The sequence below is a fragment of the Diadema antillarum genome, unplaced genomic scaffold (genome assembly GCF_040938485.1).
Source record: "Diadema antillarum isolate AM-2024a unplaced genomic scaffold, OU_Dant_1.0 seq00000563_RagTag, whole genome shotgun sequence".
In the NCBI taxonomy this organism is placed as follows: Eukaryota; Metazoa; Echinodermata; class Echinoidea; order Diadematoida; family Diadematidae; genus Diadema; species Diadema antillarum.
Genome location: NW_027271502.1, coordinates 2,688,260 through 2,976,617, shown reverse-complemented (window position 1 = coordinate 2,976,617; position 288,358 = coordinate 2,688,260). Strand labels below are relative to the sequence as shown.

General features: G+C 39.1%; 9 protein-coding genes, 1 non-coding gene and 1 pseudogene across 10 annotated transcripts in view; 5 read left to right on the top strand and 6 right to left on the bottom strand.

The window, feature by feature from the left end:
* LOC139735080 (fibrillin-1-like) overlaps positions 1-105,116 on the top strand; it is a 137,481-nt gene extending 32,365 nt beyond the window's left edge. The window contains exons 3-63 of the mRNA XM_071645852.1: positions 2,258-2,340; positions 4,860-4,964; positions 15,438-15,536; positions 18,430-18,525; positions 22,976-23,173; positions 27,007-27,132; positions 29,214-29,354; positions 30,526-30,705; positions 32,032-32,319; positions 35,219-35,341; positions 36,043-36,168; positions 39,690-39,812; positions 44,472-44,591; positions 46,176-46,391; positions 47,207-47,332; positions 47,759-47,884; positions 48,704-48,829; positions 49,167-49,355; positions 50,289-50,414; positions 51,541-51,693; positions 52,723-52,812; positions 53,442-53,567; positions 54,131-54,256; positions 54,933-55,058; positions 57,295-57,420; positions 57,969-58,091; positions 58,881-59,006; positions 59,973-60,098; positions 60,777-60,899; positions 61,680-61,802; positions 62,394-62,519; positions 62,921-63,046; positions 63,636-63,761; positions 64,390-64,557; positions 67,621-67,701; positions 69,900-70,025; positions 71,599-71,730; positions 72,575-72,748; positions 73,182-73,253; positions 74,082-74,204; positions 75,113-75,241; positions 76,152-76,277; positions 76,627-76,749; positions 77,564-77,689; positions 78,245-78,370; positions 79,016-79,141; positions 79,779-79,925; positions 81,943-82,137; positions 82,559-82,684; positions 83,342-83,464; positions 84,003-84,128; positions 84,752-84,877; positions 85,748-85,900; positions 86,397-86,558; positions 87,443-87,565; positions 88,121-88,237; positions 89,787-89,915; positions 90,922-91,041; positions 91,483-91,605; positions 92,240-92,363; positions 102,745-105,116. Of these exons, the coding sequence (XP_071501953.1) occupies positions 2,258-2,340; positions 4,860-4,964; positions 15,438-15,536; positions 18,430-18,525; positions 22,976-23,173; positions 27,007-27,132; positions 29,214-29,354; positions 30,526-30,705; positions 32,032-32,319; positions 35,219-35,341; positions 36,043-36,168; positions 39,690-39,812; positions 44,472-44,591; positions 46,176-46,391; positions 47,207-47,332; positions 47,759-47,884; positions 48,704-48,829; positions 49,167-49,355; positions 50,289-50,414; positions 51,541-51,693; positions 52,723-52,812; positions 53,442-53,567; positions 54,131-54,256; positions 54,933-55,058; positions 57,295-57,420; positions 57,969-58,091; positions 58,881-59,006; positions 59,973-60,098; positions 60,777-60,899; positions 61,680-61,802; positions 62,394-62,519; positions 62,921-63,046; positions 63,636-63,761; positions 64,390-64,557; positions 67,621-67,701; positions 69,900-70,025; positions 71,599-71,730; positions 72,575-72,748; positions 73,182-73,253; positions 74,082-74,204; positions 75,113-75,241; positions 76,152-76,277; positions 76,627-76,749; positions 77,564-77,689; positions 78,245-78,370; positions 79,016-79,141; positions 79,779-79,925; positions 81,943-82,137; positions 82,559-82,684; positions 83,342-83,464; positions 84,003-84,128; positions 84,752-84,877; positions 85,748-85,900; positions 86,397-86,558; positions 87,443-87,565; positions 88,121-88,237; positions 89,787-89,915; positions 90,922-91,041; positions 91,483-91,605; positions 92,240-92,363; positions 102,745-103,225 (8,470 nt within the window). The 3' untranslated portion in view covers positions 103,226-105,116. The remainder of the gene's footprint in view (positions 1-2,257; positions 2,341-4,859; positions 4,965-15,437; positions 15,537-18,429; positions 18,526-22,975; positions 23,174-27,006; positions 27,133-29,213; positions 29,355-30,525; positions 30,706-32,031; positions 32,320-35,218; positions 35,342-36,042; positions 36,169-39,689; positions 39,813-44,471; positions 44,592-46,175; positions 46,392-47,206; positions 47,333-47,758; positions 47,885-48,703; positions 48,830-49,166; positions 49,356-50,288; positions 50,415-51,540; positions 51,694-52,722; positions 52,813-53,441; positions 53,568-54,130; positions 54,257-54,932; positions 55,059-57,294; positions 57,421-57,968; positions 58,092-58,880; positions 59,007-59,972; positions 60,099-60,776; positions 60,900-61,679; positions 61,803-62,393; positions 62,520-62,920; positions 63,047-63,635; positions 63,762-64,389; positions 64,558-67,620; positions 67,702-69,899; positions 70,026-71,598; positions 71,731-72,574; positions 72,749-73,181; positions 73,254-74,081; positions 74,205-75,112; positions 75,242-76,151; positions 76,278-76,626; positions 76,750-77,563; positions 77,690-78,244; positions 78,371-79,015; positions 79,142-79,778; positions 79,926-81,942; positions 82,138-82,558; positions 82,685-83,341; positions 83,465-84,002; positions 84,129-84,751; positions 84,878-85,747; positions 85,901-86,396; positions 86,559-87,442; positions 87,566-88,120; positions 88,238-89,786; positions 89,916-90,921; positions 91,042-91,482; positions 91,606-92,239; positions 92,364-102,744) is intronic.
* Positions 105,117-115,214: 10,098 nt separating this feature from the next.
* Positions 115,215-119,510, bottom strand: LOC139735079 (polyubiquitin-C). The gene is made up of 2 exons (XM_071645851.1): positions 119,374-119,510; positions 115,215-117,759 (listed from the first exon to the last, which is right to left on the bottom strand). Exon 2 carries the CDS (start codon positions 117,750-117,752, stop codon positions 116,151-116,153), a length of 1,602 nt encoding a protein of 533 aa, XP_071501952.1. The 5' UTR covers positions 117,753-117,759; positions 119,374-119,510; the 3' UTR covers positions 115,215-116,150.
* A 5,860-nt stretch (positions 119,511-125,370) lies between these two features.
* Positions 125,371-125,925, top strand: LOC139735116 (uncharacterized). Its single transcript, XM_071645886.1, has one exon. The coding sequence runs from the start codon at positions 125,371-125,373 to the stop codon at positions 125,923-125,925; it is 555 nt and encodes a 184-aa protein (XP_071501987.1).
* A 5,465-nt stretch (positions 125,926-131,390) lies between these two features.
* On the bottom strand, positions 131,391-135,974 carry LOC139735070 (uncharacterized). Its single transcript, XM_071645842.1, has 3 exons — positions 135,285-135,974; positions 134,163-134,329; positions 131,391-132,361 (listed from the first exon to the last, which is right to left on the bottom strand). The coding sequence occupies exons 1-3, from the start codon at positions 135,967-135,969 to the stop codon at positions 132,206-132,208; spliced, it is 1,008 nt and encodes a 335-aa protein (XP_071501943.1). The 5' UTR covers positions 135,970-135,974; the 3' UTR covers positions 131,391-132,205.
* An 8,249-nt stretch (positions 135,975-144,223) lies between these two features.
* LOC139735069 (DDB1- and CUL4-associated factor 12-A-like) lies at positions 144,224-161,611 on the top strand. The gene is given in 9 exon segments (XM_071645841.1): positions 144,224-144,496; positions 150,313-150,376; positions 150,379-150,467; positions 150,469-150,528; positions 151,412-151,472; positions 152,366-152,541; positions 155,820-156,045; positions 159,220-159,374; positions 160,143-161,611. Coding segments are annotated over 9 exon segments (1,206 nt in total). The 5' UTR covers positions 144,224-144,277; the 3' UTR covers positions 160,299-161,611.
* A 10,081-nt stretch (positions 161,612-171,692) lies between these two features.
* LOC139735115 (uncharacterized) lies at positions 171,693-180,965 on the bottom strand (annotated as a pseudogene).
* A 4,511-nt stretch (positions 180,966-185,476) lies between these two features.
* Positions 185,477-191,216, top strand: LOC139735114 (protein prenyltransferase alpha subunit repeat-containing protein 1-like). Its single transcript, XM_071645884.1, has 7 exons — positions 185,477-185,547; positions 186,039-186,193; positions 187,462-187,537; positions 188,260-188,364; positions 188,921-189,236; positions 190,082-190,293; positions 190,710-191,216. The coding sequence occupies exons 1-7, from the start codon at positions 185,477-185,479 to the stop codon at positions 191,107-191,109; spliced, it is 1,335 nt and encodes a 444-aa protein (XP_071501985.1). The 3' UTR covers positions 191,110-191,216.
* An 8,322-nt stretch (positions 191,217-199,538) lies between these two features.
* Positions 199,539-205,918, bottom strand: LOC139735113 (tRNA modification GTPase GTPBP3, mitochondrial-like). Its single transcript, XM_071645883.1, has 8 exons — positions 205,420-205,918; positions 204,471-204,606; positions 203,503-203,656; positions 202,941-203,013; positions 202,368-202,511; positions 201,701-201,866; positions 200,493-200,933; positions 199,539-199,764 (listed from the first exon to the last, which is right to left on the bottom strand). The coding sequence occupies exons 1-8, from the start codon at positions 205,916-205,918 to the stop codon at positions 199,539-199,541; spliced, it is 1,839 nt and encodes a 612-aa protein (XP_071501984.1).
* A 3,962-nt stretch (positions 205,919-209,880) lies between these two features.
* Positions 209,881-231,613, top strand: LOC139735077 (uncharacterized). Its single transcript, XM_071645850.1, has 10 exons — positions 209,881-210,008; positions 214,611-214,662; positions 216,109-216,167; positions 218,351-218,430; positions 220,964-221,037; positions 223,028-223,098; positions 224,481-224,587; positions 226,125-226,189; positions 227,082-227,173; positions 229,219-231,613. The coding sequence occupies exons 1-10, from the start codon at positions 209,918-209,920 to the stop codon at positions 229,377-229,379; spliced, it is 852 nt and encodes a 283-aa protein (XP_071501951.1). The 5' UTR covers positions 209,881-209,917; the 3' UTR covers positions 229,380-231,613.
* Positions 231,614-238,756: 7,143 nt separating this feature from the next.
* LOC139735076 (BTB/POZ domain-containing protein 2-like) lies at positions 238,757-251,460 on the bottom strand. Its single transcript, XM_071645849.1, has 5 exons — positions 251,147-251,460; positions 245,175-246,243; positions 244,440-244,527; positions 243,777-243,923; positions 238,757-243,164 (listed from the first exon to the last, which is right to left on the bottom strand). Exons 2-5 carry the CDS (start codon positions 246,200-246,202, stop codon positions 243,006-243,008), a joined length of 1,422 nt encoding a protein of 473 aa, XP_071501950.1. The 5' UTR covers positions 246,203-246,243; positions 251,147-251,460; the 3' UTR covers positions 238,757-243,005.
* Positions 251,461-275,785: 24,325 nt separating this feature from the next.
* Positions 275,786-275,856, bottom strand: Trnag-gcc (transfer RNA glycine (anticodon GCC)). The gene has a single exon. It is a non-coding gene; the product is annotated as a tRNA-Gly (tRNA).
* Positions 275,857-288,358: the final 12,502 nt, after the last annotated feature.

The following is a 288,358-nucleotide window of genomic DNA, read 5'->3' as shown; positions in this document are numbered from 1 at the left end:
ACTTTATACAGACAGAGTTGAAGAGAGAGAGATTGAGAGAGTAACGGTTACTAGTACAACGAAAATTGACCTAAAATGAGCTTGCATTACTCATGACAAAGGCATTTCGATATCTCCCCCAACAATGTTCAAATTCCAAAGGAGTCGTCGGAAGATTTTAAGTTTTTGTTGCTGTTTTTTTTCCGCATTCGTTCATTATCCATGAGGGTATGTAAAATGAGAACTGCAAAGCGGAAAAGGTAATAAGACCAAACGATCAAGGAGGATATGCCCATTTCCCATCTGGGGGCGGAATTCAAAGGAGTTGTCTCGGGAAACGATGAAATATGACTGTCCGCGTCTTTCCTGGGCCACGGTGGGGTGGTATGCCACCCCCCAGTAAGGTACCTTTCAGTGGGCGTGGTGTTCTTGTACCGCGAGAGCATGGAGCTTATACACAGAATAGCTTTATGGTCAGAGCAAGGAGATGGCTTGGGCAGAGCATTGAGCGGACATTTTTCGCCTTCGTTTGATAATGACGCGGGTATCTGTAAAAGAAAAGAAAAACAAAACAAAAACCGACGGTTATAATATAAACCTTTCTTAATAATCCACTGTCACATACTCATCACAAAAGTGACAATGTGTGTTTCGATGTTTCTGTTTTGCATGACAAAAAGATGTTTCCAAAGCTTTACATTATAAACCATGCACAGACGAATGTCATATATAAACAGTATTGATGTTCGTGTTTAATATACCCTCTTCAAATGCTCAAATTCAACTGAACAGCTTGAAAACTGGGAAAAGGGGCACGGCTGTTTTCCCCCAAAAATCCTGGCAATCTGTTACAACTCTGTTACATACGTCTCCTTGGTGGTAAAGCAAATGCCCCCACCCCACTCCCGTTCCTATTTTTATTTTTATTTTTTTTTGTTTTTATCTTGTTTCCATCCATTTAAGTATGTGTTTAAAATATTCCAGTGCATTTCGTTGTTGTTGTTGTTGTTGTTTTCATTCTTCACTGCAAAATTCAGTGACAGTCCTGTAGTAAACACATGTGCTTGATATGACGTGTGTTTCACCTAGATATTAAATGGTTGAAAGGCGAATAAACTGCACTATGTATGTTCCCACTCTGGGATATGCATTTACGTGCCCCAAGAAGCGCGTAAAATCACAAGCGTATCGATGTTCGAATATATTCGTCGCCAAAGCAGTCATTAGGAAGCAAACAGGAGTATTCAGTTACTAGTACGTGATAACAAGACCTACATGTAGGACCTATATCAAAATTGCATCTATCGATGTACTGGTTTAATTTGGGATTGTCTATCATAGATAAGATCCTTACTGATTCTGTACTGTTTTAAAAGCTATGCATGAAAATTTATTCTGTAGATAACTTTATCAGCGCTTGTTTCTGGGATCATTATCATCAACGCTGGCCAGTTATGGGCGAATACTATTCATATCTATGTAACTCATGCCTGATTCTAACATACAGTAGCTATTACCAAGGATATATACCTCCATGTTATAGGTAATGCAAAGTTTGATGTTAAATAACGAAATGCCTGGTGGAGACCAGAAATGCGGTAACACTGTGCTTGGTTTCTTAAGTCAATGACAGGTTTTGTTATCACGAAAGCACCCATTGCGTACCGTGTCACTTTCTTTTTCTTTTTTTCCTTTACCTGAAATGTTTTATCATAATACATTATGGTGTTTTTTTTTTCGTTCTCTTTGTAAGTCTAAGCTATTCTGAATTGCTGTAGACGGTGTTATCGTGCCACATTTTTAATTAGTATTAATCTTTTCGTGCTATATGCCGCTGATAGGATGCTAGTCATAAGATTTATAATTTTGTACATGGTTCTAAAGATATTGATAATCATATATATGATATTCAAAATTTGTACAGAAATGTATTTCTGCATGTTACATGCGCCTTTAAATGAGTGGATATAGATAGTAGGCCTACAGAATACTCAAATATTGGATGATCTATTCATCATATCTGATACATGCATATACAGTGTTATGGTCTCACATCGAAAAGAATCTGGCACTTTTATATTCCGATGTCCACTTCGCAGCAGTTTGCACTTTGCGCTCTGCAGTATTAAAGCGATTGTTGGCTTTGCCGTTCTATAGAATGGTGACAACGATTCTTCAACTTTGATTTTAAATAGATAAACTCTGCCTCGATGACTTGTAATATTCATATCATGGTACGCCTAACGTATGCTTTCTTTTCAACTGCTTTGTCTTGTAGGCCTAACGTGTGTGGGATGAGGTTTTACTCATATTGCTGCCCGGGCTGGCGTCTGGACCCTAAAAACAAGATGTGTGTGACTCGTAAGTATGACTAAAATAGGACCATCGTCGTTCTGCATGGTCGTGCCTATGAAGTAGACATACTTGTAGCTCTTTCCCGTCTCAGTGGACCAGGAACTTATGCTAAAGATAGCACAACAACTCGCTGAGCTCATGGGGTGCTAATTCTCGAGAAACAACTTGATTATAGTAACTGCTCCCTCACACTGCTGATGCTATTATTGCCAAGTATATTTCTTTAGTAGCCTCTGGAGGAGCGAAACGAAAGACGGGTGTGGGGTGATGATGTAGTGTCCTCAGCACACAGTACCAAAGTGTCCTATGACCGTCTTTACTCGTGTTGTAATTGATCTCTGTCGTACTCATCCTTTGCTAGTGCTACATCATGGTGAGATGATGCCCAAGAGACTGAATAATTTTGCCAAATTTAAAGGCATTATAACGACAGATTTTTTTAAATCTCAATCACAATAACGAGATCTGGATGGGATGGACAGACTATAATTAGGTGATCAGAGTATCCTTCGGATCACCTTCTGTATCTATACGAATTCTTTGTTCTTCGTCTTTCTTTCTTTCTGGACAAAAGTTGCGTTTCGATTAGCTCAGAAAGTGCTCTTCCTATCAATGTCAAACTTATACCATATATGTATCGTGTCCCAAAGACGACAGATCAAGTAAAATCATTGTGATCAGTCGACCGTGACGTCACTATGACGTCATTATATGAAAACACATTTTCATTCATATCTCATTAATGTAATGGCATTTTTCAATGAAATTTACGTCACATAAAGTTCAAGTCAAGCTGATCCTACACATGTTCTCAAAATTCATATTTACTTTTAAAACGTGCGCGTACGCGCGCGTTGAAATATTTGTATGCTCCAATCAAGCTCAAATTTTTTTTGCACACGTTTCAGACCATTTGGAGCATTTTTTGAAAAATTGAAAAAATTGGACGGACGCGTACGCGCGCGCACATATACGCACGCACAGCTCATATGCAATAGAAATTTCCCGTTTTTTTTACACTTATCGGATGCCTGAAATGTCAAGGAATATTTCTACCAAGTTTCAAGTCAATCCGACTCAATATGACGTCATACGGGCCCGTCAAAGTTGATATTCCGCGCGCGCGTCAATGGCGATATACAGTGCAACAATGTCAAAAAACCGCCGATTTTAAATCCAAATTTACTCGCCAGGATGGACAATGACCCCCCATTTTCCTTACATATTTTGAAAGCTGATGAGTTGTACATGTCATTCCATGGGTTGGCGATGCTGGAAAAATGATGAAAAGATATCAAATTTCTTAATAAGGAAAAAAAAGTAAATTTTCAAAATGACGTCATCAAATTTCAAGTTTACTCGAGCGTATCTCACTTATCCTTGGCCAATTTTCACCCAGATTTCAGTATGCTGTAGCTTATTTAATGCTCTATCAGTTTTTATCAATCAAATATTTCGCTGGATGAAGTCTTCACCTCGTAAAAATAGATTGAAGGTAACCTTGTCGAATTTGACCCATTTGCGAGTTATCTCTATGGGAGTGCAGTTTTTCGTGAAATGAAAATTAACATGACTGTCTTTATCGAGCACTATCTCACTTATCCTACGCTGAATTTCTCCCAGATTTTAATATGTTGTAGCTGAGACTTTGCGCTATCGGAAACGTATCCTCCGTTTTTTCATACAACGTTGAAATTACGTCGAAAAACTTCGCTTAAATTAAAGCTTAGCTTCGATGTATTTTTATATTTCTCTCTTTTTGCAAATTTCTTTGCAATAACACATGAAAGACATTCCCTAGTACCCCCATATTTTGCACATGTTTAGTTCATGTCACGTACATTATTTTATAAGGTAACAACTACTTGATCGAACACCATCTTGGGTAGGTAAATTAGGGTCAAAGGTCATAAGTGTATCATCCTGTATCTTGGTGAATACAAGTCCTATCTTTCCCATATTTTGCACACACAAAGACCACATTACCAGGATCATTTCACAAAATAACCACTTTTTTCTCAGATGCCATCTTGGCTGTGCAAAGTGGGGTCAATGGTCAAATGTGACCGTGCACCTCAAAACGAACATAATGTCGCACACACTGATTTCGCGTGAGGACTGAAAATAAGTGAAATGGGTCAACCTAGCCGAACTTGACTTTTTCATATTTTCTCAAAGAGCGAGACACGGCCAATGTCTCTAAACACAGATGAAACCTATATGGTCATGCCTGTATTGCGATCAGGACTCGAATCATTGATTAAAAAAAAAATCGGATCACCTAAATTTTGTCAGTGTTGACAAATTCCAAGTCTAGTTTATTATAGAGACGGACGGACGACCCGAGAAGCCAACGCCTCAACCTTTCGGGGCGGATGCTGAAATACGTGGAGTAATGAGTTAAATGTTAACATGCATTGGTAAAGCACCATCAAATACCTTGAAGATATTGTTCGTGATTATTATGACTTGTGATGATATAATACGGTGAGATCTTGGTCTTCGTGTTCCAATTTTTCTTGCAGCTATTTGCCGAAATTGCGGCACAGGTAACTGTCATCGTCCAAACTCGTGCTCCTGTGCCGATGGTAGTATCTCCGTCAGCGGATGTGATGGAATCAGTGCTGGCGGTGAGATCATATAATTCTCTCTCTCTCTCTCTCTCTCTCTCCTTCAATTTCAGTTTTTAAAGGGTCAAAAATGCAATATATAACCCACATTTAAGATTGCTTTTTTCTTCTTTTTCCATTACTGAAATAATTCACCTGAGAAATTATTTTTGCTATGAATAGTGAGAACTACTCCTACTTTTTAAAAAGTTACTTTTGTTCTTTGACATTGCCAGTCATATTACCCCAACCCCTCCTTTTCAAACTGGTATGATTTGAATTAGATCGTTTTGCATGACCGCAAAGGATGCAATGTAATGGATGCTGGGAACAAGCAACCACGGGGAGGTCTATAATACAGCCATTGATAAAGTGTCCTGCCAAGGGGAACAGCCGTTGCAGACAGGGAAGTCGAACCCTAGACCTCGTGATTGACAGCCCGTGGTCCTATATCCACTGAGCCACACTAGGTCGTTGATTCATTGACTTGCTCTGCCTATCCACAGCCGGCCATCCATCAGAGCGAGGTCATCCCACGAGTCATACAGCCCACGAGTTCGACATTGGAAAAAAAAGGTCCATACAACCCACGAGACATACAGCCCAACAGTCATACAGCTCATGAATTCGACACTAGGTATAACAGCCCACGAGTTCGACTTTGCAACACGGGGCTTTATGTGTCTGTCTCGTGGGCCTTGTTTGCTTAGTGTCGAACCGTAGCCTGTATGACTCGTGGGCTGTATAACTCGTGGGCTGTATGACTCGTAGGCGGTTTGCTTCGACGTGGATGTCGAACTCGTGACGTGCACCCATCAGAGCTACAGTGGCGGATCCAGGGAGGACCGCACCGGGCGCATCCCCCCCCCCCCCCTTTACTTTTTGTTGAAACAGAAGAAATGAAAAGAAAAAAATGGGGGCGGGGCGCGTGCGCCCTCCGTTTACGGAATTCCTGGATCCTCCCCTGGAGCTATCACGTTGTGATTCGTAAACGTTGGTTGCCTTTTCTTGAACATGAAATGATACTGTACAGTGAGTGTACGCATGTTAAGCTGGACCGACGTGAAAAAAAAGGTGGCTGAAAAGCAGAAATTATTCAAGGATTTTCCAAAGATCGCACCCCGCTGACTGCATAGGCCTATTTGTTCCAGAGGACTGAGGTTAAATCATCCTATTATCTTATATCGGAGGCGATCAAACCAAATGAAATATCCTACCCCAATTTTGTATCGTTGCCAAAGTTGGTAAAGAAGAGAGGGTGTTCTGCATGCCTATACACCCACTCTCAAACGATCTTTCTTTTTTTTTTGTTCAAAGGAAAGAAAGGGTTTTTTTTTTTTCCAGACAGCGGTCCCTAAAGGCGTAAAAAGTACTGTGTTATCGTCGCCTACGCCGTTACTTGATTCACTCGTTAGCCTAAGGGCAATTTCGTGGTAACGGAATTACAAATCAGAGAATTTTGGCTCAGATTCTTTCCCCCTGTACACTGGATTGATTACTTAGCCTTCTCTTGATACATTTAAAAGATGCAAAGTTACTCACACTATCACCCCAAATACAAATTTGTTAAATGTTCTCACTTGATTGGTTACAAAGGAGGTCTATGTGCGATGGTAACGGAATTACCAGAAACTTGGTCACAACTTAAACCCTGACTTTGGGAGTAATTTCTCTGAAATCTATAACACATACACTATAGGTTGTTGTCTGATTTCATCATTGATTGTGTCAACTTCAACTTAGATGGATTGTTTTTCAAATATTTCATCACATTTTCTTGGCAGCAGGCTTTTTCCCTGTAAAGTCAGTGACAACGGAATAACACAAATGGTAATGGAATTACGCCTTCTGAAATACACTGGAAAAAATATAAATTCTTTGCACTCATTTATTCTGAAATGTTTTAATAAAGATTGTTTATGCCTTCAGCTAAATATAACCCCTAAATAATCTCTAACCTTTAACCTGAAACTGCTACTAGTGTATAGGTGTCAAATGAGTTTTTATTGTCAAAAAACATAAAATTTTCATACTAACGACTGTGATTTGAAGTTGTAACTATGTCAACCAAGATCTCTTAACTTGTAAGTACCACATCCATCAAGATTTGTCTATTTTCAAGTTCAGAATTTCACGCTACGTAGGAAAATTACATCTAAGACACACGGTAAGGAATTACGCTACAATAGCCCTACACAAATAGAATTCCATAAATCCAGTCAACAATACTCAAGTTTTCTTGTATTTCTTTTGTTAATATCATGCGAGACACCTTTCTCTGTTTTCTTGTTCCTAAATATGCCAATTATTGATAATATATGTGTGAATTACTTACAACTGTTGGACATAAATATTATGTGCACAGGCACAAGAAAAGAATAAAAAACTGTCTGGATTGACACTGAATTTAAATCTAAATCATAAAGTGCCAATTTACAGTGCAAGAGCACAGTGTGCGGACCCATCTAGAACATAATGTTGAATATCAAGGATGAACACAAAGGATGCCTGAAACTTTTAATTTGTTAAGTGAAAAGATGCAGACATGTGGTTCAATAACAAAGATAACAAATTACAATTCAATCATAAATTGAAAAGAAAGTTTTCTTATATGATTATTACTGCACCAGTGCTCAATCATATACGTTGTGGCTTTACAGGCTTTCAAGTGGCCCTACTTTTCCTACTTTTTCCTACTTTTTTACTGCTGTCCCTACTTTTCCTACTTTTTTGCTCAAAATCCTACTTTTTCCTACTTTTTCCTACTTTTTTGGTGAAAAACCCCGCAAAAAAAAAAGTGTGCAAGGCTACTTGAATAATTTATATTTAGAAATGATGAGTAGACTCTAGTTGCAGATTCTTACTGGTGGGGAGAGCCTCTTCAGCATGAAAGAGGGATAACACACGACTGCTGCCAGCCTCAGCTTTTGCTCCTGTGCAGATGTGATTGATCCCACTGATATTGCAGCGTAGGACTTGGAGCAGTGCTCAACCAGCTCTCATCATCGCTCAAAATTACCAGGCTCTCCCAGGAGCAAAAGTGAGGCTTGGACAGCAGGGTTGTGAGTACAAATTAAGTACATGTAACATCAAGAGTTCTGGTGAGTATCGACGAAAACTACTCCAAAAAGCCTGCACATGTCCTGACTTATTCCTACTTTTTTTCTTTAATGCCCTACTTTTTCCCTCTTATGTCCCTACTTTTTCCTACTTTTTTAGAGATTTTGTTCTTACTTTATTCCTACTTTTTTACATTATCCCGCTTGAAAGCCTGCTTATATTAATCACTAAAAACTTGTGACATTATTTTTACTAATAGCTGAAGTTTCCTCCTGATATACAATGTAGTGCATACTTTGATAATTACTTCACAATGAAAGTCCTACTTCGGCCTACAAAAATGAAATGAACTAAACTAAAAGGAAAATATAGAATACAGTAAAATGACTCTAACAAACTACAACTTTTTGAACCATTAGAGTGAGTTCATCAAATTCTGTAAATTCATGTTTAAAGGTGAGAGGGCCTCTTTTATCCATCTGCAGCTCACTGTGTTACAGAGCCAGATTATTCAACCTGCGAACAATGTTAGTATTTACTTCTGACCACACATATTTTCCAAATGACGTCTTCAGAAATATGCCAGTGATTTGATCTTTGACTGTATTCATGACTTGGCCTATAAATTTCCTACAAGTATCCTGCCTCTGTCTTTCTTCTTGACTTTGACAATTGTCTCTTCCCGAGTGTTGCCATGTTGTATTCACTCACAAGAAGTGTGTACAATGTATCTCCTCTTTTGCAGTAAGTGGTATTTTGACTGCCTAAAAGCAAATGATAAAATACACTGTAATGGCACTAAGGAAACTGGATTGTACAGCATGTGGTAACACGAAGAATAAAGGTACAAGCAGAAGCTCATTGACTTTATATAAAATCTTCTTAGGACGGGAAGTATAGGCCTAAATGTTACATTTCAGAGCTCTATCACAATAACCGATTGGTTTTAGTACAATGTTCATCACAAATGGTGTTTTTGTCTTTATTCCTTTTAAAAAGGATTAAAGAACAAATTTCAAAGGGTAGCAGATGCTCTGTAGCAACGGGGCATAAAGATCAAAATAATGTGTCTCTGTGGAGGAAAGATCTAAGAAACAGATGAAAGAAGGTCATAGTCATACACACCTACCATTAAAGGTAAAGGGCTTGAGGATGAAAACAGGACATGTTAAATAAAAGGTCAGACTATCGACTTAGTCTTAATAAAGTCTTTAGCATACAGAAAGATCAAAGGTGTCACATTCAGTGGGCATCCTATGTCAATTTATGACTTCTGTCTAGATCCTTCTCTTAAATATTCTCTCCTCACAAAAATTCTCCTGTTCATTTCTCTCTGTTAGTAGCAGTGCTCTCTTTTCCTTCTAAAGAAATCCTATGTCCTTCCTCTTCTTTCAACCTTTGTTCAATTTATGCTGCATCACACCCATTCAATAGTCCCTCAGCACTATACTTAGATTTTGCCACAAACCATGTATACTCTCTCTAAAAAATCGAGTGAAAATATTCACTCTTAAAAGAGTGAAAACAAAAAAGAGTGAATTTAGAGTGAAATTGGAGTGAATTTTGAGTGAAAATGTTCATTTTCACTCATTTTGGAGTGACCTCAGGGATCACTCGAAGATTTTGGAGTGATCCCTGAGGTCACTCTAAAACGAGTGAAAATGAACATTTTCACTCAAAATTCACTCCAATTTCACTCCAAATTCACTCTTTTTTTGTATTCACTCTTTTAGGAGTGAATATTTTCACTCGATTTTTTTTAGAGAGTATTTTAGCAAGAAAATATAGTGATATCTCAGAATTCAGTATGATTTTTAACATTTAAGAATGAGTATCTTTAGCACACCTAAATCATGATCAGTTAGCACAGTCTCCATGTAGTTCTTGTACGTGAGAAAAGGTGAAAGTAGGGAGGAGACTTCAAGCACATAGTCTTGTCAAGCATATACCCTGGTGTCAGGACTCACTGTCAGAGGCATCCAGCTATGCTTAGTCATGTCACTGCATCATACTTATATTTCAACTTTCACTCCTTTACTGCCAATCACTAACTCCATTAAGCTCAAGGATAATGCCCTGAAGCTATTTCATGAACACTTCATATGCAATATTGGCATGAAAGTAGGTTATGTCACTCTTTTCCATATTAGATGTGCGTGTAATTCCGTTACCATGTAATTCCGTTACCACAATTACAGCAGAACTAAAGGAGATATTTCACAAAATGTTTTGTGAGTTTTCAGGGAGTCATAATTATGTAGAGAAAAAAATTATAAGCGGAGAAAAAAAAATCAGTGATTAGTTTGTTCAGGAGAAAACTTTTTTCAATTTCATAGTAACGGAATTACGTCAATTTGTCAGTAGATTTTGAAAATTTCTCAAAGAAATATCATAATGAGAGTGACTGAAAGAATGCTTAATAAAATGTGATTATTGAAGCATAACAAGGAAAATGTGGAAGTATGGATAAAGCAGAGATATATTTAAGTTGTTTCCTTTTAAATTTTCATTTGATATTGTAAAGTTTTAGATAAATACAATAAACAGTCCTTCAACTTTAAAAGTGTGTAGAACAAAAACGGGAAAGTTATTGGAATTTGGAAAAGGGTTTTTTGTTTCCGTAAATACTACAATCCGTCTGTATGGGAAACTTAAATTTCTGAGCATTTACTTTACTTTGAATTTTGCTGTTTTTGCCCTTCCCATACGGAATTGCCCCTAATCTTTTGTTATGTACAGTTTTATACGCTTGCAGACTTGTATGTTCTTCGGGAAATAATTTTGCTGGCATTGCATGGCAATTTGCTATGTTGATACGCATTTTGGACATGCTATGATACAAAATGTCATTTAACAATATAATCATTACATAAAAGTTGAATACTTTTCTGTTCATAGTGTTTGCCCGACGACTTATACATCGCTATCCAATTTCGAGAAGGGAAACTATTCCCTGTTTTTAATGAAATACCGTGTGGCTATAGGCCTACAACTAAGACAATATTTTACATCCATTTGGGTAGGATAGCCTGACCATTTGAACGTCTTAAATATCGACAGCGCCGTTTGGCAGCTTTAGATCTGACGAGCCTCCTCCCGGGTTGGACGACCACTGTAAATGTTTATATTTTGGATAAAAAATTAATCCCCGAGCGATTGGTTGACAGAGCTTCTCACGTGATTATGTACATTTTCAACTAATTCAGAATCTTGGCCTGTTTGATGCTCTATTTGAAATATGATGTCACTTTTGATGACATCAGGTGTTATTAGGGCCTATTTTTAACACAAAAAAGTTATTTGTGAAATGACGTCACAAGGCAATTGTGACATAGATTTACAAAGCAATTTTGACACTGCAAGCTGACTTTTTCGTGTATGGTCATGTGCCCTGCTGCTGCCTTGTACGGTCACTGCAGGATCCCTCCACTACAATATTAACATTGCATCTATCACACAATTTCTCGCCTCATTTTCCCCTTCTTTGGTTTAATTTTTTTGATCCAAAATATAAAGGGCTACGCTGCCGAATTCGAGTTTCTGGTTAGAACTGTGGGCCTCGGTGCCTCTAAAACTATTTTTAGTCACCTCTGCTCTCACTAGGTGTTATAAAAAACATTTCCCCCTTTTGATGCTTAATAGCTCGAAAAATAATCAGGTAAAACTGTCATTGATATGAGTATTAGCTGAATAGTGTGCAATTTCGTTGGAGGTGATTTGAATATGAAAACCTAGATCAGTTTCATGAAATCCATGATTAATTTCAAAGTTGGATTCCAGATTTTGATCAAATTTCAACCCTCTGTTCAAAACCTGAACTTTACCCAGGAACTAATGATGTGTATGTGAGTGTGTATTTACAATGACCCTGAACAATGGACCTGGATACCACCTGTTCAGAGCTCTGCTCTGAGGCACATGAATGCTATCATTCATGATGGATTGCCTGGGCACTATCGACCTGGATACCTGTTCAGAGCTCTGCTCTGAGGCACATGAATGCTATCATTCATGATGGATTGCCTGGGCACTATATAGTCTGATTCTTAGCAAAGGGTGAAATGCATGCACATGAAAAAAGTAAGCACATGTTTCCACGACGTGCTTGCATACACCACATTTCAGAATAAATAAAGATTACAGTAGTTGTGATAGTTGAATTCAGTCTCATGAACAAATAATGGAGCATTCAAATCCTGGAGTGGTATTCTGAGGTCGTAATTAAGTCTGTAATTAACTTCGCGTGATTAAGTCGTGAAGTTAATAGGCCCTTAATCATGGGCAAAATCGGTATTCTGAGGGCGTAATTAAGGTATGATTAAGTCCCCTGTAATTATCTTAGGTCCCTCCCATCTAATTGTTATTCCATCCAATCACACGCATTGTTAGAAGCCAAAATGATGACTATACGCGCAAAATATGCCCTCAATGCGCGCTCCTCCACGCCCCCTGTAATTACAACCCAAGAGCTCCGTGCGCACACTCCGGTATTTGATTACAACCCCTCACCTACGCACGCGAAGATCTCAACCTCTTTGCTCACATAAAATGACAAAATTCCTCGAAGATTGGCTATATTTCTTTTTTTCTCTGAATTCTACGGATACCACGATAACAACATTCAACCGCTCTTCGGTTACCGAAGACGGTAAGCATCGTTGTGGCAGAGAAAACACGATGTATTGCGTGATATCGGAGTAGTTAATGACACTCTTTGGTATCATTAAGTTTTCCATTAACTTTCATACTTAATTACACCCTCAGAATACCGATTCGTAATTAACTCTGTGATTAAGTCCTCTCAGAGGTGCGCGCGCATTGATACGCGCAAACGCGTAGGTCCTTCCCGCCAAAACGCTTGTTGCTATGGTAGTTAATATACCCCCTACTTAATCATGCTCTCAGAATACCAATTCGGTAATTAAGTGCTAATCAGACACTTAATAAGCTCTCAGAATACGGTCATTGTCCAGGATCATTGTCTGCGGGGTGTCAACTGGTACACTCCCATACACACCAATTGACTTCCTGAAGTGTGCAAAGTTAAAGTTTTGTAGGCCCTACAGAGGGTTGAAAATAGAGCAAAATCTGAAACCTAACTGAAAAATTAATTTTTAATTTAATGAAATTGAATTATGCTGTCATTTTGAAATTGCCTCCAACAAAATTGTATACTATTCAGCTATTGCTCATATCGATGTTAGTGTTATCTGATATATAGTTTTTGAAATATTAAGGATCAAAAGTGGGAAATGTTTTTTTTTCTTTACAACACCTAGTAGTTTAACCAGAAACGTTTACACCTAGCTGTCCCTACATTTTTTTTTTCCTAATCCGAGGGCATCGTAGGATTAACGTCGCGGATCCATAAAGTTGCGCGTTGTGTACTCTTTTCAGTACACTTTTAATCGTAGGTCGGTCGGTCGGTCGGTAGTACTCGGTGTCGTGTCAAAGATCCAACACGAGTCTTTGGTCAAAGTACACGTGTTCAACTCACTGACCTACACCAACATAGGTCAGTGTTTCAACTAGCTAGTGCACCACTATGATGCTGTGGATGGCGGCGGCAGGCGGCGCACCTACCGGCGTTGCTGTCTGGTTTTACAGTGCAGCAGAGCAGCACCAGTAAATGGCAGTGCTTGACTATACTGTAGATCCGGACTTAGAGTCGTGCAGCTAGACATAGAAATTCCGTAAGTGAAGGTTCAAATACCAAGAAAGGAAGATTCTTATCGATGATCCTTTGTTCTAATGTAGTACGGTAACTTGTTACTGACAGAAATAGAACAAATTGGAAGGTCTGCAGTAGATTGCTAACATGAGAGTCTAGCAGGGCCTACCGTACAGTACAATAAGTCAGTGATTAACGTTAACAGTTAGAAGTGCAAACTGCAGGCTTGCTGTAAATATTGCCATTGGTTGTCTCAAAGTCGGTTGCATTGTATTCAGAAAAACAAAACAGCTCGTGGTACTGCAGTAGAGTAATAATACTGTGTCTGTACATTTAGCTGCTGACAGTGACAAAACTGTCTAACGTTACATCTTCGGTAGATCTCAACTCACTTAAAGTGGTCTACATGGTTCCAGATTTGCTGGGTGTCAATATGATGAATCCCCCTAGGGAACAAACTTTTTTATTTGTGGTCAAGACAAAGGCAAATGGCAAAGAGATATCTGCGTCTAGCCTATGGCTAGACTAGGCAATGTGGCACCCATGCAGTCTACAAAGTTGCAGGGCACCAGGAAATTCAAATTGATCGGGTTTTGAGGTTATAATGATGTCATAGTTGTGTGTTGTTTGTTAGTTGTTGTTTTTTTTTTCATGTGAGAAGTGTGTTGATCTGAGCAGTGAAGGTCTTTTTTCTTTTTCTTTTAAGCAATCCAGTCCATATTTCAAGTTGACTTTTAAAGTCGAACAGAATGTTGAAAGAGGCATAAATCTCCCCATAAGTTTACGGAAGTTAAAAATGTCATGTTATCACGTCAAAAGTGACAATAGTTTCAAGCACATAGTCTACATTAATTAGATGAGATGACGATGATATCACGCCTATATAGGTATTAATTCGATGAGTGTTATTGGTCGATAATGTAGCAACTGCAGCATCTCCAGTCATAGCAATTAACTTTCCCACATTATTTCAACTCTTCAATAATTTGATGTAAATAATTTTTTGTGTTGTTATTAATTTTTTATTTTGTTTATATCATAAAGGGAAATCAAGTGTAGCTTTGTTTGCAGGCTTAGGGTCTTCAAGAGACTCTTTTTTTTATGAGGATGTGATAAGACCCTTTAACAATCTTATCTTAATATATGTATTTTATTTCAGTTTGTACAAATTTATGTATTTTTTTTTTAAATTGATATGACTTGAAAATACAGATGTAGAATGGCATTGCATTTGTAATGTGTAGACATACTGTATGATGTATGATGGTTGTCATGATGCTTTTTGATCATCAAAAAAGGGAAAACAAGGGAAGCTCAACACAATAATGCTTGATACTCCTGTGATATAGGCTATAGGCATGACTTGGCTCAATATTCACTTGCACAAAACAGTTTCATGAAATCTATAGAATGAGCACTACCATATCCCTTTATGTGACCAGCTGGGCCCCGTTGCAAGAAAGTTGCAATCAATTGCAAATAATTGCTAATTTTGAAACAACCATTCTGATTGGCTCAGGGTCTGCCCTATTAAGAAGACCTGCATGCAACAATGATTTTGATTGGCCAGTGACAATCGGTTGCAAGTTGCGTTTAAACGCAAAGTTTCTAGCAACGGGGCCCAGATCTCTCAGTAATTATTATACTGTAACAGCCATCACAAATGTGTGGTGTGAGCTACAAAGTATCAAATGATACATAAAAATGAATGAAGTCTGGGTGAAGTTGATTTATTAAAGAATTAATGTTGCCAATGCATGCAGGTGGAAACCGATGCCAAACTCAGTGCCTGAATGGCGGCCATTGTCGGGGAGGTACCTGCAGCTGTCCAAGTGGATTCGCAGGAGAATCCTGCCAATTCCGTGAGTTGTTTTAACGCTTTTGTCATCTGTTTTCTCTTCCATTTTTAGCTCACCTGAGCCAAAGGCTCAAGTGAGCTATTGTGATCGCCCTTCGTCCGGCGTCCGTCGTGCGTCGTGCGTCGTGCGTCGTCCGTCGTCCGTCGTCCGTCGTGCGTCGTGCGTAAACTTTTACCGATTTTCATCAAACTTGGCAGGTAGCATCCCTAGGGGGTTAGGAACTCAATTTGTTAAAATGGGCACCATGCCCCACCCAGGGGGCCCCCAGGGGGGCCCAAACCCCCCAAAATTAAGGAATCTGTAAAAATCTTCTTCTCTAGAACCAGAAGTGATAGAGCTAAGTTAATACTATGAGTTAGTACATTGATGACTGTAGTTTTAAGTTTGTTCATGGCAGAATCAGGGGTGCCCCCCTTGGGACCCAGGGGAGGGGGGTGGGGAAGGGTTCTAATGGGGCCTAAATTGTACATTTTCATCGTCTTCTTGAGAACCCCATGACCCATTTTCACCAAACTTGGTAGGTAGCATCCCTAGGGGGTTAGGAACTCAATTTGTGAAAATGGGCACCATGCCCCACCCAGGGGGCCCCCAGGGGGCCCAAACCCCCCAAAATTAAGGAATATCTCTAAAAATCTTCTTCTCTAGAACCAGAAGTGATAGAGCTAAGTTAATACTATGAGTTAGTACATTGATGACTGTAGTTTCAAGTTTGTTCATGGCAGAATCAGGGGTGCCCCCCTTGGGACCCAGGGGAGGGGGTGAGGAGGGGTCCTAATGGGGCCTAAATTGTACATTTTTATCTTCTTCTTGAGAACCCCATGACCTATTTTCACCAAACTTGGCAGGTAGCATCCCTAGGGGGTTAGGATCTCAATTTGTTAAAATGGGCACCATGCCCCACCCAAGGGGCCCCCAGGGGTCCCAAATCCCCCAAATGAAGGAATCTTTATAAATCTTCTCTAGAATCAGAAGTTATATATAGAGCTGAGATAATACTATGAGTGAGTACATTAATGACTGTAGTTTCAAGTTTGTTCGTAGGAGATCCAGGGGTGCCCCTCTTGGGTAGGGGGGGGGGGGGGGTGGTGGTTGGAAGGGTCCAAATGGGGGCCTGAATTGTACATTTTCATCTTCTTCCTGAAAACCTCATGATGGATTTTTGTCAAACTGGGCAGGTAGCATCCCTAGGGGGTCAGGATCTCAATTTATCAAAATGGGCACCATGCCCCACCCAGAGGGCCCCAGGGGGCCCCAATCCCCCCAAATTAAGGAATCTTAAAAAAATTGGGCCCTTATTGTACATTTTCATCTTCTACTTGAGAATGCCTGGTCAAATTTTGGTAGAGCTGTGAATAATTGAGATTAGTGACTGCGTGAAAGGTGAACTTGCGATACTCAGGTGAGCGCTAGACCCGCGGGTCTCTTGTTTTCATTTTGGGGGGGGGGGGGAATTACAGAAAAATTACATCAATGCATCTTTAATTATGATAGCTATTTGTAACATTTTTATGGGCAAAGCTCCCACTAGAAAATCGTTCCTTGACCACAGGTATTTACTCTTGGAGTTAATTCTCAGTTGTATACTTCTTTGTTAGTTTTTAGAGGAAAAGGAAGTTGAACAGCACTAGTGAGATTTCATTAACATCATGATCATACATTTGTCCCTTATTGTTATAAGGAGAGAGAGTGTGTGTGAGTTTGTGTGCGTTATATCTGGGCCCCATTTCATAAAAGTTGATATAGCAACTGTTGCTGGAATGGCAATTGTCATGGTAATGACAGGAATCCAGCTTCCTGATTGGCTGTTGCTATGGGAATTTGCCACTTCTACAAGAGTTACTATCCTAACATCTTTTATGTAATGAGGCCCTGATGTGCAAATGGACTTAAGTAGTGTCCTAAGATGCATTATCAGAACACTGTTATAACATTCAAACACAAGTGATTCTGTGGCTCGAACATAATGCCACATACAGCACACTCCCAGCTAGATCAACAAAATCACATTATCACCATTTGAAGGTTGCTTGCAAATAACACCAGATACCGGAGGTTTCATTCCTTTCTTATTTCCTGTTTTGCAGTGCTTTACTTAACTGTGCGTCATGTTCTCGTACTTGCTTAGTAAGCTCATATACTGAATGGCTTCTATGTCAGTCTGCAGATTAAAAAAATCCATGTTCTCCTACTGGGTTGTCCTTAATAAAGTTATGGCATGTAGACGTTTTTGTTATGAGTTTGTTTCCATCTTTTACGGCTCACTGGATCGTTAACCACGTAGCATGGAAATGCCAATCACCTATGATGCCTGTGTTTAATGAGTGCTGTAATACAAAATTGAGTAAACATGTCAAGTAAAAATAGTCACTATGAGGGGCTGTCTTTACCTTCTACTTTTGTAGCATGTACTTTTTGCTGTCATAACAATGTCTCACCAGGGAAACAAGGTTAAAGATATATATAGTAATTCAACTGACAAAATAACTCATTGTGAATGTTTCTCCCCCCCCCCCCCCCCCGACATTGCACACAACTGATTGCCTTGTCAAAATATTTATAGGAAAATGTCTAGTGAAGGAATCAGGAAAGTATGTAATTTAAAGCATACTTGCTTGCTCTGATGATACAGTGCAAATCTGTTATCTCCAATGTGCTATGTGCTTTGAACCACTACAGCCTTTATTTTCATACCCCCTTTACTAAAGAGTGCAAGTATGTGCATATATCGGTATGTGTCTGTGTCTGTGTGTGTGTGTTTCGTTTCAACTCATTGCTGTGTCTGACTGAGGATAGTCTATACACACAGGGGAAAGTGACTGATTGCAGGAAGAAATTAAGATTGATAAGGGGTAATATCACTTGTCTATTACCGGCCATTGTTTTTGTTTTGTCTCAGCTGTGTGCAATCCTCCATGTCAGAACGGCGGTCAATGCAGCGGAGGAAACAGGTGTTCCTGTCCTCATGGTTTCGGTGGAAGCCAATGCCAGACAGGTGAGAGACATTAACCCTTTGACTTCCACAAGCCACGAGATGTCTGCGCTCAAAATGCATTTAGGCATAATAATGTACTCTATATCAGTAAAGGGACCACATTATGAACATGTGTTACAGGGGGGGGGGGAGATTAAAGGTAGAACATACTGTACTTCTGGTTCGCCTGCAGAATTGTCAAATTTCGCCCCCAGAATTGTCGAATTTCGCCCCAAGATGTACACGTATGCCTAAGAAATTTGTGGAATAATGCTGTAGTAACAAGATATTCATTGGGTAACAATGAAAATGTGAAATATTACCCAGTATGGGGTCAGGCTAACTCGGACTCGAGGACAACTAGGCCTCACCTTGACGGCGGGGCTGAGTTGTCCCTCTGGATTGTGCAGTGTTGTACTGTGGGAGCTAGCTTCGCGTTCTTGCTGGTTGCAGTTATGGGCTGGAGTTGATAGTTGATACAACGCACGCATCAAAGAACCTCTTTGGCACACATACAAAATGAACATGCACCTATGTATAAAATATGGCGATCACGAACTGCGTGTAAATTGTGTGAAATAGGGCCAAGTTGTCCCTGAGACTGAGTTAGCCTGGACCCTTGTGGAATAAAAGTATGCCGACTTTTATTTTTTATCACAAAATACTCCAAAACAACTCATCATCCCGGCAAATCGCGTCAGCCAGGTAAGTTTCTTGGTAGACTCTTTCGATATATTGCAAGCAAATATGAAATGGTGCAAGACAGGTTCTCAAACCCTTACCAGAACTATGTTTTCACTTTAAGGATACCAGTCAAAAGTTGACAAAAAGCTAATTGTTTTTTGTTCTTTTTAAGTAAATGCCAAATTCAAAATGTATCACCAAAGACCCAAATCATTCCAAGCCAGTCATGTTCCGGAACGCCATTGATTCATTGCCTGCTGAGAGCAAAGAAGTAGGCCTATTACTTTGTGGCTTCATTCGCACAAAAGACTGCTAACCGGGTTGCGTGTACACAGGGGTCATGGTGCAGCAGTCATAATCAATGAAATGTTACAAGAAATAGCTTGACAGGCAGATGTGTGAATAGATACATCAAAGAATGACATCTACAATCTGAGCTATTAAAGTCTAGATTACATAAGAAGGTAGTTTAGTCAATTGTCGCTCTAAACGATTACCAATAGGACCCATTGGTATACCATGGAGCAACATAGCTCCATGGGTATAAACGGTGTTCTGACTCAGTATAATGTGTCACTTTTGAAGGACATTGAAACCAATTAGTTTATAGTCAGTCTTTAAGAATGCATCCCAGCCCCTTTCTGTATATTAAAGGGTGTGTTCAGTTCTGGTTGAGGTGAAGATTTAGCTTTTAACATTTTGCGAGATATTCAGAAACCACTCTATGAGATGTCAAAGAGCATGCAGTTCTAAGGGGTATCAAAAGTTTATTCGACGAAATCGGTTTTGAAATGACTGAGATATCCAAAAACAAGGTGAAAGAAAGAGATCCTAATAAAGTTGTGGCATGTCGCCTTTTTTTATTAGCACTTTTTTTAAATCTCAGCCATTTGAAAACCAAGTTTCATCAAATAAATGTTAAATCCTTCTTAAAATTACATGCTCTTTCATATTTCATAAGAGGCTTTTCATTATCTCACTTAGGAATGTTCAAAACATGAATCCCTACCTCAACTAGTACTGTACAGTCCCTTTAAGTTCATTGGAGGCTCCCAAAAATGCTATCATGCTCACATGAGAGATGATTGTATGAACTTATATTGTCATAATGAAAGGCATTTTTTTTTTTTTGGTCTTGCAACATTTTTTTTTTAACATTCCAGACTTTGCAACTGATTACATCAATTATCTGATTATATTTACGTCAATGTAGGGCACTTTGTCATTCAGTTGCAATGAAAACATCTCGACGGAAAAATTTCATGAATTTGAATATCAAACTCCAGACTTTGTTACAATGTCATGTTCACTACACTACCTTGCTGTTGGGATAAAAGGCAATAGCAAATCTGAAGTTACTCATTGATTGTTGCAAAACACACCAGCACAAAAACTGTATGTTGTCCAGGCACTGCCAGGAATGCAGCGGCATGGAGTGGAGTCATGGAAATCAGCCAACGGCCTCTTTTTATTCAATAATTGCGATTTAGCGAGTTTTCCCCAAGGTCAAATGTGTGGTAATCATTTCCTGTGTGTTCCCCCTTTTGCCATATGTGTCATCGATACAGCTATTATAGCTTTCCCATCTGCTGAAACAGGGAAAGCTGACATAGATGTAGCTGCCAAACCATTTGCAATAGACTTGGTAGGGTTACCTCACCCTTAACGCCCCTCTGTTTTAAATTATTACTATTGTATTATTTTTTATGCCTCCGCCACGAAGTGGTGCCGGAGGCATTATGTTTTCGGGTTGTCCGTCCGTCCGTACGTACGTCCGTACGTACGTCCGTACGTACGTCTGTACGTCCGTACGTCCGTCCGCTTTCGTTTACGCGATAACTTAAGTAATATTGACTTGAATTCTACCAAACTTGGTCCAAGTATGAAGTATGATGGGGCAACTAGTTGATTAGATTTTGGGTGAAATCCGCCAAAGGTCAAAGGTCAAAGGTCAAGGTCAAATCATGAAATTGTATCCGTTTACGCGATAACTCAAGACTGGATTGAGCAGATTTCACCAAACTTTGTCGGAGGATGATGTATGATGGGACAATTACTTTATTAGTTTTTTAGTGAAATCGGACTAAGGTCAAAGGTCAAAGATCAAGGTCAAATCCTGAAATTTATCTGTTTACGTGATAACTCAAAACTGGATGAAGCAGCTTTCACCAAACTTGGTCCAAGGATGATATATGATGGGGCAATTACTTGAGTAGATTTTAGTGACATTGGCAAGAGGTCAAAGGTCAAAAGGTCAAGGTCAAATGCTAAAAATGTTGCTATTCCCCCAATGTCTATGCAATGCCCTAAGGTATTTTCTTGAAACTTGGTGTAGACATGTACTACTGCATAAAGATTCTCCAGAGAGAGTTTCATGTCATAAGGTCAAAGGTCAAAAGGTCAAAGGTTAGGTGAAAATGTAATATCACTTTTCTCACAAATGGTTCAATGTATCTTCATGGAACTTGGTACATACGCATGTACTGACTGGCAGAGATTATCTAGGGAATTTACGGGTCATAGGTCAATAGTCATGGGGTCAAAGGTCAAGGTCAACTCCTCAATATTTTACTATTTCCCTCATACACTAGTATATGAAATGCTTGCATTATTAGTTTTCAAACTTAATATATACATGCATTACCTGATGGAGATTCTCCAGGAAATTTCCAGCCAGAATGTCAAAGGTCAAAGGTTAAGGGTCAAAGGCCAGGTTTCAATGCCCCCCCCAAAAAAAAAAAAAAAAAACTATTTTGTACTGCAATTACATTCTTTCTTCATACCTTGGAAATTACTCAATGCATAAACTTATAAAAGGGTCCATCAGAATTCAAGTAAAAATTCTCACTTCCCAAAATATGTGTACCTGCACTCTTCGACAGTTATAGCAAACCCAGTTCAAGGAAAGTGAACATTCAAGTCATTTCTGACAAACCTGTCATATCAATATTTTGCCAGTTATGTGAAACTGTCATGGATCACACATTGTGAAGACATTGTACTATACGCCTGTTGGGAGAATCGTGCATTATGGCGGAGGCATCAGTCGCCATAGCGACATTTCTAGTTTTTTTCTGTGCAGGCTATCGAAAGGGGCATGTGTCCTTTAGAGCCTGTTCAATGGTTAGGGAAACCACCCACACACCTCTTATCTTTTCCTCCTCTCGTTCCTCCCCATCCCCACCCCATCAGCTTATTTGCATATTAATGTCTCTTTTTAACCATTTCTTGCATTATATGAAGACATATATTTAGGTTGTGTGTTTTGTTGTTGTTGTTTTAAGGGTGGAAGGGTATACTTGCATTTACATAACTTTTATATAGATTTAAGAGGCATTGTTGATTTAAGATTCAGAGTCACATTAAGCGTATTGCTGTATCTGTTGCATTTAATAAAAAAACAAAACAGTTTTTTTGGTTGAGTGCGACATTTTCACAATTTATAACTGCTACATCCATTGACAAGGAGTTTATCACTCACAATTTTTAAGTGTCAGTGCAATGTATTGCTCAGTGATTGTTCAGATTCCTCTGAATATTTTCATTTTGATGAGGATAAAAAATGAATTGTTTTCAACAAATCTACCTGGTCCATGGAAGAAAAAGGTTCTGTTTATGACATGTGCCATACATGTCTAGGTGATTTTGTTTTCAATTCAAGAAATGGTGTGTGTGCTTGCATAAATTTTGTGATATATGAAGTGGTTATATTGCTGTAACCACGGAAAATGATTTCTTGGAGCAGAGGAATATCATACTCACTGACTGATGGATTGCCTCCCACCAGATTACAGGACTGGTCCCTGCTACTTACAGGCCCAGAACGGCTTCTGCTCAGCCGTCATTGAAGGCATCCAGTGTACCAAGGCCCTCTGTTGTTCAACCATTGGTCAAGGATGGGGCGACACTTGTGAGACTTGTGACACTTTCACTAATCCCTGCGACCTTGGCTACATACTGGATGGCAGGACTGGACAGTGCAAAGGTACAGCTTGATTATTATTGCACTTCCCACTTTCAACAAAATTTATCATGCTTCTCATGAAATAGATGTTATCGTGATTGATATGTGCAGTTTTCGTAGAAATATTTCATATTCTCTGTAGCAGTAAATATATTTCTCTTGTGATTATTTCAGCACAAGACCAACAAAATATTTTGGAACGTTTTGCCTGAATAATGTTCAGAAATACTGTGCTAGAGAATATGAAGTGAAGGGTACACCCATGTATGTTGTTGGACCTATCATATTTCTGGAGGATCAGTACAAGGGATATGAACAATTGTATGCCTTCCCAAATTAGTGATGTCAATGTTCTACTGTATGTAGTAGTGCTCTCTCAGTTTATCTCATAATATTGCAATTTAACCACAAACCACAGCTTTTAAGTGAGAGAGCCTAGTATGTCATTTTATATGTGTCTCAGATCCTATAATATGCCAAGAGGTGTAAGACTAATGTAATTTGACGTGCGGTTAGGTTTGAAATGGACCTATATGGTGATTAATAATGTCAGATATTAAGGATATGTAAGGAATGCCTGATTAGAATCATGGCAAATGATGTAGTTTGCATGTAAATGAGCGTAGATGTTTGCTTTCTTTGACATAATTTCATTTAACTAAACTTGAGTGGATTTTTTAATGACATGTTTTTGCTGGCGTACAGTGAGCATAAAGTTTTTAAAAAATGGTTGTAGTTATTTAAGTTTGTTTCACACAACACACCGATGTTCATGCTGTTAGGATAACTGGTAATTTAGGCATTTTTCTTTTTCGTATTCCCTTGATTTGCCAAGCTGCAATGCCCTTGGAAACTAGGACACACGCTATGTAACTTGATCAACACATCGTCTTCACACAAAGGGCTTAACAGCTGACTGAATGTCAACAAGCTTGAAATCACTTTGCATTTTCGCGTATTTGCTGTTACCCGTCAACTACTGTACTTAACAGTGTCACCTGTGCGAACCCCAGTCAATCCTTTCGACCTACGCACAGTTATTGTTGTTTCATGATTTCATGATTTCATGATGTTCCTTTGGTATCAATCCATTTTCCTCCCACTCCAATCCTCATATTCTGCCTGTGTCAAAAGATTTCTTTTGGTTAGAGAATGCTACTTGGTGATTTTCTCTCATATTTGGTCCCAAGAGTTGTAAAGTTCCTTTCCATGCAGGCTTGCTCATGTATTTCTTTCATGTGCTTACTTTGTAATACCACATGGTGTTGATTGGTGTTTTAAGATAGTGTGATTATGGTTGCTCTGTGCTTGTCCTTCTCTTTTGAGTGTATTGCCGTAGTTGTACACTTAAGACACTTACAGCAAGTTTTTATGCCCCATCACAAAGTGGTGCTGGAAGCATTGTTTTTAGGTTGTCCGTCCGTCCGTTTGTCTGTCTGTCTGTAATCAATGTGCACAACATAGGAACTGTTTTAGGTATCCAAATGAAAGTTGGCACATGTATGTATGTATGTATGAGGTGACAAGACTGTGCCTACATTGCATACACTTTAGGGCTCACAGAATCAAGGTCAAAGGTCAAGGTCATTGTTAAAATTTTGCTGTTTTGCCATTTATCTCTGCAATGCTTGAATGTATTTTTATGAAACTGAGTGTATACATGTATTACCAAATTAAGATTCTCTAGGGAAAGTTTTGGGTCTATACATGTATTGCCTAACATTGATTCTCATTGGAAATTTGGGGTCAGAGGGCAAATGTCAAGGTTAAAATGATATGGTAAAATTACATTATTTGATGCTGAATTTACACTTTTTAGCTCACCTGAGCCAAAGGCTCAAGTGAGCTATTGCGATCGCCCTTCGTCCGGCGTCCGGCGTCCGTCGTGCGTCGTGCGTCGTGCGTCGTCCGTCGTCCGTCGTCCGTCGTCCGTCGTGCGTAAACTTTTTACATTTTCATCTTCTTCTTGAAAACCCCGAGACCGATTTTCATCAAACTTGGCAGGTAGCATCCCTAGGGGGTTAGGAACTCAATTTGTTAAAATGGGCACCATGCCCCACCCAGGGGGCCCCCAGGGGGCCCAAACCCCCCAAAAATTAAGGAATCTGTAAAAATCTTCTTCTCTAGAACCAGAAGTGATAGAGCTAAGTTAGTACTATGAGTTAGTACATTGATGACTGTAGTTTCAAGTTTGTTCATGGCAGAATCAAGGGTGCCCCCCTTGGGACCCAGGGGAGGGGGTGGGGAGGGGTTCTAATGGGGCCTAAATTGTACATTTTCATCTTCTTCTTGAAAACCCCATGACCCATTTTCACCAAACTTGGCAGGTAGCATCCCTAGGGGGTTAGGAACTCAGTTTGGGAAAATGGGCACCATGCCCCACCCAGGGGGGCCCCAAGGGGCCCAAATGCCCCAAAATTAAGGAATCTGTAAAAATCTTCTTCTCTAGAACCAGAAGTTATAGAGCTAAGTTAATACTATGAGTTTGTACATTGATGACTGCACTTTCAAGTTTGTTCATGGCAGAATCAGGGGTGCCCCCCTTGGGACCCAGGGGAATGGGGGTGAGGCGGGGTCCTAATGGGACCTGAATTGTACATTTTTATCTTCTTCTTGAGAACCCCATGACCCGTTTTCACCAAACTTGGCAGGTAGCATCCCTAGGGGGATAGGATCTCAATTTGTTAATATGGGCACCATGCCCCACCCAGGGGGCCCCCAGGGGGGCCCAAACCCCCAAAATGAAGGAATCTTTAAAAATCTTCTCTAGAATGAGACGTTATAGAGCTAAGATAATACTATGAGTGAGTACATTAATGACTGTAGTTTCAAGTTTGTTCATAGGAGATCCAGGGGTGCCCCTCTTGGGGGCAGGAGGGGGGGGGGGGGGGATTGGTTGGGAAGGTCCAAATGGGGTGCCTGAATTGTACATTTTCATCTTCTTCCTGAAAACCTCATGATGTATTTTCGTCAAACTTGGCAGGTAGCATCCCTAGGGGGTATGGGATTTCAATTTATAAAAATGGGCACCATGCCCCACCCAGAGGGCCCCAGGGGGCCCCAATCCCCCCAAATTAAGGAATCTTAAAAAATTTGGGCCCTTATGGTACATTTTCATCTTCTACTTGAGAATGCCTGGTCAAATTTTGGTAGAGCTGTGAATAATTGAGATTAGTGACTGCGTGAAAGGTGAACTTGCGATACTCAGGTGAGCGCTAGACCCGCGGGTCTCTTGTTCTCCATACCTTGGAAGTGACTGCATGTATACACTTTGCAGTGTAAAATATATACAATTTTGTACATGCGTCCATTATCACACAATGATTATGTAAGGAAAGTTTAGGCAAAACTGGGTCAAAAATCAAGTGGAAATGCTAAAATGTAAATCGTTTTCCATATTTTGAATGTGGCTCTAAGTATTTTCATGAAATTGGTGTATACCAGATAATGATTGTATGCCAATCATGTAAGATTGTTGTCTCACATTGGCAATATGTTTGTCCTTACTGTAGATATTTGGGAGAATAATTGGATGTGGCAGATGTATACCAGTCGCCATAGCGACATTTCTAGTTCTTAATGTTTTCAAGAAAAATGACAAGATGGTTTAAAGTTGATATTAAAATTGAAATTGGCAGAAATATCTTTTGATCTGTATTTGCTGTTAAGGCAGCATGTGTAGTCATCTCATACAATTTATGAACCACTAGTATTCGCCCCTCCACTCATGGCGAAAGGGTGTGAGATAGACACTTCCATTGTGTGTGTGTGATAGACACTTCCATTGTGTGTGTGTGTTTGTGTGCGTGTGTGTGTATAGTTTTCACCTTTTATTCTTTACCCGTTTGATGCAGATGCTGATGAGTGCCGTATGATTCCTGGCCTCTGCGAAGGAGGTCGTTGCGCCAACACACCAGGCTCCTTTGCCTGTCAATGTCCGTCTGGCTATGAGCTCGATATGACCACTCTTGTGTGTGCAGGTAAGTACAGGTTTTCTTGTGATTTTCTTGTTGGTATAAAATGCTATTTCCCTCTTCATGGTTATGGTGCCATTCATTTTGATGCATTTCAGTCCGTGAAAGGGGTGCATATTTTGTGAATTTTTGTTGTCGTTTCCCCCCTCAACGTCATTTTCTCCCTCCGAATTGCAAAATGCATGAGCTCCACCAATGCAGATGTGTCGTGGATGCATGCTTATCAAAAAAAAGCACCCATGAAGGAGAGATATATATGTCATAGCCAAGCTGGCAAACAGGGGTTTGCATCAAGTTTGTGTAGTGCTCGCCAATTCAGCTTAAGACCAATTTGTGAAGTTGCATCGAGTCTCACAAGAAGAAATATGAGATATTTGTTGTTGTGGAAGAATCAAGTGTATGAGTCAAAAGTTTATACTTGAAGTGAATGTGTCATATGGCACAGAATGAGAAACAGGCACATTTTTACAACAAGCAACCTTCGAACAATTCATGAGATAATTTGATGTGATAGGTGTGTCAATAAACTTCATCGATGATTCATGCCTGCAATGTATTGTTGTGGACTAATGCCAAATCATTCCAAAAAAAAAAAAATCTCTAGCGCTGAAGATGATTGAAATCTCATAACACCCCGGGCACAGACCAAAAAAAAAAGCCAAAAAACAAAACTAAAAGGCAAGATTGAATATTGCAAAGCAAAAACACACAAAAAAAGAAACAAAATGCATGAAAAAGTGCAGTCACTGTCAGAATGTTGATGTTATACTTTTTTAAGACAAAAACACTCTTCATATAATTCATTTTTTGCCATTTTGCAAAGACAAAATGTATCTTGACGCATGCGCAGTGCTCTTTCAACATTTGAATCATTGAATTTATGTTATACATTTTCTGTTTGTGCAAACTGCTGATGCCCTTTATGTGCATACACCAGTAATGACTCCCAGCATGGCTGCATTTCATCCAGTGTGATTGGGTGTTTTCATTTGCATTGTTCATTATTCTCTATGATTTGATTAAATGGGATCCCTTTAATTTGGAGGGTTCAAATTGATACAAGGATGAATTACTCATCAAAATGTGAACAGGTGTCTTCATGCCAATCGCTGTATATTGGAAATGGTAACTGATTACTTTTATCTACATTGACAAAGGCAGCACCACAACTACATCAATAATTGATACTGTTCTATGATACTCTTGCACTTTATTGGTACAATTGTACAATATTTGAATGGAAGCAATGTGGCCAGTTTTCATTTGAAATGTCTGGTGTTAATTGATACCTGACTGTGACTCTCTTTCACATCGAAGCTGCAACGATGACTCACTTTCTCGCAGACAATAAAGAGCAAAAAAATTTCTGACACTATGCACATGTTTATGTATTTGGGATACAAATGGTTGATAATGGATCAGAAGGGCAGTACATTGTCATCGATGCTCCTGTGCTCACCCAACTAGGATATTTGCTGCACATTGCTTGTTAATCATATGTCTCCTTGGTCATTTCCACTTGTTGAATAGTTCTGAGTCACTTTTCCTTTTTCATGAGAAAGCAACTGGACTCTCCAAAATGCCAGCCCCTCCGGTCTTCATGAGGCCTTTCTTAGCCACCCAAACAACTGAATGCAAATTTGACCTACCACTATTCATTATGATACATGTGTAGCTCACTGCTTTCATTTTCCATCATACATTTCTTTGCTGGTGCTGAGTCATCGTAGGAAAGTCAAAGAAGATAATCTCTTAAAAAGTGGCAGCACATTTCATGGTACACATAAACTTTGCAGACACTCGTGAAGCCTTGATAGTCACTAAACAATACATCAATTTGCTCATTTGCAGCTCTTGTGTAGCAATAGCAATTCTGCAGCAGAAGTATTGTGCAAGAGTTTCTGTGAGGTATTGGTAATCTCTTTTTTTTAAATTTGTTTCCCTCACAGCTTGTAATAGCTATAGAAGTAGTATACATAGACCAATGTGTCAGCTGTATCAATATGAGTTATCTCCCTAAAAGCAGTGAAGTGCAGTTTTTAACTCTTCAAAGTATCAGTATCCTTTGTCCCGTTTGCCCTCCAAAGACATCAATGAGTGTGAATCAAGCCTGCTGTGTCAGAATGGTCGCTGTATCAATGCCCAGGGCAGCTTCACATGTGAGTGCTACCCTGGATACACCCTCTCACCCGACAACACCCAGTGCATCGACATCAACATCCCATTCAGTGAGTTGTCCCCGCCAAGTGTTGCCACTTCGGAGTGAGCGAGACCCTTCGAACGTTGGGGTTAGAAATGAGGCATTGCAGTTACTAGTAGAAAAATTAGAACACCTGTTGAAACCTCCTCATATCAATATGTGAAAGAAATTAAATAGTCAAATTGTGTAGAGCTTGCAAATGATACTTTACTTTCAAAGAGCTAATTAAAGAAGTGGTATACTGGAACGCTATTACAAGTTCTTTTTTTTTTTTCTATCCCTCTGGCTTGAAAGATGCGAGAGGCGTCTGGGTTACCTGTCCAGGAGCGCAAACACAGATAAACACAATCAAGAACAGTATGTAATTATATAGATGCACACAATGTGGGTACATTGCACTTAAATTGTGAAAGTCAGTTATTTTGACTGAAGATAAAAACTGGAATGAGCATTGACACATTTCATCTCAGCAGAAACTTAGAGTATTGATAACTAAAATCGACTGAGAAAGAAGTGCAAATTGATTGGAAGACATATATTACTTTTGTGCAGAGTGTTATAGATCAATCCTCAGTAGATCAGTGAACTTCATCAAAAGGTGTACTTAGGGCAGAATATAGTGATTGGCAGAGGCATCCCATTTGCCTGTGTGCTGCAGTCGAACTGGACGAGTTGTTTGTGTTGTCAGGGTTTGTTTGTCTTGTTTTGTTTTAGTTTTTGCATGTGCATCCATCAGATCCAAATGAGTTTTTGATTTGTAACCACCTGATCTCCTTTACGTTGAAGCCATGAAATCCTTGCCTCTTCCGTTCACCCCCCCCCCCTCTCTCTTTGCTACCTTGATGCTTGAAAATATTGATTCAGAGTGGAAAAGCATGTTATGCTGCTGCAATGATGCATCAATGTAAAGGTACATAACACTGACTACTGTTCACACAGTGAAAGTTTGGTTTATTCCATTATCATCCTCTAAGAAAGAACATACTTATTTTCAAAAGGTGATTTTGTCATTTCATCACACTGTGTTTTTCTCTTTGTTTTAGTGTGTGTATACATAAATTTGACTCATTCTCCTTTCTCTTGTGACTGTGTCAGTACCCCCTCCTCAGTGCAGAAAAAGAAAAGAACAAATGACAGTCATGAAGCATGGAATGATATATAATTTGCTGATTTTCCTCCATTCCCCCCCTCCCCCCCAGCTGTGGAGCCACCAGAAGAGTTGGGTTTCTGCTACCTCAGGTACCGTTCCCGGCAAGGAACCTGCAGTCGAAACTTGGCCGCCAAGCTGAGTTTTGAGGAGTGCTGCTGCCAGGTGGAGTCTGCGCAGGCTTGGGGGTCCTCGTCTCGGGACTGCTCCATCTGTCCAGAGAGGAATAGTGGTAAGACCAGGGCATCCGTGTCATGACAAGTTACTGTGGGTGCATCCGAGCGCTCTTCTAAAGGGAACTGTGCTATACGTTACCCGAGCCAGAGAAACGCTCACGCACCTTAAGTGTACCGGTACCATACTGAACCTAGCGTAAAGTGGACCACTTCTCAATGTGGTCCAAAAGGGTGCCAAAAGCGTACCAAAAGTGTGCATGTGAAGAATGCGCGTATCGTGCACATATGTCATAATGCAAAGAGTTCATTCTCTTTGTTCGGCACATCTGTAAGTAGTTTAAGCGCGCAAGGTGAATGACCCTTTTGCTACAAAATGCATGACCCTCTCTAAAAATAACTTGTGAGGTACGCTTTCTCAACAGAGTGCTCGAACGCTCCTAATCTGGCACAGTTCAGTGCAGTATGCTTTAGTTCAGTTTGCTTTGGTTCATTTTAGAGCCCTCGAATGCACCCTATGATAGAAACTTTTCCTACAATTGCAAGTGTCATGGTATTGACAAGAATCCAGCATCCTGATTGGCTATCACTACAAAAAGTTGCTGTTCCAACAAGAATTGCTGTCAAAACATCCTTTATAAAACGAGACTTACAACTGCAAGTCTCTTCAGTGTCTGTCAACCATAACCAGGCATGGAAATCAAAATCAGTATGCCTAGAGCCACCCCCAGAATCTGTATGATTCATCATGATTTGACATGTTTTCTTACAGCAAATTTGATCTTTTATGTTTGTACATGTGCGTAGATATTGTTTTATTCATCTAGAACAATGCATTTCCTGTATACATCATATACTGTGTAACCAAAATTATTCCCGGCATGAAACTTTTGTAAATGGAAGCCAAATGCCTTTGTTTTGGCATTAAGCTTTCGCGAATTGCCAACCATGCAAAAATTATGAGTATGCTACATGTGCTAGTGATACAGGAATTTGTTGGACTTTTGCATGCATTTTACTTTCGAGAATCTTTAGGTCCTCTTCATATTCACAATAGTTTCATGCATGTGAAAATGTCTGGTTTTACAGTATTATGTGAGTATTATTTTCTGAATTTGTAAGACAACTTGGTTGAATTCAAGATCAAGAACCACAGCAACAGTATGAGAATGAAAGTAATATCCCTATTCAAGAGAAATAAATAGTGAGCTTTGCAATGATATGCAGTGTGCTCCCATTATAATGAAGACAGTTAAAACAAAATCTCGGATGCAGCAAAGTAAAAATTCAGGTCCCAAAATTTTTACATTATTTGTATAATACTGAAATGGAGGGTAGATAGCAGTGTATGATTCATTTGCTTTTTTTTTATGCACTCTCTCCAGCATTGTACGTAAGCATATGTTCCGGTCGTCTGGGAACGACTGAAGCGCCAGCCTCAATGAGAAGTCCCCTGCGACTCTCAGAAAGACCTACGTCGCCACCCGGTTTCACAGACTTGCCGGGCCCTTCCATCACCACTGAAAGAAAGGAGGTCACACCACCACCTGAAGGAATCTGCGCCTGGGCACCGCGAATCTGCCTCAATGGAAGGTGCATCTCTCTTGGCGGCCTCAACTACCGTTGCGAGTGTTACCGTGGCTACGAAAGTGCTGGTCAACATACATGCCAAGGTAATGATGCCATCTGAGGAGCTGGGTGCAATCAGTGTATTTCTCCACCTTCTCTCCCCCCTCCCAACCCCAGCCATTATTCATCTCTACCATGTGCAGGCAATGTATGTTGCTTAAGGGCACAGTTAACCACAATGGATCGTTCTACTAGCAACTGTGAATTTGGCTCAATCTATACACTCTTTCAAGAGCCGCCTACCACCACTCACCCTTCCTTTGCTCTCCAGTTGATATGCTTTTTTTTTTTCTTGCACTGTAGTTAAGTTCTTTTATTTGGCACCAAATTTCATGTGTTCTTATTTTTGCAGACTCACCAATTCATGTACAACAATATTTTACAAAGAGGACTGCACTACAGAAAGACCAAATGTTCAAGAAACAGTTGATTTCTTTATATTTTTTAGGTACAATGTATGTTACAGTTTTGGTTGAAATGGGGCTTCAGGTTTCCATTGTCTTTTTATGATGATTTTTATGCCTCCGCCAATGAAGTGGCCGGAGACATTATGCTTTCGGGTCGTCCGTCTGTCCGTCCGTCCGTCCGTCCGTCCGTACATACGTCCGTCCCGTTTTGTTTTTGTCGATATCTCAAGAACCGTGTTCTCAAGAACCGTGTGGTGGTTTTACATCAAACTTGGTATGAGGGTATATCCTGGGGGGATAATACTTTGTTTGGATTTTAAAGGACAAGTTCACCTTCATAAACATAAGGATTGAGAAAATGCAACAATATTAGTAGAACACATCAGTGAAAGTTTGAGGAAAATTGGACAATCGATGCAAAAGTTATGAATTTTTTAAATTTTTGTGTTGGAACCGCTGGATGAGGAGACTGCTACAGCTTGTGAGTCATATGCGTACAACAGTATAAAGAAAATATAAAAGAAAATTCAACATATTTTCACTTTTTTCGCATAATAAAAGAGCAATTGACTTGCCTCTTTCTAAAGGCAGAGGGAATAATATTACCCATAACATTTATCGGTAACGAGTCAGGGGAATGTGTACTTTTTTCAAAAGATGGAATTTTGTTAAATTCTCTTTATATTTTCCTTATATTGTTGTACGCATGTGACATCTAAGTTATTCATACACTGCAGTAGTCTTCTCATCCAGCGGGTACTGCAAAAAAACTTCAAAAATTCATAACTTTTGAACGGATTGTCTGATTTTCCTCAAACTTTCAATGATGTGTTCTACTAATATTGCTACATTCTCTCAATTCTTATGTTTATGAAGGTGAACTTGTCCTTTAAGGTCATGGGGTCAAAGGTCAAAGGTCACAGGTTATTTTGTGAAAAAAAAGGTTGAAAATTCATGTTTTTCTCCATATCTCGCAAATGGTTCAAGGTATCTTCATGGAACTTAGTATATATGCTTGTTCCAATTGGCAGTGATTATCTAGGGAAGTTGGGGGTCATGGTTCAAAGGTCAGGGGGTCAAAGGTCAAGGTCAACTCCTCAAAATATCACTACTTTCCTTATATTTATGCAATGCCTGAAGGATTTTTTTAAAACTTGATGTATGCATGTATTACCTAATATATATTCTGTGGGAAGTTTCTTGCCAAAAGGTCAAAGGTCAAGTGAAAGTGCTGAATTGCACTTTTTTTTCCATATCTCGAAAGTAACTCAAGGTATCATCATGAAACTTACATATTTATGCTTGTTCTACCTAACAGTGATTCTCTTTGGAAGTGTGAGGTCAATGGTCAAAGGTCAAAGGCCAGGTTTAGATAATATTATTTTACCATTTGATACTGAAATTATACTTTTTCTCAATACCTTGAAAATTACTCAATGTATAAACTTATAAAAGAGTCAAAAGTCAAGTAAAAATCATCAGTTCCCCAGATACCTGCACTCTGACGTTTTAATCATTCATCCAATTGAACCTAGTTCTAGGAAAGTGAACATTCAGCACATTTGTGGCAAACCTGTCATTTTAATATTTTGCCAATTGTGTGAAACTGTCATCACACATTGTCAAGACATTGTACTATAGACCTATTAGGAGAACCATGCATTATGGCGGAGGCATACACCAGTCGCCGTAGTGACATTTCTAGTTTTTTATATATCTTGGCCATTTCAAAACCGATTTTCATCAAATAAACTTTGATTTCCTCTTAGAATTTTATGCTCTTTAATATTTCATTTAGTGGTTTCCAAGTATCTCACAAAAAAGTTAAAAGCTGAATCCTCATCTCAACAATAATTTGATGAATCCTCTTATCACTCTGTTCATCTGATTTTACACATTTCATCAGCGTGGAAATAAACATAATGTAGATTCCCACTTTAATAGATGCACTGACATACATTAGTGATAGTCCCCCATCTCTTAACTACACCAGCCACCTTTCCCTTTTAAAGATTGTTCATTATGGCTTCATGTGTGTGTTCTGCTGCAATAGGTTAATTGTTGATTGTCCATTTTAGTTCATCCTTCGCTCTTGTTCATTTATGAGTTTCATACATTTTCATCTCTTCCTCCGTAACCCTTGGTCAGATTTGATTAAACTTGTTAAACTTGGCGGGAATTAAGCATATGGGTCAGGAATACAACATTGCTAAAGCAATACATGTGACTCCCATGATGGACCATGGACAGAGCTCCCAAGGGCCAAAACTTTTTGGGCTTTAATCATTCTAAACATGTTTTGTGAAGATAATTACATATGGACAGAGAGAGTAGGCAGGGCAAAATGAAAGAAGGAAAGAATTGATGTAATTTGTTTATACATATTTGATACATTGATTGTGGTAATGATTGTGTTGGGGTTTTCGTTTGTATTGTTTCTAAGCTTAAAGAAAAAAAAATTCCAGTGTCCTTGAAGTGCTCTAGTTGCGTATTTTATGCCTGATCATGAAATCCGATTTGCTGTTCATTCTTTCAGACATCAATGAATGCAGGGACAATACCATTTGCAACTATGGAACTTGTGAAAATCTGGATGGTACCTTCCGGTGTATCTGTCCAAATGGATATCAGATATCTGCAAATCAGCGCTACTGTGAAGGTGAGTTGGGTCACCTCCATCACTCTTTGCTCGAAGGCTGTTTGTGTGAATACGGGGGGATACTGTTTGATGAAATTTGTTTTGATCATTCAACTTGCATTGTACATGTGACCCACCTTTTTCTGCTGAATTGATGACATCAGTGAAACACACAGTGACAGGAGTAACGTGGGACTACACAGTGTAAAACTACCACCTGAAGTGATTAATATCTCCAAAAAATTTTTGAACTCTGTTAATTTGCAAACAATCATTTTAGCCTGTATTCACGGTTGGTAGATATTTGGTGGTATATTTTTTTTTATTCTGTTCTAAAGTATGCCCTTATAGGTATGCCACATTCTTGTGAATAAGATGTAATTCAAAGCAAATACAAGCCCTGCCTTATTTTCCTTAATGAATGCACACAACTATGTGAGTCCATAGAGTGACTCCTAGGAATGATGCTAATTTTTGTTGTCAAAATTAATATCATGAACCTCACATCAGACTGAATATTATTCTCTGTTACTATATATTCTTTCAGATTATCTTTTCCAAACGGTACAAAAAGTAAAAATTTTCTTTCAATGATTCAGTCAAGTAGGGTTGAAGGTCACTATGCATTGTGGTACTTCTTTGTGTCATTACATGATGACCTGTGTTACCTTGTTTAAAAAAACAAAAAAGTAAGAGAAGTTTCTGTGTTGATCTTGCTGTAGATGTTGATGAATGCCGTACCAACCCAAATGTCTGCCAGCATGGTACTTGCATGAACCTGATTGGCTCACACACTTGTGAGTGCTACACTGGCTACAAACTGTCCATTGATGGCCGATATTGTATAGGTGAGTCTGTGATTAGTAACTTTATCATCATCTCCTCATACGCCCCCCCCCCCCACTCCAACTCCTCCTTCCCCCACTCCAACTCCTCCTTCCCCCACTCCAACTCCTCCTTCCCCCACTCCAACTCCTCCTCCCCTTCTCCAACTACTCCTCCCCTCCTCCAACTCCTCCTCCCCTCCTCCAACTCCTCTTCTTCTCTCTTTTTCTCTCCTCTCCTCCTCCTCCTCCTCTTCCTCTTCCTCTTCTACCTCCCCTTTCTCCTCTTCCTCCCCTCCTCCAACTCCTCCTCCTCGTCCTCCTCGTCCTCCCTTTCCTCCTCCTCTCCTCCAACACCTCCTCCTCCCCCTCCAACTCCTCCTTCTCTTTCTCCTGTTCGTGAAATTCCAGATCAGTAGAAACTTATTCTGAAAAGAGAGAGTAACATGTCAAAAGTACAACAGCGAAAATTTGATGAGAATTTGACTATACATGTACAACGTGTAAGTAAGGAAATTACGAAATTTCAGAGATTCCCATTTTTTTTTGTACAACAGATTTACAGTTGATACGAATACCTAAATGAGTGAGCTGTTGATGTCATCACCTCACAATTTTTCATTCATTGATTGTGATGGCTACCTACCAAAAATATGGCAAAAAATGTATTTATCTGGTCAAATGTGCAACACGTAAAAGACTATGATCTGTCAGATATATCAGGATATGAGACTTGGGCATGATTGCGTTTCATAAAAAAAAAAACCAGAAATATCATGATTTTATCCATATTGGCCTACATACTGCAGGGCAAATTGTGATAGGAGGGCATCATCAGTTTACTATTTGCATGTTCGTATTGACTGTTCAAGAGGTGCTTTTTTGTGTGTGAAAATTAGTGATACTTCAGTATTTTGTAACTTCCTTAATTTTCATCCAATTTTTATCAAACTTTCACTGTTGTGGTTGTAAGAGTTTACCCTTTCTATAGACTAACTGTAAAAATTTTTATTTGTCCAGGATTTTTCCCTTTAAAGGGTGTGTACAGTTCTGGTCGAGGTGAGGACTTAGCTTTTAACATTTTGTGAGATATTCAGAAACCACTCTATGAGATGTCAAAGAGCATGCAATTCTAAAGGGTATCAAAAGTTTATTTGATGAAAATCGATTTTGAAATGGCTGAGATATCCAAAAACAAGGTGAAACAAAGAGATCCTAATAAAGTTGTGGCATGTCGCCTTTTATTATTATCACTTTTTTGGATATTTCAGCCATTTCAAAACCAATTTTCATCAAATAAACGTTGAATCCTTCTTGAAATTACATGCTCTTTCATATGTCATAAGAGGTTTCTCATTATCTCACGTAGAAATGCTCAAAACATGAATCCCTTACCTCAACCAGTACTGTACAGTCCCTTTAAGAGTCAGACCAGGGGGGTATTTCATAAAGCTGGTCTTAAAGTTACGAATGACTTAAGAATGACTGGAACACGTTTTGATGTGCTATAATTATCAGAAATTCAATAATTCAGCACAAGAACTGATCACCAGTCGTTCTTAAGTCGTTCGTAACGTTAAGAACAGCTTTATGAAACACCATCCAGTTCATACAAGAGGAACGGAATGTAAACCCTGTCTGGAATGCGCCCCAGTAGTGCGTGTATTTGTTAGGGGGAGAATCACAACCATATGTCACCACTTGACATTTCTCTGTTCAGCCACCTGTTGTATGCCCTCTGGTGAGGCAAGGGTTAATCTCCTGAGTAGCTGGCTGACCTCATGCTCAATTGTTTGATCCTTATCATCATCATCAGTTACCGCAGAGACAGAGGGAAGGGAGGGGAGAGGGGGAGGCAGAGGTGGGGTGTTGGGAGGGATAAAGGGAGGGTATAGAATCTGGAATGCTTGCATTGTTTCTCAGCTGCTCTACCACAAACCCCATGTTCACATTAGTCCCCGCTATGCGGGGAAAGTCCCATGCTGCGGGACTTTCTCCTCAAAAATCATAATGTGAACGCTCGCTGGGACTTGTCCCCTCGTCCCCTCGAAGCAAGTCGGGTACAGTCAGGTACGGGGACAAGATTTGGAGGGGAGAGTGACCTTGGGGCGCAATTGATAGCTTCCAGCTGTGGTCATCAAATGTGCGCATGCACTATGCCTGGTTTCAAGTGGCAGAGCTCGCCCCAAGCCCCAATTGCCCCCTCAGCTTGGGGACAAATGAGATAGCAGTGTGGATGGTCAGTCGTAAAAAAGATAAGATCTCTTACGGCTGTCCCCGCGTCGCGGGCTAATGTGAACGCGGGGTGTGAGTACCTGTAGAGTAGGCTTTAGCATCTCAACACTGTGTGTGACAGAAAGACGTTATTAGGAGGAGCTCAAATATAAGTCTTGTTTCCAGGTTCCAAGTACTAGATCATCTACTGATGAAGCTCTGTCTGTTAACCTACTCTTCAGCAAGAGTATAGGGCCTCTTCTCATTGGTTAGTTATCACAGTCAGAAGTCTCCAAGTAATCATGTACATTCTAAATCCCGATGGAATCCCCATTTTCTTTGCTCAATTTTCCACTAATAGGTCCCTACATAATAAATTATTTACTTCTGTGCATATTCCTGTGCAAATGTTCTTCAAAAGCTACTACGTGTAGGTTACCTCATCTAGGAGTGTTCATTAATTGTTATGTGCATGCTGGTTTCTGTAAAAAAAAAAGTTTAATCCTCTGAGTGCAAATATGTGCACAGTGTTTTTATTTTGTGCTCACATTTCATTGCCTTTAAATGTAGATGTCATGTGAGTGTTCACAAAGTGACAGCATTTTTCGTGTCATCCTTTCTGTCTTCTCCACAGGAAATAAAGTCTCCTGTAAAGCAATTGGCAGCATTTTCTGACATAGTGCTGCTTTCTTGTAGTTGGTATTCAGACACAGTAGTTTTGTTCTTCCTTTTTAGTTATATTGTGTCATACATTTGATGTCAATGTCAGCAACAGCAAAGCTTCCAAGTGACAAAAGCCAAATAGCCAAGCAATTCTGTGGCAGTGTGATAATTTCCAAGGTTTAATATCATAGACTATATGCTATGCTGTATATTTCATATCTGTGTGCAAATAATATTCCAACAATCCATAAGAGAGACGTTGATGGACCTTGCATTTTGCCTGTCAAGGTGAAGTTTATTTTTATTACAAAAGTTATGAGATGGAAGTTATACCTTAATCTGTTTGTTTTTTTTTTTTTGTTCTTATTCGAGCACTGCTATAGTGCTCTTAAACACCACAAAAGAAGGGATTGCTATTGCTCGGTACTTTATAGCTATATCATTGCACTTTTCTCAAGTGTTCATCATTAGTGGTCATTCTTCTGAGGGCTATCAGTGCTTTCATATGATTATTGCAACTCGGTATGTTCAGGTTTCAACATCTGGTGAATGCTTTCCAGACTGTTCTCAGAGGTTAAATGTTCTTTTCTCAATAAAACCTGTTCTTTCCTCCATTTATTCCTCCTTCTTCCCCCCCCCCCAAAAAAAAAAAAACCCTTCCTCTTCAGATGTGGATGAGTGCACCCTTGGGACCCATTCATGTAGCAATGCTCAGTGCATTAATCTACCCGGTACCTATGAATGCAGCTGCCAGGAAGGTTATGAACCCATGGGGACAAGAGGCTGCATTGGTGAGTCATTCTACGACGACAAAAGAAATTACAAACACAGATCATGTCTTACAGTGTACCTTATGTTTTGCATGTGGAAATTACATAAATTTGGTTTTGCAAGACTTTTTTTTTTCATTGATTCCATTTTATTAATTTAAGTATTTGTCACTGCAATGTAATGTGGGTGTTTTCATTGTTGTTGGTAATGTGTGACAAAAGGTGATGAAGTATCACATTGTAAAGACTTATGCAATTACATCTCGTTATTTTCACTTGTGCAATGCAAAGAGGAGAGAAAAGGACATATATGGAGTTCTATTTTTATTGAAAATACCAACATAAATCTTCACTAAACTTATTTCTTTTTGCAAGAAATAAGTAAGAACTAAATATATGCTTTATATCAAATTGTTATTGTGTGGTATAGCCAAGCAACAATGTCTGAGGGTGAAAGGGGTGTTAGTTGCTAGATCATTGCCCAACACTTTAAGATACTTTTTTGTGAGCACATTATAACAGTGTGAGAATTGGAGATGAAGACATTATCCCCCTCTGTGAAAATGCAATTCCGTATTGATACCATGGTCACATTGAATTGAACAACTGAGACGCATGTGATTCAGAATGGGGCGATGGTGTCACCCCCACACGTCATCGACGTTTTAAGCGCGACAGTGAAAAAAAGCGCAAAAGAATTCTGAAGAAATAGTGATGCAGTGAAAACTATTGAATAGAGAATTATTGCATGCCATGATGACAATTATTTCCAGTCTCTGATTATTGTGCGATATATACTGTATTTCAAGTATTTGTGTATTGTATTTTTCATTCTGATAATGTACTCTTATGAGAAGGTTGATTTGTAAGCACAGAATGAGGTCATGTCTTGAAGTTTTTGCTCTAGAAGCTTGACTTTTGTATTGAAACTGGAATCTCACTTGAAGATTAAAGGTCACCTTCTTGTGTGACTGCAAAAGTCATTTGTTGGCAGTGAAAATGCTCCCAGCTGTATTGTTTGGGGGTTCTTCCCTTCCCCTCCCACATTTCCCCCCTCCCCCCCCCCCCACCCCCTTTGCCGAGTTCATTGGTTCAAGCTGATGAGATTGTTAAAGTCAGAGCTGTTTTGAGCTGATGGTGCCAGAGGCACAATATTTTTTTGCCTTGTTAAAGTGTTTACCTTTTGGTGTAGGTTTGGAAACTGGAGTACCTTACAATGCAGGCCATATCACATTACAGGCATTTCTCTGTGCAGTGATCTCATGCTGGTAGGAGGAGTTTCTAATTTGTTTTTTGTTTTTTTGTTTTTGTTTTTTTAATGTGACAGAAATTGTATATCATGTTCAAGTACATGTCTTCTCAAGTCCATAGAAAAATTGTTGAACATTCCTGTCTGAACTGTATAATGACCCAAAAAAAAATAAATAAATAAATAAATAATTGTAGTAAATCTTGTTACTATAGATTTTACACTTTTCAAGCTCAAAGCAGTTATTTTCAACTCTGATTTCTTTCATAGGTTCAATTTCACACAATATTAGAGACATTTGTCCCACTTTGGACCATGTAACTAAGCTTCTTCTTTTTTTTTCAATATGAAACATTCTTCAAGTCTTTCATGGCTAGGTTACTTGCTGTATAGGTCTGTCCTGATACATAGGACATTGCTACTCCTAATTATTAAGCCCTAAATGCATGATACTGTTACTAGCTGGATTTTTTCCCCATTTGGTCAATGATTAAGCGATTTCAAATCCATTCCCCAAGTCAACACAGCATAGTTGGTCACAATAATTGTCTATTGATTTCATGAAATAGAATGCTTAAAGTGAAAACAAAGTTCTGGTAAAGGGCTTGAGAACCCGTCTGGCACCATTTCATATTTGCTTGCAATATATCGAAAGAGTCTACAAAGAAACTTACCTGGCTGACGCGGTTTGCCGGAATGATGAGTCGTTTTGGAGTATTTTGAGAAAAATAATAAAAGTAGGTAGACCGACTTTTATTCCAGAAGGCTCCAGACTAACTCGGTCTCAGGGAAAACTCGACCCTATTTCAGACAATTTACACACAGTTCGTGATCGCCATGTTCATCAGTACTCTATAATACTACGGGTACCAAACGAGGCCTTACTGAGCAGACAGGAAAGTGCGTGCTAATCCTGTACAAAACAAATGGACAGCGCGCGGTCCTCAAGCCTACTAGTATACGCGCATCACCTCAGTTGCTGAGACGCGCGGTCTTTGAAGTTTTTGTTGTTGTTTATCAAGCGTCTTTGATTGTTTTTAGAGGTGCTTGAGAGGCGCACACTAATTTTGCATGCGCGCCAAAGAGGTTTTTGATGCGCGCGTTGTAACAACTCGGACCATTACTGCGAGTAGCCAGAATGCTACAATGTACAGGTAGTTTATACAGGCCGCTCCCATATGCATAGTACAACACTGTACAATCCAGAGGGACAACCAATACAACTCATCCCGCCGTCAAGCAAAGCGAGGCCGAGTTATCCCCGAGTCTGAGTCTAGCCTGACCCCATTCGGGTAAGTTCTGAGACTGAACGTTTTTGGTTAATATTTCCCATTTTCGTCGTTACCCATCGAATATCTTGTTATTACAGCGTTATTCCGCACATTTCCTAGGCATACGTTCACATTTTGGAGCAAAATTTGACAACTTTGCAGGCGTACCAGAACTTTGTTTGGGCTTTAGTGGTATTTTGATAATGTTTTATTCCACATCAGAAAGCTCATTCAGAATCAGAAATGAACGTTGTCATGGGTCAGTGAAAAAATATGAGACTTGAAGAATGCATTAATTAACTTAAATATGCTTTATTTTGAAGGAAACTTCTCCATATGCGTTTGTTTGATTTGTGGAACTCCAGTGCAACATAAAGTGACATTTTACTATAGGATTTCAGGCAATTATGTGTGTTGGTGGTAGAGATAATTCAGAGGGAGATGCCAAAGAGACATGTGGTTTGCACTCCATGTGGAGAAATGACCATCAAATCACATATGTGCACATGATGTTGTAGAATGTGTGTCTGATAGTCATGTGACTTGGCACAGAGCCAGGGTGTACCCCTAACCCACCCCATGAACTCCTGCTGTCAGATGAAGGTTAGCATTGATTTCCCTGGAGAACATGCAGGCAAAATTTCTCTCCTCTTCAGCATTTCTTTTTTAGCTTGTGCCGGTTTGGAGAACAACACATGTGCGGGCTGGTGCACTTTTCTCTCTTTGTTTTCAGCGGCATGGACTTTTCCATTATCTGGTGCTCATATCTCGCTCTCTCTCTCTCTTTCCAAAAGAGGAAATACTTGACCTGCCCTTCTGCACATCAGGGTTATGTGTTGCCAAACACCTGGCCCCACTCTCTTATCAAACTTTGATACGTTGTGGTTTTGAACACGAGAAGGGAAAATATAATATTGCCTACAAGCGAACTGACAAGTTGGCTTTTGTTGATGTAGGAAGTACAAACCATTCAAACTGAAGCATACCTGTGGTGGCTTCCTCATTTATAAAGTTACTTTCACCAACTAAGCTAGTTTTAATAAAACCTTGAATTTTGAAGTGAGAATCAAAAAATTAAAAGTAATACATGAGACTTTAAAAAACTTAAAATGTCTGCACAAATGTTGAGATTTAATGCGGCTGAGCTATTATTTCAATGCACTTTCCATATCATAGCAAACTACTGTGCATTCCAGACAATTACAACCGTGGGTCATTGGTGGCAACACAACATAAAGGTTAGATGAAGGGCCATTATGATGTCACAAGAGAGAGGGGAAAAAAGATTGTAGTTCCCCCGTCAAAGGCAAATAGATTCTGCTCGAAGCTTGTTGGCCTGTAAAAAAAAAAGGTGGTGTCCATAATGCTCCCACTGCTCCTGGAAGTGGGAAACAGAAATCATTTGACTTGTTTTCGCCGTCAGTTTGCTCTCACATGGCTAGGAATCTAGCGATAACACAAAACAGCTGATGACAGACCTTAGCCTCCTGTCAATACTTTTGACAACCTGTTTGTCTGTATTGTCTATGAGGCCCAGCGATACGGTGCAATTAACTCTGCGAACAGGGGCGTAAACTTTTGAATTCGTAATGGTCATTGAAGCACTGCATAGAGTGAAGAACAAAAAATCTGTAAAGTTCACCTCCTCGTATCTCCCTTATTTTACCACCAAATCCCTTGAAACTTCACATATGTATCTAGTATGAATGTGTCATCCTTCATCTTTGGGCAATGTTGAAAAATGTTAGAAAATAACACTTTTTTAAAGACCAAATTTTCTTTTTTGGAATCTAAGTTTCAACGTTAATGTCACAGGTATATCCTCAGATAAACTCAAAATGCAAGTAAGAGAATAGCTTACATTGCAAGTTAGAGAATAGCTTCTCCTTCAATTTGCTGTATAGATTTTATCATTTGATGGCTTCTGCGGCAAGATATTGCGATTGTCCTGCAACACTTCCCCAGCCGTTTTACATAAACATGTTGTTTACTTTATGCAAATCAGGCAGCAACGTCAAATGCTTTTGGCGAGTTAATTGTACCGTATCGGCGAGCCTGCTATGGCATTCTTTAGATAGTGAGTCCAGATTGGGATACAGTTCGATGAGAGAGCAAGTACCATCCTAATGATGCCACTGTCTTTTCACTTCCTACATCCAGACATCAATGAGTGTGCTCTGCGGAACCCGTGCCAAGTTGGCTACTGCGTCAACACTCTGGGCAGCTACTTCTGTCAATGTCCTGTGGGGTACGCACGTTCGGACGACGGAACCTGCATTGGTGAGTAGTAACACATGGTAGCTACCACACATTAAAGATAATAAAAAGTTCTGGTACCTCAAAAGTTTCCCTGAATTACTACTACACTGACTACTACGGCCAGCGCATGCGCACACAAACATCTTATCCGTTGATGGATTTGAAATTTGTGCGCATGTGATGTGTTCGCATGCACTGGCTGTAGTATTCAGTGTATGGTAGCTCTCCCAAGGTCCTCTCGACCGAGTCACATTCAGTCATCACTATAGGCAGAACCAAACGTTGCCCGAAGCCTGTTTTCAATACTTCACCTTAATTGGTAAGTCTTCAAATTGAAGAATTTTTGGGATTTTAAGTTGACATTTATCCTGCGATACTGAATCTGTCATGATCCTGAATGCTACAATGCGAAGCCCGATTATGCTATGCGTATGTGACTGCTGGTCGCTATGCGTATGGGGCTGCTGGTCGCAGTTAATTGCATGACTACTAAGACATGAGAGCACTTTGGGGCGAGTAAGTCTCACAGTGTCAGTTATATGAAAGGTACTTTAACCTGAAACACAAACTAAGACAAGGAAATTCAAGGAAACTTTTGAGGTACCAAAACTTTTTATTATCTTTAACATTGCTGGCATCGTCACCTGCTGGATTGGACTGGATCAGATTGGTGAACATGATGAGGAGGAGAGGACCAGATAGGTGCAGAATGTGGAGACATGTTGTGCCCTAGTGCTGATGACGCCTCTTACCCCCATTATTGCATCAAGTATAAGATGTTAGATATGTATACAGGAGTTCATACATTCCTTCTCAAAGAACAAAGTTAACATGACAAAATGTGAAGAACGTAAACTTTCCATTTGTATATTTATTGTCAACAGTAGCAGTGAACATAATCTGCAAAACGACCACACCTGAGTCTGAGCACATTCAAACTACATAATTGCCATGAGCGCATGCCTTGACAAGCAGCATAGATATCTTGGAAATAGTTGATTACTCACTATAGTTTGATCAGATTAAAGGGTGTGTACAGTTCTGGTGGAGGTGAAGATTTAGCTTTTAACGTCTTGTGAGATATTCAGAAACCACTCTATGAGATGTCAAAGAGCATGCAGTTCTAAGGGATATCAAAAGTTTATTCAATGAAAATCGGTTTTGAAATGGCTGAGATATCCAAAAACAAGGTGAAACAAAGAGATACTAATAAAGGTGGGGCATGTCGCCTTTTATTATTAGCACTTTTTTGGATATCTCAGCCATTTGAAAACCAATTTTCATCAAATAAACGTTGAATCCTTCTTGAAATTACATGCTCTTTCATATTTCATAAGAAGCTTTTCATTATCTCACTTAGGAATAGTCAAAACATGAATCCCTACCTCAACCAGTACTGTACAGTCCCTTTAAAGTCATCAACAACAAAACACAAATCTTCACTTTGATGAGAGAGTTTTGACTCCTTGAAATAAAGGAATGGCAATGTAGGTATAACTCCCATCTTCTACTAGTCGTACCTGATGGTACAATTGAGTTTGCTTTATAAACCAGACAAACTAATGGTACTGGCCTGATCTTTTGAAATTACTTTCCACCATGCAGAGAGTAGGCGTGGCTTCTGCTACCTCGACGGCGACATGGGCCGCTGCACCCACCAATCAGGCATCCAGGTGACCATCTCCACGTGCTGCTGCAGTGCCGTGCTGCTGAAGGAGGCCACTAGCTGGGGCCCCAACTGCGAGTCGTGCCCCCCGCAGGGGACCCTCCAGTTTGAGGAGCTCTGTCGCCATGGCATCGGCCGAGACAGCCTCAGCATCAGTGAGTTGGGATTGTTCCTGTGATGTCCACTCAGTTTGCCCCTGTGTGAACCCCCCTAAGAGGGTGACTGGCATCTGCCACCCCCGTTTACCACGCCCATCTGCCACGCCCATGGAGAGAGTTCACATCACAGAACTATAGTTCAGTGGATCATACGTTTGATATTGTGATCTCAGGAATGGGTTGTTTCCCTCTTAATAGGAATAGACAAACTTTCAGATGTAATTGTAGGTGTAAAAACAGCAGCACATTTTATTTATGCTTCTGCCACGAAGTTTTGCCGAAGGCATTATGTTTGTGTGTGTTTTTTTTTTATTGTTTGTGTGTTTGTTTGTTTGTTTGTTTGTTTGTTTGTTTGTTTGTTTGTTTGTTTGTTTGTTTTAACTGGTTGGATGTAAGAGCTGTTGTGACATGGACCAGTGCAGTTGATATACAGTCAAGCCTTCCTTAGCGGCCACCTGTATATATTGGCCACCTGCCGTGTACAACCACGAAAAACATTCCCCCACCCCCAAAGAAAAGCAACGTAAATGACCCTATCTATAGCAGCCACCTGTCTCTAACGGTCACTTTTTTGGTGTCTCCTGTAGGTGGCAGGTTTTACTGTACAAGCATATAATTGTCTTCAGGCATTTTCCTTCTTCAAGATTAATTTATATTTTCTTTGCTTGAAAGGGACAGTATTTACCCTCTGTGCTAATATTTCAACCTTTCTCTTACTGTTCCTTAATTTATTCCTTTGTTATTACTTATGTGTTTTTGTTTTCCACTGTAAGCATTAGCATTAATCTGTAGACTTCTTCACATTATGACAGATATCAACGAGTGTACCCTCTTCAACAACTTGTGTGTGAATGGCATTTGTGAGGATCTGACTGGAAATTTCCGGTGTAAATGCAACCCTGGCTTCCAGGTGACAAGTGATGGCAAAAGCTGCACAGGTAATACTACTCCTCTTGTTTTCACTTCGTCAAATTCTCATGTTACGACTGATCTGTACCAAGTAGACTACCCATCTACCAAGGCACAGTCCAATTTTCCTTTGCTATTGATTGTATAACTGTTTTCTTCCTACTCAATTTGAATGCAGTGTTGTGTCAGCAACCCAATAGACTCACTCTCTATTCTTGTAGACTTTTATAACAACTCTTTGTGTCTGATATGAACAGATTAGTGTTGCTTTGTATGAGCCTTCTCCTTAAATGTTGCAGGCTTTGTCTGATTTCTTCAAGCTCTTAGCTAGTTGCAATGAGAATTTCCAGAACAGATGTCTTTTCCAGAATATCTATCCACCCATGTTTTTATTTTTTGTTTGTTTGTTTGTTTGTTTCCTTGTTCTTTCCTTTCTGTCATTTTTTTTTTTCCAGACATAAACGAATGCGCCTTTAACAGGCTGCTATGCCGTGGTGGCACCTGCCGAAACACTCCTGGTGCTTACATCTGCGACTGCCCAGAAGGCTTAGAGTTAGACTCCCGTGGCTCATATTGCCAAGGTAAATCTGAGATTATTAAAACATGCCTTCTTACTTATGAAGGTAAGATTGTATCATCACACTCTTCAGTCTGTTTCATTTCATTTTTCATTCCATTCATTTTCAATTTCAACAAAAGTTTACAAAATATGTTGTGCAGAAATAAAAAAGCAAACATTGTTGATATATTAAGATATGGTATAAATTCACAATAAGTTGTGGTGCCAAGATGCGTGATATTCATTAAATGATGTTGAAAATGGAGGGGAAGCTAAAAAGCACAGCTTGTAATATGCATTACCCTCAAGGCCGTAGTTAACAAGATACAGAAAAATGTCTATATATAGAGAATTGTCATTCTTATTTGGCATTGAAGAACATGAATGTTTCACACTTTCAGCCATCAGATTTTGTTTTGTTTGTGAGACCTTTTCAGGTAAGGGCACCTTGATGTGTTGTTCATTATCCTAAAAACACCTGCTGTCTCTCCTCTAAGCAGAAAAATAATTAGTGATGCTCCTTGTATGTAGTGACAGCTTTCAAGATGCATCACCATAGGTGTAGCCGCCCATATGAGAAAGTTACTCAGGATGACGACACTGAAGCAGAAACTGCAACCAGTATAACTCAGTGAATATTTGAACACAACCACAAAATATTTAGAAATGATTCAATAATCTTTTGTCAGTCAATAAACGATGATATGTATTCCTATGGCCATCTCATAATTGGTGTCTATTGTGTGAATTCAGTAAAGCTGTCCCAATATTCCATGAGATGCGATGTTGTAAAGTTTCCACAGTAATGTTCAACATCTTTCATTTCTACGTTGCTATGAAGACAAGAATGAGTGTGACGACCCAAATCTCTGTGAGAACGGCCGCTGCATCAACACGCGTGGGAGCTTCCGTTGTGAATGCATCAATCCCGGCACAGCTCTGGATGAGACCGGTACCGTCTGCATCGGTGAGTAGGACACACAGAGATGTCTCGTTTTCATGCAATCAGTCTCACATCTCGTCTAATGTGAAACCATATTTTCGATGTCAATGACCTGCACAGAGGAATTGACAAGGTGTATGCTCACAGGGCCGACGCATAGATGTTTTTTTTTATTTTGCTTTGTACTTCAGTCTTGCATATGATAACGGTAATCATAAAATAAGTTTTCACTAGTTCACATTACAAATCTGTGTCCTATCCCTGCAGTAGAAAGGATACAATAAGACATAAAAATGACTTTTTTTTCTCGGTTTTTTAAGTTTCTTTGAACCGATTATTTGACATTTTTCGCAAAATACAGATAACCGTGTTGCCACCTGCTGGACACGGATTGTCAATGGTCAGTGCGAGGCGGACATCATGGGGCCAATGAGGCGAGACCAATGTTGCTCTACTTTTGGACGAGCCTGGGGCAGCCCATGTGAAGCCTGCCCGCTGTCCTTCGGAGATTGCCCGCGGGGTTACACAGAGGTCGACGATAATTGCATTGGTGAGTGCTGAGTCATGCGCTCCTGCCCGTCTCTGGAATAACACTAGCTGCACCTGGCATTAGAAGGGTTGTGCTCTGTTGTATTGGATACTGTAAACCAGCTTTGATGGTGTGACAGGCGCATTGGCCAGACACAAACTCCATAGTATTCCACTCTACATGACTATGATGAGATGTCAGGAGGGAAAAAGAGGAAGGGTATTAAACCTACAGTCTGCTGGTGTTTCGTACAGGGGTGGCTTGGGACCTTTATTTCTCCCATGCCACAAAAAAGCATAGTCTCATATATTCCCCAAAGGACTGTCTAGAGTTACATTACAACGATAGACAGGGCAATATATGTTGTATTCTATGGTCAACGTAAGTACACGTCATTTTATTCTAGCCCCATCGGCTGCCAGTCAAGTTCTTGAATAGCAGTATATCATCTAATGTAATGTCACTTCTCGCATTATGACTTTTTCAATCCTCTATGCATTATTATTCATGTGATTGAATTATGACCAATCATTGACCAATATTTATGTAGACCATTTAAAAATTAGTATCTGTTGAATGCATACAACTATTTATTACCTCCGCCAAGGGAGGAGGTTATGTTTTCGTTACCGTTGGTTTGTGTGTTCGTTCATTGGTTAGTTAGTTTGTTAGTTAGTTAGTTAGTTTGTCCGTGTACAAAATAACTCAAAAAGTAGTTAATGGATTGGGATGAAACTTGCAGGGAAGGTTGAGAATGACACAAGTAACAAATGATAAACTTTTGGTAGTGATCCGAGTGAGTTGTCTTTCTTCTCAATAATTGTGTAATCAAAGTAAAAAGAAAAAAGAAAGAAAGGACAAAAAAAATGCTTGCGAACAGACTGAAAGAATCATACAGACTCTGTTTTTTACATAAGGTGGGATATATTCCCTTCTCTCTGCTCTGCTCCACAGATGTGAATGAGTGCGAAATCAACCCCATGGTGTGTAACAACGGCGAGTGCCAGAACACCCTGGGCTCCTACAGGTGCGTCTGTCCACCTGGACTGACCCTGGACACCTCAGGCAGGAACTGCATCGGTGAGACAACCTCGGGAAGTGGAGAGATTGTGGCTTGATGGGATGGTGATTAAGGGGATGCTGCCCTGATTAGGCGACCTCCGAATCAGAAGTTCGGGAAATCGGACCGGGGGCAGCAGGACCGATGCCCACTTTTATTGGCCATTTCCTGCATAAAGCCTATACCCATCTATCCACCGCCATCATTATCACACACACACACACACACACACACACACACACACGCAATCATGTCAAAATCGACAGAAAACAAAAATAGGCAGCATTGAATGTGCCTGGAAGAGGTACAGACTGTAGACCACCCAGAGAAAAAAGGCTCAGGCGTAAATACATGTATGTTTTACGTGTTATTGAGGAATTCCTTGAGGTGTCCTTAGCTACAACTGATAGCTAAACACGCAACTGACTATTTTGTTTTCCATATCTCAGTGAGCTATTATGTGGGTTACATTAGTTTGTGGTTTTTATTTGAGTAGTTTGTCAGATATCCTTATAGAATCTGATCATAAATGAGAGGGGGGAAAGAACTTCAGGCAATCAATTATATATTATTTTTCAATGCTTTGAATTTGTTTTTTTTTTGATGCCATGATCATTTTCAAAACATTTCTGTCAGAAATCTAGACCAACATTATGGCAATGATATTTTGTTGATTTATAGAATCACTTTTATGATAGTTTAGAGCTATGTTTTTCTTTGAGTGCTGTATCTGCATATTTTCTAAGCCTTCTCTGTATTAACTTTATTAATCAATGAACTGAGAATTCAGCTTATTTATGGACTTTGTTTATTAGTTTTGCACTCACTATTCTATATGTCAGTCATTTTATTGGCTTCTTGTGGTCCTTACTCATCACTGAACGTTTTAAAATCATGATCAGAGAATCACAGAGTATAGATGAAAGATTCACTCAATAAATGCAATGAACACATATTATTCTGTGAATTGATATTTCCCTGTTTTAAAGAGGGAAGAATTTCATCTATTACTCTCAGGTGAAGATTTCCTTTTCATCCCTGTAATTCATTTTAGAACACTGTACAGCAGTTGTAGTCATAGCAAGTTTGAAATCAGAGAGGGAAAAATGGAGTCAATTTATTGGATAGTATTTTCTGATTTTCTAGATCTTCGTTCCTACGAGTGCTACTTGGACTATTCTGAAGGAGAATGCATGAGTCCTATCCCAGGCTTGTACCGCAACTCTGTGTGCTGCTGTTCCATGGGCTATGCTTATGGAGACCAGGGCAAATGCTACGAGTGCCCTATTGAAGATTCAGGTAAGTTAAGCCAGCATTCAATGAAGCTGGATTAAGTTGTCCTTCACTGAAAAGTCCTATGTCTCTTCATTCTTTTATACATCCAAAATGTCCTGGTGAAGATAGTGCTGCAATTATCCACAGAACACTGCACCTTTAGCAGCATTTTTCCAAACTGAGAGAGTTCCCGAACTTCAGGGGGAAAAACCCCCAAATATCTAAGGAGAATGATTCATTTTAATTTGCATGAGTTATAAATCAAAATAACACTACGTGTACTTCAGAGATGGACATAAACCCACTGAACTTGAAATCAATAATGTCTGTAAAAACATACTCATTATAATTTCATGTATTTTGGCACACCTGTCTCTTATTGTTATGAAAGGTTCATAGAATTAATTAGGGCACCAAATCAGCCTTCTCCGTTTCAGGCATAGATTAATCTGGATTAAAGTATGCTGGCCTAATACTCATTTAGCACTCTTGCATAACTCATTGAACCTGAAGTACAGTCGTGTACACTTCTGTATGATGGTGCTTGACAGTTTAAATCAGGTTTTGCAAGAGTCAAACATTTATTTTTTATTTATTTCATGTATTTCATTCTTTCTTTCTTTTCGGCAAACATAACACGAACTGAATCAGAAGATATAACATAGGCATGTATTCAACTTTACATGGTAGATAATAGTTAACAAATACAAAATCATACATGCATACCGGCAAAATACAAAGTTATGTCTGGAGAAAAAAAGAAGAAGAAAGAATTGAGAGGTCCACTGAAAAGCATGCTTGTAAATTGTGGACCACTCAAAGGATTCTTCATGTGAACATATTTGTTTTCAAAGACAGGACAGAAGCAAATGGCCAAAGAAGCAAATAGAAGCAAATGGCCAAATAGATCTGTTGTAGGTTTAGATTTTGATGTTGATGCGAATACCATTTTCTGCCCTTTGTAGCTCCCAATTCAAGGAAAGTAATATCTGATGAAATAGATTTCATGTATTGTTCAACTTGTGTCTCCTTTGATAATCCACCAACTTTTAGTTCAGTTTGACATGATGTGCCCTCGTGGAAGGGGATATGCTGACACAAGACCCCGCCCTGAACTCCTGGATGGATCAGTGTACGTGAGCGGTAAGTATATCTTAGATGTCACATCCATTTTTTTCTCTCTTTCTGCCTAAACTAGAGAGGCTAACCCATTTCAAATTGATTTGTTAGGCCTTCAAAACAAAGTTTAAATTGAAAGAAATATTTCTTTCAGATTTTACCATGATGATGAACATTTTCTGTACTAAAGTTTAAATTCTCTGGAAAATCTTAATGTCTCCCTGTCACGATATTTTCATCTTTTCTCCCTCAATTTGATATAGTTTTAGTAAACTCGTATTTGCTCTGAAAGAAAGAAGAGGAGCATCTTGTTAAAAAAAAAGTGATGAAATCTTGGAAAGTATATTTTTCCAACCTTTCCCCACCAGTTATTGGCTTAAACAATTCCAATTCCACTCTGTCTTTTTAATGCTGCAACTTGTGCACCACTTCTGTGTATAAATCAATCATACTTCAATGATTTTTGTGTTCATGTTCAACATTTTTCTTTCTCGTAGAGTCATTTGTATCATGCAAAAAAAGGAAATAATACAAACCATACATGATGAGAAAGGCATGACCACACTTTTCAGCTGCTGTCAGCATTCTTGATATGAAATGTTATATCCATCTCTCCCCCTTCCTTCTCTCTTTCTCTCCCTCTCTCTCTGCAGACATCAATGAGTGCCTGATCTACGAAGGCATCTGCAAGAATGGAGAGTGCACCAACACCCAGGGCTCCTTTGAATGCCTGTGCGACATGGGCTTTGCCATGGACGAGTTCTCGTACCAATGTATAGGCAAGTCACGGCATCCTATAGTACTAGTATACTTTATTACAGCACAGTGATCTACATTGTATGTACTTGTAGAACATGATAGAGTTCTGTGGTATTTTCTTTTCAAAAGTGTCCAACAAATATCACATGTGGCACTTTCCATATCTTTTAAAAGATTTGTGTATCGTGTATCCTCATACCCTGGTAATAAATTGAGTTATAATGTAGGTTACTTCTCAGTTATTTTGTTGACGTAATAATTAATCTGTGCATTTGAAGTATAGTATGGGATTGGATTACCATTGTTTTCATGGTCACAGGATGTTTAAGTTGATGATGTGAGTTCAGCAGTAAATCATGCTTCATGGTCCAATCCCATTTTCACTCAATATTTTGTTAGCATAATTCTGTGATACAGTTTCTATGTATGCATTATATTGGCTCGCTCTTCAACCACATTTGAGATCTGAGGGAACATAGTCCTATATTCGGGTAGATTGAAACAGGATCAAAATGAAAATGACTGATTAATTTTTTCCCCCCATCTTTGCCTCTGGCTTCATCCTTGCTTCTGCATCATACAGACATCGATGAGTGCAGCATCACGTTCGGCGCCTGCGGCAACGGGACGTGCGAAAACGTGCCAGGAGACTTCCGTTGCAATTGCTTCGAGGGGTACGAGGCACACGCAGTCATGAGAACCTGTATGGGTAAGTGGAGTCAGTCTCTATAATGATGATTGGAGAATTCTTTCCAATTTTACTATTCCCCCCCCCCCCCCCCAACACACAGAATTAGTTCAGAATATGTACAATGTGGCTTATTTGTCACTATTACATCAATGAATGTTGTTTGATGTCATTCTTGTCACAAATTAGAGGACCCAAGTATATTAGAAATGAATTACAGTGCTTGTCAGTGATATAACACGAAATTTACTGGGATTCATTAATGACACTTGAAAGTATTGTACAATGTAGTGTAGTGATTATTCTCTGAATAATATAACACAACAGAATTGAACAATTTGAATCCCTGTCTCACTCTCATGTTATGCTGACTTTGTTTCTGACATTATATTTCCACCATCTGTAACCTTGTTGACAATACAACTTAATTGTCTATGAGAAACGTCCCTAGATGTGCAGTACCACTTGAAATGAAGTGCGAGTCAGTTCACATCAAGTTGATGGAGACAATGGCTACGTGAGAATACACATTTCCCCAGACACCCTTTGCCAAAAAAAACGTAGGGCCTAGTCTTAGGGACTAATGATTGAAGAGGGAAGAAGGGATTGATAGAAGAGATTGTATGCATTACAGCCATCCATGCCCTGTCATGGTTGCTGGTATTCGTCCTTTCATTGTGATGTCCCTCCCATGCAGACATTGACGAGTGCACCACAGTTCAGGGCCTGTGCCGAGGAGGCTCCTGCACCAATCTGCCGGGTTCCTTCCGCTGTGACTGCCCTAGAGGTCAAGAACTCACCGCAGACGGCCGGGCATGCAGAGGTATCTACCAGTGGCATTCACCATGAAATGCGCTACACCCCACTTTTTAAAGATCATAAACTCCAAAAGAAGAGAGAGAGAAAAAAATCCCTGCAGAATGTACCAAAATGATAAGGATAAGAAATAAGGGAGATATGATATTTTGAAATTTCTTATTTTTCACATTTCACAAATGAGTGAGTTGATGATGTCATGTCCTCACAATTTTTCATGTATGTTATATATGAAATTCAGGAAAAAAAAATTTTTTTTTTAGCTTATACAAGTAAAAGCATATTCCCATACCAAAATATAGCAGAGTTAACATTTGTTCTTTTTTATTTTGGGTGGTTTTAAGACAAGTTTTATATTCATACAGCTGAAATGTGAGATTTGTTTTCATGTCTGTATACGAAATAAATAAGAAATTGTGAGAGCATTACATCATCAACATGTTGATTTGAATATTCATAACGACTGGTCAGGAAGTGTTTTCTGGAAAATTTTGAAATGTCAAAACATCATAACTTCTGTATTATCTAATTATACCCCCGCCAAACGAAGTTTGAAGGGGGTATATAGGAATCAGCGGACGGTCGGTCGGGCGGTCGGTCGGGCGGTCGGTCGGGCGGTCGGTCCGTTGCAAATCTTGCGTCGCGAACTACTTCCTCAGTTTTCAACCGATTCCCATAAAACTTGGCACAGATGTGTGCCTTGGGTTGTAGATGTGCAAGACGTATTTTTTGACAGTACCCAAAAGTATGTTGCCATGGTAACGGCATATTATGGGCAAAAATGGGTACAAATCATGCGTCGCGAACTCCTCCCACAGTTTTTGATCAATTTTTATGAAATTAGGTACAGATGTTCATCTGAATATGTTAATGTGCAAGACACATATTTCCGCAGTGGCAAAAAGTGTGTTGCCATGGTAACGGCATGTTATTGGTAAAATATAGGGCAAAATGCTTCATGGCAAAACTGCTTCATCAGTGTTCTTCCAATTCTCATGGAATTCATATTGAATGTTTGTCTTAGGATATAGGTCAGCATGACACATTTCTTGACAGTGACAAAAAGTATGTTGCCATGGTAACAGCTCACATATTATGAGCCAAAATGATGGAAAATTTTGTGTTGCAAACTACTTCCTCAGTTTTTGCCCAATTTCCATGAAACTTGGTACAGATGTGTGCCTTTGGTTGTAGATGTGCAAGACGCATTTTTCGACAGTACCCGAAAGTACGTTGCCATGGTAACGGCATATTAATGGCAGAAGATCAAGGAAAGATCTTGCGGATTTAACTACTTCCTCAGTTTTTTGACCAAAGCTCATGAAATGTTGTTTGGTGGGGGTATAACCAGTCGCTGTAGCGACATTTCTAGTTTTTATTATTTTGGCGCCGTTCTGCAGGAAATTATTCTCTTTCTTATGAATTTGATAAAATTTTGGAGTGGATTTCTCCTTTAAGAATGAAAGTATTGGTGCTTTTTGTTGTTGTTTTGTTTTGTTTTGAAACTGATGAGTGAATGAAATTAATCTTTTCTGAAGCATCATTGCATGGTCTTTCCATCTCCCTTGCCACTCCCTTCCTTTCATATCACTAAATCAAGAAAGTACTTTTATGGAGCTGCTTAGAATGTGTTGTACCCACATCATTATTCAGAGAGCATGGATGCAAGAGTACCTTGCCTCGAAGTTGACCATAGCAAATCACCCCTGTGAGTCAGCAGCAGGAATAAGATTCAGATGCGAAAGGGGTCTTATTGTGAAATAGTGTTAACAGCCATCACATTGTCTACTCAATGGAGGGGTGCAAATTTACATCACACATGCAATAAATGATTCATGAATCACCTGAAGGAAACAGGGTGCTCAAATATTATTTGACAGTTGCTGTCATGTCAGCAATGATGAATGAGACTTGCAGCTCAAGGACAACAGAGTATTTCTGTGCTGTTAAATTCCATTACTATGTAAGTGGTTGATAAAAGTGTGGTAAGTCTTAGCAAAGTGTTACATTTACCATGGCCAGCATTTTGTTGCAGTATGGGATGCATTATCACAATTCTTACATTAGAATTGAGAAAAAACTGGTGCCTCAGATTACAATTTAAGCTGTGTATGCACACTGTGGTTGTTGTTTTTTTTAATCTCCTACCTTTGATATAATTCTATCTTACAGCAATAGATTGTTGTTATCTATGATAAGCACTTGACTGACATTTTAACTCTCGTTTAAAATGAAATGTGCAGATATCAATGAGTGTTCCATCAGTCACGGTATCTGCTCAAACGGCGAGTGTCAGAACGTGGTCGGGACCTACCGTTGCATGTGCAACCCTGGCTTCAGACCCACCAGCAACTACAGGGCCTGCCAGGGTAAGTGCGCCCTCTTTGTCCTCTCTGGGTAAGGCCAATCCGAGGCATGGAGCCATAATTAAGCACATTTTCTGTACCGGTACTGATAAGAATTAGGGAAAATTGACTTCAGAATCCTGTTCACGGAGCAGTTTCAAAGAATTGCACCATGCAGAGGTGCCTTTTCCATGATAACTAATCAACGCTGTCTACATCAGCTGTTACTGTTGTAATTTCCTCTTTTTTTTATAGCTTATAATGACTGCAGTTTGAAATGACAAATCTGGGGACAGTATGGTAGGGAAAAGGGGGCTCTTTCTTCAAATGAGCTTTTTTACCAGAAAATGCTTGATTTTCAGTCCTTAGACAACCCAACCTCTCTTGTAATCCTACGTGAGATAAGAATTGCTTCAAACTGAGTAGATCATTGTACCGTGGTGCTGGACTTTTGTTTTCCACATTTTTTGGTCGGTTAAAATGTCCATTGGTAGTCATGCCCAAACCAATCTCAACATGTTTGTCTTCAATGTTGTCACCGTGCTTGCCTCCCTTTTTCTTCCCCTTTCCAGACATGGACGAGTGTGAGATGGCCAATGGGGGCTGCGACCACACTTGTGTCAACACCCAGGGCAGCTTCGAGTGCCAGTGCCACACCGGCTTCCGACTCATGGCCAACGGAAGGTCGTGCGCAGGTCAGTGAGAGGTCGTGCGTCGTGGTTGAGTGTTACTAGTACTTCCTCCTTGTTTCTGATACGGTGTGTGGGTTCATTCATCAGGCATTGCACGATCAAGTGGCTATTCAAAATAGCATGCCGTGTGCTGGCCAGTGAAAAGTTGATATGTTGATAAAAGTGTATAAGTTGATACCAGTTGAAAAGTTGATAGGTCAGTGAAAGAATATATTATATACATGGTTTTGATTGTATCCACTTCAGACATAACCCGTCGGAACTTTGGGAATTGATCAGTAAGAGTATTCAAAAGAGACTAACCTCAAAATACACCGATATCCATGACATTCATTCTCAGGTTTTGTTTGGGTTGTTTTTGTCTGTATAATTTCTCTTTGCATTTCACCCCATGCCATCCTAGTTTGACATCCATAATGAAGAATATTTGCTGTTGAACATGCACAACCTATCGCCAGTACATAAAACTAAAATTCTATAGAGAGGCATGTTAGGCCACATAATTTTACCATAGGTATTACTCTCAGTTTCATTCATTTGCAATTTCTTTACAAAGTGAAGACCTCTCCTTGTCTGTGAAGGGAAGACAGGGAGACGCCCATAGCATCAGGATGTTACAAATTTCTGAGAATGGTCGGTATGTTTGTGTGAGACATTTCATCTCTGGCTGCACTCTTTACCATACCGCTGATATTCAGCCAGACCTCTCCATGATTTGCCCATCACTGCCAGTGTAGCAACAGTAATGTTTAAACAAAAAAAATTGTTAGTGTGTCCACCTCTCTCTGTCAGATGTCAATGAGTGCACGGAGAACCCTGATATCTGTGGAGGAGGCCAGTGTGACAACCAGGAGGGTACCTACGTCTGTGACTGTTTCCCAGGCTTCAGGCCGGCTGATAACTTTAGGAGCTGTCTCGGTGAGAATCGTAGTCACTTTCTGCCTTAGTTGGTATATCTAGTTTATGTCTTGACTTGCCTCTGAACGACAATCGCAACATGCGCTAGACATTGGTGGTCTAAAACTGTGTTAGATTGTGACGTTTTGTCACATTGTTTGCGTTAAAAAAAAAAAACCACTATCTCCCGTTTACCCGTTGAAGACTAGTCCCAAGTATACTCGGACAGGAGTCTATGGGAAATGCCTGTTATAGCGAAATCAGCTCGTCCTCAACGGGTTAATATCATGTGGGTTAGTTTGTAAGGTTGTTACTGGATAGGCTAGACATTGGTGGTCTAAAACTGTGTTAGATTGTGACGTTTTGTCACATTGTTTGCGTTAAAAAAAAACAAACCACTATCTCCCGTTTACCCGTTGAAGACTAGTCCCAAGTATACTCGGGCAGGAGTCTATGGGAAATGCCTGTTATAGCGAAATCAGCTCGTCCTCAACGGGTTAATATCATGTGGGTTAGTTTGTAAGGTTGTTACTGGATAGGCTTCCACATCAGTCATGCTACTGAGAAAGAGAAATCAACAGGAAAGCAGTAGAGTTCTTACCATAACCTGCTTATTGTAAATGGAGAGAAGTGGTACACACAGCTTAGTTATTATTTGTAATATCATTGCATGTGACAACTGTTTTTGCCTTGGAGAGTTCTACTTTATCAGTCACTTTTAAAAAAAATAAATATATTGCATGCATCGATGGAAAACAACCTACTACTGGTAATTTTCATGAGTATTACTACTAAATTGTGCAAAGACATGGGTAGAGTACATTTGGAATGCTTAGTTTAGAGGGAGAGAAGTCATTGTGGTAGCTCTCCATTCCAGGAAGATTGTTCGTTATTAATTTTCAACATACTATGTACATATTAGTTCATGACCTGCCCATATGTTCCAACCGTATGAGGTTTCATGATAACCACACCACCTGTTTGCAGATATTGATGAGTGCAGCGCAGACAGCTCCATCTGTGTAGCGGGCACCTGCAAGAACACCAGGGGGTCCTACACCTGCCAGTGTTTTGAAGGCTACTCCATGAAACCAAACATTGACGGCTGTTCAGGTAAAAATCACCCTTGTGTCATCACGGTCTTTGTTGCTGCTATATTCACTGTAGCTTCTCTCATCAGCGCATTTAGTGTATGTTGACATATTGCACGTTCAGGCGATTTTTTGTTGTTGTTGTTGTTGTTGTGCTTTTGAGGGGAGGGGGTATGAACATTTTCAATTTGAAACATATACTATTACATTGAAGCGTTGTCATGTCATTCTTATTGAAGATTTGGATATGTATGGCAGGTCAGTTTACTACTGTATTCAAGTTAATGTAAAAGTGGAAATTTTCGCGGTGTTGAAATTTTCGCGCAACCAGAAGCTAGTGCAAAAATAAAAGCGCACAAATATTTTTGCGTGCCATATGTTCCAGTAGTTGATGTCTTGATTCCGCAGAATTTAAAAAAAAATTAAGTCGTGCGAAAATATCCACTTCTACAGTACATAGGGGAATACTTTTTTTTCTGTGAGAATGAGAACCTGGTAGGAGCTTTTCAGTGTGCATTTCTTCCTCAACATACATGTATTTCCATACTTGGAAGGCATGTATGTAGTATCTATTAGTTACACTATGCATGGCAATCATCCAATGATAAAATTGCTAGCTGTTGAGACCAGCTTTATGAATAAATGCATGTACATTGATCTGATGAAGTCTGTAGAACGGTGTGTTTTGTGTGCATTTCAGACATTGACGAGTGTATGCTGCAAATTCACAAGTGTGCCATCAACTCCCAGTGTGAAAACACTCAGGGCTCCTTCGTCTGTATCTGCAATCCTGGATTCATCGTCGACGGAAACATCTGTGTCGGTAAGATATACACAGTGTCAGTTTGAGAACTATGTGTGCACACTATCAAAGTACCTGTGGATGACCTTTTACTAAACTTTGTACAAAGTAGCCACCAATATTGTTTGTGTTGAATAAGCGGAGGATATAGCTTGCTTTATGCTGTCATGATATGTGAGGAAAAGAAACCTGTTGTCTTGTCTTTCACTGTCACATTCCAAAATATTTACTTATGTCCTTGATTGTAGTATGACTTGGAGTTGCAACTTGGTGTAGGATTTGAATCAGTAGTGACTAGATAGCTCAACCATGTACCATCATGTGTAGTTGCTTTACTTGATGTAAGGTTAATTAATTAATCATAATACTGATACATAGAGGAAAAGTGTTGCGTAAGACAACATCGTAAGTTGCACACCAAAGGACAGCCCTACTCAGCTGGGCTAGCTGTTGCACAGAACAGCTGTTGCACAGAGAAGTCCTAAGCGTGCAAATCTGACATTATCGTTATCTGTTGCGGGATGATGACAATATCTTTCGATTTGATTGCCAAAGTTATTTTATGGCAGGAGTTCTGCTCTTCTGTTATATGGTATCATGTATTTCCGTTCAATGCTGAAATACTAGTATCCGAAATGGGTTTTGAATTCTTTTGATGCGTGATGTTATTTACCTTACGTCCATTAGTAAATGTCTATTGCCCAAATATACACTTAATTTTACTTCACAGGTTATCTCGTATTATACCTTGGTTTAGTTTCCTAGTAAGAAATCACATTTTTTTCTCTTTATTGGGGTCAGATATTGATGAGTGTGAGAGTGCCAACCATGAGTGTCATGAGAATGCACGCTGTGTGAACATCCCTGGATCCTACCAGTGTCAGTGCAACCAGGGCTTTATTGGCGATGGACTGTCATGCATCGGTGAGTGAGTTCACATCACAAGAATATCTCAGCAAGGTTCAAGTGTTATTACAGCCATGAGTCTGACATTGAGACATGTTTACAGGGCAATTCTTAATTTCGTGTTATAATAGGCAAATTGTTGTTCATGTCTGCCAGTATGATGTAAAAGTAGTGGTTTTCTGAGAATGATTAAATATTCATACTTTCGTGTTTACCTCGCTTCGTGGGACAAAAGATCAACTTTATTTCCTTCAGTTTCTACCACGATGATGAACATCTTCCGTACTAATGATTAAATAGTTAATGGTTTTTATGACATGTGAATTATGATTGCTATCCTATACCCCAGACTTGCATCTGATGTGGGTCTGCCTCTTTGATTCCACAGTTGCATAAAACTTCATGGGAAATAGTTTCATCAAGCAAAAATGCAGCATTTTGAGCAGTTATGACTTGTCACCTAAAATATTGAAGTGAGCTGGCCATGGCCTGTAACACCTTGTGGCACTAGGTGTATGGCCTTCTCAGTGCTTTGCTATCATCTTAAAAAAAAGGGGGGGATGGAAACAGTGAACGGACGTTAATATAACAAATTCAACTGTCTTTCAGATGTTGACGAGTGTATGCAGAACCAGGCTCTGTGTCTGAACGGCCAGTGTCTAAACATGCCCGGGCGCTATGAGTGCGAGTGTGAAATGGGTTTCTACCCCAGCGAGCTGAGGGACAGCTGCGAAGGTGAGGCACTCGGCGAGACTACCGTGGGCGTTTTGCTTTTCATGGAACATGTTTTGAAAGTGTCATTGAAGTGCGGAGAGTGCATTGACTCTACTCAGAGTCTTTCTCAGATGAAAGTCAAAACTCAAAACCTTGGATTTGAAAGAGATACATATAAGTTTCAAGTCTATTTTTCACTTCTCATTTGAAAAACAACAACAAAAATGAATATAGCATCAATGTTAGATTGCATTGTAGCAATATGTACAGACTAAAATGATTGTTAATGTAATAATGTATATTGAAATTTAAAACGTGTGACTCGGGATGAGAGTGAGAGTGGAAGGAAGCAAGCAATATTATGTAATTCTCACAATATTTTTGTTAATGTTTTTAATCATGCTTTTTGTGCTGACGCCCAGACATCGATGAGTGCTCCAACTTCCCGGACATCTGTGTCTTTGGTCAGTGTATCAATGTTCCGGGAACGTTCCGCTGCGAGTGCAATCCGGGTTACATGCTTGACAGTGGTGGCGGGAACTGCACAGGTACGTGATTGAAATTTTCTGGGAGCGCTGTTGCTCACCAAAACAAGCACATCTGAAAATTGACATGATTTTCTCCAACATAATAACACTTTTTAGGTAGATGTATCAAGACCTCTTTTTTTATGCCTTCACCCGAAGGGTGCGGGAGGCATTATTTCATCATTGTTTCAGCCACTGTCATGGAGCAACAATTAACCTTCGTTCTCCATAGGTATTTCTATCGAGCATTTGTGTATTTGTGAGTTTTAATTGCTTGTACAAATTTAAGTACTAGTCATCGTGCAATACATATTTTGCAATAAAGCAACATTTCATACTAGAAAACTTTTTTTAAAAAGTCCTTGATATGACACTGAACAATTAATCAGTGAACAGTGATGCGAGATGACACTTGAGTTTTGCTTACAATGGATAACAAGGAAACCATGTATGATCCACACACCAGGCATTGTATGGAATTCTATTGTGTGTTGTCACTTTCAGTGTTGTACGTAGTTCACAAATCTCAGTGGGTAGTATCCATCCATGTATTCATAGACTCACCCAACTGTGTACAGGTGTGTTTATCATTTCTCACCCACCACTGCAGATGTCAACGAGTGTGAGGACCCGGACACATATTGCGTAAGTGGGACCTGTATCAACACCAAAGGCTCGTACATCTGTCAGTGTCCACCAAATTGGGTCCTGTCCCGTGATGGAACAGCCTGCACTGGTAGGTATGAAGGAGGAGCAAGAAGACAAGATAATGAAGAAACAAATCAATAGTTTTAAAAAAGAGTTACTGCCACCTGTTGTGTACAAAGTGTCAATCCATCATCATAAGGGTCTTGATTAAAGACTAAATAAAAGCACTCAAATACCCTATGAAGTGCACATTAGGCAGACATATACCTGATTCCTTCAGTCTTCATGTGTTTGGGTTATCCTGTATGATGATGAGAATTTGATATGCAATGTTTCATGACAGCATGTTTATTAATTTCATTTTTTTTTTTAAAGAAGAAGGCGGGTGTGACCCGTCAAGAATGCATAGGATCTCTCACAACATTACACGATGCTAAAGCATAATGTAACACAGTGAGTGGTATGCATAGTTACTAGGTCAGCTGACACCAGGGAATGAACTCTAGTCTATAACTTTCACATATTTTTTTTTTCTGAGACTCAAGAATATCTGCCAATTTTAAAATCAAGTTTTGTGTTTTAACCTTTTAATCGTAAGCCGCGCAACCCAGAGTTTAGAAATGCTAATGTTGTTTTATTCTGGAGCCTTTAAATCAGTTCACTGAGACCTTATATTATGTCCACCCCCCCCCCCCCCTTGCCATATTGCGGTATAGATATCAGAAGGGGTGTGTGCTACGCCAGTGTGCCTGATGATCCGAGGCTGGACATCCAGACGTGCAGCTTGCCCATCGGGGATAACATCCCCCGGTCCAACTGTTGCTGCTCTGTCGTGGGGAAAGGCTGGGGAACTCCCTGCGAGATTTGCCCCGAGGTCAACACAAGTATGTTCAAATTCAGCTTCAAAAAAGATTTTTTTTTAGATGGCTATGAGTGCAATGTATATATGCAAGCAGGAACTAGGCTAAAATTATTTTGATGAAGAGGCATTTTATCTTTTGTCTTGTTATATTTGCAGGGTAGATGTATATAATTAGTGTAAATCAAGGAACATTGCAAAATCTTCAGCTTATGCATTGTACTTTCAGAACGTAAAAGTAAAAAAAAAATCTGCTGCAGAACAACAATGTAATTATTACAATTGATTGGCAAATTGCCTTTCATCAATGTAAATATGCACCGATCTGGGTATGTATTCTCATAATTTTTATGCCTCCGCCACGAAGTGGTGCCGGAGGCATTATGTTTTCGGGTTGTCCGTCCGTCCGTCCTTCCGTCCGTCCTTCCATCCGTCCTTCCGTCCGTCCGTAATAAATTTTGTGGACAGGGTAACTATCAAAACCTTTTAAGGTATCCTAATGAAACTTGGCATGTATGTGTATTAGGGGGTGAAGTTGTGCCTATCAACTTTTGGGTGCACATGGTCAAGGTCAAAGGTCAAAAGGTCAAGGTCAAATACGTAAAATTTCACTATTTCCTCCATATCTATGCAATACCTGAAGATATTTTCTTGAAACTTAGTGTATACATGTATTACCCAATTAAGATTCTCTGATGAAAGTTTTGGGTCATGAGGTCAAAGGTCAAAGGTCAAAAGGTCAAGTTAAAATATTAAAACTTAGCTTTTTTCTCCGTACCTTGGAAATTGTTCAAGGTATCTTCATGGAACATAGTATATATACACGTACTGACTGGCAGTTATTATCTAGAGAATCTAGGGTTCATAGGTCAAAGGTCAGGGGTCAAAGGTCAAGTGCAACACTTCAAATTTTTACTATTTCCCTCATACATGTATTTATGTAATGCCAGCAATTTTTTTTTTTTTTTTTTTTACACTTGGTGTATGCATGTATAACCTAGATTATCTGGAAATTTTCTTTTTCTCTTTTTCTCTTTTTTTTTTTTTTTTTGGGGGGGGGGGGCGGGGGTTTGCCTCAAAGGTCAAAAGGTCAAAGATCAAGGGAAAGTGCTGAACTAACTTTTTCCTCCATATCTCAGAAGTTGCTCGAGTTATCTTGAAACTTACTACATATTTATGCATGTTCTGCCTGACAGTGATTATCCTATGAATTTTAGGGTCAAAGGCCAAAAGAAAATGGTAACAGTGTACTTTTCAATACAGAAATTACACTTCTTCTCCATACCTTGGAAATTACAGTATTCATACACTTATGAATGGGTCAAAGTCAAGTTAAAGTCCTTGAATCCCCAAATACATGCTCTCCTATTCATCTAATTAAACCTAGGTAAAGGAAGGTGAACATTCAACACATTTGTGACAAACATGTAATTTCAATATTTTGCCAATATTGTGAAAATGTAATTATACATTGTCCACATGTACTATAGACCTATTAGGAGAATCATGCATTATGGCGGAGGCATAGCAGTCGCCTTAGCGACATTTCTAGTTTCTTTCTACTATAAAAGCAATGAATAATCACTGCTTATTTGCATAGATGAGGGGGAATTTGTCGATTAGTTGCAATGAAATAAAACGTGACGAAAGAGTGCATTATCTGACAACTGTAGTTGATGTAGTTTTCTGAATATATGATCCTCTGTGTATCAATCATATGAAAGGAAATGGAAATGTAAGTGTAATTCTAGTCTCATGGAGTAGGATTGTACCATAACTTCAACCAGAAACGAGGGGAGCCATTGGGAGGATACATATACATAACTGAGGTGTTAAAAACTTGCTTTAATAGCCCGTTTGTCAGTCGTTGATGATGACGATGTGAAAACCAAAGAGTGATGAAGGTTTGTGCAATAGGCCTGTGATGTCTGCATGAAAAGTTTCCGTCCGTTCCATGTGTACGGTGAAGTCTATTTCTTTGACATGTCATTTATACCTTGGAGAACTGACCAAGGAGAATGGTAATGGTAATGGTAATGGTTTATTTTAAAAAATTCATTTGCAACCATGAACATGGCTGAATTGCAGAATTTTGTACAGTGTAATATTTCATTTTATGGTAACATACATAATCATACAATCAGTCTACGATTAAAAGATAAAACTACACAATTATATATACATATATGTAAAGAACCACCTGATAACCAAAATAGCAGAATTAATCAAGTACACTTATGAGAATGTTGGGGATTTACCATCATTCTGGGTGATTTCAGTTGTAGTACTGTTAATGTATTGTAAGACTATTTAAAAAAAAAAATGGCTTCCCTTTTTATACCCCTGCATACACAAAGTGTATGAGGCGGTATATACAGGAATCATTATGTGGTTGGTCAGGTGGTTGGGCAGTCCGTTGCAAATCTTATGTCGGGAACCCCTACCGTTTTGAAGCAGTTTAGATGAAACTTAGGGAACATGATGGCGTTGAGGTGGAGATGTGCAAGATATGTTCTTCGTGTTTGTTGGAGAAAGCATTGCCATGGTAACAAGAATTTTCCCAAAACCTTGTGGAGCAAACTACTTCCTCAGTATTTAAGCAATTTATTTCAAATTTGATATGTATAATGATCTATAGGTGTACATGTACAAGTCTATAGCTATGCAAGACACTCTTTTTGTTTGTACCGCGGCATGTAAATAAACTGCACAAAAGTACCGCACTTCTACTCGTCTTTTGAAATTGACTCGGCACTGAAAAAGGAGTAGGCCCTATGCAACTGCATATGAAGCAACTAGCAAGATGTTTGCACACTTGTGAATTGTAAAAAATTGAGCGCACTTGTAGCAAGCGTTCATGCACTCAGCAAGCGCTCGCGCAACAGATGAGACAAAATACAGTGTATTATTGGAAGGCCAGTGACAACGGTTTGCCTATGGGGAATTAGCGCATTGGCCTATGCATTTCGTTCAATTTGCTCTCATAATGAACAGTAAAAATTGAGCGGATGACAATACGTGTTTTTAATCCACCGCTAAAACGTCCTATATAGATGATTACGTACCATGTCTGTATCTCTCTTTACAGCTGCATTCAATCGCTTGTGTCCCTTTGGACTGGATGCTGTTGTAGACCCTAGCCGCAACGGAACAGGGAGGCCGAGTCAAGGTTGGTCTGTCTATTTTCACTCTCATTTGCCTCATCGGAGCCAAAGACTCAAAACTACTATTTTTTGCTTTCCATCTATCTGTCTGTCTCACTGTCTGTTTCTTTATAGAGCTATCTGTTCATTGGTTGCATGTTGCTGATGCTCCAGCTTTTGTTGAGTGTCCTCCTCTGAAATGTGGAGGAGGATCTCAGCCAAGCTTTAAGGGATGGTACAGTATTGGTGGAGATGAGAATTGGGCTTTTAGCTTGTGGCGGGACACCAAGAAAACACTTAATGAAATAGTACACAGCATACCATTTTAAGAGGAATTCAAAGTTTATTTGATGAAAATCGGGTTTGGAATGACTGCAACATCCAAAAACAAAGTAAAACAAAGTGATCGTAATGAAAGGTGGGTCCCACACTTTATTACAATCGCTCTGTTTTGGATATCTCAGCCATTTCAAAACCAATTTTCATCAAGTAAACATTGAATTCCTCATGAAATTACATGCTCTTTCATATTTCATAAGAGGTTTCTCATTATCTCACCAAAAAATGTTGGAAACCTGAAATTAGGTCTTAACCAAAACTTTACGATCCCTTTAAAACTATGAACCACCAACAAGAGAAAAGGTAGCCCAGTTCTTCCATACAGGCCACAGTGGCCTCAAAGGAGTCCGGATGTGGGCCCCAGTGACAGAATATTTGCTGATTTTTTAACAATTCTTTGTCGCTAGATGCAAAACTCAAAGAGCTAAGTTTGCATACAGTGAGTAAAGTCACAGTATAGGCCCAGCTGTAATTGTATTTCCTCGTAGCATATTTTTCCTTATTATGAGAAATGAGCTGCATTGATTTCGTATGACTAGGTGTATGCAAATGTTATACTGTAATTGTACGTTTGTTGGAAATGAAATAAATGAAATGAAATGAAGTGAAATGAGATGAAATTATATACATATTATCCATTTGGTGGGGATGATCACCACAGCAGAATTGATTTCTAGGGGTTTCTATTCAGAAATAATTTTCAAATTCATTTCATCAATCCAAAGCCAATTTATGTGCCATGACTGTGCCTCAGGCGGTAAGGAACCAAAGTTGTTCAAGGATAGACAATATAATGGTCCCCTCAGGGTTACAGGGTCAGCTGGCAAATGAGTAAAGAATAACCCAGGTCTTAACATGGAAGGGTATAACGACATTTTAATACTTATCATAGCCTTATGATATTGATGATGATGATGATGGTGATGATGGTGATGATGACGATGATGACGATGAAGATGATGGTGATGACGGTGATTATGATGATGACGATGATGGTGATGATAATAATAGTAACGGGTATTTATAATGCTCCTTACCACTCTATCTGAGTGCAAAAAGGGCACAAAAAAGTCATCACAGAGCGTAAAGAGAAAAAGAAGAAAAAGAGAAGAGAATTAGGCTCAATTAATCAGAGATGTTCCGATGGAGACAAATTAAATATGAAAAGAAGTAAAATGTTAGCATAGGTGAGATATATCAAAGAGCATACAAGTCAGGGAAATATAAATCTACTTTCTTTCCAAATTCTTCTTAAAAAAGAAAAGAAAAAAGATCTGATCTGATACAGGTCAGTAGTGTTGTGTATAACAGATAATGTTTTGAAATTGACTCTTTGACTGTGGTTTATATGTGTGTGTGTGTGTGTGTGTGTGTGTATCTAATTGTTCTTAACGTAGAAGTCATTTTGAAAACAGTTTATGGATTACTTGTTTGAAATATAAATTACACTGTGTAAGAATTGTGAAACTTCTTGGCTTTAGTTCTAAGTGTACCCGTTGATTTAAGTTGGTTATAAGTAGATACATGTACAGTATGTGCTACAGACAATAAGTTCATGGGATCAGTCCTTATTAGCACTTGTGCTATCTTTGATCCTTTTGTCAACTGCGTCCTGTAACATATGTATTGTATTATTTCTTTTCTCTTTTCTTTTCTCTTTTCTTTTCTCTTTCTTATTTTTTCTGTATTCTATATTTGTTCTATACATGTACTATGTTCTTGCCAATGAAAACCAGTTTAGTTCTAATGTTTACGCATGTGTTGTCTAGCTTCACTTATGTATATTGAACTAGTGTATGTATCCATTCATGTATTTGTGTATTCATGTGCTCATTTACTCATTTACATGTTGTTGTTAATAAACTTCAAACTTCGACTTCTCCAGAAATCAAAGAGTGCTCCCAGTTTGAGAACTTGTGCAAGGGAGGCCAGTGCGTGGAAATCAGTGGTGGCTACAAGTGTGTGTGTCCTACAGGCTACCAGTATAACCCGGATGCCATGGAGTGTATAGGTAAAGATTCAACCCCTCGCTTCAGGGGGTCATACCGCATGCTTCCCCTAATTGTTGAATTTACAACTACTTGTTTTATTACTTACAAAAGAACAGTGGGCAGATGATACTGTTATTATTTATGTGCTATTTGTTGCGATTTACATATATGTTTGAAGCACTGTTTTCTCTTTGTTGATCATAACAAAATGTTCCACCCGTATACAAACATATGCTTATAATTCACTCTCACAATCTCTTTTTTTTTTCCTACTCATGTGCCTTCCCTGTCTTTAGGGACATTCTCTTCTTGCTACTTTGCTATTCCCCACGTTTGAGAGTGTAATCATGCAAGGGCATTAGGAATGGTTTGAGATGGCTAAATGAACATGTTTGTGCCGTCTTTTGTGTTCAACTCAATCTTAGTGGAGTTTCTTAATTATCGCGATGGTATGATAAACCAATTAAAGATTATTATGTGTTTGTTTGTCAGGTTTTGTTGTTGGGGTAGTGATCATATATAAGCTTTTTTATGCCACTTTTTATGTCAGTGATGCAGTGCAAGCCTCTCCCTTTCTCACAGTCAGCTGCTCCTTTACTTGTCCTCGCCCCTCTTTTCTCCCTCCCTCCTCTGCCTCATTCTCTCTCTCAGCAACTTCTTAAAGGACAAGTTCACCTTCATAGACATGTGGGTTGAGTGAATGCAGCAATATTAGTAGAACACATCAGTGAGAGTTTGAGCAAAATCGGACACTCCGTTAAAAAGTTACGAATTTTTGAAGTTTCTGCTCAGTCACGGCTGGATGAAAAAGACCACTATAGCTTGTGATGTCACATGAATACAACGATATAAAGAAAGAATAAAGAAAATTCAACATATTTCCATTTTTCTCGCATAACAAAAGAACACTCGACTTCTCTCTTTCAGAAGGCAGGGGGAATAATATTACCCTTAACATACTTCAGTAGCAAGTCGAAGAAATGTGCACTTTATTCAAAAAGTAAAGTTTTGTGAAATTCTCTTTTTATTTTCCTTATATAGTTGTACGCGTGTGACATCATACATTGTAGTAGTCTTCTCTTCCAGCATTGACTGCGCAGATACTTAAAATATTCGCAACTTTTGAACGGATTGTCCAATTTTCCTCAAACTTTCACTGATGTGTTCTACTAATATCGCTGCATTCTCTCAATCCTTATGTATATGAAGGTTGACTTGTCCTTTAAATTCCTACTGTTTCTGTGAAACTCTCTACTTGTCTGTTTCTTTCCCTGCTTATGCTATCTGACAGTCTGACAGGAGGGAGGGGAGTGATAAGAAGCAGATGGGATAAAAGGATTCAATAAATACATCTATTGTTACGTGTTGCTAGAGTGTGAATGAATTTATTTATATGTATTTTTTTATTCACATATTACTCTGTTCATGTTCGATTAACCATGTACTCCTATTCTGTATAATTTTTATTGTGTATGGCAGTGGAGGGCAAATTTGTGTCTTTTTGAGTCAGACAATGAATATTCTTGACTCTTGAATGTATACGTCATTCTTCTCATCATGACTCTTGTGCACATTTCTTTCTTCCATCTACAGATGTCAATGAATGTCAATTAAATGCCTACATCTGTGGAGCTGGTACCTGTATGAACATGAGAGGCTCGTACACATGTATATGTCCACAGGGCTTCATGTTTATGAACATGCCAACTGGAAAGAACTGTATGGGTGAGTTGAGATTGGACAAGCATGTAGATTAGCAGCATTTAGAAAGATATCCAAACAAAATGTTAAAAATGCAATGTGAATAAGAGTCGGCGGTGATCACCTATGGGTTGCCAGCAAAGAGGGGGAATGTACTCTTCTTCAGCAAGCTTTGTGTTAATATGGTGTGAGGATAGTACTTGTTGTGGTGGGCAACAGAAGAAAAGAGTCCTTCATTCTTGAAAGACATGAATAAAAATGTTACAAAGATGAGTCCATCTCAGTATGCTTGGTAGCTCGGTGCTATTTCATCAACATCTAGTCATGAACAGGTGATTTGGGTTCACTCTTCCACTTGCCTTTAATGCATAAGTGTTTCTCCTGTTTCTATTCCTCTTCTAAGCTGTACGGTAGAACATTTAATTGCCTGTTTTGCGTTCAGTAGGGACAAACTTCAACAATTCTTGACAAGATGGACCACTTTAATTTTTCCCTGTTTTTCTACCCAAAATTTTGATAGATTGTATTCTATTCCAGGACACAAACCAGAACTATCGTCATCTGAATATAGCTTGATACAGTATCTGCAAAAGTCACCCTGTGAAGGCAGATTGAAAAGTCAGAGTGTTTTGTATGTAAAAGAAGGCAAGTACTGTCTACATCCCAAGCTGGTTCAGGATTTTAAGCAAGTAGCATGCTCACTTTTCCATCTGTGCCAATACAGGCTCTCTTGAAATAGCTTCATAGAACATTGATAAAGCCCTAAAGTAGTAGACTTGCTCTTATGAAACTCGGGGCTAACAATGACCCAAAATGTGGCAAGGAAGTGTCGACACAGCTTGACTCTTGTGTTGCCTCACCTTTGCAGATATCCGAGAGCTGACCTGCTACCTCTCCTACAACCAGTCGGCCTTCCCGCTGCCGGAGTGCGGCAACCCGCTCCTTCCGAGTCTCACCAAGAAAATCTGCTGCTGTAGCGCCCTCATGGCATCGGCCTGGGGCACCCAGCAGGACTGCAGTCCCTGCCCAGCTCCCATGTCAGGTTGGTATGACAATAGTTGGCCCCTGGGAGCCAAAGCAGCCTCCTCATTTAAAATCACATCCGTTCAAATTGAAGTATGATTATTTAATGTGTTGGTTCAACCTCTCAGAAGAAGATTTTGTACATGGATAATATCCTTAGTGAGGATTGTGCTATTCTACCGGTACTCAATTTAAATGGACTTCACATATGGCCAGATGATATCGTACATAGAACATGGTCATGGCAATGCATGTATTTCAATCTTGCCATCAGCGATGCAAATAGCATTGTGTCATTTTCAGAAATGATACAGAATACAGATACAGGATACAGAAATTTTCAATGGCCAGGCAAGCATGCTTGATTTTTTTTTTTTTTTTTTTTTTTTTTGAGACAGGTTTTATAGGAACTGTTTTTGATAATCTTGTGTGATGTGATTTTGTCCGTCCAGAGGATTACTACCGGCTGTGTGGTGGCACCCACGTTGGGCACGTTGTGGATCCAATAACCGGTCTTCCACACGGTAAGCCCAATGGCAATGTTTTCAAATTGGAAATTGCTTCCAATGCAATGAATGGAGACAAACAGTGCAAAACGGGGATCTTTCTGTAGATCAGGTCTATTCATATGTGTATGTATGCAGAATATTTTGTCATATATTATCTTGTATGGCCCACGGTATATCTGTTTGCCTGTATTGTGTATGTTTCAAGATTACATGTGGCTGTAATTTCCCTATATCTTCAACCACTTTTCTCCCCACATCCACAGAATGGAGGTATGGCTGTGATGACAGCAAAATTATACTTCAGGGAATGGAATGTTTCTAACATGATACTGACATGAAGTGCCACATTCTTGTTGCTTTTTTTGCACCTTATCACACATGCTGATATAGCGAGTGCTCTCTCTCCATGAACACCACCATTTTGTAGGCTGACAACCAGAAGGGCTTTATTGCAATTTTGGGAGGTATTGAGTTGTTGGTATCATATAATAGAGCTTTATTTACTCTTACATTATGGTTTTAAGTTTAAATCATTTTCATTTTTCAGAAAATGTTGTAGATTTGAACCACAATTTTACTCTACATCTTATGAATTAACCCACTCTTGATGAAAATTTATTATTTAATTTTAATTTCCACGCAAATCATTGAATGCGATAGTGCCCTTCTGGCTCTCAGCTTACAATTTGTTCTTTCAGGTAAAATCCTCTCAAGAGAAGCCTTGATTATGGGTATCTTCATGACCTCATAGAGCTCACACTATTATACAGTATATATACATATGTGTGCTTGTTCTTTTATATGAAATGTGATTTATTAATTCTCCCATATGGCTTGCTGTAGACATCAACGAGTGTGATATCCCGGGTATCTGTGAGCCAGGGCTGTGTGTGAATACCGAAGGCAGCTTCCGCTGCGACTGCCCACCTGGCTATCGCTCCAATGCTTTCCAACACACCTGCGAGGGTGAGTAGACCACAACATTTACTGTACTAAGTTTTTGGCACTCTACAACTTCTCCTTCATGAATGTACAAAGCACTGATATTTCCTCTACGGTAGGAATGCTTCCGTTTTGTTTTTTGTTTTTTGTTTTTGTTTTTGTTTTATTGTTTTTCAGGAAAAGAAGAAGCTTTAGTTATCCTTTTGTTGCAATTTCTGCAAGTGTCTGATAATTGTTGAATATTGGAAATTGAGTGTTGTTCACGTTTTTTGCACACATCCTTCCATAGTTGCTTTCTGTTAAGCTTCAGGGTTCGCAGTCATGAATATCTGCAACAAAAGGCAGTATTCATCATATGAAAATGTGAAAAGGCAATACTCTTCCTTTCAATTCATTTCAATTCAATTCAATTCAATTCAATTCAATTCAATTCAATTCAATTCAATTCAATTCAATTCAAATCAAATTCCATTTCCAGTGTCACAAATTATTTTATATATAATTACAGCAAATCAGTCTTGTACCAGTACAAAATATTTGTGCATACATTTTAAAGCAGTGGAGAAAAATGAGCAAGTGCATATCCTATTTGAAACTATCTGTTCAAAATCATTTTGTTAGTGGAAAAGAGAGCCCCGTGTAGAAGACAAGCTTGTAGAGATGTGGGTTACTCAATATAATGGACTGAATCCATAGATAGATATGGGCAGTCTTACTTTGTCATTCTCATTCTATATTTCAACTAGTACATGGTTTTCAGAAGGCTCCTATACAGAGAATATGCCAGTCCTTACAATCCAGAGGAAGCTGGACTTTGCTCTTAGAGTAAAACCATTTTACCAAGTTTGAACACATAACCCAATTAATGCTTAAACCTTACGGCTGTCTGTCTTTGCCTTCTTCCACCCCCACCTCTTTCCTTTTTCCACTAGATATTGATGAATGCATGGAGGGCATGAGTCGATGCTTGGGCCCAGCCTTTTGCGTCAACACGCCCGGTAACCACGAGTGCCAGTGTCCACGGGGATTCCAGCTCTCCGTATCCAGAGTGTCCTGTGATGGTGAGTTAATTGCCCTGATTCCACACCAGGGCGTGACCCATGCTGTGTCCCCCCTCCGCCCTCCTCTTGCTGTGTTTAATGCCCTGCTGGATTTGATAAATGAAATCAGTTTATTAGGGGGAGGCAATCCACCTGATGTTTGTAGCCCAGTGATATGAGTTTGCACACCTGTGGCAGAAGAGAGTTAACTCATGGGATACTTGTGACGATGATTAAGGTATGATACCGTACTTCCAGGGTGTGGACTGTTATCTACCTTGTCTTTGATACTTTGCCTAGTTAAGTAATTTGATAGATGAATTTGATAGTTCCCGGTTACCGGTAATCATTCATCTAATGTGGTAATCCCTGTAAAAGAGGTACAACCACCCACCCACCTTGGAATAGTATTCTACTAGATTGGACTCTTTTAAATGGGTAGGAAATGGGTGTGTACTTGGACAGAAAGCAGACCATAGTTTTCAGTTAAGGTGAGATCATGAGATGTCCTTGAGGAGTCTATATGCAGCTGCAGTGCTGCTGTTCCATTTACTTGACTAAATGTTGCAAGCTTAAATCATTCATACAAAGTGCTGCAGAGTCATGTGATAAGCAGATGGCATCTGAAGATAATACCAAGACAAAATGCAGCTGCTGGCTGCTATCATGTTTCCTAAGAGAATCACGAAGTATGCGACAGCTGACTTTGGTTCAGCAGAAGTTCAAGAGTATTCTCAGTCACACACAAAAAAAGTATCAAACATATCTGATACATCCTAAGAGAGGGCGATGACCCCCATCCATCATGATATGAGCTTCTACTATTTTCATTCTTCCACCACTAGTGTTTTTGATATGCACTGAAAAATGACTCATTGTTGAGAACTTATAAGATTAAACTGTCACATTCCTTGTCTGATGCATCTGGCAGACATCAATGAATGCCTGACCAGACCGGATGTGTGTGCCAACGGTCAGTGCACCAACCAGATTGGGTCCTACCTGTGCATCTGCGACAACGGATTCCAGCTCTCGGAGGATGGCACAGAGTGCTTTGGTGAGTTTCAGCCCGAGAGATACATCAGAGTCTCATCTTGTGTGTTTGCAGATGTGTTTTCCACACACACGCGCACATGCCAAAACACAAGGTTTACCTGTTCTTCCTTTGGTGCATACAATTCCTCAGTGTACGGCTACTTTCCATTAGTTATACAGTAACAGTCCTCTTTATAAAAAAAAAAAGAAGATATATATATATGTATATATATATATATATATATATATATATATATATATATATATATAAGAATATTGATACACCAGTTGATTCTTTCCACAGGCATCAACGATCATGCTAACTTAATTGTTTGTGTGCATCCTTTCCTCACCCCCCCCCCCCCCAACAGACATTGATGAATGTTTCAGGTTCCCGGACCGCTGCGGAAACGGCACCTGCCAGAACGCTATGGGTTCCTTCTCCTGTAGCTGCCATCCTGGCTTTGAGCGCAACATCAACGGAGAATGCACAGGTAAGTGTATATATGTAATCGATGTAAGAGGTCTCATGTGCATGATAAAGCTGTACACAGTTGTGACGGGGATTCTTGAATATATCCGAGCAGGGTCAGCCTACCCACCCCATGGTATCCCCACGATACCAGGTCTTTGAATCACAATAAGTCAGGTGACCAAGTGGAACATTTTATTTCGTAAGTCTCGACATCGAGACTACGCATTACTGCGTATGCGAATATAGGAGATCCTGCGCGCGTGCACATGTTCAATTCATGCGCAGCCGTGTTCTGGAAAGGAGCAGTTGCGATCTTGCTCCAGCGTGATCGGGATTTCTACCCCTTTTGCCGTTTCTCCGAGATTTCTGTTTCGGGATTGCCTAAGAATCGTTACGGAAAATACAAGAACTATGGAGAAGCAATCTCCACCCTCTAATTCGCCGCTTGCTGCCTCGCGTTTCCAATCCAAGATGGCTCCTGCACAGCGGGATGCCAGCAGTTGCAGTGGAGCTGCATCTGCCGTAACGGACAGTACTAAGAAAAGTACGAAACCACAGGCTGACCGCGTAGCGACGGCTGGAGGTGGTGGAGGGAAGAAAAAACCGAGCAGGGTGAAACCTTGCTGAGACTCAGACGCTGGATCGCGATCTTCTTCTACTGTCGGTACGAATTCAGATTTGGCAGAATTTACCGGGGGTGACCAAGTGGAACATTAAACCTAACTGGTGAATGTTTGTTATTCTATGTGATGAAGTGCTTCTTTCCTGCACTGCAGAGCTGTCCCACTCTTTACATTATTATCATAAATGTTATCATATTTTGTTAATCACAGATATCAATGAGTGTGCCACCATGCTCGGCACTTGTCACAATGGGCGATGTGTCAACACCCCAGGCAGCTTCTTCTGTGACTGTATCCCAGGGTACGTCCTCTCCGCCTCGGGACTGCGATGTGAAGGTGAGAATACCAGCATCTGATCAGTTTCTCAAATTTTTTTGATTTTCTTACATTTATTTATTGAAGGTTTTTTTTTTTTTTATCATAATAATGTTATTGTTCCTACAAATGTATGTGTTTATTTCTTTGTTTATGTGTGTATGTGTTTAATAGTTATTTAGCTCAGACTCATGGTGTTGTCCGTATGGTCATCTATACAGTTGTTATTTTTAAAGGTATTTATATGAAATGAAAACTACCCGCTGTTTTTTAATCTAAATTTCAGCAAATTAACAGTTATTGAGCAAGCGCAATTAGGCAGTAAGAAGCAGCCACTACTTTACCTCGAAATTACTGCCAACGTATATGTGAGATGTAAAATGGCTTCTACGATACCAAATAGAACATATCACATCAAGTTGGTGTTATACCACTTTGTTTGGTTTATGCTGCTATGGAAGGGATTATCAAAATTGTCTTCTGCTCAATCTGCCATCAGACTGTGCATGAGACTACTACTAATCCATGTTTTCTGATTGGTTATCTGTGGTCACATGACGATCATCTCCCTCACAGATGAGAATGAATGCATCACAAGGGAGAATTTGTGCCAGTTCGGCCGCTGCGACAACGTGATCGGAAGCTTCAGGTGCACTTGCTACGACGGATTCCAGCTATCCCCGTCGGGACAAGAGTGTATCGGTAAGTCTTAGAGATATATTTCCCATTTCAAGAGTATCCCCCCTGACCCATTCCAAATTGACCCCTTTAAGACTAGCCCTGAGTATACTCAAGAAGGTGTCTATGGGAAATGTGTGTTGTAGCAAAATCAGCCCGTCTTCAACAACGGGTTAATTCATTAAATTCCATTTGATTGCTTGAAGGTTAACTTCGTCAAGTAAGTTTATATTGTTTTCCTATTTCTGAAGTCTTATGATTCGACACCAGGAATGCCCATCATATTTTTATTCAATTTCTTTAAACTCATGCAATATTCCAGGGAGTAGATTAACAAACTCATCTAGATTGTGCCTGATGTTGCTCTGATTTGTACAGCATTAAGATCATATGGTATAAATTTGTAGTTGGGTTATTCGTCATCAAATGTGTGAACCTTGTAATGCATCTGATTGACTTTGTATGTGATACACCAACGATGTAAATATCCAGTTTAAAACTCCAAGCTGTAAATAGCATGGATGTGGTTTCTAATACATGAAAATGCATTTGTAAAGGAGACTAGGGATAAGATTATACCTAGCCTTGAATATTTCTTATTTCACTGTGATGCCTTCTCCACATCTCTCGTTTGACTTATTCTCATCCCTTCTCCATTTCTTTAACCAGACACCAATGAGTGCCTGATCATCCCAGACATGTGCATGAATGGACGGTGTGAGAACACGCTGGGCAGCTTCCAGTGTACCTGCCCACCTGAGTACATGCTGAGCAGCGACGGTCTCATCTGTATAGGTGAGTTTAGCTGGACTCAAAATCTGCCAAAATAAACTGCGATAAGCTCAAGATTAGCTTCACAATGCTCCGAGAGTTACTGAATGCACACCAATCCACAGATGTACAGAGACTCCAACTCTCCCACATTTGATGAGAGATTTCCCGCTTTGAGACCAATTTTGCAAAATCTTCCACGTGATGATGACTTTCTCTCGCTCCAGCTGTGTCTCGATATGATATAAGATATCTAATAGTTAAATAAATAATGATGTAAAATGACTTAAAGCAATTTCATGTTCTGTATCCCAATTTGTGCAGAGATGATGACTGTGTTGTATCGAAGCCTAACCTTCTCTTTACAATTAATGATTGAAAAGCCATTTTTAATGAGTACTAATTCATATCATAGTCTATTATTGAGTTTGGCATCAAGGCAAGGAGATGGAGAACTGACATCCTCTTATTACACTGCTGCTGAAATATATGAAACATCCCTTGAAGTATATTTACTAATGATATTGAATGAGTTAATGGAGCAAGCTACCAAACATCTCATATTTCTCTTCCTTTTTCTCCTCCTCCTCTTCCTCCTCTTCCTCTCCTCCCCCTCTCCTCCCTCTTCTCCCCTCCCCTTTCTCTTCTTTTCCCCCGCCAGACATGAGGAGGATGTTCTGTTTCAACGACTTCATCGGGGGCCTGTGCACCGACCCCCGAGTGGGCAACGCCACACGCAAGGAGTGCTGCTGCTCCCTGGGAGCTGGCTGGGGGGACCCCTGCAACCTTTGTCCTCAGCCCAGTGACCGTAAGACCCATTCAAAAACAAGCAAACAAATAAACAAACGAACGAACAAACAAACAAACAAACAAACAAACAAACAAAAATAAACAAACAACAACAACCACCAAAAAAAAGTTTGACATTAGCAAGTTTAATTGAGTGTTTGCTCTGTGTAAGTCAGACCTATTACCGTATTCGCCAGCACAAAGGCCGTATAAGCCGCACCCCCGATTTGTGCAACGCAAAAAAAAAAGAAAAGAAAAAGTCATTAAAAAGTAGGGTGAAAACCTGATGCTTGAAGATGATCAATGAAGACACTTTATGGTAAAAATACTTAATACATGGAAACAAACGAGTGGGTACCATACAAAGTACGATGTTTTCGCACACACGTAGATAATCTACACATCGTTCAATCGAAAAACTCGAACAAACACTCGAACAAAAACTCACCTCCAAATTGTTACCAATGAGGTAATAACTTAACAAAAATTAACAAAACACTCTCAGAAGTACGATTTTACTCTGAAAATAAAGAGGTATAATGATACGAAAGCAAAAGAGAGAAAAATGAGAGAAAGGGACGGGAAGTCTAGAGAACATACGCCACACTCGCTAACGTAATTCGACACATGTAGGTTCGGTTCTGTGGTACTGGTAAACATTGTCACGCATGCACTCTCTCTGAGGAGATCGATATCACACACCACATGTAAGAAATCACTGCAGTTGCTGGGGCAGCAAAGATACATGCGCGCTGTACATTTGTGAGCATGTTGTGAGCAGAGCATTCTTCGTTTCTGATTCTGCACACACGCTTGCCACGCTGTGCCGTATGTTGAATAGCACTATTGTGTTCATTGTGTTCATTGTGCCAAAGAGACCGTACAACGATCTTTGATTGTGCAAGTCGCTAGTCGAGTCATGTAATAGACTGGTGATAGACAGGTTCTGACAGTCACTCATTAGCGCTCCGCTTTGAGCTTAAGTTTTATTTTTGCCTCATTAAAATTTCATAGAAACGACAAAGAGGACATACTGATGGGGAAAGTCAAGTTATGAAACAAACATGGAATGCAGCTTTGCTTGTAAGATTTGTATACCGGTATTCATCTCATCGGAGGATGGTTGCCTCCTTAGTTGCCTATTGTGTTGTCCCATACATGCATAAATGTGTTAGTTTTTACTCCCGATTTGCCGGGTTGCAGAGACCAATTTTGGTTTTGCCACCGGAAAGGCCGCACCCTGACTTTTCATTTTTATTTTCTGAAAAATACTGCGGCCTATGCGCCGGCAAATACGATATGTGGTTTGCAATTGAATAGTGGAGAGCTTGTTTTAGAAAACATATTTAGCTCGAACACAGATGCGGTAAAATATTTGGATGATGGTGTATTCGTTCTTGCTGTAAAATTCTTTTTTTTTGTCGTTGACAGCAGGACTGTCACTTTTGAATAATGGAGTATTTGTATTAAATACAGCTGTATTTCTCTCAGAATTCACATCTGACCTAATGCAACAAGGGAAGATTATATATGGAACGTGCCTTGCAAATTAAAATTTGTAAAAAAAAAAAGAAAAGATGAATGCAAAATGTGAAGCACAAAATTTAGTCAAACACATGAATTATCATGTTACAAATCTGTAACTTCAATAGCCAACAAAGAAAAAAACAACAACAATGAAACCGCAAGATTCTATTTGTATGTTGTTTGGTTGGAATGTCTGGTTCAGTTGCCATTACACAAAACACTTATGCCCTGCTCACGGTGTAATAAGTCCTTGAAAACACTGAGGCTTAATTCTTGCATACAGCACGTCCAGATTCCATCTTCTGTCTTAAGAAAAGAGTTGTTATCACTCAACCATGTCAGCTGTTTTGGAGCGGAAGGAACATTGATATATCCTACTGCCTGCGATCTACTGGAATCCAAAAGGGGTCTGCTTCTGAGTATAGTTAAACAACACTATTCAGTGAGCCGAATATCATTCTAAATATTTAGAGAAAACTATGCGTGTGCTTCCTGGCTTCCTTTCACAGCGGACTTCCTCGACATCTGCCCCGATGGACCTGGCTACGCCCCGCGTCTGACCCCCGAGATCTATGAGGACATCAACGAGTGCAAGGTCTTCCCCGGCATCTGCGAAAACGGCAACTGCATCAACACCGATGGCTCCTACCGCTGCCAGTGCCCGGATGGCTATCTCCTGGACACGAGTGGCCGCATCTGCATCGGTGGGTTCCTTACCCTGGGAAGAAAAAAAAAATGCATGTGGAGTGATGCACTTCATCTTGGATGAAGGCAGAAAGGTTCTAAACCAATATTTATTTTGAAATGTTCATAGTGGACATGATGAACTATCTGCCAAGCACCAAATACGATCATCCAAACAAAGTGTTGGTGTGTGTTTACAAACCAGATGCCAATGGAGTTACTGCCAAGAACATGCTTTCACGTTAAATCAATGAACCTAGAAATCATTGTCTCTCATCCTCAGGAAATCCAGCAGTATTGTGCCCAGTGGCTCTAGGATCATGAAATAGTAAAGCTTTAATTAACAAATAACATTGAACCGAAGCAATCCATCCCTTACAAGATTCTTGTATAGTTGTGGGGGTGGTGATGATTATTCTCCATTTCATTTCTCTCCCGTAGATCGCAACGAGTGCCAGGAGGAGTATAATGTGTGTGGCTATAACTCAACGTGCTTCAACACCCTGGGCTCCTTTGAGTGTCAGTGCGGAGAGGGCTACCAGGTCGGCAGGAGGGGAAGGTGTGAAGGTGGGTCAAGTCTGCTCTTCTCTGGAAGGAGGGAGGGGTGTTAATTTGGAGTTAGGTTCATTCTTGACCAAGAATGGACTGCATTGGGTTTGGTGTTCTCAGTTCTTATGAGGGACGTCAATTCTTATAGGTCGTCGTCTCTTCAAGCTATTTGCTGATTTAATGACAACCTTCTGCATTACAATCCCACCGATATATTTTACTATCAAATTCAGTCTGATCACTGTTTATTCCTCTATCCTGAATAGCTCCAAATCAGCATTGCAACTGATTGACTAAATCAGCATATCTTTTCATTGTGTTGGCAGTCTATTGTTCATGTAATTTTGTAATTGTGTTTAACTACCAATAGCATGTCTCATTGTTTTCTAAAAACTGAATGTATCATTTGTGATATGCTGAATGCAGAAAACTCTGAATAGATTTGAATTTTAATTTGGAAAAAAAAAAGGAGTCAAGGGCAGCATGCTAAGATTCTGGCCTTATTTGATGAAGAAGCAAATTTATTCAACATCAATTGTATTCTCTTCAAACATGAAGGCAAATATTCATATTGGGAAAAAAATGCCTTAAGCTGCCTGATGTGTAATATTTTCATTATGAAACATGTTTCTGTTTTGTTTTGTTTTGTTCCGTTTTCGTTTTCGTTTCCATCAGATATAAACGAGTGCAGACGCAGGAGGGGTCAGTGTGCATTCCGCTGCCAAAACCTGCCAGGCTCATTCCGCTGCCTGTGTCCCACCGGCTACACACTCACAGAGGATGGTAGACATTGCCGTGGTAAGGCACATTCTCTTGAAATATCATCATACAAAGCTGACAACAATTAATACAATTTAGTAATAAGTAGTAATTTCAGCATGTGTGGTTACTGTTTTGGCTGTATAAAATCCTGGATATATAATTATTAATTTTCTATAATAGATATACTGTGCCTCTATGCAAAACACCTACTGTTAGTTATCTTGAATTTATTGCACTGTAACCATGCTTGTAAAGTGTCTTGCACCTGCATTCAGTTGCCCTGCCTCTTCCCCACAGCAAGAATTGGTTGTCGTGATACTAAATATTGGGCGCTGTTGATAATTTATCATCAGTTTTATTTGATTTTGAAGAAGCTGACTGTTGATGGAGAGAAATTATCAAATTATATATTTGTGAGACTTAAAAAAGGAAATGCAAGTTACTTGTGAAAAGGCCTAAAAAAGTAACTGCATAGAAATGAAAGAATAAAGAGATCAATAGAACTAAATTGATAGATACTCAATTCCATGGGGAGAAATCATTACTCTTTGTCTCTGTGTCCCATCTCCACCAGACTTGGATGAGTGCTCGCTTCCCACCAACGGCTGCCGGTACCGCTGCAAGAACCTCATCGGCAAGTTCATGTGTCTTTGTGCGGAGGGCTACACGTCCATCGGCGGAGATGGAAACAATTGCCGCGGTGAGAAAACAACAACATATACTTCCTGCAGTCGTTGCAATCACTGTTATTGAGATATTTGTTGTAGATGGGAATTTCCCCCTTCTGGCTTTCATTCCTCCAGGGCTGTTACGTTAAAAATGAATGTCGCTGTGATATTTACAAGAGATAGTAAATTCTATTGGTAATAAATGGTATGTACATTTCTTTACACAAGTGAGTAAACAGTGCTATATGATGTGGCATGAAACACTCATGCACGCTGCATTTGTATTCTAAGGTTTTGAGTCATTGTAGACCAAAGCAGACCAAAAAAATAATAATAATGAAGAAATCCTTTCATCCTTTCATCACAAAATGATGCTTTTCAGCTTATTCAAAAAATGTTGGCATTTTGATAAATGGGCTCAGTTGTGCCTGATGCACTCTTGATTGAAAGACCAGTTTTTGGTTACCTTTCTGGAAAGCACTGCACAAACATTGAAAGGATGGGGAAAATGATTGTGCACTTTGAGTCAATGATTTTATCACCTGCAAACTTTGCTAAATACTGTACAATCAGTAAATAAACTTTGTCTCTCACAAGCTGTGACTGCCATGCGTCGCTAAATCTTTACCTCCTCTCCTTTGTCTTTTAACATCAGATATTAATGAGTGTGCGATAAACGTCGGGCTCTGCCTAAACGGTCGGTGCATCAACCAGGAAGGCACCTACACCTGTGCCTGCAATGAGGGCTACATGCTTGGCCCATCTGGGCAAGAGTGTATGGGTAAGTCATCCAAAGGGGTGAGAGTAATGGTGGTGCCATCTCCTGTCTGAAAGGAAGATGGCCGGTCATGGGTTATAATCGAGTTGTAACTGTGATGCTTACTGTTAGATAATTTAGTCCTTCCTTTTGCAGTGTATTCAATCAGGAAGCACAAGTTTTTGATTCTGTTAAGTCACTCTAACTTATGTGAAAAGACAGCAATGGAATGCACATTATGCATGAAAAAGCAATTCGTTGCATAAAGCCAGGGCCCTCAGAATACTGCAGTGCTTTTTACAAGGTTGACATCTCCGACGTGAATTACAAACACTTGCATCGTTATATAAGAAGTATAAGAAGGCAACTTATGAATATGGTAGGTTTTGAGGCAAAGTCTGATGAGGCTTTTTTTTTTTTTTTTAAATTTGCAACTTTTACAGCAAACTCAAGAAGAACATGTGTGTGAATGAGTTTGAAAATGTTAGTACGTACATGGTGTATTAAAAACATATTTCAGGGGAGATATATTCAAGGTTTGTTTGGTTATACACTAATTTTTGCCCCAGTCGAGTACCGTATGTTCTGTGGAGGCATGGTAGTCAGCATAGGGATGTCCGTTAATGCAGCTTCAAAAATGTCTTTTTATTTGAGGGGGGATGGCTGTTTTGTTGTTATCTTTAACTCTGTATTTTGACATAACTGTTCACAGTTGGTTTCTGATACAGGAATGGGATACAAATACAGAATGAGAGTAGGTCAATTTGAAGTGCCTTTAAAAAAAAATTGTATGGCTGCAGGAGAGAGATAGAGGGAGAGAGCTTGTAAAGAGTTTGATGTGATCAATTTTGTCACGTCACCTTTCTCCTCCCATTTCCCCTCTTTAACACCCAGACCGCCGGACCGGTTTCTGCTACGCCTTCGTGCCTCCTGGCGGATGCCAGGCAGGACAAAGTGGGATGCAGCCCGTTACCATGGAGACATGCTGCTGCAGCGGAGGCCGGGCCTGGGGACCCGCTTGCGACATTTGCCCGGTCTTTGGCACCAGTGAGTGTATTGCGCAGAGGTTCTGCCACACTTCATAAGCTATTTCATGATGGTTTTCTGCTGGTGAATTCTGTTGGCCAGCTGATATTCATAAGATTACCAACACAGCAGATATTCTAGATATGTATGCCATGGCAACATACTATGTGTTCATAAAATGCTTTAATATGCATTCTGCTTCCGCAGAACAAGGAGGCAAATTCATTGTAGACGCCTTTGAAAGTTTGTTATTTATATGTGAGGTCATACGAGCAAATTTAAGGGTGCAGATCATGAAATGATCCACATATACCCCCAATCCACTTGAAAATTTAGTTGTAACAAAGTTCTATTTCCACCAGGTTTCCTTATCTGTGAAGAACATCAGTGTTTCATTCAGAATGTAAAGTAATTTACAGTTTATTCTAAATCCTGTGTGCATCTACTGTGCATCCATTTTCCTGATTCTGCATCAGACTAATTTATTTTAATCTCCTGTCATGCATCGTGAAACCAGTTGAGTACAACCGCCTTTGCACCACGTCCGTGACACCGGCAGACCCCTGTCAGGTGGTGGCAGGGCTGTGCGAGAATGGGAACTGTCTGGGAAGCTCCGGGGGCTACATGTGCCAGTGCAACCCTGGCTTCATCCTCAGCCCTGATGGCACCAGATGTGAAGGTGAGTCAGAACCACAAAAAATCATTGTAGATTCAGTTGCCTGCTGCTTTTTTTGTACTAGGGAACAAGGTACCCCTTTCCCTCCTCTCAAAACCCCCTCTTCACTGTAATTTGTTTACCCAGTATCTGTGTATTTGTTTGATAAAGATGTTTGATAAAGAGACAATTACTACACCAAATCTGTGAAAATTTGCACATGCAAAGGATATTTATAGATTTGACTTTGATTTGATTTCTATTGATGATGTGGCTGGCTAGGGAGGCTCAAATTTGTTCAAAATTTACCTAATAGTTACTTAAAGGGATAGTACAGTATTGGTGGAGATGAGAATTGGGCTTTCAACTTTTTGCGAGATACCAAGAAAAGACGTATGATATAGTACAGAGCATACCATTTTAAGAGGAATTCAAAGTTTATTAGATGAAAATCGGGTTTGGAATGACTGAAACATCCAAAAACAAAGTAAAACAAAGCGATCGTAATAAAGTGTGGGTCCCACACTTTATTAGAATCGCTCTTTTTTGGATATCTCGGCCATTTCAAAACCAATTTTCATCAAATAAACGTAGAATTCCTCATAGAATTACATGCTCTTTCATATTTCATAAGAGGTTTCTCATTATCTCACCAAAAAAATGTTAGAAACCTGAAATTAGGTCTCAACCATAACTATATGATACCTTTAATATGATTTCTCTTAAACTTCTACAATATATTGATTGTGTATTTTAATGTTTTTGTGCATGGAGCATTTCAGACCTATGTAACACATCGGTAGCAAAGGATGTGGACATTATTGTAAGTGAAGATGGTATGGGTCCCCTCATGTGGGTTTGATACCAGTGTCAGTAGTGATGACGCCTTTTGTTTTGACTGGTATCAGATGAGAATGAGTGCAACCAGGTGCCTCCGCCATGCAGCTACCAGTGCAAGAACACCCCAGGAAGCTTCAGGTGTGGCTGCCCCCAGGGTTACATCCTGGCCGAGGATGGTCTCACGTGCAGAGGTGAGTTAATACTATGTGCAATGTTCTTCAGAGTTGCCAGATGGAATCCAGTCCAGCTGCCATGTCTCTTCTGTGATTATGTTATGATTGTATTAAACAGAGGAAGATCATGTCATAAACTAGCCCTGTGTTTTGCAATAAAATTCACAAGCTACACAAGCAAAACAGTTGAGGTATCTTGCAAGTGTTGTCTTTGGAAACTGCATCATATGTTTTGCATCCATGAAGAGCCAAGTAAACAAGATATTTGATCCAACAATATCTACAGGCACAATCAGTAGTAATGAGTAAATTGTCACTCGGAGCATTCAAACATGAATACATGCACAGAAATGCCTCTTTGACGACCATTTTTGTGTTGATGGGTGGTGATGGTGGTGCCACGATGATAATCATTTTGTTGAAGCTGTGCCATTTCTATTCTTAGTGTTTGAATTGATTTGTGATGTGTTTCAATATGGCAAGTGTATTCTACAAGTTGAAACATGAAACTGAAATCTGACAGGCTTGATTTACAATATTTTCTCTCTTCTCTTGTCTCCTCAAACATCTCAGAGAAAGATGAGTGTTCTCTGGGGATCCATGACTGTCAGTTTGAATGCAGGAACACACTGGGAGGCTTCAGATGTGTGTGTCCGGATGGATACATGCAGCATGGCTCTACCTGTCTAGGTATCAAGAGCAAACCTCTCTTACTCCAAATCGCAATCCCACACCATGCTCTAGTTGGCTGAGTAGAGTGAAATGAAACGTAGAGAATATAAGAATTTCATGAAAATGTGACCTAGAATAGGATAAAGTTCCATAATCACAAAACAGTGATATTATTAGCAACCACGTATTGTACTGTAAATATGGAAATTTCCACACATTTTGTGCTATAGGAAACTAGCATGAAAATATAGTTGATATTTTTTTCTTCTTGCTCTATGAAATGTTATTTTATATCTTTGATTCTGCAAAGTTAAAAACATACAAAATTTATCATACCCGGCCAAGTGTGAAAAAATATGTGCACAAATATCCTTGCTTTTACAGAATGCAAATTGAAAGCAGAGTCAAATCATTATTATTACAAGTCTTCCATTGACCTGTACATAAATCTCACGTCCACCAAATTCCTTTCCTTTTTGTACATGAAACTGAAATAATGAGTTGTATCCATTGCATCAAACAATTGCTGTCTTGTACAAACCTAGCAGCAGTGACTTTGGGAGGGAAAAAAAGTTTTTAACCCGTTGAGGACGAGTCCCGACTATAGTCGGGCAGGTGTCTATGGGAAATGCGTGTTGTAGCTAAATCAAACCGTCCTCAACGGGTTAATGGCTGGCTTTCCAACGTCATGATGATATCTGTAATATTTGTTGTGTGGACAAACTAATGGGAGAGGTGTGCAACATGAGGATATTTCTCTTCCAATCAGCATGTGTAGTTGCAACCAATACCACTGTTTGGTAGAGTAAAATCTAGAATTTTAAGTTTCTGTATTATGGTCCGATTTTGATTACACTGTCGACATCCTGTTCACCTAGTTTTACTTTTCTTTGTTCAGTCAACTTTAACCCGTTGAGGACGAGTCCCGAGTATACTCGGGCAAGCGTCTATGGGAAATGCGTGTTGTAGCAAAATCAGTCCGTCCTCAATGGGTTAAACAAGGTGTGAGATTGCTAACACTGCCTGAGGGCCAGAGGTAGTGTGTATAACTGTGACAAGTGAAAGAGCGCCCTCTTATGGCATGATGAAAACTAATCACTGTTGCTTTTTCCACAAGGAGTATTTCTACCCCTTCTGAACTAAAGTACTGAGTTGCATTTGAGAGAATGATGTTTAGATGTCAATCAGACAGCCCTTGTATGCAGTGTAATAAAAAAAAAATCAAATTCATCACCAGTAAAAAGAAAAGTCAGAGAGCTCAAGTCTTACAACTTTATATGGCATAAGTGTGTAATATATTACAATTTTTATAGATATGGATTAGTTTACTCTACTGCTAGTAATTCGCCCCCCTCAAAAAAAAAAAGAATATGCTGAAATTTGTTATAAATTGTGTTTGACGTGACATGAGATTATTCACATGGTGATGTAATTAACTTTGAAATTGAATGTCAGAAGAAAAAGGAATTAAATTCATGGAAACCCAAACATTTCAATCACAGGTTCACCCCACTTGTGTTCACTGTACTTTTGAATCTCATCAAATGTCTCATCCTGTTCTTACTAGATATCAATGAGTGCTTGGTGAATACCGATGCCTGCGGTCCTTACGGAACGTGTCAGAACACCCAGGGCAGCTACCGATGCGAGTGCCAGAGATTCTTCCGGGTAGACCCCAGTGGCCAGAGATGTGTCGGTGAGTTCAGATTGACATGTGAATGTTGCTGTATAGAAACCACAAGATGACGCAGTGTACTGCAAGACGAGTAGGAGAGACACAAGTGAGGGAGGAGTAGAGTTCCAGAGATGGAACTATGGCTTGATATGTATATGGCTTGATGTGGCTTAATATTTCATCGTCACACCACATAATCACTTTCTCTCTCTCACTTCCTTCTCTTTTCCTGCATGACAGCGACTTAGTGTAGGGATTTGTTTTCCATATCTTAGTTTCTTTTGCAATTCCACTTTTTATGTGTAACAGTATATCAGTCATATGATTTGTTGCATTACGTGTGGGGGAATGCGACCTACAAACACTGTTTTTAGCATTCCTGCCCATTTCCAGCCTTTCTGTATATTTGAAATATTTCTGTAAACTTGTATTTTTGATGTATTGTAGTGTAATTTATGTATTCAATTTCTTTAAAATATTTATATGTTTCTGTTGGAAGTAGAAATGAATGAATGAATGAATGAATAAATGAATGAATGAATGAATGAATGAATGAATGAATGAATGAATGAATGGATGGATGGATGGATGGATGGATGGATGGATGAATGAATGAATGAATGAATGAATGAATGAATGAATGAATGAATGAATGAATAGATAAATGGAGATAGAGATAATGTCCATTACTTTTCAGTTGTAGAAAGAAATAAAAAAAATATCAGCTTTCCAATTGCTGCCATAAGTGTAAAAACCCCACAAGTAATGGTGATTCTGCCAAATTGAAAGAGCAAGTTGATATACAGCACTACTTCTAGCTCATCAGTCTCACCAAAATTTGATAATTGCTTCTAAAGTATGCCCCATCCTTCAAAGTGGTCCTCAATTTTCTCACCACATGACAGTGATGCCTCACTTTGTTCCTTCTTGGTGTGATTGCTGAAAGCTGTATCTGTTGATTTATTTAATTAAAGGGTTTGCTTATACTCTTCTTTTCCTTTCCATATCATGAATTTTGCCATTCCAGACATCAATGAGTGTGAGGAGCAACCCAGCATCTGCCAGTATGGCTGCCAGAACATCGTCGGTGGCTATAGGTGTGTCTGCCCCGATGGCTTCGGACAGAACTTCTACGGCATGTGCATAGGTGAGTGCCAGTCCTTGGAAAATGTTTCACAAAGAATTCTAGTTGATCTTTTAAAAAAGATTTATCAAGACAAATTCTCTTCTCACATTTCCATTTGTATGTAAATGGTTGCATTAAACAGTCTTCAAAATCTTTATGTATACATGAAAGTTATAATACCATTGAAGATGCACACAGTATGACATAATTTCAAGTTGATGTCAACGTTTAAGATTGGCTTTTCGAATGACACCCCCCCCCCCCCCCCTTGAAAAATAGATATACCACCCATCAGTTGCCACTCTGTGTGCAGGTGTGATATCAAAGTTGGAAGTCATCTTCATTTTTATTAGTTCTCTCTAGGTTTAATACTTATTTTTGTGTGTGTGAAAACAACTGAAATAGAAGATTGTGTTCATTTAAATTTTACAAAACATTAACCATCCTCCATCTTGTTGCCAGACAACAACGAGTGTATGCAGCCAGATGTATGTGGCCAGGCAAGATGCTACAACACACAGGGAAGCTACCAGTGTGGGTGCTCCAGTGGCTTTGCCTTTGACCAGCAGAACTTGATGTGCAATGGTAAGGAAGGAGTAGAGGACTCTAAATCTTATCTAACATGCTAATGCATGATATGTTCATATGTGTGTCATTTGTTTTATATATTTTTCACCCTTTCGAGATACTTTCTCTTCTCCAGCCTTTTCTACGAGTGCCTGTAGTCAGATCTGTTCTTGTAAACTCTTTAATCTGATACCAGTACCAGTATACACTCTATTAACCCTAACTAGGCCGGGCTATCTAGATAGATCATAGAGCCGGGAGGGGGGGGGGGGGGGGGGGGGGGGGGAGGGGGGGGGGGGGGGGGCCTCCCAGATCTAGTTGGGAAGGATACATAGGCATTCATGATTAATTATATAACATGGCAAGATAAGCGCAGAAATTGTTCCAAAATGGCTTTAGTAAAACAGTCCGTAAGTTTTAAGGAGTGGTCAATATCAGAATTGTCGCTAAGATCAGTTGAATTGAACGTAGGATTGATTTTAGAGCCAAGTGAAACAAGCTCCAGGTCTGCTAATGGATGTACACATAAATATTATAATTTGTAAAGCATCCGTGGATTACTTAGGATCTCATGAACGCAATGAACCAGGACCAAGCTAATCCATTTGGCAAGTTGTAAGTTTTAATCATTCTCCCCTCTTCTGCCCTCCAGACATCAACGAGTGTCAGAGCTCCTATGGCGGCCAGCGCTACAGCCCCTGCCAGTACAGCTGCCAGAACACTGAGGGTAGTTTCTCCTGCGGCTGTCCGCCTGGCTACACCAGTGTGGTGCAGGGGTAAGTCAGCTACCACTTTGAGGCACACTGACCTTGGTTCTCAAAAGAAGACCGAGTTCAGCCTGGCTTTTAGTCTTGTTACTTTACGATGTGGGATTTAGACATTTTAAAGGACAAGTTCACCTTCATACACATGTGGGTTGAGTGAATGCAGCAATATTAATAGAACACATCAGTGAGAGTTTGAGCAAAATCCGACAATCCGTTAAAAAGTTATGAATTTTTGAAGTTTCTGCTCAGTCACGGCTGGATGAAAAGACTACTATAGCTGGTGATGTCACATGAGTACAACGATATAAAGAAAGAATAAAGAAAATTCAACATATTTCCTTTTCTCTCGCATAACAAAAGAACACTCGACTTCTCTCTTTCAGAAGGCAGGGGTAATAATATTACCCTTAACATACGTCAGTAGCAAGTCGAAGAAATGTGCACTTTATTCAGAAAGTAAAGTTTTGTGAAATTCTCTTTTTATTTTCATTATATAGTTGTACGCATGTGACATCATACACTGTAGTAGTCTTCTCTTCCAGCAGTGACTGTGCAGATACTTAAAATATTCGTAACTTTTGAACGGATTGCCCAATTTTCCTCAAACTTTCACTGATGTGTTCTACTAATATTGCTGCATTTTCTCAATCCCAATGTACATGAAGGTGGACTTGTCCTTTAACTGTCCTTTGCACATGAGATTGCATCAACAGTTATGGAGAAATATCATTAGTCATTGGATTGTTTGTCTTTTGTTGATTTCACCTTCAAATAAAAGTAACTTGATTCGTTTTTATACAGAATTATGAGGAATTCCTTGTTGAGTTTCACACTTGGCACATCGCTCTGGGAAAGAATAAGTGGAATTACTCACCTACTCAGTCAGTTTCATAACATCTCCACATTTTAGATCCAAAAGTCACTGCGTCAGGCAGGCTCTAATATCTTATGCAGAGCTGCCAAGTCACCCTTTAGACTTAGATATGCCAAGAATTTTTTTTGAAACATAACAATGTATTTGATGTACCATCTACATACAATCAGAGGTAAAATGGAAAACCAGGTTAAAAAATAGTGTTAGCAATGCTGATAAAATCACAATATGGAGGCGGACAGTGACATACCAGGCAGTACAATCAGAGCCAGTGTAGCAAAGCAAAATACACAAATGAAGATTAGACACAGGCTGGTACATGTTGGGTTTTGTGTTGCAAGGTAGCTTCCTGCTTTCCTGATAGTTATTGTTTGACATTTTGCCAGTTGTGTTTTGTTGCTGATGTTATTGGCTGTTGTTTTTGAATGGTTCATCTGTTTTGCAAATGTCATCATATTCCCTACTTCCCTGTTACTGTAGTCCAGTCAAAATAGGGTTTCACCCACCACTAATTGCAACAGTAGGAATTCCACTGCAGTGCATCTTGTTATGGGCTCCGAAACACCATACTAAAAGTCCCAAGAAATCCAGTGGGGCAAATCGGCTAAATTTGCATAATATGCAAATTAGCTCACATAGTTATAAAGATGCAGTGTTTCCATGAAAACTAGGCTTTTAGGATTCAGATTGGAACACCGAAAGTGTTGAAACCTATGTTTGTAATGTCAGTTAGTGTGATGCAAACATTTCCATGCACATTGTCCGGACCTCATTTGCATAATATGCAAATTAGCTCCCATAACGATAAAAAATACAATGTTTCCATGGAAATTAGGCTTCTAGGTTACAGATTGGAACACGGAAAGTGTTGAAACCTATGTTAACAATGTCAGTTAGTGCGATGCAAACATTTCTATGTACATAGTCTGGGCTTCATTTGCATAATATGCAAATTTGCTCCCAAAATGATAAAAATACAGTGTTTCCATGAAAACTATGCTTCTAGATTTCAGATTGGAACACCGAAAGTGTTGGAACCTATGTTTACAATGTCAGTTAGTGCGATGCAAACATTTCCATGTACACAATCAGACCCTCATTTGCATAATATGCAAATTAGCTCCCATAACGATTAAAATAGTGTTTCCAAGAAAACTATGCTACTAGGTTTCAGATTGGAACACCAAAAGTGTCGAAACCTCAGTTAGTGCGATGCAAACATTTCCATGTACATAATCTGGACCTCATTTGCATAATATGCAAATTAGCTCCCATAATGATAAAAATACAGTGTTTTCATGAAAACTACGCTTCTAGGTTTCAGATTGGAACACCGAAAGTGTTGAAACCTATGTTTACAATGTCAGTTAGTGCGCTGCAAATATTTCCATGTACATAATCTGGGCCTCGTTTGCATGATATGGAAAGGGTACCGAGCCAACGGACTATTCAAATGCTTCAAAGCGCCCGATATGAGCATATTAAGAGTGTTCAAATGTGATATTTCAGTTTCTCTTCACCAAAAATAAACTCTACAGCATTAGTAACCTAGCATGAATAATATTACGCAAATTACAATTTTGTCATCAGACAGATAATGATAGCTAATCCATCAATAACGTAGAATCAAAGTACGAAATTAAACAAGTGTCAACATCTATAACTCCAATTTTGTAATGAATGAACTCTATTTGGAGGGTGATTTATTCGAATCTTGATGATTCAGCTCTTGCATCCTTGAGGGTTTTGAGATATTGAAGATGGCCAGTCAACTTTGGGAAACCCTGTGGGTAGTGCCCAAAGTTACCCCTATCGATAATTATCGACACGACCAATTACAGAACATGCATCAACCAACGCGATTTCGGTTGTTCTAAGCGTACATTTTTTTTTAAAGTCGTTCGGCCGTCTAGCAAAGACTCTTTTATTTCCATGAAATAGAATTGGCACTGACAGCGGAGATATTTTTCTACAATGTGTATATCTTTTTGAATAAAAGGTGGTGCACAGTCAAAGCGACTCGCAGGGAGGTACCCAAATTTATCCCTATACCCTCACGGCCCGGTACAAAACATAATCATACGCACGTGAATACAGCTGTTTGAAGCGAAAAAAAACTCTATAACGTCCTTTTTGTTTCATTTATCCATTAAAATTCAGTGAAAGTTATAGAAGAATTATTGTTTCACAATATCTATAAGGTAAAAATAGTTCACATACGAGGGCAACCACGTGGAGGGTACCCAAAGTTACCCCTTCCGAAGGCAGTCTAAGACATGCAATGATCATGTACCGACGCAAATACATAATTATGTTCTAAAAGTACATGCCTTTCAACAGTCCTTCTGGTCCTCTAGCAAAGAAACTTTTATTTAATGAAATTCAATGAGGTTAACAGAAGATATATTGCTCTGCAATTTTGACTTACACTGGCATAGTTAAAGTGGTGATCATTCGAAGGGAGCCTCCTATATGGGAAGTGCCCACATTAATTGCCTCTATACATGACCTTATAACGCAAATACCAACGCAATTACAGTCGTTCAAAAAGTGCATGTCTCAAAAAGTTTTATGACTATCACTTGAGTTTTATGACTATGTATAAATATTTATAAGGTGCTATACAATCATTGTACATTCTTTTCATCCTACATAGTTTTACGCACCTCATTTTCTGTTCCAAAAAAAGTGATGTCTATTGTCGAAAAATGAAATAAAAATTGAATTGAATAATTTATTGTATTGAATTTAATTCCTGCCATATCAAGACACTTTTATTTCTATAAAAATTGCCGGGGTAAAGATAAAATAACAACATTGATCTACAATATCTATACAGTACAAAGGGTTCACTTGCAGAGACCACCTTGTGGGAGGTGCTCAAAGTAACCCCGTGCATCCTAAAGGCAGTGAAAAACGTGGTACAATATTCAACCGCGAAAAATGTTCCATGGGTACATGCCTCTGAAAAGTTCTTCCGCCTGTATAGCACATACGCTTTTATTTTCGTTAAAATGCAATTAAGGTAATAGGGGACGTTGCTGTACAATATCTATTTTGTCAAAAAGGTGGACATTCAAACGCAAGCCCTTGGGAAGTGCCCAGATACTCCTACCCTGACCGTCGTGGTCCCAAAACAGGTTAACAAAACATGCATTATATGCCAAATCAAACTCAGTTGAACATGCATATAGAAAGTCGTTTTGCCGGGTGGTAAATAAGACACTTTACTTTTCATGATTTTTGAATGGTAGAGACACTGCTTTACAATAATCATATAGTCAAAGGGATGCACATTCAAAGGCAACAGAGTGGGATGTGTTTAAAGTCATTTAACCCCCAGGGCAATATAGGAAACATGCACTACCACATAGCACGAATATGTTCCAATATACCATGCCTTCATATAGTCGTTACGGTTGTACAGCAATTGCCCTTTTGTTTTCAAGAAATGCAATTTAATTACAAGAAGAAAAATTGCTCTACATTAACTATTATTGTCAAAAGGGTGAACAATTATCCAAAGCAATCCCTTAAGAAGTGTTCCAACATTGCACCTCCGCTCAAGCCTCGTAATTACAACGCAAGGATACTATGAACGCAAATACTGACGTTCTTTCGTGCATGAAGTAGTTCCGGCAATACTGTTACAGTTACACACTTTTATGTCAGTGACTGTCGTGGAAATGATAGAAAAAGCATTGCTTCACAATATCTATGCAGTGAGAGGATGCACATTAAATGTCAATCCTGTGGGATGTGCCCCAAAGTACACCACCCTCGTGGCAATATAGAAAACATTGAATATCATTAACGCGAATACTATGTGTACCAAACGTACATGTTTTCAAATTTCGATCGCGCCGTACATTAAGGGCACTTTTGTTTTCAAAAATATGTTTTAGTTAATAGAGGAGACATCGCTCTACAATATCCATATTGTTAAAAGGGTGAACATCAAAAGACAATCCCTTGGGAATGGTCCAAAGTTACATCTACGCTCATGCCCCCTTAAGACAAAACACAGATATTAGCAACGCAAACACCATTGTTCTATAAAGCATGTATGGTTTTAAAAGTAGTCCCGGCAATACAGCAAATGCACTTTTTATCAACGAAAATTCATGGAAATGATAGAAGAGGCTTAACTTTACAAGATCCATAGAGAGAAGAGGATGCACATTAGACGACAACCCTGTGGATGTGTCAAATAATATTCCACCATCACGGCAATATAGAAAACTTATTGTCATAACAACGGGAATATATATATGTTCCAAACGTACATGTTTCTAAAATTCCATCGTGCCGTATATCGAAGGCACTTTTGTTTCCAAGAAATGCAACTAATTAATAGAGAAGACATTACTCTACAATAACTTTATTGTCAAGAGGATGAACATTCAAAAGTAATCCATTGGGAAGTGTCCAAATTTACACCTACGCTCACGTCCCCTTAGTGCAAAACACAGATATTAGCAACGCGTATACTGTTGTTCTAGCGTGAATGGTTGTAAAAGTAGTCCCGGCAATACAGCAAATACAATTTTCATCGATGACAAGTAATGGAAATGATAGAAGAGACTTAACTTTACAAGATCTATACAGTGAAGAGGGTGCGCATTAAACGGCAACCCTGTGGGATGTGCCAAAAAACAACCCACCCTCACAGCAATATAGAAAACATATAATATCATAATAATGCGAATAATATGTTCCAAACGTACATGTTTTCGAAATTCGAAATGCCTTATAGCAAAGGCACTTTTGTTTCCAAAAAATGCAACTAATGAATAGAGGAAAAATTGCTCTACAATAACTACATTGTCAAAGAGGTGAACAATCAAAGGTAATCTCTGGGGAGGTGTCTAAATGCACGCCTACGCACACCCCTTTATTACGAAATACAGATATTAGCAACCCAAATACATTTGTTCTAGCGTGAGCGGTTTTAAAAGTAGGTCCGGCAATGCAGAAAATACACTCTTATATAAATGAAAAGTCACGAAAATGATAGAAGAAGATTTGCTTTATAAGATGTACGCAATAAAGAGGGTGCTTATTGAAGGGCAATCCTGTGGCGTGTGCCCCCAAAGTGCCCTTTATTCACTTGGCAATATAGAAAACATATAATATCATATAGCGCAAATATATATGTTCCAAACGTACATGCTATCAAAATTCGATCGTGCCTTATAGCAAGGGTACTTTTGTTTCCAAGAAATGCAATGTAATCAATGCAGGATACATTGCTTTACAATACTTACATAGTAAAAAGGGGCGCACATTAAAAGCGGCCCCTTGTGAGGCGCCCTAAGTTACCCCCTCAACCCCGCGTCCCCATATGCAAAACGCGCGTTATGCCAACGTGAGTACTGTTGTTATGAATGTACTCTTACAGCTACCGCTAATTTGCATTTTATGTAAATTATTTTTGTATGACCAATTCGAAAAGGCATCCATCGTGTTCATTGACCTACAAAATATAAGTTTACACATTTAAATCTTTAAAATTGGATAACGGGAAGCTAAGATCTGTCAATTTTCTCTCATTACAGGTGCTAATTTGCATATTATGCAAATTTTACTATTTTGCCCCACTGGATTTTTTGGGACTTTTAGTATGGTGTTCAGGAGGCCTCAACGACTTGCACTGCAGTGAAATTCCTACTGTTGCAATTAGTGGTGGGTTACCCCCTAAAAAGCGCTAGATTGACTGGACTACTGTGTGTGTGGTGGTGAAAAGATAAGGAACTACAAGAGGAAGTGGTAGCAGTGATGATGATGCAATTCCATGCAATACCTTACCATATGATCCGTTATTCCAGACAAGGAGAGAGGTCTAGGTAGTGTCGTGACGTTTGCACTGTGCCCATGATCCATTTTGCTGGAGTGTTTGACTTTGCGGCAGTTCTGTCAATGTCATCTGTGTTGTTTGTTTGGAATTGTCATCGACCTCCGCCACTGTTATCAGAAATTTCTACAGCCTTAATGGTACCATGGCATGCCACGTATCAGAAAAACAAAACAAAAGGTAATCCAATTTTGGAGGGCTACTATTTCATAATTGTCAGCTATGGAGAGCACAATGTTGGTTGTGAGGAAAGAAGAACTCTTCCTCTTTCCGTCAAAACCTAATTTTGTTGACAAATGTCATGCATGACTGAGCACATAAACTTTAAAGGCAACAATAACAAATGGCACTTTTTCCCAGTTTAAGTGTCATCATGAAGGAACAATGCATGTCTCACTGCATGGATGAGATCTGTCAATGAAAGTGGCCAAATGAACAGGCCAGCCTGCGTGACTGCAGGTTTGTGTTTAGGGTTTCTTCTAACCTGTGATGGTCCATAACTTTCAAAATGGCCATGTTGTTAATAACTTGATGCTCCTTCCCTCAAAGGCTAACCCATTATTTCTCTTTATATTCAAGACAAGGATTGTCGCTGCGAGCTATGTATTGAATATGAACAGAGAAAGATGGACTGTGTGGGTTGGCCTCTGTAGGAGTGTCTTGGTTATCAGACAGGTGTTATGGACCATAAAATGTTAGAAGAAACCCTAAACACAAACCTGCATTCGGACAGTCTGGCCTATTTATTTGGCCACTTTCATTGACAGATCTCATCCATTCAGTGAGACATTCATTGTTCCTTTATGTGACACGCAAACTTGGAAAAAGTGCAATTTGTGATTGTTGTCTTTAAAGTTCATGTGCTCAGTCGTGCATGACATATGTCAACATGATTAGATACCAATGGAAAGAGGAAGAGTTTTTCTTCCCTCACAACCAACATTGTGCTCTCAGTACCTGACAATTATGAAAGAGTAGCCCTCTAAATTTGGATTACTTTTTTTTTTTGATACACACTGTAGTGCCCCCAAGGTGACCTGTGTGCAGGAAGTGTGTGATTGACTGCACAGCGTACAGCAGATAGTTTGGTGACCTCTCCTGTTCAGATCGTGATATGTGACAGGAAGTGGGGTGGACAGAGGGGGAAGGAGACAAAGAATTGTTCTGGGGAGACTCAAAGGGAAGGACTAGAGAAGGGGTTGAGGAAAGTGTGAGAAATTTGGCATGTTAGCTCTCTGATGTTGTGAGGAGAGCGCCCAAGTGTGGCATAAGTTCTAATCCCCCTTTTCAGAGTGTATTAAGCTCCTCTTGCAGACCATGTGACTTTCAGTGTGACCAAGCTAGTTGGAAGGATGACAAAGAAAACAGTCCACCAGTAAACAAGGGCTTGAGGAAGAGGAATCTATGTGTCAACTAATCCCTTGGTATTGCCCCCCCCCCCCCCCCCCCCCCCCCCCCATCACCACACCACTACCACCATACACACAGGCTGCTTTAGAGCCTGCTAATCTTGCTAATAGTGGTATATACTGGTACTTCGTCCCTTTCATGGTAAACATGTTTTTGGTTCCTATCAGAGACTTCTTCTCAAGCCTGTATAGTGTCCTTGTGATTCTTATGTGCACCTCAATTCCTTTGTATTTTGCTCTACATGCATTACCTCCAGTACACAGATATTAAAGGGTCAAACAACGGGCATTGTCTTCTCAGTATACAGATATTTAAAGGTCAAAAGGGAGAGATACTGCTCTGTGACCATACAGTTCCCAACCTACAACCATTTAGTGTTAAAGGATTCAACTGAAGAGAAGGTGACAGCAGATTTAAAGGGCTCTCCCCTAGTCTGCTGATATCCTTTTTTTTTTTTCTTTCCTTTTTTGAGCAAGGCAAAAACTCACTCTCTTTTCAGTATCTTCTGTTCCTTTAACATTCCAGGAACCTTCTTAGTATTGACACCCTTTAATTTATTTCCATTATTGCAGCAGTGGACTGCTAAACTGTTTACCCAAGCTGAAATTAACCCATTGAGGATGGGCTGATTTTGCAACAACACACATTTTCTATAGGCACTTACCCGAGTATACTCCGGACTTGTCCTTAACAGGTTAAAAAAGATATATATATATATATATATATATATATATATATATATATATATATATATATATATATATATATATATATAGGTAAAAATGGATAAAGGCATACAAATAAACTTTGTAGCAAGTTTCCTTTGTGTATTTGCCTTGTGGCTGTAGTTTGTTCTTTTCTTACATCACATTACTTTCTCTGGATGTGTGGAAGTAGAGTGTAGTAGCTCACAAAATTCTCTATTCCAGAGACTCCAACTCTCCAGCTTTCGACGGGAGATCTCCCGCCGAAAACCCATTTTCACAAAATCTCCTGTTCTCCCGCTTGAGATTTAATTTCTCCCGCCCTGGCTCTGTGTCTCCCGCTTGTATGGTTTTGTAGATGCCAGTCAATTTCATAATACACATGCATGTGTAGCATCTGCACATGATATATTATATGAAATGAAGTTTTATTAGGCCAAAATATATGATTTGATTCATTGAATTATTACTTACTTAGTGCCATCGTATGTTGAAAATAAGCCTGAGATAGCACGAGAGAGCATCTATAGAACCCTATAATGACCCAAGGGACTTTGCGCTTTGCGCACATCAAGTTGGAGTCTCCCATTTGCGAGGGATTCAGGCGGGAGAATCTCCAGATCAGACGGTGCTTGGGGTTGGAGTCTCTGCTATTAGTGTTTCCTGCGTCTGGGAAGAGGATATAATTTGTATACAAAAATAGATAGACAAAAGCACAAAAGAAGCTATCAACCAAGAAAAGATCTGCCCTGTGCCTGGAGTTATTGATGGGCCAGTTTCCTTTCTAAAAGAAAGCTCAGGATGTGAGATGAATAAATCAAGCTCCCAGTGTATTACCGTATAAATGCTTGTTTCCTTTCAAGCGTAAGGCTTGTTTCAGACATCAGGATTTTGGGAAAAGAGACTCAACAAAATCATCGGAGTGCAACCAATGCCCTTTGTCAAGAGTGTCTGCAAACATAGAATCAAGATGCCAGTTTTCAGAATATGCCTGTGATTTTAGGTTTTGCCCACGAAAGTTGACACCCAATATCAGGCATTGCATATGTTTGGGATATTAAAAAAGAAACAACAACACATAATTTTAGCAGATATGAACCATTTATCACAGAAAAAAAATCATAATAATAATAAAAAAAAAAAATGTGAGGTTAGATTTTACAGTTCATTTAAGGCTGAAGTATTTCTCAAACGGATTTCAGTCATTGTGCACCAGAAAATTCTTTCTTATACTAGTACTCCAGAAGTTGCCAATAAGACAAATGTTAGATCTGTATCAAAATAACACCATGGAAGTTGCCATCATCTATTTCAGACTGAAGCATTATTCATTAAAAAAAAAAAGAATTGATAAGAATATTGTGAATTGCTGCTTTAAACAGTTTTAACTTGTATGTTGTTGTTCAGATGTGAAGCACTGATAAACAGCTTATAGTTTGCGAGAGTGCTGCACAAATGTGATTATTGTAAGTGTAATTTTGATTGATGAAAATGCTGTCTGGGCTCACATTGTTGGAATGTCCCTTATCATATCGTCTGTGATTGCAGAGCCTGTGTGACTGACAGGGACTCCACCCAGCCATGCTACCACTGCTCAAGGACGACGGGTGGCAGGCAACGTCGCAGCGTTGAGAAGGCGAGCCAAGGAGGCGATGCTGAAGAAGGAACCAGCACGGAACCGAGCTCACAGGCCAACAACACCGCCATCCTCTACCACATCCCACTCTCCAAAGCCGTGCCCAAGCAGCGGGTGGCCAGGTTCAAGACCGGCTATGTCCAGGAAGTGGCGACCTACAATTACGTCATTCTGAGCGGAAACGACGACAACACCTTCGCGATGCGAAAGCGGGATGACGGCATAGCGCTGCTACGATTCAACAAGCGCGTCTCACGCACCGGACTCTACAAGCTTGAAATTGAAGGCATTCTGCAGACCAAAAACAAAACAGTATTAGCCGAAGTTCAAACAGTCGTAGTGGAACCTGTAACAATGCAGATACAAGTCCAGATAGTACCAGATAATGAATAGACTCGGAACTCAGATATCAGCTATCAGTTGCTATGGTAACAGGTTTTAGCCAATCAGCATGCAGCCTGAGAAGGCTAGGGCTGATTGAAATCATTTTGAAATCCCCCCAGGAACAGGCCAGTTGGTATAACAGAGCTGCAGAGATGAGGCAAGAAATTTGGACTCTTGTTTGTGGAATAATGTGAAGTAGCAAGCAGAGCAACATACATGTAGGTTCAACATTCCTCAGTTCTTTGTGTTTTTTTGGGTGTTGTTGGTTTTTTTTCCCCAATTCTATGTGCTTTATACTGATGGCACTTTCGGGTACACTCTATCAAAGTTGAGGTTTGGGTATTTTTTATGCTCAGAGGTGCATGAACATCAAATTTGTGCTGATCAAGGCAATCACTCTAGGCTTTGAAGTTCAAAAGTCTATACAAAAGTGCACACCAAAAATGTGAAGGCCCCTTCCCCTGTCCAGGAATGTTACTCCAGAAAGTTTTGTCCATATGGTCAAAGATGAAAGTTTGAATCAGGAGGTATTGAAACAATGTGTAAGAAATCGACAGGCATAAAACTGAGCTGGGATTTCCTCCACATTTCAAGTTTTCAGATCGTTTTTTGCAACCCTCTTCGTACAGAACTGTTTGAGGATCTGTTTGTTATATTATTGTTTTGATGGCCCCCCAAAAACCAGGCACTCCCAGTCGAGATGAATGTAGCAAATTTCATGTGTACACATGCTCCAATGCTGCCTTATGTTTCATATGTGTGCTATTTTCTTTCAACCGCCTTTCACTATTGTATTATATTGTAGTTAGGACTTTATATATTTGGGAATATTAATGGGAGGGATACTACTTCTTACCACATCACTTTTAACTCTATTTAAGCATCCTCCACTGCTGTATTTTGTAGAATGTGTGTCACAAAGCCAATCAGGTTTACATACAATTCAGTGTGATGACATCATGTGATTTAATCCACATGTTGACTATGTATTTCTTACTTCTTTTTTTACAAAGTATTTTTGTTCCTAAAAATAAGCAAGAGTTGCAAGTATTGTGACTGTAGTGTTTTTGTGTTTGTTTTGTTTTTTGTTTTTTATTTGTTGGCAATTTGCGTGTACATACACTGTACAGATGTATCTAACAGTAACAAAGCTATGACTGATGACCATCAAGCAAATAGATCACATCAGAATCGTTCTCTTTATCAAAATTCACCGTTAGTACTGTGCTACCTGTCTCTCTGTTCCCATGTCCATTGAAGTAAGTCTATATCAACCTGTGCGCCTAGAAGGCTACCTCTTGATCAGGAACGTGACCTCCGAGTTGCACTGTCAAATCAGCATTTGAGATGACACTGCACAAAATTACTTGGCTGATAATGCTTTAGCTGTCATGCTAGGGTTTAGAAGTGCAAGAAACCGTTTCTACTCCTCTATACAAGGAGTCATTGTCCTATAGACTTTGTATTAAGACGAGGCATGCTAAACCGAGTCACATGTTTGGACATGCCAGATGGTGGCACTCCAAGCTGTATTATCAGTGGTGAAAACAGACCTTTGCCCAAATTTTGCAACATGCAATCACTTGAGAACGAAGAGCAGATTTAGCCCTCCTAACCTCCCCCACCCACAAATTATTTGCCTCTGGTTTGTAAGTGAACGACAGTATACCCAGGTTGTGTAAGTTAGGACAGATACATGTGTATCACGTTGTAAGTTGTGTCGATACTTGGAGTCAATGGAGAATTCTCTCATATAACTTGGAAACAGGTAGCGTGCATCATGGTTGACCAAACGTTACATGATGCCGGCATGGTAGTACATTGCCTATATGGACATTTGGCGTTTGCTTTTAATGTCCATGTTTGTGTTTTTGCTTCATGTTTTATCACAGTTGCAGCTGTAAGAGACAGAAAACTACTCTGAAAACATTTTCTTTCTTTTTTTTTTAATTTGTCATGACTTCTGAGAGTGTGAGAGTGTGTTCAAATGTACTGGTACTCTTTGAATATTGCACCGCAAACCAGTGGAACCCACTGTATCAAGCAGATGGGGAATCATTCCAAATACAGTTTCAAGCCATGTACACGGCAGGTGTTTTCATATATACGGGGTAGTTGATTTTTTTTTCCCTGTCTATGTCCGGGGATGTTTGCTTTGTGAATGGCATTCACGATGATGCCACTGTACATATATATGCCTTGCATACAAACGGTGAGTGTATGGCTGCTGATACCAGTATATGAAAGTGCCTTTGTCAGTGCTAAAGACTGTCTTTCTTTATTCGCCTATGCAACACATGTTCAATTCCAAGTGCTTCGTATATCATCAGGTCAAATAGTTTCACCATCTTACCGAGGCTAATATTCATGCTTTTCAGCCAATGAACATCAGTGTCATCTATGTATTTTTATAAAGTGTGTACATTTAACATTAGCTGACTTTTTTCGAGCCATCATTCATGTATTTGTGCGTTATTTTTTTTTCCATTTTTCTTTCTTTTTTTGACATCATACAGTTTTATATTTAACATTAGTTAGAATAATTTAATAGATGAACTAGTAGTCTGATATTATATATAGGATGGAGAGAAAAATCGTTGTATGGTTACTCTTACCATCCGAATTTATAAACCCATGGTGCTGTGAAAACTTCAGAGAAACAGAGAATGTTTGCGAAAACTTTTTAGCAAAAAAAAAAAAATGTCTACATTTAGCCAAGACTTGTGAAAATCATTGGGTAAAGCACATGCAAATATTTGCTTAATGTTGTGCTGGAATATGAATTTGATGGTCAGTAATGTCTACTGACTGGCTATTGATAAATTCTTATCATGGATTAGAGCTAGCCCCTTAATCTGGACTCACATGGAGAAATGTGACTTTCAGCCCATTTCATGGACTCTATTTTGAAAAGCCTAAACAATATCACTCAAAGAAGTGAAACAGACCAAGATGTGTGTGAATCATAGGTCCCAACCACACCCCCCCCCCCTCCCGAAAAAAAAGAGAACCATACCAACAAGACAAAAAGAAAACCTGATTGTAATGCAGCACGGGTCTGGCACATTCTTTTGCCGAGCTCATGCTGTGAAACCACAGGCGACATGACCTATATGGGTATGCTCCTACCAGCATCAAAAGCCCGAATTGGTGACCCGTTGTTTCATGTGGAAACCAGTTACGTACCGGTAGGTAGTGGCATGAATTGTGTGAAACACTTCAATGTGAATAAAGAGCTTCTTTATGACACATCGAGTCATCTTTTGTCATTGGTAGTCTTTTGTTTGTTGTGGACTGGAAAAAATGCTGATGGAATTTAACAGTTTTTTGTTTGTTTTTTATGTGTGCTGAAAACAGGCATACTGATAACAATCATATAAATGTACATACAAATCACATTGTATCACAAGTCACCCTCACTTGCATGCAAATTTGCACTTTCCAAATACCAGGAACTCAACAAGGAATTATATGCTTCCAATATTCTAGGATAATATATGCTGAATTCATCGGTAACATGATTTTATAGCACAGGCCTGTGTAGATATCAAGTCATGTAACTTCTGCAACTGTGTAGCTTTTGCAAAAATGTGTGGTACTCTTCAGTTACAGAACTCTCTTACAATACTGTTTACTGAATGAAAATTATGCTGCTATTTGATGAGTTCATTCTTCTGAAGGTGACTTAAACATGGAGGGCAGTTTGCCTTTGAAATGATTTATGTTTCTAGATTTCCATCCAAAGAGTACATAGCTTTGAAAGGCAGAGGTATTGCCAATACACAGCTGTATGCAAGACCAATTAACTTCTACCAATTTTTGTCAAACTCAAGATACACACTCTGTACATGCATCAGCCATGTCTCATTTGAAAATCTTAAAAATAAATGTAAGCTATTATTAACAAAATCAGTAACAACTCTTGTGCAAATTGCATCTTACTGATACAACCCCTGTACAAGTTCTTATTTCTTTGTCTTCTTTGTGATTGTACATACAATCTGTAAGGGAAGTTCTAAGGGAAATGGGTCATTATGTTTTGTTTGTTTTTTTCAGAGAATTATATATAGGTATAGGCCTACATTCTTAGCAATAATTTGTTCATAATGTACTGAACCATGATTAGATGATACCCTTCAAAGGGTGAAGTGTTCATGATACCTTTGCCAAATGCAGTGCTTGAAAATGGGTTTTAAATGTATATATATATATATATATATATATATATATATATATATGTATATATATATATATGTATATATATATACATATATATATATATATTATATGTATATATATATGTGTGTGTATATATATATATATATATTATATGTATATATATATATATATATATATATATATATATATATATGTGTGTGTAATAGTGTATATAATCAAATAGACAGAGGGTGGAGGGAGAGAGGAACAAAGATGTGTATGAGTGTTTGCGTGGGAATAGAAACTGGATGGACAGATAATTAGCATATTGACAAAAGGTGTAAAGTTACATACCTAGCTGCTTCTCCATATACCATATTTAGTATCTTAAAATTGCACAAGTATATCGGACAATGATCTGAATACAAGTCATTTTTGACGGCTAGAGAAATAAAACAAGACAAAGAAAAACGTAAAGTCATATCAACAATGGGGGGGGGGTTAGGGTGGTGGTGGGGGGGGGTGGGGGGAAGCACTGACTGGGCTTTCAATCCAAACAGTATTGCTAGTGTCGTACAAAGGGTATTACATCAAACTCCCGTTTTACAATCGACCTCTTTCCTGGCCCCACGCTATTATTGCTCACACGGAAATGACGCATCAAAGCATTGGCTTATTCATCGTCTAGGTTTGCCATGTATCCCAATGGGAGATTTGACTGTAATGTATATATGCACACAAAGCCAGCCACCACATTACAATGACGGCAATACGCCTTGCGGACTCATTGTGCAAGTGATATGACTGCTTAGTGTTGCAACGTAACTGATGAACGTTTCTTTAACATTCCCCCCCCCCCCTTTTTTTTTTTTTTTTTTTTTTTTTTTTTGCTCCATGCATGTATATTATAAGCGGAAAGTGGCACTCAGGTCATGAACATTGGACACATCACAATATAATGTTACGGATTTACAGTAAATTTCACAGACACGTCGGAATATTGCATTATCATGCTCACCAACTTCGTTTTTAATTTCTCATATCGCGGTGTCAAATCGTAATTATTCAAATCTTCAAGACGTAGCTGTAAACTATCTATAGTAATCGAACACACTACCATATAGTCCGCAACTTTCCATGACATATCAAGTGCTAAAATGGCAAGAGGCTGTAATCCTCAAAATCATTTTGACTTTATCTGCTACAATATAAATCAGGTGTTCATGCAGCAAATCAATATCAATCAACAAATTTTGTAGAGTGTGCGTATATATCTCCCATTTCCTTATAGGTATAATCGTATTTATATAATCATGCATTATATATTGTGAGCAGTTATATTTTAACGACTTTGATGATGATTTGCTTGTTTTGCGACAGAAAATCCCACAGCATGGATTATACATGGTCAATTCAACGATCAATTTTCCCTTCATGATATTATGACGAGTACATTTAAACAATGATAATTACATTGACATAAAAGTTAAAGATTTGCAACATATATGCTTGAAGGCATAATGTCCACGTGTGCAAAGCAAATGTATTTGCATACAATGGACATATAATATCACTATGCCCGTAAACGTGCCCCTATGGGTGGTAGTTATGTGTGTTTCAAACCGTGATTGAACAAACAGCGATGAAGATACAATGGAGTTCACTGAGCCAAACTCCGAACTGCACAAATGAAATTAAAGGCCAATGTATTGATATCTATCTTCTTCTTCTTCTTTTTTGCGGATACTGTATATTGATATCCTCATAATATCACTGTCTCCTTTTCGTGTTTTCTTCTAGTATCTCTTTTTTCGTTTTATTTTCAAATATAAAAAAGTTACATAGTTTGCTCATGATATGTGAGATATTACGTCATGCAAATCTAATTATAAACATAGATTGCGTGCAGAATTTTACGTTCACTATATTAATATTTTCTTTTGCATTTATCAACGACTCCCTCCAGAAACGTTTTTGTTTTTGATTTTGGTACTCCCTCCCCCACAACCTTTAAACTTGTACTAAGTATGTATTATATTGTACACATTTATATACATAATGATAATATAATATTATATACTATATTGTGTACATAATGCTGTATTTTTATTTAATATTTTTCAGTATTAATGCACTTAGAAACGTCAATATTAAGCGTCATGTAGGTCCTAAGTGTTATTGTTATTATTGTTATCATCATTACTATTATTATTAACATTATCATTACTACTACACGGGGAGAACCTGAGCAATGGACGGAACCATCGGAAAGTGTGGGCGATTTTTTTTTTCTCAGACTCCAAAAAGTGTGTGTGTGTGTGTGGGGGGGGGGGGGGGGGGGTCGCTACGGTTTCATGGCCCGTGCCCTCTATATCCCCCCCCCCATCTCATCTCCGTTTTTCTCTATGTACAACGTAAGATATAAATTCCCTGATCTTATGTCCAACAAATTTTAATGAAGGACGCTATATATACCTTTAACGGTGTTGTTTTTTTCCGCACACGCGTGGGTGCTCAAAGGCCATGGTATTTGGCATTCATGCATGCAGTAGGCCATACAGTTTGTCATTTTGATTGCTGAGGGGTGTGATAGACTTTGTTTTCATATTAACACCTTTGGTAACACATTTTGTTACGTGGACCTTCTCTTAGCTTTGTATAAAAAATTTTCGTGGTGAATGAGTAATGTATTCAGGCATTCATCAGTTAAACGCCAATCTACTACTCAAGCGAATCCTCGTTTTTTCTCTTGTAACAGCCAGTGTCATTCTTTGGGTCGCTGGAATTCCACCCCTACTGTTATCTGTTTACATCGCTGACGTGTATAATCTACGTCGTTTTGTACAAACATTAGTTGTTAAAGCTATAATGGGAAAACACGTAACGGTTTCCCCATAAAAGGCTTTGTTTTATTTGTTTCCAGATTAAATAAACAAAACAAATTGAGGTGCATTATGAATATCCGGCTGTCGCTTTTCGTAACAAATGAAAAAAAACCCAAATAAACAAACAAACTAACAAACAAACAAACAAACAAACAACAGTCTGAGGGACTGCAATCGCCATACCAGTTTGATTTGACCACGGAATAATAACCACTTTCGGAATAATTAGTGTAAAGGTTAACCAACATGCAATGGTGGCTGTTGCATGTGTGTAAATATATCTTTATTTTTTACAGTAATAACTTATTTTTCAGATATAGTTTTGAATGAGTGTCATCATTATTTAATGGGTGTTTGAATTCATGTCAAATATCATTTCAGAGTTTGTCATCAAGTATTTTTGTTGTTGTTGTTGTTGTTGATTATGCCTAAAAGTGACTATACGTTCAGTGTGCGGTCATTTGAATTTAAATGGTGTTATTAATTATTCCCATTCCTCATCAATTTCTACCTCACTGGGACTAATAATTTGATATAGGTCCCTATGGGGGCTATCATCATGGAGATTATCTACCCCAGCTATAAATAGCGCGGATCGAATTATGTACCAAATACAGATTTATGTACTCATCTTACGAATTCATCATGAGCTTACTGTGATGTGAAATGACATCTAAAACATTATAGAATTCATGGGCATGACGTACACAGGGCAACTTCCAGCAATAGGGTGGATAGCCCTTTCAGCACAGCTGATTTTCAAAGGAGTCCACTTGACATACATATAAAATAAAATAACAGCAAACAACAGCGATAAATACACATTAAAACTTGCACAACATGGGTATGAAATCATTGTAAGAAAATAAAGCCATTAAAAAAGTGACTTTTACAGTCGACAAATTAATATAATTCATTAAAATTATTTCAGTAGCATGTCAGCTAGTCGACATTACTACCTCATACATTAACATAATGGCAGTAGCATCCGTGCTCATAAAAGAAAGATATACATAGCTGTATTGGGCAGTGTACTTTGTAAATAAATTAGGCAATCTGAGGGTTTATAAGGTGGCCCAGAAATGACTTCATTTCTCATTAATCATTATGAACACCAAGAGTATGCGTGTTTAGTTAGTTTACGATACTTGTAGGTAGGTTGTCAAGGGGGGTGACTCTTTCCACATCCCTGGTTATTCCCGTCCTGCATCCCACATAGACATCAGTAGTGAAGGGAGGGAGCTGCAGTTGCTGTGCTAATAGAGGGAAGAGCTAAGAGACATCTCTTTCCCCAGGTCAGGGCTCCGTTCAGTAAGGTTATAAGGCCATCAAAATACAACGCATTACATCGTATTTTGCTTGAAGGCCGAACATATTAATAGTGTACAACGTACGTGTACTTAACGGAGCCATTGGATGTTCCATCCCGACGTCCGACCTTTCCACATTCTCAAGTGTTATTAGCGGCCAATTGTGTACACAGCTCTGCCACACATTCACCTGCCTGCCGAGATGCGCTTCGCACACAAACACCTCCTTTTGAGTACATGTTGCATAACCATGTTTCTTCCCCTGAGCTCACACGTGCAGTACAACGTGTATCATTCAGAAAGTATTAACAGCTTGGTTTGATTGATTTGTTCATTTACCTATGGAGAGAAGTATCATCGGAATTCACAGCCAATATATAACACGCATATGATATAATGGCGAAGATTAATGGGTCCTACACTATAGGCCCTATAGTTTGACAGCTTTATGAGGGGGGGGGGCAGAATATATAAAGCTAGAAATTATCCAATTTGGAACGAAAACTACACCAAATAAACACGATGATATCCTACACATTAGCCTACACACATATCCGTTCGTTCAACCTTCAACACGATGAAATATAGGCATACATTTAAAATATCACTTCAATTCAATTAACTTAATATGATACACACGAGTACCAAAACATAGCGCACCACATACACTTGCTATACATGCACGGATACACACTCCTGTGTACCGTATGAGACTTTCCTTCACACGTTCACGCACACACACCAAGAAAAAAGCTTACATTTTTATTTCATTTTTTTTTTTTTTGTTGTTGTTGTTGTTGCATATCCATGTACAGTATAGGGGACAGCATGCAGTTAGATAGATCAGCAATACACTCGAAAGAGGCCTACGCATGGATTGTCTCTGTACAAATATTACGTTCGGAGACTTCCACCTCACTTCGGTACCTATCATCACTTCATATAGAGAAAAAGATGTAACCATTCAAGACCAAGGAAGTGGTACACGCACAAAACCAGAAGGTGATGGGAATCCACCTCCCTGATCGATTGGACGCAATGTGCACGTCGAGATATTGACATAATTATGCCCTCTGGCATGTTATTGCGCCATAATGTCAGTACCTGTCCACGCGATTTCGACATTCCTTATCCTGTTCGCGCGGGGACCAATTGGTACGGAACGCGGGCGTGTGACATAAACAGAAAGGTGGCCAGACAACCCTCCCCCGCCCATTCACTCCCCCCTTCTCCATCTATCTCATTCTCTCTCTTTCTCTCTCTTGAGCATAAACACTTGCTTTGGTTTCGTTTGCAAAGTTCACATTCCAACGTCAATCCATGGCCATGTCATGTCACACATGTATGCAATACCCAGTGAGAATGAAACGACACATCAACATGTCGTGGTAGGCCCTATGGGTCCTTGCTTGGACCAACGAACCATCGAGCTCCATAGTAGAATACCTAAAGTACATGTACCTATATAGGATATCTCAACACATACAATCACTTAATTGCACACGCAGTATTGTCGATTCGAGCTCATTCTTGGCGTATTAAGCCAGTCAATTTTCCCACTAGCTGTTATAATTAATTGTGTACTTCTGTCATATTCATGATACACTGATGTACAAAGGATTGGCTCTCCATCATATACGTGTACAAAGAAATAACAAACTAACTTTCAAGTAGCATATTATATGAAGTATATACATACAGTGTGTATAACATATCGGTATATAATATACCCGCATATGTAATATATTGGTATTATTTCATGAAGTACTATCCACTATGTGCTAATGTTCAGATCGTAAATGAGTGAATGAAAAAATTGAACATGAACATGAGACATCTAGCTACATATTGTACATGTATGTACAATGTATATAATTTGCATGGAATCCATGTAGTACTGTACGTACCCTGTATGTAGTTCATTACATTTATTGTCATTACATCTTGACTTCTTCCCATTACATATTCCTATTTTCCCCACCAAAATATGTATCATCAATTGTAATCATCTTTTAAATTTTTTCAGCAACCACTACAAAGTTTATGCTCGGACCCCATCGAATAACAACTCTCTCACCTTCAGTAATGTCATTATCAGTAAAGCAACGTGGAATAGCATCACAATGTCTGTTATGCATTTCACCTTGATTAAAGGGATAGTATAGTTAAGGTTGAGATGGGAGATAAAGATTTGAATCTTTTGCGAGATAATAAGAAACCACATGATATATGAGAGAGCATTATTCTAAAAGGAATTCAAGCTTATTTGATGCAATTCGATTTTGAAATGAATGATATATACATACAAAAAAGTAAATCAAAGTGATCTCAAGAACTTCATTCCCACCTTTAAGTAGGACTTTTAAAATATATATATATCTCAGCCATTTCAAAACCTATTTTCATCTATCAAACTTTGACTTCCTCTGAGAACATGCCCTTTCATATTTCACAAGAAGTTTCTTATTACCTGTACTAAAATGTAAGTTATATTATCATTTTCTAAAGGTCAATGCCACTGCAATGCAAAAAATGTTTGAAGACTTCGTGTGGCAAAAAAAAAAAAAAAAAGTGCACAAAATATTTATATGAAAGTTGTTTTGCTGTTGTGAGCTGGTACCATGGGACACTGTATGTTAATGTTTTTAGTGACATCACAAAAGGCAAGAAAGATTTTAAGGGGTTGACCTTAGTGGGCGCCAAAAAAAAAAAAAAAAATGATTAATTAAATGACTGATTAAGTATGGATTTAAAACCAATTCCTGCATTTAAAATGTGACCAATTCAAATCAGCAGAAGTCATCATGGACACAAGAACATCTGTTATACAATGGAAACTCAATATATCACGATCCTTGGGACCAAGACAATTTGTTATTTAGATCAGACATTTTATATCAGTAGTCAATAAACAATTAAAAAAAGGAAATAAATTCACTGAGACCGGATAAATCAGTCATATTGGGTACATGTATTTTGTTATATACATGTACATGTATTATGTAAGATCTCTATTTATATGAGTTTCCACTGTATTGTTGTTCATACACTTTCAAAAAGCAATATTGACATTTTACTTTTTCCTATCCCTTCCCCATCACGTTTTCCCGTACCTGTTATTTTAATAAAGATATAAAACAAGAACAATGTGCAGTAATGCATATTCTACACCACACAGCACTCGCCAAAATCTTGAATCAACAACTACCGCACAGAATATTTTCTACAATCCTTTCAAGAAGCTGGACCATATACATGCTAACATGTTTCACAAACAAGCACCAAGGTCAGTGTGTGTATGTGTGTGTGTTGTGTGTTTGTATGATGAAAACTGTTTTTGTGCAAGGAGTGTCATATCAATATACAGCACGTAAATACATATATCCCCAATGGACCAAATGTAGATATGTAGCTATTGCGCACCACACATGATCAAACATCTATTATTCTTTCCAAAATTGGAGTGCAAACATTACACACTGTCCACACAAACATCCACACACATACACACACACATACACATCCTCTTTTCCATGCAAACAAGGAAAACCAAACTTTCCAATGCACCAAGTACCAATGAGCACAACAAATCCACACCACAGCACTGAGCATCAACGCACCAGGAACGAACATAGTCAAGTAATGTTATGCTGTATGGTTACATTTATTCTCCTTGTGTTCACTTTTCTTGTCCAAGATTATCACGGAACATATCAAAAGTATTGAAAATGGAATGAACTTAATTTGACTTACATCTCCAGCGGGTCATAATCTTGCAGTATCAGAACTTTCCTATTGAGATCACATATATTTCTTTGTATGTTTATCAAAGATCTATGGGGGTGGCGGTCAAATGAAAATTCACCATGTCAAATCCACACCTACAAGCAGAGATCGGCCATTTATATAAAAATCGGGAAGCATTCCATTATGCAGAAAGGCAATTTAGGAACAAACTCCTCACTGCAGTTGTATATTGCATGCATTTGAGTATTTTCCCCTCAAACATTTTGCCTGAAGTACAAGCATTTTCCACTATGACTGACAAACAATGCAACCAAGTAAAAGGTTTCTGATGTCTCCAAAACAAAGGTACATTGTACAATTTTCTGACCAAATCAAAGAAGAGTATTCCAAACTCACACTTGGTATTCCAGTGTATTTTGTCTAGAAATACATAGAACCCTTTGATCTTGATAAATGCAAACTCACAGCTCAGTATTAAGCAGTCATTTTGTCTACCAGGCATAAAGCATTCAATTTTTTTTTCCAATGACAGCAATTTGAGGAAAAGTGACTCGTTGCGACTGATGTTGTCTTATATCATGCTTGGTAGTTGCCCGTATCTTTTATATCACACCTTAAATACTTTCAAGATTGTAAGCATCAGCAATGTAAGACTTATAAAGCTGGTATATTCTAAAGAGCAAATATGTTCTCTATTGATCAACCTTTGCTTGGTATAATGTCATCAGTCAGGTAATGCCCAATAAAAGTAGTGAGCAAGGAAAATTATAGTATATGAAAATTGATATGGGTCATGGTCATAAGTGGCTCTGGTTCGGTAGCATCTTGATAAATCTATTGACCCCCGCGAAGACGGAGAACGAGATGGAGAGTCGATTCCTTCTGGATATTGTAGTCAGAGAGAGTACGGCCATCTTCGAGCTGCTTGCCAGCAAAGATCAGACGCTGCTGGTCAGGGGGGATACCCTCCTTGTCTTGGATCTTTGCTTTAACGTTCTCGATGGTGTCGCTTGGCTCAACCTCAAGAGTGATGGTCTTGCCAGTGAGGGTTTTGACGAAGATCTGCATACCACCACGAAGACGGAGAACGAGATGGAGGGTAGATTCCTTCTGGATGTTGTAGTCAGAGAGAGTACGGCCATCCTCAAGCTGCTTGCCAGCGAAGATCAGACGCTGCTGGTCAGGGGGGATACCCTCCTTGTCTTGGATCTTTGCTTTAACGTTCTCGATTGTGTCGCTTGGCTCAACCTCAAGTGTGATGGTCTTGCCAGTGAGGGTTTTGACAAAGATCTGCATACCACCACGAAGACGGAGAACGAGATGGAGGGTAGATTCCTTCTGGATGTTGTAGTCAGAGAGAGTACGGCCATCCTCAAGCTGCTTGCCAGCAAAGATCAGACGCTGCTGGTCAGGGGGGATACCCTCCTTGTCTTGGATCTTGGCTTTCACGTTCTCGATGGTGTCGCTTGGCTCAACCTCAAGAGTGATGGTCTTGCCAGTGAGGGTTTTGACAAAGATCTGCATACCACCACGAAGACGGAGAACGAGATGGAGGGTAGATTCCTTCTGGATGTTGTAGTCAGAGAGAGTACGGCCATCCTCGAGCTGCTTGCCAGCGAAGATCAGACGCTGCTGGTCAGGGGGGATACCCTCCTTGTCTTGGATCTTGGCTTTCACGTTCTCGATGGTGTCACTTGGCTCAACCTCAAGAGTGATGGTCTTGCCAGTGAGGGTTTTGACAAAGATCTGCATACCACCACGAAGACGGAGAACGAGATGGAGGGTAGATTCCTTCTGGATGTTGTAGTCAGAGAGAGTACGGCCATCCTCGAGCTGCTTGCCAGCGAAGATCAGACGCTGCTGGTCAGGGGGGATACCCTCCTTGTCTTGGATCTTGGCTTTCACGTTCTCGATGGTGTCACTTGGCTCAACCTCAAGAGTGATGGTCTTGCCAGTGAGGGTTTTGACAAAGATCTGCATACCACCACGAAGACGGAGAACGAGATGGAGGGTAGATTCCTTCTGGATGTTGTAGTCAGAGAGAGTACGGCCATCCTCAAGCTGCTTGCCAGCGAAGATCAGACGCTGCTGGTCAGGGGGGATACCCTCCTTGTCTTGGATCTTGGCTTTCACGTTCTCGATGGTGTCACTTGGCTCAACCTCAAGAGTGATGGTCTTGCCAGTGAGGGTTTTGACGAAGATCTGCATACCACCACGAAGACGGAGTACGAGATGGAGGGTAGATTCCTTCTGGATGTTGTAGTCAGAAAGAGTACGGCCATCCTCAAGCTGCTTGCCAGCGAAGATCAGACGCTGCTGGTCAGGGGGGATACCCTCCTTGTCTTGGATCTTGGCCTTCACATTTTCAATGGTGTCACTAGGCTCGACTTCAAGTGTGATGGTCTTGCCAGTGAGGGTCTTCACAAAGATCTGCATGATTGGTCTGTTGAAAACAAAATGAGAAGAGGAAAAAGATCTCATGAAAGCTTTGCTAAATGCATGCCACGCCATTATAACACTGAACAGAAAATAGTTGATACACAAACACACTTCTCTGGAACTTACTGGAAGTGGGAACTACAGTAAAAAACAGTCAGTATATTTTACAGGTAACTAGAAATTATAAATCTACCACGGTCCGATCTTACAGAAATCAATGCAGAGACTCCAACCCCAAGCACCTTCTGATCTGGAGATTCTCCCGCCCGAAACCCCTAACAAACAGGAGACTCCAAGTTGATGTGTGCGAAGCGCGAAGTTCCTAGGGTTTTAGATGTTCTCTGGTGCTATCTATAAAGGCTTATTTTTTCAACATACGATAGCAATAAGTAAGAAATCCTTTCCACCGGGAGACACAGAGCCAGGGCGGGAGAAATCAAATCTCAAACGGGAGAACGGGAGATTTTGCCAAAATGGGCTTTCGGCGGGAGATCTCCCGTCGAAAACGGGAGGGTTGGAGTCTCTGTCAATGTATAGCTCCAGCAACACACGTTGTCTGCATCATGTGCTTTCCAAAACTGCATGACGGCAGATACTTCAACAGGTATTAAAAATTAAACCTGTGAAGTAAATGTTTCACGCATTTGACATTAGAACCTAGACCAGCAAAAAATGAACAATCACTAAAAGAAGTTGAGCAAAAATAAATACTGTAAAGCAATAAACAACCCTTCTTGCAACTTGAAATTTGTGCGAACTGCCACTGGCATCCAAATGAATGCTTGTGTTGACAAACAACTTTCGCATGAATTCTAATTTTGTAAATCTTGGCTCTTGAAAATTAAAAGGCACGTTGTTCTAGAATGCTTTAAATATTTCTGGTTTTACAGCAGCCGACACACACTCTCTCTCTGTTAGATAAATGAAGATCTAATATTACCTGTGTAGACAGCTGGTACCCACGTGATAGAGTAAGAATTTTGCAAATTTACCAACCGTAGACTTACCAACTTCATCACACACACAAAAATTAAAGATTTTACTCAAGTCTAGGATTGGTAGAAGGTAGACTTGGTCTGCTAATCACTTTGGACAAAATTCTACGTGCATTGCTATCTATCACCATCACTGTGGTGCAAGTCTTCTTTGACAAGTTTCATTTTCAGTCGTTCACCTGTTCACATACATCCACATCCATTTTCTTTCAGCCCCTTCGCTTCATTCAGTCTATCTTTTGAGAGTGCCTCGACCTTTACACACAGGTTTGTGGAATATCATATAGGGTAGGGTATCGTATAAAAGAAATGTTTTTTGCTAACATGTTTTTAATAAACGTTAATAGGTACCATTAAAACTGATGTCGTACCGTTATTATTGAGGTTAACATTGCTAGATTCTGGCATCATGGTATGGCATGGAATGCCAGCAAGAGTTCCCCGCCCTGCCCTGCCCTGCGATATGCAATAGGTCCTGCATGGTGTTGTTACATTGCCATTGCATTGTACATTACATTCTGTCATTCATTGCATTATCACTGCATACCGTACTGTACATGACCGCGGTAGAGATGTGTGACAGAGTACGCCTGAATAAATGAAAAACACAGCGTTATACTCACTTTGCACTGATGAAACCGACTGGCAACCTGAACAAGACAGCTTATTAGATGAATAGAAACGATGTCTTGACGAACGTAACTTCAGAGCTTCTCAAATTTTCCTATGTCTGACGCGATCCAGGCGGGCATGGAGTATTTATCCGATGATAAACGCATAATGACTAGGCAAAGATAGATGGTGCCATCCAGCTACGTTATTGGCCAATGGTTGTCACATGTCTTTGTGTCCATTCGTGATTGGACAGTATAGATAGCGTGTGTAACTATGGCATATGACGTCATAATTGAGCCCGCTGCCTTGCGCCTGTTTGCCAGCGTGCGTGATGTGCAATATGCAGTGTATGTTCGCGCGTTTTTGTTGATGTTGTTTCGTAAAAAGATACAGGTATATTTATTGGCACATTGATACAGAGCATAAGTACACTGTGCTGACCGACCGACATGCATACGTTTTATGCAATTTCAATGAAGTACAAGCCTTGTATTTAGATTTGTAATTTACATATTCATATATTTGTGATATGCCAAAAAAACAAAAAAACAAACCAGCAAGCAACGATTGAACGTCATTGCCAGGGTTTATGAAATACAAGTTTGCTACCATATGATATTCTTGCAGTCGCTCGAGAAGAAAATGCACCCAACAGCTCATACATGATTTGCATTTCACTGGTGGGGACAAGAAAGACAGGATTTGCCGCGAAAAAAAAAAATGCTGCGAATGCACTGTCGTATATTCTATCCCAAAATTGTACTAAAATAGCAAGAATCTACCCGGCATTCTGGAGCTGGAGAGGTTATATAAGGTTGGATTAGAGGGGTACGCCAAATTGTTGTTTTGTTTTGTTTGTTTGTGTGTTTGTGTGTTTGTTTCCTTTTTGTGGTGGTGGTGGTATTTTAATTTATTCATTTATTTATTTTGACAATTCTGCATCATCCTCGGTGTGCGATGTCCAGAAGTTTCATTCAAGACAGATACACGAGGAAGTTAAATTTTGTGGATTTTTAAGTTTCGCATGTTTTTGCCGAATAGTCGATGGTGGCAACCCGAATCGTGCATTATAGCTGAGGTGGTGATGCCATTGCTATTAAAAGTGTTTATAGGTGTGGTGTGAAAAAAAATCTAATGTCGTGTTTTTGATCTATTTGATAAGCAACCGGTGCACAATCCTTTCCCTCCCATAATGTCCCCAATAGGCTTTAATTGAAGCACAATCCTGCACATCAATGCAAACGAGTTTTCTTTCTTTCTTTCTTTTAATTTCATGCCAAAGATTACTAGAGGACGTTAAGTTAAAGATTTGCATTTAGGTCAATGGGGGATTTGTAAGCCACCTTATCGTGCCCTAGTCATTTGCGTATATAGTTATCGAGTTTGCTGTTTTCATCGTTCCACATGTAACTCCAATATTCCGTCATTTTTCTAATTTTAGGGCCGATCTAGTGAGATCTATGCCATTCCGCTCTGGTTTAATCCATTCATCAAAACTTCTAGCTTTGGACAAGGCACGGTAATGAAATTCAAACCCAATTGTCCATGCATCTAATAAAGTTTAGGCCTGCCGCGGATTTCCATATCTTATACATTTTATGGAACCGATGGTAGCATGGAGCTACTAATGATTGTAGTTTCTCACTTCAGACTATAGGAATTAAAAGGGGGGGAGGAAAAATCCACCCCAGTGTCCAGATCAAAAACAACTTAGTCATACCATGGACCTACAACCATGGTCATACATGCAGCTCCGGTGGACCGGGGCACTGTGTAGGCCTATTGTCTCCAGAAAACGATGCATGCCCTACCCCGACGCCCTATTGGTCGCTTGAGAAGCGCCAATCCGATTGGTGCAATTGCGAAGGCCCTTGTGACTCATGACTTTTTGTTTTCTTTTACAGAGAACTTTGTTCCAACATGGGAGTGTCGTGTGTACTCGACTGTTTTGTTTCCAGTTCGGAACGTACACTAGAATCGTCCAGTTTCAAAACGAATACTTAGTAGACCAGTTTACTCAAGCTGCAATTCCAGCCACCATTATAACCTTATGCACATCGTTATTCTCGGGCAAGAGTTGGGCAAGGGTCGGGCAAGTTTTTTGGTTGCCAGGAGCAATCGTTGGTACCAATATACGTATAAAATTTGAATAGCTAGTCAACTGGTGTACATTAGTAAATTGCCCGTAACAGTTGTGCAACACCACTTGCTGGTCAACACGATACATCGGTATCTGCTACATCATGTATTTGGTTGAGTGAAAACGACACACAGAAAAAAAAAAAAATGTGTTTTGGCCGCTGTAATCACTAAAGCCGATTGGTGGCATGAAGTGTGACACCGTGGATCGTATAGCCTTGATAGGGAATTTTGAATGAACAAAATGAAATATTTCTTGTATTAATATAATGAAATAGGGGTCAAAATTACCTACATATACAATGTAGGCATAACGGTTTAATATCATAAGTGTATCTAATGCACATCACCTTAATAACGAAGATTGTCCCTAACTCGCAGAGAACTTGCTGGAGGCTCGGACCCGACACAGCAACAAATGTCGTGAACTGATATAAAGTCTTTAAGTATTTTGCTACTCCCATCACGGTGTACAGCAGGATGAATGAGATTATCGAGGTCCTCGGGGAAAAATTCAATGAATGTGTGATGATTATTATCAGAAAGTCAGCATTTCGCTCAAATAGAAAGCTACGACTAAACATTAACAATAAGCAACTACACTGCAAAAAGTCCGGTGTTAAATAGTGAACACCGAGCTGGTGTTAAATTTTCGGTGCTCATTAATTTTATGGTGTTAAATTAACACCTCCGGGTGTCATTTCCAAATTTTAAACTGTTTTTTGAAGAGTTTCTTAGCAACTGCACTTCTTGTTCAATTTTTAATTGAAACAAGACGATCAAGAATTTTACATCAAAATACTAGATTTTTGAAAAAATGTGAAAATAAATTTACACCAAAGTAACACCAGCTGGTGTGGTCTCTTATTGAAGCTGGACGGGTGTTAAACCATTGATATTAACACCAACAAATATCAAATCAACACCATGTGGTGTCATTTTTGAATTAACACCAGTACAGTGTCAAAATAACACCACGTACAGTGTCAAATTAACACCACGAAGTGTCAGGTGAACACTTTTCAACACCATCACAGTGCATTTTTAACACCTGTGGGTGTGGTCCTTTATTGAAGTTTGATCGGTGTTAGATTTAACACCCGTGGTGTTAAATCTAACACCGATGTTTTTACAGTGTAGATACACTGGCCCCTTTGTAATTATCACGATACAGGCGGCTCAATTTGACTCTCTGTAGTCTGATCATTGATTAATAGAATCATGATCATAATAATACAGTGGTATGCGGTGGTTCATCATGAAAGGGCAAGGCCGTCACATAGCATGGGGATCGCGCCCATACAATGTGGTATTTAAAGAGAATGATGATAGTGTGAGGATGAAGGCACCAGGATTATGTACATACACAAACACACAAACACAAATATGTGTGTAGTCATACATATACAGTTTATGTAAAATATATGATTGTATGCATGTGTATGTCTGTGCATCTGTCTGTATATAAGTATGATAATAAAGCATTGAGTTGCCAAAGCCCCATGTAGAGCAAGAGAGCAAAAGTCAGAGACAGACAGACAGACAGACAAACATTTTGCATGTTCAGCAGGCATTCTTGCATCGCATTCCTGTGATAAAATTTTCCATGCAGACATTATTAGTACTTTAAGAAGAGAAACGGGATAAACTGAAAAACAAAAAGGTAGGTACCTACTCATAAAAGAATTATTAGCATACTCTAAACACACACACACACACACACACACACACACACACACACATACACACAATCAAATATACATAATGTACATATATTTATCAAATTCACACAGCTGAGAGGCTTCCCTGTATTGTGTATATAACAACATCAGGTGGCATCTAAAGGGTAAGCCCTAATTATGTTTATCACCACATATTGTTATTTGAATTTCACTTCCTCTACTTTGCCACTTGTGACTGTTTCTGATGTGATCATTTTGGATCTAAATTTCCATAGAAATACTGGTCTCCTCTTTTGCAAAACCCATCTTTTTTAAAGCCTATGTGAAAATGATATGTTAGCAAAATTACTCATCACAAAGTCTGGTTAAAACTTCAATCCTATCATGTAAAGGTGTTGAGCAACCCTCTCACTTTACACATCCTTTTAAAATCATTATAAGATATGAAAATCTCATCAGAAGTCCAAAAATTTACTCTCTAAAAAAAATCGAGTGAAAATTTTCACTCTAAAAAGAGTGAATACAAAAAAGAGTGAATTTCGAGTGAAATTGGAGTGAATTTTGAGTGAAAATGCTCATTTTCACTCATTTTGGAGTGACGTCAGGGATCACTCGAAGATTTTGGAGTGATCCCTGACGTCACTCCAAAATGAGTGAAAATGAACATTTTCACTCAAAATTCACTCCAATTTCACTCAAAATTCACTCTTTTTTGTATTCACTCTTCTTAGAGTGAATATTTTCACTCGATTTTTTTAGAGAGTAGACTATCAAAATAAATGAATACATTGTAGTACATACATACAACATACATACATACACACACACATAAGAATATAAATGAAAATAATAAAGAGAGAGAGAGACAGAAGCATACACTTGTAACATTTACAACGAAGAAAGATGCGCAGGAAATGACACATAAATGAATGCCCGGATCAAAAATTTGAAAGGTGCCATAGATAGCAAAATGTTTATTTCAAAAACAGTGCTGCCTTACAGGAATTACGTCCCTAAACGTGTATATAGAGTGTACTCTGCTTTGAGCCAAGCCATGATATTCTGGCCTCATGGTTATCAAACTCTTCAATACTTCACAACCCTTATCTACAGACAACGATGAACGCTGATCTATTCAAGGAGGTGAGAGAAAATTTCTTTCTCACCCCCCTGATCAAATCAACTTCGTCACAGTGGATTGTGAAAGGACAGAATTCCAACAAGGCACACGTCAGTCCACACATTGTACGGTTGCTTTGGAGGTATTGTTGAGGCAAGAGAGGAAACTTTGGGTTACAGATGAGGCAACACCAGGGGCGGATCCAGGAATTCTGTCAAGTGGGGGGGGGGGGGGGGGGGGGGGCGTTACAAAATTAAAGGGGGAGCACGCACCCCTTCATTTTTTTTCTTTTTTTACAAAAAATAATAAAGGGGGGGCACATGCCCAGTGCACCCCCTCTGGATCTGCCACTGAACACCCTGCATGAGTCACATGGCATGAGTGATCTCTAAATCATAAATGAGCCTGCTCAAATTCTTTAACATTGACTAATAAGTATAGCACAATCAATGTCGACCCATAGTTTGTATACAATGTCCATCAACTATACCCACCTGTAAATAGGTTGTACAATACCAGCCATCAACAGAAGTACAGTTGGCTGTCAGACATCAATAAAGTTAGACCCACTGCAAACTTGCTCTGTGTGCATATAGTCATTCTTCGTGTGAGAGAAGAATACTACAAGTGGCGACGAGGATCCTTTTGATTAAATTCAGTGAATTAAGGATCCATTTGATTAAATTCAGTGAATTAAGGACTCATTTGATTAGATTCAGTGAATTAAGGATCCATTTGATTGAATTCTGCAAGATTTGGATCGATTCAATGAAATTCTGTGAACTCGGGATCCACAAGTGAGGATGGCAGCATTAAAAGAGGTTGATGTACCAGCTGTGGGATGCTTCAACCCACACGGTGATCCAGCTCAGATCGCCCAGTCATGGACAAGATGGCTGAGGTCCTTTGAATTGTTTGCAGAAGGGAAAGCGGTGAAGAACCCCAAGCAGAAGAGAGCACTCCTGTTACACTGCACCGGACAAGAAGTGCAGGACATTTTCTTTGCGATTCCTGATAGTGATGAGGAGTCAACGCAGCATGCATATGAGAAGGACAAGTGAAAGATGAACAGCTACTTTCAAACGAAACTGAATATTCCGTACGAGCGGTACTTGTTCAAATGTCTAAACCAGAAGGAAGGAGAGACAAGTGAACAGTTTGTTACAAGGCTGAGACAGAGAGCAGCAACATGTGCCTTCCAGAATGCAGATGAGAGCATTCGCGATCAGGTGATCGAGAAATGCAGATCGCCAAAAATCCGTGCAAGACTGCTTGAGAAAGGGGATGACCTAACACTCGACCAATTGCGTACCATAGCAGCCACCATCGAATTGACGGAAAGTCAGACAAGGCAGATGACGCAGGCCCCCCAATTGTCATCACAGCATGGAGGTATCCATGTGCTCTCTAACCGACGACAGTCATCATCATCGAGCCAGAGAGAAAGGATGGATAGCCGACGCCAGCAGGGAGCCGCCAGGCGACCGGGACCAGAGTGTTACCGCTGCGGCCGAGAAGAACATCTGGCCAAGGATGCGCACTGCCCAGCAAAGGACAAAACTTGCAACAAATGCAAGAAAAGGGACACTTTGCGAAATGCTGCAAGTCAAAAAATGTGAACAATGTAAAGAATGTTGGTCGCCCCAAGTGTGGAACGGGGATACACAATGTTCACGAGAGCAGTAAGGACAATAAGGATGAGTTTGAGTATGATGAATATTCCTTTAATGTGAGAGGTGCTCCAAACTGTAAGTACGAAATAATTCCAGTTATACTCTTGATCAGTTTGAGATTGATGTTATTGTAGACTGTGGAGCATCAGTGAACATCATTGATAGCTCGTTGTGGGAGTCCCTGAAAGAGAAGAGAATCAGGTGTAAATCCGAAAAAAACAGACAAGAAATTGTTTGCATATGGTTCAGAGCAACCATTGGAGTTGCTAGGGAAATTTTCCACCCAAGTGAAAGTGTCAGATAGACAGCCGATAGAGGCAGAGTTCTATGTGCTGAAAGAAAATGGCCCAGCGCTGCTCGGCAAACAAACAGCAACTGAGCTAGGTATCCTGAAAATAGGAGTCAACTTTGTAGAAGGGATTCATGACTATGCAAAAGAATCCACAATTTGAATACATAAAGTAATTGTACTTATGTGGAGTAACAAATAAATACAATGTAATTATGTGGAATGTTTGACGAGGTTATAGGATTAACTTTTGTGGAAGGAGAAAATGGTTTCAATCAGTTGTTATGGAGGTAAATGTAAGATAATTGATCAAATGTATGCTTTTCACTCATTGCTGCAACTTTAAAGAATTATTATGTAGCACAGGAATTTCAGTTATACAGTGTATTATGTACGGTGTATCATGGATCATAGAGAAAGTCAAAATTAACTCACTGAAGAATTGATTTAATTGAGAACATGTATTTGACGTATGAATGATCATCACACTAGAAGCTTGGTATCAACATGTATGAAAACTACATTTTGGAAGTTATTGAATCTAACAATGAGATTCGAAACACAAAGCAGAATAACGAAAGTTTGTTCTTGTTATAAGAACCAATTATATTTGTCTGTACATACCCTGTATATAAACCAAAAAGCAAGTTGGAACTATGTGTGTAAGAAAGATTATTTTAGACAGGTTTAATTGTTCACTGTACATGTAAATACAACCATTGAAACTTTAGATTTAGTTTCAGTCTTAAGAAGGGAGGAGTTGTAGTGTCTTCACTGACAGCCAGGCCAGACTAGGCTGGCGACCACAAGTAGTTAGATGAACTAATGAAGCACGCTCAAGCAAGATCAAGTAGTCCAGGCAGACCGTCTTAGATGACCACTGGATAATTGGATACTGTATAAGATCATATGTCGACCCATATGTTGTATACAATGTCCATCAACTATACCCACCTGTAAATAGGTTGTACAATACCAGCCAGAAGTACAGTTGGCTGTCAGACATCAATAAAGTTAGACCCACTGCAAACTTGCTCTGTGTGCATATAGTCATTCTTCGTGTGAGAGAAGAATACTACAGAAGCTTTCGACTGTAGCAAAGAATTGCTCAAATCGTCTCAGCTCTTGACATACTACGATCCCGACAAGGAGTTGATCCTGGCATGTGATGCCAGCCTGTATGGAGTGGGTGCAGTGCTCGCCCACACGATGCCGGATGGTTCGGAAAAATTAGTTGGATACGCCTCGCGTACATTGAATTCCGCCGAACGGAATTATTCTCAATTGGACAAAGAAGGACTGGCAGTGATGTTTAGAGTTAAAAAATTTCACCAGTATGTCACTATGTGTATGGACGGAAGTTCCGCATCGTGACCGATCACAAACCTCTCCTCGGACTACTAGGAGAAAATAAGGCCATACCACAAATGGCCTCTCCGCGGGTGCAAAGATGGGCCATAACTCTCGCTGCCTATGAGTACAACCTTGTGTATAAGCAGGGCAAGGCTAACGCCAATGCTGACGCCCTCAGTCGTCTCCCCATGAACATTACCGCTCCTATTGCCAGTCTGCCAGGTGAAACTGTGATGTTGATGAAGACGCTTGACAACACACCGGTTACAGCAACGAAAATCCGTGCATGGACCAATCATGATCACGTATTAGCTCCGGTCCGACATCACGTCATGGCAGGATGGCCCGAAACCGTCGATGACGTCGAAATGAAGCCATACTGCTGTCGTAGAAACGAATTGAGCATTCAAGATGGATGCATGCTGTGGGGATCCCGCGTCGTCGTCCCCATTCAAGGTCGAGCACAACTTGTTGAGGAGCCGCACGGTTCACACGCAGGCATTGTGCGCATGAAATCAATGGCGAGGAGTGTCATGTGGTGGCCAAAAATCGACAAAGACCTCGAGTCAAAAGTAAAGTCCTGCCCTACATGCCAATCACATCAGCGTCTTCCGCCGAAAGCACCCGTCAACGCATGGGAGTACCCGAGTACTCCATGGGAGAGACTGCACATCGACTTCCTGGGACCGTTCGAAGGCAAAATGATCCTCATCGTGGTCGATGCGCACTCGAAATGGATAGAGGCACATGTGATGACGTCGGCGACATCAGGCGCCACAATCAATCGCCTGCGGCAAACATTCGCTACACACGGTTTACCGCGCGTACTTGTGTCGGACAATGGCACCTTATTCACGAGTTCAGAATTCGCCGAGTTCATGAAAAACAATGCGATCAAGCACATCCGTAGTGCCCCGTACCACCCCGCTACAAAACGGACTCGCAGAAAGGGCAGTGCAAACAGTGCAAACAGGACTTCGTAAACTCTCAGGAGGAAGCCACGAAACTCGTGTAGCCCGTTTCTTGTTCGCATATCGGACAACCCCGCATGCTACAACAGGCGTAGTGCCGTCTCATCTCCTGATGAAATGCCATCTCCGTTCACGCCTTGATGCAGTCAGACCTGACATCAAAACAAAAGTAGACAAAAATGTCACCACGCGTCAGGTTGGTGATTCGCGTCCCCGGCACCACCACGACTTCGAAATCGGAGAGACAATTCTCGCAAAAAACTTCGCTCCGGGTGGGTTCCTGGTTGAGTGATCCGAAAGACCGGGCCCCTAACGTACGACGTCGAGGTTGTCGTCGGACAACGAAGACTCCAGTGGAAGTTCACGATGAGGCAGAGCAGAGGAAGCAGTATCCAAGGAGAAATAGACGCCCACCGGTATATTATGGATTTGGGAATAAAAACACTTATTCAACCTAAAAAGAAAATCTATTTGTTTGTTAAGGTTTTTGGTTACCCTCAAAATCATTTATTTCTGACTGGATAATAAATTTGGGCAAAGAAAAAGCATTATGGGAAATAAAGTTAAAGTTCAAAAAAATTTGAACCTGCAGTTTTGATAATGCCGGTACTTGGAGAAAGGCTTTGTGATTTTCAAAAATGTGTGAACTGGATGTTTGGACTCTTATTGGACTCACAATGAAAATGGACTCCGTTATTCAAACTACATGTATATGAACTCTGTGTTCATTATTTTATATTGATGACAATTATTTTGTATGTGCAATCAACATGATTTATCTAGGGGGGGGGGGAAGAAATGTGATGTATCGCTGTTGTGCATGCGCATTGCGATATTACACGAGTTTGGCAACATAACTTATTCTGTGCGAACGCGTTTCTTTTGTCTCGTGATTCTGAATGTATGTTTGGATGATATAGTCAAAGTAAGTCAAGTAAGACATATCAGAAAGTATCAATTAGTTCTCCTCGGAGTGACAAATCCAAAGTTTACTGCATATCCCATATTGATGAATGACTACAAAAATCACTAAAATGTGAAAAATTCTAGATTGAAATACAAATAAAAACTTACCTTCTCAACTGCATTGGCAACTTAGGGATCAGCTATATATCTAGCAAATCAGAGGATTTTTGATACTAAATCCTGCAAATCCCCCCCCCCCCCCCCAACAACAACAACGAAAAGAATAAATAGTGGTATTTCACCAAAACAGGGTGTTGGCAGTGTGATCATTTAGTTAATTTTCCACCTGCTAAAATTTGTGTCTCACTCAGCAGCCAACATGTGTATAGAGGTCATCTGTCTTTTAAACAGGTTTGACTGTGATATGTTCATGTCAATGCTCTTGTAAGGATATTCACAGAAGGCATAGTTCTGTTCAAACACCTTTGAGATTCAAAGGATGCTACCAAATACAGTGATAAGAAACACTAAGCATCTATAGAACTTATATGAACAACTTCTCACATTCACAGACATTTACTGAACAGTGTTTCAAAGGCAAAACTAACTAAATAAGACTACCATTACTAGTTGAGACAAAACCACTTTGAAAATGGCACAAGACAACTTGGGTTTGGCACATTGCTGCACATCTTGTATGGAATTGCCTCATATGAAAAATTAACGATTCTGTCATGTTTCATGAACACAATGAGTACAAGTAATACCAGTTGTGACTGAGTCACAATCATAACGCATATTACCCGCCATCAAATTTACAGAAATTGATGTTCTGAAGAAAAAAAAAAATTACAAAATGAGTAAATGTTTGAATATTTGAAAGGTTGAATGAATTAGGACATATGCATGTGTATATTCACATACATAATGAATTGACAGGCAAACATTAATATAATACCATTACCATTACAATGTTTTGACAGGTATATACTGATAACAAACTGCATGTCTACAAATCTACTAACATTTTGAGAAGTTTTTGACTTTCCTTCAGCAGCACTCAGAACCCTTTAGATACGAATTTACATTCTGTTCTGGTAAACACATGAGACAAGTAAGTAAATGACACATAGTTTGCCATCTAGCCCTTTTTCAGACTGTGTAGATCGGATCACTTACTGGCTATATCACAGCCTAATACTAGTACCCTTCTGGGTATATTTACTGTTAATCAAATATTGCACTATTTAAAAAAAATCTTCCCCCATTCATAAATGAAGAAGGTCACTACCCATATCCCACCCTCTTCTACCCTAACAACCATGCATAGTATGATCACTTAGGTTTGCTCTTCATGACTGTGTTGTTACACAGGAAGACCCTGTACTGTATGAAAAAACACAATGCTTATTGCATGGATTCACAGAAAAAAGAACAAAAAACAAAATCAAAAACAAACAATTGTGTGACTAGTGACAACACATACATGTTCTTAATAATGGTGACCTCCAGTGGCTCTAGATTTGCATCATTCACTGAATAAAAAAAAAAATTGGATGAAATCACAAGGGACAAATATTCCTCCCATGTTTAGTCATGATGATATCCCATACATCACAAGGCAACATCCGCATAAAACATTACTAATAGCCAACAAGGTAGTCTTAATCAAGACTAGTAGGGAAAAAAAAACACCAATGAATAAAAATATTACCACAAATCCACTTCATACCACATATTAAGCCTGGCAATATTGAATTGGATATGGAATGAAATGCTCATCCTACAAAAGAGTAGTTAATTTTTTGCACTTAATTTTTCGCAAGGCAAGAGAAGGGACATCAGAGCATGCTACTCTGAATAAAGAACTTACATCCAATACTACCTGATGATTCCTATAAAATATGAAAAATACATGCATTGTAGGATTGAAGAGCAAACACACAGACACTACAATTCTAATTTTCCAATTCCAGTTTTCTAACACTTTAATATATTTCTGTGTGTGCTTGACAAGAGTCGGGGATGAAGCTCTGAAAGTGAAACTTATCTCAAGAAAGAGTGCTATAAATGGTATCAGGGTATAAAAAAGAGCACCAGTAAAAGTTCAGTGGCAAGAATCTTACAGCAGATTGAATGTCAGTAGGCCATCAGACATATATCCTATTGGAGCTGAAACTGCTGGTCATGAATTCCTTGAGCACAATCTTCATTTAAAGTTTTGAATAATGCATTCACCATGACTTGTACAGATTAATGAATATCCTGAGTCTTATGATTACAGTCATAACACATCACGTTTGCAATTATTCGAGCAGAGTCATGAGGAGGTATAAGATTATGAAAATATGAAATTTGTATTATTTCATGCTTATGCAGATGTGTTAATGTTCATGCAAGCAATGACACACCGAAGGGACTAAGGCAATAGTTTAAAGTGGTCTGCTGACTTTAATTCTAATGATTTAACCCGTTGAGGACGAGTCCCAAGTATACTCTGGCAAGTGTCTATGGGAAATGCGTACAGTAGCATAATCATGTTGTCCTCATCGGCTTAATGGTCACAATGTTTCTGTCATATTTGTGCAATCTGTGCCAAACATTTACAGATCTACTGATTTTGTGCCACTGCATTTCACTGCATTTGTGAGATACCATGTTCCCTTTGGAGTATCTTCTCCTCCATATGGGCAGAATCACGAACAAGTTAGTAGGACAAACACTTCCGCCACAAGATGTTCTCTCCAAACTCAGCGTAGTCCTCTTTTGTGATCCAGTGATGCCGGAACGTTGGAAGACACGCAGCCAGGGAACCGCCAATCCAGCCCGCATTCCTTCGGAATGGAGGAGCGATGATACGAACCTGCATCATCGATGGGTGACCAACAAAAATACACACACAAAACGAGGAAGAAACATAATTTTATACTTCAGCGTCGTACACTTTAAAATTACACATTTACTTCAAATGGAAGTACATGAACTTAAGACTCTTTCACAATGATTCACTGAATGGCATATTGCCATCAGGCACAAATTCTCCTGAAAGTCAGGGTTTTTGATAATTTCAATGTGTGGCATTCTAGAAATCATTACTCACTAAAACAATCTACAATGTACAGTACTCTCCGCATAATCGGGTAGGCTCCAGCAGAGCGTTTCTTACCCGATTAAGCGGAGTACCCGATTAACAGTAGAACACGTCTCATTCACAATAGACACACACAATGTGTATGTACATGCATTGTACACTGCACCAAACACCTACACTGTATGCTTAAAACGCGTGCTTGCACAGCACGTTATACATACCTTACACTTGCTCAGTCTCGAGCAATAACTTACACTCTTTTTATGGACTAACTTTGTCATTTGACTATAGACTCCTCGCTAACACGCAGGCGTTTTCCGACATGAACACGTCTCTTTGCGTGCACTAGTCACGTAGAACGTTGAGTTACTTTGCGAGAAGTGACTGAAGAAAAGCAAAATTATGGAGCTGGTGCATGGCCTGATTTTCTTTGCAAACTTCTCATACATTTGTATTGTGAATGTTGTTGCGGAGCAAGGGTGGAGCGCAAGTGTGTTCAACTCCTGCATGTCTATGCAGCTGCATGGTGTCTATGCAGTTGTGAGTGCCAGCTATGTTCGTTTACGTGTGGCAAGACGGTACTGGTACATGTGTTTTCATGTTTAATCACTCCCCAAATGATCGGTCTTCTTTTCAAATTAAGCAGAGAATGCGATTAGCAGTGGAAAATTTGACATTCATGATTTCTTAAAGTGTTATATCTGCGATAGAAAGTGGGTAGAAATTAGATTAGAAGAAATTGTTTACCCATTTATGCGGAGAGGCAACCCGATTATCAGGTAATTTTGATGTGCATTGGAATTGATTTTGACATTACTACCCAATTAAACGGAGTACCCGTTTAAGCGATACCCGTTTAAACGCGGAGAGTACTGTATCTAGGTTAGAATGTATGTCATTGGATATCAGGATTTTGTCATGTTTTAAATCACTCTGCTTATAATTAGGTTTTGCCTTCTTGAAATTTCAGCAGTGAATATAGCATAGGAAAATTAAGGCTTCAAATTTTGGTACACAACATATGCTTTTTATAGATATTTACTAATCAAACTTAGCATGTGAATTTATTTGAACATGCCTACCCAGTTTACTACATTGTACCGTAAAATAATACATGGTCTTGTGGAAAGGCATTGCTATAAATGTTAACTCTCCAAGAATATCTCCAAGAATCTTACGAAATAAAAGATGGAAGTTAATTTGAAGGAATAGAAGAAACAAAATAGATTTTCCTGGATGCAGGAATTAGATGACTATTCAAAGTAACTGCAGAGGGCAAAAACACCAGAGCTTCTACGTAAATTGTATCCACAGTCTACTTTAAACATGAAGTTCATAATATACATGCACAACACATGCAGATACAAGCCTATACTCAATTCGCTTTCTTTTATGTCTGTTGTATCGGGTATATCAGCACTGTCACTAAACTGAAATGCATTCACAAATACAAAGTGTCCACTGATTTTTTTAATGCATGATTATTCCCTTCAACCTAGTGCCACAAAGTACAAATCAAAATCATAATATGACTATGGGCAGGTTTAATCATGCTTGTGATGTCAAGGCTTACCCCACAAGACAGATAATCCGGGGGCTTGATCTCCCATGCTAATCTCTCCATCAGCCCAGGTAACATTGTTGTGCCACCACACAGCATAACATGACGAAAGTAGACTGGCTCATACTCATCCTCCTCGTCAGTGAGGTACACAGAGCGTTCAACACCTGTGTGGAAACCTGATTACAACACACACATAAGCCAAAGGAAACATAAACTTCAGTACGAAACATCTGAAAAGCTCAAAGACGACTAACTCATCTTCGATCTTTGTTGTTGCTATATCATCTGACATGTAAGTATGAGATTGTACTTTCTGATCATTGTGACACTTCTTTATAGTCGCTAAGACTTTCTTCTTTTCCAAGTTTACAGACAATTGCTATATTTGCAGATTCTGTTATCCACACTCAGTACAGGACAAAATCATCTACATGAATATAATATTACCAGAGTGAACATATTTCTTTTTCTATTCTTTTGTTGTTGATGATACATACTACTTAATATCCATTTAAAAATATGTAGTTTTGACACAAAACATCTTTGCCATTAAAATCATCAGTGGACCCAAATTACATTACAAAATTGTTATTTCAATCCAAATTTAAATCTGATGTACAGCGTATGCGTGACATACTTCCTAGTTAAATCATTCTTTCTTTCTTTTCTTAAAATGATTGATCAAGAGAAGCACACCGATGATTTCACAGGAGTAATATCTTTCCTTACTTTGCAAGCTGGGTAGGATCTGCATGATTCCATTATGACCTCAGTAAACATCTTCTCTTATTTCATCAAATTCTATCAATTCAAGACCCTGTAATATTTACAATTTGTGTGACTTTATCTGTTTCATTTATTTCTCCCTTGTCTGGCCAGCAGCTGTTTTCAGAGGGCCCTCTACTATTCTTGTGGTTATAACACTCTGAACAGTAAATTTCAATCATATTCTATTACTTTGCTGAGGTTTAAACAAGAAGAAAAAGACATACTAACAAACTTCATATCTACAGCTGTAGCAGCTGTAGCTACTGTAGCTTGCATGAAACATGTTTAAGTTCTGAAGACTAGAGAGAATCAAACTTCAGATCTCCATTACTTTGGTTTATTAAATCCATTCCTCATATTTACCTTTGCAGCATTTTCCTGGATGGAAAAGCATTTCTCCAAGTTGTTGCCCAATTGATTCTTCCTTCTTAAAATCTGAAGTATCGCTCTTAAGGGGTGCAGTCTGAACTCTGCCATATTTGCACTTAATCTCCTCAGCTTCAGTGTCATCCACTTTTTGATTTAACTCAGTGCATAGCAACTTCTTTGTGTACTCTGTTAAAGCCTGTCCTCCAAAGTTCAAGTTCACGTACCCGTAAGGAGGCATGTGACCTTCATGAACAGTAGATACCCATGACGATGAGTGGCCTGAAGACAGTACGATACCCGAAGCCAAGCCGACGGAATACAGGGCCATCAATGGCTCACTCGCGAGGTAGAACTCCGGAACAGCAAGCTGCTCGAATGCAAATTGCACCAGATTCTGTCTGACCTTGATCTCAAGGTTTGGTTTCTCGACCAGGAACAGGGGGTGATCTGTGCCCGGATCAATTGCCAACTTGTGCTCGAGGGCATGGCAAGCAACCATGGTATATTGGTCCCAGTTTGTTACGATGCCATCTTCTACCATCGGCACACCTGCAGCAGGACTGCGATCAGAGAAGACTTCACCTGTGTCAAAGATTACATCTGGATGCTGCTTGTGGATGTCACCGAATCCAACCTTGGAACTTCGACTTCCAATATCAAGGATCACAGGTTGCCTCATGTTGTGAGTTGTGACTCTCTCTGCATCTGGAAAGATAAACAAAATAGATAAATAACCAAGAAATGTATTTCTTAATTCTTTTTTTTTTTTGGCAACATTTCATTCTATTGGTATGCAACCTAGTAACCTGCGAACTAGATACAATATGTACTACATCTTCTTCTACTTCTTCTACTTCTACGGTGCTTCTCATCAAAGCCTGTTCAGCAACTAGATGAGGGTTCTTCCCTTCACTTGATTGATTAAAGTCAACCAAACATTTACTGACAATTTCTAATACATGTGTTTGCCAAGTGTTTTGTTTTTACCATTTTTCACAGTACCAGTAATGAATTGTTCGTTTTGATTGTTTTTACACTCTCATCACTTGAAAGCAAAATATCCAAAGCAGAGCCAGAGGATCCAACCTAGATTTTTTTAGTAATAGTATGATTATTGTACTCGGTACGGTACCGTACTTCAACTAACAAGGATATTAAAGGGCAGGATGAAAGGAAAATTACAGACACAACAGACACATATTCATGAGGATACTGTAATAGTGTATTATTACCGATGGAAGGAGGGGGTGCCGATGTTGAGGTATCCTTTTAAGTAACTGCACCAGCGACCCAACACATATCGTGTAAGGTTATTAAACAGCGCCCAGCGCCGGGGTTACCTTTATAGCAGCGCAAAGAAAATGCATCGCACGCACTAAGTAAAAAAATGGCGTTATTGTCTATTTCACTACAGAGATTCAGAATCAACAGGACGGTCACGATATTCGAAACTGCTGTATTTATGGCATATTCGAGGTAGAATTTAAGGCGAATTTGTTTCATACTTTGGGAATTAACAAGCTGCAGATCCTTTAAGGTGTCGATACGTGGTACCGGTACCCTCAATCATCATAGTTCATACATTCTAATATTCTAGAATCTAGACCTATATCATTTTCAGTACACTTTACTATCAGTATCACTCAGTATAGATCTACACTAAAAAACTGGATTTCATAATCATCATCCTAGGTCTTGTCTAGTTATGAGGAAGACCTAGACTAGATCTAGAACCCTAATTGTGCTAAAACAACTCAAATTTAACCACGTCAACACTAACAACATCATTAACATACAGTATTTATACCTTCTTCTTCTTCTTCCTGGTTATTCTTCCTCCTGAGCGAAGGTCAGGGACAGCGGTTATCCGAGTCTGGATCTGGATCTGGATCTGGATCAATACGCTGCCGGACCGTGTGGTATAGTGCAGCGGGAGTCTGTCGACTTCTCACGTAATCTGAGCTGAGGCCAGCGAAATGAAGCTCTAAAAACAGAACAAGACGAAATAAACCCAGAAGAAAAATTTGAATGGAAGTGAGGTGTTCTTCTCGAGATTAAGACCCTTTAGAAGGTCTAGAGTCAGATACTCAGGCAATCGTTCAGTTTACACTTGTACAATTGCAAATCCCTACACAGAATAACACGCGTGGGACATGGCCATTTGCATGGTAAGTTCATACACAAGATTGATCGAGCACGCAGTGCAGTGGGTGTTCTGTTTGCTGGGACTGTCCCACACTGTTGTCTGGTTTATGGCCAAGAGATGGCGCAAATCCTCTGGATGTGTGGAATGCAATGCGCGACAGTAACAGTCCTTGTGCGACCGAGTACGTATGTACGAGTTTTAGCGAATTTTTAGGTTTTCGTCAGGGTTCTTAAACAGTTGCAATCTAAACAGTCAATTGTCGCAAAAAGTTTTCTTGTCCCAGAAATTTTGAACATATTCAAAATATCACCCATAACTTTACAACGATCCCTATTGCCGGATCCCGGGCCCGGATTACACTATTTGGACTGTATGGTACCGCCCCTCCCTCAATAATATTGCAAGTTTCCAATCTAGAGAAGGTGGCACGTGGAATTAACCCCTACCACAATTTAGATAACCAAATATAGCTTTGAACTGATGGTGCAACTTTTAAAAGTTTCGCAAAGTTTTACAAAAACAAAATGCTCTTTCTGCACTCGCGGAATCCCAAATTTGTTTCGGCCTTTAGATTGCTTTGTGGAAACTTATCATCAAAGAGTGGTCTCTACCTGTACACTAGAGTCCACTCTATAGTATACCATGCAGTGTCCTTGATACATGAAGAATTTTGCCAACTCTGCTCCGGTGGGTAGTACATACTATATATGGCTGCATGATGCTTTGTTAGGCAAGTGGCATCACCGGCGCTATGTTGAGACCAGCTGAAATCGAGTTGGGCAAACTCTGCGCATGGATAGGTATGTAGTATCATGCCACATAGGTGCCTAGGCACCTACCCTGACTCATACTCTGATACATGGCATCATCATCAGGGAGGTGTGGAAAGAAGAATCTCCCGAAAATTTTATGCTCTGTGTCATGGAGAAGTTATGCACTCAATCGCAGTTGTTAATGAATTGCTTTGACAAAATAATGATAATAATAATGATAATAATAATAATAATTGACAGCTCTTAATAGCGCATAACACAAAGTGATAATGTCCCTATGCGCTCAAAAAAAAACCCCGAAAAGATCATACAAAAACACACAATTCCAATTACAGTGATGGTACCGAGCCTCATGTTTGCTTACGTTGTAAACAAATGCGTTTTCAAAGCAGATTTGAATCTATTGATATTAGTGATTTGTCTTAATTTCTGAGGTAAATTATTCCATATAAGGTATCAGGGGCATTGAAAGCAAATGTTCGTTCTCCGTAAAATTTGGTCCTTCTGTTCGGAAGAACAAATAAATCTTTACTTTTTGAACGATTCCTCTCTGGACGTGTGTAGATTTGAAGTAGCTCCCTTGAATAATGTGGAGCAAACATTTAAAAACATTCAAATGCTAATAACAATATTTTAAACTGAATCCGATTTTTCACAGGAAGCCAGTGTAAGCTTCTTAAAACTGGTGAAATTTGTTAATGTTTCTTGATTTTGGATACTACTCGTGCAGCAGAGTTTGGGATTGATTGTAATTTATCTGTATCTGTTTGACCGGCAGTCCATAAAGCAATCCATTACAAAAATCAAGGTGGCACATGACAAAAGAATGAACTAATTGTTCTGCAAATTGCGATGTGTTTGTCAATAAACTCTCGAATTTTCCCAAATTTGGAAAGTGCGAATGAAGCAGAGCGACATTTTTGTGACACAAAATTTTCCATGAGCAATTTATCATCCAAGATTACACCTAAATTTCTGCAAGTGTGTGCTGCAGTTAGTATTTCCATTTATGCATCATAAATCGACAGAGCAACAGTTCGCTGTCCCTTTCAATATTAACTGGCGGCAGCAATCACTCACGTAGAGAACAAGACACACGAACAAAACTCAGTGAACAAAAAATATGATTCTTTAACGGTTAAATGCCACCAAATATAAGTAATACGCAGAAACATGCATTTACATTAGCCAATAGCTAAATTCCGAAAGATTTCACATTCAAGTATTAAACCTGGCTATGCGCAAAAGTGTGCGAGATGGTTAAATGTTGACTTTTTATGTGATGCTATATTGGTTTTTGGCAGATGTGGATAGCCAGATACTCAGAAATCGATATAAACTTGACCCACTTCTTTGCAAACAAAATATTAAAAAAGGTACAAAAATGTACACGTTATCAATCACAATAAATATTGTCAAAGTCAGATTTAGAATGCTCATCTTCTACCTTTTATGATCTCCGATTTTATACGGGTAACGTGATGACGCACCACATATTGCTTTCTCTTCTTTTTCTTTTTTTTTAAAGTCCTGGAATATTGATGAAAAGAAGATTTGAAGAAAAACTGATGATATTTGTCCCGTAACATATTACCAAAACATTCCGTACAGGATTTTTACATTTCTCCTGAAATAGTAGGTGCCTACAGCTGAAAGCTGTTAAAAGGCTAACGTTGGTCTCCAAATCAAAACTTTATGGAAGAGCGGCTTGAAGCATGGAATGGCAAACCCAGTGGGATCATGCCAAGCACCCAATACTGTCAGGCACTTACTAATAACCTATGCATAAATTTTGCACAAATATAAAAGAGATTCAACGTCTTTTCCCAAACCTCCCTGGTATATGGCTCTGACATGATCAAAAGAGCCTACTTTGAGCCCGAAGTGAATCCGTGAATGGCTATCCCGTGACACATAAGTTTCGACAGATTCGAGATCATTCCAACTCGCATATCTAATTGATGTATATTGTTTTTATAGAACATGTATTATGCTCTTAGTTCCGCTAATGATTGATTCCGTCCACTGATAAATCTTTAATGGTTACGATGCATGGGAAAGACATAAATCCCGTGTTTAAACCGCAGTTGGCCGATTCACTGGTGCAGTTAAATGCATCGATTGGTGCTACGCCCATCAGCAGCCTGCCAGTGTGCATGGTGCACCAATAGACTGCTCAATACATTTTGAGTGACTTATTTTTTTTAACTCATTATTCTCACTTCAACGAGCAAGCTGGAATGAATAAAAATAATTGAATGAATAAAAATAATTGAATGAATAGAAAATGGTATCATGGAATGGGAATATAAATGGAAAATTGTGTTTTGGTAGGCATAAGTCATTGTACTTGTATTATAGTTATAACTGATAGAAGAGAGAAGTTGAGGGGAATCTTCAATATTGTAACCTCCGTTTCGAGAGTAGGGTGGACACTTATGTTTTACCATGTTTATTCTCATTTCATCATGTAGGATTGAACAAGGTAGAAAGGGTTATACAATTTTTGCAAGTAAATAAATAAATCGAAATAATACGAAATTGTACAGCAATGATACTCCTCAGTGTTCCAGATACAACCAGAAAACATAATTATTATAGGACAAACCGAGAGGAGAAAAGTCTCTTTGGGGCAAACTTACTGAGAGTTATAGCGCCCTCTCTTGAGAATCTGCAAGTTCGATGGAAGCTCTCGAGAAATAGAAGGCGCTTTTTATACACAGCTAGGCGGTGTACATACAGTATACAACGTACTGCATAACGATCTAGTGTAAGGTTAGGACAAGGCGCCAGGGAAGGGTCCGACAATTTTTGTGTTTATTAGCTTCATTCCTGCAGCCCTGGTAGTCCTGCTCTGCGTGAGTGAGATACTTCGGCTACACGCCGATCTTTATTTGCACTTATTACAGCTTCATGCAGTTTTCGTCAGTGGCTGCCCTGCAGCTGTTCATTGCATTTTATGTTTTTATTTTGGGTCACACTACACACATCGTTAGTTAAGAGGTTCTCCACGAACCTATCTATGGCTATACATCGTAGATGTATAGCCATAGATAGGTCTTGTGGCGAGGGTCTTGTCTGGCAACTCGATGTCGATTTGAATTGCGCAGCACGCAGGGCAGGGAGACCTCCATGGCCTTCCGGCCTTCCCATCTGTCTGTCTGTCTTTTCGTATTTCTATTTGTTTGTAGACTTTCTACTCATTGCTGCCATGTGCAGAATAGTATATGAGCTGCATCACCCCAAAAATGGATACTCGGTGTCTAACCGGTTACATGGCCCATGGATGGGAGTGCGCTAACGTTAGAGTAGGGAAGAGCTGCAATAATACAATTCTAATTGATTTATTAGATGGGATAACGTTAGGGCTTAAATAAGGGCAAAGTTCATATGGCTAAAGCAAAAGGCCAATTGTACTCCTAGTTTCTATAAAATTTTTGGCCTGATTTTAGACCTTGGCCTAATGACGTAGTAATGTTATTATCCTCACATTTCTCATCTGGATTTTTGGAGAGGTGATGTGGGCAGTCCGTTGTGTGTCGTGACCTTAGGTTTACTATAGGGGCAAGCATGGTGTCACCGGACGCCATGGTATTACCGGACACGCACATTTTTGCGTACTAATGACATTCTGTACGCGCGAGACTTTGTAGATTAGCCTCACAGAACTATGTGTGGACCGAAATCGCAAAAAAACGCCACATAAAAATGTAAAAACACGAAAAAATTCACATTTTACCTCAAATTTAGAGTTGAGTGACCCGCACCTCTTCATAGTTAATACTTATGCATGTTTGAATCACATTTCACGACCGAAATTCTATGAAATCCCACTCACATACAGGAAAAATGCTGAAGATTCCAATACTTAGAACCAAAAGTTCACTGATCGATATCGGAAATTTGTAGCTATCGTCCTCAAACGCGAACGATGCGGAATAGTTGTGCGCTAAGGGGCCCGCAACTCATCACCCACGCGTGCATTGGCAGCTCCCATAGACAAAGCACGTAAACTAGAAATAGATTTCTAGAGTCTACCCAGTTGTCGATTTTCTCACAAGGTTTCATTGCGTGAACTGTTCGAAATGTTCAAGACAGACATTTTACCCTAAATTACGGAATTTGAGCCTCATTTGCCGATGTTTTCTTTGTCATCCGCTTGGTGAGAATGTGTACGGTGATTTGTGGGATAAATTGTGATTCTGGTGCAAGGATTAGGTGCGAAAGATGTCGATTATTTCATTGCGAAAATCGTGTCCGGTAATACAATGCGATTTTACACCGCGCAAAAAACCACTATTTTTAGAGGGGTATGTTTGAAGCATATTTTCTAAAAACTGGAACGAAGAAATGACGTAAGTTGGCTAAATTCGTAATTTCCATGAGTCTGTGAATAAGTGGTGTTTTTAGCCGAAATTTCATTCTATGAGTACGGAATTCAAAGCCACAAAGAAAAGCGTCCGGTAATAGGATGTTCCACCCTACTAACGTTAGACAGTAATGAGTAAGACTGCGTTAGATGGTTCTACTATTTTCATCAGTCCAGGAAATCCACTCATGAAAATGTTATCATTCATATTGTGCCATGAGCATCCAAGAAGTGCTTTTATTAATTAGGAAGAAATGGTCCCATGATCTGACATGCTCTTTTCAATCTAAGATCCACATTTCTGTCATTAGAATCTACTCTGTGACTACTGAACCAAATTGAGATTTTGTGCAAGATGTAGGTAACGAGTTAGGGATAGTTTCAATATTCATTACCTAGGCTAGCTAGGATAGCATTTAAATTGTGTGAGTAATGTTGATTACCATTAAGTCGCCACTACCTAAAGTCGCCAGATATTCACATTGCATGTAATGCGCGCCGCGATCGGAGATCAGCTTTGGCAACAGATTTTCATCGCTCGTAGAAGACATTCCTAATTCACCTTTTTCCTCCATAAAAACACAAATTATTGTAGTCCAAATGTATTTTACCATATGTCACAGGTGACGGTACCATTTATAATGCGAGAATGTTTTTGATTTCTAATGAAGGAAATGGATTTCAGGTGGTAGATTCAGGGATGCCAAGTTCAAACAAATTTTATGAGTGAGATTTTCATGACTCGGCATCTCGGCATGCGAATGTGCGCGCGAGCGAGGGTGTGGGAGGGGTTTTTCCCCCCTGTGGCCTCCCACGGTAGGGAGCTTTTTCAATTTTTAGCTCTTAATGGTGAGATCAGGTACACACTTAAGTGACTATTTTTTACTTATTTTGAAAGACAAAAGGGAACTATACCTTCAATTGCAACTATTACTTTTAATCTTTTGAGCTATGCTCATCATTATAGGCCCAAGTTGCAGACTTCGCCCGATGCGTGAGAAAAATGGGTGTCATGCGTGAGATCGTGAGATGGTCCCTAAATGCTTGAGTCTCATGCAGAATGCGTGAGACTTGGTAGCTCTGCAGATTAACAAAGTTTTTCAAACAAGATGATGCACAATGCATCCTACATTGAAACACACGCGCTAATAATACGTGGCGCGCTATGGGCGGCGAACTAATTCAATGCCTATCGTTAGTTCGTCAACCAGGGAGTGTATAAACGCAAGTGGCGACTACATATACGGTAATTGACGTTAGTCCAAAAGTTATCAATGCGGAAAGTCTGATTGTATTTTATTTGGGGGGGGGGGGGGGGGGGGGACATACTGCCAGAAGTAGAATTCCTTCTTGTGTCTGGAATTGTGTAATTCAGTTTGTGCCATTGCTAGCAATTACAGCACAACATCATCTTTTCTCTGCAGCATCTTCTCAGATATTACATCGACTCACTTGTTGCAGAGAAACAGCACCTCCCAAGATAACACGCCGACTCTTTGCCTGTAGGGTGACAGCAGCATCAGTGGGGCTCTCACTGACCAGTGGTTGATCAATGCTTGCAGCTCAAGATTAGACACATTTTATGTAATCAATTGAGCACTTGGTGTTTGACCCGGAGGATAGGATGCAGTGTCCAGAAGAGAACCAGTTTAGCATAAAGGCTCCCTCCGGGAAATCCCAGGAGAAAAATGGGTTCAGCATGCAGTCAGGGGGAGCTGAGAACATCTCGGGGTTCCATCACACCAGACGAAGACAGTTTGGACACACTTGCCCTCGGAAAAGGGTTAGCGGTATGGTGGCTCGGACTCTCCCATTTGTCCTCAAAGAGAGGGAAATTTCAGTGGGGCGAGTGAACAAAATCTTTGCTTCTGCCTGGATTTCAGATCACCAGGTTGCAATTGGAACGAAGTGCAATAGGGTAAGTCCTGCCATCATTAAAAATCCCCTTATGTGAGCTAGAAACATTCTTTTTTTTATAAGTGCCTCTCCCACATAATGTGGTCAGAGGCATTATGTTTTTGAGTTGTCCATCTGTTCGTCCTTCCATCCATCCTTTCATCAGTCCTTCATCCTGTCCGTCCTTCTGTCCATCCATGATTGATTTTGTAGATGTCATACTTTCAGAATTGTTTGAGGTATCCAAATGAAATGTGGCATGATATACATGTATGAGTAGACAAAGCTGTGCCTGTCAACTTTGGGGTGCCCCTGCCAAAGGTCAAATTCTTAAAACTGCACTTTTCCTACCATATCCCTGCAATGCCTGAAATTGCATGAAGTTTACTGTACGTACTACATGACATTGTATTACTGGGTATAACAAAGATTCTGTGTCATAAATGTACAAGTTTCGGGCCATGTGGTCAAAGGTCAATTGAAATGCTAAAATTTTATTCCGAATTTTATACAGAACATGCTCATCACACCTTAGTTTGATGACTTTGTGCCTACTGACACCATTTTTCAAAAAAAGAACGAAAAAAATGCGAAATTTGGGGTGCCCCGGCCGAAATCGTAAAAAATCCAAGATGGCCGCCGTTTCGGCTTAAAAAAGACATTTTTGGCTATAACTCGGCTATTTTTTGGTCTATTGTGATGGTTTTGGTGTCTAACCCCATGTTTAAGGGGTCAAGGAAATGGAATATAATGATAATTTTAGTGTAAAACCAAATCTTCCACATGATACTTACCTTTTCCCCATATTTAGGGTTAAATTTTCTTTGTCCTTTACCCCTACCCCAACTGCCATTTTTTGCACTTTTTTTCAAGTCATGTTAACTATCATACTCTTAACAAGTTCTAGCTATCAATCTCGTGTTTCTACCAATGATACAGCAAGTTACTTACGTTACACATAGAGTCATGCAGATACCAGTATGTGGCTGGTGCATTCAGGATGCATGGTAACTGTGTGCAACCAGTGCTAATACTGTATCTGTTTTATAGTCCCCATTAACATTTGGTCATTAGACCTTTAACAATAGTCAAAGTCTACAGTTCTACTGTAGGTGTACAAATTTGTAAAATGACTTGAATAAGCCTTCTATGATATGCCAATTGTTCAGCACAAAGCTAATGTTTTGACTGGATGTTGTACATTGTATCCGCGCCGGTTTGCCCAGAAAACACATTTTTACCATTCTCAGTCATTTTTTCATCTTTTCGCCTAGTTTTGGTGTTTCACCATCTCCACTTGATCCCTTATTTCGTATGCCTGCTTTTCCCTATCATGTACAGTATATTGCTGTACTTTTATAAAGCACTAGTGTCCTCATGTTTGATGGGAAATTTGATACCATTTGGGTGATTATCCTGCCAACAAATGCATATGTACAATGTATGTTCCTCCTGTTAAATGGTAAAGTCATCATCTCACTCTCTGTGACTGAAAGTGCCTATAGCTGACTCAGCTGAGGTAATTAATGTCTTTTGACTTTATTAGTTATTTCCAATTCTCTTTCCCAATTCCAAAATGTGGCCCAAGTGCAACATGCAGTTAGAGTATGTGCATAGGCTGTCTGTTACAGGAATATAAAACATGGGGAGGCCCATTAACAATGTTGACAAACTCAAGGAATGCCTGGATACCCAAGATCCCACCAAGCACTCAGAGCTATTCTATGTGGAGAGCTGTCATACCACAGACTCTATCCCATCAAGATTATTTTGCGCCCACACGTGTAAGGTCTTGATACCAAATCTCTGAGGTGGAAATGAAGGTGAACTTGCCTCATCTATTGACTGGAGGAGAGTCTGATAATCTCCCTGCCCCTGATCTGTCTACTGAAGATGACTTGGTGAATGCATTCAATCGAAAGTCAACCAATGGCATCATACAACCAACTGCCCATTCCAACCTTGAAAAAACTGTTGATAGTGAACTGGGCATCAATGAATTCTGCATTGTGATATTGGATTACAAAGGTGCATGATACTGGTACCTTGGTATGTGTTGAGACCAAGAGCATGAGGCATAAGGAATCGAGCACATGTAAAGAATGAAAGGGACAGATCAGCATCAGCACTAGTGATGCCCAAAGCAAGCTGATGTAGAGACAGTACTGCTGATGCAGATTCGTCCATGTACAATATAATGTAATGGGCTCATGGGATGCATCATCCAGTCAAAACATTACCTTTGTGCTGGACAATTGGCATATCATAGAAGGCTTATTCAAGTCATTTTAAAATTCAATTTGTGAACCTACAGTAGAACTGTACACTCTGACTACTGACAGATCTAATGACCAAATGTTGATTAGCTCTACAAAGCAGATACAGTATATAAGCACTGGCTTCACAGTTACCATGCATCCTGAATGCACCAGCCACATACCGGTATCTGCATGACACATACATGTACAAATTGTATAACGTAAGTTACTTGCTGTATCGTCGGTAGAAAACACCAAATTGATAGCTAGAACTTGTTAAGAGTATGGTAGTTAACATGACTTGAAAAAATATAGAAAAAAGTGCAAAAAATGGTGGTTGGGGTAGGGGTAAAGGACAAGGAAAATTTAACCCTGAATATGGAAAAAAGGTTTGGTATCATGTAGAAGATTAGGTTTTACACTAAAATTATCATTATAATCCATTTCCTTGACCCCTAAAACATGGGGTTAGACACCAAAACCATCACAATAGACCACAAAATAGCCGAGTTATAGCCAAAAATGTCTTTTTCAAGCCAAAACGGTGGCCATCTTGGATTTTTTACGATTTCGGCCGGGGCACCCCGGATTTCGCATTTTTTTCGTTCTTTTTTTCAAAAATGGTGTCAATAGGCACAAAGTCATCAAACTAAGGTGTGATGACCATGTTTTGAAAATGTGACCTAAAATCGACCCTCTATAGCCCACCTCTACGTGACGGTAGTATACACCTAATCAAACTAGCTGTGTACATGCATTACTGCACAATGATTCTGTACGGAAAATTTTTGACCATGGGGTCAGAGGTCAAGTGGAAATGTTAGAATATCACTATTTTTCCCTGTATTTTGAAAAAAAAGCTCAAAGTATTGTTGTGATAATTGGACATTACAGTGTACTCCCGTTATAACGAACACAGTTATAATGAAATTCAGGTTGCAACGAAATAAAAATTCAGGTCACAACATTATCCTTTGTTTGTTTTTTTATTGTCTACTTTTGTAGTTGTTCAGTTAGAATGAAATTGCGATATAATGAAAGAAAATTGCCTGTCCCGAGGACTTCGTTATAATGGGAACCCTCTGTACCAGGTAGGGACTATTGAAGAGGGTTTCGGGCCGTAGGGTCAGAAATGAAACCTGGTTCAAGGAATTTATAAACACTTGACGTATTTCCGGTTGTGCCATTCACCTTTTTGCCAATCTTATGAAACTATCGTCTCACATTGTCTAGATGTATGATAGACCTATTGGAGGAATGCATGTATGGTGGAGGCATACCAATTGCCATAGTGACCTTTGATAGTTTTATTTCAGCTTCTTGAACAGTGTGAAGATACAATTATCTAACGGTATTCTGTCAGGATTCGTTTTTGTCGAGCCCACCGGAGGTGAGGGGAGACTAAGGGATCGCCTGCGGTGTCAGTCTGTCCGTCGTCCGTCTGTCGTCTGTCCGTAACGCTACAAAAACTTCAATAACTCTTTACTCTGGGCTTCAATTGCAATCAAACTTCGAGGGAAGAGGGGTCATACAAACTTTCACATTTTACCATATATGAAGGTCATCTCAAGGTCAAAGCTCACAGGCAGGGGTCAATGAACTTTAGGGCCCAATGTTAAGTTTTTATGGCGAGTTTCTATTATGGGTCATAACTTTTGATCCATAACTCCATTTGTGACCAAACGTGGATGGTAGGTGTACCTTTGGGAGTGGATGGTCCCCACAAGGTCAAAGGTCACAAGCAGGGGTCAACGAACTTTTAGAGCCCAATGTTAAGTTTTTATGGCTCGTTTCTATTATGGGTCATAACTTTTGATCCATAGGTCTGTTTGTAATCAAACTTGGATGGTAGATGTCCCTTGGGGAGTTGAAGGTCACCACAAGGTTAAAGGTCACAAGCAGGGTCAACGAAATTTTAGAGTCCAATGTTAAGTTTTTATGGCGCGTTTCTATTGTGGGTCATAACTTTTGATCCATAACTCCATTTGTGACTAAACTTGGATGGTAGATGTCCCCTTGGGGAGTGGATGGTCACCACAAGGTCAATGGTCACAAACATGGGTCAACAAACTTTTGGAGCCCAATGTTAAGTTTTTATGGCGCGTTTCTATATGGGTCATAACTTTTAATCCATAGGTCCGTTTGTGACCAAACTTGGATGGTAGATGTCCCTTGGGGAGTTGAAGGTCACCACAAGTTCAAAGGTCACAGACAGGGGTCAACAAACTTTTAGGGCCCAATGTTAATTTTTTACGGCGCATTTTGATTATGGCTCTTAACTTTTTATCCCTTTGTCCATTTGGGACCAAACTTGGATGGTAAATGTCCCTTGGGGAGTTGAAAGTCACCACCAGGTCAAAGGTCATAGGCGGGTCAATGAATTTCTGGGAATTTGATTAACATTAATTTCTTCTACGCGAATGGGCGAGACACAATTTGGCGCTTGCCTTGTCTTTGTTTAAGTTGCCAAACAACACACATTTCTTGATGAAAATTTTGCCTAATGCTAACAGTAATTCAAATGTTACAAGTTTTACTGCTTTATGCCTCAAGGCATGACACAATATGCATTGAGAGTCATACAGTGAGCATAGAGAGTCATACAGTGAGCATAGAGACATGCTCAAACTTTCAGAAGCTGTTCTGAATTGTCATCTAAACCATAGTTGTTCATTCCTGAAACCGTGCGTTCTGGAGGGATACATAATTTGTATTTAAACAAATATACTTATTATAAAAAAAAAAATAAAAATCTGTTGGTATCGATCAAAAAGGCAGAAGTCCACTTGTCAAAAGTGTGATACTGACAGAAAGTGGTGATATACCTGTCAAGAGTTTTGTAAGCTGGAAAAGACGTACACGTACCTGACCAGTTTATCTGGTTTGGTAGGAGCCAAATTGGATGTGTGTGGTCAGTGCCTGTAGTATTCAAGCAACAAAGTGAGCGAAAACACGCACCTAACAAATAACATTGTGAAATGAACACCTCTTGTATGTCAAGGGTTTTTTCAGTCATGTTTGTTGGGATTGTAAGAAGTATTGATTGATACCTAACTCTCAGAATCATTATTAATTGTCATATACAAATCCTCACTTTATGCGAGGTTTACATTATGTTACCAGTGGCCATAGCAATCATGTTTTAGGCCACCTTAAACAAAACAGGATAGACATGAGACAATGTGGGGGAGGGGATGGGCAAACTTGACAGGCCTTGATTGCCATGTACCATGTTTTACACATGAAGTGCACCAAGTTTTTTTTTTTTAATTGTCTTCACACAAAGGAGTGCAATGCCATGAGACTGAATAAATTAAAGCAGAGCTGCACCCTAACCCATTTTTTCTACTGATCCGACCTGTCTGTCAGACCAGTAGGTACCCTGTTTTCCCATGTTTTACTGGTCCATTCCTGGAAAAGTTATTGGTCCGACAGTGATTTTACTGGTCAGGGACCGTTGGACCAGTGCCAGTGTGCAGCGTTGATGAAAGCATACATGTAGCAACAGCATTCCTGCTATTCACTTTAATTGTTTTTTTAATTTTTTTTTTTCACATGTCCGACATTTCTTCCAAACCAGTTAATTGCAGTGGACCTGAATCACGGCCACCAAGTCTCCATTCCTGTACTGCAGAGTCTGCCCAGCACAAGAAAGATCACATGCCGCCCAACAACAGTGGTATCCATAGTATTGCCATCAACCCTAGCCAGTCACTGTTGGCCACTGGTGCCGAGAAACCCAAATAACATTGGTGTCTACAGGCTACCCACCTTCGATCCAGTCTGCGTGGGTCAGGTAATGCAGAAAAGGGGAGATAGAGAGGGAGACAGACAAACACAGAGTGTGTGTGTGTGTGTGTGACTGTGTAGTTGGTTGTTCATCCATTCTACAATGTATGTGGATATTTATTTTTCAGTGGTGCTTTTGCTTTGCTCAGTCTGTAAATCAGCAGATCTTGCAATCCACCTGAGAAGACAAGACTGAATGATGGTAAGGACAGCCATAGTTCCAAAAATCTGTGATCTAGAGGCCATTTAGCAAGTAGACAGGTTATAAAATTTTGCAAAAATCTTGAGTCCTGACGTGAATCAGTGAAGTTATAGTGGAATGGTACCGTATAAGCTGTTAATTTTGCGAAGTTTGTGAATCGCAGTCAGATCACGAATTTAACAACATGCAAAAATGTCGCGTTGCGCTAAGGTAATAGTGCATTTACAATACCACTAGTGTCAATTCACATAAACAACATCTTCAGAAAATATCTCTGACCTCATTCACGAATATATCTGCCCATAAAAATAACAGCTTATACAGTTAACCATTCCCGAGCGATAAAGCAGGTTTTGTGAGGTAAGAAATATCAGTGTGTGTACCTAGCGGTAGTGCCCAAAGTTGCACACTGGTGTGCTTAGCACATTTTACACACCATGTGAGATGGCCTAATAATGAGCAATTTTGCGACATTTGTCCTCCTGTCTGGCTGTCTTGGCAGGAATTCTTTTTTCTTTTGCTTGTGAGTAGGGTAATGTTGCTGGATTTGTTGAAATGTGCTCGCAAATTTTCGCCTTTGGTACCGGTATGCGAAAAATCTGTGTCACATATTTCACACTACTGTAGTGTCTGCTACATATGATGTAATGACAGATCATATCATTTCACATGCTCTTTCTCTTTGCAGAATTGTCACAAAGATTGGATGTTTTCAGTACAGTGGTTAGACGATCAGTTCCTTGTGGCAGGTAAGGAATGAGAACGAAATTGTATGATTGTATTTGAGGGTTCCATATGCAGAGAGAGTGTATCCAAGAGAAGAAAAAAAAAAATGAAATACTGAAATGTCACTAACATTATTACTTAAATATTACTAATGTGACTATGATATCCATATTGAAATATTGTGGTGTAGATAATCCCCCCCACAGTGATATTTTCAATGATCTTTCTGTATGCTTTCCTCAGAAACCCAATTTGCTTCATCAAAGCTCAAGATACGAGCCTCATCCACAATAAAACATGGCACAGAATTCCTGAGAGGATCAATGTCACTATCTTTATTCAGATCATAGCGGGTACTAAGTTCAATGCAATTCAATTCAATTTATTTCCTCCAAACTGAGAAAAAAAGACAAATACATTGTACATCACAGCATAAAGGCACATGAATGTATAAAACAATGTCTTTATATCTAAAGAAATGTAGGTATCGATATAGGCTAAATCCAGCCTTTCAAGGTTAATCCCAAGAAATGTATTCAATTATTCATGGACATGACAACATACACATCACAGAGACTTGAACAGAAGACATTACAAGGTACAAAACGTGCAAGTAAGCATGATATGATAATCATAATACATTGATTGATTGATTGATTGATTGATTGATTTAGGCTATTTATTTGGCAATTAAAACACAAAAAGATGTAATAGTGGAGCAGTACAGCCTTGAAAGCATCTTGTGCTTTCTTTAGATACATAATAATGATTATTTGATTTAAAAAAAAAATCATTAAAGCAAAATAATTATTGACTTGGGAGATGTATCTTTTCCTGAATAAATTCAAACTGTTGGTACACTTTAATTCATTTGGTAAAGGGATGACCTTCTGCTGTGTTGTTTTCCCCTGTTCAGGCTCAAGAGATTCCCAGATCTCCCTCTGGTCAGTCAGCCCAGAACTGGTGGACAGAGTGCAGGAGAGGAACTGCGCAACTTCGGTGCCCTCCTACGAGTCCCTCCAGCCGATTCTCCTGCGTAACAGTGTTTACGGAGACAAGGTGCGAGCGTTGGAGTATAGCCAGCGCAGGAAGGTGAGTCTGGGTGGTTTATGGAAGGTTCTATGGTAATTACCCCCTGGACAATTATCAATCACACTATCCCTAATCCTAATCCTGAACCTAATCCTAACCCTACCCCAAACTCTTACCCCAAACCTAACCCTAACCCTAATCTTTACTCTAACCTTATCACTAACCAGTATTTAGCCGGGAGGTAATTGTCCTCGGGTGGTAATTGCCTTGATATGTTATGGAACACTCACCCCTGATAGTAAGTATATCAAGTTCATCCCAATGCTGCAAAACCTGTAGCTTTGCCCAAGTGTACAAATGGTGCAAAGGTTCGAGTGGATCAGTTAGAATTATTTGAATGGGGTAACTTGGAATGCACTTCCATGTTAATGTGGTGGGCTTTTATAGAGTAGGTATACAGTAAGTACCAGTATCATTGGTCCAGTTATACAGGACGCATAAAAAAAAAGTTACACTTTTGAAAAAATTGTCTAAATTACATTTCAAAATATATGAAAGATTTTTTCATATTTATGGATGCCCAATAGTCTCATCCAGTGCCGTATATAAAGAGAGTCTGGCCAACTCGGTTTTTGGCTTACGTGTTTTGAAGCCTGTGATTGGTCAAAAGCTGGTCCCGTGATCTACGGGCGCGATGTCGTTACTGAAGTGCGCTCATAGGCAACGCCCATTGTTAACTGCCCCTTATTTGGCTTGGTTATTTTGTTACGTCTGAGCGTACACGCTAATCCTGTGACGCGTAATACGTGCGGTAACGACATGGCGTCCAAATTAGCAGTTGGCCAGACTCTCTTGATATACGGCACTGGTCTCATCTATCAAGTGCAATCAACAAAACAAATTTTTGTTCACGCTTGGCTGAACACTGACGCTCTATGTCCAGAGTGTGAAAAATGACTTGTGCCAAATTGAAAGAAGATGGAATATTCAGCCAGCAGTCCAAATAAGTGTTCCCATTCAAAAAAATTGCTCTTTTGCTTAAAGCTTTGACTATGTTATGATAGTCTGAGATTTTTTTGTCAACTTTATCGTAATTTTAATGATTTCATTTCTAAATTAATTAGTGAGAATTAGAGTGTGTAATTACTTCAAGATCTTTAAAGTACAGTTTTCACAATATACAGACACATCAATACCATATGCCAGTTATTCATTAATGTGGTAGTGGTACCAAATTAATCAACATTCAAATTATTCATCCCATTAATCAATCAATTGATTGACCAATCAATCAATCAGTTTGTCAATCAATCAATCAATCCATAAATACATGAGTAAAGGGGCTGGTAGTGGAAACAACAAGGGAAAAGAGCAGTGGCCATTTTGGATGAACAAACTTATTCCCTATGTCGATCTGCCACTTTAAACATGCATACAATTGTGATTGATTGGTTGATTGATTGATTAATTGATTGATTGGTTGATTGATTGATTAATTGATTGATTGATTGATTGATTGATTGATTGCTTGATTGAAAGATCTGAGGAAGCATTAATTTTGTACTTTTCTTCTTGACTGAGTGACTTGCATGTGGGTTCGATATGTCTGTGCATGATTTGTGATAACTGTGCTTAAAAGATCTTGATGTTGTTAATCAACCTTCCATAACACAATGGAATAATCTAAACCGTGACCGAAAATCGCCAGAAAATTCCTAAACTATCATAACATACTATTAATCAAAACCGTGAGCAAAAGACCAATTTGTTTGAATGAGAACACTTATTTGGACTGCTGGCTGAATTTTCCATCTTCTTTCAATTTGGCGCAAGTCATTTTTCACACTCTGGACAAAGAGCGTCAGTGTTCAGCCAAGACTAAACAAAAATTTGTTTTGTGGATTGCACTTGATAGATGAGACTATTGGGTATCCATGAATATGAAAAAATCTTCCATATATTTTGAAATGTAATTTAGATAATTTTTTCAAAAGTGTAACTTTTTTGTATACGCCCTGTATAACTGGACCAATGATACTGGTACCAGTATGTTTAATATCAGTACACACAGCAGTTTTCTTCTTCTGCAATTTTGTTGCTGAATGGTATTTACATCTTGATGTTGACAGTGCATTTACATAAATGTTCCTATATTTTTATCCCCGCTGAACGAGTTCGAGCAGGGGACTATGAAACGGGCTCCGTGTGTGTGTCCGTGTGTGCGTCCGTGTGTGCGTCCGTGTGTGATCAAAATGTTCAATTTGCTACTTCTCTGTAATTTATGAGCCAATTTTGATTCTGTTTGCTTTATATGATAGCACTACATGGGAGCTTTGAAACTTCTTCACAGAATTTCAGTTGTGACCTTTGACCTTGACCTGTGACGTATATTGTACATTTTGCTACAAAATGCTACTCCTTCGCCATTTCTAACCCGATTTCGATTCCGTTTGCTTTATGTGATGGCACTAGGTGAGGGCTTCAAAACTTCAACACAGAATTTGGACCTTTGACTTCTTTGACCTTTGACCTTTGACCTTGATTTTTGACCTATATTGTACATTGGCCACAAAATGCTACTCCTTCGCCATTTCTAACCCGATTTCGATTCCGTTTGCTTTATGTGATGGCACTAGGTGAGGGCTTCAAAACTTCTACAAAGAATTTTGACCTTTGACTTCTTTGACCTTTGACCTCGATTTTTGATCTGTATTGTACATTTTGCTACAAAATGCTACTCCTTCGCCATTTCTAACCCGATTTCGATTCCGTTTGCTTTATGTAATGGCATTAGGTGAGGGCTTCAAAACTTTTACACAGAATTTCGACCTTCGACTTCTTTGACCTTTGATCTTGATTTTTTACCTATATTGTACATTTTGCTACAAAATGCTACTTCCGGCGGGGACATATATTATGCACTGCGTAATTTCTACTTTTCCTTGTTTTTAATAAATTCAATTTCGTCATAATAAACCCCAGCTGCATGAGTTTGGCTCTAAACAAATCAGATTGCATGTGATACCTAGCTCTGGCAGTCACTTTGTGTTTTAAGTAGAAGTAATGACTTGTAGGTTTCATGGGACAAAAGACAAACAAACACCAAAACAGAAACAAAACAAAAACAAAAGCAAAATCCTAAAACCAGTCGGGTGATCATACAATGTAGTTCAGGGAAGGTGGAGCTGAGAACAACCTGGGTTTGCAGGCAAAGTAGTAGGATACATTCGGAATCAGTGTTTCTGCTAGCTTTCTGGCTCTTCCGATTTATGCGTCACTCTGACAAAGCAGCGTGCTCAGACAATGGAACTATCTTGGCTTCATCTCTCTCCTGACAGGAACTGGCATCGCTATCATCCAATGGCTTCATTCACCTGTGGAACCTTGAGAGGGGCTTTCGCAAGATCGTCACTCGCCGTCTGCCCTACTGCGAGGAGAATGTGTGTATCGCCCTCGACGACGACCTCTCTCTGTATGCTGTGGGGTCGCAGTCCCACGTCTCCTTCCTGGATGCCCGGTCCGGCAGGCATGTGGTCTCGGTGCACTCGCGAGAGAAAGGCAGTGGTGAGCATCATAAACTGTTGAAATTTTCACATTTTTATTCTTTGCGAATTTTGGGAATAGTCCTTTGGTCCCGAAAATGAATGAATGTTTTGATATAAAGAAAAAAGATATGCCTAGTGTGCGGAGATGGACACAATTTTGGGTCTTACACTAGCATTAAGTGACACAGGCCGTGACAAGTCCAGTCAGGCACTGGCATATATGCGCATGCTGAGGCTGCATCTGTTTTCAGACAGATTCGAAATCATATTGAGCAATATACTAGCTAAGCGGTTTGTTTGAGAAGTCTCACTGTTTTCCAAACTTTTGTGCTATTTTTTTTTTTTTTTGTCGGTTTTCTTGATAATGAGAAGACCACAAAGAGCAAAATAAACAACTCGCAAATGTATCACATCAAATGCCATTCGCAAAAATATCTATATGTGGATGAATCAGCATGTACTCTAGATTCGTGCAGATTGGCAGCCATATTGTGGTCCAACTGTGTGGCCGACACCCCTCCAAAGGGGCATCTTTGGATGCAGCTTTAGTACGTCTGCCTATTTTTGGAATGTCATGCAGCAACCTCTTAACTCTGTACCTTTGTGTTTATGTCATCCCCATTGTTTTGTGATGGTTATCTAGTCATGAGTTTTCCTTCCACTGGTGAATTAGTGATGAAATGAAATTTTGATGGATTTTGTTTGTTTGTTAGACAATGGAACAAAAAACAAAACAAAACAACGCACACTTCTTATCATGTGGTACTGTAAAGAAGAGCAAACTTAAAGACTTGGAATCCATACAATATATATGACCGTGCATCACAAAACCACAAAAAGTCACATGCACTGATCTTGTGTGAGGACTGAAAATAGGTGAAATAGGTCAACCAAACCAATCTTGAGTTTATAATGTTTTCTGAAAGAACAAGTCCTTTACATTATGCCAAAATTTGGGATCATGAAATGAACAGGAAATTGTGTTTTTAGGAGCTTTTCTCGAACAGTTTTTTTTTGGTAGAATAGTGTGATTAGGTGTGTCTTATAGACTCCCCTTTTCATTTCTTAAAAACCCTGTACACACTCTTCACTTTCAATTCTAATAATTTTAGAAAGGATGATGCTACTGCTGTGAAATATGGCATTAATCATAGACAGAATGTGTTAGTAAGGCATGCTCAATTTCAGCTTAATCTGATAATCCCTTCATTGTCGTTACTCCAGTGGTTTACATCCTGTTTTTTCGTCCCCTCATCGCACAGCTAGCATGGCTTGGTATTAAAAGATTAAGTGCTTGAATAGACCCTGTTCTTCAGAACCTCTTTTCTCAGTTCACACTTTTCTGGAGGGTGTAATTTCTTTCCAATATTTCGATAGGACCCAACTTTATTTCTACTTTCTCTCGTAAATTGTATCGTTACACATTATTCCCTAACCATTTGCTTAGACAATACACACGAAAAACATGACTGCCAACAAAAATTGATTGAAGGATAAACGACAGTCAAAAGACATAACCCAGGACAGTATGTCGGTGTCACCTTTTGAACTTTAACTCGTAATGTTCAGGTTTTCTCATCATAGTGCATGAAGCAAACTTTAATTTTTGTACCCTGGAAAGCGGCAAACATAATTATGTTATCCATTCTTTGACATTAAACTGGCTACAATTCTACACTTAAATTTTGTCTTTAAAGGGATCGTACAGTTCTGGTTGAGACCTAATTTCAGGTTTCTAACATTTTTAGGTGAGATAATGAGAAATCTCATATGAAATATGAAAGAGCATGCAATTTTATGAGGAATTCAACGCTTATAAAAATTGGTTTTGAAATGGCTGAGATATCCAAAAAAGAACGATTCTAATAAAGTGTGGGACCCACACTTTGTAACCATCGCTTTGTTTTGCTTTATTTTTGGATGTTTCAGTTATTCCAAACCCGATTTTCATCAAATAAACTTTGAACTCCTCTTAAAATGCTATGCTCTGTGCTATATCATAAGTGTTTTCTTTGTATCTTGCAAAAATTCGAAAGCCTATTTCTCATCTCAACCAAAACTGTACTATCCCTTTAATCATGTTTGCCTAGAAATCGTTTGTCAGTGTTTTCGTTTGCGAGACGGTACGTCTGTTTTGATCAGTGTGTACTCAGATTGCTTGTGTTTGTGTCTGCATCTGTGTGTGGGGGGGGGGGGGGGGGGGCACTTGTGTGTATGTTAACTCCTGAATGTAAAATGTGAACGGTTACAGAAAAAAATACATGAATGACTGGAAAAACACACCGAATAGAGATATGAGACGAATGTGAATGAAATTTTAACGAAAATGATTGACAAAAGACAAATTCGATCCTGCTGTTTTGAGTGCTGCGGGTGAGACTGACGAATTTGAACTGTAAATGACGAAAATGTATGCCAAATGACTGAATTGAATGGACTTTATTAGAAAATGAACGACGAAAGACGAATTTGAAAGTAAGATTGGCCTATTCCTGACATCCTGTGACGAAATTGAAGTGAAAATTTGTGAAATTGAATGAAAAAAGATTGAAAATCAATGGGAAAACCTATACATCATTTTAAAGCTTAAAGTGTGCTCTTTCAGAATCTGCTCGTAACTATAAAGCCATGTCCAGCGACTTTTTGTTGGTTTTGTGATGAAAGGTCACATATTCAGGCTGACCCTGAGATCATTATTCTGTGAACTCAAGAGGCAAAACTTAGTTCTCAGAAGGGTCCAAAATTCATCTCTTACCATTTGCAACTTACCTGCAATACATTGAAAGAGTTCTACCAAAAAATTGTCTGGCTGACACGATTTGCTAGGAAGATGAGATGTTTTGAGTATTTTAGATCAGAAGAGTAAAGTAAGAAAAGTTCGTCAGTGGATACTGCCGTGGCCCGATTTTTCAGTTATCAATACAATGTAATCTGTAATAAAAAAAGATGTTGCAGCCAAAATCAGGTATGCCTTGAGACTGTAGTACCTCTGTCAAACCTGTTGGCCAATATTTTACCTTTTCATTGTTACCCAATTAAAATTGTGTTATCATGGCAATATTTCGCACATTTAAAGGTATATTTGTCTATTCTAGAGCAAAAATAGACAGTTTCTGCTCAGCCAGTGCATGGAATTTATGTTTTACTGTTGAGTGACCGACGGGTGCAACTTTTCCATCTCCTTGTTTTAAAGGCGTCCGGTCTGTCAGCTTCCGGGATGCCGTTCTGACGGTGGGCACTGGTCAGGGTGCCCTGATGTTCTTTGACCTGACAGCAGGTCGTTTCGTTGAGACGGAAGTCAAGGGAAAGACCCAACCCATGAGGCTCTGTGCAGGACCAGGATGGCTGGTAAGGCGAATTGGGACAGATCTTGCAGAAAATGTTTCAAAGTGTTTCAACCTTTATTTCCATTGTAACTCTCTAAACAGACAATGATTTTTTTCTTTAGTGTACTTTTTGTTTTAACGTATGAATGGGGTATTCACCAACATCCAAAGGACAGTCCAACATTTTAACTGAATAAGATTTGTTGTCGCATACAATGCAGGGGCCACAGAACGTTTTTTTTTTTTTTTTTTTTGTGGGGGGGGGGGGTGGTGTCAAGGTCAATATTTTTCTTTGTTTTTGGGGGGATTTTTTTTTTTCAATGAACCAAAAATCTGAGGCTGCAACCCACACCCCCCTGGTTCCATGGCCCCTGCAAAGACACTGGCAATGCCAAGCAGTTGGAATTACTTGATTCAGTGAGTAGCTAGCAAAAGGAGCAATTTTCCAGACCACTGTCATTTGTGTTTATATGTTTTCACTGCAATAGAGACATGGATCGCATGGTTAATAAATCCTCCAACTTGAAAAGTAGTTCATCATATGCCAGGTTCAAGGTCCTCAAATGCACAGCTTGACATGTTTGTTTGTATCGGTTGGCCTTTCCGTACAAGTTGGTTCTAAGATCATAGTTTGTTTTTATTTTCACCACTTACACTTGAACACATTTTGACAGCTTATAGTGCTCTGATGAAAAACTTAAACTAAATATAATGGGTGAACGCTATGAAGGAATGATAGATAATCTATGAGAGCTCGCTGAATCATTGATTCTCTTTTGTCCCATTGCAGACCCGAGACTATCTATACCACCAGTTCTTCAGCGAGACCAACCACCTGAACGCCATCTACACTCACCAGTACGACAAGTCCGGCACGCGGCTGTTTGTTGCCGGTGGCCCTCTCCCGTCGGGCTTGTCGGGCAACTATGCAGGGCTGTGGCAATGATTGTGCCGGCTAGCCCTTCCACCCGCTGAGGTTGGCGATAATAGCGACCGGAAGCGCTTGACCGTCGCAAGGGTCAACTGTGCCTGAGAGGTTAGGTTTTGAAAGAGTGACAGGAATTGAGACAAATCAGATAGGGGAAGCTGTCACCTGCAGGCGGATGTCGTGAGTCAAAACTTGCACAGAAAAGACTGATCACAGGAACGCATCTCCCTGGCCATTTATGGAAGGAGTGAAAATGTACGGACTTCGCAAGTCATTGGTTACCTGCAAAATGTTGGCGCTGATATGCTGTTACGGTTGGTGTCAGCAGTGGCAAAAGATCTCAAACTGTCATGCAGGATCCTGTGAAAAAAAAAAACCCAAACATTTCAGTAACTTTAACAGATACAGCACATGAAGTGATTTTTTTTCTTTTTTTTTTCTGAGAAATATATTGAGCGCTTGCTAGTGCTCTGACCGGTTCAATATTGTGATATTCTCTGTCTCAGAGATGAAGCATGTACGTGTGTAACTAAGTACCATGTACTCAGTCAAAAGCATCATGTTACTGACCTTTGTTCAAGCATGCATTGTTCAGTAAGACTAGGGTTCCAACTTGTAGGCTGCACAGCTATCGCATCTCTGACACAACCTCCAGTTACACGCTTCAATGTCTAGAAAACACAGGCCTAAGCAGGGTGCTGCAGAGCCAGACAACTAGAACTCACTGCTGAGCAAGTACCTTAAGATTGATGGACACTTGCCTGATTGCAGTTATGAGCCCTTGCCCTTAAGCTGTTTTCAGGCAAGTGAGACAACAATTTTTTTTTTTTAAAGTCCGTCTAAGATTTATTATATGACTCATTTGATGAATCCTCAATTCTGATTGGTCGATATTTGGGGCATGAATTCAACAAAGGGCCCTCAGCCCCAGAGTACTAAGGTCTATAGTGGTACAGCACAGACGATGAGTAGTTCATGATTGGATAGTTTGTGACTTGACTAGGGCAGTTGCGATCGACCAAGTAAAATCTGATTTGATTTTATCCGGATTATAAAACAGATATAGGCTGCTTTTATTTGGAGCATTGTTGATATAATTGCCCCTTGGGATCGTGACTCCACGCTATTACCCTATGAGCAAGCTCTTGGGGTTATATAGTATGGAGTTGACATCCTTCGAGACAAAGATATCAACAATGTCTCCAAAAGTAGTCCCTATCTGTAGACTGTAGTCACTGACATTATTCCCCTTTGTTGCACAGTGTATGCATGACAATTCTATGTTTCCCTTTTGCTTCCTATTTTGATGCAGAAAGTGTAGGGGAAAGTAATTGATGGCAGTCTTTTCATGTTATTCATTTCTTGTTGTGAAAAGAATTTTTTTTTTTTTTTTTAGTTCAGTCTCATGAATTATGATATTTTTACTCTGGAAATGTTTGAGAATATATTCAATTCAACTTCATGTACGTCTCAGTCTCGATGACGAGGACTACAAGCAGATCCCGTGTGAATTATATAACCCAGAGCAAGCTTTCCGGTAGACTTAAGTGACTATTGCAAAACAAGAATCACACCCCCTTCCCCCCCCCCCCCCCAAAAAAAAAAAAAAAAGAAAAGAAAAAAAGGCACACACAAAAAAAAACAAAGACCAAAGAGTGATCAAAATTTACTTTCCATGTGGGTAGCAACACACTCATTTACTTGCAGCATGTGGAAATCAACACTTCTGGTGTGCACCTATGGGATCTGCTTCACAAGGTACTGCTCTACCCTTTTCCAATGTGTAGCGTGTAGGCAGCTGTGAACATTTTCATACGAGTACTTATCACGATCACTTGTGGTGAGTACTATGAGTAGTTTAAATTTTGTATATACTGTACATAGCAGAACTAATATATTTGAATTGTAAATATGTTTTGGAAGTATTCGTTTTCTGTTAATTGATATAAATTGTATCTTTTTTTTTCCTTGAGTACAAATTTGTAGCTCTCCACCTACAGTTACACAAAAGACGTAGCCAAAATGAGTCCAGGTGCTCCATTTCACAAAGATGATTGCAATAAATTGTTTTAAATTGCTGCTATTGCAGTCACCACAGCAATATGGCTATAATGCTCACAGCTGGTTACGTACGTCCTGCCCCGATGCAGTGGCAGCTACAATTATAGCTAATCACAATGATACCAAACATCTGTGTGAAGCGGTCCCAAGGCTTGTTCATGAACTGTGAACACAATGATCTATCTTTTTCTTGCCCTCTTTGATGAACACATGCCACACCGCAAGCCTTCTCACTTTTGCAAGTGCAAATTAATCAGCACCACTCACCTCATATGCCGTCATCACTGTAGATCAAATTCTCTTACGCAATAGAATGATTAAAGGTTGTACAAAATTGTATATTCCATCACAAAATTTCCAGTAAACATCAGTATGCATAGACCGAGCAAGCATGTGTTCAAGTTGTCGCAGATGTGGATATGCCAGCAATTAATCTTTAGCCTAAATAGCTTTAGCAGCAGCATACCTAGGAAAAATGAATTTAGTATCCTTGCGTTGCCAATATGTGTTTCACCATGCAGAAAATGTCTATTTGTTTGTTTGTTTTTTTTTCGATTTTGTACGTATGTACAACTTGTAGTCACCATAAACTGAATTGTAACCCAAATTTCCATACTGTGAATTTAAAGTCACTGTTCTATATTGTGCTACCAATGAAATTGGTCAGGTCAGCCTGCAGAAGATTGTCATTTTTGTTTTTGCATAAGAACTATAAAAGCAATGTGTCAAAGCATTGAAAATAATGAATATGCAAGGTTTCAATTTTTTTCATGTTTGATTTGTGGGTTTGTGTTCCAGGTAGTCTCATTCCCAGACAATATGTCACGACCTTGCTTTCTTTGTCTTCAGAATCATGAATGATGAGTAACATGCCATATCGTCACTGCATAGTAACTGTGATCATATTTGTCCTGCCGTGCAGGGCACTATGTGGTTTGTTATAAGAGATGTTGCCTTCACATGAGAATGTTGCTCTGAATGAAAGCTAGCACTTTAAAGCAGCAGAGCGTTTCACATCTGAGCAAACTAGCGCAAATGCTAAGAAATTACGAACCAGTTTTGACTTTACAGTAGTCCATGACTAACCACCCACCCCCCCCCCCCCCCCCAATTAAAAAAAAAAAGTGTGGAAAGTGGGAAAAGTGTGAACTGAGGAAAGAGGCTCTCAAGTACAGGGTCTATTTAAGCGCTTAATCTTTACCAAGCCGTGCTAGCTGAGTGATGAATGGGACAAAAAACAGGACTCAAACCACCTAAGCAACAACAATGAAGGGATTATCAGATTAAGCTGAAATTAAGCATGCTCTATTAACACATTCTGTCCATGATTAATGCCAACTTTCAAAGAAGTAGCATTATCCTTTCAAAAGTTATAAGAGTTGAAAGTGAAGAGTGTGCGAAGGATTTTCAAGAAATGAAAAGGGGCCTCTAAGACATACCTGATCAAATTATAGGTAGAAAAGCTCCTGAAAACACGCTTTCCCATTCATTTTATGATCAAAAACTTAGATATAATGTAGAAGAAAAATACCTCTTTCCGAAAATATGAAAAAAAAGGAGATTGACTAAGGTGATCCATTTCACCCTATTTGAGTCCTCACATTAAATCAAGGGGTGCAACTTTTTGTTGGTTTCATGATGCTCTGTCACAAATGACGTACTGATTCGCAGTGTAGTGCCGACTCAAAAGTCAGAAGTTCTTTATATGTTTTTTGTTTTTAATTTTAATTTGCACCTGTCACTTCAGGTTTTCTGTTGCTTTCATGGCATTCTTTTGTGAATTGATTCTCTGTTACATCTGGTGTACAGTATGTACCATCCCAGTACATTAAGTGGTTTTGTTTCTGGCATTTGCTAAGATCTTGATGCCAGATGTCCTGGCAGTTTAAGGTAACCGACACTGTCGTATCAAAATGCCCCTTCCTAGCTTTGGGAAATGATGAAAGTGCAGAGTTATTGCTAAAGTTGTAACTCCGTTGAATGTTTGAGCAGTGCACTGATGTATTAAAAAAGAGCAAGCCTCGCATCATTGATATTACTGATTACCTTTTTCCAGAGACATCAACATCTGTTATATTATGTGTAGTTAGCTACTCTTGACTTTGATCATAGCTTGTGCAAAATGAGTGGGATATTTGGGGGCAAAACATACTGTACTTCTTGTACACCTGCAGAAACTGTTTCATTGTACTGTAGAATGGAGACATATGCATGAATAACATGTGAAATAATGTTGTGATAACACTATTTCAGTTAGGGAACAACAAAAATGCTACAAAGCTATGTTGGAAGTAATGCAATCTCAGAGCATTCCTGATTGTGGTTGCAATGTGATGTTTTGCATTCGATTACACTGATTACAATATATGGGGCCATAGCTGTATCCATCAAGCATGAGAATGTATGCAGCTTCTTAGCTGCGTGCGATTCAGTACTTCTGCAGGGCTGGCATGATTCGATCATTGTGTTCTAGTATACGAATAATTTATGAGTTGTGAGTGCATAGGGCACGAATACCGCACGAGGCGCGAGATAAGCCACTGGTCTATTCAACAAGGTGCGTAGCGCCGCGTTGAATAGACCAGTGGCGAAATTCGCGCCGAGTGCGGTATTACGTGCCCCAATGCACGAACAAAATCATAAATTATTCGTTTTATACAACACGTTGTCCACAATCACAGTACTAAATTAGTGACCGCCAACTCAGGAAGGCCCAAAAATAAATGTAACAATTAGGCCGAGAATTGTAAACCACCCTGTGTACTGCTTTCAAACACTCGTCATGATTCGACCACAACAGTCACAGTAATCACAAACTCCGCAGGGTCTATACCCATTCTACGCTAACGTTAAATCGAGTTAGGCCTGACTGTTAGGCTGATCTGAGATGTCGGTAGTGATCTAGTAGTAGGTCTAGACTTTGTCTATTTCCGAAAATGATTTTGTATAAAAACACAGAAAAATAATCAAATTACGGTTTCTCAACTTGAAATGAAGTCTTGATTTTGGGATCACTGTGGTCCACGTAGCAGATCAGAGTCAAAAGTAAAAACACAGCAGTAGGTATAAAGGCCGCAATACATGCAACTAGCTAGGTAAAGCAGCTGCGCGTGCGCGTACACGTTAACGTTGCAGTACTCCGCCGCGCCTGGTCTGTGAGACTTACCGGCAGCGCAGCGCAGCCGGCCAGCACGTACAATGCAGATTGCTGGCGCTTTGCTGCTGTGAGCCACAGAACTCTGAGAGCAGCCATGCATTAGTAGCCCCCCACGAAGCCGTGCTATAGTACCTTCCAGCCGTGCAATAGGCCCATGCCAGGGGCCTATTGTATGGCTGTCACTCTCAATGAGTTTGATAGGTATTTTCTATTGAATGTCATGTGACATGTTCTTGACCAATCACAATTCGACATCATTCTTAGGTGTTGTATAATAGCGTTCTACGTACCCATACTGAACATGGGGGGCGCTTCAGAAATAAAAGTCTGGTACACTGTCTTTTATTATAAATTTCACACTTTTGACCTCAAAATGATCCAAAACAACCCATTATTCCATCAAATCGAGTCAGCCAGACAAGTTTCTTGGTAGAGCCTTCTGCTATATTGCAAGCAAATCCAAATGGTGGAAGATGAATTTTGAGCCCTTCTGAGAACCATGTTCTAGCTTTTAAGAATATGACAGGTTTACATCCAGTGTACTGCAGCTTTTAAGTGTTGTGATAAAATCATTGCCAAGGTTGAATGTAGCAACGTTGAATGTAATGTGGTAATCAAATTCTTGTGAGCAGTGAAGTGAACACTGAACTATGCTGGGTGCATATAAAATCAAAGATATTGTGAAAGAGTGGTTTTTCTCTTCAGACCATCAGAAAGTCTTCAGCAAAGTGTTTATTTATGCTAATGTGGTATAAGTCCAGCTTTGGTCTCTTCAGTGTAAGTATGGCTGTAAATAACACTTTACTACAAAGAAAACCTTATTGATGACACTGAAGAAATTTGAAGACAGTCGGAGAGTAGACCTTTAGCAGATTTAGACCAGATGTTCGGTAAAATTGTGATACCAACCATTCATCTTTTGAAGATCTCTTTGCCACTTTGCTACGATGTCAGTCTATCACAGAAAGACAAGATTTTGTTCTTTCCAGCACATTTGATGAAGATAACGTCTTGATTTCCATGTAGGCTTAAGTGTATGAACAAAGGTTTTCCTTTTTTTCCCCCCATTACTGTCCATGAAGACAAATTCCTTCATTCTTATTATATGAATGAAATTATCCATCATATCCACAATATGTTTCATTTCAACTCTTAAAGCAGACTTGTCCATCAAAGAAAAGTACATTTGTACAAATACACTGTATATGAAAAAAAAAAAGTGTAACACAAGTGACATTGGTGTGCACAAAAGGAATAGAGTTGACACAACTAATTTCACTATCTCTATAGTGCCTCCCAGCTATTCCAAATTTTGTGGGAAGATTCCTACTGTTAACCTCTGTCAGTCCATGTCACTGATACCAAATTCTGCCTGTTCCAGAAAATGCGATGCACTTCAATGCCACATATGGTTTTGTATCAATTTTCATCAAAATGTTTTTGAATTTTAACCCAGATGGGTTAAATGCTCTGCTGAAGTGACTATCTCATTATGTCCATTGAATGCCATTGTAGCTGACATTTAAATGGCCATTTATGTGTGAATATTTCTGCAAATTTCACCCCTTACTCTTACTGATCTGCAGAGACTCCAACTCTCCCACTTTCGGCAAGATAACTCTCGCCTTGAGACCATTTTCACAAAACTCTGGGCTCTCTTACTTGAGTTTGAGTGTCTCATGTTCTATCTGTGTGTCTCAGCTCAAGCTGAATTTTCTTCTGCTTAAATTTAGCTTTCACCTGCCAAACTTTAGCTGTGTCCCATGTGTTCAAATATAAGGCTTTAAGATGCACCAGGCAGCATGATATAATACTAGGGCTTCCTGGACCCCAGCTGGCTGCGAGGGACAACGTACACTGTACTTGTGATGTGTGCTATGTGCTCGTAATGTTGTGCAAGCGATCAGTCTCCAGTTTGCTGTGGGGTCCAGGTGGGAGAATCTCCTGTTGAAGAGATGCTTGGGGTTGAAGTCCGTGGATCTGTCACATTTTGTTAACATGTTTTGGTAATGTAAAGTACTGATGTACCGAGACTCTTCAGACACTTTCACGGCTGAAAACCACAGCAATGTAATGAGAAAGTCTTATGCCTTTTCAAGAAGTGAAGAATGCAATTTCCCAACTTTATAGAGATTATATACATTGCACTTTTCTAGGGCAATTAAGGCAATATTGTGGCTTGTTGTTGCTATCATGAATATTAGTCGACTCCCTACGTGTGCAGAAATAAAACGACGGTGAAATGTATGGCATAGGGAGTCCCATAATGTGTATTTCAGGTTGGATGCAGAACCAGATTGGATGTAAAAGCTATAGAAATGCAGCTATGATGATACAAGTGTATAAAAACCATGAAGCTCCAGTGTAGATGTCTCAATGTTTGGATTGCACAATAGACAATGTTTGATTGTTCTGCACCGAATGGTGAAGGTAATGTATTTTTCATTTGGGATTGATTATTTAGATTTCAAAATTATATAAATGTTGCATCAAATTTTAGTTAATGGTTTATCATTTGGGATTGATTATATAGATTTCAAAATTATATAAATGTTGCATCAAATTTTAGTTTAATGGTTTATCAGAGAACACTCAAACAAAAGGAGAACTTTAGTGAGAAGTTAGATCGGCTATTTTAGAATGTTTACTCAGAATATTTTAGACATACATGTACATGTATGACCACTAGACAACAATGGAGAAGGGCAGTAGCTATTAGTGATCAATGTCTGGAAATTATGGCTTTGATAACATCTGATAAACAACCACAATAACAACAGCAACAAAGCGGAATTTTGATTGACTTTTCTTGTCAACTGAACTACACCAATAATGTTTGAACAGAGTATAGGAGAAAGTGTCATCCAGACTCATGAATAGATGTAGGATATTGTACATGTAGTTCAGTGTTGGCTTCTCAAGGAATATATAAGAAAGTGTGTGTGTGTGTGTGGTGAAGAATAATTTGGGAAAATGATACGTGTTATATCTTACTGGCCTCCGTTGATCAGAATGTTGTCATCAGATCATGAGCAGATGCAGACTAGAATGCCATGCCATGCCTTTTAAGTGTGCTGCAAAGGCCGCCCTGTGCCCCAGATGCCTGTTTGACAACATCGCTAATATGGAATTTCGATTTTTCTTCAACATACAATCATGCTCGAGCCCGACTACCCATGTAAATCATCGCGACACAGTATGGTGATATGACGACTTGCGTTGTGGAATAACACTGCGAGCACTTTGTTTTCATACTGATGCAGTGCGCTGCTGAACATTTATGTCCAATGTATGGTCTTCTCAGAATGTACTCAGCATTACCACGTTTTCTATCACTTGTTTTTTCTTTTCATTTTTTGAGGACAAGTTGAGTGTCATTTCTTTCTCTTCTTCTGTTCATTTTTCTGTCTGTCTTTGTTTCTTTCTGTCTAGTCAATCTTGAGATGTCTTATATCATTTCCAGATAGCATGTACATGCTGCTCTATACCAGGTAATTATGGATGTGCGTACATCCACGTTGAAATATACCATACCCATAAAGACACACATACATGTAGTAATTTGATATTTATCTGTCAAATCGCAGGAACTGTAAGGCAGGTGTACATGTATATTGGAGCTTATGGACCCTTGTGAGGTTTTTGGCAGAATGCACTTTCCAGCATACATTGTACTTGCCTAGTGTATCTTGTCCCTCTCATATTGTAGAGGAGGTGTATCTGTAGCACCAATGCTATGGATGTTCATTGTATTACAAGCAGAAGGGAAATATGGAATATATATTTGCACCTTTGTTTTTAATAAGAAAAAAAATGTGTTCATTTTATTGTGTTTCTGCATTTTTCCTTCTGTTAATGCTATATAGCTATTTCTTGCAATTGTTTGACTAAATGAAGTAATCATTTTCAAGTTTAGATATTTGCAGGTTTGTTTACATTTTTTTATTTATCAAGCATAGTTCTTTTTTACCAGTATGACATGCGTATGATGGTAAACAATGTGGAGAATGACGTAGGGGAAAGCTTGTGTAGCAAATTGTCATAAATTTCAAAAAAAAAGAAAAAAAAATCTATGAAGTAGTTATGTAACCGCTTTGATTGTCATCATTACACATTACATGTGAATATCAGTTATCAATAAGCACTGAATTGATCAGTGTTTTAGTAGTAGCCATGATCAGGAGGTCATAGGTTCGAATCCTGCTCGAGTATGTACGCCCATGATTTTTTTATTATGGCTACTACTAAAACACTGATCAATTCAGTGCATATTTACGTTGGTGTAGGGCAATTTATCGATCAGTTGCAATGAAAACATCTCGACGGAAGAATTTCATGAATTTGAATCTTCATTCTTTATCAAGACATGCAAGAAATGTCAGAGATGATATTATAATACTCGTAGTATATATAGTCTTTATTAATTTGTTTGTTTGGGGGCAACTGAATGAGGGTGGACAAGGAGTACGTGTTCACATTATCAGAATGTGAGTGGATTCCGGCTAGAGTTTTTTTATCCTGTATGGCACATGTGAACCCCTAACCAGCCATATGGAAAGACTTATAACAGCTCGCTTGTACAGTGGACTCTTATAACAAAGTACAGTAACCCTTCTTGCCCCAGAGTTTACACTGTCAGGTTTCTCTGTAGTTAATTCTTTTTTAGACCAACATGTAAGAAGCGTTTGATACAACGATGATTGCATTAGTCCCAAGGAGTTTGTAAATGAGTCTGCTGAATTTTCATTGCCACCATGACGCAATGTAATGATTGTTTTCTCCAATATCTCCTCGAACCACTTCAAAGTTTTGTTGATTACTGAGTTGTTTATTATGTTATGATGTTTCATTAATGTTTTATTTTACTACTTTGTAAATATACATCCAAGTCGTGTGAATGAAAAGTAAAAGGAAATGTGAATATGAGAAAATAAAAGCAGAAATACAGCTGAACCATACTAATGCATATATCAGATTACTATGTTGTTCTTATAAATAGTTAACATTAACATATTATGCGTATTGCAAATCATTTAAATTACATATAAAAAGTTTACAAAAAAAGTGTGTAAAAATGATTTTTTTTTTTTTGGTCACACGCACAAACACACACTTTTTTTTTCAGTACACACACACACACACACACACACACACAAGAACTCTATAAAATGTGTATAATTTAATGGAGTAATTTACTATCTGTTCCAGCATACAAAGAATGCACTCATCAATGTAAAATTATGCTCTCTGAATGTTTGTTTATTGAGAGGCTCTAGTCCTATTTCACATTGATTTCTTGTGTGGAAAGAGTGTGGTTGTTAACCCGTTGAGGACGGGTCTCGAGTATACTCGGGCAAGTGTCTATGGGAAATGCGTGTTGTAGCAAAATCAGCCCATCCTCAACGGGCCAAGAGGATCTACAGTTGTACTCGACCCAGTTGGGTCCTTTCCAGGACCATGCTTCTTAAAGTCAACACTCCTAATGATATACGGTATCTGATTTTCTTGCACAGAACAGACTGAAAATCAACCAGAGTAAAATCATGCAGGGTATAAAGCTCTTTCTTCATGCAGGAAGAAATTTGATGAACAGGGGGTTCAAAAGTACCAGTGATATATGTGAAAACCTTATCACAAGCATCTACCTCACATGTACACAAGCACACAATCAAAGGTAAAGAGTTTTGAAACATACAAAAGTTTAATGCTCAAACATTTCTTTCTCCGCACATTAATCTTGAACTGTTAAAAAAAAGTACAATCAGTACAATCATGAGTTCATCAAGACTCCTATATATGACGTAAAAAAGTGCCACTGCTGGAAATAACTCAGCTGTGTTGAACACCAGGGCAACTAAAACCCAAGTGCACAAGCTGTGAGTGCCCCACCCCCACCAAAAAAAAAAAAAAAAAAGGAAAAAAGTTGAAAATAATAACTAACCCAGATTTAGAACTATGATTTTTATATGCCCCAGCCCAAAAGTCATTTTACTGGTCTGAAACAAAACTATATTTCACCATTGCTCACACAGTAACAGCTCCTAGGAGAAAAAATAAAAAATAAAACCAATCAAATAAAAGGAAAAATCCCAGCACAGAGTTCTCAGTAATTAATCTTTGCATCTGGGAAGCTATTAACCCATTTGAAACATTCAAGAATTTTCATGGTGGACTTTAAGTGAACTTTCCTCTGCTGCATGTGCATCTCTGTTACAACACAGTGACCTTTCTAGTTCATGCGCCCCACTTTCAGCATATCACCACAGGAGTCTTTGACCCTTGCTTCACATACTAGTGCCCTGCAGATTACCGAAAATTATTTGTAGGCTTAGGCCACAAAATGTCATATTCGTTAGAAATCCTGAGATTCTATGACAACCGGAGTGTGAAAATTGCAGGCCAAATAAAAAATTCTCATTCTGAATGTCACGAACTGGGCGCCAGCTCGAGGGCAGTTGCCCAGATGTGATTGGAGGGGTCAGAGGGCGTGACCCATGACACAGGGATGCTCGTCCCCACTCGATCAGTCTCGGGCACCAAAAACGCATCCCACTGACGCCTGCAGGAAAGAGACAACAGACAGAGCACTACTATAAACAACGCATCTTGGAATCTGTCAAAATTTGGATGGTATCGTCAAAAACCCCTTACAATGAATAACTCTTCCATGTTTAAGTTAACTGTTGAGTCAAATTAAAAAAAAAAAAAGGAATGGTAGAAGTTTCATCACAACTACACATTCGTATTCATACGTTCATATGTGTGCACAGAGGAATATTGGTCATTGTTATATGCAAACTAGATGAGATTATCACTTCAATTTTCACTAAATTCCCATGTTTCAAAATGAATAAAAAGCAATAAAACATATCTATAACATCAAATGATAACAGAATTTAAATCACTTACTGTGTGGCTTCACTGTCGGTGAATATGATATCTTTGATCCCATGTTTATCTATTTACACAGGGTTTACACTATGTCCTGACCTATGAAAGATTCACCATTCGTAAGAAGAAAGCACGGATATCTCACCTAATGTTGATAAGGGACAGGATATCATTATCGGCTTGCTGTTGAAACTGGCGGAACATGAATAGGGGATGGCCCAGATGTAATTCTTCACCTGAATGGGGACAAAGCAGTCACACAATTAAGAAATATACATACATATATAAGGGACATTATGCTACAAAGATTCCCATTCATGATAACTAATAACTGCAGAGACAATTATACATATTCTTGATGACATGCTGGCTTTTCATACTCTAACAATATTGTATTACTGGGTTGTAGCATTTTGGACACAGGTTTCAAAATGCTGAAGGTACTGTATACTATTAGTTAGGCAATGGGAATGATGAAGTTTAAAATTTGTTGGTGCTGATAGTCCCCACAAAGTGCCTGCTGCGCACTGTGAGCTGGTAGCATACCATCAAAGAGTTGCAATAGACAGTGCAATCAGTATCAGTATCACTTGTAACTGCTTGCACGAAAGCCCAATCACCTACAAATCCCTTTCATATGGGGCCCTGCTCAACATGCTGGCAACCAAGAAGGTAACAATGGATGGGGACTCTCACATATAAAACATGGGCAATGAGCCACTTTGAATTCAATCCGTAGTGTGGCTGCCTCAGCGTAAAAGAGGGTTTATGTTCCTGGCGCAGTGGGACCTTAGCAATGTTGCATCTACTTCTCATGCCTGAAAAAAGATCCCGATACGCATCTCACAAAGAGCAGGGAGAAGAGTTGGTGAAGTATTTTGTCACACACATACACGTACAAACTCCCTAGAAAACAGGTGAGAATTATGCCGACCCCTTAGTGGTTTGCTCTGAGAGACAAACAAGAATTAAGCAACTATCACGTATTGACCAGGTCATATAGTGCAGATAAATAATAAGATGCAATCAACAAATTAAGATCCCCTTACACAATGATCCCATTTTCTTTTTGGCTACTTGAATGGTGGCACGTGCAAACACACAAATGATATGAATAAAATGAAGCAAAGCAGGCTGGCTTGCAAGACAATGTTTAGAGAAATACTTCCAATTGAAGTAATTCTCATCCACTGCCTATTCCCATCAAATGAATAATCACTCACAGCACTTATAAATTATTATGGTGTAGAAGAGCGTGTGTTTTCAAGTACAAGCAGGTACTCACCAGAGTATTTAGATAGTAGTAAAGGGTTCCTTTCTCCTCACACACTATTTTGCTTTGGCTAAAATTAAACACATTGCTTTGCGGCACACGGTACTATTTTTCGGACTCTACCAAAAACGGTGAATAATACTCACACTCCCCAAAGAGTATCTCTAGTTGTTCTTTCCATGCCTTCTCTGCTCTCTCACGTTCTTTCCGTTGCTTCTTCTGTCGCTCTCTTTCCCTTGTCTCTTCATGCTCTTCTTCAAGCATCACCTTGATATACGGGGAAGAGAAGAAATACGGACCTCAGATGAAACGTGCCAACATATGCAGTATATATCAATGTATGCTGAAATAAAAAGCTGCATGTGATGTGTGACAAAGAACAGTAAACATTTTGCTTTTTTTATGCATCAGAGCCTGGTTTTGATTGGAAGCAGCAACATTTCATCATTTACACTGTTAAAAGTCTTGTCTGCCATCTGATCAGCTGCATTATTTTCCTTATATCTGACAAAAGATAATAACAATCTTTAAACAGCAGTGCCCAAATTCACATCAAGGACAGCTACTTGTAGATAACATGGCAGCTAACTACAAAAGTCTTTCACATTTCTGTGTGATCTATGACAATCTTCTCCTCATCCTGCTCAAATCTCTCAATGTTGGCCATCACCAATTTGCCTTCCGAAGATGCTCCCCATTTCAAAGCATCATCTAACAGCTACAGATGATATGGATTTCTGCCCATGTGTGACTGTGTGTGTGTGTGTGTGTGTGTGTGTGTGTGTGGTTTTTTTTTTCAATCTGCTATGGAAGAGGAAATTTATAAGTTTAAATTTTGTGGGTGGTTTTGGTAAGCTTCCAGGAGGACATAATTTCTTCAAAATAAGAGTAAATTGAAGAATAACCAACACATCTGTCTGGACCAGATATTGCAAGGCTAGACAGCATTTGCACACATGTGCAAACTAAAGGCCCTGCATTTCAAGTTTGTATTCAATGTACAGTGACACATTTATTCATGCAAACAAACAGATAACTTAAAAGTGTTTTGATATTCCTACATTAAATACATGTGTATGTCATCAAGAAGGCTTGAAAATATCCACACCATGAAATTTTCAACATTTACGAGGGCATAAAACTCTTCCATATGGCAGCTGTATTATCATTTAGTATCATTAACTCATAGATATCTCCATATAAACAAATCGCAATACAAAGGAATGGGACAGGTTTGACTTAATGACAATAGCTACACGTGATGTAAAGGAATTTAGTAAAAGAAGTGCCAAAACCTCATCACTCGATTTTTCAGATAACCCTTCATCCCTTTTCATTCTCAACCATGTGACCAGAATGGTATGTCTTTGGTACAACAAACATATGACTTTACTATATCACCCACCTGTAATGCCTTCTCTTCTTCCACATAGAGGAGCTTCTGTTTGTTCATCATTGTTTCAAGACTCGAGACTTTCTTGTCAAAGTGCACATCTAGCTCTTCTGGAATGGTAAAGCCTGATATTGAAAGTGACAGCCATAACAATGAAGAAGAAAAAAAAACAACAACAACTGCAGTCATGGCAAGTGTGGAAAGAAAAAAATAAGCACAAGATAAAATTTGTCACAACCCTTTCCACCCCCCTGCCCCCTTTGAAAAAAGAAAAAGACAGGAGTCACTCTTGTGCATTGTGACAGGCATCAAGCATTTCACATCCATAGCTAAAATATCCAAGGTCTCTCAAAAATCAAAATCATGGTACTCCCCATTTGTAACAAAGGGGAATAATCTGATCAAAAAATTCATTCTAGTCAAAGTTATATTTAGTGACTGATATGTCTATTTTGTTGTGCTGACTTTGATTGTCTCCTATATCTGGGGAGCATTGCCATGCATCAGTACACCTATTAATGGCGTTGGACAGGGTGAAATCGGTTATACACTTTCATGAGCAAAGAAAACTTCTGGGAGTTCCACAAAGAAGATTATTCTGATAAATTCTGGTCATTTAAAAAAAATATATCAAGCTGAACATAATCATTAGCTTTTACAACAAATGATGATAACGGCTATTACTTCACTTTTGATGGACTGATCTCTGACAACCCAGAACTAAAGTAGTTACCCAAATAGATCGTCTTTGAAATGAAAATAGCAACACTGTGTCTTCTGTCATCACTTGCAGGAGCGAATAAAGGCACCGCATTCTCCTGTAAGAGCCTCCTTGGCATAATTCAGCAAACATTATCACAGCATTTCAGTCATGCAGAGCATATCTTTAGATATTATTTACAATTAACCCTGCTATTAAAGAAAAATGCACGCAAGCTTGATATCAAGTACAATCTGTCCAATATATACACTCAAGAAGTCTTCCATCATTCCAAGAAAAGTTGAACAAGGATAAAGTACGTATACAGTTCACTCCCATTATAATGAAATTCTGGTTACAATAAAGTAAAAATTCAGGCTGCAACATCATCCGCTCTCTGTTTCTTATTGTTTATTTATTCAGTTATACAGAAATTTTGATATAACGAAAGAAAACTGCCAGTCCCGAGGACTTCATTATAATGGGAGTCCACTGTATGTTGGTTCTGTAACATTTCAGGTGTACGGGAAAATCTAGATGGAGTCAAAGTGAAATCATGTGACATTTAGTAGGCTTATTGCAAGATTCACATTCTGCTGGGGCACACTGGATATAAACCAATGGATGGAGCAATGGAAAATCCATGGGAACGCACACAAACCTTGCCTCTCTGCCGACTCTCTTTTCACCTTCCTCAGCTTGCGCAGCGCCCTCAAGAGCTCCATGCTCTTGTGGACTTCCTGCTTCTTCTTGCGCACCTCTGAGAGAGTGTTGTCGACCTCCTTTTGCAGTGCCTCCTCCTGGAGTAGTTTGAAACAGAATAGGAGGGTTGGCAGGTTAAAAAAAAATGCTAGAGGGGCATGCTAATTATGGTTCACTTCCAGCCTGCAAGTGGACTTACATTAAAAAAGATCTCCATTGCATCGTCAAGTTGACAGAAAAGTGCACTCCCTCTATAATATGTTATAGAGTGGTAGAATAAATTAAAACACACACAGTGGTTCAAGTTTCATCAAAATCAGACATAACAAAAAGAAAGATGGGGGATACATAAATGCTATACATTTTCATATACACATATTTTTGTTTTTTCCCAGAATGAACTGCTTTAGGGGGAGTGTATCTATATGGGTGACTGTGGTTTGGACAAGGGTATAACCTCAAAAATTTTGTAATCACCATGCTGTCAGATTAAGTGCAATATAGCTGTGGTCTGCTATAATATATTTCTCAGGCATTCTGCATAGAATTCTCAGATGCTTGCGGCAGAGTCGATGACCCTAACTAACCTGCTCTTTCTCCTGCTTTGCCTGGAGATGCTTGGCCATTGCAGCATGATCCTCTCATGCTCTCTCGCGATCTTCTCCGTCTTCATTTCTCCATTCCTCCTCGCGATGACGTCTACGTCTCTCCTGAGCGGCAGTCCGAGATTTAGAGCACAGGTGCCAAAGGTCAGTGGTTGTGTGGAGTATGAAGTAAAAAACACACTTACAATTTGCTTGACATTTCTGTATGTCTGAAAGAGTCCTTGTCTAAAGCAAGGGTTCTAATTTTTCTATTGTATCTATCGTTTGACTGATCTACACACCAAAAAACCATGTAGGTTTTTATGTTTTCTGCAAATAAACCAATCAGAATCACATTACCCCTCTTTTTTGTGTTGCTTTGGTGTTTTTTGGTTTTTTTTTTTTGTTACCAAAATTTTCCTAGGGCTGAAAACTGGCATTTTTGTTTTCAAAAGGATATTTTATAAAATTTCAGTTTACCTGACACTTTCAAGGCACAATTCTTTTAAATGCTAAATTCAACAGTTGGTACCAGTAATAAACACAAAATGGTCTTGGAGAGAGGAAGTTTATAACATGACCAACAACAACAACAAAGTTCTCTCAATGTAAAGAGTTGCATGTAATCTGCATGAGAAACTAGTCATGGAATGAGTGCACTATTCACTTCTTGCCTCAATAACGCAATAGGAAATATCTGTTAATCATTGGTGCAGAACCCACAAACCCTGTCAGAGTAGCCAAATGATAAATATCAATTAAAACTAATAACAAATATCTTTCAGTCTCAGCAACTCTGAGTATTTTTAATTATCTTCATTTTTATAATACTTACCCTTTTCCTTCTCCTCCTTCTAATTGAATCTTTCAGGCCTTCCTGAAAACTCTGATCTCGAATCTTGGATTGCAAGGATGCCAGCTCCTCCTTGGGGAAAAACATGAGAGGCAGCTAGAAACATATTCATCAGTTGTTACAAGGATACAGCTCTAAGCTCTTGGAATTTGAGGGTTCTACAGGCACTGAGCAGTGATTCAAGGAATGAAAGAGTTTCATAGGTTATGAGAATGAAAGACTTAACCCTAACTAGGCCGGGGGGGGGGGGGGGGGGGGGGGCCTCCGAGGCCCCCCCCCCCCCTCGACGTTTCGGGCGATGTATCGCTATCGCAAGAAGCTATCGCCGCGACGTTTCACAACTTTTTTCTTTCAAGTCTCCCGCATCTTTTGACACCAAATTTGCGATGCCCTTGTGCGCGGTTCCGAAGTTGCACATAAATATGCACGTGCATGTCAGACCACAAATTGCTCAAAAACGTGAATTTGTGTACAATTTCAATGCAAACTGTGTTAACAGGCAAATTTCATAAAAGCATGATTATTTGGGGGGTTTATTGATTAAAATCAATTAATAACGCATTTTCTTGTTCGGAACAATGTCACGGACAAATTTCATCGAAAAAAACAATGAAAAACATAAAGTCAAAAAACAATGAAATACATAAGAAATTCAAAAAACAATAAAATACAATAAAATAATTTTTTCTGATTGTGCAATTTTTTTCTCTTACATTTGCTAAGGACACTAAAAAGGATATTTACACCAAAAATGTGCCTGTTTTGAGCTTTATTTAGTGATTTATACCAAATTGTCTGATTTCATGCATCATTATGCATAAATTAGCATAATTTGGTGTAAATGATAATTTTTGAAAAAAATCAACTTCATGGTACTTTAGATTACATCATAGGCAATGCGTGTCAGTGCCAATTTTCGTCGCCATTGTGCGGTCGACGTCCGAGATCCGGAGGCATTGAAGGCATTGAGAATTAAGAGTTAACAATATGACTATATTCAATCAATTAGCAAAAAACATTTAAGCCCTTGGATAAAAGAGCTAAAAACAAAACAAAACATGAGTCACCACCCATTTACTTATCCTTTATTTTGCCACAGCCACACAAAAGAGCAATATTGTGATCATGCGACATCATCAGCTCGAGTATGTACATAATAATCAAATTCTGCTCATCAATGTAATTAACAAGTTGATATATCCAAAACTAAATTTCATCAATTCAGCAACATTTCTACCAATCATACTCTTCTGTTTTCATCTGAGAGGAGTGGTCTAACAGCACATGACCATGATGTTACTTGATATCTACCATTAAACTGTCGTTAAAAGTGAGCCAGCGTTTTTTTCTAAAACCGGCATGTATTAGTTTACTAACCATGATGTTTTTCATTTGGACGCAGTTAAGTTCCCACTTTCCGTCATCGTCTGTTTGCATGCTTTCATTGGCTTGCTCCTTATGGACCTTTAGCTGCTCGAGTAGATTCAGGAACTTCCACAGCACCTGTTTGGCATCTGATATCTGCCAAGGGTAAAGAGCTTCTATAGTGAGAACAACAGACTGCCATATACTAATACCTAAGATAGAGTTCTTAAGAATTTGGAGACTCGAGACCAGCTTGCTAAATGTCATGTCCTGATACAGCATAGCAACATGTCAATTCCAGTCCTAAAGTCATCACTGAGATCAATGACCTGCATATGATTATCTTAATGTGACACTATATGCTCTGACCAAGCAGTACTTTGTATGGTCTGATGACTGGGATAGCATGTAGAAGTGTTGCTGTGAGGCACTCCTCGACTGATTGTTAGGCCGATTGTTTGCTGTGGCAGCTCTAAACCTGGGGAACAGAAATTAGACTAAAATTAATCTTTTACAAAGGCAAACAAACTCTCACACATACAGCTGTATATGTATAACTCATGACCACATTGTGACTTACATTTTACTGGTACGATGTATATCAACTTAAAAAAAAAAGTGTGTAATTACTCTGCTAATACACACACACACACATACACACACATTCAAATATAGCTCCTTACCCTCACAACAGATTTCTTCTCTTTTTGTCTGTGACGACAAATTTGGACTCCCTTCAGCCAGGTCTTCACCCACTTTTGGTCTTCTGTCTCTTCAACCTGTGGTTTTTCAATGTCTGACTGCCCTTCCTGATCTCCAAATGGCAACACACTCATACCAAATGTCTCTGTTTTCCTGTCCATGCCAGACCTTCCTCCAGAGTAATCATGAGGAGATGCAGTTCTTTGGTCTTGAGCATTTTGTCTGCTCCTCCTGGACTGGTATGGTGACAACTTTGGTCTCTCAAAGCCTGACTTGAATTGGTGTCCACTGCTAGTATCTGTAGTGTGACTTGCATTTGAAGAGCTTTGGTACCCTGGCTGACGGTCTGCTCGGGGCATATTCTGTTGATTCCCTGGCTGCCTGTTGCGTGGCTGATGCTGTCCTGGCATACGTGACCAATCACTGCCCGTCTGAGCAGGGTAGTTTGAGGGTGGTTGAGAAGGAGGAGGAGGAAATGGTGGAAAAGTGTGCTGGAAGTTTGGTGGAAACTGCATTCCATCTGGGGGCGGGGCTTGCGAACTGCCGTGATATGGTTGAGAAGTGTTTGGTTGTGGTGGGAATGGCAGAGGTGGCGGGGGAGGATGAGGGAAACCCTGCCCCATCCCCGAGGCCATGGGAGGTGGTGCAGTCATTGGTCCTGAGGGTGGTGGAGGTTGGGGTGGCATGCCTTGAGCTTGATGTGCTTGAAATGGAAAGGTTGCCACACTTTGAGGAATATGCTGCCCCCCATTTGGAGGGGTGAAATGTGAATAGCCCTGGTTTCCCTGGTGGCCTTGGTTCGGCTGAAGCGCTGCTAGTGGTGGTGGTGGAGGCATAGTCTGGGCTGACATACTAAACTGGGAGTAGCCATCCTGCATGGGCTTCTGTGCACTGCTGAAGTGTCCGTTGTATGAAGAGTTTGTCATGGGAGAAGCTTGTGGGAAGGGAAAGCCACTGTTCTTCTGTGGATGTTGATGACCTGGCTTCCACTGTGTTGAATCCATGTTGATCATACCATATCAAACAGCTGCAAAAAACAAGAAAAATTGAGAGAAATTAAAAACTGTTGGTGCATTATGATCTAACACTCTCTTCCTAAGAGGAATGAAATATCAATATTGAGTTGCTGAAAATTCCAGTTGCATCCATTCAATGTCAATGTTGATTCTTTTTCATGCACACATCTTCCTTTAGTTTTCAAACTCTTTCATTTTGTATACATGTATATAAAACAGTGAAGTCAAATAGAAAATCAAATACCGTACAACAAGCAAATACACTTGAGGACAGGCAGTGATACCTATAGAAATGTCCATACTACAATTCGACTCCATTCAATTTGTAAAAACAAAATTCGACAGACAATGTTCATTGATGATACAGTCATACATACACATCCTACATCATACTGGCCATGATCATGAGATTGTCTTCGACTTTGTAGAAACATCTTAGTAAAACTAAAAGAACTCAAAGACTAATCCTTCACAGAATTGAGATTTCTATGTACATATAAAATTACTAACAGAGAATCGCCTCTAATATGACGGCTGCAGCCCCCCCCCCCCCCCCCCACACACACTTTTGGATCGTGAAAAAAAAAGAAAGGGGAAAAATCACACTACCCGAATTTCTCACAAAAACACAAAAAGTGTCCTTCACATCGCATTATCTTGATTTTAAAAATGCAAAAGCTCCGTCGAGCGGGGGGGGGGGGGGGGGGGGGGGGCATCCCCCTCCCACACACTCCCCCTCTACCTCATTAGACTTTGTACATACACACTGATGATGCACACGCGGAATAAGAGCTAATGCCGTGATTTTGCTATTTTAGCAAATTATTTCCATTAATTTTTTTTTTTTTTTGGGGGGGGGGGTGGGGGGAGCTACAAAATATTCCAAGTATTGCACCAAAAGTTTGCACCAGATCGCTGAATTTCAGGTCTGAAAATGTAAAATCACCTTCGTGTGCGAGGAGAAATATCCCTTTTGTACACCCTCATGTGCATGCCTTTTCTATTTGATTGCTATTTGAACAACGTTCATGAAATTAATTGTAACAATGAATTAATACAAGAAGTTTATTTAAATGCTACCACTTTATAGACAAATTGTTCAATAATAATCCATATCAAAATATCCTGCTACCTTAAACAAGTGGGGCCGTTTCAAGTCGATACAAGGAAAAGTAGAAATTACGCGGTGCGTAAAATATGTCCCCGCCGGAAGTAGCATTTAGTAGCAAAATGTACAATATCGGTAAAAAATCAAGGTCAAAGGTCAAAGAAGTCAAAGGTCAAAATTCTGTGTAGAAGTTTTGAAGCCCTCACCTAGTGCCATCACAAAAAGCAAACGGAATCGAAATCGGGTTAGAAATGGCAAAGGAGTAGCATTTTGTAGCCAATGTACAATATAGGTCAAAAATCAAGGTCAAAGGTCAAAGAAGTCAACGGTCAAAATTCTGTGTAGAAGTTTTGAAGCCCTCACCTAGTGCCATCACAAAAAGCACACGGAATCGAAATCGGGTTAGAAATGGCGAAGGAGTAGCATTTTGTAGCCAATGTACAATATAGGTCAAAAATCAAGGTCAAAGGTCAAAGAAGTCAAAGGTCAAAATTCTGTGTAGAAGTTTTGAAGCCCTCACCTAGTGCCATCACATAAAGAAAACGGAATCGAAATCGGGTTAGAAATGGCAAAGGAGGAGCATTTTGTAGCCAATGTACAACATAGGTCAAAAATCAAGGTCAAAGGTCAAAGAAGTCAAGGGTCAAAATTCTGTGTAGACGTTTTGAAGCCCTCACCTACAGACTGTAGTGCCATCACATAAAGCAAACGGAAATGAAATTGGGTTAGAAATGGCAAAGGAGTAGCATTTTGTAGCAAAATGTACAATGCAGGTCAAAAATCAAGGTCAAAGGTCAAAGAAGTCAAAGGTCAAAATTCTGTGTAAAAGTTTTGAAGCCCTCACCTAGTGCCATCACATAAAGCAAACGGAATCGAAATCGGGTTAGAAATGGCGAAGGAGTAGCATTTTGTAGCCAATGTACAATAAAGGTAAAAAATCAAGGTCAAAGGTCAAAGAAGTCAAAGGTCAAAATTCTGTGTAGAAGTTTTGAAGCCCTCACCTAGTGCCATCACATAAAGCAAACGGAATCGAAATCGGGTTAGAAATGGCGAAGGAGTAGCATTTTGAAGCAAAATGTACAATATAGGTCAAAGGTCAAGGTCAAAGGTCACAACTAAAATTCTGTGTAGAAGTTTCAAAGCTCCCATGTAGTGCTATCATATAAAGCAAACAGAATCAAAATTGGCTCATAAATGACAGAGAAGTAGCAAATTGAACATTTTGATCACACACGGACGCACAGACAGACAGACAGACGGACGGACGGACAGACAGACGGACGGACACACGGACACACACACGTACGGAGCCCGTTTCATAGTCCCCTGCTCGAACTCGTTCGGCGGGGACAAAAAGACGCAAAAACATGCATCAAATTGCACCATTTAACGTTACAACATCAAAATGCAATAGGTGGTGTGGACATCACTAGCCACTATGGCACTGCTGCACTGCACTGACTGTTGTGGAAATGAGTAAGGTGAGGCAAGAAAACAAGGCAATGGGCAATATCAGTTCGGGAAACCCACTCACAAGGGGGGCCCCTCCTTATAAGTAACCCGTCCCCCTTATATGTAATCCCGTCCCCCTTATAAGTAACCCCCGGGGCACCCCTTATAAGGAGTCTCCACGCTTTTTTGCAACGCAACGCGAAAATGAAAGGACTGCGGCAATTCGCTTGATTATGTCCATAAAGCTTCACAAGTTTCCTAGTTACTCACGAAATTTGAGCAAAATCGGTTTTAGGCATCATATCTAAAATCATGGATTTAAATGCGATGTCAAACGACCCATGCGAATGCTGAAATGCGAGCGATTACTGGCGTGAGTGTCGCCAGGCGCGGCGGCGCGGCAATGCTTGAGTGCAGACGTGGCGACTGAGTGTCCGTACTCAGTCGCCACGTCTGCACTCAAGCATTGCCGCGCCGCCGCGCCTGGCGACACTCACGCCAGTAATCGCTCGCATTTCAGCATTCGCATGGGTCGTTTGACATCGCATTTAAATCCATGATTTTAGATATGATGCCTCAAACCGATTTTGCTCAAATTTCGTGAGTAACTAGGAAACTTGTGAAGCTTTATGGACATAATCAAGCGAATTGCCGCAGTCCTTTCATTTTCGCGTTGTATTGCAAAAAAGCGTGGAGACTCCTTATAAGGGGTGCCCCGGGGGTTACTTATAAGGGGGACGGGATTACTTATAAGGGGGACGGGTTACTTATAAGTACCGGGGCCCCCCTTGTGAGTGGGTTTCCCGAACTGATATTCAACATCGGAAAGCTAACATAGCATTGAATTCAAGTAAAAATACTAAATAAATAGGTCTAGCGTCTACTAATCCTCAAAATTTACTAACTCTATAAACTGCGGATGAAAAATTGATAGGAATTCTAGATATTTTGTTCTCTCCCCTACAAGGGCCTAGACCTCTCTAGAACCTATAGTTTACATTACTTACACCAAGCTCGATTGTCTCGGAAAAGAAGGTTCAGTCACTTCAATTGCAATTCGCTACACACACTCCTGCAATTCGCAACACACACACAGAGGGAGAGAGAGAGAGACACATGCACACATGATGGACACTTTCCCGACACCAGCTTCTCATAGCATTATCTCGTACAAACCTGTCGGGACATCACCGGGGTGGTAAAGGAACAATGTCCCGTTCAAAGCCGCAGATCATGAGATCGTGCTTTAGCGATATGTTTTGCATATCAGATGACACTAAGAACACGATTCTAAATCATTTACAACTCAACCTCGCTTGTGTATATAAGCAATGCAGACAAATTACCTTAACCAGGGCCACACAAAGAGTAAATTGACAACTTTCCTTCGAAGTCCCGCGATTGACTTCAACACTGGAGTCGAGTACCTTCACATTCAGCAGGATCGTTCATTGATCCAATCTTTACTGAGTCTGTAACTGTTAAATATTATCAGCAGCTGTATTTATCCTTTCATCTCAACTTAACTATATCAAAAATAGTAATAAATATTTATATTAAACTGAATTATACCTTTATTTGCCGTATGTAGTTTCGATAGATTATTATTTACTTTTATGATCCTCTGAATGGGTGGCTGTCACAATTTTGGTCACAAGTGTTGTATGTAAATTTGCGATTATGTACGGACAAAATACTACGGTACTGTACTGACGCATAACGTTAGATGTGTGTTTGGCTGAATGAAAGTGCGTTGTTGTGTGTACGAAGTGCCTAAAAACAGTCAGCGAATACTACTGTTTATATGTGTTATTTGTAGCTGCACTGAAACACCACTCCCAGGAATCTGTCTGGCACTTTACACACTGGATAAATTGTCTTTGTTTCGACTGCACACATTTCCTTCAACTACAAGCATTGACAAGAGACGAGTAGGATCATGGTAGACGATAGCAGACAGAAGAGAATTCTCTCCGATCTAAGCAGTGCCCTTCGGAGAGACCCAAATATGTGAGTAGGGTTCCTAACGGGGGTTTTCTTTTGCTTGGGCCTCGCCATTTAACATTAACAACTTTCAAGTTTTATTATTATTATTCTAGACCTCTGTCTTGTCTCTAGATCTAGAGCTAGTTTTAATTTATCTGCCTCCATATACATATCTAACTCTTGACCCTCGTCCCTAATTAGGCTTACATTCAATACATTTATTACATCCCGACAAGTACCACTACAATTCTGATTGTGAATATTTCTGAACATACACACAGCTCAGCAGTCAGACCTGTCTCTTCTGTCCTCTTTCTATCTTGTTACCGTTAGATAGACATCAGCATTCCTCTATAAAGTAGCATAATGTTTTGATCAGTTTGGAAGAAACAGTGTGTGTCTGTACTGTAGACTGGTCATTTTAACTTAGAACAGAAACAAAGAAGGCTGACCAACAAGAAGTATCAATCAGTCAAAATGTTCATTCTCTGTTCCTTTCATTGCCCTATCTGTAGCGATGAGTTTGACTTCATCTACTGTCCAGAGCCAGTGGTCAACAAAAGCCCCGTGGTGCTGGAGAACCACAAACTTGGCCTGGCAACGTGGAGCATCAAGATTCTCTTCAACTATGTGTACACCAATCTGATGAAGCAAACAGGACTTGTCAAGGGTGAATACTACAAACTTCAACATTCAAGTTGATGATATTGAAAGTCGAATGTCCTGCTGATGCTGCTCAAACCACATGCTGGAAAATTGCACACAAGTTCCAAGGGCATGGAATGTAAAAAGACTGTAGAGATCAAGTGTTATATTTTGTTGTACTCAAAAGAATCATGTCTGACTATAAAATTTTAGTCTAAATTGATTCCTTCCCTTTTCAGTGATTTGATAAAATAATTAGCCATTTGCTCTTTAGGAATGAGGGTGTCCCACTTCAGATTGGCTCTGAAATGCACTTACAATATTTTTTATTTCATTCATGACTTAAGCTGTCTCTAAAGTGCCATGGTTTATTTGAATTTTATCCTAGATGTGCATTCGCAGATTGGTTAATGTCCATCAGGGGGAACTTGTCATTTACACCCTGTGAACATTATTTGATATTGTAAGAGTACTAAATTGACTAGGAAATATTTTTGTATAAATTAAGTTTCCTTTTCACAGTAGCTTTCCATGTAGTTTACTTCACATACATGCCTCTGATCATTTCTCCACACACTTAGCCTTCCATACAACCTAATTCCTTTTCCCTTCCTTGTGTCTAGACTTTTCAGTTCCCTCTGTATTTTCCACTCACCTCCACACCCAATGATTCTTCTAAACTAATCTGATCCCATTCATATTCGACATCACCTCGTGATCACCTCATCTTTACTTACCATTGGTTCCTTCTCTGACCTCGGGTCAAACTCTTGTCTTTATGGCATCTTGAGTTAAACAGTCTACTACAGGAACAGGAGCAGACCTGCTTCATCAGCCTCTCCTCATCCCCTAACTAAGCTGAATGTTTAATGAACAAGGTGTGGTCAGACTGGCAAAAGATCAAAAAGTTTAATTCTTCGTGATCTTTTCTCATCCGGTCACACTGGCAAAAGATCAAGAAGTTTGGCGGGGGTAGCATGGGGGAAATATCCCAAGTTGGAGTGAGAAGTTTTGCGAGAAATTTTGCGGGAAGTTTGTGGTCACACTGGCTAAACTTCGAGATCTTAAAGATTATGATCTTAAACTTCTCAATCTTTTGCCAGTCTGACCATGCCTATTGAGAGACATTGCCTGGCTTCTTGTGGAGTGACAGATTGACTGAACTTGATTTTGGACACCAAGATGAGTGTCACAATATGTTGCAATCAAATCATTTGTGTTGTGGTGATGAAAAAAAAGAAGATAACAATGAAAAGCAACAAGCAAATTCTGTTTCTCATTTTATTTCTTCAGATCTGAAGTCGATTCATGAATTCAGCCAAGCAGCTCTCCTTCTCAACCCTGAGTGCTATGCAATATGGAATATGAGGTAACGGTGGATTGTTGAACTGGAATGTGCTTGCCAGCTTTGCATATTATTGTTTTGTAGCAGCCTGCAGTCACATATGGAACAAGCTGATGTAACAGGTCACCTTACATTTGAGTATTCTGCGTACATTTAACATGCCTCAGTGCACATCATATATAATTCACACATTTTATTTTCCACTATAGTATGGGATGTAGAGATTTCACTACTATTGCCTAGCTTCAACAGAAGGTGATATCATTTCACTTCTCAAATCACTCTGTCTCTGGCACAAATACTCTCAGTCTTGTCAGCAATCATTACTTTGAGTTTCCATCAATTTCGATAATGCAAGTCTTCTGCAGTATTAATTGGAGTGTTGAGTTTTTGCTGGAGCCTGCATGAATGAAATTCATGCGCAAAGATGTACATGTTGTAGATGTAAATGTCCAACTGCGATTACTATAAAAGTGGATATTTTCCCACAAGTAATTTATGGCACTTGGTCTGGTAAGATGAGTGTAGCGGGGTTTTGATTCCATGGAATCAAGCTTCACCTACTGGAACATATGGCAAGCTAATATATTTGCGTGCTTTTGTTTTCGCACCAATTTCTGGTTGTGTGAAATGCATGAAATGTCCACTGTTACAGTATGGCAAATTTTTATGACACTTGAAGCAGTGTCTATGTGTGCCTTATTTTGCAATGAAGTTAAAATTTTCCTGTTGACTGTTCCATTTAGGAAAGACCTAGTGCTGAAGAACTTCATCAAGGCAGAGAATGAACTGAGATATGCTACCCTGATCCAAACCAAGCATCCAAAGAGTCCAGAAACATTCATACAGAGGTAAGTAGCCATTATACTTGGTAGCCAGGTTGGATACATCAGCATTCGATTTGCTTCTCCAACTGTGTCCAGCACTATTAACCTTGTACAATATCAAAGACTATAGGCCAAGAAAGGTCATAGTCTCATACAATGTTCCATATTGCATTTTGTGCAATTTCAATTAACAGGTGTTGCTTTATGTTTTCATAATTGTTTATGATTTGTTTATTTGTTTTTGTGGAGAACCTGCAACATTCATATTTACCTTGAATTTTTTACAGAAAGCAGGCTTCATGACATTGTAAGAGCTTTGTAATGCTTCCAGGCATTTTGTCAGTGAAATTCTCCCCCCCCCCCCTAATTTCTATGTCAAGGTAAAGTAACATATTTTATGTACAGGTTTGGAATCATGCCCATTTTTTAAACAGTTGGTTAGCCTAGATTGTTTAAGTCATGGCATTATTTCATTTATGAAACGGTGTTCATATATAATAGTGCTATAAACATATCCTCGTATATGGTTTGATTGCGAAAGGCAAATTATTTGTCATTTTGATTTTTTTTTTTTCATCAGGAGATGGCTTTTACAGCAACTGTTTCCATCAGTACAGTCCTCACCTAGTCTAGCCGCACAAAATTGCCCAAACTCGTCACTTTCCCGCAACAGTAACGCACATAATGCAGTCCAACTCAACGGCAGCTCCTCCGTCAAAGCCCACCCGACTCTTCCCATGGCTGCAAAGGAGGTTGAACTGACAGATCGACACAGGCAAACCATACAGCACGAGATGGAGGCCTGTCGGGCGGCTGCCGACCGGTATCCTAGCAACTACAATGCATGGAGCCACCGAATATGGGTGCTTCAGAGAATAGCAGGACTGGATGTTGCAGTAAGGGCAAATTAATATTTCATATTTAACCCTAGTTTAATTTGTATGTCAGGCTACCCAGGCCCTTTAATGCGAAACAAGGAGTATGAGAACTATATTTGTAAAGAATCAGTGCAAGTCTTGTAGGGACTGAAAAACTCATTCTATTAAAGTCAGCTTATAGACGAGGTAGAGTGGAAATACCATGGAGTGAGAGGACTGGCCCGGCTCAGATTTATTTGAGAATCCCTGTAATGAATAGTGTACAGCTTTACCCGCGCCTAGAGCACTCTGCAGAGTGGATTTGGCGCTATATAAATCATATCAATTATTATTATTATTATTATTATTATCACCAATCTCTATGTAGATACACACACAGTCGGAAGAATCTAGAGTCGACTGGAGTTGGCTGTTGCAGTATTCGCTGACCTGTGCCTGATGGGCACTATTTGTGATTTTTTTTTTAATGTACCCTGATGGGCAGTGCATGAAGAACGATGCAATAGGACCACCCATGTTTTCCCACACTGCCAGGTCTTTAGACTGGAAGTTTGTCTTGCAGCACATCGCACATTGAATTTTCGATAATTATAAAGAGTAACATACAAGTGAGAAAGTATGCTTTGATAATGAGACATTTCTGGTTTGAGGGAAATCTGATGAAATTGAAAACAAACAGAAAAATGCTTTCATGTTTTTCTTTTTCTAAATCAGCTGATTTTTTATTCTTGAAGGTTGTTGCATGATGAAGTTGTGCCACTGGCACTGGCGTGGGGTGAGAATTTGTGAGATTTCGGGAGGCTTCCAAAAGAGGATTATAACCTTTGCTGAAACTTGAATTTGACTGCTCCTATGTACCACAGGTACTGGAACAAGAGCTGGAGAGCACAAAAGCGTGGGTGAGCCAGCACATATCGGACCACAGCGGCTTCAGCTACCGCCACTTTCTCCTGCGGGCTCTCTCTGAGGGCGCCCTTCAGCAAGACAGGGTGGTGGCTCTGGTGAAGGCGGAGCTCCTCTTCACTTCCGCTCTCATCCAGAGCTTCCCGGGACACGAGGCCATCTGGTACCACAGGTGAGTAAATGTCACATTGTTGTCGCAACTGGAATAGCAGGGAATGTAATCATTCTCATAAATCTTATGTTCAATATAATGTGTGTGTCTGTGTTGAAATGAGAGAATTCTTTGCTCTGGTAGTAATACAAGACATGCATTGTTGGGGCCATGCAAAATCTGTACTTACGCTTTCCAACATAATTCTACTTGGATGTTGCAAGCAAAATGGGCAGTTTTATTAACACACATACATGAAAATTGTTTTGATTAAATTAGCAATTATTAAAAACCTTGGTAGCAAGGGAATTCACAGCTCAAATTTTAGCAATTAAATGTCCCTTCATAATCTGCTCTTCTATGCCTAAACTCTTTGGTACACTCTACTCCTCTCCACTCCTTGCCCCGCCCCCTTCCCCCATCCATTCCCATCCCAGGAGGTCAGTCCTGAATGTTGGGAGGACATGTTTGCAGATGAAGACTGGGAATACCTCCTTCTGCCAAGATGGAGGCCACATGGAGGTAAACGGTTGCAGAGAACTGAACGGACATGGTTCCCACCGAAGAGGCGCAGATAGCGAGGAATCTTCTGTCCCCGGGGAGGGAGAATGGTTCCCTCTGCTGGACTACTCCAACCTCAAGACCGCCGAGATGGAGATCCCCAATCTCCATGATGACAAGATGACGAGCAACGTTTCCCTGAGAGTCTTAGTGTCCTCCGAGTGCGAGGTGCTCTTCATGGATGCAGTGCATAAGAAGGCATTTGACTCAGACAGGCCCTTGCTCCAGAGGTGTATAGATCACCACAGGCGATGGCTTCAGTCCGTAAAGTATTGATGGTGTGTGACGGGTGGTAACAAGTGTGCAATGAATCTTGGTTTGGTACAATTTTTGTTTTCTGTCCCAGCACATAGTGCTGTGGCAGAACAGTATCAATTATTTATTCTACAAAGGTAGACTTCACAAGGAACTCTTTTGCATTTGGTTTGCTTTTATTTGTTTTGTATGGCAGTATATCTCCTATGTGATTGTTCTTTTTCATATTTATTTATTTTTAGCTCACCTGAGCCAAAGGCTCAAGTGAGCTATTGTGATAGCTCTTCGTCCGGCATCCGGCGTGCGTTGTGCGTAAACTTTTTACATTTTCATCTTCTTCTTGAGAACTCTATGACAGATTTTTACGAAACTTGGCAGGTAGCATCCCTAGGGGGATAGGATCTCAATTTGTTCAAGTGGGCACCATACCCCACCTGGGGGGCCCCAGAGGGGCCCAAACTCCCAAAAATTAAGGAATCTTTAAAAACTTCTTCTCTAGAACCAGAAGTGATAGAGCTAAGTTAATACTTTGAATTAGTACATTGATGACTGTGGTTTCAAGTTTGTTCATGGCGGAATCAGGGGTGCCCCCCTTGAGACCCAGGGGAGCGGGGTTTGGAGGGGTCCTAAAGGGGCCCAAATTGTACATTTTCATCTTTTTTTTTTGAAAATGCCATGATGAATTTCCGCCAAACTTGGCAGGTAGCATCCCTCTGGGGAAAGAATCTCATTCCCATCAAATGGGCACCATGCCCCACCTGGGGGCCCCAGGGGGCCTAAATTGGGACCTAAATTGTGAATTTTCATCTTTTTCTTGAGAACCCCATGATGAATTTTCACCAAACTTGGCAGGTAGCATCCCTAGGGGGGTATAGTAAGGAATTTTTAAAGATTTTCTCTAGAACCAGAAGTGATTGAGCTAAGTTAATACAATGAGTCAGTATATTGATAACTGTTGTTTCAAATTTGTTCATGGCAGAATCAGGGGTGTCCTCCTCCCCCTCCCCCCTTCCCCCCTCTTGGGACCCAAGGAAGTGGGGTGGGATGGGTCCAAATGGTGATGTAAATTGTGCATGTTCATGATCATTGAAAACCCCTTGATGAATATTCACCAAACTTGACAGGTAGCATGCCATAGCTCTTAAAGCTACCCTCCACCACAAGTTTCCAATGTTCTCAGGTAAGAGTCTGCGAGAATGCATGGAAGGTGAACTTGCGATACTCAGGTGAGTGCGAGACCCCCGGGTCTCTTCTTAGGGGGGATTTTCTCTTGAGGGGGTTGTGTCCTTGTTTTATTTTTTCCCTTGGATTCCACTCTCTTTTTGAGGTCTTCCTCTGTGTACTTTTTTGTGTGGGGTTGGGGGGGTGGGGGGAGTTTGGGGGTTGGGGTGGGGTTAGGATGGGGAATGAAGCGGGAAATCAAAGCGTGATACCAAACAATCACACTAGGCATAGTTAGTATTAAAAGATCAGTATTGTTGGATGTCGTTACATACAGGTATAGTACATGTAATAGAGCCACATCAACTGCAATTGCATTGTCAAAGGAAACAGAAATTTGGTGCAAATATGTATTTCGATATGTAAGTATGATGCCATAATTATGTCTATGCCTTGTGCATTTCACTTTTTCAAATGCCACTGAAATAAAATGGCAGTGACTGGTTGGTATTTCATGGTGTTCAGTTTAATCAATACTTTGAGTTATGACAATCTCTACATACTCATGTTGATCTTTCCAAAATTGCTGGTTTTACTTTTAGTTGGACTGTTCATATACATATATTTATATTTTTAGAAATTTGCAGTTTGTTACTATTTATCAGTAGTGTCCATCTGATATGAAATCATAGGTAAATGTTATCTTCATAGAATCTCAAAGTCTTTGATAAAGTCTCATTTTTGTAATCATAATCATCAGTCACAATTGTCATAATTGTCATAATCATCATCATCATCATCATCATCATCATCATCATCATCATCATCATCATCATCATCATCATCGTTGTAACAGCCATCATCACCATCATTCATAACTTGTGGCAATTACTTTTCAGAAAACTTTCAAAAATTCACAAGTATATCTGATGTCAATATTGTACACCCGTCATAAAACAGATGTCACAAATATTCATCATCCCCTACGTATTTGTATCACTATGTAGACATCATATCCTCATCATAATCATTGTCAAATTGTGTCATCATCATCACCATACCATAACTGTATTTACTGACAGCAAAACAGGCACAAAGGTGTCACAGTATATATATATATATATATATATATATATATATATATATATATATATATATATATATATGCAATATGCTGTCCCTTTCTATCTATCATGCTTATGAAAATTTCACATCCATTGATTTTAGCAAAGATTTGCCATTCAGATGTCCACTGCATAATTTCAGTTCTTGGCTCAGGTTTTGTCCTATATATCCAAAGATTCGTAGAACTGCCTTATTTTACCACCATGTTATCCTCATTGTCACAATGGTGTGTAATGCTGCCTTATTATCTCCGTACATTTTTTGTTGGTTTTTGTTTTTCCTTTGCCATGATAGGATTGCTGGAGAGAGTGAACGATGCTGCATAGCATGTTAAAAACAAGGTATTGACTACTTGTACAATTTGTTGTGTTTGAAAAAAAGGGTTGTATCAGCTTGTGAATGTTAGAAGTGTTGTATTCTCAAACATATATTCACAATGTCTTTCTTGATGACTTATGATGCCAAGCTCCCCATGCAGATGTGTGCTGTTCAGACAATATTGTATTTCTGTGGAAATGCTGCATAGTTTTGTTCGTTTCATAAACATGTGTGAATGTTTCTGCCAGTGTTCTTAGTTGAATAGATGTACAAATACGTTGTAAAGTAATAACACGCACACTTCCATTCAAAGACCTTGCAGTGTGGGTCATTCATGAATGGCCAGATTAATTCGCTGCCCACCAGGGTACATATGAAACCACAAGAAGCACCAGTCAGTAAATATATGCCTCCAAGCATATGCTCATCGGTAATGGTCGATTCCAGGTGAGATTGTGTGTGTATATTTTGCAGTCATCAGTGATACAGCTGTACACAATTCGTTACAGGGATTCTTGAATACATCCGAGCCAGCCCAGCCTTCCAACTCCATAGTATCCCCACGCTTTGGGGGGTCTTTAACCCTTCAAGTCCCAGATATCACATATCTGTAGTTTGATTCTACATTTTTATATTATATTTAATTTGTAATGTTGTTGTATTGTAAGGTATTGTGTAAAAAAAAAAACAACAACAATCAAACAAATCTCCATTTAATCCATCCTGTGCTAGGGACTTTGGACAGTGTGTGCAATGCTTTGGGATTTTCTGTGCCAATTGGCACTCAAGGCGCACAAATGGTTTCCAAGCCACTCATTCATAATATGTTGTTGTTTATACTTCAACTGCAGAAGTATCAAAGTCTCTCTAGTGCTTAATTTAGTATTATAGAATGGGTAGCGAGAATCCTGCGATCTCATTGGTCGAGAGCTATGTGTTGATTTTTACTGGCCGCACGCTGAGTCACAGTGGTAAACATGTTATCGCGCACTTGTAGCAAGCAAGTAGCAAGAGTACGTGTACTTGTAACAAAGATTCGCGCGCTAAGCAGGCGTTCGCGCACCCAGTGCGAGACGCCTATTGGCTAAAACAACCATGCATCAGTATTTACTGATGCATGGCTAGCCGTGCGTCCAGTAAAAACTGATGCATGGTATGTGTATGCCAAGCCAAAAGGAAATGCATCCAGTAATTTTGTCATCGGGTAACACGATAGGAAAATGGGTTTTTGGCCAGAAAATTACCCATTCTATAAATCAGATGACGCACATGTCTTTTCGTGCGTCAGTTGGAATATATTGTGCATGCGGTAACTATGGAATTTAGCCTAAACCCACGAGGCTTCGCCTTGTTGGTTAAGCATTCCATAGTTACCTTATGCACACAATTCTAACTGATGCACTCAGACCTGTGCGTCGTTTGTATACTGGTGGTTGTTAAATTGGCAGCTCAAAGTTAACACTTCTATCCTGAATTGGAATTTTTTTTTTTTCTTTGATTTTGTGCAGATTCAAGGAATTTGATGAGTTCTATCAAATATTTGTTCAGCAAAGGACACCACATTTAAATTCAGATTTGCCAATTTAATGGGGACAAAAAGGCGACGACAAAAATTCCCTGTGGTGTATGATAGGTGTTATTCCCCAAGACTTGGACAGGTGTTATTACCTAAGACTTGGACGGTGTGTTAATTGATGCAGGAGGAAAGACCGCCACCTGCGTAATGCCTGTGCATGTAGCGTGTGTCAAAGTGCATTAGGACAAGCGAACTTGCAGGAGTGTGCTGCAGGTTAACAAAGGGGTGCTGATACAGGTCATTTGGATGAAAAAAATCAAAGCACTGAATTCCTGTTTGGTTTCCTCTTTTTTTTCTCTCTCTAAATCCAGTGTGAAACAGGTCTTCATTTGTAATTGACTGCCTGCTAAGATTGGTGTTGTTGGTGACCTTTTTTTTGTGTGTGGGGGGGGGGGGGGGGAGGAGCACAGGGAATGATGTCAAATAGGATTACTCATCTCACATCATGTTTTTATAGCCTGGGAAATTAATTCTAGTGACATGAATTCACTCTCAAGAATGATAAAAGGGCAGAATGAAATGCCAGTGTGTCAAGTTGGACTATCCAATATGCAAGTGCTTGTGGGAAGGGTAAGATTTGTCATTTCTTATACAGTGCACTCCCGTTACAACGAACAGGGTTATAACGAAATTTCGTTATAACGAAGTAAAACTTCTGGTCCCAAAATTATCGCCATTAATGTCTATGGTACAAAATTCGCTTATAACGAACACGGTTATAGCGAAATTTTCGTTACAACGAAGTCTTTTCCGAGCCCCACGGACAAAGAAAAACAAAAGAAATGTGCTCCATTATAACGAAATGCGGATCGCTTTCAAAAATTCGTAGCGGAACAAGCATGGGCGAACGCTTTACATCGCGGTGTGTTCGCTCCGTGTGTCACGCAGTTTCCTTCAATTTTATGCTCTCTTTAATGTAATATCCAAACAAAATTTAAAAGGTACAGTGTACCATCCCGTTTCACATATCTGCACAGTGTAAGATGAGTATTCAACAAACAGAATATGATGTATGCGTGGTTTCCTTGTTTTTGTTATATATTGTATTTGTTCGGTTATAACAAATTTTCGTTATAACGAAAGAAAACTGCTGGTCCCGAGCATTTCGTTATAACGGGAGTGCACTGTAGTGAAAAGCAATCTCTCTGTTGGTTGAAATGTATTCTGAGTGAGAAGGGGTTGTGAAGGAATTCCCCATTACACACGAATAGACATGTGAAAGCTGCCTGCAGCCATTATCTGTTTAAATCTGCCTTTTATTTATGCTGCTACAACCTGTATTATATTGGAATTATTTACAAGAAATATTGTGTGCGGAAGTGATATTGTGGAAAGTTCACTTTCCTGGGCCACATCTTATAAAGAGTTGCAATCAATCATAAGTCCCCAAATCAATTGCAACTTTCAAAGCTGCAATTGATATTTACTGCAACTTTTAGGACTGAATTGATTGCAAGTATGTCAGAAGCTGCAGTTGATTCTAAATCAGTCACGGAAAGTAAAAATAAATCACAAATTTAAGGTTGCAACAGAGTTTGCAGTATATCAGTCATTTTTTACATTAAACTTCTGAAGCACATTTTTTAATTTCTATGTGACTGGGAATTCAGATTTGTAATATGAAGATACCAAGCTTTGGTATAATATTGTGTCAATGTTATAGAATTAATATTACAATTCATACAGATTGATCGCAATTTCAGTTCGATCTTTATATTTAGACCGATATTTGCAATTAATGGTAAGTTTAGATCAATTGCAAGTTTAATGATATTGAAATTGATTTCATAATTCTATAAGATGGGGCCCAGGTCACAGTATGGCATAAAGGAAAATGTTACACTTTGCTTGGTTTGTTCCCATTCTTTACAATGTTTTATATAATTGTGGTGTCTATGTAATTTGTTAGATTGGCAGTGTGTCTGTAGATACAATTGAGTCTTGACATCATTAACATATATGCAAGTAATATGTGCAATGTATTTGACTATGGGTCCTGAATGTAGTGTCCATCTATGCTGTATTGCATTGAGTAAGTTTGCTTCTAAGTGACTAAGCATCTACACAAAGGCGGACATGTTATGTGTCATAAATATTGTAAGAGCAAGTAATATATTATATGTTCATTATTGTATTAGCCTTTTGGCATCTGTGTAATCAACAGAGTCATTTTCAGTACTTTATGAGTTTCTATATATTTTAGATAAAGTCTCCTTTTTTATATATAACTACAGATTAAATCGCAAAATATGAGATATTCCTGTCTACACTGTGTTTCTTATTTGACAATTAACCATGCATCTAACATCTTCACACCTATTGTTGAGTATCATTTATTGCAATATGCAATACTAGTATATGCTTTGTTCCCCATGACTTTGCAGTGACCTGTAGCATTTCCCCAAGTCTGGCAGAATAGGAGAAAGTTCACAGTATGCCCCCACAGGGAGTGCAATGTCCAAACGTAATCCATGTCCAGATTGACTTTTGATCTACCTCCATCACACCTTCCCCAGAATCTCAGCAATTTCTTGCCCTGATAAACATTTATTTACCCTGTTTGATAAAATCAGGTCAAATAATTGTGGATATACTGCTCCACTTCAATCCATGCTTACATGTACAGATGTACATACAAAGTGTATTAGCATACTACAAGTAGTTTTGATACCCACGAAGCCAACTCTTCACTTTCTAGTGAATAGTGAAATAATCCTCATTTGAATTACATGACCCTTGAAATCAACAAGAATATGCCCGAAGTGTAAGTATTCAAATGCCCTAGTAGACCTTTATATCACTCGATGTTCTTAGTGATAATGAATTAAAACAGGAACTTAAATATCAAACTGTGATTCTTAACTCCTCAGTTTTAGTGCCATTTTACACAAATATACAGTTTTCTTAAAATTTCATTTATACTTTCTGGATAAGGAAGACATAATATACATACATTTGCATTTTAGGTCGCAGAGGCATAAAGATATTCACACAGCCATTATGATACTTGAACCTGAGTGAAATATGATCGTCTGTTTGATTGTCTCAATTGTTTGTTTAACAGAGGAGTGACTGCTACTGTGGCACCCCATTGGATTAGCTCAAGCTCTAAACTACTGTATACGCCAAATATTTTGCAAGGTCTTTATTTTCGCAAATTTCGCGAGTCAGCTGCTATTCGCGAAATTAAAAACACATGAAAAAATTGACTCTGTTTCTGATGTGAATGTGACGTACGCGTACACATTTCTCCGTTCAGTTTTGGACTCCACAATTGCAAATTTAACCACTCGCGAAATCGTTGGGAAGTCTTGATTCGCGAAAATTTAAACTCGTGAAATATATGGCATATACAGTACATTTACATGATATCAACTTATTCTGAAAGCCTGAAAAAGACCTTTCCATTAAAAAAATACCCTGCAAACCCTGCAAAAGTAATGTTGTGTAAAACAAATTTATTGCAAACTTATGGGCAAAATTGAACAACATAATATCAATATGCTACTGCAGAATTTTCATTTGCTTGTCATTTGAATGCACACATAATAAGCAAGGTCATGTCATTTCACATCCATATGCCATGGCCCTGTTCTCCTTCCTCCTCAAATAATCTGAATATTTTTCTCTTTCTTGAAACTCCCCCTTTTTTTAAAATGGAAGTCCAAGCCAGGTAACTGAGCTTTCTCACAAGTGGTCTGGAGCTCCCAGAAGGAACCGGGTTCAGTTTTGAAGTACTACGAGGTCATTGAACTTGAGTTTTGTGACTAAACCCAAAGTACCTTGTACATGCGTAGTTACCGAAAGTGTGTCAGAGCTAACTAAAGCTTACATTTTAACAGGTATGAAAAGGCTTTTTTTATTCTTTTCCTTTGCCATAAGGCCAACTAAAAGATGTAACTGACACTGGAAAATTTCTCAGGAGAACATCTATTTCCACTCTTTAAACTTAATTGCATCAAGATACTTCCACAAGAGAAGGAAAGAGGATGGCAAGCTTGCTCAGTCCACAGACTGATTTACTATGTAAACTTATGAAAAAATGTTTGAAGTACATTAATCTGTAAACACTTTGATTGCTCAATTGCATTTGAATTGCCAAAAGCCTAAAAAGTGGGTTTTGTTCAGACAATACAAATCTGAAATCAGATTAAACACTGACATTTCACATCACTGCCCAATACAAGTTTTGACTAATAACCAGTGTAAGTGTACATTGCCTCAGTCCTTTCTCTCTTCCCATCAGATGGCATCAGTCATGCCATCACGGTCACTTTCCGATGCAGAAGTCCTTAAAAATGATGTCCAGTACTTCCTCCGTGGTCACATGACCCGTGATCTTGCCGAGCTGACGCAGAGCGATCCGCATTTCCTCTGCCGCTAGAACCAGGTCCTCCCTGGTGCCAAAGGAGGCCAGGGATTGGGCGCACACGGACAGGTGGTTTCGGTGGCGCACCTGCGTCAAATAGGGATCAGATGATGCAGTATTGCTGCACCTGCACCAGGAGAGATGAAGGGAAAGGTAACTTAAACTCTGTTGCATGAGATGCTAGCTATTTTCACTGTAATTCTGCTCGAAGTTATGTCCTTCTCACTTTTAAAACTACATTGTACCTCTACCTGGAAAAATACAGTATTCATGTATCAATGCATAGGCAGTGGATATGATGATCACTAGAAATATATATATATATATATACATTTGTGTGTGTGTGTATGTGTGTGTGTTTATATATATATATATATATATATATATATATATATATACATACTGTATATATGTATATATAAATTTATGTATATATAAAATACAACAGGTTATGCTCATCACTTCATCAACAAAGAGATTTTCACAATTGGAGCTTATTCTAATAAAACAATAGTAGTCTCAACATTTACATCTGTCATCTGGGGTAACTCAGAAAGAGAAATCTTTGTCACTTTCAAAGTCACCGTACCATTGATTGATTGATAAAAAGCTAAAATCTGATATACTTTTCAATTGAACCTGTTCAGCCGAGAAATTACCAGTCATCCCCTAGGTTGACCATCCACCTTTCATTACTTAGATTATTGCCACAATGCATGATATCACCATGTCATTGAGTGCAAAAAAAGTCAGGCATCCCTTGTGTCAATGACTATATATACAGTCACTTATATCTGCTGTAATTGATCACTGAAAATCCTCATTTAAAAATCCCCAGATACCGTTTTTTCTTACATCATTTCCAGCCTCTCTTTGAATTTCTCCAAGAAGATGTTCAATCCGTCCTCTGTTTTACAGGACACAGGAAAGACGGTGAATCTCTCTCCATTTTTAGTTCTTTCAGGATGGATTTCGCTGCATGAATCATTACATGTATCTGCATGATGCCACTCCATCTGTGGTACTGGCATTCTCTTTCTAGTCTCTTCATCAAGTAGGTCCGTTTTGTTCAATACAATGATCAATTCTCCCTCATCACTCCAGTCGTGATTGTGGCTGGTCTCCGAGTCTAGTTGATGACTGTCACCACACTGCATTTGCTGTGCATTGCTGGTGGCGTCCCATAATCTTGATTCTTTAACTTGTGCCTGTATCTGTGCTACTACATCCTTTGTATTGCTGATGTTGATGGTTGTTGCATCTACCATGAACACGACAATGTCCGCCATGCTGGTCCTGATGAGATAATGAGACATGATAACGAGACAAGCATTGACATACAACTATGTCCATGGAGCATGATGACTATCATCTATTATAACATAAACAACTTCTGCCTTTTATAGGGCCTAGTAATTGCATGGTTACTTCATAGCATTTTTCAGACAGATTGATCCCTTGCTCTGGCAGCTAAAGATGACAATCTGAATAATTCATGCTAGATATATGACTTGTTCCTCTATCTTACGCTACTAAAAACACTGCAAAGAGTGATTTTGGTGCTTTTTTTACGCACACATGAACTAGGCAATGTATGCTCTCTTGAAGGGCGCACACTGACAAAATTTTAAAATTGGTTCTTCTTCTTGTCGTCTTTGTTACTGTCGCCTTCATCACCGTTGTATTATTATCATCATTTTTTTTTTTGCTGCTCTTGTTGCTGCTGCTGCTGTTATTATCATTATTATTGTTATTATGATTATGATTATGATTATGATTATTATTATCATTATTATTATTATTATTATTATTACTGTTATTATTATTATTATTATTATTATTATTACTGTTATTATTATTATTATTATTATTATCATTACTGTTATTATTATTATTATTATTATTACATTATTATTATTATTATTATTATTATTATTATTATTATAATTATCATTATTATTATCATCATCATCATCATCATCACCATCACCATCATCATCATCATAACATTATGCCAATTTCTCTTCTCTATTACCACTGAAATGCTCAAGACTGATTATTACCTCTCTCTGGCTCTGCGAACCCCTTCCATTTCCACTTCATCCCTCGTGTCCCTGATACCCGCCGTGTCACTAATGATTACTGGATATCCACCGATGTTGAGGGTGGATTCCAGCACATCCCGCGTTGTACCAGCAATGGGCGAGACAATGGCCGCTGGACGCTGGCCTGCATTTTATCAAACAGGAGGTGCAGTAGGCCTAATCATTGTCATCTCACAACAACGTAAAACCAAAACCCTTCACACACTGCATTACAAACATTTCATTGCCAGCCTGGCAGAAAAGGCCCTTGGATGAAATTTCACCCCAAAGTGAATTTTTTTGTTTTTGTTTGTGACATAATTCCACAGAGTTTTGATAGCTCTTTCATATGATGGGACTATAATTTGTTTGTGATTTTGTGAGCTCACAAGCCATAGGGCCTTTCTGCTGGACAGGCAACATTTTATGAATTTCTTTACTTACACATTTTTAGCTTGAACCTACACTAAACAGTTACGCTACATTCTACTCATGAATTGCTTAAAATAAATTAATTATACCCACTCAGCCTGAAAGGTAAGGAGGCTACATTCATAGTTTGTTGGTTGGTTCTTCTGTTTGTGTTTTTTGTTTGTCTATAAGATCTCTTTTCTGTATCTATCCTTATGCTCATGGAAATACATACACAATGCATTCAGTAAGGTGCTCTTCCCTGCATTTGGACGTCCTGCGATGGTCACGTGAACTCCACTCCGTAACCTTTCACCTTTCCTATTGTCTGCAAGGTGGCCCTTAACCTCGGCAAGAAGCTCCGACACCTGCTGCTTTGCTGAGTTTCAAAAGAGACACAACAACAAATGAATAAGCTGTTAATTCTAGTAAAAGAAATAAACAAACCACACCATTACCAACTTAGGTTTGCAAGAGGATATGTTCATATTGAATCTTTAAGTAATTAAAACGATTCAAATTTTTGTTGAATTTTTACATGTTATTTTAGTGGAAATAGTCCTTGGAGTGTGTCAAATGCATGCAATATTACCTGCAGTCATTTGTATGCAAACATTAAGACACATGATATTCATCTCAATAATCCAAGGATGAAAACATATTTGATCACTTGTAACATTTACTTTTACAGGGTCTATCCTGCAAGAGGTTTGCACAATACGAAAATGAAACCAACAGGAAATCTATTTGGTAAATTTTCATCTCTCTCCTTCAATATTGGGTGGACTGGCTATGCAAACTATCTCACCTTCTTCTAAGACTCCCTCCTCAATGTTCTCATCCTCAGAAAAGTCAATGTATGCCTCAACGTGTGCAACGACCTACATTTATGAAGAGATGTAAGAAATATTACATACGATTAACAACACTGGAAGTATCTTTGGGGGGATGGGGGGGGGGGGGGGGGGGACAAGCAATCATTACTTTATCTGCAGCCCAGAAGAAGAATGCAACACAAACATGACATATACTAAGCTGGTTTAAATAGACAGTGAATAATGAACAGATCTCAATATGTATGTGTGACACATCACAATGTATGCATACTTGGCATTTGAGAAAGAGACATACAGATGCACAGTTTTACTGCTAGTCTTACTTAAAAGCCCACCTTAAAGTTTTATGTAGGAGATCCACTGGTAATCGCTAACACTCTTCAAGCTGGCATCGTGTATAAAGAGGAGAGAGTATATTGCTGGATGATATCCCACAAAGAAATGATTGTGACATCACAATGCAATGAAGCGATGGATGAAAGATCTTATGTTGGCTCAAAATCACCTCGACAGCATGATAGCAACTTTTTGTACCTTTAACAAGGTCTTCCTCCATCGATGGTAGAGTTTACTGAGGTCACCTGACATCTGACGTACAGCCTGTCTACGCTGGGCTTCTGTCTCGGCATGAATCAGGTCGCCCAGTCCCTCAACTTCTGTCAAGTCAAGCTTGCCATTGTAGAAAGCCCTGATGAGGGGGAAAAAACAGTGAAGGGTAAGCTTCCAATCAAGCAACTCAGAATTGTAGGGCTTTGATTTATGTGCATTCGACTGCATGACGCATATAGCCACTACAATATTCTCAAACTCTGATCGATGTACTTTGTTTAAGGGCATAGGTCCAAATTAACCCTAGCTCGTCATCAAGTGGCCATTTGAAAAGATGACACTGGAAATAACTGTATGAATTAGTAAATGATGAATCAATACATAGATGAACAAATAGATTCAAGCAAATACATAATAATACACTATATATATTCATAAATGAATGAAAGTAAGACTACAATAATTACAAATGTGATAACTGACTGTAAAGATTTTTAAATGACATTGAGAACTGATGCACAAATCATGTCCATTAAAGTTGAAAAAGAAGAAAAAAAAATCTGAAGAAATTGTCTGCATGTGTCCTAACACTCTCTCATCCCCCTCCCCCTTGATTCTCTCACCCCCCCCCCCCCTTTGATTTTCCAGTCCTGAGTAAAGGGCAAAGCCCTTCACTTTTATTATTTCTTTAGCCTCTTTTTGCTTGTAGGTATTAATTAACACATATAACAAATAGTAGAAAATGCAAATAGAAACATTAAAATGGACTCCCCTAGAATGTGCTTGCAACCATGATTTGTTAAATTCAGTGCTGAAGCCTTTCACAGTCATCATCCCATGTATGAAACACAGATGGATTGTTTTGACTAGCCCGGATGAGTAAAATTTGTTTGGCTCCCATTCTACAATGAAGTGCATCAACCTGGCCTCTGGAAGAGGTGTGCCATACGTACCTTTTCGAGAACTGACCAGGTTCTGCGAGACTAAAACCATCAAGTCTACCGAGGGCACTGTACAAGGCAGCAATTACTGCTGGGCCTCCGTGCACTTGCAGCTCACACACGTCTTCTCCAGTGAAGCTGTTTGGTGCTGAAATAGAAGAAGGGTCAAATAATCAAGAGAAAATCCATTTTCCAGTACTTGCTTTGAAAATATATATTAAAAAAAAGGACAGGCACAAAAACATTCTATTTGTACAAATGGACAAATACCACCTAAGAGAACCCTGTCAAATAATAATAATAATAAAAAAAAAAACTACTTTGTTGCCCCTCAATTTCCCCACAACTGCAGGCACCCCGTCCTCTATTGTACACCCTCCAGCTGAACTCTGCAAGAGAAGAAAGCTTGATATCATCAGAACAAAAAGACAATAGAAACATCAATCAAGTGTCTGTGCATAAGCACAAACCGTCATAATGGCAATCTGTGGTATATGTTCATGAAATAAGGCTCATTTTTTTGCATCTGTTTAATGTGAATGATTATTGAATTGTACTGTTTTGTTTTGTTCGTATATTTACATCAATATTACATGCAATTCAGACTCTGGGCTGCTATGTATTTTCCTTCTGATGAAATACAGCAATATCTATCTATCTATCTATCCAATTGACATCGTTACATGAAATGCCATAATGATGGTAAATACTCAAGAGTAACATAACCCCATGTTCAAAACAACATGTTTATTCCAAAAATGTGTATCAAAACAACTCTTCATAGTATTACACTTTTACCAAAGGCTTATCCTCATAATGTGAGGGATTGTGAGGGATTATGAATGGGATTATGAATGGCTGACTTCAATTTCAATGCATCTTTTACTATGGTTTAGCTTCAGATGATTTCAAAACCAGTAGCATGGCATATTCTTTATTTGCATAAACATTGCATATTTACCTGGAAACCACAGGATCAATCCGTTATCAATCAACTCCTGTGAGAACGGGTCGTAGATTGGGGACAAGACGGCTTGTCTAGCAGCGACTTTAGCAACGATTTTTCGTGGAAGCACTTGCTCCAGAGCATACCACGAACGGGGTCCCGATATCCGAACTACAGCCACTCCGCATTTTCCATGGCCACTTGCCAGAGCGAATATGGTACTTTGGAAACTGTGATGAGGGGAAGTAGTAGTTGAAGAAGAACTAAACTTGTAGTCGGCAGACGATATACCTTTTGTAGGTAGCCACCATATGTTACCTGAAGTACGAAAGGGTACTAATGTGCTTTTAAGGTGATCATCGTTTGCACTATGCTGAGCGATGCCGTGGAGAAAGAAGGCGCTAGAACAGTCCCTCGCAACAACCATCGCCTTCTCTTCGTGACGCCCACAGGCACGGCAGACAAGACTTCGACCGAACCGTACAATCGTTGGCTGCTTCAGCAACGCAGACATTTTGCAATGAAGATAGAGATGATTTTATTATCAATCTTTTTGGCAAACACGAAGTGCATACTCCACAAGCCTTACTAGCTTGCATTATTATCTTCGAGAGAAGTGAAAAATCGGAGTCGAAATTTAGAAACTGTGGCTGCTGTGTAGACCCTTTCTTTACACGTTGACTTCTCTCTTATCTCCTCTCCCGCTGCAGCCAATTGCAAGCCGATTGGCATTTCACACGTTTGTGATCCTCTATCCGGATACGTCTTAGGGTAGCTAGCTTGTTATGTGGCGCGTGCAGCGTATAAAACTGCGGGGCGCGCCATGCGACCTTGCTGCACGTGCTTTTGTTTACATTTTGGCTCGGATGAGCCGTGGAAAATGAGGGAGGTAGAAATTCCTTTCCACCTCTTTTGGTAAATTATCTCTCTAACTTTTATAATTCGAGAGTAATCCAATGATCAGTGCCCCTAATGTCAAATGGGGGCGGTGTTTAGGCTTTCATATTTTCAAGTTGAAAACCAGCCTTACTTTTCCTCACATGCACAAATCTGACCCCTAGGAATTTGAAAAGAGGGAGTAACCAGCACCTACTGTATACTACAAGCCACATTGGTTCCTCATTTTGCTCTTTATTGCCATTATCTTCTCAGATGAATACATACAAAGCCACTGTTTACCGTTGGGTGCAGTGATTACATGAGGGAGTCTTTGCATTTTTTATGATTGTAATTCAACGATCTGGTGCGCACACCTTTTAGTGGAACATGTGGAAAATTGTCAATCCCCAATAATGTAGTCATAATAAATGCATGGAGGGGGATTTTATGACAGGGGAGGGGATAGAAGGGATGTTCCCCAACCCGGCCCTCCCACACGAGGGTCAGGGAGCTTTTGCATTAAGTTTTAAGAATTGAAATAAAAAATATATCGTATACACATTTATGATCATGTCTGCAGAGCTACCAAGTCTCACGCATTCTGCGTGAGACTCAAGCATTTAGGGGCCGTCTCACGATCTCACACATGGCACCCATTTTTCTCACGCATCGGGGCGAAGTCTGCAACTTTGGCCTATAATAATGAGCATAGCTCAAAAGATTAAAGTGATAGTTGCAATTGAAGGTACATTTCCCTTTTGTCTTTCAAAATAAGTAAAAAATGGTGTCTTAAGTATGCACCTGATCGCACCAAATAGGCTAAGAGCTAAAAATTGAAAAAGCTCCCTTATACCGTGGGAGGCCACCGCAGGGGGAACCACACCCTCGCTCGCTAGCACATTTGCGCGCCGAGATGCCGAGCGATGCCGAGTCATGAAAATCTCACTCATAAAAATTTTTTGAACTCGGCATCCCTGTGTCTGGGAATTTGTCAATCAAATGTTAATTTTTAAGAATTGAAATTAAAGTACTCAGTAATCGCGTAATTGATGGAATATCAGAAAAATTGTCAATCAAAGAAGTGTACTAAATCTATGAATAGGAACCGAGCAGGGAAGGGTAAATAATTGAAAGAGGATATCCCCCTCCCACATGAGAGAATTTCTGAATTTGTTGGAATTGAACTGATAGATCTGATGCACTTTTTATGATGAAATATTCGGAAATTTGCCAATTTTCGAAGTGTACTAAATGTATGGCATGCAGGGAACTGAACGTGTGGGAGGGATAAAGGCCCTTACCCTCCAGGATCGATCATACGAGGGAGCTTTTGTATTTTTAGAAATGGAAATATCTCGTAAACACATTTTTGATGGAATTTTGGAAATTGTCAGTCCCCGAAGGCTATACTAAATCTATGGAGGGGAACCAAGTGGCGAAAAGGGTTACTTGAAATAAGATATCCCCTCCCACCCGAGGGACTTTTTGCATTTTTGGAACTGTAGTGACATGCAGATCTGTGCACATGCACTTTTGATGAAATATTCGGAAATCTGTTAATCTATAGGGGAAAGGACCGAGCGGGGGAGGGTGTATAGCCCCTTCCCATGCGAAGAAGATTTTGCATTTTCAGAATTAGAATTTAACAATCTGGTGGACATTTTGGGTGATATTATGTTCGGACAGTTGTCTATCAAAAAAGCAAGAAAATTTTCAACATCTCGAGAATTTCCCTCCCCCTCCCCCCCCCCCCCGCCCCGATTGACTATTAATATTTCTGACAGAGTTTGGAGGGAAATGACACATTTCATTTAAAATTCGCCTTATGAGAAGTGAACACAAAAACAAAAGATAACAGGCAGAAAAGACATCACTGAGCAATAACCCCCCCCCCCCCCGTCCTGATTTTGGATGGCATCACAACCACACACGGCGCAACAGGAATGACGTATCTGAATAATGAATAATAAATTATCTTGTTACTTAGCGGGCCTCAATATGATGTTGACACCAGCTCGATTGTTTCATGACTATACCCATTCGTCACCTCGTAATATCGATGGTCATGAACCTGAATTGGCAGAGCGCCACCTATACCGACTTTTATTTTCACTTCACAAGGGAGAATATAACTGACAATGATATATCATACACTAACGAAAACAGGCATTGAATAAATAAGGAAAGAATCATATTTTGTACCCCAGCGATTTATATATATATCTTCTAATACAAAGATCCTATCAAAAAAGAAAGAAAGGAAGAAAGAAAGGAAGAAAAAAGAAAGAAAGAGGACACATTTACTATAGACAAGCCGGAAGAAAAGTTATTGTAAACAAATTGAACCAGAGAAGTGCACATACTGGTTGATATAGGCCCTAGCTACTGTGACCTTTTGCTACTAATGAGATAGATAGTACATTGTACTCAACTTATTTCAAAACCAGTAAAGAATATAAATCTTTCAATATGTATGGGCGTCAAAGAAACCAGCCACTATAGGGTAAATGTATGTGTAGCAGTTTCCATAAAGCTATTTGCATGGATAAATGGTTTGTGCACTAAACGACAAAATGAACCAATTCCCCCCCCCCCTTTGTGTGTGTGTGTGTGTGTGTGTGTGTGTGTGTGTGTGTGTGTGTGTGTGTGTGTGTGTGTGTGTGTGTGTGTGTGTGTGTGTGTGTGTGTGTGTGTGTGTGTGTGTGTGTGTGTGTGTGTGTGGAAACCTCTGTAACGGATGGTTAAGAAGATTATGGCCTGGACTGCAAGGTCGAAGCAACATGTAAAATGGATGGATTACTTTCAAGAGGTCTGACTTTCCAGTGTTTTGACAAATTTCGCTTGTTCATTCAATAATCTCTGCTGAATTTATCATGGGAGTTATATTTCATCGGAAGTTCGTGCCGCGAATATCAAAACACCGAGGGGCGTGGTCTTTTAGTGACGGCCTAGCAATTCGTTCTCCTATCGACTCGCCCCATGTTACTCGGCGTTGTTGTTTTGCGACATTGATCACTGCAAACTCACATAAAAATGTGGTAACAAAAAAAAAAAAATAAGTGTGTGATCATTACGTTCAATGAAACAGACATTCCATTCTCTTTGCGTTTTTCAAATGATAAAGATGTAGTTTTTTTTATTTTTAAACCGCTTAGAAAGTGTATGTAGAGCTTAGAGCTAGAGTGAACGGACGTCATACCCTGATGAAAAAGCAGAAGAAAAAGAAAAAAAACTGCTTCAACAGTAACACAACGAAGATTAAAACAAATATCAAATAGTACTAGCTATGGAAACAACAAGAATGACAATAAAGTGCGAAAGAAACGGGAAATAAGCAAGAAAATGTCGCGTGTAGTGAAGATAGTAGAGAGATGTGGCGTTATGCGGCTTTGCAGAATGGGCGAACCGCCTGCTGGATGAGTTCTGTTTCTTGTGTTTATATGCGTGTCTTCATGCCGCCGACGGACAGCGAGTTGATAGGCCCACTTCGTTTACCGTGTTACGCGGGCTAGAACGTGCGATGCATGAACAAACAAGAGACAGGCTATTTTGAGGAACAGACAACTTCTGAATAATTTCCGTGTTAGGCACCTGTACACTAACTACCACCTGCACCAATAATTTGTGGATAAAAATGGCGGCTCTAAAGGTACCAAAGGAGGAACGCATTGAACAGGTGGTATTAGCGAGGCAGTTAGATGCAGCAGCGACGGTGCAGTTACACGGTAAGTTGTAAAGGTCCAAATTCAAGACTAAATCCGTTTTGATTGTTTGGAAGGTCAACGTTGCGTTGGAAGTCCTTGCAGACTCTCAGTGCAGTGTACAACGTGCTTGCCCATTCTAAAGTCTCTCTCGGGAGCTGAGACAAAGTGATTCGATTGTATAAAGAGCATTAAGAGTGCTATATGGCTGAGTACATTACAAATAATATCGTTTGTGCTTTATTCGGAGAACGGAAAACATTTTTGTTTTGTTTTAATGAAGCTGTTATTAATATTAGCATGAAATCTGATATTGACCTTGATGGAAGTAGACCTCTAGAAACTCGTTATCTTACAATATATCTACCATTGCATTGTCCTGTTTGGTTTGATGCGGTGGCAGTGAGATATATATCAGAATGTTTAATAAGGTAATCCCGGAGTTTAGGGGCCCTGTTCCGAAACCTTGTTAGTTGTTAGATGCTGAAAGGATTATTACTGTGTGTAATTCTGCTTGTGTGAGGTTTGAAGTAGGGGTCCTACTTTATATCTTAGGGTATAAAACTGATATTGATTGCAATCGTTTTGAAGTAATTGCAATTTCAAAGTTCTCGCTAATTTGATTGTTCCGTGTGTGTTCTCTGGTTCCCAAAAGTCTACATATAGAACACAGTACATAGCACTAACATGATCTAAACAAATAGTCTTTTCTATTATGTACTAGATGTGAATCATTTACAAGTGTATATATTGTAAAGTATATAAATGTATTTATATATTTCAGTATGGTTGATTTTTGTGTAAGGCTAGTTGTATTATAAAGGCCTTTAATTGATTTGATGTCTATTTTTTTTTTTTAGCATAATGGAAGAAATTGTGAAGTTTCTCGTGAGAAAAAAACTTCATGTTTACTATTCAAAGTACCGGTTAGAAACATAATAAATATACTGGGAACTTGGCATTACTTAACAATTTCTGAAATTAATAAAAATTGTTGTGGATAATATTTTCTTGAATATGGTACCACACCATTAGTTAGATGCTTTATAAAGCGAGTGGAAGGGCTTGCAACCCCCCCCCAAAAAAAACAAAAAAAACAAAAAAAAACAAAAACAAAAAAACAAAAAACAATCATTTCACCATATAGGGCCTAATGTGAAAAAAAAAAATATGCCTGGGTACAAATAAAAATAAAAGTTATTGCTGAAAGACTGATACTTTGGTCATAGACAGGCAAAATAACATTGTATTTCCACTTTTACAATCATATGCAGTTAATCATGAGCATATTTGAATGATTTGTTTTAAAAATTTTAGAAAGTCTTTTCCATGCAAGAATATAGAATCAGGAATGGAATATCAATGGTGAAAACATTTTGTCAACTGTGTTGTTTCTAGAACCATGCTCATAAGGGGCTCAGATTTTGTTAAATGAGACCTAATTTTGCTTAGTGAACTTTTGCTACTTGGTTTTGTTGCTTTCATGTGTTTTAAAATATGAGTTCACAGAGGAAAATGTTCCCTGTAGATTATGACCTCGTGTGGATGTGTGCTACAAGACTGCATCAAACTAGATCAGTTGAACAGTTTTTAACACAGCAGGCCCTCAAAAGATACTGTCAGATACTGATTTTGTAGAGTACGGGTACATGTACTAGTCATCCTTGAGAAAAAAAAAAATCGGGCTGTTGATTTTAAATAATCAGTCAGTGGTTCACTGCTATAATTATCAAATTTCCTGTTTTTGTCATCCCTCAAAAGTATCGCTCGAAGGTGATTGTGGTTGTATCTTATATGCTACAGTGACCATGAATTTCATGTTGTGATGATGAATACAACATTAGTCTGTATCTGAGTCTGGAAAAGGAACAATTCTATTCCAGACTTTGTTAATCCTGTATGTAAAAGGTGGCCAACTTTTAATACAGTTTTGAACTTACAGTTCTAGCATATATTTCATGTGGCAATAGGTAAAGCATGAGGAATTAACTCTCAAGATTTTCCTGAATGATTGATGCAGATCTCAATATTGTGAATATGAATATGAATATGAATTATTATTGAACTACTGTACAGTTTTGTGGACACATCATACAAAATATTAACACTACAAAACTTTATGGATGACAACACCATACTCTGAAAACTTAACACCCTGAAACAAGTATTTTAGATGTTGTTGTTATGAAAGTGATTAGCTATCGTTCACAACAAATCAATTTTTAGTCATTTAATCACCAATTTGAAGTGAAACTCTTATTGTCATTTGTGTAGGTGCTCCCCAGCAGACAATTGCGAAGAATAGATAACTTTAATATGAAATTTAGGTTTGCTGGATGGTTGCTACTTGTTTCTCAAAATTGCACCAGGATAGTCTCCACTGAGACCCATTTAATTGATGAATGTAGGTAGCATTAAGGCTGGAGGGCAGGCAAAATTACCTCCATCAGTGAGCTCGTTATGAAGCAGACATCATAAATCATGGTAGCATACCATACTGCTCAGTAATGGCATTTGACCTCCAGCACCCCCACAGTCATTGGGTGGTGGCCTTTGCTATCATTACCTTGACAATAGCCCTGTAATAATAATAGTCAGCATAGATATGTACAAGTCAAAGTGTGTATGTTATGTTTATGTTATAGGGTAAGTCTGTATATAAATGCATGTATCTGTGTAATTGTGTATTTGTAACTATGTCATACATGTTGAGTGGAAATATTATGATTGTTTTGTTTTTTTTGGTGTGTATGGTATGTGTGTGTGTGTGTGTCTTCTAAAGTCTGTATCTGTATGTAATGTTAACTATTTTGTATTTTTAAATGGACATAAGGTATCTGTGGAGTATATAGTGTTTGTTTTTCTGAATGATGTGTATCAGTCATTTATGTTTAAGCATAGACATGATGTAAGCATTATAATGTATAAATGTGTGGTTGTGTTTTTTGTATATACACCAGTGTGTTATATTTGTATACTATTTGTGATATGGTAGGTTGATATAGGCCTACATAATTATTATGTTTATTATAGAAGAGAGGGGAGACCTGTAGGGCAGTGGTCCATACCCACCAATGAAAGATCACGATCATTTAGGCCTCCTAAAGTGAGAGCGATACTGAGAAGGAAACAATGGGTCACGCTCGATCCCTTGTACCCCCTCTTTGAGAATTAGGCCACCCCAGGGGTCTCCACAGAATATGTCCTAGCCTTGATGTGGATAGTCTGCTTCCTTAGCTGGTATCGCCAACCATATGATGTGAAGCAGAGTGTGATGCTGATATTGACCCCCCCCCCCCCCCCCCCCCCCCCCCCCCCCAAAAAAAAAAAAAAAAAAGTGAAAGATTGAAGCATTGCAGAGATATTGTACATTACTATCAGTAGGATTGTAACTGTTTATTTGTGACAAAATGACAGTTACATACAGTTATGCAACTGTCATTTTGTCACAATGGCTAATTTCACAAAAGTACATTGTGAAATGTTTATGTAAACTATAGAGCTGGATGAATATATAATATAGGCATTTATTACCCAGTGCAGTGTACACTGTATCTCCAGATGCTAATGATTTCCATGTAAATATTGACTCTGGAAATTTGTGTACCAGTTCAGTGACAAAGCATATTTACATTTTTTGTTTTTTATATTAAGGTTGCATTCCATGTTCAGATAAGATTTATTTTGTTGTCTGCACAAGCTAGAGTACTTTACACTCCAACTATCTTTTGCAGAGGCTCATACATGAATACTGTGGACTAATTAATGAAATAAGATGCAATGAGCCTGAAAACAAGACTAAATAGTCTATCAAGACCTAGTTCAAAGCTCATCAGCTAGAGTAGCATCAACATTATATGTTTATCTTATTACTTGGGTCCCCATAATGACTTGCATATCTGTTGCAAATCATCCAATCACCATTACCTTTTCACAAGAACTTCACTCTCCACCTAGCGCTTTTTCTAAAAATGAAACATTAATGAAGCAATACAATTCTGATGAAGTACTTTATGCACATTAAATTTCTAGTAATTGTCCAAAGTTTGTGACGAAATATTTGTGCTCACATGCGTATGCAGAAAATTTTCCAGCAGCAATCAATAGATTTTGATATTTCAGTTGATATGAAAGTGAGGCGATATAATTGAAAACTTTAAGGCAAATATGCATCTGAGATACAGGTACCTATAGTCTGATATTCATGAATATGTTTACAGTATTTAAATATATGAATACATTCTGATAATTGGACATGAAATATGAAAGAACATGCAATTCATAGAGGAATTCACAGTTTCTTTGATGAAAGTTGGTCTTGTAATAGCAGAGATATCCAGAAAATAAGCAATCCTAATAAAATGTGACAGGCCACAACTTTTATTAGGATCTCTTTGTTTTACCATACTTATGGATAACTCAGTCATTTCAAAGCCGATTTTCATCAAATAAAATGTCAATTCCCCATAGAATTGTATGCTCTTTAACATTTCATAGAGTGATTTCTACATACCAGCGGGTATCTCGCAAAATGTTCAAAGCTAAATCCTCACCTCAACCAATACTGTACAGTCCCTTTAATGTCTTGAAATGTGTATTCTTTCCCTCTTTCGTATATACCTACAGGTGCCACTGTCACATCTCTGATTCTGAATGGTGCTGAAAGATTATTTGTCAGGTAAGAGAAAAATTATCCACCATATTAGTTCTTCTTGTTGTAAAAAGTAAACTGTTAGTTTGTGGTCTGAAAATTGTATGAAAAATTCTGGTGACTGTCATTTGTTTTTCATTCATTGTTCTATTGATGAGAGAATGGCATATAATTTTAAATGAAAAGTATTTATGATGATGGCAAATTTTGTTAATCTGGGGAAGGAGTAATTACAATCTAAGGCATTAGCAATCTTTTGAAGACCGACCTTTATGCATTTTCAGCATTTTTTTATGTCCATCACTTCCTCAGTTATATCAAATTTTTATGGGATTATTTTTTTCTCTAATCTACTGGTATATCGCTGTTGAGTTTAGCCAACATATTTGTTTTTCCAAAATGCTCTCAATGGTATGATTGATATGACCTATCCAACCTCACATCCTCCGTGTCTGTAACATAACTTCAGGCGCAAATGCCCCCTCTGACCCTGCATGAAGCTTCCACAAACGTACAGAGCATATTTCATACGACAGTTTGCTTTTAGAAGTCATGTAGGATATCAAGGGAATATTTATGCACAAAATTGCTAGAATACTGGGTTTGTTGTTGTTTTACAAGAGTATATCTCTCTTGATTTCTTCGAGATCGGTACTGAAATCATTTTCTTGTTGAGGATGAGGTAGACATGCCTGTGTTTGGAGAATAAATTTCATTCATCTAAGAAATAAGTGGCCTTCATTGCATGGGTGTCACACACAGAGGTTACAATTGTTGATGTCGAGGGAACTGTGTCCTCGGTATCAGCAACCAAAGTGTGCCCTCATTGTACATGCTCTGAGTGATCTCTTTCGCAGCCGATTAATTTGTTTTTCTGCCTCACTGTGTACATTCACAGCAGGGAGGCTGTTGGTGCCATGCTGTGCTGAAGGCAGTATACCGATCTCCTTGCCTGAAGTTGATGGCTGTGGTGCACTGAATGATTTCACACCTTTCATTTGCCATTCACAGAGAATGTCATCTTATCGGTGCATAGGAGTGCGGTTGTTCCACTTTACTGGGCTGATACATTACGATAATAACCTCAGAGAGATGGTCAATTAAATATGGAATATTTCCATTCATACAATTTATGTTATGGAATGAGTATATTATGTGCAATATGAGTTTTCTTATATTCTGACAGCAACGTACTTTGAACAGTCACTGTCTTTTGTATGCAAAATTTGATTCAATATTCATTCCTTTGTGTTGTATACATTTACAAAATCAAAGCTGTGTGATTATTTCTTATGTGGAACCTGTGGTGTGTTTCTTTATATATAAAACATGAAAAGGGTATCTCATATTTCATTTTTTGTGTGATTTGTTTTGACATAAGTTCACACTAAAATAACGTAGCACATATACTCATTCCATAATAATGCACCCTGACTAGCCCATTGTCATTGTTTTTTCTGTGATCATTTGCAGTGAGAAGGCTATTTTTGACAACAAGAAAGCTATCCGTGGTGGAATTCCAGTGGTTTTTCGTAAGTAGACCTACCGGTACTTGATATTTTCATATTCCATGGACCTGCACACATCTGTATTCATTACATTTTATTTAACTTGGTAAAGTATGCTGCAGCAGAAACAACAACAATAACAACACGAAAGCAAACATCTTAGCTTTTTCCTTCCAATTGGGTTTCACAAATGTGCACATGAGTATACATTATTCTGAAAAGTGGTCTTAATCCATTTTAGAGATAAAATGGTGGCAGATAATTGATGAGGAGTTATATTCTTGAACATCTTACAAATCAATATGATTTGAGCTCCTGCCTTGAATTGATTATTGCTCCACACTGTGCCTTTGCCAAAATGAACAATTCTCAGGAGTGGTCTTAATCCTCTCATGACCGACCATCCAAAAAAAGCTATTGACATTGTACATAAACATGCCAGTCAATGAGACTGAGAGAGTTAATCTCTGTGAAGGCCAATGGTACTGATGGGGGAAGGACTTTGCGTGAACATGACATGGCTCAAACAATGTTATGCTCCTAAGCTGTGTTGAATGCATCTATAGGCTGAGAATATCTTGCTCCCTTCTTTTTTCATTGGTGGGGTGTGGATGAGGGGATCCCATCTGCCTCACCCCCGTCATCCCTGATAAATGCCACTATCCTCCCCTCCTCCTCCTCCATCCCGTGATGGCTCTGGCAGCCATGGATGCAGACGTGTGTGGTCTCCCAGGCTCATCAGGACCAAAGGCCAATTTGACCTAGAAAAATTGCATAGTCTGTTGGCATCGATGGTATGCATAGTGACTCTTGAACATCTCTCTCTCTCCCTTTTACCCCTTGTCTCCCCTTCTTTTGCCCTCTCTTCCTCTCCTTCTCTCTCTTGTTCTCACTCATTCTATCTGTCTCTTCATCCTCTCTCCCTATTTTCCTTCCTTTCCATCTCTCAAACACACACACACACACCCCATTCTCCACCAGTACGTGTATCTGTCTCCCTCATTATGTTTTAATGTCTTCTCCAATCTCTCCCTCTCTTTCATTATGCTCACCAAACACATGCTACAGATCTCTTCTATATTCATATGACTGTCTCTTTATGTGTCCCTGTCTTTCTTTCTTTCATTCTCTCTATCTCCTTCTTTCTCTTATATGTCTGTCTATCCAACCTTCTGATTTATGTTCCACATACATGCATGATATATATATATTTGTTTATCACTCATTCCTTTCTCTGTTTGTCAGTCTCTGTCTGTCTGTCTGTCTGTCTGTCTGTCTGTCTGTCTGTCTGTCTGCCTGTCTCTGTCTCTGGTAATTTCTCTCTCACAAACATCATACTGTGTATCATTTGTCCTCTTTACGAGTGCTGTGTGGAGGCGATGTGGGGGATGTCTGCTCATGCTTCCTGAGACCAGTGACCCCCACTTCCACCCTACACCCCCTACACACACACACACACACACACACAATACATATAGGCACGCAACAGATTTCACTTTGACTACCTGGTAGATATTCAACTTTGACAACTGATTTTTGTTGAATGTAACAGAATGTGATGTAGTATTTATTCTGTTCAAAGCCGAGTGTTGCAATGGTGATAATTCATTTCATCCAGCAAATAACAAAACTTTCGTGTAGACATGTATTCATGGGACACATTAGTGCTTTTCCTATGAAATTTCTTTGTTTCAGAAATGTTATTGTCATAATCTTCTCAATTTGTGATGGGAAACAAGTATGGGATATTTGCATGTTTGAGGTTCAATTTCAGTCTGTAAATTTTGAAATGATGAATGCATACTGTCATAGTTATGTTTTATGTAATGTGATATCATGCCATTTATTCTAAAGGATGCCAAGAAAGGTGTACACATATATATTTGAGATGTTATTAAGTCTGTATTTATGTGAGAAAATATATCATCTATTTGTTTACTTGCAACTGATTGGCAAAGTGCCCTACATTAACGTAAATAGACACCAATTCTTCAGTGTTATAGTAGTATCTATGATTTTTTTTTTTTAATCTGGAGCATACATACATGGGGGTTTATGCCCATTATTTGTTATGGCTATACAACTAAAACACTGAATAATCATTGTTTACTTTTATTGATGTACGGCAATTTTCCAATCAGTTGCAACAAACACAACTCGACGACACAAGAGTCATTAATTTATTCATTTACTTGCTGGTGCCACAGCTCACTTTGGTCCCTGGGAAGATCGCCCACAGCATGGCTTTGCAAGAACAGCTGCGTGGGAACTGACTGACAAGCAGACGGTGAGTGACATGAACATTAACGTTGTTCTCCCAGGTTTATCTAGTGCATCGTCTTTCATGCCGTTGTAAGTGGAATATGAGTTACAAAACAAGTGTGTGCATGATTTCTTTTTGTTGGCAACTGATTGACAAATTGCCCTACATCGACGTAAATAAGCACTGATCAATTCAGTGCTTATTTACGTCGATGTAGGGCAATTTGTCAATCAGTCGTAATGAAAACATCTCGATGGAAGAACTTCTTGTTTTTGTTTGTTTGTTGTTTTTTTTCTTTACCAGTTAGAAGAAATCATGAAGTGAGCTACTTGAGAAATGCATATGGTCTGTTTGAGGAGATTTGCACTGAATTTAGAAGATAAAGAGATTCAATGGCATCCTCCAGAAAGCATCCCCAAAGTAGGATGCAGACTGGTGTAAGAGACTGATGCATTGCGAATTATAGGACTTGCCAATTCATGATTAAAAAACACAGTGGTAGAGTTTGAAATTTACATGTTACGCTATTCAAAAAAGAACACTCAGCAATATCCCACATAGAGGCAACTCAGGAAACTATAAGGCAATATTTTCACATGTTCCTAAATTGTGTGAATATCAGTCCACCCACTCAATTTATTAAAAAAAACAACAACAACAACACTGAAATCTATCACAGATACATTCTACATTCATGCTTGCATACATTTGTACCTCGTACTCCCCAGCCCCATGCTTGGTGGCTGGTATCACAACTTTGATACCTATCCTTTACCGCCCTCCATTATGCTGATTATCTTTGCAAAAAAACAGTGAATTTTAGTAATTGCAAGAGATGCGAGACAGAGTCAAACCACCAGTGAGGAGTACGCCTCAGCTATAGGACTTTTTTAATTTCTTAACCCTGTGAATCAGATGTTTGCAACCAAACTACTGTTGGTATAAACCAATCACAACCACACAGAATAGCTGTGGTAGAAGGAGCTTGCAAATACCACATTTTAAACCAAACACAGCTGGGAAAATCTAGCAGTTCCATTGGATGAAGTGACTAAGTGATTTACTTAGTATTGAGTTATTCAATAGGAACAGTGTGCCAGTTTATAGTTCTTTTTTGTCTCGAATGATAATCACTTATATTGCAGATCTCAAAAGTACTCAAGCCAACATGCTCAGCTTTGTCTATCCACATGCAATTGTCCCCATCAACAGAGCAACATCATAATGAGAGCCTGTACAAGAGGCTACTACACATTGTATGCTGAATGAGCAAGTGCCAGAGTGCAGTATTAATGAGAGGCGTTTCACATTTGGCTCTGGTCTGGCTGTCAAAAGTGTACCTGATACACGAGAGCAGGTGGATGATATACTATTGGGTTCCTGTTTACTCCCTCATGTCTCAACATCTTCTGGGATATCCAAGAGAGGTTTAGATACTATGCCACTTAAAAAAAAAATAAGATTATTTGTCCCAGGTGTGTCAGGAGAAATCTATAGTTTCTACAAGTTTCATTTTCAGTTTCCAGTTTCAAGTTTGGTAGCTCAGTCTCCCCATTGGAGTATCATGTGAGTACAAGAACATAATACAAGATATGAAGACAAGTTATGTACAAATTGACAGTAACAAGATCAATTTGACAAAATCTAACAGAGATGATTTTCGCAATATGAAGCATACAAAGTTTGCAGAATGTTAACTCAGGCAGGAGTTTTTCTCCCTGTTAGGTCAAATAAAACTACGTTTTGCTGCAGTTCCTCACTACACGGATGTCAAACTTTAAATGCCTCCAGCACACCTGTTTGTGGTCATTAAAAAAAAAAGAATTGTTCCTGCAGAGTACATGTGTACTTATCAAAGTAACAAGGGACTTGTGATAGATGAATAAATATAGAGGCAGTTTGTGCAACTGTTGTCTGAAAAAATTATTTGAGACAGCTGTTTCTTTCAACTCCCTGCCATGCCCAAAACCATCCCTTGATGTCAACAAAATGTAATTTATAATGACCCCACTTTCATCTTTCTCTGTCATGCTTTTGTGAAGTGTGTGTTAGAAAGAAAGAATTAACTAGAAATAAATCCTATTTTGATTTCAAGGCATACCTGTTATGAAGCACTCAGGGTACTTTTTTGATTAGTAGGAAATCAATCATATTTTGATTCAAAGGCAAAATACCTGTTATGACTTATCATTTACTGATAGCAGTTGCAATGTGTGGTGAATTTCTTGTTTCTCATCACATAAATAACTGATTGGGTAACTGTTCACTTTGATAGAGTTTTTTTTTTCTTTCTTTCAATAAATGACTAGACATCACAGAAAAATTGTTAATGCGATGTTGTTCCTGCTTTAATGACTCAGATTTATATGCAGACTTGCTAAAATTCTGGCTAAAACTTTTAGTGTTCAGACGACAATGTGATCAGTGTGGTAAATGTTCCAAAGGTGTGACAAAGCTAGCACCATAGAGCATCTCAAATCCTCCCCACATTGAAAGTTTCTTCACCTGTTTCACCAAATTAGTCATTTCATTCCTTCTCTGAATTTACTCAATTCAGGACCCCAAGAAGGAGGTGACATGTACCTTTACACTGGAGGAGAGTCCAGAGACACGCACATTATGGAACCACAAGTAAGTTCATTGTCGGCATTAAAATAGATGTAGCAGCAGAAATCAATCACCTTTAACTATACAAAGCAAAGGCACGCAGCAAAATGATGCATTACAATCCTGAATGTTTGATTTGCACTAAAGGTATTTCTTGTGTTTATTTTATGTAGCAGTACTAGCAAAGATGCAAAGTCTTACCAATTCTGCAGGAGGCCCCATGAAAACGTGAAGATATATCTTTTTTGTGTCATGGCAAGAGAATATAAAGGCATACCTGATTTGGGAATCATTTTTACCTATTAAGCTGCATGAAACACACAATTACCTGTATCCCAGATTTTGATATGTGAATATTGGCAACCTTGTCCTTGTAGCGTCAACTTAAAGATGAGACAATGTCAGTATCAAATGTCAGTGTATTCTTTTATTATTCTACAGTTCTTGTTGTTTTGCATTTGTAATTTTGCATGCTAATTGTGGAAATGATGAAGTGGAAATTTTTTAATCTGATTTTTGAGGGAAGTTAAAGCTGATATCTATGAACTTAGTAAAAATTATATTGTTTAAATGTTACATATGTGATAGCGTATTTTGTGCTTTCCAATGACTCACGTATGAAGCAGATACTGAACGGGATATGTTGTACCTTTTGGCAGAATTTTACCTCACCTTCTATAGAGTGGCATGGACGATTGAATGCAGACACTTTGATTTCCATGGAATTGGAATTATTGTAACAGGAATCCCTACAACAGCATCTTCCTGTCTACAGATAATGATTTGGTTCTGGATCATGTCTATCGAAAAAGAAATGATCTATTCCATTTTTTTCCGGGGGGGGGGGGGGGGGGGGGGTGGGGGGTGAAGTTTTGGGATGGCTCTTTTGGTACAACCCCTTTTGGGCTCTTGGACATTTCACAATGGCCCCATGATGAAAACAGATTTTTGCAGGTAAAGAAGGTCAGATGGTAATAAAATAAATTCTGAAATCCTTGAAACACAAATACATTATGCATCATCAATGAGCCTGATGTATGCATCAGATCTTTTATGCTGTTTTGTACTGGGGTTTGGCTACAATGTACCTTTAATCCAAGTATTTGTAAAATGAATTATCTCTCTTCTATACTGTTGACATTCCCCTGTGAGTGGGTGTGTGCCATTAGAGCCAGGCTGTTCTCAGAACCCACTGTCACTTCTCTGTAACACTGTGCCTATGTGATGAGCAACCCCAAAACTTGTCTCACCACAAAACCGCAAATATTGGAGCACTGCCTTCCCTGCAACCTTTGTAAAAGAACATCACATTTTCAGTTCAAAGCTCCATCCCCCTCCCCCCCCCCCCCCAAAAAAAAAAGGATGAAGAAAAAAGTATATGTTTCCCCTTGCAAATTTATACGAGTAGATTTTCACTTAGAACTTGCAGTATTCTCAAATCTCTCACTATATGTGCTAGCCATATCACTGTAATTCATCTTCACTACCATGAGATACCAGAAAAGACAATTTCTTTATTTTTTCAGATTTGTGAATTTCATTTGGAAATTGCAGTATTCTCAAATCTCTCACTATGTGCTACCCAAATGACTTTATATTCATCTTGACTACCATCTCTTCTTGTATACACTCTTGTATTTGCTTGTACCTAAATTCATCAATATAAAAAGGCACATCATTGAGTGTGTGAAAGTCCCATACCTGAGGGAGGCATGGTATTAAAGTCAAATAGCTTTCACTCCCTCTTCTCCTCTCCAATGCCATTGAACAGAGAAATCAGAATTTTGAAGGTTTTTGTTGACCCTTGATCCTGGATGGGTAGACTAAAATCATGGGTTGATGTGATTGTGCCCCTAAGGCAGCACATCGGCAAATATGCCACACAATTTATCAACCTGTCATATTATATGCCATTCAGCATCTGGATGGCTTATGTTTTGTATGCGTTAAAAAAAAAGGTACAATTCATAGAGCTAATTTTCTGTGTCATGTCTTCTCTGTGTCTGTTGGACAGATTTAAAGCAAAGTACAGTGTCATCTTGAAGAAGAAGGATGCTGTTTTTGATTTCTCTGTCACCAACCAAGGTAATTGATGTGAACTCATCTGTGGCTAACCTGTACTTTGTTTTCCATACTAGTTAACTGTGGAAAAGACTCCGCGAAGGAATGCTTAAATATACAAAATATTTAGGTTCAGGAAACCCTCCCTGATTGCTTGTAACATTCTTTTAGTCATAATAGGAGAAAAAAAAAACCACAATAGGCAAACGCTTTTTGAAAAGCCGAAGGTGTACTTTATAATTATTTCAGTGTTGGTTTCGATAGAATGTTTAACACTTCAATTACATTTAATCACAAGGTGTTGTGGGTCACTGCAGGTAACAATGGAAGTGTAGCTCCTAGACTGTGACCTCCACATCATCTTGTGCATGTTTGCAACTCCAGCAAGACAGACAGACAGACAAACAAACAGACAGACAGACTGTCAGATCAAAATTTTTTTTAATATTTTTTTTATAGTTAGCTTGGGAAAGAGAGGCAATTGACAGAGAATACACCCTAGGCAAGTAGTTATATACTCCAGACAAATAGTAATATAGTTTTCTCTATGTAAATATTGGTAAAGCATGCATCATAACATCCCCTAAAGGCCGTGAATTTTTTGTTTGTTTGTTTGTTTTTATTAGACTTTTTCATCACTGTTTTGAAGAATGGGTATCCCCTATGTTGTTTATAATGCTTAAGATACTTCCAGTATCACACTTTCTCAAGAGATCAGTGTATTGAAGGTATTTCTTCTATGTGCATCCTCCCAGATAGAGGTTGCTCATTATTTTGTACCAATTACATAAAGAGTCATTTTGATATATTTGTGCACAAAACAACTAACATCTTCTGTGTCCGTTATGTCACGGTGATACGACTGTCACAGACAGCTTTTTTGAGGTTTCTTGGTTTTTGTAGGTCCCAAAGGTGGCATGTTGCCAAGGTAACAATCTATTATAAGTTTTATCCAAATTTGCCTAAATTTTTCCTGCTTGGCAGGTTAATCAGATTCTTTCCAACTTCATTTCAAACTTCAGATGAATGCATTCTTTGAAGTCAGATGCACCATAACCAATATTCTAGTTGAACTTTTGATGACAATCTCTTGTTTCTAACAGTGTAAAACGTCTAATGCACAATGACAAGGACTCGTCTGAATGAATGGCTTATGTAACATTAGTTTTCGTGTATACACATATTTGAAAGTTGGAAACTCCATTTGTATGGAAGTGAAGTCAGGTCTGGTGTTCACATATACTCTGATTTTGAGAACCTTGCTTTATAGAGGGTCAGATAACTTAAACTTTCAATAATCACTGTGAATGAACAATCTTCACACCTCTTTCCCACCCACACTAAATTTTGATTTAATTGGATCTTAGCGTCTCACCGATGGGATCATTTTCTCCTTTTTGTTTCAGACTTGAACCCGATTGAATTTACCTGCCTGTTGCATACATACTTCCAAGTCGATGATGTGACCAAAGTTACAGTATCTGGCCTACAAGGTCTGGAGTATGTTGATAAGGTTGGTTTGTTATGAAGATGTTCCCTTGGTATATACTAGATTATGTTGTTCTTAATCACAGTAATTTCTCATATACAGTTGAACCTCTCTTATCTGGATCTCTCTATTATACGGACGCTATCTCGCCGTGATTTTTTTTTAAATAATTACGGGAGGAAAGGGGGATTCCGAACTCCTTGAGAACTCCTACACAAACACACATGAATTACATATTAATTCCAACATGATTAAAATACATTACATCAAATTTCCTTCCAAATTGCTTACCTTCAGACATTTTAACATCCCCAAACATCCCCAAATCATCGCAAGAACATGGACAGATTATGCGCTCGAGTCCTCTCATATCGCATTGCCACATATAGGTCCATACACAGCCGTCGATATGACTAGATAGACATGCATTGTTTCGAGTCATTGGCTGAGCAACAAATGATATTGAACACTCAAAAAATGTTCACACACAGTACACACACAAAGAGAGAGAGGGAGACCATCTAACAGTGGCGACCTACAGTCGACTTTGCCGAGCCGTGATGATCGAATTTTGAAGCGTAGTTTCGTCGACTCGTACTGTTTATTTTCAAGATCTACTTGATACATTTCTTAATAATTATTTAGGTAAATCATCCCAAGAATTTATAAAAGAAAATGATTTCATTCTTGCAAACACGAACCTCTATTTTGGGGTCTGTTACTGAGTGTAACAATGAAAAGGTTGCAGTATACACATTACTACATGTGTTACTACAATGGGCTACATCAGTACATGTGTATGTATATGTATAAAGCATTGAGTCTCCCGTATCCGGCCAAATCCCTTATCCGGATGAGCCCCGGTCCCGACTTGTCCGGATACGAGAGGTTCAACTGTATGTGGAAGAGAAAGAAAGTAGAGAAAAAATAAATCATAGTACTGATTAAATCAGTTGTCAATGCTATGATGGTGAGACCAAAAAAAAAAAAAAAAATCTGCAGATACTATATCTCTGGATTTTGCATTTCAACTTTCATGAAAGTCACAAATTGCAAAAACAATACTTCCTCTATCAGAGCGACGTGCTTGTGGCAAATATGACAGTGTCCAACATGGGGAAAAATTGGTAATCTTCTCTTTTGAAGAGAGAGTATACCTATTTTTTATTCTGCTTTAATTTGTGACGCTCAATTGTGCATTTAACCACTTGTGAAGTATCCTGCATGTCATGTTCATACTACATTATGCATGCCAAAAAAGTCGGATATGCATTTTCATCAACTCGATATCAGAGTATTGTAAAGCTTTGGGCAATGAGTGAAAAACATCATTTTACACTTTTAATGTGTATTGTACATAAAGGTAAGTGAAAAAATCCAGTAATTATCATTGCAGCGTGAGTGAGATTAAATTTGAAAGTTATCAAAACAGAGACTTCTTGTGACTCTGGATAGTTCCTGGTGGAGATAATGAAATAAATGGTGTCTAAGATATATTTGATTCGTGTGTGTTGTGGGGGCAGACCTTTTTTCTAACACTGGAAATTCCATTTCTACATAGGTTCGCGGAGGAGGGACGTTTACAGAAGACAGGGAGTTGGTGACTGTGTCAGAACAGGTTGACAGGTACCGTATGGGATGTTCCCTGCCAATTCGACTTATCAGTCCAGATAGCTGTGTGCTACTTTCAATCTGCACCTGTTGAGTGAGCAGAATGTATGGTAACCATTATTAACCCAAATCTAGAGTGAAGCACATCAACATTTTAACCTCTTACGGGCCAATATTGCCGAAAATAAAGGGATCGTACACTTTTGGTTGAGACCTAATTTCAGGTTTCTAACAGTTTTTGGTGAGATAATGTGAAACCTCTTATGAAATATGAAAGAGCATGTAATTCTATGAGGAATTCAACGTTTATTTGATAAAAATTGGTTTTGAAATGCCTGAGATATCCAAAAAGGGCGATTCTAATAAAGTGTGGGACCCACACTTTATTACAATTGCTTTGTTTTACTTTGTTTTTGGATGTTTCAGTCATTCCAAACCCAATTTTCATCAAATAAACTTTGAATTCTTCTTAAAATGGTATGCTCTGTGCTATATCATAAGTGTTTTCTTGGTAATCTCGCAAAAAGTTAAAAGCCCAATTCTCATCTCCACCAATACTGTACCATCCCTTTAAGCCCAATTGTTTCCATGACATTGAGCCATTCCGGATCCCCTCCCCACCCCCCCCCCCCCCTCCCAAAATGAAAGTCGTATTCTAAGTTATGCACACTTACTTTTGTCTTACAATTCAACAGTCTCCAGTCAAGGTTATTGTGATATGCACTAAGTTCAAAGATTTTGCAATGCCTAGGTATTTGCAGTTAGTTTGGGAACATCTGCACCAATGAATTAAAAGATTACTTCCAGATAATCATTGTATGTTTCCTGGAGTACAATTGTACATGCAGTCATACCTCTTCTTTCAGTATGCATAGTTTGTGACAATGGCATTGCTTTTATTCGACAGGGTTTACAAGAACACGCCCAACGTCCATGAAATAGGAAACACCATCGATGGGGCAACCATCACCTTGACAAAGCTGAACTTTCCAGATACAGGTGAGATATTTGTGCAAGTTATCATGAGTTATTAAGTCTACTTCTGTATCAGGCATGGTTGATTAACCTCCCTGTGTTCAAAAAGTGCTAAAAATGGTCTTCATGTGCTCTTTGTCTATCGTCCATCTTGCATAATCCATTTGGCCATTGTCTGTTGTCCATCATGGGTCGCTGACAAAGATGAAAATGCTTTTATGTGTCCATCTTCAGGTTTTGTGCTATTTCAGAGACCTTTCTGGTTAGAGGCTAGTAATTGTTCGTTAGGCTGCATCAAAAGGCAATTACAGTTTTAATACTGTATACGCTGAATATTTCGCGAGGTTTTTATTGTCCCCGCCGAACGAGTTAGAGCAGGGGACTATGAAACAGGCTCCGTACGTGTGTGTGTCCGTGTGTCCGTCCGTCCGTCTGTCTGTCCGTCCGTCCGTCTGTCTGTTTGTGCGTCCGTGTGTGATCAAAATGTTCAATTTGCTACTTCTCTGTCATTTATGAGCCAATTTTGATTCTGTTTGCTTTATATGATAGCACTACATGGGAGCTTTGAAACTTCTACACAGAATTTCAGTTGTGACCTTTGACCTTGACCTTTGACCTATATTGTACATTTTGCTTCAAAATGCTACTCCTTCGCCATTTCTAACCCGATTTCGATTCCGTTTGCTTTATGTGATGGCACTAGGTGAGGGCTTCAAAACTTCTACACAGAATTTTGACCTTTGACTTCTTTGACCTTTGACCTTGATTTTTGACCTATATTGTACATTGGCTACAAAATGCTCCTCCTTTGCCATTTCTAACCCGATTTCGATTCCATTTTCTTTGTGATAACACTAGGTGAGGGCTTCAAAACTTGTACACAGAATTTTGACCTTTGACTTCTTTGACCTTTGACCTTGATTTTTGACCTGCATTGTACATTTTGCTACAAAATGCTACTCCTTTGCCATTTCTAACCCAATTTCATTTCTGTTTGCTTTATGTGATGGCACTACAGTCTGTAGGTGAGGGCTTCAAAACTTCTACACAGAATTTTGACCCTTGACTTCTTTGACCTTTGACCTTGATTTTTGACCTATATTGTACATTGGCTACAAAATGCTCCTCCTTTGCCATTTCTAACCCGATTTCGATTCCATTTTCTTTGTGATAACACTAGGTGAGGGCTTCAAAACTTCTACACAGAATTTTGACCTTTGACTTCTTTGACCTTTGACCTTGATTTTTGACCTATATTGTACATTGGCTACAAAATGCTACTCCTTTGCCATTTCTAACCCGATTTCGATTCCGTTTGCTTTTTGTGATGGCACTAGGTGAGGGCTTCAAAACTTCTACACAGAATTTTGACCTTTGACTTCTTTGACCTTTGACCTTGATTTTTTACCGATATTGTACATTTTGCTACTAAATGCTACTTCCAGCGGGGACATATTTTACGCACCGCGTAATTTCTACTTTTCCTTGTTTTCGTGAATTTTGCGAGTCAGGTGCTATTCGCGAAATTAAAGATGCGCGAAAATATTGACTCTGATCCCGATGTGAATGTGACGTACACATGTACGCCTGTACGTTCAGTACAGGACTCCACGATCGCAAATGTAACCACTCGCGAAATCGTCGGGAATTCCCGATTCGCGAAAATTTAGACTCGCGAAATATATGGCGTATACAGTAGTTGACAACAAGGGGTACCACAGGGTAATTGCAACAAGGTCAAATCTATCTTGAAATTCGGATGAGTGTAAGGCCCCAGTGGGCCATTGCTTTTTTACACTACCTATTTCTAATGCTTGCCATTTGTCTGGTTTCTCATACAAACATTAGAGACAAGAAAAAAAAAAAGAAGTGTGCATGTTTTCTAGCCATCTTCAAAAATGTGGAAATGTGTGCCAATATAAAACATTCACAATAGCAATGATTGAAATGTGTATTGGCATGCATTTTGTTGGTTTTGTTCACCATTAAGAATTAAGAAATTAACTTGATCTGACTGAGCTAAACGTTGTATAATTGAAAAAAAAAATGTTTCTCTATCTCCTTGGCAGTGGTGTGGAATCCATGGTCAGATAAGGCCAAGCAGATGAGTGACTTTGGCGATGACGAGTACACCAAGATGATCTGCGTAGAAGCCGGACACGTGTCGCGCCCGGTCGTCCTCCAACCCGGAGAGGCGTTTTCGGCCACCCAAATTGTTGCCATATCGTAATAGGAAAAACACAAGAACAACAACAAAAACTTGGGAACATCAGGAGCTGAAAACAACAACAAAAACATGGAGGACAAAGAGCATCAGACTGCCAAAAGAATGAGGATGTTACCATGGTAACTGGGTATATTCAGGGCTCATTAGAGACATCTGCCTTCAAGTGATAAGACATAGAAAGCAGCTAGAGCCTAGAAGTTACGGTATGTAGGTATTGTGCATTTAGCACTGTCACACTGCCCATAGCAGTAAGCAACATTTATTAATTAGATATATAATGCATATCAAAATGTGATTCAAATGCATCATATGTTTTGCTGTCTTTCTCACTTGATGGTGGAATATCAAAAGTAGCATTTATTTCTACACAATTATCCAACTCAAATGTCGATGCAGACAAATTGATTTCGCTACTTCCAAAGAGAGGGTAAGATAGCTAGAGGCCAGACAAGGCTTGGACATTTTCATCTAGCTTCTGAATTTTGTTGTCATCTTTCACACTGGCAGAGTTAAGGAACAGAGCTTAATTACGGGACACCAGAGATGCCAAGTTCAAAAAAATTTTATGAATGAGACTTTCATGACTGGGTATCTCGGCGCTTGTGCGAGGGAGCGAAGCGACCGAGTAGGGGGAAGGGTGGAATCCCCCCTCCCACGGTAGGGACCTTTTTCAATTTTTAGCTCTTAATGGTGAGATCTGGTGCATACTTGAGTGACTATTTTTTACTTATTTTGAAAGACGAAAGGGAAATATACCTTCAATTGCAACTATCAGTATCACTTCAATCCTCTGAGCTCTAGCTATGTCCTGATGCGTGAGAAAAATGGGTACCATACGTGAGATCGTGAGACGGACCCTAGATTCGTGAGTCTCACGCAAAATGCGTGAGACTTGGTAGCTGTGGGACACTGTCACAGGCCATCTGTTATGACCATTGCTTGTAATCAGCATTGAATCATACTAAGAGCTGACATTTGAAAACCGGTAAAACAACTCAAGCCAAAGTCTTAAAATAAGCCTGAAAACAACAACAACAACAACAACAACAATGCAATTAAGTAAGAGTGGATAATCTTGTAATTATCTTATCATGATATTATCAGTTTGCAAATTTATTGATATTGTGCAGTATGATTTTTTATGGTGAATCAAGACAGTATTAAAGGGAAATCTGTTTGAAAAGAAGAGGAAAAACCCCCAAACAATTCGATCATGCATGCACAAAAACATAAACCTGCTTTAGCAGCTTCAGTGGACAATTAGAAAACTAAATTTATTATTTGTAGACAAACTTTGCAATATAAATATTCCGAGTGCTTTCAACATGTTTGAGATTCTTTCACCAGAGAGCAAAATAAGGAAGAGGGAAAGAGGTGGATGAAAAAGAACTAAAATTCTCACTGCTCTAATCTATCAAGTAAGTTGTTGAATAAGAGATGCCTTATACTCACAGATTAGGGTGCAGATATAACTTGCAGGTAAATTCAATTTTAGTGACTGGTAAACCCTTTTCATCATTTAAGCCATTACTGTCTAAATGACTGCAAGGGAATAATTAAACCCATCAGGCAACATACGTGAAGGAAGGTAATGAATACAGATGTACATGTTCACACATGACCAACATTTTCTGACATTTTTGGTATGGACACTCACACAGGACATATACCCATCGGATGTAAATATAAATGCCATCTGCATCTTCTGCTCCCAGACTTGGGAGCTTTAAAGTTGATGAATCAAAGTGGTGTTAGCTAAACTGAACTACACCCAAATCTATGTTGGAATTTGGTACATGGGGTGTTGTCCTGGACAATTAGCCTGGCTTCAAGGGTGTTGTGTAATGTGGGCTGCTTCATTGCACACATACTGCATATGCCTTGTCAGTTGTCATATCCATTGGTATTGAGAGGAGACTATTCTCCAGGTCAGTACATAGCAGGAGGCTGGACTTACCAGAGGAGATAGTTTTCTTCGAGGGCTGACATATAATGAATTTATTAGGGAGGGGTTGGGTGGGGGTGGGACAATCCACAGGCTTACTAGTGAGACTACATACACAATTTATGAGTATCTGAGTATCTACAAGTTTTGAAATTCAAAGATATGTAACTCTTATTCAGTCATGCAGCTTTGGCCACTGCTTTGTACCTGTGTATGCTGCATGTGATTCATGCTACTGTACAAAGCAAATGACTTTCCACTCTTAAAACTCTGAAAACTATGTCACATAAAATTGGACATCTTTATAAGAAAGTTATAGAAATAATGATAAGAGAAATAGTTTTGCAACTGATTGACAAATTGCCCTGCATCAACGTAAATAAGCACTGTTAATTGATCAGTGTTTTAGTAGTAGCCATGAGAAAAAAAATATGATGCCTGTCCGGTGATCTGGAGGTCGTGGGTTTGAATCCCGCTTAAGTATGTACGCCCATGATTTTTTATCATGGCTACTACTAAAACACTGATCAATTCAGTGCTTATTTACGTCTATGCAGGGCGATTTGTCAATCAGGTGCAATGAAAGCATCTAGACGGAAGAATTTCATGAATTTGAAGAAATATCTTTGGAGTGGATTCCCTCTAGCTGGTGAGAACGAAAATCTACATTCTGTAGTTGATCAGAAAAACCCCCCCACTGAAATACATCGCTATGATTACACTCACTGATCATGCTTCCGCTAATCCATCTTAGTGTGGCCTTATGCAATATACAGTTTTATCGACCAGATTGCCTGCATATATATTATGCCTGTACATTGTGATTTATTTCAAGTCGACTTGACAACACTGAATAGACATGATTATTATCTTTTTCTCTGGGTTTACTGTGTAATGTACTTGACTTTCATTCTTTCTTTTTTTTTTAGTTCTAAAGCATGGTATATCCAATGAATTTACCATTGCTTTTATCTTCTTCCTATAATATATGCCATAATGTCCTACTGAGCAATGAAGAAAACTTATCAATATCCTGAAATAAATGTGATACAGTCTATATGTCGAAGATTCTATGTGAGAGACAAAGTATTTGGGAAAAAAGTGCTTTTGATGTCTTGTGATGTGCATTGTAATTTCTTTAAAGTAAAATCTTTTATTTCTAAAATAACCATATTAAGAATATTATTGGGAAGAATCTCTCTGAAAATTCAAATGTTGTGTATGAATGGTGAAACTTTTTGCAGCATTTTTATGGCTGGGCAATTGTCATTTTGCATGATATTGGAAGAAGATGAGAAATGGTTTTGTCCTCTCGAAAATTAAATGCTTGGGCATGCACATGCATGCTTAGGTAGACCACATACACACAGAGAGAGACTAAATTCAAGGGAGATACATCTCTACCCTTGATTTATGAATTGTCTCATTTTCATGCTGCCTTCTGGAAAAACTTCCTCATCTCCAACTGCCCAAATAGGAAAAAAGATATCAAAATCAAAATCAAGATGACAAAATCAAATAGTTCTCTTGCTGGAGCCATTTCTTGTGAAAAGAATAAATGATGTAAATTAATGTTGTGAACATCATGCACATTAATTAATGAAACTTTTGCAGGATCGAAACATAAGACTGAGGTAATGACAGTAGGCTGAAAGATGTGATTACTACATTTGCTTTACAAAATTATACAAAGATAATATATTTCTATCTACATAGAGAGGTGTATATGAAAATTCTTGATGTAGCTGTGTATGCTACAGTATATTGAAATAAAACTATATGATATTGTGCAAGATGAGTCTGCTGCATAAAGATGTACTTTCAGCATGCATGAGAAAATTCTTGTTTAAACTCAAATTACAGTATTTTAGAACGGTTTCTCAAACATCATCAAAGTCACTACTACAATTCGCCTGAAGGCAATTTGGTAAAGCGTGCAATGATTCTGTTTCATTTGTTTGTGTTACTGATTTTATCCAGGGTGCCACCTTAAGCCATTCCACGTCAACTGAACTGAAAATCTGAAATTGATTTGCTGAAAGAGTTCACTTGTCATTTGAAATCATGATTTTATTTTATATAGTAGCTACATGAAAACAGTTCATAACTCAATAGTTCTATTCCTTTTCTACTTTTCGCCTCATTGATGAAGGGAGGTGCTGATGTTTATATCTTAAAGGGATCGTACAGTTTTGGTTGAGACCTAATTTCAGGTTTCTAATATTTTTTGGTGAGATAATGAGAAACCTCTTATGAAATATGAAAAAGCATGTAATTCTACGAGGGATTCAACGTTTATTTGATGAAAATTGATTTTGAAATGGCTGAGATATCAAAAAAGAGCGATTCTAATAAAGTGTGGGACTCACACTTTATTACGAACGCTTTGTTTTACTTTGTTTTTGGATGTTTCAGTCATTCCAAACCCAATTTTCATCAAATAAACTTTGAATTCCTCTTAAAATGGTATGCTCTGTACTATATCATAAGTGTTTTCTTGGTATCTCGCAAAAAGTTAAAAGCCCAATTCTCATCTCCACCAATACTGTACTATCCCTTTAAAGTGTACATGAGACATAAATCATGGGAGACGATTTTTAAAAAAAAATGTTAATGAGTTGGACTTATGCAGTTTCAACGTGTTTCAACTACATCATGCTGGAATCTTTTTGTAGTGGCTTTTTATGAATGCATGTGATATTGGACAGTGAAAGAGACAGAATTGGTGCTTCCCAGAAAAGAGTCAAGGTTTTATGTCTGACGCATCATTTGAGAGCCGCATTCAGTCTTGCAATGAACTGCAAAGTGTGGCAGCTTGATATAATGGCTAACTGTAACAAAATATGATCTGTTACCTTGTAAGATAAACATTTCACTTTGAGGAGCCTTCATGTGATTTCCAGATCAATAATCACATGGTATTCCAGTGTCTTTTGATCAGTATACCAAAGGCTTACTCTCAAAATTCCCCATCAGTGATAATGGTTTTTGTGCTTCCCATACAATTTGATTTTCATCAAACTGGCTGCACTCTTTTTTAGGGGCATATTATTTGTATGTAGGCCATCTCATAATAACACAGACACAATTATACCTCACAGAAAATGTTAGAACTTCTGATTTTCTTACATTTTCTTGCATTTTCTCTCACATTCTCAGTCAGTGTCTCTAGACAAAGTAATGCATTTACATCACATAATATTCCTGTTTGATAGTGATTTGAGGCCCACTTTTTTTTCATGGTATCTAAAGATGGAATAAAGGGGAAGATTTAATAGAAGATTTGCAGTAACAGCAGAGACTCCAACCCCAAGCACCTTCTGATCTGGAGATTCTCCCGCCCGAAACCCCTAGCAAACGGGAGACTCCAAGTTGATGTGTGCGAAGCGCAAAGTTCCTAGGGTTCTAGATGTTCTTTGGTGCTATCTAAGGCTTATTTTTTCAACATACGATAGCAGTAAGTAAGAAATCCTTTCCACCGGGAGACACAGAGCCAGGGCGGGAGAAATCAAATCTCAAGCGGGAGAACGGGAGATTTTGCAAAAATGGGTTTTCGGCGGGAGATCTCCAGTCGAAAACGGGAGAGTTGGAGTCTCTGTAACAGGAGCAGTTGTAACAAGATACCATCATTTTCTTAAACCAGGCAAAACATTTTTTTACTTTAGTCTTTTATTCTTGTCCAGTTCCATTTTCACATGATTTTCTGATTTATGTATGCATTTTAACTTTTGAGATTTTTATGTCTTATTGTTGGAGGCCTGTATATAGAAAGGTGCATATAGGCAAAATATCTTTCACTGTGTAATAGAATGTTGAAGAATGTGCCTTTGAACTAGGAAAATGGTGCCCATAGTTTCAATAGGAAATTTGCATTTCTTTTGCATATTATTCCTGTGAAGGAATGTTTGATGTAAAAAAAAAAAGAGAGAAAAGAATTAGGAGCTATAGAAATATCACGTGGCTCACAAGACCAATGTATTTTTCAGTGAAAATTTGAATTACTGTTCTTCAAGACACCACCCAATGATATATACAGGTCACTCCCATTACAACAGGGTTATAACAAAGTAAAATGAAGGTCCCAAAGTTATCATTATTAAAGTCTGTGGTGCAAAATTCCCTTCAGTTACGACAAAGTTCGATGTAACAAAAGAAAACTGCCGGTCCCGAGAACTTCGTTATGAGTGGAGTCGCCTGTGTAGCGATTTCCTCAAAAGTGACTATTTGTATTGTATATTGTAATGTCGTTGCACTTGTTATGTGTAATCACACATATATTCAGTGCTACAGCACTGAGCAATAAAACGTAATGATTGTAGTTTCTTACAGACAAACATACACACACACACACACACACACGGTATGTATCTATGTATGACATATTTTGTGTTGTGTGTCTACTGTAGTTATTGTAAGATCCAAATGAAGCATATGTGTAGTATGTCTGTTTCACACATTCTGTGGCCCTATATCAAGTAAGGCAGTCAGCTTGCATTGTCGTCTTTCGGTGTTCATTGTAAATGAAGTCAAGATGTTACACATACGTCGCTTTTATGAATTTTAGAAAATGTATGATGGCATGCTAATGCCATATATATATATTATATGCCCAATAATTTCAAGCATTGTAATGCTGTAATGTGAAGTTATACTTTGAGTGTGTATCTGCATATTTCCTTTTCTAAGATTGGCAATAAAATTGGAATTGAATTGGAATTGTCAGGGTGTATTTCTTTTCACCTCAGTTCTGCACCTTTTGGAACATGACGTTTATGGTTATGTTTCGCTTCATCTAATCCATATTGCTCCTCCATATGTAGAGAGGGCTAAATAAAGTCAGAATCATATTCCCAGACTGTTTGAAGCGATGTATTCTCATGGAAACTAGAACAGATTACATACATCACCTGTGAGCAGTAGAAACACTGTATAAAGACGAAGAATGTTCGCATGCATTTTGATTTTGTGAATTTTGCGAGAACCAAGATTCCGGAAAGCAAAATGCGTGCGAAAGTTCGTGTCTACACTATTATGCATCAAATGCCAGTGACAATTCACGAAAATTTCATGGCGCGAAAGTATCTTGCTTTACAGTATACAATATGTGTGCATAATGAAGATTGCCTTTGTGTACCTGTGAAATATGAGTATGGAAAAGCATCACTCCTTTTCATAATAAAGCAACTTGAAGAGATTACGCGTATGTAGATTATTCCACAAGCCGTCACAAATCTACATGATGTACATACATTTTTCCCCCTTTGGAACATTATAACTTTATGCTGTAAATGGACATGAACAAGAAATTGCCACAGACTTTGTAACTCCACCCAAAGGTACATATTTAATTCAAGTTTCTTGAAATTTGGCGATCAAATATCACAAGCCATTCACACAAACATCACACGATACAGAGTAGCCCTTCACATGTCATAATTTTAATTACAGCTACAAGTATGGTGTATTTGGATTCACCAAACTTCCACAGTCTAAACACAATCCAAAGAGGTTTGTAACCATGACTCATCTATCCGCATGATCTCAGAATCATACTGCACATCAAAGGAAATGGATATCTTATCATATATCAGATTTCACATGATATACTTGCATCACCTTACAAAGTACAACTCTGGGTCAAAATTCTTCAGCGGTACTGCCATATATAACATTCTTTCTGTTTTGTTTTCTTTTGTTTTACATCTACTTGTGTTGTACACTATGCAAAGGCATAAGTAGCTGTGATACAAATATGTTTACAAATACACATCCACACACATACAAAGATATTAAGTTGTTAGTTTGACTGTAAAAAATACTGGTCAAACGACAGATGCTTATTATTTGTCACACTCTCTTTAGAGTCCAATCGCATTTTTTTCCCCCTCCTTGTCACATTAAAGGATTTGTAGGAGAGAGAACATCAGAAACAAATTTGCTACAGTTACCTCTTGGTATACAGAACAGTACCTCATATTTGAAAAACAAAACAATCCTAGGAATGGGCTGATTCAACTTTGTTGATATCGAACCTTCATTGGGGGAAATCTGATTGTCACAGTTAACTACTACTTGCACTTCAACGCTCGCACGACATGGAATTGTTGTATTCTCTCTGCACGAGAGCTGTCAAAACGTTCACTCCTCAGAATACGACAAGGTGTTCAACATGTCATGCCAATGGAAGTGGCCATTTCCAGTCGGCCATAAGCTCCTTTGTACAGAAGTTTCGATAGGCGTATATAGTGCCACAGTCACGCCAAAGATATAACTGATGAAACCACCATTAACAGTAAATTACATGTTTATAGCGAGATTCTATAACAGTGTATCTAATGAGCAATGCATGCACTGAAAGATCTTCAAGACAATTATTGCTCCACTTACAAACAACCCTACATATTTCTAGGTGAAGACTGACAAACAGCCCCTCTAAACTTGCTGAAGATGCAACAGCAGAAAATGTATGATTTTGAGTTGCAGATATCGACAAATAATAACAACGTCACTCAATCTGTACAGATGGCACATGGTACAGTCAGTGCAGTTGTTCACTAGTTTGCTTGGTAAGTTATACCGAAATTCAGTTATCAAAATGAATGTGAGTGAAAATTTGTTACATCTTGGGATTCCATAAATCATGGCTTTTAGACACGGCTACGCAAGGCTTTGCTACATTGAGGACTTGCAAGGATAAAACATTTTTGTGAGTTCATAAAGAACTTGTACACAGGAACTCATATACATTTAAATTTCTGCCAACGACACAATCTAAACTAAAACTTTGGCTAAAGTGTGTCGACTTCTGCACACCAACGTGCGAGACAGAAACTGATATTAATCCATTGTATCAAGCTTTATACTTGACTTGCCAACAGTTGTTTTTGTACTGTGCACTAAATCAAATATGTGATAGCAAGCAAGCAATCAATGTGTGCACATTCGGACTTGATCTTTGTTGTCATTGCAAATAATCTCAATTCAGACGCACAAGGGATAGTAAAGCCCAGACTGCATTGGTTGAAGGCTATGGTCTCCAAATACCAAGTTTCACAGTACAGTCAACCTTGCCTAAAGTCCAATCTATTTGGACTGAAGAAATAGCTTCAACGTAGAGAAAATTCGACTTACGAGGGATTAAAATCAATAGAATATAAAGAGAAGAGGACTTGAAAAGACCTTTGACTTAGGTGATTATTTGACTTATGTGAGGTTGACTTGAGCAAGGTTGAGTATATTGTGTTCTGGTGCTTGTCTACATGGTATGATGCATGTTCTTCTTTGTGTGCAGAGTTATTACACTGAGTACAAATCCTTCAATCACAGGTTAACTGTAATCCTTGGCAACACCAGGATCAAAACAGTCAGCATGGAGGGGGTATCCGTAGAGAAAAGGTGACAATATCCAATTGCATGCCGAAGACAGTATCATCAGTAGTTTGGGGAGAAATCTTGGTGGCATGATCGTCAAAAGAGGGACGGATCTACTGGCCTCTTGAAACAGTATTCACTGACCAATCAGGATCGAGCATGCTGTTGTGTTTTCATTTTTTGTTTTTTTACATTTCCCTCCTTTGAGTCAAGGGGCTACCCTGTACTGGACACATGGCAAGATACCAGAAATCTGTTGGATCACCAATACTGCTACAAGCTGCCACAATATCCACACGCTCTCCAAACCGCTGATCCGACAACGTGCAATAACAGATCATAAGTGATGGCTTGATATCGCAACCTCATCATACCTAAAAAGTCCCCATGATACGGATGATTCCAAGTGGAATTGACAGTACATATACACACAGATGGTCTTACTTCTTCAGAGGAATGGTTTGGGCTTTCAAAACATCAGAATTCAAATGATCTAGTCCAAATGGTTTTCCTTTCTTATCAAAAATGAAAGATTGCAATAATAATAACATTAATATCATGATATGATCTGCTTTACCCAGGGTAGCCTCTTCAGTGTTGAAACTGTTCTAAAAGAGGGCCCTGCCAATATCATCACCCCGGCGTTGCCAGGTACCCATACCTGGGTCTAGAGGGACATGGTGGGCACAAACATCTTGGTCCATTAACATAAGTAGTGGGTTGGATTTGAACTCGGGGGCCCTCTGATTGGGAGTCCAGAGTCTTATCCACTATGCCACAGTGCCCCCAATAGCTCACTTGAGCCTTTGGCTCAAGTAAGCCAACAGGGAAGGGGCTGGGGGATGCATTTCTTGACCTTGACCCATTCCATACGGGAACCTGGTGGCATGTGTATTAAGTCTATGGGTATTTCAAATCAGTATGGAACGGGTTAACTTTTAAACCTGCAATGACTAGAACTGTTTGACGGTGTAAACGTTTAGTTTCGTGATTGTGCTTGTCTGATTGATTGAGACAAAAACCTACAAAGGGATTCAACTAAGTATAATTGTAGATTCAAAACAATTGCAAGCCAGGAATACAACCTGCACAACCTTCCCAGCTACACTTTGCCCCCAAAAGAATGGAAAGGTGGATACAGCACATTTACCTGAGATGTATGATGCACCCATACATTCAATTTCATCAGTTTTAGCAATTTTGCCTCCCTCTCATTTCTCTTTGTGTTTTCTTGTATTGTCTGATCTGAATCTCAAGTGAGATATTACATCATTATGCTACAAATGAAACTATGTCAGGATTTGCATGCATTCGTAAGATATGCCAGAATATAGCATGTACACTGTACTGTACATATGCTGCTTATATACGTACATAGACCATTTCACAGTAACGATACAAGCAATATATTGATTGATCAAGAGATTGATTGATTATTGATGTGTGGCCACCTGTCATGCAATATCCACTGGTACTCTGCTTTGCTGGCATGTAACCTTTCGCAACTCACCAGCCATACCCTTTCCAACGTGCTTGATTACATGACACATCAGGACTGGGGATTCTTGCCTTGAAATGAAACATTGAGTGATTTTGCACTTCATATAAACCCACTGGCTACATGCCTAAAAGAATGCATAAGAAAGGCAGCATGACCTGTCCTTCAAAACAATAGATTACGTTTGATCCACGGTTGGAGCCTACATTTCATATACCCAAAATGGCATAGCAAAATGCCTGCAGGCCTCTTTCCTGCAAAATCATAACTGCACACAAACCATCATAGAATAAATGAAAAGTGAGATTGCACTGAAGTACAGAGAACTATAAATATTTTGATGACAAAGGAAGAGACAAATCAAAGAACAAAAGAAAGTATGACTGACATGAAATCTCAATGTTGACAAGTTTCGCTGCCTGTATATATACAGAGATGTATTTCAATTTCAGTAACTTAAAATACTTTTGCGGTTCCACTGATCACCCTTGGTACATCAGTGTCTGTCTTGTTGCCCCACAAGAGACCAAAAATGAATGATTGACACACACTAGAAATGCAAACAGTGACATTTTGGGTGGCTACTTAGGAAATCCTACTGAGTTTCAAGCATGAGGTGGCACTGCAAGTGAAACTCTAAATGTGATACAGGCGACTCCCGTTATACCAAAGTCCATGGACCGGCAATTTCCTTTCATTATATAGAAATTTTGTCATATCAAAATTTTGTTATAGCTGAACAGTAAAGTACATAAAGATATAAAGATGGTAATTTTGGGACCTGAATATTTTACTATGTTGTAACAAGAATTCTGTCCTAACCATGATCGTTATAATGATAGTACACTGTATACATACCCTGGTAGCTATAATTCACAGGCAAACATATACATACATCGTGTATATCATGCACACTTTGCTACATCTGCCCGACACCATGATAGCCATTCATGAATATTGGCACAGAAAAGCAAACAAGGCCCCAATGAATGAGAGACAATTCTCATCCAGCCAACTAATAAACACACTTGAAGACTGTTCTAATCAACATGTATTGCTTTGTGGGCTAACAGAAAATTGAAGAATGATGACTTCCAAGACAGGACATATGCCAACCAGAAGAAAGAGTAAATTTTTTTTTAGCAATATACTACAAGTCAGCAGGTCCTCTCCAGTTTCTAATACAGCTACAGATAGTGCAGGGTGTCATGCCTGGCCAGAAATAGACTGAAAAGAAAAAAAACAAAAAACTGACGTTCACATTTTTGAGAAGTTTGTACCCTTGATGACTCTGGTGTAATCACTACTTCTCGGACCACATCTCCAGAATACATGAAACAATTCCAGAAGTGTGCCTGACCTCATCTTCTGCTCAATCTCTGTCAGATCAATCCTGAGAGTTACTATGCATATATGTCTGTGAACTACCTTGACATAAAGACAACCTTATACCACTACAACTCCATGACGTACGCAGTCTGAAGCATCAGACGAGTAGCGCACCTGGGCTTTGGGTCTAGAAATTTGACAAGCTTGCATTGGAAGGTCAGATGGTTATCGCAACCTGTCGCAGTTTCTTGTCAAAACGATGACTTGCCACATGCTACTCAATCCTGAATCAGGCTTGACCGACTCTTATCGCACTCACACTCTGGGTGGCATATGGGTGTAAACGCGAACCAGTGGTGGATGGAGGGGAAAATACACACAACACCTCAAGATTCTATGGCGTAGAATGGGACAAACATTTCCCACTACAAAGAACTACCAAAAATGTACGGACACACAGTGGCATTAATATTCCAGTCAGACTTACAGCAGCTTTACTTTATGTTCACAGTACCGTACACTACTGTACCTCCTGCTCTCGTTGGGCAATTTACAAGAAATACAGTGCCTCACAGTGCATCAATCACATTTGAAAACTGGAGTTTTCAGGTGACAGTTGTTCTCATGTTGGCCTCAGAAATCTGCTTCATTACCTGCACTGCTTTCACTGTATCATCTTTAACAGTCTCACACTGAATTTCACGAAAATGAAAAGCACTACACATCCTCTTTCCCTGGACTGTGAGTGTCAGTAGTGGAGCAGAGATGAAGTATGCACCATGCAGAATATCATGATGCTTTGATACTTCGTGTCAGAGTGACATGCTCTTGATAATGCCCTTAAAACAAACATGCACCGAAGGTTAGCGATAGGAGCGAAGAAAACAGAAGCACACACTAGTCAATAACTGTCGCCAGAGCATATGCAGGCAAGCACTGAGTTAGCTAAACTGCAGACTGCTTTCAAAGTTTCTGCACTGCCCAGTGAGCACGCAATTTCCATGGATGCTCGTTGCAACATGATGAGGGTGAATATGGTAACTGTGCCAAAAAACAGTGCTTTTTTGAGAAAAAAAAAAAAAACAACCGCAGTGGAGGCATACAACTGAAAAGAGCAAATATGCTGATTGTGCAGCTACTTTCATATTTGGCTGTAACTGCATCTGCCACACAGTCTACTGAAATTAGAACCTATGTCACATCAGATAACAATAAGTATCCTGTGCATCATTCCAATGCATATTCCTTTCACACCAGGTCCAAACCAGTGTCCAATTGACACTGCATGCGATGAGCAAAAGAAATAAGACTCTATGAGAGAAACAAGTCGCTTCTTGAAAACGCTTGTTCTCCACATATTTCTGGCCAACACTTGCTCGCATATGCTTCTGATGTGTATCTAACTTTCGTGATTTCACGCAGAAAGAGGGCGGTTGAACCAGTACTTTGGCATGGAAAATGGTCAAGTATCCCCGGGGCACTGTCCTCACGTATAGAAGATCAACTCTGGAATCTGGCCATCTTCCACAGACGTTCCATTGTTGTTTCCGGCGACGTAGGTGAATTGGAACACCACTTTGCCATTGGAGGCGGATTCATGCACTGCCTTGCGGAGACCCTTGGTGCCATAATGTGAGTCTGGACCCTGTATATTGTGCAAGGATGGAGAAAAACAAGCACTGACACATTTCAATGGGTCACCAAAAGCAGAATATCACATCATGTACATCGTACAAACACATTTTTGCGGTCCAAAGTCTCTGCTATTGTTGATTATTAGTGATCACACAGAAAATGAGATGAAAATACTTCATTTGCTGATGCTGAGCATGTGTGTTGTAAGATAGTCTTGTTTCAGTTTAAAGTTCACACACACACACACACACAAATCACAAATCAATTCAGTGACAACTTGTGCATGAATCAGAATACACTTGTATACCTAACAAAATGGCAACACTCAATCCAAAGAACTTTTGTACAACAAAATAACATTTCAAGAGGTACAGCCTGTAGAATGCAACTTGCATATTATGCTTCCACAGACAAGCCAAAGAAACAGCTAAGACTAACAAATTTTAAAAGCGAGAATCTGTGGTGCTTGAAAGCATGACAGAGTCAAGCATGATGCACGCAACATCAGTTCGTTTGGGTTGGAATACAATGCATTGGTGTTCCTTCTACATACAATAATTCACGGACAGCCATCTACACTACGTGAAAGCATGTCATCACTCGACAGTGATGTTGCACTGACCTTGAGTGTTGCACTCGCTACATAATTTTCACTGGGCTGGATTTCAATGGGCTCCTTGAACATGACGCGGAATGTGGCGTCCGTGCCATCACAGCTAAAACTAGTGTCATTCTGACCCATCACTTCCTCAGTCTCTGCATGGATTATCTGGGGGAAGGGAAATGGAAGATATCAGGTTAGGTCCAAATAACACTATTACTACAACAAAATAAAAAGTAAACATACGAAAACAGTATATTCAATATACATCTTATATCTAGTGCTATATAAGAAAGTCACACAAATGTCACAAACAAAAGAATATCATAGATGACATCAACATGTACCAAATTGTGTTATATATATATTTCCCACTGACCCCATTAAATGTTATTTCAACTCTTGACCAGAGTGACTTGCCATATGATAAATATGCCTCTATCTGGCTTGACTCATTAACTTTGTACTTTAAGAGTAGATTCCTAACATTATCAACATGTGCAATGTATTTTATCTACCAGTACACATAATATACATTATACACATTCAACACATAAATGCTAGATGTCTGTGTATGGTGTAACCATAATCATCCTCCCCCAACCCCCACTGTATCATTACTAAGCAGTCAATATCTGAAATTACACTCTCTACCAGTTAGTCTTTGACATCAAACACACTCACTTGAATGTTCGCTGCGTAGTCTGCAGGGCCGTGAATGGAGCCGTATAGTCCAAAGCCCACAACAAATATTCTTCTGTTGACCTGGAATCTGTATAAACCATCATACACATAAAATGATTTGGTCTTCAAGTATCAACTTTTCGGTTGGGTAGAACCTCAAAAGAAAATATAGCTAAAAATCATTAACACCTTTTGGTAAATGCAAGTACAGAATACATCTATGCTATCTCTTACAATTACTTTGCAACAATGATGACATCATGAATCTAACTGATGAGTCTATAGAATAACAGTCTGTTTTGAAATTGCTCACAATCATCAAATGCAAACCTTTGTTTGGGCATCCATGATTACCAGCAAAAGAAGAAAAGAGCTTGGCAAGGTAGTGAAGAAAAATTTTACTGCATTAAAAAACAATTGTATAATGTACACTGTATGAGTTCCTTAAACTTATTTTTTTTTTTTTCAAAATCATGGAGATTCATAAATGCCTGTGTTTCAAGCACTGCATATTGCCTTCTAAAGAACTACTGCTCAATGTACACATCACCAATAAGTTTGCCGGAGCACTGCTGTTGGTGATGATGTTCAGCAATAGTAATTGCATTCACTGGTACTTCTGGTTTACTTTTTCTTGCACCAGCTCTAAGCTGTTTCTGATAATGACATCTTCCATCCACCATATATTTTTACTCTTCAATTACAGTAAGACCATAAATTTGTGGCACACGGTACCTTATTCTGTCACTGGTGCCACTGTAACCCCATCTGCTTTCCACCTGCAAGAATCTAGCGAGGGTTTGCTCTTTCCCTGTCAGGCAGCACCTGGGGTTGGAAGGGAACTCGGTGGCTGGCTTCGGGTTTACTGTGAAGTGCAGAAAGAGGTTCACCACTTCCCGGTCCGTCAGGATGCCCGACTGGGCAGCCTTGTTGGCAAACTCCTCCACTGTCATCAACGGGAACCGGATCAGCCTGAGGGCGCGGCTGAGGACCCGGCGCTTGTTCTCCGGTGTTGGTCTCATCTGTTGGCGAACAGCCTCATGCTCTGCCCAGCGGATGACGGCATTGAAGAGCATGCTCTCCTTGATGCCAAGCGTGTCCCTCTCTAACACGACAATGAGAGTATCGAGGTCTATATCTGTGAAACCTTCAGCATTCAAGGCTTCGACGGTGTTCTTATCAATGGTCTCTAGGCAGAGGTTAGCCAGCTGTGGCTCATCAAACAGTCTGGCCTGGGTTAAGAGCATGAAAGCATTGTCTGCAGAGAGATTCTTCTTGAGAAATTCCACACAAGCCGATTCCAGAGCTGGCACAGCGTACTTCTTGGCTGTGTACAGTGTGGTCATCACACTCTCCGGCCCGATCTGGACCTCATCAGAGTAAAGGAAGCGGAGGAGGGCAAGGAACGCTGCTGGCTCCACATCTGGCAATTCCACCTCGCTTGAGGTTGTTGCCATGCCCCCGTTAAACATGGCATCGAACACAGCGCTCCCGACGGACAGCACAAATTTGTGGGCAGGTATCCTCTGCATGTTGTCCCCTTTCCCAACAATAAAGTGCACATCACTCAGAGTCTCATTGTTGAACATGAAGGCCATTCGTTCTTTCACACTTGTCTTCGTTGACTGCCAGTTGTACGCATTGGCTTCACTCCGACTCCTCATCACCGTAGGAATGGGCGCAGGAGGTGGAGGTGTGGGCAAGCTCAGCTCTCGGTCTAGGTGCAGGTTCCGCTGTGCTGCTGCCCCAGCCATTTTGCTCATGCTCGATTGGACCTACTGCCCGTTTCACTCTGTGACATAGTCTGAAAGAAACAACAAAAAGGGAATCAATATCTGTAAGGCCTATATGTGAATGAATACGTATTACTATCCATGAGCTGTCATCAAATTACAGTAGACTTTGCCTACTGGTGCATGATTGCATGTGAAACTGCAGATTAGAGTATAAATGGCTCTAGACTCTAGACTGGATGACTTCTAGGCAATCACAAGGATTATTGGGGCCACACACTGTATTACCTTACATTACACTTCTCTGATATTTGTGTTGGGTTACAGGACTGTATTCTGACATGTTTCAGCCTTTCAAGATGATATTGTGAACTAAATTTAGCCATAAACAAATCATTGCCATTAATATAGCAGAAATTGTACAGTTACCAATTCGCTACTCGTTCGCCACTCCTGGATAAGAATGCATGTACAGTGTATGCCCAGCGTATGCACATCATCTGCTGAAATTACAAAATTATGAAGCTAGCCACTCTGATGAAGGGCATGCATGCATCTATCATTCCTGTGCCCGGTTGAGAGAAACTCCAAAAATCACAAACAAGTCCACAAAATTGTATGCAAAACCTTGCATTTAGAAGCAAGTCCGTTGCTGACAGGACGTTTGATTTCGAATGCACATATCCAACACAACTGACTTTGCATTGATTTTGATTACACACGATGTTTCGGGTGATAAATGCATTTGATGTGAAGTTGCATCAAGTTTCTAGCAACGGGTAACTAGACAGCCCTGTCACAGTGCAGCTGCGCAAGGCATCGGGTTAGGCACAGTCGAGCTAGCAATGGCCAGCAACGGGATCCTGAAGCCAGCATGTACCCTGACAATTTATCATACTCATAGTAATTTGCTGGCTAATTTCAGCAGAACATGCTCCTCTGCCAGGCAAATGCGCATACACATGTGATGCAGGCCTTGAAATAGGATTTTGGAGGGGCAAGGCCATTTAGAAAAGGGCACTTTTTCCAAGAGGCCAGCCATTAAAGGGCACTTAGGTCAGTCAGAGGGGCACCAAGGCCACATTGGAAAGGGCATGTTGGGTGTTTATACGTGATGTGAATGCCCCATAGAGCTGTATGCTATCGACCGTGCTGCTACACTCCAGCAGCGCACGCACGCACCCATAAGATCTCTCCGCAGCAGACGACGTTAGGCAGTAGGCCATACGCAATATGATGTAGGTTCTATAATACAGTACGTTCTCAACGCATATACCGCGTTCGCTTTGGAGCACTTCCGGCACCATTTTGCTTTGAGCATGCGGGCATGAATGCAGAGCGAAAGAGATGGCAATGCTCGCAGCCGTCCGACAGGCCTGGCATTTTTTAGCATAGCTTTCGACCACTTGCTCCGGCCCGCCGCTGCCTAGCTAGTAACTCTATGGCCGCTGCGCTGCGGAGGCAGTCAGGACGGTAAAAGCCGGTTGGGCGTACATGTACGTACACGTCATCTCGTATCTCGGAAAGATACTTTGAGTTTGAATCAGATTGGGACGCGAGTGAACTGAAGGTATGATATTTGAGATCAGGAAAGTTGTTCAAGCTTATCAAAGTGTAGACTTTGAGAAAGGGCATATTATACGTCATAAATAATAACTTTCATTCTAAAAGGGCACCACGGCCACAAGAAAAAGGGCACATTTTTTTTTGGCCGTAACTTTGATCAAGGAAAAAAAAGCATTGCGGCCAACGAGAGGGGCACCGACGGCCATGGCCGTCGGTGGCCGTCGGTTAATTCGAGGCCTGGTGATGAGTAGTGAGCGAATCTCGAGCAAGAATTCATTATTTCTGTAGAATCTATGTGTATAGCAAGCTATGCACTAAGCAATTGATGTTAAATTAAATGGCAATAATCGATGTCATTATTATTAATGGTCAAAGCTGCATTGTAATGACAGTTACAGTAACAGCAAGAGAAGCCAAAACATGTGAGAATGTGTGACCCGCCATGACAAAAGGATCTGAAAGTCGCTGACGGTTGAGCAGGGATAATTGAGTTTGAAATCAGATCATAAAAATCTGTCAAAATCATTGAATTTCTGTTTCTGGCATACTGTTGTAGTTTAATGTTTCGTTGTAGCTTAATGTTTCGTCTATCATCTGTTGAAATTTTGAAACTAAATGAGCAAAGGAAAGGCAAGAAATTAGTGTTTTTCTGGGCCATGATTTTCCGACTTCCAACGGAACTGAAATGTGTCCGAAGATTTGGACTTAGCGCTGCAGATAGACTCCGCCCCTTGCAATGATTCGACAGTTTCCATGAATCGACCACTCATAAGAATATATAGGTAAGTGTATTCTCTCCTAGTTCATGAATAAAAAATGATGTAAATCAAGTGCGAAATTTAAACTATGGAACTACCTCCACATGTGTTCTGAAGAGCATGACAGTGGGCCACATCGCTGGACCTCTGAAATCACTGTCCTGACCCACCCAAGAGAAGGTCAGCTCGCATATAAGCAGTTCAAGGTTACGTTAACGGGTAAGTAGAGTTGCATAGCAACACATATAGACGTGTTTCATTCCAAGTTTCGAAGTTACAAGTCAGTTTATCTGTATTGAACGTGTACAGCATGTACACCTACAGCCACGGTGGCAGCAGTTTCTGAGATAGCTTCTGCGTTTACGCGCTATTTATGCCACCCGTGCCAGGATTTGTGAGATATGCGCCATGGTTCGACATAAAAGTATGCGTGTGGAATCTGTGCATATATATGCGAAAACGTAACGCAAATCTCTCGCACTGAGAATACAGCATGGAGTATATTGAGTACTGCGCTCTTGTAGTGCGATGTATACAGCTCTCGTCCCCGTGTAGTAGAATCATGGCATGTGCGCTAATCCATTCATAGGCGTACAGTGGCACGTCGAAGCATGGGCATAGACAATCGAACGGCGGGCACAAGCGGTCGAACGGTGGGCGCAAGCAAATTCGTGAAATAGGGCCCATCACTGCGTGTCCGTACTAATACTACAGCGGCTCGCCTGTTTAAATACTCGTGAATTCAGCCCCACCGTGTGGCGTTCATCGGTACAGTACATTACTATAGCACGCACGGCGGAGGGGCTTTCTCCCACAGTAATACAACCACACGCGTGTGTCTTTACCATCCAGCCACACAAGTGTGGTTGTAGCCATGGCCCGAGTCGCTGGATACAGCCACACTCGTGTGTAATGTACATGTACATAGAGATACACACACGGTACGATTACGGAGAAGATGATTGCCGTGCATGCCTGTCAAACACATAAACGCCACACAATCAGCTTGCTCACAAAGTGATGAAAGTAACCTCATTTTCATACCTTTTAATATTGTTATTTTACAAATATATTTTTCGCTCCATTCTCATCGTGTTTGCTTGATATGATGGGTTTAGAATTATAGCAAAGTGACAACTGCCGCTAAATTGGGGGACTTTGGATTGACATCGCTAAACTGCTGGTGGTGTGCTAGCGATCACTCAGCGCAGCTGCAGCGCCTAGCCATGTTACGCCAGCGCAGTTGTGCCGCCCGCCCCAGCAGGGAGTCCCAGGGACCCACGCGCCGGCTGCCTGTGTACGCTGGATCGTGGATGCGCGATTTGCGAGTAACCGAACGAACGAAGGCGAAGTCTCAATAACGACACGATGTATGATCAATCGCTACGATCAAAAGTCCAAAATCAATTGTAACTTTGAATTCACCTCATCAAATCAAGAAAATGCTCAAGAATAAAGTGAAAAATGAAAAAAAAAGTAAATTTGTCTAGATGGTGTGATAATATTGAATGGGATTAATCAAGGAGGCAGGTTCATATTCATCGCTTTGCGGTGGTGCATAATCGTGTGTTGATGTGGCCGCGGCCACACACACATTGCTGCGTGTTCCCCGCTACGCTTACGCAATAAAAAGCTTCTTCGTGTGTGTGGATATGTACATTACACACGAGTGTGGCTGTATCCAGCAACTCGGGCCATGGCTACAACCACACTCGTGTGGCTGGATGGTAAAGACACCCGCGTGTGGTTGTATACACTGCCTATAAATCAACACTCGTGAATGTGGCCCCACCAAACGGCGTTTACGCGAGATTGGTACAACGGTGGGGCCGATTCCCACAGGCCACAGCACAGCATAGCATCTTTCATCCTCCTGTTCTCCCATTTTTTTCTTTGGTCTTCACTTTTTAGTCTCGGAAGCACTCCCTAATGTCCCTCGACTAGTGGCCGCTAAATTAAATTTAACGGCCAATTTAATCATCAAAATACAACCCTAACCTAACCATGCTTAGTATTATACACATGGGTGCACGCGTACTGCGGTGGGGCCAATTTCGCCCAAAACTGTTTTAGATCCTCTCACCGTTAGCCCAAACCCCTGTCTGTAAACAAACATTAGAGTGGTCTAAAAGTCTTACAGAGCAGAGCACAATTGTAACAAACAGAAACATGAATCTACATCATCTTGATCATCATCAACATCACTGACACTTTGACACTGATCAGTAAATTTAACCGTTATGGCTCTAACCGTTAACGAGTTACAACCTTTCACCTAGAGGGCCGACACGGTCATGCTCATGAGAATTTAACGTTATTGTTATACTGGGTAGGTCTAGTCTAGTCTAGACTAGACTAGATCTAGTTAGAAATACAAATGGTTTATCCTCTCTATGTGTTAGATATGTGTGATCATTGATAAAATCATGATAATAGATCTAACGTTAGTCAGTTCGGCCTACTCTACGGTGGAATTCTACATGCATTTTTACCACAAGTGTCTACTAAAATACTTTATCTATAGTCTAGCTAACGGTAGAGGGTCGGATGGGTATTAACGTTAATAAGGCAGTTAACGTAAGAGAAGAAGTCGCACTCGGTCTTTGACTTCTATAACGTTAGTTAGAAATTAGAATCTACTCACACTCACAGTGATCGGGTCAGAATCAGACGATCATTACTTTCTTCACCTTCCCTGTCCGTTTCGTGTTCCAAAATATGTGGCAGTGCTTTTCAGCTGATAGTGGTATTTGAGACAGCAGTGTTGTGACGGTAGTTTTTGTCGGTGCCTTTCATGTATGCCGACCGAATAATATATCGTCGTATCGTTTCATGACTCTGGAATGAGGGCTAAAACAGTGTACCTTACCTATCGCCAACTAACAAAGCGTAAAATAAGTGGGCAGCCGCTTGGGCCACTATGTAACCACCGTGCTCGTGTGTTGTGTGTGTCTGCCCGATTGTGTGACACAGTAGCACTGTGTTCACACACGGAGGTGGTGGTGGGCTTGCGGCTGTACTGTGTGTGTGTTTGCTCGGATGGATGGCGTATCTTTCCAGCCAGGCTATGGGTCAAAGTGCATCGAAGGTTAAAGAGCAATTACAGCCAAAACATCACAATAAACCACCCAATATATCCGGTTGTAAGCCCAAACGAGTTTCTTAATCCTTTTCATGTTTATTGTCATTCATTAGGCCTCCACAATCTGGGTCATTTCTAGGATTGTTTTGACTTAAGTCCTCAGTATTTTGTCCGACCTTTTCCTTAATTCTTCACCATTATTGTGGTTTGCTCTGAAATCTTACAGAATCCAGGATATCAGATATTTTTAATGATCTTTTTTTTTTATTTTTAAATTCTCCTGGTTTAGAGTGTATGGTCAAATCAAATGTCTAGAAAGTGTACAAAGTAGGGAAAATAAAGAATAACATGCACTAGGCCTGACATGTTGCCTAGATTACCTATGATGACGCCCAGTAAGTTGAAGACTTGTTGAGGGCCATTCAAAGGATTCAATCCTGAGCCTGAGGAGTTCCAGGTGATGTATTATCAACGGGATGGTCAGTTTATGCAATCTGGAACAAAATTATTATGTGTCTGTTTCCAGTGATCATTGAGTTTAGTCTTGAAGGCGTTCAATGATGTTGCCTCGACAGCATCAGCAGCACAAAGGCTATTCCAATTCGAATTCACTTCTCTTTGGCTGAAAGAGATAAATATCTCTTACTCTGAGACACCTCCCTTAATTGTTATAGGGGCACCTATAACTTTTTTATAACCTAAATACTATATACACTCATGGCCGGCGCCACGTTTTGAAAAGTGGGGGCCCACTGCAGCACTGGTGCCACTTCCCGTTCACCAGCTATAACAAGCGAAAAAAGGGTCTTCAGCGCAAAAACAAAGCAAAACAAAGCCTTACCGCTGCTCACACTTCAAGGTTTACTTAACTATCTATTTTCCAGTGCCATTTGCGCACTTCCGGGCGGGTAAAGAAAAGCAGAAGGGGGGGGGGGGGGCAAAAGTGGTGACACCTTGTATTCCTTTGAATGGTGAAAAAAATGGGGGGGGGGGGGGCAAGACCCTTCCCTCCCCCCCCCCCCCCCCCCCCCCGTTCCGCCCGACACTATATCTCGCATTTATACCATCGACGGTAAGCCACAAGTTTTAACCGATTGACACCCGAAATTCATAATATTTTTACACGTATAGGATTTATGCGACTGCATATATACCAAGCAGGACTCTCATTTTTTGTATATACAATAAGCCCATGGCCCAAAAAACGTGTCTGGCTCCGTGTCGTGCTCAAGACTCAATCCCGAAAACATTTCGCACAAGTAATGACCTTTTGAGAAGACTTTATTAAAAACCGCACAAAATGAAGCACCAAAATCATTGTAAACTTTCAGACCAGGGGGCGGGTTCACCCCCTCCCCCGAGCAAGTAATATAGGGTCCTCTTGAAAAAAAAAACAATTAAAAGAGAAAAGAAGTCAAAACTGCTTTTAAGATCCTCTCATGCACCAGGCATAAGATAAGCCCAAACCCCTGTAACATCGTTACTGCAGTTTATATAGAACCTAGTAAATTTACTAGTTTTTACTAGTTGTTTAAAAGCTCCAAATGCAACAAAATATTTTGTATATTTAGACACTCAGCAAGAAGAAAGAAAGAAAGAAAGTAAACACATTTTCAAGTTTATATTTTGATGCATCATGATGCAAGGTAATTTAATCGGCTACAGCCTGGTAGGTCAATAAAAAGGGAAACATGACGCATGAGTGAACACCTTTCTTTTTCTCTTCTATAAGGAACAAAAGTAACAATTGCACAAATGAGCAAGTTGTCACTCATGCGTAAGTGCTCCTCCATAATAAGAATAAGAGACAAATTTAACACAATAGCCAGGGCTCGACACTAGCGGTGGCCCGGTGGCCCGGGGCCACCAAAAATGAAAGTCGGGCCACCAAATATAAAAAAAGGGCAAATTTGGTGGCCCGCCTCGGGCCACCAACATTTTTTGAAAAGTATGTCAATAAATTCGTAACTTTTTGCGCCGGAAATTAGCAGTTAAATTTGTTAAAAGGATGGATGAAAAGGACTGCATAAGTGCCTGAGAGTGAGTGTTGCAAGTTTGTTGAAGTTTATTTGAGTAGATATGTCCAACTGCTAATTCTTACAATCATAAAACTTAAATATATGACTCATTAAAAACAAGGACTTTTGATATTATTTATTTTTTTTTTTTCGGGACACCAAATTTTTCTCTCGGGCCACCAAAAATTTGAAATTTAAGATTTTGGTGGCCCCATCGGGCCATCAAACAAAAAAGTTAGTGTCGAGCCATGCAATAGCAACATGAATTATACGTTGCTAAAGATTGATATGATCTCTATGATATCTTCAAAGCCCAAAATATCAATAAAGGCTAAAAATAACGGAGAAAAATGAAGAATCTTGTATCAAATCCAAATTCAAAATAATAAAATAAGAGAAGTAATATTTACAAAAATTAATGGTAGAAATTTGAATTGTTCTTTTCAAATGAGGAAAATTGTAAATAATTGGTTCTTGAATTTATCTAATGAATTCTAAAATTACTAAATAAAAAAAAAAGAAATAGAGAAATTTTGTTTATTTAATCATCTTTGTGCCATTACTCCCTATGTCGTTTGAAGTTTAAGCTGACATAAAATTCTTATATTCCTCCTTTAGTTTCCCACTTTGTTGTTTCATTTTTGAGATTATAAAGAGATAAAGACAACGAAAGCTTGTTTTTGCTCTTTCATTCATGTCTCTTATTGTGTTTAACTGTTTTTTTTTTGTCATTGTTATCTTAAAGGGACTGTACAGTATACTGGTTGAGGTGGGGATTCATGTTTTGAACATTCCTAAGTGAGATAATGAGAAACCTCTTGAAATATGAAAGAGCATGTAATCTTAAGAAGGATTCAACGTTTATTTGATGAAAATTGGCTTTCAAATGGCTGCATGAGATATCCAAAAAGGTGATAATAATAACAGGCGACAGGCTACGCCTTTTATTGGGATCTTTTTGTTTCACCTTGTTTTTGTATATCTCAGCCATTTAAAAACTGATTATCATCAAATAAACTTATGATACCCCTTAGAATTGCATGCTCTTTGACATAGAGTGGTTTCTGAATATCTCGGAAAACGTTAAAAGCTAAATCCTCACCTCGACCAAAACTGTACACACCCTTTAAAGGGCATCGGCAAATGAAAGACAACATGTAAAATTTTGCTATTTTTACTTTTGTGTCTTGCAGGGCAAAAAACGAACGTGTTCTCTCATGTCGTTTCCCTTTGTATAACCTAGCTTGATAGCCAATGAAGTTACCTTTAATAATAAATGCATTGACTTTCGTCAAAATCTTCTATGAAAAATATGAACTCGAAAAAGTGTTTACTATCTTTTTTTGGTGAGTGTGTATGTATTATAATGACTATATTATAACATATATAATCTGATAGGATTGATGTGATCAGTAAACTGGTGGAAAAGTCATGCAACAAGGCACTATTCGATACTTTAGCTTACTGGAGGGTTTCCGTTTACAATTTTAATAGATAAACAGCATAATGATACCTTTTTTTAAATTCAAAATTCCTCCATAAAAATCTTGTGACGGGCCTGCACATAATATAGACAACACTAGAAGGTAATGACGCATGACACTCAAACTCGAGCTCTTTAACCCTATTTCCATCGGGGGGGGGGGGTATTTTGCCCCCCCCCCCCCCACCTCGACGTGTCGCGTGATTATTCTGCAACGCGTGATGCTCTCGCCGCGACATTTCATGATTTTTTTTCTTTCAATTATCGCGCAACTTTTGAGATCAAATTTGTTGCCCCCGGGCATACCGTTCTGAAGCCACGCCCCTTTAAAAAAAATTGTCGATCCAAAAATTGCTCAAAAACATAGTTTTGTGTACAAATCCAATGTAAATTGTGTTTTTGCAATTAATTCATATAAAAATAGATATTTTTACTTTCAATGGCTAATAACGATTTATTTTAGCCTGATTATGCTTTAAAAAGTTCTGCGACAAATTTTGACAAAAAACCAACAAAACGAAAAGTAAAAACAAAGAAATACATATGAAATTCAATAAACAATAAAATACATAAGGAATGATTATGAAGCCGAGTTTTTGCTTCAATATTGTTGTTGAGGATATTGAAAAGAATATGTTCACCAAAAATTAGAAGTCTTGGAGCTTTAGTTTTTTGATTTATAGACAAAAAAAAAATTGCATAAATCAGCATAAATTAATTAATGTAATATACATAAATTAAAATTTGAAAAATCTAACTATACAGTCTTGTAGACTACATTGGTCTCTCTCAGTGCAAATTTTCGCGAGGATCGCGCGATCCGTGACCGAGATCTGAAAGGGGGGGGGGGCCTTTTTGCCCCCCCCCCCCCCCATTGGTTTCAAGTCCCTCAAAAAAAAAAAAAAAAAAAAAACCGGTGGGATTAGGGTTAAAGGGGAAATCCCCATAATCTACAAGAAAGAGAAAAAAGGTCCCCCACAGAACTTTCCAAAAATGACAAAAATCGGATGACAAATAAGGAAGATATGACATTTTGAAATTTCACATTTTAAAAAACATTTCTTGACCAGTCCTTGTGAATATACGCTGATGATGTCATGCGCATACCTTCGCATTTTTTAAAATGTAGGTCACCTATGTTTCATTTTGTATGTATGAAGTTCGGAAGAATTGTTTTTGTTTATTTGTATGGGTTTTAAGGTACGTTTTATATTCATACAGCTGATGGATATGAGATTTTGCCATCTATGTCCATAAAAAATAAGAAATTATTGCGATAGAATGACTCCATCAATTTGCTGATTTGAATATTCATAACGACTGCTCAACAGAAGTGTTTTCCAAAAGATTTTGAAATTTCGAATGCCGCACAACTCCTTATTTCTTAACCAATTTTGATCATTTTTTTTGCACTGTTCTGTGGTGACTTTTATTTTCTTTCTTATGAAATTGATAACATTCCGAATTTGACTTCTTCTTTAATATATTTTTAGACGGGTTTTATAATCTTTGAAGAGATTGAAAAATAATCATAGTGCTAGAGAGAGAGAGAGAGAGAGGGAGAGATGTAATGGATTATGGACGTAAATGAAATCAGTGTTCTTCTATAGATGAAAAAAAAAATGATTGAATATGTGACATAAAATTGCAGTCCCCCACAATGCAGTCGCCTTCTATACTTAAATTTATTGATTTCATTTCTGTGAGATTCTTACACAGCCATCACTCAACAGCTGAGAGACACGTTTTATGAGGGGCCAATATACTGTACTGTAGTCTTACAAGAATTAAAATGAAGTATGTATAGACTGTACAGCTAATGATATCATGAACCATTATGGCATGATTGATGTTCCTCACAAATTTCCATACATTTATGTATAAAATTATCTTTTCCTGTTTATCTCTCTCCCTCTCTCTCTAAAGCGCATAATAGAGACTTTGCCAACTGCGCATGCGCTATAAAAACATGGCAATATTTCATTTGGTCCATTTTACGATTGCATGGAAATCATTTCTTTGCTATGTAATTTTATTCAATATTTGCACTCGGCAACCTTTCCATGAACAAGGCGTCAGTGCTGATGAAAAACGTAATCATATCAATAGTGCTTTTTCCCCGGTACTCCTGGCTTTTCTCACGGTCTTCCGCGTATCGCTTTCGTTGGCTGTCGCGCAGTTACATTTGGGCTGGGAAATCTTACTGCGGTAGCCCGCTATGTTTATTGTTTACGTAGAATGAATGAATAGCCGTGCACTTCACAGCTGCACAGCCACAGGAAATGTTGAAGGGTCTCTAATGAGCGAGAAAGCCTTGCACAGGAGACGTTAATTTTTCGCTTTTCCTCTTACGTTGTCGGCAACTCAATGCTCATTTCATGTCGATAACTCCGGAGCGAAAATGTCGAAGAGACAACGGCTGATGCTTGCAGACATAGAATCGGTGGAAAACACTTGCAACAGTGACCCAGCATGTCCCTTTGTTGGTAAGTCTTGTGTTAGTCATCACTCAGAACAGAAAGAAGCGTTTCAATATCGGGTGAACAATCAGCTCCCGTGCACAGTAATGTGCTCATGAGACTGAGAGTGCCTCATTGTCCATGTATGTAAATTAACTCTATCCAGTTGATGTCATCGTGAAATGAATTCACTCCTCTATGAAGATATCTATTTCAAACTTGTAAAGTAATTTACGTACATTGTAGTCAGTAAACACAATAGTCAATACACAAGCAAGCAAGTGGAAGTGGATTGTAGCTCAAGGACAATGAATACTAGGCCTCTGCTCTGGTACATGGTAACTCGCAAGATCTCTATCTTGATCTCATTGAATTGCTGGCAGTAGAGCGCATAGAGCCTTACCCATCCATGAATGGTACTTTTATCATGCAAAATGCCATATACATAGCTACCAGGAGACCATCGAGATCATAACTTGGCCCTGGTCCTGATCATACTGATAAAGAGGAATTACATGTAAATTTATTTTTACTATGACTAATGAATATTGCTTTTGTCACCTGTACAGTTCATACTCGTAATTGTTTGTTCGTTTGTTTGTTTGTTTGTTTGTTCATCATCATTATCATTGATGTAAGATAGCATGATAATCACGTTTTGTAAATTTAGTCATAGTTTCACCCATGTGTGGTGAGAGTCCTTGTCTATTAAAACTCGTACAAAATATGATAATCATGCTATCATCGGTCATTCTATTTCTACTTGATTTTTTTTTTCGGAAATTTGAATGTTAATACCCAAACATCAGCAATGTTTTACTGTTGCATTACTCGATACATAAATGGTAAGATTCAGATCTTTATTCCATACGTTTGTACATCAGTACTTCGTGAAAGTTACATTAAGTATGTGTCTGATGTGACACATCATTTTTTTTTACATGTAGAATATGAGATTGTAGTACTTGGCATTAAGTTCCTCAATCGTAAAATAATGATAATCATAATCATAATAATGATAATGATGATGGTGATAATAATGATGATAATAATGATAATAATAATAATAATAATAATAATGATAATAATAATAATAATAATAATAATAATAATAATAACAATAATAACAATGTAAAAATACCTGGATATGGACTGTGAAGAGGGCTGCATTCAACTGTACTATTAGTACTTGGCATTTTTTAAACCTCAATCAGTAGAACTCCTGTAAATTAAGAAAGAAAATGGACTGTTCTTACAAGCTGTGCAGAATTTGTCATACATGCACCTTACAAGACAGACTTTCAAGCAATGATTCTGAGCAGAATAATGCATTCAACTTTTAATTCAGAGAGTAAGTTTAATACCAAAGTACTGGGTGTAGAATGTGCATGTTGAATATCATATTTTAGTTGGAGCTTGAACGAGCCAAAGCTCCTTGTACAATTTCAGTAGATTTGACTTAATTTACTTAGACTTGACTGTAAATGTACAGTTGTACATTTGTATAATGCTCATTGTAATACCTGATGTCTGCATTATCATGCAATTCATGCACATGCACAAACAAACAAACACACACACACACACACACACACACTCCAGAGTATTCGTTTGCAAACACTTACAAATTGCACATAATGTTACACTTGTATACAGTATGCCAATGAAGCAATGCATTCAAAATCTTCCTTGCAGTGAAGTAGAGGGAGACCTTTGTGCCAGTGTTTATATGCTGGATACACTAAATACACAAACCCAGACATCTAGGTACTAAATGATATTGTATGACTCCGAATACCCACGCATACACTTGTACAGTATCTCGTGCAGATTATGATCCCCAGGAAAAGATCTATTGTAAAGCTGTATACAAGTGTAATGTGTATATTGTGTAATACATGAAGTAGCCCAATTGCCCATTCATTGTTACAAGTACTGTAACATGATAGATGTGCAATCACAGGTGACACCACTTGTCTAAAGAAAAAAACAAAAACAAAAGCAAGGGGGGGGTGATATGTAGGGAAAAGAAATGCCAGTCTGCAATGAGACTCCTGTGTGAGTGGTCATAAATTTGAGTTAAGGTGCAATTACTGTGGGGTAATGACAGATTGCAAGTCACACTTTATCCACTGTTCATGAGAAGGGGCTATTATTACCAGACATAGAGGTCTGCTTTATTGAGACTTGGCTTCAAAAAAAAAGCACAGACAGGAAGACCCATTGGGAAATGAATGTCTGAGGATTTTTTTTTTCCAGTCACTGCCAAAAAGTCGAATTCTTTACTTGTGAGTGACTATGTACATCTGTAGGTACACCTGTACTTTTATAAAGGCATGAAAATTAATGCAGGACCACAGTGTGGATGAAGAGCTCCATAGTGGATTTTTGTTGATTTTGAGAATTATCAATACGTGTTAATTTGTTATTCTCAATAGTAGAATTGAAAAAATATATATTTTATACCTAGTTATTCTGCATGTTTTTGTTTTTGTTATGTTTTTTTTTTTTATTTTTTTTATGGCATACAGTGAGTATAGCATGTCTTTAAAACTTTGCTTAACTAGATCTTGGACATGCATTTATCATCAAAAGTCCAGTGCAAAATTCATCCAGTTGCTCTTGTCAAAGACGATAAATTGAACATTCTAGAATTCTAAGTGAAACAAAGTAAAGAAAAAGGCCATGGCTAAAACACTGCAGGCCCTCTAGCCTGTGTATACAATCCATGTTGCCATGTGAGGTTTGCCCTTTATCCTTTCGTATACACTTGTACAATGTATATAAAGAATTTTCATCCAGTGAATTGAGGATTACTCTGCTAGTGCCCTTGTACATATGTACATGGCAGATAAAACATTTAGACATATTACAGAATGCTGAATGCAGTATTGACTGTTGTTGATCTGCTGCTGGTGTGTGTTTGTAATTGTGCAAAAGCACTCAAGCTTTACATAGCAGACAATGCTTCTATCCAGAACATCACTAGGCGTTTTCACATCAGCCCGATGTTTCGAAATAGCGCGCTATTTTCTGACTTGGGAAAATAAAAAATATCTGGAGCTTGGATTTTTATCGGGCTGATGTGAAAACGCCTATTGCCTCCTCTTTTTTTTTTCATCTCTCTTTCTTTCCTGTGTTGTGATCCGAAAGAGGAAGATCACTGGCGTCGTAAGTTTGGTCTGAATCGATGTCTAGGAATCTCCGGCTCTGCCCTTGACTATGAGTCTCACAACAATGAGCAATGATAACAATGATTTGTTTTCAGTCACAATATGTGCTTTTCATGCACCACCTGTGTGTTCCATGAATACTAACACAGTGCACAAACTCTTTAATGTAGGGGCCTGCTGTAAAACATGATATCTCCGCGGCATGAATTTTTGCGCGAATTGGAGCCGACGGCCTTTTTTGCAGCATGAAACGTTCTCGAACTGCCACTGGCATTCAATGCATATAGTGTAGACAAGAACTTTCGCGTGCATTTCAATTTCGCGAATCTTTGCGCTTGCGAAAGTAAAATGCACTCGAACATTCCTCGTTTTACAGTAATCTACAGGGTTCTCGCCAGGAATTTCTTCACGCTTGTCGGCATTTATGCGCGCTGAAGCCTTCGCTAATGCTCAATACAACACAGATGAATCGCCGCTAAAATGCCACTAAATGCGACATTTTCACGGAGATGTAATGAACGTTGTGAGGGGCATATTCTCACAGAAACAATGCAGAAACTCCATACCTTTTGTTAGCGGCAGTTCCTAAATAATAAATGAAAGAGAAGTAGGTGCCGATGGTGGAGGTTCCGATTTCTTTTAGGCCTTTCCTGTTTCACTGTTGCAATAATTAGCCGTCTCTGCATCGCAACTACGCGCGCCGTGTTGCTTTCTCGCCGTCTGCTCGACCATGTGGTAGGCCTATTGCATGCAGATGCGCGAGAAGCGATCGAGAACTTTCGGGACATGGTTGCACTTTCCTTTCTGGGTATACTGCGGTAGTTTGGCCGTGACATCAAAGAGATATCATACAAAAATGTAATGATGGTCATTATTCCGAAGGTTTGTTTAATCATAAAATGAAATGATTCATGAGTACTTCGAAGGTTTGTAATCGAAAACAACAACAACACCAAAGGTCGGTACTACAGATGAATGTTCAAAATAAAACTGATTTCGTTCGAAGATTAACAAACATTTTTTCTTTTTTATTTTCCGATCAACGAACCTTCAGAAAGGAATCTATCATCTATCATCGTGATTGCTTCAGAATAACAAACCTTCAGAATAAGAAAACACCCTTTTGGGGCCGTTGTTGTATTCCGAAATTATACTGGCAGAACATTCGAAATAACAAAACTGATTTCGTTTGGATATAAACGAATATTTTCTCCTTTATAATTTTTCTATTAACGGTCATTCAGAATTAAGAATGTAGAGTATTATTTTGCCATTATTCTTTCGGAGTAACGAACCCTGAGGGTAAGAAATTGTAACCGTTTTCATTTCTTCTCTATCGTTTTCCGATTAACGATCGTTCAGAATTAAGAATCTAAAGTATTATATCGTTATTCTTTCGCAGTAACGAACCTTCAGAGTAAAAGAAAACTGTAACCGTTTTGGGGCCGTCGTTTTATTCTGAAATTTCACTGACGGAAACGTTCGAAATAACAAAACTGATTCCGTTGTAAAATGAACGGACATTTTTTAAAATCATTTTTGGATTAACGAACCTTCAGAATAAGGAATATAGCATTATTTTTTCATTTATCTGTCGGAGTAACGAACCCTAAGAGTAAGAAAAGTGCAACTGTTTTTTGGGCAGTTTTATTCCGAAATTTCACTGACAGAAACGTTCGAAATAACAAAACTGATTTCGTTGTGAAATGAACGGACGTTTTTTCTTAATCATTTTTTGGATTAACGAACCTTCAGAATAGGGAATCTAGCAATTATTTTATCATTAATCTGTCGGAGTAACGAACCCTCAGAGTAAGAAAACTGCAACTGAGTGTTTTGGGGCAGTCGTTTTATTCCCAAATTTCACTGGCAAAACGTTTGAAATGACGTACTGATTTCGTTTTGAAATTTACGGACATTTTTCTTTATTCAATTTTCGGTTAACGAACCTTCAGAATAAAGAATCTACAATTTATTATTTCATCATTACTACTTCTGTCGGAATAACAGACCCTTAGAGTACGAAAACACGCTGTTTTGTGCCGTCGTTTTATTGCGAAATTTCACTGGCAGAACGTTCGAAATAACAAAACTGATTTCGTCGTGAAATGAACGGACATTTTTTCTTAATCATTTTTGGATTAACGAACCTTCAGAATAAAGAATCTAGCATCATTTTATCATTAATCTGTCGGAGTAACGAAAAAAAAAAAGAATCTTGGTGGCGATAACTGATGCTGGTGTAGAGAAAAACAAAGACAGCTCGCTCAAAAGATGCTTCCTTCTTTCAGTTTATTTTCTCCCCAGTCATTCCTATCGTTCTCCTCCCATGAACCTCTGCCATGCAGGGACGATGAACAAAACAAAATGTTACCGATGCTGCAATGAAAAAAAAAAAGAAGAAGAAAGAAACACGTCCTCAAAGCAAATTATCTACACTTTTCAAGTTGAACAAATTGATGTTCGTAATGAAGAATAAAAAAAAAGCACGACCTCAAGCAGTGGGGAAACTTGATATCATGGCTTGTGGAAATTTCCATGAAATTTCCACGAAAGCCAGGTGTCAGATAAAGAATGTCGCGCGTACTGCCACCTTGCTTCAGTGGTCGTAAACAGCGTGTACATAGCATGTAAACCGACTGGGAACATTGATGAATGATCATCATTTATTTTCTGCCCGTGAAGGCCCCCTAACCCACCTTTTAACAAACCCAAGCCAGAAGCACGTGGAGCATTACGTATACGTTGAACTTGAAAGACCATCATGACAGAATTACTATAAATTTCGGCCCGGAGAAGGAAAATGGAATATTCACGAATGACGTTTACAAATCCATAGAAATTGAAAAGGCTAAAATGGAACGCATGGCTTTTTAGATTTAAAAAAAAAAATAACCCACTGAAACTACCAAAACCTAAATAACAATTTGCATTTGCTTACTCCATCGCAAGTTCTTTTTTCTTTTCTTTTTTTAACGAAAAATGGAGTTAATTTTCTCTCTGCGGCAATGCTTTGAACGCATCTAATTTTGCGTCATTGCCGATGGCCAGCTTCGTAAAGAATTGATACGAATCCTTTCAAATATACGAAACAAAGTCTAAAGATCCTGGATCCTGGCGGTGAATTTCGGTGGTATTATAAATCCTGCTCACTATCAAAATTTAATCATCTGTTCATTGCGCCATTTTACCAACCAACTGTTCCTGAAAATTTAATCCTAATCTGTTCCCAAATTTTGACTTATTTTGCGAAAAAAAGAGACAGACAGGCAGACAAACTAACAAACAAACCAAAGCAGCCAAAAAAAAAAAAAAATACAACCTTTGGCGGAGGGGGGCATGCATTTCATATCGTTTGTTTTTGCGTAACCCGACAACAAGCGTGACAACAAGCGAGCACGTGTCAGCCTTCCTCAGCCTCCTTCGGCCTCCAACCCTCTCTTTCCGTCCTCTCTCTCCCTCTCACAATACACTGTACCGTTGTACACGCACAGGCGGCTGTAAGCAGGGAGGTGTAAGTGGCCGGCTGGGTGCTTGTGCATGTGTGTGTGGATCCCAAATCAGAGCGCATGTGAGTGAGCAAGTGTGTGATGTGGTGTGTATCAGCAGGGAGGTGAGACCTCCCTGGTATCAGCTAGTACGTCGCTCTGTTGAGCCGCGTTGTTGTGATAGGTGCGATGACTGCGTGGGTAAATTTTTGCACTTGTATCTAAAGTATGTAAACTGCTGCTGCTTTCAACATCTAGCTTCTTTTCTAGCCAGATAATAAAGACTGAAAAAGGCGAGAAATTGGTCCGAACTTAGCTCGTCAAGCAAGTTACCCTTGTCGGCAAGTTCACGCGTGGTGTTACCCTTGTCGGCAAGTTTTACCCTTGTCGGCAATTGCTTCTTCAAACCGCACGCTTGTCGGGGCCGACAAGGGTGATATATGCTGGCGAGATCCCTGATCTAATTGTCTTGAATGAAGTCTAGACTGTCATTTTTCAGCCCATTTAGAGTATCACACTCGTAGAAAAACTACAAGGAAAGACACAGTACAATCGTATGATGTTGTTTCAGAAATGAAGAATGCATATTGTATGAATTCAGTTTTCCCTCATATTATTGTTACCCACATTTATCTTTGTGCCACATACTGTACCATGTACAATGTACTTAAATGTATTTTAAACATTTACACTGTACAGGTATGTATATTGTACATGTCCTTGATCGTGCACTTTCACAAATTATCATTCCATAACACTTGATTCAAGTGTGTTCGAAACTCCAAGACCTCCATCAGAGTTTACATGCTCATATAATCTGTTTACAATATAACTGAAGATGGGTATTCTTTGATCATAAACACAAAAACAATGACTACAAAGCAAGTAGAAAATTATGCAGTACTACTATAGCTATTCACCATGTAGATGATGAGATCACAACATTCCTCTGAAATTTGTGTGTGTTTTTTTTTATGTTGTGTTCATGGAATGGACAATGAATGATTCAAAGTACAAAGTAGTCAAGCATGTTTGTCATTTTTCTAACTAATAGACAATGAAAGCGACAGCCATAAATTTTACATTGTCTGACACATCGTTTCTCTGAAAAAAAGTGAATGCCCACAAACTACACTGTGTTTTTATATCTTATGTTCTCGAAGGAAGCAGAATTGTGTATGGCCACCAGTCGCACATCTGTTTCTATGTCATTCATGGAAATTAACTGCTTTTTTTGGGGGGGGGGGGGGTGAGGGGATGTGGGGAATTCAATTTTTCTCTGACTTTTGTCATAATGAGTGTTGAAGACAGCCTCATATGCACTGTAAATTGTTTTGTACTGTATTTAAAGGGATAGTACAGTTTTGTTTGAGACCTAATTTCAGGTTTCTTACATTTTTTGTTGAAATAATGAGAAACCTCTTATGAAATATGAAAGAGCATGTAATTCTATGAGGAATTCAACGTTTATTCGATGAAAATTGGTTTTGAAATGGCTGAGATTATATCCAAGAAGGAGCAAACCTAATAAAGTGTGGGACCCACACTTCATTATGATTGCTTTGTTTTACTTTGTTTTTGGATGTTTCAGTCATTCCAAACCCGATTTACAAATTGTACATCAAATAAACTTTGAATTCCTTTTAAAATGGCATGCTCTGCACTATATCATAAGTGTTTACTTGGTACAATGTATTTCGCAAAAAATTTAAACCCAATTCTCATCTCCACCAATACTGTACCATCCCTTTATTAAGCTTTCAGCACTTTCATTGTGTCTCATTATGCCAATATTGTATTGTGTGACATCACATACATTGTACATGTCATTCATCAGAGGACTCTGACTTAATACACTTTATAATTGGTGACTCTTGATTTATCTTTTAATGTAGTTTTCCCTGTTTTTCTTTTCATAAGTTTCAGTGATATCAATTCAATGATAAAATACATTAAATGATAAATTTACAAGCCTATTGTTCAGACTGCTGAATACATATTGTACTGTTTCAGTGCTTTAATGGAAACCATTCATACATTTGTATTTTATTTGTTGCTGTGGCAGACAGCCTTCTTGTCAACTTTCTATAAAAAAACAACAACTTTGGTTTTATGAGTAAAGTTTGAATGGATATACAAACAGTTGTATGTATTTGAATATGCAGGTATTCATGGAATTTGAATTTAGCTCTGAATTATTTTATTCTTTAGAAGGCTTTAGGTTAACAAATATATTTATAAAAGATGTAGGTCATCATTGTGGAAAATAAGCCAATGCTATAGTCATCCACAAATTTGATGTATATTACATGTGTAGATGAAACAAAGAGGGCAGGTGGAAACCTTTTCCAAGTGGCAATAATTTCTGCTTATATTGTTACAAGTGTCATTAAAGATTACCCATATAACCCACATGTATTTTGAAACAGGACAATCCGACATTTAAAACAGTATATACCTTGATGGGCTTCTCAAAAAGTGCTAGGATATCCCAGATGGTAATGTAAAGTTTGATATGCATACCTGAAGTTGGTTGTTCTAGTGAGCACAAAGCTTGGCCCAACATAGTAACAGTTTGTGCGAAGGCCTACATACTAAGAGTTCTACAAGTGTATGTAGAGTCATCATTCTAGATGCATTTGATGTACATTTGTATTAAACAGGTTGATAGGATACACACACACACACACAATAAGAGGGGTGGGGGGGGGGGGAATCTGGATGTTTACATAGTTGTAAAAAGTACATTAGGCCTACCTTGTAAACAAGCCTATTGCATAGTTTTACACAGTTAAAGGTGATGTGCATTCAAATTTTAGTAAACATAGAAATTGTATGGTACAATCTGCATTGGTACCTACTGTACAGGGCATCATAGCCATTCCTTGACAAGTTGACATTTTATGTTGAAAGATCAGGTGACGAACAAGCAGGCACCTTGGTGGAAAGCTTGGAGCTTTTGTAATCGGTTTGGGAGATCAGTGACAAGAATTCATGGGATAAAGAGCAAGTCCTGGGAATTTAGCCGTGATGTTATGTCTGACAGTCAAACTATAAATAGATTGCTGACTCACCCCAGGCAGACACAGGGCTCACAATATACTCCCATGCTTATTCATGGATGCTCTCTATTGGGAGAGGACACCCACTGTACAGTATATTGCGTAGAATTTTTGCGCTTCCTTTTTTTAGGTGCATATATAATGTTCATTTTGTAGAAGAACTGTCACCATACACTGTAAGGTACATGTATGGCAGCAAGATGGTAATGTAAAACCAGAACTTTGTGTGCATTTTAATTTCACGAATTTCGCGAGAGCCAAAATTTCGTGAGAGCCAAGATTGACAAAATTAAAACGCATGTGAAAGTTCCTCTACTTTACATGCATGGAATGCCAATAACAATTTGCAAAAATTTCATGCCGCTAAAATATTTTGCTTTACAGTATCTGTACTTGAAATCTCACTTGTCAAGTTTTGAATGATGACTGCTACTCACAAAATGAGGACTGCTGATTAGGCAGGTTTTCTGATTTATGCAAAATTTGAAGATCTATGATATGTATTTGCACAGACTTGATTTGGGACATTGTACAGTGTATGATGCTGGATGCAAAATATATTTATACAAAATTATACAAAATACATGTGCAATGTGGGCCTACAGTGTATATATTTTTTTTAATGGACAAAGTTGCAATGTATTGCGTACACCTATGTACATTATGTATGTGACAAGGTACAACGTACATATCTACAAAATGTACATGTATAACATACAGATTGTAGCTAGATAGGCTGCTTTTACATATCATGTGTACTACAGTGTAGATCAATGTGTATTGGTGTAAACCATACCAGTTTGTACGGTATGTGCAACATTCCAATTATACCTTAAATTTCATTTTGAATATATTATGTTTAGTAGTGTACATTGAACATGTTTATTTCCTTTGATATGTCAAAGTTGCTGTGGAGTTTACAAGTACAATATATAGCCTTTTGTTTCCATGGTAAACAAATGAAGCCAAATGAAAACAGGAGAATAGTACTTAGATATAATGCAATTCTTCACAAGGGTACATTACAGTGTACATGTACAGTTGTACATGATTACAGTACATGGGTTTGATCAGTTGATAATTCTAGCAGGCGAGGGATGTGTCGAAGGATTAATTTCTCTTCATCAAATTTCACGTCAAATTTGTCAGACCTTGGGTATCTGATGACAGCGCAGCGAGAAATTTGGTGCAGTTTGAATTTCACAGCTGGTTAATTCTACATTTGGAAATGACTCCAATGGTTTGGCGCAGTGGCCAAGACAAATACTGGATATCATGCGTGTGCTACATTTGCTGTATTGATGAAAAAGATGGCTACGCTGTACTGTGTGTGTGTGTGTGTGTTTTTAATGTCAAGAAATCATTTTCAGGTTGAGTCTGATTGTTTATAAAAGTCATGAATTCTGTGAAAATATAATTCATTCATTCACTCGTTCATTCATAGATTTCCATTTCAAAACATAAAATTTTTACAAAAATGAAAATGTGATTGCCTTGGTACAATTTATACATTTTGAATGGAGGGATCATAAAAAGCACACAAGAGGCTTGTTGGAAATGATCCCCTACAAATAATCATTACATTTCAACTGAACAATAATCTGACAAATTCAAATGATTAAACAAAGTTGGAAGATACATTTGAAAAGAGAAGAAAAATGGCAGAGGTGGAAACAATGCATACTTTTTACATATACAGTATTTTCAGGTACATTTCATCAAATGTATTTTTAATGCAAACATCTTGCATCCAAATGACACCTACTACTGCACTTTGTCGGAAGTGCGACCAGTGACGTAGGTTATAGTCATCTATGACTTAATATGTCTTGAATGGCTTCCTTTATTTTCAGTGTAGTTCGTGGTGTCAAGTAGCATGTGACTTTCACACAGCACGCAGTCACTGGTGACTGTGGGGTATCAATGTGTGTAGGATGTAAGCCCACATACCGTAGGCGTAAAGTTTGTAAGAACACACTGAAATAATGAGAGCTACAGCAAAGTTTGCTCAAATTGACAAAAGTCAGTATTATACAATTGTGTAATCGCAGACCTTTTTATTTATGAATGAAATCATGTTTCAGCGATATTGAAATTTGGAAACTGAATAAAATGGACCAACTAAACTTTGTCAACAAAGAGACTACTGTAAAAGTGGAAATTTTCGCGGTGTTCAAATTTTCGCGCATTTCGCGCAACCAGAAAAAAATTTAGAACTTGGTATAAAATGTGATTCAAATGTTGGTGTTACCAGAAGTTCCCTCTCCAAACATTGTTTGTGTACAAAGGAAGTGATATCTTCTGTGGTATTATCGTAACAGACAAGCAAAGTTTGGTAGAGTCCCTATCACTTGAGACTTCATGAGTTGTTGTTGTCGTTGTTGTTTTGTGTTTAGTGGTGTTAAGTGGCGTTTTCATGAGGACTTTGTTAGTGATAGCCTTTGCACAAGGAGACCAAACTTTAACAAGCTCTCTCTTCTCTTTCTTGTCTTTGTTTTACAGGTTTTGAAAGGAGCAAAAACACATTTGGATTCACCCTTGCAGCCAATGGAGAGGTGGTGACGTACACATTTAGCATGGGAGAAGACTATCCAGGTATGTAGAGAGAGGTACCGTAAGCACTATTTGGGCACCCGTCCCGCTTCATCATGAATATTCATCATCTACAGGTAGCCGTAATACTGTGGAAATACATCATTTTTACATTTCCCGGCAGCATTTTTAAGTTTCTTGGCAAAACTGAACATTTTTCCATCTCCCGACGAGACATTTTTACATTCCTCGTTGATGCAATTTTCGAGAATTTTACATTTCCGGGCGATACGTTTTTACATTCAAATGGCACATATCCAGCGTTCTGCCATTTACCAGCACAGTATCTTACTGCCTGATGAATATTCATGATGAAGCGGGACGGGTGCCCAAATAGTGCTTACCGTAGAGAGATTAGACTGGCACAATAAGTTTTCAGATGGCCTAAAAACTAATCCTTTAGTGCAAACAATACAGTTTTTGTAATTTACAGTTATAAGACTGTAGAATGGGGGGGGGGGGGGATAATTAACTTGCTGTCATTGTCCAGCAATGGTATGTTGATAGAGTACATTGTAGTTAGAATACATGTAGATTTAGAGTTCATGTGATTTGAAGTTTGATATTATAATTGCTTGATTGGGGTTGGTTATGTCTGAATGGGTCATTTCAGTTATTCTTCTGGAAGAAAAAAAAAGAAGAAAAAAGTTTCTTACTGTGAGGATTTAAAGGGGAACTCTGACTGATTTTCAAACTTTTACATTGGAACAACTGCACTTAAATTGGTTATACTGAGAACAGAGTTTCAGAATTTATAGTGATTGGGATAAGGAATAAGAGTGTTTTCAACATTTTTAACAAATCACAATGCACAAGGATGATTTCACCATAAGAGAAGCAGAACAAAAGAAGAAGCATACATAAATTCCACTCAGGTGACCTTGTTAAGCAAGTGGTATTGTAATGGAATATTGTATTGCTACATTTCTAAAATACATACAGTGCAGTAGTGTATGTGAGCCTCCTACTCATACATTCTTATGGTAAGCCCCCATTCTGTGGTGAAACTGCTATCTTGTTCAGTGTAATTTGTTTGGGTTTTCAGAGTATTGGTTTCTGTGCTCAAGGACCACAATTAATTCCACAAATCTATACCTACATGGAGGTGTCGATTTGTAGTGTAGTGCTTATATAGCGCATATCACTTCTGTAGTGTCTCTATGTGCTTTTTAAAGGGAAAGGGTTGAAAATGGTAAAAGAAAATGTGTTGTATGTACCATAGATGTTGCAGTTTGCAAAACCAAAACTCAATCATAATACTTTTGAAAAAAATAAAGAATTATGTACTACATGATGTGAAATTATGAAAATTGCCTGCAATTCCCCTAGATAAATGCACTCTACAATGGGAAAATATCATATTACTGGGCAACATGAAAGTGCCCCATGGAGTTATCTATTCTCTGGCGACATTCATGCATTGAAATTCCCTGTTTTATCAAAAGATATAACCGATTATAAATTTCCTTACCACACAGGCTGCCATAGACTTACCAATCCATAAAAATCAACCTTTATCAGTCATAACTCTTCATAAAACAGGGCCCAGGTTTCAAAACAGACAGAGATATCAGAGTAATGACAAACTCTGCAAATGGACGGAGGTACAGTAACCCCTTCAGTCCCTCTGGAAAGAAGATACTCACAATGTCAATGGGATTTCAGGCTGGGGATATTCAGAGGGTTAAAGTTCCCTTGTATACAAATGTAGGAGAGGGTATGATTGGCCTGCTCAGCTAAAAACTGTAAATAGCCATGTGAATATCCCCTCTCCCTCTCTCTGCACACATGTGCGCACGTGTGGAAGCATTTATCGTTACTTGTGCAAACATTCATTGTTAACTTATTTGTTGACATCCAGCCCCTCTTCAGAGATAACCCAATAAATGATATGGTGGATGAATTTGCTACCAATAATCATTAGGTTTTCAGAGGAAAATATCACTAGATTTAAATATATCTCACGGAGGGTTACCATTTCTTATGAGATCAGACTCCCTTTTTACTGCATGACACCATTGCTGTTTGATGAATTCATTATTCGTTTTGACCAATTTGACAGAAGACGTAATTGAGAGAGAAGACATCTGCTACAAACATTTATACAAGAATTATTTTATTTCGTGAGTTTACGCAAGAACTCACAGTGAGAGCCCGCTCAACGCGCGCGCAGTCATATCGCTTCTTCGCACGTTTTGCACGAGGGGCTAAGTTCCCTCATCGCAGTCTAAATCCAGTTTTATTCGTCCTTTTAACTGTGCATCTTCGCAATATCTTATCATATTGTGGATTGTTATTATTTATAGCTCAGTTAGAGCTGACTTTGCTTCGGAAGTGGATTTTTATTCACGAGATATCGCGGGATGGAAATTCCGCTTTCCGCTCCCCCACAGCATACAGCTAAGCCTGTCGTGGGTGGCACCACTAGTACGAGCGCCCTGCATACAGCTAAGTCTGTCGTGGCGATGGTGACTACAGCCGTGCATCATGAACCCAAGTGTTCGCCGGCTAGTATTAAGGCTCCAACAAAGAAAGAAGGGAATGGGAAAACCCTTAAAAAACCCACCAAACCGGGCCTAAGTAAGAAGGCAGCTCCCCCTAAAGAGAAGACGGACGCGGAGGTGCTTTCCCGCCTTTCTAAACTCGAATCCATGTTTGAAAAGGTCATGGAAATACTGCCGTCTCAGCCTACTCGTATCCAACAACAGCAACTACGTGCCGGCCATGTTGGCACGGCTTGTACCGCAGAAAACCACGGTGGTGTGCCGTTTGGGGGCATGGATGTGTGTGCTACAGACGATAGTACGCAAGCACGCGGTACGCTGCACGACGACCACGGCGGCAGCAGCTACAGTGGGGATGAATGCGATTTCCCTGCGGCGGCAGCGGGTTACGCACCCGCAGAGCTCACGGGGCGGCCAGTACAAGTGCCATCCTTTGCTGCAAAATTTGCGGTCTCCGCCTGTGTGGGCGACCCTATCAATGACGAATTGGCAAATTCTACGAATTATCTCATCTCCCATTGTCTGGAGGAAAAATCTATGGAAGAGTCAGTGGCAAACTACCCAGCACCGAGCAATTGCCCCAACTTACTAGTCCCTAAAGTCAATCCAGTGATTTGGGATAATGTGACACAGACTACGCGCAGCAGAGACGTTAAGCTGCAGAGAGTACAGAAATCTCTTACCCGCGGGCTGTGTGCGTTCCTACAAACTCTTCCTACTGACTTGAACGAGGCGCAACAGGACGCACTCGCTTTACTCTGTAATGCCAATTACGAGATGAATTGCCTGAGAAAGGAGCTGATCAAGCCCGATATGAACGCTGCTTACGCACATCTGTGCAAGCCTACTACGCCCGTGACCGCGTTTCTGTTCGGTGATGACTTGGGACAACGTGTAAAAGATCTCAAGGAGGAGAATAGGGCTGCCTTTAGTGTGGTTAAAGGCCAGGCTAAGAGATCTACTCATCAGCCGTACCACCCATACAAGCGCACGGCCAGCGGTGGATTCAGCCGGAAGCAATATCGGAACGCAGGCTGGCTCGCAGCTGGCGATACATCCAGGCCTTTTTTAGGCCAGCAGCAGCGGGGATACAGACATTCAGCCCCGCACACGCAGACTCGCCCACCTCCAGCTCATGCGCACAACCGGGGGCAGAGCTACTCGACAGCAACCCCAGCCAAGCCAAACACTGTGTCACGGAGAAAGTAACTGCACTACCCAAGGAGGTAAGTTGCAGGCCTAGCTCTTGTTGTGGAAATACACAATCTACTCACACTGTACAGTCAGTTTTTGACATTGAACATGTAGATGTTCCATTAGACCTGCCCGTTGGGGGTCGATTGAGGCATTTTAGCAAACAGTAACTACAATTTACAGTATGGGGTCCTCACATTCAACAGACGCCTAATCGGAAACAAGTGGGCACACATTCGACAGACTGCACAAAACTGATACGAATGCCTATGTGTGGCAGATGAGATGCCAACATGCTCGCCTGGCATTTTGATAAATTGCCAATTTTTCAAAATTAATCTTCTCTATACGCCACCCGACACCACTTGACTTGTAAAAAAAGAAGAGAAGAGGTAGAAGAAATGGAAGAAAAGAGATGGTTGATATTCAAAGTTTATCGAAAAGAAATTTGAAAATAATAACACAGCTGCATCTGCCGGGAATCGAACCCGGGCCGCCCGGCGCGCGGCAGGCAAGCATTCTGCCACTAGTCCACCGATGCTATCTGATAATGATACACTTGTTTCTTCTATGACTTGAATAAATCTTTCCTTTTATCTATTTTAAAGATAACGAAAACACGCCAACGTCATGAAGAAACAGAAACAAAAAATATCTCAATGTATGCTCCAGCCTTTGCATTTAGCTTGGAGATCATTGCTCATAGGACTACATAAAAATCACAGGATGTAGGAGCCCAGGTCTCAACTCAACTATCAAGGTTAATGGAATATAGAGATTGAGACAGTGAATAGTCCCGCCCTCTTAGGCCAAGGCAAGGACCGCGACCTGTAAACCTGGTAAAGATCACCCTAATTGTCAGCATTGCTAGGACAGCTCTCACCTCCATACTGTCGAGATGAGATCCTGTAAAGTGCTATAAGATGATCTCAAGTATTACATGTCAACTGGAGGTCAACTGGAGAACATGCAATGCCTCATCAGGGTCACAATGTTATCCAACTCACAACAACGAAGAAGATCATAAGATGAGTTAGCCATTTAACAAGTTTACAATATACATTGCCTGATACAATTCTGCAGGGAGGACCAATCGATATGGAGGAAGACATATTTAGAACTAGCATATACATACCACTATAAAAGACAAACCATTGAAATATGGTGGATAATACACATACTGTGTGGTTGCCATGTGCACCATACAAAGGAATACTAAGGTGTCATTACTTTGGGCCCCCCTCTTTTTTAACCCGGAAGTACGTAAGTGGCACTAGATAGAAATAGATAGAGATTTTGAAGTGTGAGAGCGGTAAGGTTAGGTTATGTTTTTGCGCTGAAGACCATTTTTTTTAAGCTTGTCAGCTGAAGAAACTCGGAAATGGAAGGAAAAAGATGAGCTGAGGACTGTCTTTTTTTTTTGCTTGTCAGCTGAAGAAACCGTAAATGGTAAGGAAGAGATGAGCTGAGGACCTTTTTTGTTTTTTGTTTTTTGCTTGTTAGCTCATGAAACCCGGAAGTGCCCCCCCCCCCCCCCCCCCCCGACTTTTGAAAACGCTCCGCCTGCACTGGGACATGGATAGGCGAGATGGGGTGAAATCAGAACAGATGGGAGTGACAGAGGTTTACAGTGTAGCAAAAAGGGATATCCGTAAACAATGCCGTCAAAAAACATTGAATGTCCGTCACTTATCTAAATACAAACACCACGCAAGTGATTCGTTTTCGGACGCGACCCAGTTGATCACCTGCTACTTAATACTATTGTCCTATCATTTGGGGATCTTTTCTCTCGTACACAATTATGACGATGGTAGTGGTTTACCGAAAATGCGCTAGCTTTTCCAAAAGATATGATTATACGAATTGATTAAACCAAGATGAAGGTAATAAACATGCAATGATAGATAACATTTGACACTGATAACACAAGTCTTCTATTAACATGTTTCCCATGTGTTTCTGTCACGTCATGAAACAAAATGATAAATCAAATTAAGAGCATAAGAGCAGAGGCGGATCCAGGAATTCCGTAAAGGGGAGGCGCCTTTACAAAATTAAAGGGGGGGGGGGGCACACCCCCTCGTTTTATTTTAGTCTTTTTATTTATTTTGTTTCAACACCTGTACGCACCCCCCCCCCCCTCTGGATTCACCACTATAAGAGAATAAGAAAAGAAATGGCTGATATTCAAAAGTTTACACAAGGAAAATCAAATTTAAATAAAAGAAAGTTGCATCGGCCGGGAATCGAACCCGGGCCGTCCGCGTGGCAGGCGAGCATTCTACCACTGAACCTCCGATGCTAAAACTTCTTTCAATTACAGTACCACCGAGATTTATCCCTCTTGAACTCTGCTGGGAGATACTGAAAAACAGCTGCAGGACAAGTCAACACAACGTACTAACAGAGCATTGCCCTCACGCCCAGTTTATTGCAATACGTGCATTTCAAACCGTTCGGCATATCTCCCTAAGCATTTCTTGTCAAAAGGGGGCGCTTCATACTTTATGGAATGACCCTAGAGACTGTCTACTATGACTACGTATCATAGTATAGGAGAATGACAAATGATATTCTAATGTTTTACAATTCTTTTTCTTTATCCAAATGTGTTGCCTGTTCTTTTGTTTTGCATTTGTGTATCCGTTAGTTTGTTGGAGCTTTGGTGTTTTTGTTTGCTTGTACTCGAATGTGTGCAAATTTTCGTAAAAATAATGAAGATGAATTTTAAGAGAATTTGTTAGGAGAATCATATATGTTTAAGTAACCATGATTATTTCTAATAATGAGAAAAGTGGTGTTAAAAATCGTAATTTCAGTATTTTTTTCTTTTTGTTGTAAATGTCAATTTCAATGTGCAATATTCAAGATGGATAATTTTGGCATTCTTTCTCTTTGTATCTTTTCCTATTTTGTTCATATTTCATATATTTCATATTAGCCTGCGAGCTGCCATTGGATGTTATTCAATGAAATACCGTTTTGAATAAATAATTTCAATTTCAACAACACAAAACTAGATTGCTTATGGTAAGCTGATCCAGACTGTAGCTTACTGTTACCCTAAACATTACTAAAGAGATAGATTAAGGTGAATGAAGAATTTATTAACAGTTATGATTCATCTACAGATTCAGTAAAACGATGATATTTCAAATCCTTCAAACTGCCAGGTATACAAAGGAGAGAGTCAGAGAAAAAGAACTAGACAGAGAAAGATACAGTCAGTGAGAGATGGATAGATAGATAGATAGATAGATAGATGGATGGATAGATAGACAAAAAGAGATATAGAGGGATATTATATATATATATATATATATATATATAATGATAGATAAGTACTAGTATATAGATAGATAGATAGATAGATGGATAAGAAGATATATATATATATATATATATATATATATATATATATATATATATGTATATATGGATGGATAGATAGATAGATGGAAAGATGGATAAATAGATAATTAGATAGATAGATAGATAGATAGATAGATAGATGAATAAATAGATATATATTATAGTAGTTCTGCCAGCCACACAAGCCGTCTCAATGGAGGCCATGATCAGCCAAAACATCGTAACTTCAGTATATAGTTACGTAGTTTTGCCAGACAATCAATAGACACCGGTAATTTTCCGAGATACGTATCTTGTTTGATACTAGATACTTTATTTTCTGCAAATCAATACATACATAAATTACATAATCATGAACATGGGAAACATACAAAGTATATTTGAAACAGAGTCGTTTGACGTGTATAAACAACGATATAAAAGGAAATTAATGATATAATATTACAGTATGCATGTCTATGCAGCAGGGATTACAATAACAATATTATATTTAAGAAGCGATAATGCAGAGGGCCGCCATTGTAAGCATTGCTTGAAAAGATGGCCGGCCCGAGGAAAAGGTAGGGACGTATTAAATTCGTAACAATACAAATTCTGCTGCGAAGATAGCAGGGGAAAATAAACTCTGATGTGTGATGGTAGTGAATGTGCGTACAAGTGCTTGAAAGTGCACAGGGGCAGCCAAAAAATTTGAATGTGTGCATATACAAAGAGCCTTTTTCTCGAGAAGAAAAATTGTGTTCAATTTGGTTTTGCTACAGTTGCCCCTGTTTGCTCAAGTTACGTAGTTCTGCTTTCTCAATGACGTCATTTTTACCACACAATCTAGAAATTAGAGTATTATGATTAAAGAATGACAAAAAGTTATAACATCATATTTGAACACATTGAAAGAGAGAGAGAGAGAAAGATAGTTGAGGGGGAAAGGGTAGGGGAGAAGGGAAAGAGTTGCAGTTGTCGACGTGTTTGATAAAGACTTCAACAGATTAAGAGAACTACTTCAAATCAAGGCAGTGAGACAAAAGAATCGGCGCATTTGAAAATCATTTAAATTTCGTCCAACTGCGGCCTTCCGATCTTGCTGCATTTTTTCCTTTCTTCATTACATAACACTTTTAACTTGCTTTATATTTTCATCTTTTAACAAGTCACATTTCACAAAGATCATAACCCACATATTTTAATAGACCTTTTAAACGTCATTTGTATCATACTTGGTATCCCTCCCTCCACCGCTAAGTCGTTGCACTCTTTACTAAACTAAACTAAAAGCTTCTTGTTTAAACAGAAACACACATCAAAACTATCAAAACTATTAGCTTTTGCAGCTTCCCCTCCATTTTCAACATTTTCAATATCATTCAGTAAATATTATGCATCCAGGCTTACCAATCTATTGTGTGTTAATAAAATTGTTTTTTTTTTGCATGATATGTTTTATACACTTATATTCTTTGTTGAAAATGAAAATTGCTAAATGAAATGGAATTGAAATTAACTGAGTGAAAATTGAAAGATTTGGGCAAAGCGGTTCTCGAAGACAAGTCACCAGGCGCCATCTACGTCGGATCTGTGATTCGTTTAACGACTAGTCTCTGTCCAATCCTCTTGTCCTTTATTTTGTGTGTGTGTGTGTGTGTGTGTGTGTGTGTGTGTGTGTGTGTGTGTGTGTGTGTGTGTGTGTGTATGTGTCTCCAAAAGTCAGACATGCTAAGAGTCCTTCTCTTCTTTCTTTTCCCACCCTGACATAATCAATGATTCTGCATTTTTATCAAATTGGCAAGACTGCATTTTTTTTTTGGGGGGGGGGGGTGGGGAGGGTTGGGTGGGGGAGGGGGGTGGTGGGTGTCTAATGATAAGAATTTTGATTTCCTTTTATAAAAATCATTAAATCGTTTTTACATCCCCCATCAGGTGCAATGCAAGTGTGTGTATGTGTGCGCGCGCGCGCGCGCGTGTGTGTGTGTGTGTGTGTGTGTGTTCTGATATGCGGATGTTTCAATTCAATGCAAGTGATTTTATTTCCACATAAAGTACTACTAGTACACAGCGACATACATAACGCTTAAAGGAGTACATAATATTTTAGGGAACTTTGAATCACATAAGTTTCAACGAAACATGGATACAATTCTAATAATATCAACTTTGTTTTAGATAGATAAACAAGTAAGCGACACAATTTTATTTTGTAACGCTATGGAAAAGAGGAATTCACAAGAGAAGCATTGCTTGTAAATTTTGTGAATTACTCTAGAAGATGAGGGCATCTCAAGATCCGTCAAGGACTCCATGTGTGAAAATTTTGATATCATGACGTTAGGCAAAACAAACAGAAAGAAATGGACTATGACAAGGACAAGAACGAAAGCAGGGACAGAACAGGCAGGAAAACGAACCATAATATTCGTCGGTGTATCAGCTTGAAATCAACGAATTCCACAATATTGGCCCAGGATAAAGGTCTAACCAATGTGCATAATATTACTTTGAGTTCATTTCTTCTTCTTTTTTTTTGATAGTCCTTTTCATCATCAGAGTAAATAGGCTATTCGAGACAAAATGACAAGACCTTGTAAATAGATTAAATCTAACGCTGTCGTAGTGAGGCTTTCTGGCTCTTTTACATCAATTTAAATAGAAAAAAAAGAGAAAGAAAGAAACAAATCTACTGATATATCCGAGGAAGGCATTTCAAAAAAGATAATTTAAACAGCTCGCATAGCAGTACATGCTGTATATGACAGACGTCGCATAATGTGGCTCAAAATCAGGCATCGAATAAACGTCGCCTGATTATGTAATGCCCATACTGGTGGTAGCCATGGTTACGGCATTTACTGCGCCTGATGGCCTTAATTTGTGTACTACACCGAGCGATGTCATTGACGAACGAGGGCGCATTAATGTGCGCGTTCGCCGGCTTTTAATGTCCAATGTAAATCATTCATTGATTAGCCATGTGTTCCTCTTAAGCGGTTGTACAAGAACATAATGCTGTGCAGGTACCTCTACGTGCTGGGACGTATTCCCAACACACCAGGAGGAGACGAAAACTGTACAGGCGTTGCAGAGACTCAACCATTTATAACATCTGACAGCGTTTGACACGGAGTTTAGTCTAATTAATGAACGTTTCTCCCAGAGTCCCAGGTGATCTGAGTAATTTGCAACTCAATCACTTTATTCCAATCAGTGACCTCTAGTGCCGAGTTGTTTTTATTGCAGTTGATTGACAATTGCTCTTCATTGACGTAAATAAACACCGATTATCTATTGTCAATCAGTTGCAACTCCATCACCTACTTTGTGAACTTTGGCTGATTTTTTTTTTTTATTTTGTCACAGCATGAGCGAGATCCGTTTTGTATTCATCAGCCATTGCTGAATGTATAGAGAAGGTTGGACAACAAAGAAAGAAAGAAAGAAAAGGGGAAGTTTTTTCTTTTTCCAGCTCACCATTGCAATACGCAGCTCACCACTACTTTAAAGCTCTTGTATGTAAGAAGGCTAAGTCGCCAGTATAGAAGGACCGTAAATACTGGGAGGGGGAAGCGGAAGTTGCTACCAGCAACTAGAGAATTGACTTTTTCAGAGTCTGTATTCTGCGGAAAAAATTCTATGCAGCCCAAGAAGCAGAATAGAAACGTGGCAATAGTATACAAATGATGCACAGGATAGAGTGCGTTAGTGGAGGCGTATAGCGCACTCGAGGGTATTTACAACTGTGAAACATGCACGAGGCGAAGCCGAGTGCATGTTGCACTACATTGTAAATACCCGAGAGTGAGCTGCATCTCCACTAACGCCACGAAATAATCCTGTGCATCATTTGTTTTATAAAATGGGTCGAAAATTCGAAAACTAACAGCATTTTCAGCGTTTTTCACGTACCTTTGTGGGTCAAGACGTCCGAAGATGTTCGTCCCAAACATTTACGCACGTCGCACTCCGAAATTCCGCACATAAAGTATGATGGGGGGTTGGGTTTCCGGACACTTAAGTTCCCGCATGAAAACTTACTTATTTTACATAGAATATGCACCCTTTACCTTAAAGACTTGATATAGACTCCTCATATAGGCCTACTAGACAACATATTCTGAAAACGGCGTTAGAATTAACCTGCTAAATCGTTGGATTTGCCCTTCAAAGTGACTCCATGTACGCGTCCGGTCCCACAACTCTTGGTCTGTACGTATATGAGTATACGTACAGACACATGTTATGCACAAGGGGAGAAAGGCCGGCCGGCCGGCAGCCCGAACTAGAAGTTGTTTACAGGATTGACAGCTCTACAGCGCGTATGCATACGCATGCAATTCAAAGGAGCCGCCGCGCGCACAGACGATCGGCAATAGGATTTAACACGCAGTGCAATGGGACTAGAATAACCGAAGCACACGTGACTCATTTCAGCGCTTCCTGTTGGCTACATTCTTGAACCCATTTTATAAAATCATGTAACCCCTCCCATAGCCCCCATAAAAGAAGAAACAAAATAACAAAATGTGACAGTTCAGTTATTTGAAATGTTGGGAGCATATCTTGAAAACGTCTCCCCCACGTTTATTTCTGTATTTGTTTATATTGCTGCATACGTTCGATAATGATGAAACGAACCAGGCGAATTTCAGCTCTTTTACACAGATTCTATAATGCGACTGAAATGAGACTAAATTGAAACTGTTAAGTATAAAGTAACTGTATATTGGCTATGTTAAACTTCTTATTGTGAAAGGTTAACAGTGGTGCCTTAACTTACATTGCAGGAGATAGGCTCAAGTAACTGAAAAAAATGGAATGATTAAAGAGAGTTTATTGTTTTGGTTGTTTTTTTCCGCTTGTGCCCCCTTCTCTGGAACAACCTCCCGACCGAAATTTAGTACTTCATTACCTCCACTGACGTTTTCAAAAAGAAACTCAAGTCCCACTTACTTGAAGAACAATACCGATGATGTAACTCATGGACTATTAATTGTACTCGTAATTGATTTGTTGTCAATTTTCATTGGTGGTATTATCTGTCAAGCACTTAGAAACTTTTTGTTATAGGCGCCATATAAATTCTTCTTCATATTATCATTATTATTTGTTTTGTTATTATTATCATTATTATTATTACTACACTAATTTTCATTACGTGACAACAGAATGGCAAGAAATTTTTAAGCTGGCTATATAGTTGTTTTTTGTATTTATGTCTTATTGATAAAATCCCTCTCACAAAGACATATACACACATACACACATACGCACTAAAACACAGTCACACACATGGGGGGGGGGGGCGGGGATAATCCTATGTTATAGTCAACATTGCAACGAAAGCTACTGTACAACAGCAATGTATTACTTGAGAAAACTACTATTTTGAAACAGACAGAGGTAGGGGCCATAAGAGCTAGGTACAATGTGACACGATGCAGCTGCTCGAGCTCTGAAGCACCTCAATTCCCTCTTCTGATCCCGATGATCAGCGTGAGGGCTTTTCCTTTCTTTCCATTATCCTGTTGTGCTTTATTACTTTCAATGGTATACCCTTCTGTCAAGTCATGTTATGTCGTTGCGTTTCTCCTGTCTTGTTCTGTCCTGTCTTTGTAAACAAATATGTTCACAAGAATCCTTTGAGTGGTTCACAATTTACAAGCATGCTTTTCAGTGGACCTGTCAATTCTTTTTTTTTTCTCTCCAGGCATAACTTTGTATTGTGCCGTTTTGCATGTATAATTTTTATTTGTTAACCATTATCTACCATGTAAAGTCGAATACATGCCTATGTTATGTTATATCTTCTGATTCATTTCGTGTTATGTTTGCCGAAAAAAGAAAGAATGAAATAAATGAAATGAAATGAAAATGAAATGAGAAGAAATGGAGCTACGTGGATACAGGCGTATCTTAACTTAATCACAGTAGTGGATACACATGAAAATCATTAAACAAAATGAACACTATTCCAGCAGCATAATTGCCAAAGCTCTTCATAGGGATCAGTTTCCACTGAATTGAGTTTTACAATATCTTTTGTCGTATACCTGCCGCCGATTACATCGGTATGAGAAAGTATCTCACTTCTCCACTTTTCTCGCCCCACTTTAATAACCCTGTGTATATTTTTAAGTGGCGAAACGCCCATTGAGTTATACACACTGTCCAAAGACCCTGCCACAGAAGGGGTTAACAGACATGGTAGTTATGCTGACGAGAAACTAAGAAAAAAAAAGGAGAAGAAGAACCAAGAAGGCATATCTCAAAGTAAAATACTATGAGCTGAAAGCTATCACACGTTCCCATTTTCCTTGTCGACATGGCCACAGTCATAACTCTCCCATAGAGAGGTTGAATTAATCCCCGAGTGGGAGACCGTCCATTATCCCTAAACCTAAAATGTCTCCTTGCCTTCTATCTATCTATCTATCTATCTATCTATCTATCTATCTATCTACCTATCTATCTATCTATCTATCTATCTATCTATCTATCTACCTACCTATCTATCTATCTATCTATCTATCTATCTATCGATCTATCTATTTGTCTATCTATCTATCTATTTAACTATCTATCTATCTATCTATCTATCTATCTATCTATCTGTCTATCTATCTGCCTATCTATCTATTCATCTAAATAGTTACAAAGGAACATAAAATTCAATGGAAGAAGAAGACGAAGATCCATAAAATATATTTGTGCTTCACTACAGTTTCTCTCCCCATGAATATATGAAAAATAATGATTTAAAAAATGACTAATAGATGTATTGATAACATGTAGATGTATTTTGAGGACATCAGGAAGTAGCATACACCTGTCTCGCTGTCTCTGTCTCTTTACACGCACACACACAGACGCAGACAAACGTATATGGGTCAGAATTTTGAACGATGTACAATTGAGCCAAAACAACACCAAATATAAAAAGTAGGAATTACTCAAAATCATTTATCTTACCGGAAAGAGTATAAGTCAAACTTTAATATGAACCCAATTATACTAGGATCTTCCCAGAGGAGCAAGTTTTTATTCACGGCGGAAGTTTACCATGTCCAGAGCATCGAACATCCGTGAGGAATGATACTGCATTACTGCACATACGTTTGAATACCATTTAACAAAGCATGCAACGATCTGATTCAGTTCAGAATCGTAACGAAATATATTAAGCGATATATGTGTATGTGTTGGCAGAATATTAAGATTGTACTCTTAGCCTGTACGTAATGGTAGACAACTGGTGATTGAACCAAATTCGCTATCTCTGTTGAAGTATTACTCTTTCACTAAACACTTTCTCCAAATTACGCGCATTTTACAGAAACTCAATATTTCGACCTCTTATTTCACTATCCCATACTTTAACCCTTACTCTCAAATAATAAGATGCTTTTTTTAAGATGTATCTGATCAAGGCAGTCTCTATAACCGAACAAACATAGCATAGTTTTCATCACGGAGGTTCGCATATAGCTCACGGACGTTCGGAACTAACAAGATACTTGTATTGAACAATGCAGTTCTCTGAAGTTGGAAACACATTCTATTCAAAACAAACAGCGATTTCATGTCGAGAACAAACTCCTCTGCAAAATCCTAAATAGTTATTACCAATTCTCAATTATAAAAGCTTTTTTAAGTTTTCATGCTGAGGAATCAAAGAAAACACTTTTTCCATCTCTCGTATACGATGAACGTTCAAACGTGCGTGTAATCTCAGTGACGTAATCCATCTGATGAAACATTACGCCTTGTAGCTAGTATGTTACATCAAGCAAATCAGTGAACTCTGTAATTATAACGACTACCATTTTTTAATTTACAGGTTGAAAGAATCAAATGAAATGTTATGTCCTGTCGGTTGCAAGCAGGCCATCGGTTACCTCTGAAAATTTAAAAAAATATATATTTTCCACACACATTGCTTTCATTACCATTACCCAAATAAATTGAATGATGTTTTTGAAAACATGTTTTACTGTAACTTTAGATGTCTTAACTGAAGATCGGTTATTAACCCAAGTCCGTGTGAAAAAAAAAATGGAAGGAGATTGCATTCAGAGTTGACTGATTTCAAAAATTTAACGCTCCCATACTTATATCTATATCTTGGATAGGCTTATGTATATACATGTACATTATAATGTATATGCATATGATTTACATATTTATGCGCCATGTCCCCTGAAGTATTGTGATGGGGTGTGTTGTTTGTTTGTGTGTGTGTGTGTAGGCTGCGTGCATAGCGCTTGCAATTTCCTTTAAAAAAATTTCTATATCTCGGCATCGACAATAATGATTAAGTATACTGTATCCACCTGATACGCGGTGTGGGCGGACATCACATACCGTTAGATGCTTTCCTTCATTGTCCGGCTTAAACCGTGGTCTGACCACACAAACGACTTGTGCAGAGATGCTCCAAGGCCCGAAGTATATATGGTCAGTATACCAACAATGGACATGACCTACATAACTATTGTGTCATTAATTGAAAGACCCAGCAGTTTCCTCAGTGACTAATATATACTAAAAACTAATCTATATGGGACACATGGGATAAAAGTGTATTACGATGATGAAAAATTGCCCTTTCACCTTGAATTTTATTACGAGCGGTTAACTAAGTATACGTGGACACTGACTATACATCTATCAACAAAATGACGCCATCGTGCGATTGCTTAATGTTCCCGAGTGCAATTTGTGCGGCGGGAAAGTGGCGGGAGCTCTGCGAATATAGTGTACACCCAACCGGTGCCAAGCTACTGTGTATTTAATAAATCAGCTCGATGATACAACTATATTATGGTTCACGTTTAGGCATTATGCACCTGTAATGCTCCTATACCTAATATGTTGCAAAGTGCCGGAAAAGATTTTTTATTATTATTATTTCTTTTTTGCGCGCGTTCTTTTGATCGTTTTATCAACGATGGAAATAAGGTGGCATCATGGAAAGCACTGTAATGAGAGAAAAAAAAATAAGTGAATGAGGTTCGTGTCGTTCGCGCTGCGTAGAATTTGAAACAATATACATCCAGGTAAACTTTCGCTAGATTTGTTAAAGGAACCCGAAACCCAAAGTAAAATGTGGATTGAGTGAAAGCAGCAACATTAGTAGAACACATCAGTGAAAGTTTGAGGAAAATCGGACAATCGATGCAAAAGTTATTAATTTTTAAAGTTTTGGTGTTGTAATGACTGGATGTGGAGACTACTAGAGTTCATGACGTCATGTTTGGACAACAATATAAAGAAAATGTAAAGAGAATTCCACAAAAATTCATTTTTTCATAAAAATTACATATTCCATCAATCTGATCCTGACATAATGGATTATGTTAAGGGTATAGTAATTATTCCCCTTGTTTTCTGAAAGCGGTTAGTGAAGTGCTCTTTCATTACGCCAGCAAAATTAAATCATGTTGAAATTTCTTTATATTTTCTAGGAGATCAATATCTATATACCAATGGACAACGCTAGAAATATATAGAAATTCAAACATATTTTCACTTTTCTACCATATCCATGACTACCCTCTTTCAGTATAACAAAAGTAGGGCGATTAATGTTACCCTTAACAAAATTATATCAGTAACAAGTAAGGGGAATTTTAATTTACTTTTCATAAGAAATAACATTTTGTGAAATTCTCTTAATATTTTCTTTTATCGTTTCTTTTATCGTTGTTGTGATGTCAGGTAGTAGTCTTCTCCATTCAGCGATAGCTGCACAGAATCTTTAATAACTAGTAACTTTTCAACGGATTGTATGATTTTCCTCAGACTTCGCTAATCCATTCTACTATTTTTCTGCATTCACTGGATCCACATGCTTTATTTGGGGTTTCATTCCCCTTTAATGGCTATTGACACACGAACGGCAACAAAATTATCTCTTCCTAGGTATACCTTCCCACCTATTTACATACATAATTATACGCACAGACAGACAGACTCACACACACAAACACATCATACATACACCCACACAAACATCCATCACGCATATACCAACAAACATACATTTTCTTTTCACCCAGACAACACTGGATAAGGCATATATTTTGTGTTGTCAAAAGGGCATTAATGGCACTAATCGGAGTGGAAAACAGGTAAGTGCACTTTTGCTTCAGGGATCTCTGAGAGTACAACATTTTCTGCATCTGTACTAAAGGGGGAGAACACACGTAGATTACCATGACACCGCGGAAAGCCCTGACACACTTATCCCATGGCACAATCATTTTGGCTTGAATTTTCATGCACATGCTTTGTCCTCTGCTGTTCAACCGTAATCAACCGAAAAAACCACAAACAGCTCATGAGAAAAATCAAAATCAATTTTGAGCCACCAGGGCTATGTGTTTATGCAAACCTGTAGAAGAATGGATGAATGAATACATTTACAGGGACATAATGATTAAAAATAAGAAAGAAGACAGACGAACAAATCTATATCAACGAATAAAAATGAATGAACGAGTACCTGGCATATAGGATTTTTTTTTCCAATCCAATGATGAAATAAAAAGCAATATCTAATGAAGGTGCACATCTAGGTTGAAGAGCTGCTTGCAGTCAACAACAACAACAACAACAACAAGAAGATACACACACACTCACAGGGAGCATGTAAATTGCAGATTGTAATGACTGCTAGACGTTGAAACCAACAATATCTCATTATAGTAATGACATCGAAGCACATCAGAAATGTATGTATTTTTCATGATTTAGGCAACAAACGAGCTATCAAAATTGGAATGCTGCGAAAGAGAGAGAGAGAGAGAGAGAGAGAGAGAGAGAGAGGGGGGGGGTATATAAGGGGAGAATGAATTACATGACTGAAGGTTTCCAATCAGTTGTGTTAAACGGTTGCCAAGACAACATGGTCTACAGATTGTGGGTCCACTTTAACAACATGAATAATTCAACCCGATTATTACAATTGTATATCTAATGTCGCGGGGGGGGGGGGGTGGTTAGAGGTTGGAAGGGAGTCTCAAAATACATCGCCTGACTGAATGTCGGCTGGTTTATAATCATAATAATAATAAGGAGCTACGATGTGTGATTGTGTGATAAAACAAGCGGGGGAAAAAAAAGAAAACATACTTTTGTTTGGAATGTTGAAAAAGGGATTTCTTTATTTCATATACACCCTCACACAGACAACCAAATGCACACAACGATATATATATATATATATATATTTATGGCAGGATAAAGCGTTTTTAGATCTATTGCCATTTTAGGTTTTTATCTCATATATATATATATATATATATATATATATATATATAAGGAATGAAGTGCAATATAATGTAAATGAAATGATATGAGGGCAGAGAAATGCCTAGTAAATACCTATCAATGATCAGTCTCATAATTGTTTGTTTTGTGGCAAGCCAACATGCTCTTCGTCC

Bases quoted from the DNA above. Each gene is read 5' to 3' on its own strand.
- LOC139735079 (XM_071645851.1), bottom strand. From the start codon at position 117,752: ATGCAGATCTTTGTGAAGACCCTCACTGGCAAGACCATCACACTTGAA.
- LOC139735116 (XM_071645886.1), top strand. From the start codon at position 125,371: ATGAACAGCTACTTTCAAACGAAACTGAATATTCCGTACGAGCGGTAC.
- LOC139735070 (XM_071645842.1), bottom strand. From the start codon at position 135,969: ATGAGGCAACCTGTGATCCTTGATATTGGAAGTCGAAGTTCCAAGGTT. The intron at 134,330-135,284 runs GTAAATATGAGG...TGTTGTAATCAG, and splicing joins TCCAGGAAAATGCTGCAAAG to GTTTCCACACAGGTGTTGAA. The intron at 132,362-134,162 runs GTAAGCCTTGAC...TCGATGATGCAG, and splicing joins CGGATTATCTGTCTTGTGGG to GTTCGTATCATCGCTCCTCC.
- LOC139735114 (XM_071645884.1), top strand. From the start codon at position 185,477: ATGGTAGACGATAGCAGACAGAAGAGAATTCTCTCCGATCTAAGCAGT. The intron at 187,538-188,259 runs GTAACGGTGGAT...TGTTCCATTTAG, and splicing joins TATGCAATATGGAATATGAG to GAAAGACCTAGTGCTGAAGA. The intron at 188,365-188,920 runs GTAAGTAGCCAT...TTTTTTCATCAG, and splicing joins CCAGAAACATTCATACAGAG to GAGATGGCTTTTACAGCAAC.
- LOC139735113 (XM_071645883.1), bottom strand. From the start codon at position 205,918: ATGTCTGCGTTGCTGAAGCAGCCAACGATTGTACGGTTCGGTCGAAGT. The intron at 203,657-204,470 runs GTACGTATGGCA...CCCCCTCATCAG, and splicing joins CCTGGTCAGTTCTCGAAAAG to GGCTTTCTACAATGGCAAGC. The intron at 200,934-201,700 runs GTAATAATCAGT...TTATCTCATCAG, and splicing joins GTTCGCAGAGCCAGAGAGAG to GACCAGCATGGCGGACATTG.
- LOC139735077 (XM_071645850.1), top strand. From the start codon at position 209,918: ATGGCGGCTCTAAAGGTACCAAAGGAGGAACGCATTGAACAGGTGGTA. The intron at 221,038-223,027 runs GTAAGTTCATTG...TCTGTTGGACAG, and splicing joins CGCACATTATGGAACCACAA to ATTTAAAGCAAAGTACAGTG. The intron at 224,588-226,124 runs GTTGGTTTGTTA...ATTTCTACATAG, and splicing joins GTCTGGAGTATGTTGATAAG to GTTCGCGGAGGAGGGACGTT.
- LOC139735076 (XM_071645849.1), bottom strand. From the start codon at position 246,202: ATGAGCAAAATGGCTGGGGCAGCAGCACAGCGGAACCTGCACCTAGAC. The intron at 244,528-245,174 runs GTACCGTGTGCC...TGGTTTATACAG, and splicing joins GGCACCAGTGACAGAATAAG to ATTCCAGGTCAACAGAAGAA. The intron at 243,924-244,439 runs GTGAGTGTGTTT...CCCTTCCCCCAG, and splicing joins ACTACGCAGCGAACATTCAA to ATAATCCATGCAGAGACTGA.